A 288,358-nucleotide genomic window follows, 5' to 3' on the forward strand; every position below is an offset into this window, starting at 1 on the left:
GATGCGATTCCTTCGGTATCTGGCAATTGGGCAAGACCTGTTCTTCATCAGTTGGTAGGCCTTGGTCTTTGGTAGTTGGATAGACGTTGGTCTTCAGCAAATGAATAGGCCGGGCCTTCACCAGTTGGATAGACCCCAGTCTTCAGCAGTTCGGTAGGCCCCTGTCTTTGGCAGTTGGACAGACGTTGGTCTTTGGCAGTTGGATAGGCCCCAGATTCAGCAATGGATAAATGTTGGTCTTTGGAAGTAGGATAGGCCCCAGATGCAGCAGTTGGATAGATGATGGTCTTTGGAAGTAGGATAGGCCCCGGTCTTCAGCAGTTGGACAGGCCCCAGTCTTCAGCAGTTGGACATGCCCCAATCTTCATCATTTGGATAGGCCCCAGTCTTCAGCAGTTGGATAGGCCCTTGGTCTTCGGCAGTTGGATAGGCCCTGGTCTTCATCAGTTGGATAGGCCCCAGTCTTCATCGGTTGGATAGGCCCCAGTCTTCAGCAGTTGAATAGGCCCCAGTCTTCGGAAGTTGGATAGTCCCCGGACTTCATCAGTTGGATAGGCCCCAGTCTTCAGCAGTTCGATAGGCCCCAGTCTTCGGCAGTTCGATAGGCCCCAGTCTTCGGAAGTTGGATAGTCCCCGGTCTTCATCAGTTGGACAGGCCCCAGTCTTCGGCAGTTCAATAGGCCACAGTCTTTGGAAGTTGGATAGTCCCCGGTCTTCATCAGTTGGACAGGCCCCGGTCTTCGGCAGTTCGATAGGCCCCAGTCTTCGGAAGTTGGATAGTCCCCGGTCTTCATCAGTTGGACAGGCCCCAGTCTTCGGCAGTTCGATAGGCCCCAGTCTTCGGAAGTTAGATAGTCCCCGGTCTTCATCAGTTTGACAGGCCCCGGTCTTCAGCTAGTTCGTGAAACCGAGAGACCGCAATTGAATAAAAAATGACATTTTTCTTAACTTTGTCTTTTTTTAATATATAAATATGTAATGAAATTGCATTATTTTTGTGATGACTTATATTTTTTCACAAATATAAGTAACAATAAATGTTTAAACTTATAAATTTCAATTTGCTGGGAAAGGGAGGGAAATATCTAATGGAGGCGACAGGAGCCTTAGTTGGATTGGTGACAAAAGCCCAATATGAGCACTTTTTAATGAAACTTGCTGAACTTGTCAGGCATTTAAAGGGCCAGATGTGGAGGAGCCGGTGTGGGACTGGGGTGTGCAAAGTTAAAAATCACACAACACCAGGTTATAGTCCCAAAGCTTTATTTGGAAGCACTAGCTTTCGGAGCACTGCTCCTTCCTCAGGTGGCTGTGGAGCAGGATCCTAAGACACAAAATTTGTAGCAAAAGATCTCAGTATCATGCAATTGAAATGATATATTGAACAGAGCTAGATTGCTGTTAAGTCTTTCACCTTTTGGAATGGGTTGCAGGTTTTGGTTCATTAATATGTAAATCCCAGAATTATTTTGAGTCACATTCTTGAGATAACTTAAGGTTTTATAAAAATGGTGATATCTCAGCTCAGACATTGTTTTAAAGGTGTGAAGTTAGAGTCTGTCTGTATCCCAATCTTGAGTCAGACTGGTTCTATTGCCAAAGTAGGAATTTACAAAATGTTACATGGATTGACTGCCTGCAGATTGTGTGCTTATTGAACAAAATACAATGTGTCTGCAAAGACTTATAGGTGCGTGTGAGGGAGACAGAGATAGAGAGAGAGAGAGTGTGTGAGATTGTGTGAGTGTGTGAGTGTGAGTGCATGTGAGAGTGTGTGTTGGCATCAGTGTGAGAGAGTGTGAGTGCATGTGAGAGTATGTGTTTGGGTTTGTGTGTGTGTGTCTGTGTGTGATACAGTGAGAGTGTGCGTTAGTGTGTATTTGTGAGAGTGTGTGTGTGAGAGAGAGTGAGTGCATATGAGAGTGTGTCTTAGTGTGTGCGTGCTTGGTGTGTGTGTGAGAGTGTTAGCGCATGTGAGAGTGTGTGTGTGAGAGAGATTGTAAGTGATTGTGAGAGTGTGTGTTAGTGTGTGTGTGTGAGCATGTGAGGGTGTGTTAGTGTGTGAGTGAGTGCATGTGAGAATGTGTGTTAGCTTGTACGTGTGAGTGTGTATGCGCGAGTGAGAGTGTGTGCGTGTGAGAGTGCATGCTAGCATGTGTGTGTGTGAGAGAGTATGTGTGTGAGAGAGTGTGTTAGCGTGTGTGCGAGTGTGTGTGTGAGAGTGAGTGCATGTGAGAGTTTGTGTTAGCGTGTGTGTGAGAGTATGAGTGCATGTGTGTTAGTGTGTGTGTGTGAGAGAGTGTGAGTGTGTGCCTTTATGTGACGGAGTCTCAGCCTGTGAGAGAGTGTGCATGGGTGTGAGTATGGGGCTGTATATGTGTGTGTGTTATAGAGACAGTGTGTGTGTGACAAAGGGTCTGTGTGAGTGTGTGAGTCTGTGTGCTTGTGTATGTGTGTGTGGATAGTGCAGTGGGGTCACCTCTAGTGTGACATGAACCCAAGGTCCCGGTTGAGGCCATTCCCATGGGTACCGATATTGGCTATCAGCCTCTGCTCGGCCACTCTGCATTGTTGCCTGACCTGAAGTCCGCCTTGGAGGACGGTCACCTGAAGGTCTGAGGCTGAATGTCCTTGACCACTGAGGTGTTCTCTGACTGGGAGGGAACTCTCCTGCCTGGTAATTGTTGTGTGAGCAGAGGGGACATCTCCTGAGATTAAGGACACCGGGGATAGTTATCCCACGGGAGAGAACAGCCAAGAGGGATCTTCTGAAGAAATGAAAGCCTGCTGAAACCACGTACTGAGGACACACCGAAGTAGAAGTGAGTAATGGGGAAGGGAGATTGTGGGGGTGTGGACTGTGGGGGAGGGAGATGAAGGGTTGGTAAGTTTGATTAAATTTCCAGATGGCATGAGAATTGGTGGTGTGGCAAACAGTGAGGAGGAAATCTTTAAACCGCAGGACAATATCGATGGGCTGGTCAAATGGGTTGAACAAATGGAATTGAATTTTGGAAAGTGTAGAATGTTACATTCTGGGAAGACCAGCAAGGCAAGAGTTTAGATGTTGAATGGTAGGAGCCTAGGAAGTAGAGAGGATCAGAGGGAGCTCAGGATCCATGGATCCTGAAAGGCAGCCGGACAGACAGATAGGTGATTAAGAAGGTATACGAGATACTTGCCTTTATCAGTCAGTGCCTTGATGAAAGAGCTGCCCGTGATGTTAGTGAAGCCCCAGCAGGAGCACTCTGTGCAGTTCTGGTCACTACACTATAGGACGACTGTGATTGGACGAGAGAGGGTGTGAAGGAGATCCAGCAGGATGTTACCTGGCTTGGAACAATCCAGCTATGAAGAGACATGAGATATGATGGCATTGTTTTCCTCAGAGGAGAGGAGGTGCAGGGGGACCTGACTGAGGCTACCAAGTTATGTGGGGCACAGAGAGAGAAGATAGGGACTAACGTTTCCCTGCAGTAAAGGGGTAAATAACCAAAGAAAGCTATTTTAAAGTAAGGAGCAGAAGGTTTTGAAGATGTTTGGCACTGAATCATAGAATCTGTACAGTATGGACGAAGGCCATTTGGCTCACCAAGTCCACATTGACCCTCCCCAAAGAGCATCCCAGCCAGACCCAACCCCCTACCCTATCCCCGAAACCCTGCATTTCCCAAGGCAAATGCATCTAACCTGCACATACCTGGACACTATGAGCAATTTAGCATGACTGATCCATCTAACCTACAAACTTTGAACAGTTGGAGGAAACCCACGCAGACATAGGGAGAATGTGCAAACTCCACACAGATAGTCGCCCGAGGCTGGAATCGAACGCAGGACCCTGACTCTGTGATGCAGCCGTGCTAACCACTGAGCCACAGTGCCATCTGAAGATTCATAGCCACTGAGATCTCAGTGAGAGTTGGGGACATGTACTGGGGAGAATGTTGAGTTTGGAGGAAACACTACGATACTTCTCCAGGCACTGCTTTAGAAGCTGCTATAACACAGATACAGCTTTCTCCTCCATCTGCCAAGTTTCCTAAAGCCAAATGCACATTGGCTGCCTCATCCTCAATGTGACCGACCAACCCGTCTTCTCTGGGTGGCTGGTTCCCGACATCTCACTTTAACTCTGTAAAAATAGACATGGATGGGTTCAGTCCCCGTTCCCGAATTTTTGCATTTTAGCCTCTAGCATGGTTTGAATTTGACTTTGGGAGTTATGATTCAGTCAATAATCCATACAGATAGAAGCCTAATTTTATATTCTCAGCCAAGAAGTCAGAAAACCATCAGTGAGCTGAAACAATTGCACTCCAGGGAAAATGTCGATCTGCCTTTCTGATCCAACCTGCCAATATCATCATGTTTATTTACACAAGATTTCAAGTGCTTGCAGGTTTTGTGATTGATACTTTAAAGGGTCTGGATGATTGACATCAGGCTGTATTGAAAGCGATTTATATGAATGAATATTGAAATGTTTTTTGAGCACAACTTATTGTCACAATGGAGTTCATTGGCTCTGTACAGAATATGAGGTACGATAGAGGGTGGGTAGAGGGGTATGTTTGACATGGTGGATAGCTGGAAGGGCCTGGGCTGATCTGGCTTTGGATAGCCATCTACTGCTGATCCATTGTAAACACTTAATGGCTGTGTTCCATCCTGTCTTCTGCCTGCCTTAAAGACGTCCGCTCCTATGAGTAAACACACAGATCAACCCAAAATGAAAAGATGCCTTCCCTGTGCAACTGATTTCCATGGCAACATGGAATACCTGGGATGTTCCAGATAGAGATCCAAACAAATTAATTTTTCCTTCATAATAGGCCTTTGATTTTGGGACCCACTTTTATGATCATTTAACCCCTTATGGAGACAACATTACATCTTGACCAAATAAAGTACGTGTTTTCTCATGTCATACCTTAGTATGTCTGACCTTTTGAACTGATTTTACTTCAAGCTTTGTTCGGCAGGATCGTAGCCCTGGAGTTTTGATTTCTTGCATTTAAAAGATTCCATCACACAAATTGTGTCTCACTAACTTGATCGAGTTTTTTGAAAAAGCAACAAAAATATTAATGAAGGCAGAGCTGTAGACATTGTCTATATGGACTTCAGCAAGGTGTTTGACAAGGTTCCGAGCGGTAGATTGGTTAGCAAATTTGGGTCACATGGAACCAGAGAAGCTAGTCAATTGGATACAAAATTGGCTTGAAGGCAGGAGGCAGAGGGTGGTGATGGGAGAGGATTATTTTTTGAACTGGAGGCCTGTGACCAGTGGTGTGCTGCAAGGATCGGTGCTGGGTCCACTGCTTTTCATCATTTATATAAATGATTTGGATGTCAATATAGGAGGTATAGTTAGTAAGTTTGCAAATGACACCAAAGTTGATGGTGTAGTGGACAGCGAAGAAAGTTATCTCAGACTACAACGAGATCTTGATCAGCTGGGCCAATGGGCTGAGGAGTAACAACTGGAGTTTAATTTAGACAAATGTGAGGTGTTGCTTTTTGGGAAGGCAAACTAGGGCAGACTTGTATAGTGAATGCAAAAGTGAGGACTGCAGATGCTGGAAATCCGAGTCCAGCTTAGAGTGGTGCTGGGAAGGCACAGCAGGTCAGGCAGCATCCAAGGAGCAGGAAAATCGACATTTCGGGTAAAAGCTCTTCATCAGGAATGAGGGGATCATTCCTGATGAAGGATTTTTGCTCGAAACGTCAATTTTCCTGCTCCTTGGATGCTGCCTGACCTGCTGTGCTTTTCCAGCACCACTCTAAGCTGGACTTATATAGTTAATGGAAGGCCCCGGGGAGTGTTGCCGAACATAGAAACCCAGGGGTACAATTGCATAGTTCCTTGAAAGTGGAGTTGCAGGTAGACAAGGTGGTGAAGAAGGCGTTTGGAATACTTGTCATTGGTCAGAATATAGGAGTTGGGACATCACTTTGTGGCTGTACAGGACATTCAGATTACTTTCAATTCTGGTCTCTGTACTGTGGGAAAATATTGTTAAACTTGAAAGGATTCAGAAAAGGTTTATAAAGACATTGCTGGGATTGGAGAGTTTGAGCTACAGGGAGAGGCTGTATAGGCTGGGGCTATTTTCTCTGGAGGGTCAGAGGGGTTACCTTATAGAGGTTTATAAAATCATGCAGGGCATGGATAAGGTGAATAACCAAGATGGTTTTCCCAGGATAGGGGAGTCCAAATCTAGAGGGCATAGGTTTAATGTGGGAGGGGAAAGGGACCTGAGGGGTAACGTTTTAACACAGAGGGTGGTGGTGTATGGAATGAGCTGCAGAAACTGGTACAATTGCAAGATTTAAAAGGCATCTGGATGGGTATATGAATAGGAAGGGTTTAGAGGGATATGGGTCAAGTGCTGGCAAATAGGACTAGATTAATTTAGGGTATCCGGTCGCCATGGAAGAGTTAGACCAAAGGGCCCACATGATATAACCTTGCTGACCAGTCTAGCATGTTGTTTAAACAGCAGTAAGCATTACTAGCTCCCATTTACCATGTTGTTAACCTGTGTTGTTTATGAGTGCATGGAATAGCTGTCTCATCCAAACCAGACTCTGAGGTTTTGAAGAACGACAAGTTGGAGCCTGTGTGTAAAAGCTGGGTGAGAACTACAGCACACGCCTGAAGACAGAACCAGCAGCTCACCAGGAACTGAGCCTCAGGTCTCAACTGAATTATAGAGTTGAGTTTCTGCCGCCTGTCTCGCTTACACAGAGACACGTTCAGTCTGTTCTTGAACAAACCCATCCTGGCCTTTGCAGGAGCAACACAAGCAAGACTCGAGCTGCCCAGGCAAAGTGTTGGCCAGCATTCATGGGTTCAGCAATATTTTTGTGCCATCAGATGTTTGGCTGCAGGCACTCACTTGCTCCGTGACTGGGCAGTGATTCAGCGTCAGTATTGTTGTACTGATTGGTTTAGTCACTTTCTTATCAACCCCCCCCACCTCGGTGTTGTTATGACCCAACACTGGAGGAGTAGGCACTTGAACCTTGGCATCCTGGCTCTGGGGAGGGGCACCATTCTTGGTGTAATTGTAGGCTGTGCAGATTGCTTTTAGTTTGATATCGATGTCAAAATTGAATTGAATTGAATTGAATTTATTGTCACGTGTACCAAGGCACAGTGAAAAGCTTTGTCTTGCGAGCAATACAGGCAATTCCATTTCTCTGTAGTTCCTCAGTTCTGCACACTTTCTCCAATATCGGATTCCATCACAGAGGCTGTGTATCAACAAAATACCACTAAACAACTTTTTAAATAATGGCAAATGATAGATTTTAATTATCCAGTTCATATTTTTAATAAATCAGAGAACATGTAGTTAGACCTGATCAACCAATAACTTCAATATTGTAAGTTTATCGTCCATCTTGAAATTAATTCGGAGACAACTGGGGACAATGGACCTGGTTTCACATAAATCAATCAATCAATCAACGGTTGATATAGCTGGGCCTACAGGGAGTCCAGACGATGTGCAGTTCTTCCTGCATGCTCCTGTCGTAACATTAGTAAAGGTCCACTTAATCAGGGGCATAAATCTTGGAGAACTGGATTAGGTGGTGACCCAGGCATTTTCTCCAACTTTCCAGGCTGACGTGGGGTGATATCGATGTCCTGTTTGATCCAAACATCACTGTTGGTGTAAGGCAAGCCCGGATTCTCCAAATCCATTGTACTTTCCCGAGAACCATGTATCCTGTACCTAATGTCTGGGCTGACACTGCCATGGAACCAATGAATGTTACAGAAGGAAGCCATTCAGCCCATCCTCACTGCACCCATCCTCCAAGTGAACATCATAGGTCATGCTTTCCCCAGCATGCTCCCAGTTGCCCTGCATATTGTTCTTATTAAAATTCTCTTCTAAATGTCTTGATAGAATCTGCCTCCACCACACTCTCAGAATCCATATCACTTTTGCTTGTAATTACTTTAAATCTATGTTCCCTCTTTCTCGGAATGCTCATGAGTGAGAATGTCATCTTCCTATTTACTCTGTTCAGACCCCTTATGATTTTTCAATCTCTACCAAATCACTGTTTTGCCTTTTCAACAAGGAAATCCATCCTAATCTCTCCAGTTTTCCTTCTTAACTGAAGTTCCTCATTGCTGGAGGCATCTTTGTGATTCCTGTCTTTACCCTCTCGAATGCCATCACACTCTTTCTAAGAGCTCTGCCTAATGTGGGGCTGACCATGTGGCCTTATCACTAGACTATTAATCAAGAGGTGTAGGCCATATTCTGGGACCCAGGGTAGGATCCCAGCACGACAGATGGTGGAATGTGGATAAAACTATTTGGAGCTAACAGTACACCAAGGCCATGAACTATTGGAGAAATTCATCTGAATCGCAAATGTCCTTTAGTGAAGGAAACTGCCAACCTTACCTGGTATGGCCTGTGTGTGACTCCAGGTCTGCAGTAATAAAGGTTGATGGTTAACTGCACTTTGGCCAATAAATGCTGGTCTAACCAGCAATGACTATATCCTGTCAATGAATAAATAAAATAAAATGGGTAATTGTGAATCATCACCCTGTTTTACGTCATTCCCAGGTTTTAATTCCTTGCACTTCTTTTGACAAGGCTTGATGTTTACAAACATCTGGTACATCAGCGCAGCACCTGGTCAGAATGGCACCTATTTTTAGGGAGATATGTTGGCAGATAAATTCTGAAGAAAATTTTGAGAAGTGTCGCAGTATTTCTGAACTAAACGTTAAAAGATTGCCATCACAACATCCAGTTGTTTTTCAAATGATTCCAAGGGTCTCACCATTTCTTGATGACTCTATGACAAGAATTTCTCCTGATAATTGCTGCACTCCCGTTAATAAAACCTGCTGCCACGGATCCTCAAACAGCCTCAGGGTTCCTGATGGACTTTACAGTTATCAGAATCACTGAGATGCCCAGGGGTAACAGCAGCACCTGACGTTGAGTTATAAGGAGAGGCTGGATAGGCTGGGACTTCTCTCACTGGCACTTAGGGGGTTGTCAGGTGACATTGCAGACTTTTGTAAAATAGTGTAAGGTATAGATAGAGTGAATGGCAAGTGTCTTTTCCCTAGGATGTTGGGGAGGTGGGGGGTGGGGGGGAGGTGGTTTCTAGATTAGGGGACATATTTTTAAGAAGAAAGGAGAAAGGTTTTTAAAGAAGGATATGGAGGATAGTGGGCTAGTGTAGGTTAGGTGGGCTTGGATCGGCGCAACATCGAGGGCTGAAGGGCCTGTACTGCGCTGTATTTTTCTATGTTCTATGTTCTAAGGCACAAGGGGCAACTCTATTACAGAATGGTTCATGTGTGGAATGAAGTGGTGGACGCGGGTACAGTTATAATGTTTAAAAGACATTTAGATAAGGGCATGAATAAGAAATGTTTGGAGGGAAATTTGCCAAGTACAGACTAGATTAGTTTGGGATTAGGTTGGGTGCGGACTGGCTGGATCGAGGGATTTGTTTCTGTGCGGTATGACTTCATGACTCTGGCAGTGAAACTGAAAAAGAAACAGCAGATCATGGAGAAACTCAGGAGATCTGACCAGCATCTGTCGACAGAGACACAGAGTTAAATGTTTCGACTCTGGTGTGATCCTCTTCTTTAGAATGAGTCTCACTGGACTTTGAAAACATGAAGGCTGCTTCTCCATCCTCAGATGCTGCCAGAGCAGCTGAGTTTCTCCAGCATTCACTGTGTTCGTTTCACATTTCCAGCATCTGCAGTATTTTGCTTTTATATGGCAGCGAAACTAACCTGAAAGACAGGCATTTGTTTAAAAAACAATGATTTTGATTCTGAATCATTTGGAAGAAAAGCCGGTCTTTCAGCTCTGACGGTCAAGAACTTCATTGATGGCCTGGGCTCCCCATGCCTTCAGAACTGGCAACATACGTTCTCCCACTCTCCACCACTGTGTGGCTCATCCTTTATTCCATTTCCATTGGTGGATCCAGGTGCCACATCGTGTGAGGGAAGGCATTGGAGAGACAGTATAAAGAAAAGGTATAACACTCAATGAGGGACTCACTGTGCAGCACAGGGAGAAAACTGTTCCCACTTGTGAAAGAATCAGGAGCAAGAAGGATAATTACCAAAGGTAGCAATGGTGATATGAGGGCAACTGTTTTCATGCAGTGAGTGACAGGGGATGGAATGCATGGTGAGCAGGTCTGGTGTATTAAAATTGTCAGGGTAAGGGTAAGTGAACTTAGTAACTTGCTTCACATCGCACATTTAAAAAAAAAAATCATTTGCAGGATGAGAGCGTCATTGGCTAGGCCAACATTTATTGCCCATCTCCTATTAAAGTTATAAGTCAACAACAGGTCGGGGGCTGGAGTCAGACGGAGGCCAGTTGTTTTCTTCTCTAACGGACACCAATAAAGCAGATGGGTTTTTCCAACAATTGACAAAGGATTCACAATCATCACTCGACTCTTAATTCCAGATTTTCTAACAACCAATTCAAACTACATTGTGATGGGATTTGAAACCCACTACCTGAGTCCCTGGATCATTACCCACTGGTAATACCACTAGACCATCTCCTCCACAGATGTCACCAGGGTTGGAGGACTTGAGCTACAGGGAGAGACTGTACAGGCTGGTGCTGTTTTCCCTGGAGCGTCGGAGGCTGAGGGGTGACCTTTTGAAATTTATAAAATTATGAGGGGCATGGATAGGGTGAATAGCCAAAGTCTTTTTCCCAGGGTAGGGGAGTCCAAAGCAAGAGGGCATGGGTTTAGGGTGAGAGGGGAATGATTTAAAAAGGGACCTAAGGGGCAACCTTTTCACACAGAGGGTGGTACGTGTATGGAATGAGCTGCCAGAGGATGTGGTGGAGGCTGGTACAGCTACAACATTCAAAAGGCATCTGGATGGGTATGTGAATAGGAAGGGTTTGGAGGGATATGGGCCAAGTGCTGACAAGTGGGACTAGATTAATTTAGGATAAGTTGTTGGCATGGACGGGTTGAACCGAAGTGTCTGTTTCCATGCTGTACATCTCCATGACTCTATGACTCTGTCACAAGTGATGTCTCTTGAACCCAATCTGAGATGAGAAGCAGCACTGAGCAGAGCCTTCATATTTGCTGATCAAGAAAGTCTTGGGCTGGATCTTATGGTTTTGTGTCCACATCAAGTGATGTTGAGTTTTTTGGAGGGTTTTCTATCACAAGGTCTTGCAAAGTCTCTCATTATCTTTCACTCGGCTCACCTCATTATTTAATGTCTGCACCCCTGTGGCATCCCTCACAGTCTGATTCCAGACCTATTGTACCACAATTACAAACATCATCAGCATTCCTCCTGATGAAGGGCTCCTGCCCGAAACATTGATTCTCCTGTTCCCCGGATGCTGCCTGACCTGCTGTGCTTTTCCAGCACCACTCTAATCTCGACTCGGATCTCCAGCACCTGCAGTCCTCACTTTCTCCTATCGTACCACAAGCCTTTCCCGAACAAGCCACCAGCCAGCAGATATCCACCCAAAGGCCCACTCCCCTCGGCACCTGTACCATGTTTTAAGAGATTGCTGTGTTCTGCCAGATGAACATGGCATTCTGAGTGATAGGTTCAGAGCACGGTGGAGAAGGGCTACTCTCCGACAGGGATCCGAGATCCTGATCAAGATACAAATGGGGGCTGTCCTCTTCCGAGAGGTTAAGCAGAATACCCCATTCCTCCAGAACATGGGCAGTTTCAGATTACCCCCCGGGTCAGTGCCATTTCCACAGATTGGAGGAACAACATGAGGTCATTGACCTTCTCTGCTCTGCCAGGGTGAGTGCCATCCTCTTTCTCCAATATCTCACACTCACTCTATCTCTGCCACCACACCCAGCTCCCACCAAGGCTCATGCTCTGTCACTCTCACTATTACCTTCAACACCTTCCCTTGCCCAGTCTCACCCCCAACAATCCCTCTTCGCACTAACCCTCTGCCCTGCCTCCTCACTCCCTCGGAACACCCTATCACCTTCTGAGCACCCACTCCAGCACTAACAGCCATGCAACCCACTACCATCTCAGTCAGCTTCTGGCTTTACGGGAGAAGACAGACCACCACAGGGCAGACTGAGCCTGGGGAGGGGAGGGGAGGGGGTGCGAGACTTTAGGTTCCTCACACGCTGCAAGGAGAGAATTCTGTTGCTGATGTCAGACCAGGGCTGCCCCTGCAGAGATACAGAGATATCCTGTGAGCCCACTCTTCACTCCACTGCTGCTCTCACATTAGCCCCAGGGTCTGTCTCATTCAGTTCATACTGCTTTGAGCCACTGGCCGGGAAGCCTTCCCTCCCTCTCCGTGACTTGCAGGCATTGCTGACGCACACTCTCACTCTCTCTCACACACACACACACACACACACACACTCTCACACACTCATACATTCACACACTCTCACACACTCATACATTCACACACTCACACACACACTCTCACACACACATACACACACACTCTCACACACACATACTCTCACACACTCACACACACACTCTCACACACTCATACATTCACACACTCTCACACACACACACTCTCACACACACACACACTCTCACACACACACACATGCACACACACCAGCAGGAGGCAGGTACCTGGGACACAATGTCCCTCAGTGTCCAGAGGCTGTGGCAGTGCAGTGAGTCACATGACCATCTATCAGGTTGGTGCTGCCATGGAGAGCCAGGCCCAGTCCCTCAAGGTCTCTTAGAGAGGTACACAAACATCTACACCCCATTGCCCTAGTGACAACAGGGTGGCATGGGGAACGTGACCCCAGTGTTGATGCCCTGCCCTCACAGGGAGACAGGGCAGTGCCGCGGGGCTCCCAGCCACAGACACCTCCACCAAGGGCACAGTGCAGGCAGCTGTGCTGTCCAGCTCCAGCTGAAGCCACACTGAAGCAGGGCAATAAGCAGACTCCCGGAATGTCTGACCTGTCCACACATAAGCATCCCTGTGTGGACCCACTGTGGAGTAGTGAGAGCGAGAGCTGGGAGAAGATCATTGAGGTCACGGTGACAGTGAATTGTGAAGATGTTGCACTTTCGTATGAATTTTCTGAACATGTCAGCATCAACTTGACCATCCAAATCCCGTTCCTGACTGCCCTTCCCCTGAACCCCAGAGACATCCCACTGTCCGCAGCCAAATCCAAACCCGTGAGCCTGCATCTGCCCACCCTCACCCCCAGCATCTGGCAAATGGGGTGATTGTACCAGGGCATTCACTGCTGCTGCCCCCACCCCCACCGATTAGGGTGTGCCTGGCCATGGACAAATCTTCTCTCACGTGACCCCCAGGGCCAGCCCTTTGCTGATCGCATTGTCCCCTACCCGCAGCCTCCAGGCCTGAAAATGAATATAACCCAGTCTCACTCCTGCAATGATGGGCAATCCTGCCCCTCATCACAACCCCTTTACCCGCCTAGTTTCTGTAAGCAGACCTAACCCCTGGTCATCGTCCCCTCCCACTTGAGTGAGCTGACTGGACGGCTCTGGGTGAAGAATGGCCAGACCCTAATCTGGTGGCTGGACATACCCGGATTGTGTTAGCTTCATCCCATCCCCAACTGGCTGAGAGAGGACTGACCCCCACAGACTGACCATGACCCACGTCCTGGACCGCCGACCACAAACATTGCCACCAGATGCCTGACTGCAGCTAAATCCCCTCGACTCATGTGGGAGGTTACACTTGGCTGACTGTGCCAGGACCCTCCGAGTGACCCTTTTTAAATTTTTAAAATTAGATTAGATTAGATTAGTGGGCAGCACGGTGGCACAGTGGTTAGCACTGCTGCCTCGCAGCGCCAGAGACCCGGGTTCAATTCCCGACTCAGGCGACTGACTGTGTGGAGTTTGCACATTCTCCCCGTGTCTGCGTGGGTTTCCTCCGGGAGCTCCGGTTTCCTCCCACAGTCACAAAGATGTGCAGGTTAGGTGAATTGGCCATGTTAAATTGTCCGTAATGTTAGGTAAGGGGTAAATGTAGGGGTATGGGTGGTTTGCGCTTCGGCGGGTCGGTGTGGACTTGTTGGGCCGAAGGGCCTGTTTCCACACTGTAAAGTAATCTAATTTAAAATTTACACTGAGAGTGACTGAACAGTAAGGCAAACTGCTCAATTGGTGTAAGTTTTTAAAAAATTCATTGATGGAATGTGGCTGTCACTGGCTGGGCCAGCGTTTATTGCCCGTCCCTAGTTTGCCTCGAGAAGATGGTGGTGAGCTGCCATCTTGAATTACTGCAGTCCATGTGCTGTAGGCAGACCCACGGGGGAGTTCACTAACTCAGGACTATTCAACACATCAAGGCATGGATGCCATGAACATATAGGTGGACATTAAGTAAGCGAGTGTCAGGAAAGTAAGGGAGAGCCCTCAGATGAAGCCTGCTCCAATCCAGGACCTGGGTGCCAAGCCCGGTGCACCACAGGTCCTTTCTGCCATGTTCCGATGACAGTTGTTTATATTCCCTGTAAAGTGAATGCCCAGGCCCATGGCCCAGGAGAGGTGTCATGACAGTTCTGAGGGATTGGCAAATGTGAGATGGCAATGGCCATGGAGAGGGGGTGGAGAACCTGGTGCTTGTGGATCATGGCGAGATGCACTTTGATTGAACATGATTTGGAGATGCCGGTGTTGGACTGGGGTGTACAAAGTTAAAAATCACACAACACCAGGTTATAGTCCAACAGGTTTAATTGGAAGCACTAGCTTTCAGACAACCACCTGATGAAAGAGCAGCGCTCCGAAAGCTAGTCCTTCCTAATAAACCTGCTGGGCTATAACCTGGTGCTGTGCGATTTTGAACTTTGATTGAACACATCATGGTGGCCGTCTGGAGCCAGCAGCGAGCTGAAGTAGCCAGGTCCCTGCTCAGATTTCCATGTTAGATTTCTTGACATCTCACTCATTTAGTAAGACAGGGAGCTGAATATTGCTGAGGTGAGTTGGGTCATCAACAAGGTTTTTAACCAGCACTAATCCCCCTTAACTATCAACTCACCACTTCCCAGTGAGAAACTCCTCATGCGCTTATGCACAGCATGGAAGGTGGAGTGAGATGCCCCCTGACACTGAGGTCACCCTCACTGGATTCTCATGGTAACCCACATCACCCAATAACATTCTCCCCATTGGTCCAATTGTGGCCCTTTAAAGGTCATCTCACTGACCAGCCCTGAGGGCTTCACAGCCTCTCACTGAGAGGGATCACATGTTATTCAACCATCCCATTCAGGAATATCTCAATGTTCGACTCTGTCAGGTTTCTAATAAATCCATTTACATCCTTGTATGAAATAATAATCTGGAATGAGATCACACATCCAGGGAGGAGAAAGTCATCTCAATATTGTGTAGTTTTATCTGGGTTCGCAGATATGAACATTAAGTCCCTCCCACTCCCCACTCCTACCGCAGCATTATGTTACTGTGGGCTGAATCTTACATTCCGTTCATCTCAGTGCAAGTTGTGTCACACTTTCTGGAGGGATTCTTACCATGAGGCCCAGTGAGGTTTCTCAGCAAACCAACCTGATTAACTAGGCGAAAGTGAGGACTACTGATTAGAGTCAAGATTAGAGTGGTGCTGGAAAAGCACAGCAGGTCAGGCAGCATCCAAGGAGCAGGAAAATCAATGTTTCGGGCATCCTGATGAAAGGCTCCTACCCGAAATTTTGATTTTCCTGCTCCTCGGATGCTGCCTGACCAACCTGATTAACTACCCACTCCACCCCCTGCCATCCCTCACGTCCTCTTCCACCCACAATTCATCATTCGATCATTCCGGGTGCCACTTACCTGCAAAGACTAACATCCCTGGCACCTGTGCCATCTTTAAAAGGCTGTTATGTACCCAGATAAAACACTGGCATTCCACAGCTCTCGTGCTGGGTCAAGAATAGAATCTGCTCACATTAGAGAAGGGCAAGATGACATTGTGATTCCCTGAGAGAGTGAAGGGTCCTGCTCAAGGAGGTAGTGAAAAGGAGAAAAGGGAGTGTTCTCTCTCTGGAGGAGAAGCCGAGGAGGTTGTGCCACTAGACCCCCTGGTCTGAGGTCACCATGACTCAGTGCCATCTCCAGGATGAGAACGAACAGTCAGCAGTGCCATAAGGAGGTCAATGACCATCTTAGTCTGCCAGGGTAAGTGCCACACTTCTTTCTGCTACCTCTCACTCACTTTGTCACTGCACCACTGTCTCACTGTTGCCTGCAATATCTTCCCTCATGCACTATCGCACTCACCAATCTCCAACATCACTACCACTGCTGCTGGCATTTGGAGGATGGTTCAAAACCAGGCACCTGCTCAGCACCAGGCAGGGGAACACCCTGTGATTTCAGCACCCACATGCATGGGAAGGAGTTAAAACAGCATCTTCATGAAGTGGAAATTATATCTGACTAGTTTACTGGAGTTTGTTGAGGAACTCTCAACCAGAATGGATAGAAGGGAACAAGTCAAAGTGTTGTATTCTGACATGGACTCACAAAAATGTACAGCACGGAAACAGACCCTTCGGTCCAACCCGTCCATGCCGACCAGATATCCCAACTCAATCTAATCCCACCAGCCAGCACCCGGCCCATATCCCTCCAAACCCTTCCTATTCATATACCCATCCAAATGCCTCTTAAATGTTGCAATTGTACTAGCCTCCACCACATCCTCTGGCAGCTCATTCCATACACGTACCACCCTCTGTGTGAAAAAGCTGCCCCTTAGGTCTCTTTTATATCTTTCCCCTCTCACTCTAAACCTATGCCCGCTAGTTCTGGACTCCCCAACCCCAGGGAAAAAACTTAGTCTATTTATCCTATCCATGCCCCTCATAATTTTGTAAACCTCTATAAGGTCACCCCTCAGCCTCCGACGCTCCAGGGAAAACAGCCCCAGCCTGTTCAGCCTCTCCCTGTAGCTCAAATCCTCCAACCCTGGCAACATCCTTGTAAATCTTTTCTGAACCCTTTCAAGTTTCACAACATCCTTCCTGTAGTAGGGAGACCAGAATTGCAGGCAATATTCCAACAGTGGCCTAACCAATGTCCTGTACAGCTGCAACATGACCTCCCAACCCCTGTACTCAATACTCTGATCAATAAAGGTAAGCACACCACTTCCAGAAGATTTTTAACAAAGGTTACGTCATAAGAAAGAGCCCACGGTGTTGGAGGAGGCAGTAAATTGTCATGGGCAGAGAATTAGGAGAAAATGAGGACTGAGGATCAGAGCCGAGAGTGTGGTGCTGGAAAAGCGCAGCAGGCCAGGCAGCATCCGAGGAGCAGGAGAATCGACATTTTCGGCAAAAGCCCTTCATCGGAAACAGCAAGTTTGGATAGGACATTTTTTTCCAGTTTGGTGACCTGTGACCAATAGGGTTCCACAGAGAGCTGTGCTGGGATGACAGCTGTTTACAATATGCATTAATGACGTGGAGGAAGGAAGTGAATGTACTGTAGCCAAATTCACAGCTGGCACAGGGTGTGAGAGGGATACAGGATTTACAGGGAGATGTCGATTGGTTAAGTGAGTGGGCAAAAGGTTGGCATGTGGAGTAATATGTAGAAAAATACGACATTCATTTTGGAAGAGAGAACAAAAACAATGTTATTCAAATGGAGAAAACCTGCAGAAAGCTGTGACACAAAGGGACTTAAGGGGGCTAGTACACAGAACGCTACACACAGTGCAGCAGGTAATCAGGAAGGCTGAAACGAAACCAAGCTCAGCACATCTGGCAGCATCTGTGAAGAGAGAGCAGGGTTCAGTTTTCAGGTTCAGTGATTCTTTGTCAGATCAGGATGGCCAATGGAATGTTGGTCCTTATTCCAAGGGGGTTGGAGTATAAGAGTAGGGAAGTCTTGCAGCAATTATACAAGGTGTTAATGAGACCCATATCTAGAGGACTGTGAGCAGTTTTGGAAGTCTTATTTAAAAATACACACAATTTCATGGGAGGCAGTTCAGAGAATACTCACCAAGGTGATCCCCAGCATGGAGGGATTATCTTATGAGCAAAGATAAAACCGGTGGGCACTCAACTCATTGGAGTTGAGAGGAATGAGAGGCAATCCCGCTGAAATAAGAAGGATTCTTCAAAGGTTTGACAGGGGACATGTTGAGATGATGTTTCTCCTCACGGGAGAGTGTCAGGCGAGATGACAGGCTCAGAATAAAGGGGTGCACATTTACGGCTGAGAAGGAATGTCTTCTCTCAGCGGCCTGCAGTTTGGAACACCTTTCCACAAGGAGCCATGGGAGGAGAGGCCTTGTGTATATTTAAGGCTGTGACAGGTAGGGAATCAAGGGTTCCAGTGAAAAAGCTAGGAAGTGAACATGAGGAATGGCAGAGCAGGCTCGAGGGGCTGAATGGCCTACTCCAGCTCCTATTTCTTATGGTTTTAAGGCAGGTAGGTATGTGGGAAAGGATAGTCCTTAATACCTGGAAGCTGCAGCAAACAGGGAGGATTGTGACTATTCATCTGGTTCCATGTATATGGTTGGCAGCTGCAATGGAGAACTAGGCCCATCCCCCTCATGGCCTGCTGGATGGATGCACCAGGGCTGTGCATCTTCGTCCCAGACATTGATCCTGGAGATGAAAGGCAGGGCGATGGGGAGCTCTGCGTGCAACTCCAGGGTCCCCTTTCTCACAAAGAGTCAGGGCAGTACCAGGCGACACCCCGCCAGTGCCCTCAGAAATCTCCTCTGCCTGCCACCCACCACTATGACTCTCAGGCGTTGAAGTCAAGGGGGGGTTCACCTGTTTCTGGAAAGCAGGCCCTCAGCATGTCAGAGCTGCCGAGTCACAAATGCCCCTAGGGCCACCCAACCTGAGCTCAGGACCAATGGGCTGTGCGAGTAAGCAAGCTCCCTCCATCCCAGCTGCTGAACCAGGGCCTGCACTGAGACATCGTGGGAGGGAGTGCTGGAAGAAAACCTATTGAGGACACTTTGCAGGGAGGGATGACAATGGACTGTACATGAATTTGGCACAATGATGTATATTACACTGTTTTTACAGTCATCCACATGTTCGAGTCTCTTGTGTAGACCGCAATGTAACTATGAGGAGAAAGTGAGGTCTGCAGATCCTGGAGATCAGAGCTGAAAATGTGTTGCTGGAAAAGCGCAGAAGGTCAGGCAGCATCCAGGGAATAGGAGAATCGACATTTTGGGCATAAGCCCGAACGTTAGATTTTATTTTTTTAGATTAGATTAGATTACATTACAGTGTTGAAACAGGCCCTTCGGCCCAACAAGTCCACACCGACCCGCCGAAGTGCAACCCACCCATACCCCTTTAACCTAACACTACGGGCAATTTAGTATGGCCAATTCACCTAACCTGCACATCTTTGGACTGTGGGAGGAAACCGGAGCACCCGGAGGAAACCCACGCAGACACGGGGAGAACGTGCAAACTCCACACAGTCAGTCGCCTGAGTCGGGAATTGAACCCGGGTCTCTGGTGCTGTGAGGCAGCAGTGCTAACCACTGTGCCACCGTGCCGCCCACGCATTTTCATATTATATTCAAATGATTATTCATGTAGTATTCAAAGAAGACGCAATGTAGACTGGGAATCAGGCAGGTTTCATCTGTTTGGTCTGGGAAAAGGACATAGACACGCGGTGCAAGTTGCACAAGGGATAAAGTAGATTTGATTGGTTTGTTGCATTAATGGGGACAAGGCTGGAGCTGAATAACTTGATCAGAGAAGCAGCACTGTTTTCTGGAACATCTTTAGGCAGCTGAAGGGGAGAGAAGGAGCAAAGGTGCAAACAACTTCGCTAAGAAGAGAGATATTGGTGGGCACTTCCCTAAATGATGAGATGGCAACACGGCCAAACAACTAAAATGTGGCTTGATGCTAAAGGATTTTCCTCAGTGCTCGGATCATTTGTCCAAGAGTACCAAGTCATTACAGATATTCCAGGATACCAAGAAAGGAATCCTGAGTTCAAAGAAGTAGGTGAAAAAGAAGGGCTTATGCCCAAAACGTCGATTCTCCTATTCCCCGCAATGTAACTATGCCAGCATGATGCCTAATTTAGTGTACACACAGGATGTTCCACAGATCAATGTCAATGTTGAGAACCATCTGCAGCATAAGGGCAATGGGTCCTGCTGACACATTGCCTCTAGTCCTATAAGATCCTTCTTGTGTCCAAAGATGCTGTTGCGGCATGGTGGCTCAGTGGTTAGCACTGCTACCTCACAGCACCAGGGTCCCAGGTTGGATTCCAGCCTCGGGTGACTGTCTGTGTGGAGTTTGTACATTCTCCCCATGTCTGCGTGGGTTTCCTCCGGGTGCTCCAGTTTCCTCCCACAGGCCAAAGATGTGCAGGTCAGGGTGAATGGGCCATGCTAAATTGTCCATAGCGATAGGTGAGTTAGTCAGAGGGAAATGGTCTGAGTGGGTTATTCTTCGGAGGGTCGGTTAGATTAGATTACTTACAGTGTGGAAACAGGCCCTTCGGCCTAACAAGTCCACACCGACCCGCCGAAGCGCAACCCACCCATACCCCTACATTTACCCCTTTTAACCTAACACTACGGGCAATTTAGCATGGCCAATTCACCTGACCTGCACATCTTTGTGACTGTGGGAGGAAACCGGAGGAAACCCACACAGACACGGGGAGAATGTGCAAACTCCACACAGAGAGTCGCCTGAGTCAGGAATTGAACCCGGGTCTCTGGCGCTGTGAGGCAGCAGTGCTAACCACTGTGCCACCGTGCCGCCCACCGGTGTGGACCTGTTGGGCTGAAGGGTCTGTTTCCACACTGTAGGGAATCTAATCTAATTGGGGTGGTTAGTGCTGACTGGAACAGGGAGGTTGTAGCACACACAGGGATCCAATGCATTCGGACAACCTGGGATTAAGGGGCCCACAGTGTCCTAGACAGTTGGCTTAGCTCAGTTGACTTGCAAAGCAACGCAATGTCAACAGTGTGGGTTCAATTTCCCATCACCACAATGATGGTCTGCCCCCTCTCCTAAGGTATGGTGGCTCTCAGGTTCAATCACCATCAGTTGTCTTTCTCCTGTGAGAAAGGAGCCCTATGGTGACTTGACACGGGTCTATATGCAATGCTGCTTCCCTCTAAAGGGCCTCAAATATCTCTCACTAAATTAGAAACTACTCGGTGTTTGAAAGACTAAGGTTGGCCGTTGCAGCAACAAATTGACTAAGAGGTAATCAATTAATCCCAAAACAGCCAGCTATTAGCCACAGTCAAGAAATGGCAACAGCCATCAAATTATTCCACATACAATGGTAAGCTCAGATTCCAATGTCAGTTCTGGAAGTACACATAGAGAAAAAGTAACATTCCTACCTACATGAAGTAATAACTTTTTTAAGATATCACAAATATGATGACTAAATACACCAAGAACATTGTCATAAATCTTTCTAATAACTTCTCTTCCTTTTAGACCTATCATGTGTTTTGAGTCCCAGCGATTGGGTTGTGCTCCGCTCCTTGAGCTAACATACTTAAACTCGGCCTTGATATTTGCAAGTATCTGTCAGTGCACTACTTTAGTCACCAATTCTTTGACATCAGGATTCCTTTCTTGGTATCCTGGAATATCTGTAATGACTTGATACTCTTGGACAAATGATCCAAGCACTGAGGAAAATCCTTTAGCATCAAGCCACATTTTAGTTGTTTGGCCGTGTTGCCATCTCATCATTTAGGGAAGTGCCCACCAATATCTCTCTTCTTAGCGAAGCTGTTTGCACCTTTGCTCCTTCTCTCCCCTTCAGCTGCTAAAGATGTTCCAGAAAACAATGCTGCTTTTCTGATCAAGTTATTCAGCTCCAGCCTTGTCCCCATTAATGCAACAAACCAATCAAATCTACTTTATCCCTTGTGCAACTTGCACCGCGTGTCTATGTCCTTTTCCCAGACCAAACAGATGAAACCTGCCTGATTCCCAGTCTACATTGCATCTTCTTTGAATACTACATGAATAATCATTTGAATATAATATGAAAATAAAATCTAAACAGAGGTTGCAAGAGTTGGAATTTACAGCTCTTGTATTCAATGACAGCCAATGCCAAATTCAGAATCGGGTACTTTTTCAGAGACTCCATTCCTGTCACAGATGAAGGTTTTTTTTTAATTCATTCGCAAGTCGCGACTGTCTAGGCTAACCTTTACTGCACCAGGCCTGAATTGGAGCAGTTCATCAACTTCACCCACAACGTCCACCCTACTCTCAAATTCACTTGGTCCACTTCGGACACCTCCTTCCCTTTTCTTGACCTCACCATTTCCATCTCATGCATCAGTCTCCAGACGGACGTTTACGACAAGCCCACAGACTCTCACAATTACCTGGACTACACCTCCTCCCACTCAGTATCCTGCAAGAATTCCATCCCATTTTCCCAATTCCTCTGCTGCATGTGCTCAGAGGAGGAGACCTTCCCCTCCCAACCATCCCAGATGTCCACCTATTTTGAACTACGTGTTGCCCCCCCACTCTGTCATCCAGACAGCCCTCCACTGCACCACCTCCACTCCTTGTTCCACTGGCCTCACCCTTCCCTCCATACCCAATAAAGTCAGAGTCCCCCTTGTCCTCCCTCCATCCCACCAGTCTCTGCATCCAATGTATCATCCTTAAACACTTCACCAACTCCAACTACACCCCACCACCAAGAACATCTTCCCCTCCCCACCGCTCTCTGCCTTCTGTAAGGACTGTTCCCTCTGACAGTCTTTGGTTCACGCCACCTCCGCCATCGAACCCCAGGTACCTTTCCCTGCACCCAGAAAAGACGGAAAACCTGATAGTACACCAACCCCCTTCACCTCCATCCAGGGCCCCAAACAGTCCTTCCAGGTGAGACATTCACCTGCCTCTCCTCCAACCTGCATCAGGTGCTCCCGATGTGGTCTTCTCTACATTAGGGAGACTGAATGTAAACTTAGGGAATGATTCACTGAGCATCGCATGGGGGCCCACAGGGGCCAACCGGACCTCCCAGTCACTGACCATTTCAATTCCCCTTCCCACTTTCTTTCTGACATGACCATCCTTGGCCTACTCCATTGCCACAACGAACTACAGTGCAAATTGGAGAAACAACACCTCATCTTCCGCCTGGGCAGCCGACAGCCCGGAGGACGTAACATTGTGTTCTCAAGTTTCAAATAATGTCCTTCCCCATCTCCTGTCTCCCTTCCCATTCCTTCCACTCCTCCCTGTCACCAACTGGATTCATTCCTCTCATTGACCAACCAGGTTGTACCCTCTGCCTGTCTTCACCTATCCCCACTTCACCACCCTGTCCTCGGCATGGCCTTTATCTGCAGCTCCTCCCACACCCACCCCCAGTCCTGAAGAAGGGTTATACCTGAAATGTTGACTTCTCCACCTCCTGATGCTGCCTGGCTTGCTGTGTTCTTCCAGCCTCCTGCCTGTCTACCTTGGATTCCAGCAGCCGCAATTTTATTGCCTAGAGGCCAGTTAAGAGTCAACCACATTACTTTGCTCTGGAGTCATATTGAGATCAGACCAAGTAAGGACAATAGTGAAACAAATGGGTTTTTCCAACAATTGACAATGGTTTTCATAGTCACCACTCTTATTTCTCGAATTTTATTCCACCATCTGCCATGGCAGGATTTAAACCAGGCCCCCAGAACATTACCTGGTCTCCAGATTAACAATCCACAAGGCCATCACCTTTAAGTGAAATCAAACATCTTCAGAAACACCAAACACATGAATTCATTTGCCTGACATACAGTGATACTGAAGTCAACGGAGCTGAATATCAGATTGGTATACAGCTGGCAACTGGTGTGACACTGTTCCAGCCCCGATCAAATCCCAATCTCACTCCTAGAGTCTCTGTCAGTTTATCTCAACTGTCTGTGATGTAATTAATGTAACAGTGGGCAGTTATACGCCTCACTAAAAGAAAATACAAGCACGACATAACGAGCCAGAACTTACTTTTAATACTTGACTGAACAGAAGTTATGTGGAACGTGCAAATGTTACTGTATACAACACTTCATTTCAATTTACAAAGATACATCACTTTTGTTCACAACTTGAAGGTTACCGTACAATCTGAAATGGCCACTGAGTGATTACATTTGGAAAATCATGATAAAGGCAGCCACTGACAAGGTAAAATGAAGCAGTTATCACCGACATACTGCCCTTTGTTACACAGTGACATAGGATGGGGGATTGATAAGGAATGGAGAATTTGAATGAAGCTAACAAACATCGTAGCCAAATCAGCAAAAGTATATCAGAGACAAAGAAAATGCTTGCACTTTGCCAAATTGAAATGTGAAATATTTTCAGATTGAATATCAGTTTTGTTGTGTTTACATTAAGCTCTCTCTCTTCTCTATTGTGGATGTAAAATAATGTTCTCAAATGTCTCAGTTAAAGACATAAGGAAAGAAAAGAAAAGCTTCCTTAATTTGCCAATAAAAACAATTAAAATGCTATTAATCTCAAGCACAGCGTGGGGTGATTCAGCAGTCTGCAGCCATTCAGACCAAGTCATGTTCAGTTGGGTTCATTTCCCATACAGCATGTGGGTCAGTTAAGAGATATAATGAGCTCAGCTCTAAGAAAAATACACAGTTCATTCAGATTAAAGTAGCCTCTTCAGAGAGACCAGGGTAAAATATATATCCCCCTAAAAATGCTACAGAGTAAGACAAAGAATGGACTGACAAACCATTATTGCAGACAGGCATGAATTTGATAAAGCAATTGTATTTAGATGTATACAGTTTTCATATTTAATCAAAACAGAAGGGAAAATAACTGGCAGTGCAACACCTATATATACAGACTAGCACATTGCTAAGGTATAGGGTCACTATTAAATACAAAATGTGAGGTTCTTTTATAGCACTGTTTGTGCTCAAACGTCACCAGTTAACATCTGATATTGAAAGGGTTATCATCATTGTCAAGATGAAGATTCTCACTGTGGTCTGTGTGTTATTAGCAGTGTCATTGTGCAATTTAGGGCCACTTCTTCAATATTGTGAGAAAGAATGTCCTTTTGTCCAGGGGTATCAGAAAACACAATACAGCCACATACAATGGTTGGTCTAAATCTCAAGTTCAAATTTCTGAACAACCCTACAATCAGTGACTGCTTCATCAAAATAACTGGACACGAATGGTACCGCTCTATGGAATGTAATTACTGAATAATCAGCTATTGTATTTACTGTACAGATTATGCTATGCACTTTTATTATACACATTATACATTATACATATCACAATACAAAAAATAAATTATGGTGCTGCAACTATGTTATCAAGTGGATATGTCAGCCCACTAGTTCGTTCACTGTTATCTCTATCCATTTCTAATCCTCAGCACCAATACCCTCCTCCCTTAAACAGAAAGTAGCAGCCCACCAGAATGATAAATATGCACCTTCTAGAAACTAAAAGATTTAACATTGACACTCACTTTGAAGAGATACATTGAAAAACTACCAAGAGAGATAAGCTAACTTAGCTTGTCTAATTTTTATTGTAATGCATCAAGATCCCATTACGGGCTAACAGCATTCTAACTCAATCCTGCAAAAACACCTTGGACCAGCAATTCTTCCTGAGGAATTCGCAATCATGTTGCTATTAATTAAGATGCTGTTCGGTTCTGGTTCAGCATCAGTAGAATGAGAATGCAAACTTCTATTACAATCATTATTCCCTCATTTGGCCTTCCATTCCTGCTTCCCTCTGTCACAATAAACCTGATGTGGCCAGCATATTTCTCTGGTTATCTGTTCACTGGATGATAGGAGGTGCACTTGTAAAAGGCAGACTGGTTTGAGTGATTTCGCCACCTCCTCCCAGTGCCACAGAGAGCAGTTCTAGCAATCTGGCTGACATCAGGGGGTTAAAGAACAGCAAAGCTTGCGCACCAGTTGGCAATGGAATTTCTGATGACTTTCCGATCCTCCGGCTGGAAGTCTAATGTTCGAGCGAGTACCATCAGCTTGACAAGATGTGGGACAACATCATGCACCAATGAAAAGTTGAGCTGGGTGCTCATGAGGAGTGAACTTGCCTTTCAGAAGGATTCCCTCATCGCCTTTAACTGGATACTACCCGAATCTACACACAATTGGAAAACTCACTTCCATTTCAGTACCCGTTCTGGAGTTTTCCTAACCCGACCAGAGTCTGCTGCTGGGACAGGTTTCTTTTCTGTAGATTTCAGCAAACTATTGTTTCCTGTGCAAGTGATTTCAGTTTTATAGCTCGGTGTTTTACTCGCCTCTTGAGTCTTGCTCAATGGTTTTTGGCTACCTGCCCTTTTTAGATGAGCATTTTCATTGCTCCTTGTGTGGTTTGTCCCAGTGTACTTTGTTGTTGTTTGCCTTTGTGAAGCAGCTCTGGTAAGACTTGTTGTCTTGGGGGTTTGTGGAGATGTGCCGGGGATCCGCGCGGACTCTATCTTTTGGCGTCGAGATGATGATGCCACAGTATTCCTGGCAAAGTTAGGAGTTGGGTTTGGTGTGGCAATGCCACTTCTCTCAGTGTCTCCCCCTGCCCCACCAGTGTCTGTTCTCGACTTAGGGAAACCTCTTGTACTTGAGCGACAGATTTTAGTGCTTTCCTCTGGTTTCGGCCTGGGGATATTGTGGACTGGTTTAGCACTAGGTTTATGGAGGGAATCTCTACGCTTTGGCAGACTATTTGATGAGCTATCCAAAGAGCTAGTCCCCTTTGTTGTCTTCTGATCTGCAGTTGTACAGCTGAACCTCCGGGGGGTCTTTGAGCAGCTGTCCCTCCTATTCGACCCTGTTGCCTTTTGTGACTGTCTTAGTCCATCACTATTTGATGTTTTCGTTTCCAGTCTTTTAACACTATCTGATCTTCTAGTTGACTTTGAGATTGGCATAATCTTTTTTATTTCATCGTTATCTGAGTGGCTTGCTGTTCTTGGAGATTTGGGATGGACTGCACTACTGAAATAATGCCCTGTTGCTTTTACAATGGCCGCTGTTTTCTCTCTAACAGCCTGAGACTGCTTTACATTGGAAACCTGCTTTGCCTTCTTTGGCAAATCCAATTTCAGAGAGACTGCCTCATCAGTTAAAATGTTTTGATTGGCTATAGCTTTAGTGACAGGCAGAGAAAGATGGTCCGATGTCATGCGCTCTAACTCATGAGATGTTGCAATCTGGTCTCTGATCTGATTATCTTGGCTTTCCCAAACCTGACGTGATTCTTCGATGATTTCTTGACAAACAGCTTTTATTTCACATTTCTCTGAAGATCCAGAACGGTCCACATCATCTGTGTATCCCAACACAAAAAACACAGTTCCACACTCCTTATTTGGAATAAGGCTAGTGGGTGACTTTATGATATCTGAGTTCAATATAGAAACATCAGTGCTTTCATTCACTTTGTCCTTTTGTGGAGATGAGTGCGGATTTGAAACACAGTAAGGCTCATCATTGGAGTAGTTAAGGTTGGACAAAAGTACACTTGAGTTGGAGACACCAGGAGGCTGAAAATTCATATCTGTCTCGGGAGTCTGCAAACTCACATCTGTATCAGGAGTTTTCAAACTCACATCTGTGTCATGAGTAATAATACTCATACCTGTATCAGTAGTCTGCAAACTCACATCTGTAACAGAAGTCTGCAAACTCACATCTGTGTCAGGAGTCTGCAGACTCACGTCTGTGTCAGGAGTCTGCAAACTCACATCTACACTAGGAGTTTGCAAACTCAAGTCTTCTGCGTACTCTATGTCTGTTAGTGTAATTTCGTCACAGGTTGTTACTTGGCTAGAGTCAGCTGCTTTTGAATTGGAGTAATTAAAAATTTGTAAACCTTCAAGGACCCCAAGTTGCTCTCTGACTGCAGTAATCTGGTTTATATTTGTGGTCGCTGTGCTCTTTGTGTGATTCCAATTCTGTCTTATATTTTCATTGTTATTGGCAGCTTCATGTCCAGTCTGACTGATTGCATTGTCAGTCTCTGTGTTCCCTATGTTTGTTGTATAAATACTCTCTGTGTTCTCAGTAATGTAAGGCACAGCAGAGGCTCTGCGACGCAGGCTGTCTTTTACAGGCGTGCTAGGAGAAGAGCCCCAGTCTGAGTCAAAGTATGCATTATCTAAACTGCCTTCTCGAGTTTCTGACATCTCCTGCCAGGCTGCCCTCTGTCTGGAGCATCGTGCCATCGATCGAGGGATACTGTTGGATTTGGCCTGTTCATCTGTTTCACCAGCCTGCAGAAAGGACAGTAAATGGCTGTCCATAACCGAGCCTCCAGCCGAGCGGATGCGTCTGCTTCGTGTTCTTTTCACACCCCCCGGGCTTTGGGAACTTCGTTGTGTGAAAGCCAGAAGCTCATGGAGTCCATCTTTGATGAGAAGCTCCACATCATTTTCACTACTGCTCCGTCCGAATACAGCTCGCTCACCAGCCACCCACAGATGTCGTTTCTCTTCCAATTCCTTTAGCTTCTGCTGTTGACGGAGATCCTGGATTTCTCTGTCCCTGTTCTCCTGGGGAACAGACATTTCAATATTTCAGTCGCCAAGTATACATCATTTCAGGTCAATGACAATTTCTCATGTATAACTTAAAATAAATTCAGTGAAAAAAAAACAGATCAATTAGAGTTACCAGTTGACACACATGTGCATCAATATACAAACCTGATGCTGACATTTGCTCGCAGTACCATTCGACAGATCTCAACAGCTCTTCAATTGCTGATCAAAGTAGGGATGAGAGTTTGAAGTTAATTTAAAAACATGGGATAATGGCTATTGAGCCAGATTCTTTCATAATCAGATATCCACATGTAAAGATTCCAGCTCGGGCACTGGTTAGCAAAGAGGAATTTTAATGAGTTTTTCTCCTCTGCAGCTCAGGAAGGAGTGATAAACCCAATAGGTGATTCCTACTGCTGCTCTGGCTGAGAACAATCAACTCAACTGAGACTGCAGGCCAGATTGGAGGATTTCCTTAGCACCATGTGATTCTGTTCCACACTGACCAGTGCAACTTCCAGTTGACATTGCAGAGCTGCTGGCCTGACTGCACAGCTGCTCCACCCAACTGTATTTACCATAACTGCAGCTGGTACCTGGTTTCAAAACTTGAGATCAAACAATTAAGAGAATTTCTTTCTGGCATTCAGTAAACTTGATCATCAACGCTCAGGCTGCTGTCAGACATTTCTGGGATGGATTCGCTTCGCACAGTGAGAAAAAGTACTTGCAAAGCAATTGCAACCATTCTAGATCAGAGTAGGATATGATCTGTCTTACCTTGACAGCTTTTTTAAAACGCTCACAAAAGTCTCGAAATATCTTAAAACATTCTTCTAATTTCATTGTTTCTTTATCTTCACAGAAGAAGTCGATGAGAGTGTTGGTCTCCCTTTGCAAATCCTCTCGCTCTCTCTCTAATTTATCCACTTCTTTTAAAGCTTGCTACAGTGAAACAGACACAGACTGTGTGAATGCTGGATGGAAATCAAATCAAAAAGGCCTACATTTTTAATAAATATCAACCACACACAAAAAAATAAACTAACATTAAAATACCACCATCCGCCCCTTCAACCTGGAACCCATTTTGCTATGACACTATGAGGTTATTTAATCCCTGTCACTGAGGTCAAAATTCTGCAACTCACTTTCCAACAGCAGTGTATGTACCGACAGCTGTGGTTCAAGAAGGCAGCTCATCACCATGTTCTCAAGGGTCGTTAGAGATGGGCAGTAAATGCCAGTCTTACCAGTTACATTCCATAACAAAATAATGAAACCTTATTTTAAAAAGTTATACAATGTGAATTTGTGGATTTCAACACCTTCTCAAAACATGTATAAAATAGCTTTCTTCATTTTTCAAAATATAGTAACACGATTTAAAAAACAGATAGTACTGAAAGATATCCAACATCAGTCATGTGGGATAATTATTACACATAATTATAAAACTATTTACATTACCGTTAATGCATTAATTAAAACTATTAAAACTAATTATTGTAAAATGATTACATTTGAATCATTGAATTACACCTGTCAAATTTTGCTCTGTTCTGTTTTGAGAAAACAGGAAATGTTACTCATTTGTAAGTCATTGTAATGCATGTTTCCTTCATGCATTATAAGTTCATGTGAATGCCCAGTTTGTTCTGCAAGGTGACCATCCTTGGTATCCTCATTTACAAAGTATTCTCGGGTATGGAGACTTGCTCTGTCATTCTACGAGATTGTTCCTTTCCCCCTGCAACTCTAGGAGAAAGTGAGGACTGCAGATGCTGGAGATCAGAGCTGAAAATGTGTTGCTGGAAAAGCGCAGCAGGTCAGGCAGCATCCAAGAAGCAGGAGAATCGACGTTTCGGGCATGAGCCCTTCTTCAGGAATGAGGAATCTTCAGGAATGAGGAAACCTGATTCCTCATTCCTGAAGAAGGGCTCATGCCCGAAACGTCGATTCTCCTGCTCCTTGGATGCTGCCTGACCTGCTGCGCTTTTCCAGCAACACATTTTCACCCCTGCAATTCTATACTTGCCAAATTCCAAATTCTTGTGTTTCATAAATGTTTCTTACTTGGACATGTGTGCTATGATTACAAATCTCCCCACTGCTAGAAGGCTTGGACTAATCTTTTAAATTATATTAAATGTCAAAAAATAACTCTTTCAGCCTTAGACTACATGCTTAGAATTAATTTCCACATCTGATAGAAATATTAAATATTTTTATTCTATCCTTAGACTGCTTGCAGCAGAACAGAGTTTTAATGACACAGTTGTTAACTTCATAAAATGAGATTTCATGATGGTTTTTTTCCTAACTTATAATCATGCCTTTATTTGTAAAATGACAGACATATCTTTTCAGGCATAATGATAACAGATTGGATTAAATACTTTTTGGTGATTTAGTCCATCAAAATTCTGCACATAATTTTATAAATTCTAAATATATTTTTAATAGTGTAATTCTAACAGAAACAGAATACATTTTGAGCATATTCCGGGTGGCACCATGGTTCAGTGGTTAGCATTGCTGGACCCGGGTTCGATTCTAACCTCAGGCAACTGTCTGTGTGGAGTTTGCACATTCTCCCTGTGTCTGCATGGATTTCCTCTGGGTGCTCTGGTTTCCTCCCACAATCCAAAAATTTGTAAGATAGGTGAATTGGCCATGCTAAATTGCCCACAGTGTCCAGGTATGTACAGGTTAGGGTGGATTGGCCATGCTAAATTGCCCATAGAGCCCAGGGATATGTAGGTTAGGGTGGATTGGCCGTGCTAAATTGCCCATAGTGTCCAGGGACGTGCAGATTAGGGTGGATTGGTCATGTTAAATTGCCCATAGTGTCCAGGGATGTGCAGGTTGGCATGGGAAATGCAGGTTTATAGGGATGGCATGGTCTGGGTGGGACATTCTTTGGAGGGTCGATATAAACTCAATGGGCTGAATGACCAGCTTCCACACTGTAGGGATTCTATGATTTGATTCAGTATTGGAGTTTTTATCCACAAGTCAATACGTGCACAGCAACTGTATGTTATCTATGACTTACTTACAGGATAATTTCTGTACTCAGCAACTAAACATGAGTATTCTGTACACAGTCAAACAAATCTCGCCAGGAACTTTCGATATGTGTGATAGGCACAACATGGAGAGCTTAATACTAACAGTAGCCAACAGACAAAGCTATGTATAGTTATCTTTCTGGCTTAGACTAGTTACTGCAACATGTCAGTGTTGTTCATAAATTGAATACAATTATCTTATATATTCACCAGCAAGATGCTAATTAAGTAATCTTCGCACCTTTGAAAAGCTGTCAAGTGAATAGACAAGCACAGTACCTTTTAACACTGACTCACCTGAGTGAAATCCTCCATTTGATGCAGGAGTTCAAAGTCTTGCTTTAAATTTACTTGCAGCCATTTTGTCCTGCTAACAAGTGATTGCAGCTCTCCATCGATGCTGTCTACTGACAATCTTAAATGAAAATATACATTAACACCAAATCAGAATTCCACATAAGAGAAAGCTTTATACTGGTTTTATTCTCTGCATCACCTCGTAGTTAGCCTTAGACAAAGTCTCCTAACATAAAACTGTACCTGAAATGGCAATAAGTCAATTATGAATGGTGGAGTTTTATGTAAAGCAACGCAGTATCTATTTGAGTAGCTATCACACTGTTCACCAGCACTGTTATAGAGCACTTATGTGAGTTACATGAAAAACACCACAAGTGATGAAAATCTGCAGATGAAGCAGCAAATTCATAGAAAGTCAGTAACTATAATATGCACGGGTAGGTTATGATATCTTCAGGTGCAACCTAACTGAATATTGATTAATCTGCTATATATTTCAGATTTTATTTTATTCATCCAAGTTTTTGTTTGCGAGTTACCACCTTGGACTTCAACTCTATTTTTTTATTTCCTAAATATTGAAATAAGGAATTTTAAAAATTCTGATACCAAACTACATCCCTTTTCTTGCCTTGTTTGCTTTTGAACTTGTTTCGTCCTGTTTCCTTCCTATTGGGAACACAGGATGTCAAAGCTTTCAGAAACAGTGAGTACTCGATTTACAGTTTGACATTAACAATATCAAAACTCTGTTTGAACTACTGGGAAAAGTAGGTCATTTGGACTTTCTATCTCTTTAACGGGCACCTGAACCACTAAAATATCAGCAGAGAATTTGTTCTCTCAATGGCGTAATTCACGTGTGCTTCAGAGGATGCCAGAACAGTAGCAAGTTAAGTGACTGTGAGAATATCTATGGAATTGTGGGAAAGGCAAGGAAGTTGAACATCCAGGGTTTCCCAGAAACATTATCTTATTTCTTGCATCATCTTCAAGGCTGAACTGTAGTGCTTCAAACAGACGTCCCCTGCCATATCCTTACATTATCCTATCATTTAGGTTAAACCTATCGTTAAACCTTATGATAGGTAGGGTCAACGATAGGTTAAACGATAGGTTAAATGATAGGTTAAACGATAGGTTAAATGATAGGTTAATGATAGGTTAAACCTATCGTTTAACCTATCATTAACCTATCGTTTAACCTATCGTTTAACTTATCATTAACCTATCATTTAACCTATCGTTTAACCTAAAATTTAACCTATCATTTAACCTATCATTAACCTATCATTTAACCTACCATTAACCCATCGTTTAACCTATGTTTAACCTATCATTAACCTATCGTTTAACCTATCATTTAGCCTATCATTAACCTATCATTTAACCTACCATTAACCTATCATTTAACCTATTGTTTAACCTATCATTAACCTATCGTTTAACCTATCATTTAGCCTATCATTAACCTATTATTTAACCTACCATTAACCTATCATTAACCTATCGTTTAACCTATCGTTTGTAAGAGGTTATGGTACACCATGATGCTCAGACCCAAAGGTGAGGTGCATTTTTGTGAATCTAACCTGTACTGGTAGCTTTTATCTAGCATGAATATCCAGGTAATGACAAAGCTAAGCACTGCTAATGTTTGCATAGTAGACTCCAGGTACGTGATGGAAACAAAAGGAATAATAATAAACACAATCACTTCATTTATCCCACCTGCAAGTTGACATTGGTTATGGAATAGTTGGAAATCGTGCGTGACCTAAAGATTATCAGGTGTGTCTGCCGAAGTTTGTTTTTAAAATATGAATTATCTGAGCTCTATTTATGACTTCTCTTGGGACAAATGTATAATTTGATAGCTATCTGCTTTGTCTGTTTTGACCTGACGTTTGTTTCCTAATCTTTGATCTGAATGTGTGTGTGTGGGTGGGAGGAGGAACAGAAAATTACAACTTAATGTGTTACCTCGCCGCCTCCTGGACATGCTTCAGCTTTTCAGGGAAAACTGAAAGGTTTGCGTCCTTTTTTTGGGCTTCCTATTGGACAAAAAGACCATTGTTACTGGCTTCTTCTTACAAATACAAAGAGGAATAACTGACACAATTGAAATCGCATTTCATCTTCCTTTGTGTTAGTCAACTTGCGTCAGAACTTTTTCTGATGTGCTGAGTGAAAAGTGAATTATGCTTTCTCAGACCTAATGGCGTATCTTATCAGAAGGTTAACCATAGAGTCATAGAGATGTACAGCACGGAAATAGACCCTTCGGTCCAACATGTCCATGCCGACCAGATATCCCAACCCAATCTAGTCCCATTTGCCTGCACTTGCCCCATATCCCTCTAAATCCTTCCTATTGATATTCCCATCCAGATGCCTTTTAAATGTTGTAATTGTACCAGCCTCTACCACATCCTCTGGCAGCTCATTCCACACATGCACCACCTCCTGCGCGAAAACTTTGCCCCTTAGGTCCCTTTTATATCTTTCCCCTCTCACCCTAAACCTATGGCCTCTAGTTCTTGACTCCACACCCCAGGGAAGAGACTTTATCTATTTATCCCATCCCATGCCCTTCATGATTTTATAAACCTCTATAAGGTCACCCCTCAGGCTCCGACGCTCCAGCGAAAACAGCCTATTCAACCTCTCCCTATATCTCAAATCCTCTTCCCTGGCCCCTTTGCAGAGATGGATTTTCAACAATTTATGATGGGAAATTGCTGTCCAGTTCTGAGCTGATTCCCAGGAAAATGGGAATCTCTTCATTCCCCCCCCCACCATGCAAAGTGTAATTAACTTGATCACTGTTGCGGACACCACAAGTAATGCCTGAATACAAACCAGAACAACAAAGTGCAGCAAGTTCATTCCTGGTTTGTTTGCCTTTGTGTCTGCAAGCTTCAGTAATGAAGAGAGCTTGAAGCCCACAGCATTCCCAGCGTGACCTCCCTAATGAGAAATGAGAAAGATGCCATCCATGAGAAAGAACCATTTGTATTGGTTGTGCGGCATTAAAAATAAAACAAGAAAAAACTTGATTATAAATCACTTACAGCATTCATGATATTGCCGGCCTGCAGAACCAAATGCAGAATTGCATGAAGTTCCTCACACGCCATCAATTCTGAAAAATGTTAATAAGGGTACAAAGTTCAGTTAGACACCAAAAGGCACTGTCAATGGATTGTGAAGCAGACAACAGCATTTTTAGAACTTTGCAACTGAAATATTTGCAGTTTCTTAATCAACAAATGCAGGCATGAGGCAGACATCCACTCAGATCGAAAACCCAACTTCTGAGAAAAAATATTCATCCTCTGGCTTTCTCCCTCCACATCTGAAAGGTTGGACAACCTTTTGAGGTCAGGTTCCTTTGGCAATAGACACTTTAGATTGGATTTGATTAGATTCTCTACAGCGTGAAAACAGGCCCTTTGGCCCAACCAGCCCACACCGACCCTCCGAGGAGTAACCTACCCAGACCCATTTCCCTCTGACTAATGCAACTAACATTATGGGACAATTTCGCATGGCCAATTCACCTAACCTGCACATCTTCGGATTGTGGGAGGAAACCTACGCAGACACGGGGAGAATGTGCAAACTCCATAGAGACAGTCACGCAAAGCGGGAATTGAACCCGGGTCTCTGGCGCTGTGAGGCAGCAGTGCTAACCACTGAGCCACCGTGCCGCCCGAACTTCACTTCACTTCACTATTCTATTCATGCGCAAGTCTAACCAGTGCACGTTGACAGTACAAACAATATATGTGATAATCACAGCTGAGCCCAACGTGTCCTCACCAGGTGTTCACACACATTTGATTTGATTTATTACTGTCACGTGTATCGAGGTACAGTGAAAAGTGTGGTCTTATGTACTTTACGGGCAGATCATACTATACAAGTGCATCAGGGGAACAGAACAGAGTGCAGGATACAATATTGTAGCTGCTGAAAAGGTATAGTGAGAGATCAACATTAATGTTAAAGAGGTCCTTTCAAAAGTCTGATAACATACAGCTGCAGCAGGGCCTGATGGATCACAGTCAGAAATAAGACCCACACCAAAACTATAATCAAGTGGAAAGGTTTGCAAGGCTGGATTCACAGCCACGTTTCGACCATGCATTAAAACGAATATATTGCATTGCAGAACATTACAAACTTTAAAAAATATATATTCATCCTTTCCAAGTGAGTAGATGACTGGCACTTGAGGATTGTGCTAATGTAATTCACCAGGTGTACTGAATACCTTTTGTGGCTGTTCGGATTGCTCTCATTTCTTTGTAGAGAGTAAAGCAGGCAGGAGAAAATTCTTCTTTAAGAACCATAGCCTCCACCCTCAGGGCATAGCTGCAAACCAGAAAAATCATGATCTGTGTTTCATTACACATTTGTATATTCCATTTGCACACATTTGTATATTAATATGGAGCACAGACTGGGCGAATATTTGTTTACACATAAAACTGTGGGGTGGGGTGGGGTGGGGGTCCAGTTGCCAGGCACCACGGTGCAATGCATTGTCCCCATTGGTGTCATTGAAGAACAAGACACAGGTCACATAAAACCAATAGACATGGATGTAGAAGCAGGCAACTCGGCCCCTTCAGGCTGCTCTAACATTCAATGAGATTGTGGCTGATCTGGTCTGACTTGTCTCCCTTTCCCAATAATCCTGGATTCCCTAACTGGTGAGAATCTGTCTGTCTCACCCCTGAATGTACTTAATGAACTGGCCTCTAAATCTTCTGCAGTATAGAGTTCTACAGAATCATTATCCCCTCAGAGAAGAAATTCTTCCTCATCTTTATCTTCAGTTTGCAACCCCTCAATCTTACATTGTACCCTCTGATTCTAGACTCTTCCGCAAGGGGAAACAGTCTCTCTACATCTAACCTGTCAATTCCTCTAAGAATCATATATGTTTCAATATGAGATCATCTCTCATGCATCCAATTTCCAATGAATACAGACACAGCTTACTCATAAGGAACCCCCCCCCCCCCCCCCGCCATACCTAGGGTCAATCTTGTGAACCTTCTCTGGACTTCCTCCACTGTAACTATATTGCTCCTTAGATAAGGGAACCAAAACTGTTCACAGTATTCCGATTATGGTCTGACGCATGTCTTTTATCGTTTTAGCAAAACCTTCTGACTTTTATATACCATTCCTTTTGAAATAAAGGCCAACATTTCATTTCTCTTCCCTATTACCTGACAAATGTTTTGAGATTAATGCTTGAGGACTCCCAAATCAAAAAATGAGACAACTTTCTAGTTTTTCCCAAATTAAATAATATTCAGCTCCTCTGTTCTTACTGCTAAAACGCATATCCTAATATTTTTCCACATTATATTCCATCTGCTGTGTTTTTGCCCATTCACTTAAATTGTTTCTAATTCCTACAGTTGACTTTTTGTGTCATCCGCATTAATTGCTTTCCCACCTACTTTTGTGTCATCTGTAAACTTGGCAATAATACTATACATTCATTTCCCTTTTCCAAATCATTAATATATATTCTAAATAATTGTGGCCCCAATATTGATCCAAGTGGAACAAACACAAAATGCTGGAGAAACTCAGCAGATCCGGCAACATCTGTAAAGAGAGAAGCAGCATTAACATTTCAAGCCCAATATCACACTTCTTCAGACACTGACCCAGGTGGCACTCCACAAGTTACAGGGTGCCATTCTGAAAATGCCCCACTTATATTAACTCTCTTTATTCTATTAGTTAGCCAATCCTCTACCCTGCTTAAAGAATATTGCCAATAACATGGACTCATCTTTTTTAAATAGTCTAACATACTGTACCTTATTGAATGTCTTCTGGAAATTCAAGTATCCTTCATCTACTCATTCTACTTCATCTATCTGTTCATTATCTCTTTAACAATCGGAATATATTTGTCAGGCAGGATTAACCCCTTCATGAAGTGATATTGACTCTGTTTGATCATATTATATATTTGATATTACGAGCTTTCTCATAGTTTTGAACATTTCCCAATGACAGGTTAAGCTAATCTGTTTGTCTCCTTCTCTTTATGAATAAGGCTGTTACACTGGGAGTTTCCCAATCCTCTGGGACTCTTCCAGAGACCAAGGATTCTTGGATGACTACAATCTGTGCATCCGGAATCTCTTTAGACACTTCCTTTCATATTCTAGGATGCAGCCTGCCAGGTCTAGGAAAATGATTAACCTTATGCCCCATTAGTTTCCCTCTAATTATACTTACTGTATTTTCTCACCTCCTTTTGCCCCTTGATTATTTAGTATTTTTGGATGCTATTGGTGTCCTTTACCATGAAGATTGATGTAAAGTAATCAGTCAACTCCTCTGGTATTTCCTTGTTTCCCCATTATTATTTTCCCAGTCACATTTGCAAAGGGGCCTATGTTTATTAGATTAGATTAGATTACTTACAGTGTGGAAACAGGCCCTTCGGCCCAACAAGTCCACACCGCCCTAACGAAGCGCAACCCACCCATACCCCTAACCTAACACTACGGGCAATTTAGCATGGCCAATTCACCTGACCTGCACATCTTTGGACTGTGGGAGGAAACCGGAGCACCCGGAGGAAACCCACGCAGACACGGGGAGAACGTGCAAACTCCACACAGTCAGTCGCCTGAGGCGGGAATTGAACCCGGGTCCCTGGCGCTGTGAGGCAGCAGTGCTAACCACTGTGCCATTGTGCCGCTTCTCTCTTCCTTTTCATCTATTTAAAGAAGCACTTACAGTCTATTTTGAAATTACTAGTTTGCCCTCATAGTTTAGTTCCTCCCTCTTTATTATTTGTGATCATCTTTTTTTGGCTTCTAAAACTTTCCCAGATCTCTGGCAGAGCACTAAACTTTGCAAAGTTGTCTTTTTTTTTTAATCAATTCAATACTATGCTCAACTTCCTTGGTGAACCATAGTCAGTTTAACTCGTTCCTAGAATTGTGAGTCAGGAGCTCGCTGCTTAAATATCTTTCATTGTTCCTCAACTGTTTTACTGCTGAACCCTTTTCTCCCCCTCCCCCCCCCACCACTCTAGCCAACTCTGCCCTCTTCTCTATTTCATTACACTTACTTAAGTAAACACAGTTGTTTCCAACCCAAGTTTCACACCCTCAAACAGAGTACTAAATTCTAACATGTTATGGTCATTGTTTCCTGGTGGATATTTTACTCCTGAGATCATTTGTTAAACCTGCCTTATTATGCATTAACAGATCCAAACTAGTCTGATTTCTGGTTGGATCTATAATTCGCAGCTTGTGGTAAACATGTGCTTACAATCAATGTAGTCAGTAAAGTAGAAACAAATCATAGTCCCTTGGTTTTTTTCAGAGCAGTGTCATGTTATCTTACCTTGGCACACGCAGCAGCAGGACCATGAATGAATCTGCAAGTGATAGCTTGTTCACATCATCTTTGAAGGCTTGTAACCTCTTTACCTGCAGGATTGACATGTTACTCAATGGATACTGTCACTTCTTGTAATGGAAAATAACGAGGAATGAAACTTGCCAATTATTGGCACATTTTAAGATATGACTTGTTGTGAAAGCCAAACACAATAATAAAAAAAGTGTGCAAGTGATACCCACTGAATTGCAAAATCATCCAATTCTTACAGCGCAGAAGACCTTGTGGCCCAGCATGTCCACACTGGCTTTCTACAAGAGAAACTCACATTACCCTGCTGTCTCCATATCCCTGCAATTTCTTTTCCAAGTGTTTTTCCATAAATCTTAATCAAAACTGCTTCCAGTGCATTCCTAAGGAATGTACTCCAGATCCTAACCACTCCCTGTGTGAAAACATTTCTCCTCATGTCAACCATACGGTCACAGAGTCATAGAGATGTACAGCACGGAAACAGACCCTTCGGTCCAAGTCATCCATGCCAACCCGATATCCTAACCCAATCTAGTCCCACCTGCCAGCACCCAGCCCATATCCCTCCAAACCCTTCCTATTCATATACCCATCCAATTGCCTTTAAATGTTGCAATTGTACCAGCCTCCACCACTTCCTCTGGTAACTCACTCCATACAGGCACCACCCTCTGTGTGAAAAAGTTGCCGCTTAGGTCTCTTTTAAACCTTTTGCCTCTCCCTTCAAACCTATACCCTCTAGTTTTGGACTTCCCCCACCCCAGGGAAAAAAACTTTATTTATTTACCCTATCCATGCTCATCATGATTTCATAAGCCTCTATAAAGTCACCCCTCAGCCCCTGATGCTCCAGCGAAAACAGCCTTAGTCTATTCAGCCTCTCCTTATAGATCAAACCCTCCAATTCTGACAACATCCTTGTAAATCTTTTCTGAAGCCTTTCAAGTTTTACAACATCCTTCCTATAGCAGGGAGACCAGAATTGAATGCAGTATTCCAACAACAGCCTAACCAATATCCTGTACAGCCACAACATGACCTCCCAACCCCAATACTCAATGCACTGACCAATAAAGGAAAGCAGACCAAATGCCATCTTCACTATCCTACCTGTCTGCAACTCCACTTTCAAGGTGCTATGAACCTGCACTGTAAGGTCTCTTTGTTCAGCAACACTTCCTAAGACCTTACCATTAAGTGTATAAGTCCTGCCCTGATTTGCCTTTCCAAAATGTAGCAGCTCACATTTATCTAAATTAATCTCCATTTTCCACCCCTCAGCCCATTAGCCCAACTGATCAAGATCCCGTTGTAATCTGAGGTAATCTTTTTCGCTGTCCACTACAGCTCCAATTTTGGTGTCATCTGCAAACTTACTGACTATACTTCCTATGTTCACAGCCAAATCATTTATATAAATGACGAAAAGCAATGGACCCAGCACCGATCCTTGTGACACACCAGTGTCAGAGGCCTCCAGTCTGAAACGCAATGATCCATCACCACCCTCTGTCTTCTACCTTGGAGCCAGTTCTGTTTTCAAATGGCTAGTTCGCTCTCTATTCGTGTGACCTGACCATGCCAACCAGTCGCCCATGTGGAACCTTTTCCACTGCCTTACTGAGGCCTGTATAGATCATGAGTGGTGCTTTTCTCATTCACCTTAAATTGGCGACCTCTGGTTTTTCATCCTTCTGCCTAAAGGGAACAGTTTCTCTTTATCTACCTTTCTGGTTTTCTTTTATCACCTCTCCTCTGAACTATCTCTTCTCCTAAAAAGACCGACTCCAAATTCTCCAAACCATCTTTATTTAAGGAAGTCTTTGTCCCTGAAACCGTTCTCTTAAGTCTTCCCTGCACCTATTCAAAAGCCTCCTAATTCTTGGAAATTGCATTGCACAGCGTTAGCCAGTTGGGACTGATTCAGTGGTTTATAAGAATCATTATGATTTCTTAGTTTTGGATTCAATGTGTCTATTTACAAAGCTCAACTTCCCAGATGCCTTTTTAGGGACCTAATAACATGCATGCATATAAACCCAACTCTCTCTCTGTTCCTCCAACTCCTTTAGAATGGTTTCCTATAGTTTATTAATTGCTTGGCAGAATCAAACTTGAACATTGTTGAAAGGGGAGACGTGTTGCAGAAGCTTTTTCTCTTGTACTCATCAGGACAAATGCAGGAGTACCGACTCTTACATGGTCACATCTCTGTCCATTACCAACACTTAGAAGGACATATTGTTGATTCAAGCAGCCAACTGTTTTGACAAGTGGGCCAATGAACGTTTTGATATGAGATGTGCCTACTCTACCTCAAATTACCCATGGAAAGAAATAGGACTTGAAAAATTGAAGCAAGGAATTATTTTTGGTATTATGGGACCACTTCAACAACTGCTTGCATTTTATATATCTACTAAATGTATACAAATTGCTCAAAATTACTTCACAGAACTGTAACAGAAGAAAGAAAGAGATATGAGAAAGGATGATGAAATAAAAGATGGGGAGTGAAAAATGACATGGTGAGGTGGAATGTTTCAGTAAAGGAATCTGATTGTGAGGCCTTGATGATTGAAGCTGCTGAAAATGTGTTGCTGGAAAAGTGCAGCAGGTCAGGCAGCATCCAAGGAGCAGGAGGATCGACGTTTCGGGCATGAGCCCTTCTTCAGGATGATTGAAGGAAAGGTGGCCATTTTCAAACAACCATCAGATTGGTGGTGTGGTGTATCATTACCATACATGTGGAAGCTGAGTGTGTGTCCTTCAGTAAGGGGTAACATGTTGGTGAAGAACCAAGAAGGGAACCTAAATAGCTCCTTAGTGGCTTGATGTTAGCAGGACTTCTACACTTAATTGTAAGGTCCTAGGGAGTGTTGCTGAACAAAGAGACCTTGGAGTGCAGGTTCATAGCTCCTTGAAAACGGAGTCGCAGGTAGATAGGATAGTGAAGGCGGCGTTTGGTATGCTTTCCTTTACTGGTCAGAGTATTGAGTACAGGAGTTGGGAGGTCATGTTGCGGCTGTACAGGACATTGGTTAGGCCACTGTTGAAATATTGCATGCAATTCTGGTCTCCTTCCTATCGGAAGGATGTTGTGAAACCTGAAAGGGTTCAGAAAAGATTTACAAGGATGTTGCCAGGGTTGGAGGATTTGAGCTACAGGGAGAGGCTGAACAGGCTGGGGCTGTTTTCCCTGGAGTGTCAGAGGCTGAGGGGTGACCTTATAGAGATTTACAAAATCATGAGGGGCATGGATAGGATAAATAGACAAGGTATTTTCCCTGGGGTGGGTGAGTCCAGAACTAGAGGTTTAGGGTGAGAGGGGAAAGATATAAAAGACACCTAAGGGGCAACTTTTTCACACAGAGGGTAGTGTGTGTGTGGAATGAGCTGCCAGAGGATGTGGTGGAGGCTGGTACAATTGCAACATTTAAGAGGCATTTGGGTGGGTGTATGAATAGGAAGGATTTGGAGGGATATGGGCTGAATGCTGGCAGGTGGGACTAGATTGGATTGGGATATCTGGTCGGCAACGAGTTGGACCGAAGGGTCTGTTTCTGTGCTGTACATCTCTATGACTCTATAACAGGTTAAGCAAGCTGGATCACACTGTTATCGTGCAGTGGTATTTTTGATAACAGGGTGCTGCCATTAATGCAGAACAACATTCTACCCACCATCCAATTCAGCCACAGTGTCACTGAATTTCAGTACTTGTGCAACGCCAGGTATACAGGCTGCACATCCCAATAATCTGCCATTCATCAACAACATATTGCTGTGGCTGATCATAACCAGCACAGTACAGGCTGTACTCAACCAGCTCACTATTTCAGTACTGACAAGGAAAGACACCTTTTGGTGAAACTTTACATCTTGCACTCATCAGAATAATTTGCAACTCAGCAGGAAAGCCAAACACATATACTGCATGAGGAGTGTGCTGATTCATTTGTAAGTGGACTCTGACTGGTAGAGGTTGCCATGGAGAATGCATCAATTAATGATGGTTAACAGTTAACTGCTAAGTGTTTAAACTGTCAATCGGGTTGACAACTTCGACTGGACAAGGCACTGCCCTGAGAAATGAACCTGTCATCTACTTTGTTGCATTGAAACAGAGACTCTACCAATCCGGATTGCTTGTTTGCCAAATAAACTCACTCACTCTCATGCACTGATTATCTGATACTGATTGTCTCTATCTCCTTGGGAGGCCACTAGCAAAGCCGAGAGGTTTTCCTGGTCGGCCTTCTGAGAATGTGGGAGGGCAAATATATTCATCAATGATTTAGAAGAGGGCACTGTTGGTATGATCAGCAAGTTTGCAGATGACACAAAGATTGGTGGAGTAGCAGAAAGCATAAGGGACTGTCAGAGAATACAGGAGGATATAGACAGACTGGAGAGTTGGGCGGAAAAGTGGTAGATGGATTTCAATCCAGCCAAATGTGAGGTGATGCATTTAGACAAGACTAATTCTAGAGCAAATTATACAATGAACAGAAGAGCCTTGGGAAAAGTTGATGGGCAGAGAGATCTGGGAGTACAGGTCCATTGTACCCTGAAGGTTGCTGCACAGGTGAATAGAGTGATCAAGAAGGCATATAGTATGCTTGCCTTCATTGGACGGAGTATTGACTATAAGAGCTGGCAAGTCATGTTAAAATTATACAAGACATTGGTTCGGCTGCATTTAGAATACTGTGTACAGTTCTGGTCGCCACATTACCAAAAGGATGTGGACGCTTTGGAGAGGGTGCAGGGAAGGTTTACGAGGATGGTGCCTGGTATGGAAGGTGCTACCTATGAAGAGAAGTTGAATAGGTTAGGTTTATTTTCATTAGAAAAAAGGAGATTGAGAGGTGACCTGATTGAGGTTTACAAAATCATGAAGGGAATAGACAGGGTGGATAGAGACAAGCTTTTTCCCAGGGTGAGGGATTCAATAAGGAGAGGTCACGCTTTCAAGGTGAGAGACGGAAGGTTTAAGGGGGATACATGCGGCAAGTACTTCACACAGAGGGTGGTGGGCGTTTGGAACGGGTTGCCAGCCGAGGTGGTAGAGGCAGGCACGGTAGATTCATTTAAGATTCATCTGGACAGATGCATGAGTAGGTGGGGAGCAGAGGGATACAGACACTTAGGAATTGACCGACAGGTTTAGACTGTAGATTTGGATCGGCTCAGGCTTGGAGGGCCGAAGGGCCTGTTTCTGGGCTGTAAATTTTCTTTGTTCTTTCTTTGTTCTAGCCATGTAGCGTCTATTTAATCCACAAGCTAACAACTAGTGTCGACTCCGGGATAATGAGTGTCAGTTAGATCAATAATTCCTGGTGACCAGAAATCCGATATCAGCTTAATTGGGGGCCTGGTAGTTTGGTTTCCTCAGTGCCAGCGAATTTACATGGGACTTTGTCCATCATTCAGCCATTGTTCCCACTGCCATGCGCTGCATAAATTCTATCCTCAAGAAGACACGGGAGAAGCAAGGAGTAACACGATTTGGAGATGGCACTGGACAGGAGTGAGGAGACAGGTGAGGGCCAGAGCTTTCTACAGCAGATGTTAGATTGGATGAGAGAAAATGGTAGAGGAGTGAATGAAGGGAACAACCAGTTCAGCTCTGGGTCAGGAGGGAACAACATAGCTAATCATTGTATTTAGAATCCATACAGTGTGAAAATAGGGCATTCAGCCCATTTCAACTCTCCAAACAGCAACCCACCCAGGTTCAGCCTCCTGCAATCTTGCATTTCCCATGGCTAACCCACCTCACCTGGACACGATGGACAATTTAGCAAGGCCAACCCATCTGAACTGGAGCCCCCAGAGGAAATCCATACAGGCACAGGGAGAATGTGCAAAATCCACAGAGACAGTCATCCAAGGGTGGAATTGAACCTGGGTAACCTATTGCTGTCAGACAGCAGTGCTGGCCAGTGAACCACAATGCCAGCTCAAAGCCTGTTCTGGGTTTTTGACCTCAGGTAGAATCTGTGGGTCTCGGAGTTGACTTCGGCATATATTCACCAGAATTATATTGAGATTAAAGGCTTTAAATTATTAGGGAAGATTGTTTAGACTCAGATTGTAGCTCTTTGAGAAGGGGCAGAATGGTTGCTTAGTGGTTAGTGCTGTTGCCTCACAGCACCAGGGACCTGGGTTCGGTTCCAGTCTTGACCAACTGTCTGTGTGGAGTTTGCACGTTCTCCCTGTGTCTGTGTGGGTTTCCTCTGGGTGCTCCAGTTTTCTCCCACAGTCCAAAGATGTGCAGGTTAGATGAATTGGCCATGCTAAATTGCCCACTGTGTTCAGGGATGTGTAGGCTCGGTGTATCAGCCAGGGGAAATGCAGGGTTACTTGGAGAGGGTAGGGGGATGAGTCTGCATGGGATGGTCTATGGAGGATTGGTGTGGCCATAGGGGATAGTCTTAAAATTCCAGGCTGATGTCAGGAAGTCTTCTCCATATTAACAAAATCTGGAACCTGGCTTCCCATAGAACAACTACTGGTCAGCCAATTCAAAATTTCAAATCAAAGTATTAGATTCTTCCTGAGAATATTGGGCTGGATTTTATCGTCTTCTACAAGCAATTCAGCATCTACCCTTACGTTTTCATAATTATGCAAGTGACTGGGATGATTCAGGGGGCCAAGCCGAATACGAATCAATTAAAGACCTTAAGTCAGCAGTTCCCACACTGTGGCTGGAGTCGAACTGGACAAAGCCAACCACCAGTTTTCCCCAGTCCCCTATTGCCACTTATGGGGCAGAAATTCCCTCCAAACTATCAACGGTCTCTAAACGGGATTACCACACGCCACACCTACCCCAACACTTGAGCCAGCACCTCATAATATAGTCCATAGAACTGAGCTGGGGAAATGGAGTTAAGGTGCCAGTCAGTCACAATCAAAGTAAATGGTGAGAACTGGCTGAGAGACAGCACAGCCAACTCTTATTCCCATACGCAGTCAGAGATATAAGAACTAGACACCTGCCTTTCCAATCTAATAGATTACCATGTCAAAACATTGTGTTTTTTAAACTGAGGGGTGGTGATGGTGGGGGAAAAAAATAACTAAATATGGTATGAAGAGGTACACATGAAACAGATTGGCAAGATATTCAGAGATGCACGTGCAAGTAACAGACAGTGCTGAAGATGCTACATATCAGTAAGAGACAGCGCTGAAGATGTTACTTATCAGTAAGAGACAGTGCTGAAGATGTTACACATCAGTGACAGTGCTGAAGATGTTACATATCAGTAAGTGACAGTGCTGAAGATGTTACACATCAGTAAGAGACAGTGCTGAAGATGTTACACATCAGTAAGAGACAGTGCTGAAGATGCTACATATCAGTAAGTGACAGGGCTGAAGATGCTACATATCAGTAAGAGACAGTGCTGAAGATGTTACATATCAGTAAGAGACAGGGCTGAAGATGCTACATATCAGTAAGAGACAGTGCTGAAGATGCTACATATAAGTTAGAGACAGGGCTGAAGATGTTACATATCAGAAAGAGACAGGGCTGAAGATGCTACATATCAGTAAGAGACAGTGCTGAAGATGCTACATATCAGTAAGAGACAGTGCTGAAGATGCTACATATCAGTAAGAGACAGTGCTGAAGATGCTACATATTAGTAAGAGACAGGGCTAAAGATGCTACATATTAGTAAGAGACAGTGCTGAAGATGGTACCTATCAGCAAGAGACAGCGCTGAAGATGCTACGTGTAAGTTAGAGACAGTGCTGAGGATGCTACATATCGTAAGAGTCAGTTGTAAAGATGCTACATGTAAGTGATAGACAGTGCTGAAGATGTTACTTATAAGTTAGAGACAGTGCTGAGGATGCCACATATCAGTAAGAGACAGGGCTGAAGATGCTACATATCAGTAAGTGACAGAGCTGAAGATGCTACATATCAGTAAGAGACAGGGCTGAAGATGTTACATGTAAGTGAGAGACAGGGCTGAAGATGTTACATGTAAGTGAGAGACAGGGCTGAAGATGCTACGTGTAAGTGTGAGACAGCGCTGAAGATGCTACATATCAGTAAGAGACAGTGCTGAAGATGCTACGTGTAAGTGATAGACAGTGCTGAAGATGTTACATACCAGTAAGAGACAGTGCTGAAGATGTTACATATCAGTAAGAGACAGTGCTGAAGATGCTACATATCAGTAAGTGACAGTGCTGAAGATGCTACATATCAGTAAGAGACAGTGCTGAAGATGTTACATATCAGTAAGAGACAGTGCTGAAGATGCTACATATCAGTAAGAGACAGTGCTGAAGATGTTACATATCAGTAAGAGACAGTGCTGAAGATGCTACATATCAGTAAGAGACAGTGCTGAAGATGCTACATATCAGTAAGAGACAGGGCTGAAGATGCTACATATCAGTAAGTGACAGTGCTGAAGATGCTACATATCAGTAAGAGACAGTGCTGAAGATGTTACATATCAGTAAGAGACAGTGCTGAAGATGCTACATATCAGTAAGAGACAGTGCTGAAGATGCTACATATCAGTAAGAGACAGGGCTGAAGATGCTACATATCAGTAAGTGACAGTGCTGAAGATGCTACATATCAGTAAGAGACAGTGCTGAAGATGTTACATATTAGTAAGAGACAGTGCTGAAGATGGTACATATCAGTAAGAGACAGTGCTGAAGATGCTACATATCAGTAAGAGACAGTGCTGAAGATGTTACATATTAGTAAGAGACAGGGCTGAAGATGCTACATATCAGTAAGAGACAGTGCTGAAGATGCTGCATATCAGTCAGAGACAGTGCTGAGGATGCTACATATCAGTAACAGACAGTGCTGAAGTTGCTACATATTAGTAAGATACAGTGCTGAAGATGCTACATATCAGTAAGAGACAGTGCTGAAGATGCTGCATATCAGTCAGAGACAGTGCTGAGGATGCTACATATCAGTAACAGACAGTGCTGAAGTTGCTACATATTAGTAAGATACAGTGCTGAAGATGCTACACACCAGTAAGAGACAGTGCTGAAGATGCTACATATCAGTAAGAGACAGTGCTGAAGGTGCTACGTATCAGTAAGAGACAGTGCTGAAGGTCCTACATATCAGTAAGAGACAGTGCTGAGGATGCAACATATCAGTAAGAGACAGGGCTGAAGATGTTACATATCAGTAAGAGACAGTGCTGAAGATGCTACATATCAGTAAGAGACAGTGCTGAAGATGCTACATATCAGTAAGAGACAGCGCTGAAGGTGCTACATATCAGTAAGAGACAGTGCTGAAGATGCTACATATCAGTAAGAGACAGTGCTGAAGATGCTACATGTAAGTGAGAGACAGTGCTGAAGATGCTACATATCAGTTAGTGACAGTGCTGAAGATGTCACATATCAGTAAGAGACAGTGCTGAAGATGTCACATATCAGTAAGAGACAGTGCTGAAGATGTCACATATCAGTAAGAGACAGTGCTGAAGATGTCACATATCAGTAAGAGACAGTGCTGAAGATGTTTCATATCAGTAAGAAACAGTGCTGAGGATGGTACATATCAGTAAGAGACAGTGCTGAAGATGTTACATATCAGTAAGAGACAGTGCTGAAGATGCTACATATCAGTAAGAGACAGTGCTGAAGATGCTACATATCAGTAAGAGACAGTGCTGAAGATGCTACATATCAGTAAGAGACAGTGCTGAGGATGCAACATATCAGTAAGAGACAGTGCTGAAGATGTTTCATATCAGTAAGAGACAGTGCTGAAGATGTTACATATCAGTAAGAGACAGTGCTGAAGATGTTTCATATCAGTAAGAAACAGTGCTGAGGATGCTACATATCAGTAAGAGACTGTGCTGAAGATGTTACATATCAGTAAGAGGCAGTGCTGAAGATGTTACATATCAGTAAGAGACAGTGCTGAAGATGCTACATATCAGTAAGAGGCAGTGCTGAAGATGTTACATATCAGTAAGAGACAGTGCTGAAGATGCTACATATCAGTAAGAGGCAGTGCTGAAGATGTTACATATCAGTAAGAGACAGCGCTGAAGATGCTACATATCAGTAAGAGACTGTGCTGAAGATGTTACATATCAGTAAGTGACAGCGCTGAAGATGCTACATATCAGCAAAAGACAGCGCTGAAGATGCTACATGTAAGTGAGAGACAGGGCTGAAGATGCTACATATCAGTAAGAAACAGTGCTGAAGATGCTACAAGTGAGAGACAGTGCTGAAGATGCTACATATCAGTAAGAGATAGTGCTGAAGGTGCTACATACCAGTAAGAGACAGGGCTGAAGATGCTCCGTGTAAGTGAGAGTCAGTGCTGAAGATGTTACATACCAGTAAGAGACAGTGCTGAAGATGTTACATACCAGTAAGAGACAGTGCTGAGGATGCTACATATCAGTAAGAGACAGTGCTGAGGATGCTACATATCAGTAAGAGACAGCGCTGAAGATGTTACATATAAGTAAGAAACAGTGCTGAAGATGCTACATACCAGTGAGAGACAGTGCTGAAGATGCTACACACCAGTAAGAGACAGTGCTGAAGATGCTACATGTCAGTGAGAGACAGTGCTGAAGATGGTACATATCAGTAAGAGACAGGGCTGAAGATGCTACATGTCAGTGAGAGACAGTGCTGAAGATGTTACATATCAGTAAGAGACAGTGCTGAAGATGCTACATATCAGTAAGAGACAGTGCTGAAGATGCTACATACCAGTAAGAGACAGTGCTGAAGATGCTACATACCAGTAAGAGACAGTGCTGAAGATGCTACATATCAGTAAGAGACAGTGCTGAAGATGCTACATACCAGTAAGAGACAGTGCTGAAGATGCTACATATCAGTAAGAGACAGTGCTGAAGATGCTACACACCAGTAAGAGACAGTGCTGAAGATGCTACATACCAGTGAGAGACAGGGCTGAAGATGCTACATACCAGTAAGAGACAGTGCTGAAGGTGCGACATATCAGTAAGAGAAAGTGCTGAAGATGTTACATATCAGTAAGAGACAGTGCTGAAGATGTTACATATCAGTAAGAGACAGTGCTGAAGATGGTACATATTAGTAAGAGACAGTGCTGAAGATGCTACACACCAGTAAGAGACAGGGCTGAAGATGCTACATATCAGTAAGAGACAGTGCTGAAGATGCTACATATCAGAAAGAGACAGTGCTGAAGATGCTACATATCAGTAAGAGACAGAGCTGAAGATGGTACATATTAGTAAGAGACAGTGCTGAAGATGCTACACACCAGTAAGAGACAGGGCTGAAGATGCTACATATCAGTAAGAGACAGTGCTGAAGATGCTACATATCAGAAAGAGACAGTGCTGAAGATGCTACATATCAGTAAGAGACAGTGCTGAAGATGCTACACACCAGTGAGAGACAGGGCTGAAGATGCTACATGTCAGTGAGAGACAGTGCTGAAGATGGTACATATCAGTAAGAGACAGGGCTGAAGATGCTACATGTCAGTGAGAGACAGTGCTGAAGATGTTACATATCAGTAAGAGACAGTGCTGAAGATGCTACATATCAGTAAGAGACAGTGCTGAAGATGCTACATACCAGTAAGAGACAGTGCTGAAGATGCTACATACCAGTAAGAGACAGTGCTGAAGATGCTACACACCAGTAAGAGACAGTGCTGAAGATGCTACATACCAGTGAGAGACAGGGCTGAAGATGCTACATACCAGTAAGAGACAGTGCTGAAGATGCTACATATCAGAAAGAGACAGTGCTGAAGATGCTACATATCAGTAAGAGAAAGTGCTGAAGATGTTACATATCAGTAAGAGACAGTGCTGAAGATGTTACATATCAGTAAGAGACAGTGCTGAAGATGGTACATATTAGTAAGAGACAGTGCTGAAGATGCTACACACCAGTAAGAGACAGGGCTGAAGATGCTACATATCAGTAAGAGACAGTGCTGAAGATGCTACATATCAGAAAGAGACAGTGCTGAAGATGCTACATATCAGTAAGAGACAGTGCTGAAGATGCTACACACCAGTAAGAGACAGGGCTGAAGATGCTACATATCAGTAAGAGACAGTGCTGAAGATGCTACACACCAGTAAGAGACAGCGCTGAAGATGGTACATATCAGTTAGAGACAGTGCTGAAGATGTTACATATAAGTGAGAGACAGTGCTGAAGATGGTACATATCAGTAAGAGACTGTGCTGAAGATGTTACATATAAGTAAGAGACAGTGCTGAAGATGTTACATATAAGTTAGAGACAGGGCTGAAGATGGTACATATCAGTTAGAGACAGTGCTGAAGATGTTACATATAAGTGAGAGACAGTGCTGAAGATGCTACATATCAGTAAGTGACAGTGCTGAAGATGGTACATATCAGTAAGAGACTGTGCTGAAGATGTTACATATAAGTAAGAGACAGTGCTGAAGATGCTACATATCAGTTAGAGACTGTGCTGAAGATGTTACATATCAGTAAGAGACAGTGCTGAAGATGTTACATATCAGTAAGAGACAGTGCTGAAGATGTTACATATAAGTTGGAGACAGTGCTGAAGATGCTACATATCAGTAAGAGACAGTGCTGAAGATGCTACATATCAGTAAGAGACAGTGCTGAAGATGCTACATATCAGTAAGAGACAGTGCTGAAGATGCTACATATCAGTAAGAGACAGTGCTGAAGATGCTACATATCAGTAAGAGACAGTGCTGAAGATGCTACGTGTAAGTGAGAGACAGTGCTGAAGATGCTACATATCAGTAAGAGACAGTGCTGAAGATGCTACGTGTAAGTGAGAGACAGCGCTGAAGATGTTACATATCAGTAAGAGACAGTGCTGAAGATGCTACATATCAGTAAGTGACAGTGCTGAAGATGGTACATATCAGTAAGAGACTGTGCTGAAGATGTTACATATAAGTAAGAGACAGTGCTGAAGATGCTACATATCAGTTAGAGACTGTGCTGAAGATGTTACATATCAGTAAGAGACAGTGCTGAAGATGTTACATATCAGTAAGAGACAGTGCTGAAGATGTTACATATAAGTTGGAGACAGTGCTGAAGATGCTACATATCAGTAAGAGACAGTGCTGAAGATGCTACATATCAGTAAGAGACAGTGCTGAAGATGCTACATATCAGTAAGAGACAGTGCTGAAGATGCTACATATCAGTAAGAGACAGTGCTGAAGATGCTACATATCAGTAAGAGACAGTGCTGAAGATGCTACGTGTAAGTGAGAGACAGTGCTGAAGATGCTACATATCAGTAAGAGACAGTGCTGAAGATGCTACGTGTAAGTGAGAGACAGCGCTGAAGATGCTACATATCAGTAAGAGACAGTGCTGAAGATGCTACATATCAGTAAGAGACAGTGCTGAAGATGCTACATATCAGTAAGAGACAGTGCTGAAGATGCTACGTGTAAGTGAGAGACAGGGCTGAAGATGCTACATATCAGTAAGAGACAGTGCTGAAGATGCTACGTGTAAGTGAGAGACAGTGCTGAAGATGTTACATATCAGTAAGAGACAGGGCTGAAGATGCTACATATCAGTAAGAGACAGTGCTGAAGATGCTACATATCAGTAAGAGACAGTGCTGAAGATGCTACATACAAGTGAGAGACAGTGATGAAGGTGTTACATATCAGTAAGAGACAGTGCTGAAGATGCTACATGTAAGTGAGAGACAGTGCTGAGGATGCTATATATAAGTTAGAGACAGGGCTGAAGATGCTACATATCAGTAAGAGACAGTGCTGAAGATGTTACATATAAGTGAGAGACAGTGCTGAAGATGCTACATATCAGTAAGAGACAGTGCTGAAGATGGTACATATCAGTAAGAGACTGTGCTGAAGATGTTACATATAAGTAAGAGACAGTGCTGAAGATGCTACATATCAGTTAGAGACTGTGCTGAAGATGTTACATATCAGTAAGAGACAGTGCTGAAGATGTTACATATCAGTAAGAGACAGTGCTGAAGATGTTACATATAAGTTGGAGACAGTGCTGAAGATGCTACATATCAGTAAGAGACAGTGCTGAAGATGCTACATATCAGTAAGAGACAGTGCTGAAGATGCTACATATCAGTAAGAGACAGTGCTGAAGATGCTACATATCAGTAAGAGACAGTGCTGAAGATGCTACGTGTAAGTGAGAGACAGTGCTGAAGATGCTACATATCAGTAAGAGACAGTGCTGAAGATGCTACGTGTAAGTGAGAGACAGTGCTGAAGATGCTACATATCAGTAAGAGACAGTGCTGAAGATGCTACGTGTAAGTGAGAGACAGTGCTGAAGATGTTACATATCAGTAAGAGACAGGGCTGAAGATGCTACATATCAGTAAGAGACAGTGCTGAAGATGCTACATATCAGTAAGAGACAGTGCTGAAGATGCTACATACAAGTGAGAGACAGTGATGAAGGTGTTACATATCAGTAAGAGACAGTGCTGAAGATGCTACATGTAAGTGAGAGACAGTGCTGAGGATGCTATATATAAGTTAGAGACAGGGCTGAAGATGCTACATATCAGTAAGAGACAGTGCTGAAGATGCTACGTGTAAGTGAGAGACAGTGCTGAAGATGCTACATATCAGTAAGAGACAGTGCTGAAGATGCTACATATCAGTAAGAGACAGTGCTGAAGATGCTACATATAAGTGAGAGACAGTGCTGAAGATGGTACATATCAGTAAGAGACTGTGCTGAAGATGTTACATATAAGTAAGAGACAGTGCTGAAGATGTTACATATAAGTTAGAGACAGGGCTGAAGATGGTACATATCAGTTAGAGACAGTGCTGAAGATGTTACATATAAGTGAGAGACAGTGCTGAAGATGCTACATATCAGTAAGTGACAGTGCTGAAGATGGTACATATCAGTAAGAGACTGTGCTGAAGATGTTACATATAAGTAAGAGACAGTGCTGAAGATGCTACATATCAGTTAGAGACTGTGCTGAAGATGTTACATATCAGTAAGAGACAGTGCTGAAGATGTTACATATCAGTAAGAGACAGTGCTGAAGATGTTACATATAAGTTGGAGACAGTGCTGAAGATGCTACATATCAGTAAGAGACAGTGCTGAAGATGCTACATATCAGTAAGAGACAGTGCTGAAGATGCTACATATCAGTAAGAGACAGTGCTGAAGATGCTACATATCAGTAAGAGACAGTGCTGAAGATGCTACATATCAGTAAGAGACAGTGCTGAAGATGCTACGTGTAAGTGAGAGACAGTGCTGAAGATGCTACATATCAGTAAGAGACAGTGCTGAAGATGCTACGTGTAAGTGAGAGACAGCGCTGAAGATGTTACATATCAGTAAGAGACAGTGCTGAAGATGCTACATATCAGTAAGAGACTGTGCTGAAGATGTTACATATAAGTAAGAGACAGTGCTGAAGATGCTACATATCAGTTAGAGACTGTGCTGAAGATGTTACATATCAGTAAGAGACAGTGCTGAAGATGTTACATATCAGTAAGAGACAGTGCTGAAGATGTTACATATAAGTTGGAGACAGTGCTGAAGATGCTACATATCAGTAAGAGACAGTGCTGAAGATGCTACATATCAGTAAGAGACAGTGCTGAAGATGCTACATATCAGTAAGAGACAGTGCTGAAGATGCTACATATCAGTAAGAGACAGTGCTGAAGATGCTACGTGTAAGTGAGAGACAGTGCTGAAGATGCTACATATCAGTAAGAGACAGTGCTGAAGATGCTACGTGTAAGTGAGAGACAGCGCTGAAGATGCTACATATCAGTAAGAGACAGTGCTGAAGATGCTACATATCAGTAAGAGACAGTGCTGAAGATGCTACGTGTAAGTGAGAGACAGGGCTGAAGATGCTACATATCAGTAAGAGACAGTGCTGAAGATGCTACGTGTAAGTGAGAGACAGTGCTGAAGATGTTACATATCAGTAAGAGACAGGGCTGAAGATGCTACATATCAGTAAGAGACAGTGCTGAAGATGCTACATATCAGTAAGAGACAGTGCTGAAGATGCTACATGTAAGTGAGAGACAGTGCTGAGGATGCTATATATAAGTTAGAGACAGGGCTGAAGATGCTACATATCAGTAAGAGACAGTGCTGAAGATGTTACATATAAGTGAGAGACAGTGCTGAAGATGCTACATATCAGTAAGAGACAGTGCTGAAGATGGTACATATCAGTAAGAGACTGTGCTGAAGATGTTACATATAAGTAAGAGACAGTGCTGAAGATGCTACATATCAGTTAGAGACTGTGCTGAAGATGTTACATATCAGTAAGAGACAGTGCTGAAGATGTTACATATCAGTAAGAGACAGTGCTGAAGATGTTACATATAAGTTGGAGACAGTGCTGAAGATGCTACATATCAGTAAGAGACAGTGCTGAAGATGCTACATATCAGTAAGAGACAGTGCTGAAGATGCTACATATCAGTAAGAGACAGTGCTGAAGATGCTACATATCAGTAAGAGACAGTGCTGAAGATGCTACATATCAGTAAGAGACAGTGCTGAAGATGCTACGTGTAAGTGAGAGACAGTGCTGAAGATGCTACATATCAGTAAGAGACAGTGCTGAAGATGCTACGTGTAAGTGAGAGACAGTGCTGAAGATGCTACATATCAGTAAGAGACAGTGCTGAAGATGCTACGTGTAAGTGAGAGACAGTGCTGAAGATGTTACATATCAGTAAGAGACAGGGCTGAAGATGCTACATATCAGTAAGAGACAGTGCTGAAGATGCTACATATCAGTAAGAGACAGTGCTGAAGATGCTACATACAAGTGAGAGACAGTGATGAAGGTGTTACATATCAGTAAGAGACAGTGCTGAAGATGCTACATGTAAGTGAGAGACAGTGCTGAGGATGCTATATATAAGTTAGAGACAGGGCTGAAGATGCTACATATCAGTAAGAGACAGTGCTGAAGATGCTACGTGTAAGTGAGAGACAGTGCTGAAGATGCTACATATCAGTAAGAGACAGTGCTGAAGATGCTACATACAAGTGAGAGACAGTGATGAAGGTGTTACATATCAGTAAGAGACAGTGCTGAAGATGCTACATATCAGTAAGAGACAGCGCTGAAGATGTTACATATCAGTAAGTGACAGCGCTGAAGATGCTACATATCAGCAAAAGACAGCGCTGAAGATGCTACATGTAAGTGAGAGACAGGGCTGAAGATGCTACATATCAGTAAGAGACTGTGCTGAAGATGCTACATATCAGTAAGAGACTGTGCTGAAGATGTTACATATCAGTAAGTGACAGCGCTGAAGATGCTACATATCAGCAAAAGACAGCGCTGAAGATGCGACATATCAGTAAGAGACAGTGCTGAAGATGGTACATATCAGTAAGAGACAGCGCTGAAGATGTTACATATAAGTAACAAACAGTGCTGAAGATGCTACATATCAGTAAGAAACAGTGCTGAAGATGCTACAAGTAAGTGAGAGACAGTGCTGAAGATGCTACATATCAGTAAGAGATCGTGCTGAAGGTGCTACATACCAGTAAGAGACAGGGCTGAAGATGCTACAAGTAAGTGAGAGACAGTGCTGAAGATGTTACATACCAGTAAGAGACAGTGCTGAGGATGCTACATATCAGTAAGAGACAGTGCTGAAGATGCGACATATCAGTAAGAGACAGTGCTGAAGATGGTACATATCAGTAAGAGACAGCGCTGAAGATGTTACATATAAGTAACAAACAGTGCTGAGGATGCTACATATCAGTAAGAGACAGTGCTGAGGATGCTACATATCAGTAAGAGACAGCGCTGAAGATGTTACATATAAGCAAGAAACAGTGCTGAGGATGCTACATACCAGTAAGAGACAGTGCTGAAGATGCTACATACCAGTAAGAGACAGTGCTGAAGATGGTACATATCAGTAAGAGACAGGGCTGAAGATGCTACATGTCAGTGAGAGACAGTGCTGAAGATGTTACATATCAGTAAGAGACAGTGCTGAAGATGCTACATACCAGTGAGAGACAGGGCTGAAGATGCTACACACCAGTAAGAGACAGTGCTGAAGGTGCGACATATCAGTAAGAGACAGTGCGGAAGATGTTACATATCAGTAAGAGACAGTGCGGAAGATGTTACATATCAGTAAGAGACAGTGCGGAAGATGTTACATATTAGTAAGAGACAGTGCTGAAGATGCTACACACCAGTAAGAGACAGGGCTGAAGATGCTACATATCAGTAACAGACAGAGCTGAAGATGCTACATACCAGTAAGAGACAGGGCTGAAGATGCTACACATCAGTAAGAGACAGTGCTGAAGATGCTACACACCAGCAAGAGACAGGGCTGAAGATGGTACATATCAGTTAGAGACAGTGCTGAAGATGGTACATATCAGTAAGAGACAGTGCTGAAGATGTTACATATAAGTTAGAGACAGGGCTGAAGATGGTACATATCAGTAAGAGACAGTGCTGAAGATGTTACATATAAGTTAGAGACTGTGCTGAAGATGCTACATATCAGTAAGAGACAGTGCTGAAGATGTTACATATCAGTAAGAGACAGCACTGAAGATGCTACATATCAGTGAGAGACAGTGCTGAAGATGCTTCATGAAAGTGAGAGACAGTGCTGAGGATGCTATATATAAGTTGGAGACAGTGCTGAAGATGCTACATACAAGTGAGAGACAGTGATGAAGGTGTTACATATCAGTAAGAGACAGTGCTGAAGATGCTACATGTAAGTGAGAGACAGTGCTGAGGATGCTATATATAAGTTAGAGACAGGGCTGAAGATGGTACATATCAGTAAGAGACAGTGCTGAAGATGTTACATATAAGTAAGAGACAGTGCTGAAGATGCTACATATCAGTTAGAGACAGTGCTGAAGATGGTACATATAAGTAAGAGACTGTGCTGAAGATGGAACATATCAGTAAGAGACTGTGCTGAAGATGGAACATATCAGTAAGAGACAGTGCTGAAGATGTTACATATAAGTAAGAGACAGTGCTGAAGATGCTACATATCAGTAAGAGACAGTGCTGAAGATGTTACATATAAGTAAGAGACAGTGCTGAAGATGCGACATATCAGTAAGAGACAGTGCTGAAGATGGTACATATCAGTAAGAGACAGTGCTGAAGATGCTACATATAAGTAAGAGACAGTGCTGAAGATGCGACATATCAGTAAGAGACAGTGCTGAAGATGTTACATATCAGTAAGAGACAGTGCTGAAGATGTTACATATCAGTAAGAGACAGTGCTGAAGATGGTACATATCAGTAAGAGACAGTGCTGAGGATGTTACATATCAGTAAGAAACAGTGCTGAGGATGCTACATATCAGTAAGAGACTGTGCTGAAGATGCTACATATCAGTCAGAGACTGTGCTGAAGATGTTACATATCTGTAAGAGACAGTGCTGAAGATGTTACATATCAGTAAGAGACAGTGCTGAAGATGCTACATATCAGTAAGAGACTGTGCTGAAGATGCTACATATCTGTAAGAGACAGTGCTGAAGATGTTACATATAAGTAAGAGACAGTGCTGAAGATGTTACATATCTGTAAGAGACAGTGCTGAAGATGTTACATATCAGTAAGAGACAGTGCTGAAGATGTTACATATCAGAAAGAGACAGTGCTGAAGATGTTACATATAAGTAAGAGACAGTGCTGAAGATGTTACATATCTGTGAGAGACAGTGCTGAAGATGTTACATATCAGTAAGAGACAGTGCTGAAGATGTTACATATCAGTAAGAGACTGTGCTGAAGATGCTACATATCTGTAAGAGACAGTGCTGAAGATGTTACATGTAAGTAAGAGACAGTGCTGAAGATGTTACATATCTGTAAGAGACAGTGCTGAAGATGTTACATATCAGTAAGAGACAGTGCTGAAGATGTTACATATCAGTAAGAGACAGTGCTGAAGATGTTACATATCAGTAAGAGACAGTGCTGAAGATGTTACATATCTGTAAGAGACAGTGCTGAAGATGTTACATATCAGTAAGAGACAGTGCTGAAGATGTTACATATCAGTAAGAGACAGTGCTGAAGTTGCTACATATCAGTAAGAGACAGGGCTGAAGATGCTACATATCAGTAAGAGACAGTGCTGAAGATGTTACATATAAGTAAGAGACAGTGCTGAAGTTGTTACATATAAGTAAGAGACAGTGCTGAAGATGTTACATATCTGTAAGAGACAGTGCTGAAGATGTTACATATCAGTAAGAGACAGTGCTGAAGATGTTACATATCAGTAAGAGATAGTGCTGAAGATGTTACATATCAGTAAGAGACAGTGCTGAAGATGTTACATATCAGTAAAAGACAGTGCTGAAGATGCTACATACAAGTAAGAGACAGTGCTGAAGATGTGACATAGAAGTTAGAGACAGTGCTGAGGATGCTACATATCAGTAAGAGACAGTGCTGAAGATGCTACATGTAAGTGAGAGACAGTACTGAAGATGTTACATATCAGTAAGAGACAGTGCTGAAGATGCTACATATCAGTAAGAGACAGTGCTGAAGATGCTACGTGTAAGTGAGAGACAGTGCTGAAGATGCTACATACAAGTGAGAGACAGTGATGAAGGTGTTACATATCAGTAAGAGACAGTGCTGAAGATGCTACATGTAAGTGAGAGACAGTGCTGAGGATGCTATATATAAGTTAGAGACAGGGCTGAAGATGGTACATATCAGTAAGAGACAGTGCTGAAGATGTTACATATAAGTAAGAGACAGTGCTGAAGATGCTACATATCAGTTAGAGACAGTGCTGAAGATGGTACATATAAGTAAGAGACTGTGCTGAAGATGGAACATATCAGTAAGAGACTGTGCTGAAGATGGAACATATCAGTAAGAGACAGTGCTGAAGATGTTACATATAAGTAAGAGACAGTGCTGAAGATGTTACATATCTGTAAGAGACAGTGCTGAAGACGTTACATATCAGTAAGAGACAGTGCTGAAGTTGCTACATATTAGTAAGAGACAGTGCTGAAGATGTTACATATCTGTAAGAGACAGTGCTGAAGATGTTACATATCAGTAAGAGACAGTGCTGAAGATGTTACATATCAGAAAGAGACAGTGCTGAAGATGTTACATATAAGTAAGAGACAGTGCTGAAGATGTTACATATCTGTAAGAGACAGTGCTGAAGATGTTACATATCTGTAAGAGACAGTGCTGAAGATGTTACATATCAGTAAGAGACTGTGCTGAAGATGCTACATATCTGTAAGAGACAGTGCTGAAGATGTTACATATAAGTAAGAGACAGTGCTGAAGATGTTACATATCTGTCAGAGACAGTGCTGAAGATGTTACATATCTGTAAGAGACAGTGCTGAAGATGTTACATATCAGTAAGAGACAGTGCTGAAGATGTTACATATCAGTAAGAGACAGTGCTGAAGATGTTACATATCAGTAAGAGACAGGGCTGAAGATGTTACATATCTGTAAGAGACAGTGCTGAAGATGTTACATATCTGTAAGAGACAGTGCTGAAGATGTTACATATCAGTAAGAGACAGTGCTGAAGTTGCTACATATCAGTAAGAGACAGGGCTGAAGATGCTACATATCAGTAAGAGACAGTGCTGAAGATGTTACATATAAGTAAGAGACAGTGCTGAAGTTGTTACATATAAGTAAGAGACAGTGCTGAAGATGTTACATATCTGTAAGAGACAGTGCTGAAGATGTTACATATCTGTAAGAGACAGTGCTGAAGATGTTACATATCAGTAAGAGACAGTGCTGAAGATGTTACATATCAGTAAGAGACAGTGCTGAAGATGTTACATATCAGTAAGAGACAGTGCTGAAGATGCTACATACAAGTAAGAGACAGTGCTGAAGATGTGACATAGAAGTTAGAGACAGTACTGAAGATGTTACATATCAGTAAGAGACAGTGCTGAAGATGCTACATATCAGTAAGAGACAGTGCTGAGGATGCTACATACCAGTAAGAGACAGTGCTGAAGATGCTACATACCAGTAAGAGACAGTGCTGAAGATGCTACATATCAGTAAGAGACAGTGCTGAAGATGTTACATATAAGTAAGAAACAGTGCTGAAGATGCTACATACCAGTAAGAGACAGTGCTGAAGATGCTACATACCAGTAAGAGACAGTGCTGAAGATGCTACATATCAGTAAGAGACAGGGCTGAAGATGTTACATATCAGTAAGAGACAGTGCTGAAGATGCTACATATCAGTAAGAGACAGTGCTGAATATGCTACATATCAGTAAGAGACAGGGCTGAAGATGCTACATGTCAGTGAGAGACAGTGCTGAAGATGCTACACACCAGTAAGAGACAGTGCTGAAGGTGCGACATATCAGTTTGAGACAGTGCTGAGGATGCTACGTATCAGTAAGAGACAGTGCTGAAGTTGCTACATATCAGTAAGAGACAGTGCTGAAGATGCTACATATCAGTAAGAGACAGTGCTGAAGATGTTACATATCTGTAAGAGACAGTGCTGAAGATGTTACATATCAGTAAGAGACTGTGCTGAAGATGCTACATATCTGTAAGAGACAGTGCTGAAGATGTTACATATAAGTAAGAGACAGTGCTGAAGATGTTACATATCTGTAAGAGACAGTGCTGAAGATGTTACATATCTGAAAGAGACAGTGCTGAAGATGTTACATATCAGTAAGAGACAGTGCTGAAGATGTTACATATCAGTAAGAGACAGTGCTGAAGATGTTACATATCAGTAAGAGACAGTGCTGAAGATGTTACATATCTGTAAGAGACAGTGCTGAAGATGTTACATATCTGTAAGAGACAGTGCTGAAGATGTTACATATCAGTAAGAGACAGTGCTGAAGTTGCTACATATCAGTAAGAGACAGGGCTGAAGATGCTACATATCAGTAAGAGACAGTGCTGAAGATGTTACATATAAGTAAGAGACAGTGCTGAAGTTGTTACATATAAGTAAGAGACAGTGCTGAAGATGTTACATATAAGTAAGAGACAGTGCTGAAGATGGTACATATCTGTAAGAGACAGTGCTGAAGATGTTACATATCAGTAAGAGACAGTGCTGAAGATGTTACATATCAGTAAGAGACAGTGCTGAAGATGTTACATATCAGTAAGAGACAGTGCTGAAGATGCTACATACAAGTAAGAGACAGTGCTGAAGATGTGACATAGAAGTTAGAGACAGTGCTGAGGATGCTACATATCAGTAAGAGACAGTGCTGAAGATGCTACATGTAAGTGAGAGACAGTACTGAAGATGTTACATATCAGTAAGAGACAGTGCTGAAGATGTTACATATCAGTAAGAGACAGTGCTGAGGATGCTACATACCAGTAAGAGACAGTGCTGAAGATGCTACATACCAGTAAGAGACAGTGCTGAAGATGCTACATATCAGTAAGAGACAGTGCTGAACATGTTACATATAAGTAAGAGACAGGGCTGAAGATGCTACATATCAGTAAGAGACAGTGCTGAAGATGCTACATACCAGTAAGAGACAGTGCTGAAGATGTTACATATCAGCAAGTGACAGGGCTGAAGATGCTACATACCAGTAAGAGACAGTGCTGAAGATGTTACATATCAGTAAGAGACAGTGCTGAAGATGCTACATACCAGTAAGAGACAGTGCTGAAGATGTTACATATCAGTAAGAGACAGGGCTGAAGATGCTACATATCAGTAAGAGACAGTGCTGAAGATGCTACATATCAGTAAGAGACAGTGCTGAAGATGTTACATATCAGTAAGAGACAGTGCTGAAGATGCTACATACCAGTAAGAGACAGTGCTGAAGATGTTACATATCAGTAAGAGACAGGGCTGAAGATGCTACATATCAGTAAGAGACAGTGCTGAAGATGTTACATATCAGTAAGAGACAGGGCTGAAGATGCTACATATCAGTAAGAGACAGTGCTGAAGATGCTACATACCAGTAAGAGACAGTGCTGAAGATGTTACATATCAGTAAGAGACAGTGCTGAAGATGCTACATACCAGTAAGAGACAGTGCTGAAGATGTTACATATCAGTAAGAGACAGGGCTGAAGATGCTACACACCAGTAAGAGACAGTGCTGAAGATGCTGCATATCAGTAAAAGACAGTGCTGAAGATGTTACATATAAGTTAGAGACAGGGCTGAAGATGGTACATATCAGTAAGAGACTGTGCTGAACATGTTACATATAAGTAAGAGACAGGGCTGATGATGCTACATATCAGTAAGAGACAGTGCTGAAGATGCTACATACCAGTAAGAGACAGTGCTGAAGATGTTACATATCAGCAAGTGACAGGGCTGAAGATGCTACATATTAGTAAGAGACAGCGCTGAAGTTGCTACATACCAGTAAGAGACAGTACTGAAGATGTTATATATCAGTAAGAGACAGTGCTGAAGATGCTACGTGTTCGTGAGAGACAGTGCTGAAGATGCTACATATCAGTAAGAGACAGTGCTGAAGATGCTACATACAAGTAAGAGACAGTGCTGAAGATGTTACATATAAGTAAGAGACAGTGCTGACGATGCTACATATCAGTAAGAGACAGTGCTGAAGATGCTACATATCAGTAAAAGACAGCGCTGAAGATGCTACATGTAAGTGAGAGACAGGGCTGAAGATGCTACATGTAAGTGAGAGACAGGGCTGAAGATGCTACATGTAAGTGAGAGACAGTGCTGAAGATGCTACATATCAGTAAAAGACAGCGCTGAAGATGCTACATGTAAGTGAGAGACAGTGCTGAAGATGCTACATATCAGTAAGAGACAGCGCTGAAGATGCTACATGTAAGTAAGAGACAGGGCTGAAGATGCTACATGTAAGTGAGAGACAGTGCTGAAGATGCTACATGTAAGTAAGAGACAGGGCTGAAGATGCTACATATAAGTAAGAGACAGTGCTGAAGATGCTACATGTAAGTGAGAGACAGTGCTGAAGATGCTACATATCAGTAAAAGACAGCGCTGAAGATGCTACATGTAAGTGAGAGACAGGGCTGAAGATGCTACATTTCAGTAAAAGACAGCGCTGAAGATGCTACAAGTAAGTTAGAGACAGAGCTGAAGATGCTACATGTAAGTAAGAGACAGGGCTGAAGATGCTACATGTAAGTGAGAGACAGTGCTGAAGATGCTACATATCAGTAAAAGACAGCGCTGAAGATGCTACATGTAAGTGAGAGACAGGGCTGAAGATGCTACATTTCAGTAAAAGACAGCGCTGAAGATGCTACAAGTAAGTGAGAGACAGTGCTGAAGATGTTACATATCAGTAAGAGACAGTGCTGAAGATGCTACATATCAGTAAGAGACAGTGCTGACGATGCAACGTGTAAGTGAGAGACAGTGCTGAAGATGCTACATATCAGTAAGTGACAGTGCTGAAGATTCTACATATCAGTAAGAGACCGTGCTGAAGATGGTACATATCAGTAAGAGACCGTGCTGAAGATGCTACATATCAGTAAGAGACAGTGCTGAAGATGCTACATATCAGTAAGAGACAGGGCTGAAGATGTTACATGTAAGTAAGAGACAGTGCTGAAGATGCTACATGTCAGTAAGAGACAGTGCTGAAGATGCTACATATCAGTAAGAGACAGTGCTGAAGATGCTACATATCAGTAAGAGACAGGGCTGAAGATGTTACATATAAGTAAGAGACAGTGCTGAAGATGCTACATGTCAGTGAGAGACAGCGCTGAAGATGCTACATGTAAGTGAGAGTCAGTGCTGAGGATGTTACATATAAGTAAGAAACAGTGCTGAGGATGCTACATATCAGTAAGTGACAGGGCTGGAGATGCTGCATATCAATAAGTGAGAGTGCTGAAGATGCTACATATAAGTAAGAAACAGTGCTGAGGATGCTACATATCAGTAAGTGACAGGGCTGAAGATGCTACATATCAGTAAGAGACAGTGCTGAAGATGTTACATGTAAGTGAGAGACAGGGCTGAACACGCTACATATCAGTAAGAGACAGTGCTGAAGATGCTACATGTAAGTGAGAGACAGTGCTGAAGATGCTACACACCAGTAAGAGACAGTGCTGAAGATGCTACATATCAGTAAGAGACTGTGCTGAAAATGTTACATATCAGTAAGAGACAGTGCTGAAGAAGTTACATATCAGTAAGAGACAGTGCTGAAGATGCTACATATCAGTAAGAGACAGCGCTGAAGATGCTACATGTTAGTTAGAGACAGTGCTGAGGATGCTACACATCAGTAAGAGACAGTGCTGAAGATGCTACAAGTAAGTGAGAGACAGTGCTGAAGATGTTACATATAAGTTAGAGACAGTGCTGAGGATGCTACACATCAGTAAGAGACAGTGCTGAAGATGCTACATATAAGTAAGAGACAGTGCTGAGGATGCGACATATAAGTTAGAGACAGTGCTGAAGATGTTACATATAAGTTAGAGACAGTGCTGAGGATGCTACACATCAGTAAGAGACAGTGCTGAAGATGCTACATATAAGTAAGAGACAGTGCTGAAGATGTTACATATAAGTTAGAGACAGTGCTGAGGATGCTACACATCAGTAAGAGACAGTGCTGAAGATGCTACATATAAGTAAGAGACAGTGCTGAGGATGCGACATATAAGTTAGAGACAGTGCTGAAGATGCTACATGTCAGTAAGTGACAGTGCTGAAGATGCTGCATATCAGTAAGAGACAGTGCTGAAGATGCTACAAGTAAGTGAGAGACAGTGCTGAAGATGTTACATATAAGTTAGAGACAGTGCTGAGGATGCTACACATCAGTAAGAGACAGTGCTGAAGATGCTACATATAAGTAAGAGACAGTGCTGAGGATGCGACATATAAGTTAGAGACAGTGCTGAAGATGTTACATATAAGTTAGAGACAGTGCTGAGGATGCTACACATCAGTAAGAGACAGTGCTGAAGATGCTACATATAAGTAAGAGACAGTGCTGAAGATGTTACATATAAGTTAGAGACAGTGCTGAGGATGCTACACATCAGTAAGAGACAGTGCTGAAGATGCTACATATAAGTAAGAGACAGTGCTGAGGATGCGACATATAAGTTAGAGACAGTGCTGAAGATGCTACATGTCAGTAAGTGACAGTGCTGAAGATGCTGCATATCAGTAAGAGACAGTGCTGAAGATGCTACATATCAGTAAGAGACAGTGCTGAAGATGTTACATATCAGTAAGAGACAGTGCTGAAGATGCTACATGTAAATGAGAGACAGGGCTGAAGATGTTACATATCAGTAAGAGACAGTGCTGAAGATGCTACGTGTAAGTGAGAGACAGCGCTGAAGATGCTACATGTAAGTGAGAGACAGTGCTGAAGATGTTACATATCAGTAAAAGACAGCGCTGAAGTTGCTACATGTAAGTGAGAGACAGGGCTGAAGATGCTACATATCAGTAAGAGACAGTGCTGAAGATGCTACATATCAGTAAAAGACAGCGCTGAAGTTGCTACATGTAAGTAAGAGACAGTGCTGAAGATGGTACATATCAGTAAAAGTCAGTGCTGAAGATGCTACGTGTAAGTGAGGGACAGCGCTGAAGATGCTACATGTAAGTAAGAGACAGTGCTGAAGATGCTACATATCAGTAAGAGACAGTGCTGAAGATGCTACATATCAGTAAGAGACAGTGCTGAAGATGCTACATTTCAGTAAGAGACAGTGCTGAAGATGCTACATATCAGTAAGAGACAGCGCTGAAGATGCTACATGTAAGTAAGAGACAGTGCTGAACATGTTACATATCAGTAAGAGACAGCGCTGAAGGTGCTACATACCAGTAAGAGACAGGGCTGAAGATGCTACAAGTAAGTGAGAGACAGTGCTGAAGATGTTACATACCAGTAAGAGACAGTGCTGAGGATGCTACATATCAGTAAGAGACAGTGCTGAAGATGCGACATATCAGTAAGAGACAGTGCTGAAGATGTTACATATCAGTAAGAGACAGTGCTGAAGATGCTACATGTAAGTAAGAGAACATGCAACATATAAGTTAGAGAAAGCGCAGAAGATGCTACATATAAGTAAGAGACAATACTGAAGATGCTACATATAAGTAAGAGACAGTGCTGAAAGTGCTACACATCAGTAAGTGAGGCAGCTGTGCTAACCACTGAGACACCGTGCCACCCTAAGACATTGCATATCTGGAAGACAGAGGGCTGAAGGTGCAGCATTGCTGTCACAGACAGTGCTGAAGGTGCAGCATTGCTGTCAGAGACAGTGCTGAAGGTGCAGCATTGCTGTCAGAGACAGTGCTGAAGGTGCAGCATTGCTGTCAGAGACAGTGCTGAAGGTGCAGCATTGCTGTCAGAGACAGTGCTGAAGGTGCAGCATTGCTGTCACAGACAGTGCTGAAGGTGCAGCATTGCTGTCAGAGACAGTGCTGAAGGTGCAGCATTGCTGTCACAGACAGTGCTGAAGGTGCAGCATTGCTGTCACAGACAGTGCTGAAGGTGCAGCATTGCTGTCACAGACAGTGCTGAAGGTGCAGCATTGCTGTCAGAGACAGTGCTGAAGGTGCAGCATTGCTGTCACAGACAGTGCTGAAGGTGCAGCATTGCTGTCACAGACAGTGCTGAAGGTGCAGCATTGCTGTCAGAGACAGTGCTGAAGGTGCAGCATTGCTGTCACAGACAGTGCTGAAGATGCAGCATTGCTGTCAGAGACAGTGCTGAAGGTGCAGCATTGCTGTCACAGACAGTGCTGAAGGTGCAGCATTGCTGTCACAGACAGTGCTGAAGGTGCAGCATTGCTGTCACAGACAGTGCTGAAGGTGCAGCATTGCTGTCAGAGACAGTGCTGAAGGTGCAGCATTGCTGTCAGAGACAGTGCTGAAGGTGCAGCATTGCTGTCAGAGACAGTGCTGAAGGTGCAGCATTGCTGTCAGAGACAGTGCTGAAGGTGCAGCATTGCTGTCAGAGACAGTGCTGAAGGTGCAGCATTGCTGTCAGAGACAGTGCTGAAGATGCAGCATTGCTGTCAGAGACAGTGCTGAAGATGCAGCATTGCTGTCAGAGACAGTGCTGAAGGTGCAGCATTGCTGTCAAAGACAGTGCTGAAGGTGCAGCATTGCTGTCAGAGACAGTGCTGAAGGTGCAGCATTGCTGTCAGAGACAGTGCTGAAGGTGCAGCATTGCTGTCAGAGACAGTGCTGAAGGTGCAGCATTGCTGTCAGAGACAGTGCTGAAGGTGCAGCATTGCTGTCAGAGACAGTGCTGAAGGTGCAGCATTGCTGTCAGAGACAGTGCTGAAGGTGCAGCATTGCTGTCAGAGACAGTGCTGAAGATGCAGCATTGCTGTCAGAGACAGTGCTGAAGGTGCAGCATTGCTGTCAGAGACAGTGCTGAAGGTGCAGCATTGCTGTCACAGACAGTGCTGAAGGTGCAGCATTGCTGTCACAGACAGTGCTGAAGGTGCAGCATTGCTGTCACAGACAGTGCTGAAGGTGCAGCATTGCTGTCACAGACAGTGCTGAAGGTGCAGCATTGCTGTCAGAGACAGTGCTGAAGGTGCAGCATTGCTGTCACAGACAGTGCTGAAGGTGCAGCATTGCTGTCACAGACAGTGCTGAAGGTGCAGCATTGCTGTCACAGACAGTGCTGAAGGTGCAGCATTGCTGTCACAGACAGTGCTGAAGGTGCAGCATTGCTGTCAGAGACAGTGCTGAAGGTGCAGCATTGCTGTCAGAGACAGTGCTGAAGGTGCAGCATTGCTGTCACAGACAGTGCTGAAGGTGCAGTATTGCTGTCACAGACAGTGCTGAAGGTGCAGCATTGCTGTCAGAGACAGTGCTGAAGATGCAGCATTGCTGTCACAGACAGTGCTGAAGGTGCAGCATTGCTGTCAGAGACAGTGCTGAAGATGCAGCATTGCTGTCAGAGACAGTGCTGAAGGTGCAGCATTGCTGTCAGAGACAGTGCTGAAGATGCAGCATTGCTGTCACAGACAGTGCTGAAGGTGCAGCATTGCTGTCAGAGACAGTGCTGAAGATGCAGCATTGCTGTCACAGACAGTGCTGAAGGTGCAGCATTGCTGTCAGAGACAGTGCTGAAGGTGCAGCATTGCTGTCACAGACAGTGCTGAAGATGCAGCATTGCTGTCAAAGACAGTGCTGAAGGTGCAGCATTGCTGTCACAGACAGTGCTGAAGGTGCAGCATTGCTGTCAGAGACAGTGCTGAAGGTGCAGCATTGCTGTCAGAGACAGTGCTGAAGGTGCAGCATTGCTGTCAGAGACAGTGCTGAAGGTGCAGCATTGCTGTCAGAGACAGTGCTGAAGATGCAGCATTGCTGTCAGAGACAGTGCTGAAGGTGCAGCATTGCTGTCAAAGACAGTGCTGAAGGTGCAGCATTGCTGTCAGAGACAGTGCTGAAGGTGCAGCATTGCTGTCAGAGACAGTGCTGAAGGTGCAGCATTGCTGTCAGAGACAGTGCTGAAGGTGCAGCATTGCTGTCAAAGACAGTGCTGAAGGTGCAGCATTGCTGTCACAGACAGTGCTGAAGGTGCAGCATTGCTGTCAAAGACAGTGCTGAAGGTGCAGCATTGCTGTCACAGACAGTGCTGAAGGTGCAGCATTGCTGTCACAGACAGTGCTGAAGGTGCAGCATTGCTGTCACAGACAGTGCTGAAGGTGCAGCATTGCTGTCACAGACAGTGCTGAAGGTGCAGCATTGCTGTCACAGACAGTGCTGAAGGTGCAGCATTGCTGTCACAGACAGTGCTGAAGGTGCAGCATTGCTGTCACAGACAGTGCTGAAGGTGCAGCATTGCTGTCAAAGACAGTGCTGAAGGTGCAGCATTGCTGTCACAGACAGTGCTGAAGGTGCAGCATTGCTGTCACAGACAGTGCTGAAGGTGCAGCATTGCTGTCACAGACAGTGCTGAAGGTGCAGCATTGCTGTCACAGACAGTGCTGAAGGTGCAGCATTGCTGTCACAGACAGTGCTGAAGGTGCAGCATTGCTGTCACAGACAGTGCTGAAGGTGCAGCATTGCTGTCACAGACAGTGCTGAAGGTGCAGCATTGCTGTCACAGACAGTGCTGAAGGTGCAGCATTGCTGTCAGAGACAGTGCTGAAGGTGCAGCATTGCTGTCAGAGACAGTGCTGAAGGTGCAGCATTGCTGTCACAGACAGTGCTGAAGGTGCAGCACGTAAGTAAGAGACAGCGCAGAATATGCGACATGTAAGTAAGAGACAGTGCTGAAGTTGCGACATGTAAGTTAGAGACAGTGCTGAAGATTGACATATAAGTTAGAGACAGTGCTGAAGGTGAAACCTATAAGAGACAGTGCTGAAGATACTGCATATAATTAAGAGGCAGTGCTGAAAGAGCTACAGAAAAGTAAGAAACAGTGGTGACGATGCTACATATGACTAAAAGACAGTGCTGATGATGCAAAAGTTCGGTAAGAGACAGGGCTTTAGATGCTACATATCAGTAAGAGAGAGTGCTGAAGATGCTACATATAAGTAAGAGACAGTGCTGAAGATGCAACATTTATGTAAGAGACAGTGGTGACGATGCTACATGTAAGTTGGAGACAGGCCTGCATATATTACATATGACTAAAAGACAGTGCTGAAGATTCTACATATAAGAAAGAGAAAGTGCTGAAGATGCAGCATATCCGTAAGAGGCAGTGCTGAAGATGCTGGATGTAAGTAATAGACAGTGCTGAAGATGCTACAGGGAACAAAAAGACAGCACTTAGATGCTACATGTAAGTAAGAGACAGTGCTGAAGATGCTACAGATCAGTAAGAGACAGTGCTGAAGATGGTACATATCAGTAAGAGACAGTGCTGAAGATGCTACAGATCAGTAAGAGATAGCACTGAACATGCTGCATATAATCAAGAGAAAGACCACGGAACGAGGACATACCACAACCAAAAGGACTAGCCACACGACCAAACATCAGGAGCATCTCGGAACTGACAGCCAGACTATTGCGACCCCTAGGACTCATAACGGCACACAAACCAACAGCCACGCTCAGACAACAACTCACCAGAACGAAGGACCCGATACCCAACATGAGTAAGACGAATGTAGTGTACAAAATACCATGCAAGGACTGCACAAAACACTATATAGGACAAACAGGAAGACAGCTAACAATCCGCATACATGAACATCAACTAGCCACGAAACGACACGACCAGCTATCCTTAGTAGCCACACACGCAGACAACAAGCAACATGAATGCGACTGGGACAACACTACTATCATAGGGCAAGCCAGACAGAGAGCAGCCAGGGAATTCCTAGAGGCATGGCATTCATCCACAAACTCCATCAACAAACACATCGACCTGGACCCAATATACCAACCACTACAGCGGACAGCTGAAACTGACAACTGGAAGTGGCAGGGATAGACCACTATAAACACCGGAGGAAACATCAAAGAAGCGCTTCGCAGGAGGCTCCCAAGCACTGATGATGTCGCCTAGACAGGGGACGAAACGTTTGCAACAAAAACTTCCAGCTTGGCGAACAGAACCACAACAACGAGCACCCGAGCTACAAATCTTCGCACAAACTTTGAATAATCAAGAGACAATGCCGAAGATTCTATATGTTAGACAGTGCTGAAGGTGCTACATATAAGTAAGAGACAGTGCAAAAGATGCTGCAAAGCAGTAAGAGATAGCGCTAAAGATGCTACATATAACTAAGAGACAGTGGTGAAGATGGTGCATGTAGCATCATCAGCACTCTCTCTTACATGTAAGTTAGATACAGTGCTGAAGATGCTACATGTAAGTAAGAGACAGTGCTGAAGATGTTACATATCAGTAAGAGACAGGGCTGAAGATGTTACATGTCAGTAAGAGACTGTGCTGAATATGCTACGTGTAAGTTAGAGACAGGCCTGAAGATGCTACAAATGAGTAAAAGACAGCACAGAAGATGAGACATGTAAGTTGGAAACAGGGCTGAAGATGCAATATATGATTCAGAGACAGTGCTGAAGATGCTACCTATAATAAGAGAAGATGCTACATATCAGTAAGAGACAGTGCTGAAGATGCTACCTATAATAAGAGACAGTACTGAAGATGCTACATATCAGTAAGAGACAGTGCTGAAGATGCTACCTATAATAAGAGACAGTACTGAAGATGCTACATATCTGTAAGAGACAGTACTGAAGATGCTACATATCAGTAAGAGACAGTACTGAAGATGCTACATATCAGTAACAGACAGTGCTGAAGATGCTACACTTAAGAAAGAGACAGTGCTGAAGATGCTACATATCAGTAAGAGACAGTGCTGAAGATGTTACATATCAGTAAGAGACAGTGCTGAAGATGCTACATGTCAGTAAGAGACAGTGCTGAAGATGCTACATGTCAGTAAGAGACAGTGCTGAAGATGCTTACATGTCAGTAAGAGACAGTGCTGAAGATGCTACATATCAGTAAGAGACAGTGCTGAAGATGTTACATATCAGTAAGAGACAGCGCTGAAGATGCTACATATCTGTAAGAGACAGTACTGAAGATGCTACATATCAGTAAGAGACAGTACTGAAGATGCTACATATCAGTAACAGACAGTGCTGAAGATGCTACACTTAAGAAAGAGACAGTGCTGAAGATGCTACATATCAGTAAGAGACAGTGCTGAAGATGTTACATATCAGTAAGAGACAGCGCTGAAGATGCTACATGTCAGTAAGAGACAGTGCTGAAGATGCTACATGTCAGTAAGAGACAGTGCTGAAGATGCTACATATCAGTAAGAGACTGTGCTGAAGATGTTACATATCAGTAAGAGACTGTGCTGAAGATGCTACATATCAGTAAGAGACAGTGCTGAAGATGGTACATATCAGTAAGAGACAGTGCTGAAGATGCTACATGTCAGTAAGAGACAGTGCTGAAGATGCTACATATCAGTAAGAGACTGTGCTGAAGATGTTACATATCAGTAAGAGACTGTGCTGAAGATGTTACATATCAGTAAGAGACAGTGCTGAAGATGCCACATATCAGTAAGAGACAGTGCTGAAGATGCTGCATGTAAGTAAGAGAACATGCAACATATAAGTTAGAGAAAGCGCAGAAGATGCTACATATAAGTAAGAGACAATACTGAAGATGCTACATATAAGTAAGAGACAGTGCTGAAAGTGCTGCACATCAGTAAGTGACAGTGCAGAAGATGCAAAATATAAGTAAGAGACAGTGCTGAAGATGCTACATGTAAGTTAGAGACAGTGCTGAAGATGTTACATGTAAGTAAGTGGCAGTGCTGAAGGTGCGACATGTAAGGAAGAGACAGTGCTGAAGATTAGATTAGATTAGATTACTTACAGTGTGGAAACAGGCCCTTCGGCCCAACAAGTCCACACCGACCCGCCGAAGCGCAACCCACCCATACCCCTACATTTACCCCTTTAACCTAACACTACGGGCAATTTAGCATGGCCAATTCACCTGACCTGCACATCTTTGGACTGTGGGAGGAAACCGGAGCACCCGGAGGAAACCCACGCAGACACGGGGAGAACGTGCAAACTCCACACAGTCAGTCGTCTGAGTCGGGAATTGAACCCGGGTCTCTGGCGCTGTGAGGCAGCAGTGCTAACCACTGTGCCACCGTGCCACCCTATGCTACTAATCAGTAAGAGACAGTGCTGAAGATGTTGTATGTAAGTAAGCGACAGTGCTGAATGTGCTACATATAAGTAAGAGACAGTATTGAAGATGCTACATGTAAGTAAGAGGCAGTACTGAAGATGCTGCATGTAAGTAAGAGACAGTGCTGAAGATGCTACATATCAGTAAGAGACAGTGCTGAAGATGCAACATTTAAGTAAGAGACAGTGCTGAAGATGCCACATGTAAGTTGGAGACAGGGCTGAAGATGTTACATATCAGTAAGAGACAGTGCTGAAGATGTTACATATCAGTAAGAGACAGGGCTGAAGATGTTACATATAAGAAAGAGACAGTGCTGAAGATGTTACATATCAGTAAGAGACAGTGCTGAAGATGCTACATACCAGTAAGAGACAGTGCTGAAGGTGCTACGTATCAGTAAGAGACATGCTGAAAATGCTACATGTAAGTAAGAGACAGTGATGAAGATTCTACACGTACATTGGAGACAGGGCTGAAGATGTTACGTCTGACTAAAGGACAGTGCTGAAGTTGCAAATGTTCGGTAAGAGACAGGGCTGAGGATACTACATATACATAAGAGACAGTGCTGAACATGTTCCATATCAATACGAGACAGTGCTGAAGATGCTACATATCAGTAAGAGACAGTGCTGAAGATGGTACATATAAGTAAGAGACAGTGCTGAAGATGGTACATATAAGTAAGAAACAGCGCTGAAGACGCTACATATCAGTAAGAGACAGTGCTGAAGATGTTACATATCAGTAAGAAACAGTGCTGAAGATGCCATATGTAAGTAAGAGACAGTGCTGAAAGTGCTACATATAAGTAAGAGACAGTGCTGAAGATGCTACATGTACGTTAGACACATGTAGCAGAAAACGCTACAAGTAAGCGACAGTGCTGAACATGTTACATATCAATGAGAGACAGTGCTGAACATGTTACATATCAGTAAGAGACGGTGCAGAAGACGCTACATGTAAGTAAGAGACAGCGCTGAACATGTTACATATCAGTAAGAGACAGTGCTGAACATGTTACATATCAGTAAGAGACAGTGCTGAAGATGCCACATAGAAGTAAGTGACAGTGCTGAAGGTGCTACTTATAAGTGAGAGACAGTGCTGAAGATGCTACATGTAAGTTAGACACAGTGCTGAATTTGTTACATACAAGTAAGAGACAGTGCTGAAGATGCTGTATGTAGGTAAGTGACAGGGGTGAAGGTGCTACATGTAAGTTAGACACAGGGCTGAAGATGCTACATATCAGTAAGAGACAGTGCTGAAGACGCTATATATAAGTAAGAGATAGTGCTGACGATGATACATGTACGTTGGAGACAGGGCTGAAGGTGCTACATGTAAGTTAGACACAGTGCTGAAGATGCTACATATCAGTAAGAGACAGTGCTGAAGATGTTACATATAAGTTGGAGACAGTGCTGACGATGATACATGTACGTTGGAGACAGGGCTGAAGATGTTACGTCTGACTAAAAGACAGTGCTGAAGTTGCAAAAGTTCGTTAAGAGACAGGGCTGAGGATACTACATATACATAAGAGACAGTGCTGAACATGTTCCATATCAATACGAGACAGTGCTGAAGATGCTACATATCAGTAAGAGACAGTGCTGAACATGTTACATATCAGTAAGAGACAGTGCTGAAGTTGCGACGTCAGTAAGAGACAGTGCTGAAGATGTTACATATCAATAAGAGACAGTGCTGAATATGTTACATGTAAGTAAGAGACAGTGCTGAAGTTGCGACATATAAGTAAGAGACAGTGCTGAAGTTGTGACATGTAAGTAAGAGACAGTGCTGCAGATGTTACATATCAGTTATAGACAGTGCTGAAGATGCTACATATCAGTAAGAGACAGGGATGAAGATGTTACACATCAGTAAGAGACAGTGCTGAAGATGTTACATATCAGTAAGAGACAGTGCTGAAGATGCTACATGTAAGTGAGAGACAGTGCTGAAGATGCTACATATCAGTAAGAGACAGTGCTGAAGATGTTACATATCAGTAAGAGACAGTGCTGAAGATGCTACATATCAGTAAGAGACAGTGCTGAAGTTGTGACATGTCAATAAGAGACAGTGCTGAAGACGCTACTTCTAAGTTGTTGTGGTCCTGTTCGCCGAGCTGGGAATTTGTGTTGCAGACGTTTTGTCCCCTGTCTAGGTGACATCCTCAGTGCTTGGGAGCCTCCTGTGAAGCGCTTCTGTGATCTTTCCTCCGGCATTTGTAGTGGTTTGAATCTGCCGCTTCCAGTTGTCAGTTCCAGCTGTCCGCTGCAGTGATCGGTATATTGGGTCCAGATCGATGTGCTTATTGATTGAATCTGTGGATGAGTGCCATGCCTCTAGGAATTCCCTGGCTGTTCTCTGTTTGGCTTGCCCTATAATAGTAGTGTTGTCCCAGTCGAACTCATGTTGCTTGTCATCTGCGTGTGTGGCTACTAAGGATAGCTGGTCGTGTCGTTTCGTGGCTAGTTGGTGTTCATGGATGCGGATCGTTAGCTGTCTTCCTGTTTGTCCTATGTAGCGTTTTGTGCAGTCCTTGCATGGGATTTTGTACACTACATTGGTTTTGCTCATGCTGGGTAATGGGTCCTTTGTCCTGGTGAGTTGTTGTCTGAGAGTGGCTGTTGGTTTGTGTGCTGTTATAAGTCCTAGTGGTCGCAGTAGTCTGGCTGTCAGTTCGGAAATGCTCTTGATGTATGGTAGTGTGGCTAGTCCTTTGGGTTGTGGCATGTCCTCGTTCCGTTGTCTTTCCCTTAGGCATCTGTTGATGAAATTGCGGGAGTATCCGTTTTTGGAAAATACATTGTATAGGTGTTCCTCTTCCTCTTTTTGCAGTTCTAGTGTGCTGCAGTGTGTTGTGGCCCTTTTGAATAGTGTCTTGACGCAATTTCTTTTGTGTGTATTGGGGTGGTTGCTTTCGTAGTTCAGGACTTGGTCTGTGTGTGTGGCTTTCCTGTGTACCTTAGTGGTGAATTCTCCGTTCGGTGTTCTCTGTACCATCACGTCTAGGAATGGGAGTTGGTTGTCCTTTTCTTCCTCTCTAGTGAATCGGATTCCTGTGAGTGTGGCGTTGATGATCCGATGTGTGTTCTCTATTTCTATGTATTTAATGATTACAAAGGTGTCATCCACATATCTGACCCAGAGTTTGGGTTGAATTTGCGGGAGGACTGTTTGTTCTAACCTTTGCATTACCGCTTCTGCTATGAGTCCAGAGATGGGTGAGCCCATGGGTGTTCCGTTGATTTGTTCATATATTTGGTTGTTGAATGTGAAGTGTGTTGTGAGGCACAAGTCCAGTAGTTTAAGTACGCCGTCTTTGTTGATGGGTTCAACGTCCTGTTGTTTGTTCTGTATGTCCAGCAGGTTGGCTATTGTTTCTCTGGCTAGGGTTTTGTCGATAGAGGTGAACAGTGCCGTTACATCGAATGAGACCATAGATTCTTCCTTGTCTATGTGAGTATTTCTGATGATGTCCAAGAATTCCTGTGTTGATTGTATAGAGTGACTGGATCCGCTGATCAAGTGTTTCAGTTTCTGCTGTAGTTCTTCAGCCAGTTTGTGTGATGGTGTCCCTGGTAGTGATACTATGGGTCTGAGTGGGATGTCTGGTTTGTGCACTTTAGGTAGTCCATAGAATCTGGGGGTGTTGTTGCTTTTAGGTTTCATTCTTTGTACACTACCATACATCACAGGAGGCTCCCAAACACTGAGGGTGTCACCTAGACAGGGGACGAATCGTCTGCAACACAAATTCCCAGCTCGGCGAACAGAACCACAACAACGAGCACCCGAGCTACAAATCTTCTCACAGACTTTGAAATGCTAAATGTAAGTCAGAGACAGTGCTGAACATGTTACATATCAGTAAGAGACAGTGCTGAAGATGTTACATATCAGTAAGACACAGGTTTGAAGATGTTAAATATAAGTAGGAGACAGTGCTGAAGATGTTACATATCAGTAAGAGGCAGGGCTGAACATTTTACATATTAATATGAGACAGTGCTGAATTGATACATATCAGTAAGAGACAGTGCTGAAGATGCTACATTTAAGTAAGAGACAGTCCTCAAGATGTACATGCAAGTTAGAGACAGTACTGAAGATGCTACATGTAAGTTAGACACAGTGATGAAGGTGCCACATATGAGTAAGAGACAGTGCTGAAGATGCTACATATACGTAAGAGACAGTGCTGAACATGTTACATATCAATAAGAGACAGTGCTGAAGATGTTACATATCAATAAGAGACAGTGCTGAACATGTTACATATCAATAAGAGACAGTGCTGAACATGTTACATATCAATAAGAGACAGTGCTGAACATGTTACATATCAATAAGAGACAGTGCTGAACATGTTACATATCAATAAGAGACAGTGCTGAACATGGTACATGTGCTTCTGCGACAGTGCTGAAGATTTTACATATAAGTAAGAGACAGTGCTGAAGTTGAAACTTGTAAGTAAGAGACAGTGCTGAAGATGCTACATGTACGTCAGAGACATAGAACATTGAAGAATACAGCGCAGTACAGGCCCTTTGGCCCTCGATGTTGCGCCGATCCAAGCCCACCTAACCTACACTAGTCCACTATCCTCCATATGCCTATCCAATGCCCGCTTAAATGCCCATAAAGAGGGAGAGTCCACCACTGCTACTGGCAGGGCATTCAATGAACTCACGACTCGGTGAGTAAAGAATCTACCCCAAACATCTGTCCTATACCTACCACTCCTTAATTTAAAGCTATGCCCCCTCGTAATAGCTGACTACATACGTGGAAAAAGGTTCTCACGGTCAACCATATCAAAACCCCTAATCATCTTGTAAAACAGGGCTGAAGATGTTACATATCAGTAAGAGACAGTGCTGAAGATGCTACATATCAGTAAGAGACAGTGCTGAAGATGTTACATATCAATAAGAGACAGCGCTGAACATGTTACACATCAGTAAGAGACAGTGCTGAAGATGCTACATATCAGTAAGAGACAGTGCTGAAGATGTTACATATCAATAAGAGACAGTGCTGAACATGTTACACATCAGTAAGAGACAGTGCTGAAGATGCTACATATCAGTAAGAGACAGTGCTGAAGATGTTACATATCAATAAGAGACAGCGCTGAACATGTTACACATCAGTAAGAGACAGCGCTGAAGATGCTACATATCAGTAAGAGACAGTGCTGAAGATGTTACATATCAATAAGAGACAGCGCTGAACATGTTACACATCAGTAAGAGACAGTGCTGAAGATGCTACATATCAGGAAGAGACAGTGCTGAAGATGCTACATATCAGGAAGAGACAGTGCTGAAGATGTTACATATCAGTAAGAGACAGTGCTGAAGATGCTACATATCAGGAAGAGACAGTGCTGAAGATGCTACATATCAGGAAGAGACAGTGCTGAACATGTTACATATCAATAAGAGACAGTGCTGAAGATGCTACATATCAGGAAGAGACAGTGCTGAAGATGCTACATATCAGGAAGAGACAGTGCTGAAGATGTTACATATCAGTAAGAGACAGTGCTGAAGATGCTACATATCAGGAAGAGACAGTGCTGAAGATGATACATATAAGTAAGAGACAGTGCTGAAGATGCTACAGGGAACAAAGAGACAGTGCTGAAGTTGAAACTTGTAAGTAAGAGACAGGGCTGAAGATGCTACATATACGTAAGAAACAATGCTAAAGATGCTACATATAACTAAGAGACAGTGCTGAAGACGCTACATGTAAGTTGCACACAGTGCTGAAGGTGCCACATATGAGGAAGAGACAGTGCTGAGGATGCTACATATACGTAAGAGACATAGAACATAGAAGAATACAGCGCAGTACAGGCCCTTTGGCCCTCGATGTTGCGCCGATCCAAGCCCATCTAACCTACACGAGCCCACTATCCTCCATATGCCTATCCAATGCCCGCTTAAATGCCCATAAAGAGGGAGAGTCCACCACTGCTACTGGCAGGGCATTCCATGAACTCACGACTCGCTGAGTAAAGAATCTACCTATAACATCTGTCCTACACCAACCACCCCTTAATTTAAAGCTATGCCCCCTCGTAATAGCTGACTACATACGTGGAAAAAGGTTCTCACGGTCAACCCTATCTAAACCCCTAATCATCTTGTAAAACAGGGCTGAAGATGTTACATATAAGTAAGAGACAGTGCTGAAGATGTTACATATCAATAAGAGACAGCGCTGAAGATGCTACATGTCAGTAAGAGACACTGTTGAAGATGATACATATCAGTAAGAGACAGCGCTGAAGATGCTACGTGTAAGGAAGAGACAGTGCTGAACATGTTACTTATCAATAAGAGACTGTGCTGAAGTTGCGACATATAAGTCAGAGACTGTGCTGAAGATGTTACCTATAAGTTAGAGACAGTGCTGAAGATTGTACATATAAGTAAGAGACAGCGCTGAAGATGTTACATATCAGTAAGAGATAGGGCTGAAGATGTTACATGTCAGTAAGAGACAGTGCTGAAGATGTTACATATCAGTAAGAGACAGCGCTGAAGATGCTTCACACCAGTCAGAGACAGGGCTGAAGATGTTACATGTAAGTAAGAGACAGTGCTGAGGATGTAACCTATAAGTTAGAGACAGTGCTGAGGATGTTACATATTCGTAAGAGACAGTGCTGAAGTTGTGACATGTAAGTAAGAGACAGTGCTGAAGATGCTACACATAAGTTAGAGGCAGTGCTGAAGATGTTAATATCAGTAAGAGACAGTGCTGAAGATGTTACATATTCGTAAGAGACAGTGCTGAAGTTGTGACATGTAAGTAAGAGACAGTGCAGAAGATGTTACATATCAGTAAGAGACAGTGCTGAAGATGTTACTTATAAGTTAGAGACAGTGCTGAAGATGGTACACATAAGTAAGAGACAGTGCTGAAGGTGCTATATATAAGTAAGAGACAGTGCTGAAGATGTTACTTATAAGTTAGAGACAGTGCTGAAGATGGTACATATAAGTAAGAGACAGTGCTGAAGATGCTACATATCAGTAAGAGACAGTGCTGAAGATGCTACATATCAGTAAGAGACAGGGCTGAAGATGCTACATATCAGTAAGAGACAGTGCTGAAGATGCTACATATCAGTAAGAGACAGGGCTGAAGATGCTACATATCAGTAAGAGACAGCGCTGAAGATGCTACATATCAGTAAGAGACAGCGCTGAAGATGGTACATATCAGTAAGAGACAGTGCAGAAGATGTTACATATAAGTTAGAGACAGTGCTGAAGATGGTACACATAAGTAAGAGACAGTGCTGAAGGTGCTATATATAAGTAAGAGACAGTGCTGAAGATGTTACTTATAAGTTAGAGACAGTGCTGAAGATGCTACATATCAGTAAGAGACAGTGCTGAAGATGCTACATATCAGTAAGAGACAGGGCTGAAGATGGTACATATCAGTAAGAGACAGTGCTGAAGATGCTACATATCAGTAAGAGACAGGGCTGAAGATGTTACATATCAGTAAGAGACAGTGCTGAAGATGCTACATATCAGTAAGAGACAGTGCTGAAGATGCTACATATCAGTAAGAGACAGGGCTGAAGATGGTACATATCAGTAAGAGACAGTGCTGAAGATGTTACTTATAAGTTAGAGACAGTGCTGAAGATGGTACACATAAGTAAGAGACAGTGCTGAAGGTGCTATATATAAGTAAGAGACAGTGCTGAAGATGTTACTTATAAGTTAGAGACAGTGCTGAAGATGCTACATATCAGTAAGAGACAGTGCTGAAGATGCTACATATCAGTAAGAGACAGGGCTGAAGATGGTACATATCAGTAAGAGACAGTGCTGAAGATGCTACATATCAGTAAGAGAAAGGGCTGAAGATGTTACATATCAGTAAGAGACAGTGCTGAAGATGCTACATATCAGTAAGAGACAGTGCTGAAGATGCTACATATCAGTAAGAGACAGGGCTGAAGATGGTACATATCAGTAAGAGACAGTGCTGAAGATGCTACATATCAGTAAGAGACAGGGCTGAAGATGCTACATATCAGTAAGAGACAGTGCTGAAGATGCTACATATCAGAAAGAGACAGGGCTGAAGATGGTACATATCAGTAAGAGACAGTGCTGAAGATGTTACATATCAGTAAGAGACAGTGCTGAAGATGCTACATATAAGAAAGAGACAGTGCTGAAGATGGTACATATAAGAAAGAGACAGTGCTGAAGATGGTACATATCAGTAAGAGACAGTGCTGAAGATGCTACATATCAGTAAGAGACAGTGCTGAAGATGGTACATATCAGTAAGAGACAGTGCTGAAGATGCTACATATCAGTAAGAGACAGGGCTGAAGATGCTACATATCAGTAAGAGACCGTGCTGAAGATGCTACATGTAAGTAAGAGACAGGGCTGAAGATGCTACATATCAGTAAGAGACCGTGCTGAAGATGCTACATGTAAGTAAGAGACAGGGCTGAAGATGCTACATATCAGTAAGAGACCGTGCTGAAGATGTTACATATAAGAAAGAGACAGTGCTGAAGATGCTAAATATCAGTAAGAGACAGTGCTGAAGATGTTACATGTAAGTAAGAGACAGTGCTGAAGATGCTACATATCAGTAAGAGACAGTGCTGAAGATGCTACATATCAGTAAGAGACAGTGCTGAAGATGTTACATATCAGTAAGAGACAGGGCTGAAGATGCGACATATAAGAAAGAGACAGTGCTGAAGATGCTACATATAAGTTAGAGACAGTGCTGAAGATGGTACATATCAGTAAGAGACAGTGCTGAAGATGCTACATGTAAGTAAGAGACAGGGCTGAAGATGCTACATATCAGTAAGAGACAGGGCTGAAGATGCTACATATAAGAAAGAGACAGTGCTGAAGATGGTACATATCAGTAAGAGACAGTGCTGAAGATGGTACATATCAGTAAGAGACAGGGCTGAAGATGCTACATATAAGAAAGAGACAGTGCTGAAGATGGTACATATCAGTAAGAGACAGTGCTGAAGATGCTACATATCAGTAAGAGACAGGGCTGAAGATGCTACATATAAGAAAGAGACAGTGCTGAAGATGGTACATATCAGTAAGAGACAGTGCTGAAGATGTTACATATCAGTAAGAGACAGTGCTGAAGATGGTACATATCAGTAAGAGACAGTGCTGAAGATGTTACATATCAGTAAGAGACAGTGCTGAAGATGCTACATATCAGTAAGAGACAGGGCTGAAGATGCTACATATAAGAAAGAGACAGTGCTGAAGATGGTACATACCAGGAAGAGACAGTGCTGAAGATGTTACATATCAGTAAGAGACAGGGCTGAAGATGCTACATATCAGTAAGAGACAGGGCTGAAGATGCTACATATAAGAAAGAGACAGTGCTGAAGATGGTACATATCAGTAAGAGACAGTGCTGAAGATGCTACATATAAGTTAGAGACAGTGCTGAAGATGGTACATATAAGTTAGAGACAGTGCTGAAGATGCTACATATCAGTAAGAGACAGGGCTGAAGATGCTACATATAAGAAAGAGACAGTGCTGAAGATGGTACATATCAGTAAGAGACAGTGCTGAAGATGCTACATATAAGTTAGAGACAGGGCTGAAGATGCTACATATCAGTAAGAGACAGCGCTGAAGATGCTACATATAAGAAAGAGACAGTGCTGAAGATGGTACATATCAGTAAGAGACAGTGCTGAAGATGCTACATGTAAGTAAGAGACAGGGCTGAAGATGCTACATATCAGTAAGAGACAGGGCTGAAGATGCTACATATAAGAAAGAGACAGTGCTGAAGATGGTACATATCAGTAAGAGACAGTGCTGAAGATGGTACATATCAGTAAGAGACAGGGCTGAAGATGCTACATATAAGAAAGAGACAGTGCTGAAGATGGTACATATCAGTAAGAGACAGTGCTGAAGATGCTACATATCAGTAAGAGACAGTGCTGAAGATGCTACATATAAGAAAGAGACAGTGCTGAAGATGGTACATATCAGTAAGAGACAGTGCTGAAGATGTTACATATCAGTAAGAGACAGTGCTGAAGATGGTACATATCAGTAAGAGACAGTGCTGAAGATGTTACATATCAGTAAGAGACAGTGCTGAAGATGCTACATATCAGTAAGAGACAGGGCTGAAGATGCTACATATAAGAAAGAGACAGTGCTGAAGATGGTACATACCAGGAAGAGACAGTGCTGAAGATGTTACATATCAGTAAGAGACAGGGCTGAAGATGCTACATATCAGTAAGAGACAGGGCTGAAGATGCTACATATAAGAAAGAGACAGTGCTGAAGATGGTACATATCAGTAAGAGACAGTGCTGAAGATGCTACATATAAGTTAGAGACAGTGCTGAAGATGGTACATATAAGTTAGAGACAGTGCTGAAGATGCTACATATCAGTAAGAGACAGGGCTGAAGATGCTACATATAAGAAAGAGACAGTGCTGAAGATGGTACATATAAGTTAGAGACAGTGCTGAAGATGCTACATATCAGGAAGAGACAGGGCTGAAGATGCTACATATCAGTAAGAGACAGTGCTGAAGATGGTACATATCAGTAAGAGACAGTGCTGAAGATGGTACATATCAGTAAGAGACAGTGCTGAAGATGCTACATATCAGTAAGAGACAGTGCTGAAGATGATACATGTAAGTAAGAGACAGGGCTGAAGATGCTACATATCAGTAAGAGACAGGGCTGAAGATGCTACATGTAAGAAAGAGACAGTGCTGAAGATGGTACATATCAGTAAGAGACAGTGCTGAAGATGCTACATATCAGTAAGAGACAGTGCTGAAGATGCTACATATAAGTTAGAGACAGTGCTGAAGATGGTACATATCAGTAAGAGACAGTGCTGAAGATGCTACATATAAGTTAGAGACAGTGCTGAAGATGGTACATATAAGTTAGAGACAGTGCTGAAGATGGTACATATAAGTAAGAGACAGGGCTGAAGATGCTACATGTAAGTAAGAGACAGTGCTGAAGATGCTACATATCAGTAAGAGACAGGGCTGAAGATGCTACATGTAAGTAAGAGACAGTGCTGAAGATGCTACATATCAGTAAGAGACAGTGCTGAAGATGTTACATATCAGTAAGAGACAGTGCTGAAGATGCTACATATAAGTAAGAGACAGGGCTGAAGATGCTACATGTAAGTAAGAGACAGTGCTGAAGATGCTACATATCAGTAAGAGACAGTGCTGAAGATGCTACATATAAGTAAGAGAGAGCGCTGAAGATGTTACATATCAGTAAGAGACAGCGCTGAAGATGTTACATATCAGTAAGAGACAGTGCTGAAGATGCTACATATCAGTAAGAGACAGTGCTGAAGATGCTACATATCAGTAAGAGACAGTGCTGAAGATGCTACATATAAGTAAGAGACAGCGCTGAAGATGCTACATATCAGTAAGAGACAGTGCTGAAGATGCTACATATCAGTAAGAGACAGTGCTGAAGATGTTACATATCAGTAAGAGACAGCGCTGAAGATGCTACATACCAGTAAGAGACAGTGCTGAAGATGTTACATATCAGTAAGAGACAGTGCTGAAGATGCTACATATCAGTAAGAGACAGCGCTGAAGATGCTACATATCAGTAAGAGACAGTGCTGAAGATATTACATATCAGTAAGAGACAGTGCTGAAGATGCTACATATAAGTAAGAGACAGTGCTGAAGATATTACATATCAGTAAGAGACAGCGCTGAAGATGCTACATGTAAGTAAGAGACAGTGCTGAAGATGTTACATATCAGTAAGAGACAGCGCTGAAGATGCTACATATCAGTAAGAGACAGCGCTGAAGATGCTACAGATCAGTAAGAGACAGTGCTGAAGATATTACATATCAGTAAGAGACAGTGCTGAAGATGCTACATATAAGTAAGAGACAGTGCTGAAGATGCTAAATATCAGTAAGAGACAGTGCTGAAGATGCTACATATAAGTAAGAGACAGTGCTGAAGATGTTACATGTAAGTAAGAGACAGTGCTGAAGATGTTACATATCAGTAAGAGACAGCGCTGAAGATGTTACATATCAGTAAGAGACAGTGCTGAAGATGTTACATATCAGTAAGAGACAGCGCTGAAGATGTTACATATAAGTTAGAGACAGTGCTGAAGATGTTACATATAAGTAAGAGACAGTGCTGAAGATGTTACATATAAGTAAGAGACAGTGCTGAAGATGTTACATATCAGGAAGAGACAGTGCTGAAGATGCTACATATCAGTAAGAGAAAGGGCTGAAGATGCTACATGTAAGTAAGAGACAGTGCTGAAGATGTTACATATCAGTAAGAGACAGTGCTGAAGATGCTACATATCAGTAAGAGACAGTGCTGAAGATGCTACATATCAGTAAGAGACAGCGCTGAAGATGCTACATATCAGTAAGAGACAGTGCTGAAGATGCTACATATAAGTAAGAGACAGTGCTGAAGATGTTACATATCAGTAAGAGACAGTGCTGAAGATGCTACATATCAGTAAGAGACAGTGCTGAAGATGCTACATATCAGTAAGAGACAGCGCTGAAGATGCTACATATCAGTAAGAGACAGTGCTGAAGATGCTAAATATCAGTAAGAGACAGTGCTGAAGATGCTACATATAAGTAAGAGACAGTGCTGAAGATGTTACATATCAGTAAGAGACAGTGCTGAAGATGCTACATATCAGTAAGAGACAGTGCTGAAGATGTTACATATCAGTAAGAGACAGTGCTGAAGATGTTACATATCAGTAAGAGACAGTGCTGAAGATGCTACATATAAGTAAGAGACAGCGCTGAAGATGCTACATATCAGTAAGAGACAGTGCTGAAGATGCTACATATCAGTAAGAGACAGTGCTGAAGATGTTACATATCAGTAAGAGACAGTGCTGAAGATGCTAAATATCAGTAAGAGACAGCGCTGAAGATGCTACATATCAGTAAGAGACAGCGCTGAAGATGCTACATATCAGTAAGAGACAGTGCTGAAGATGTTACATATCAGTAAGAGACAGTGCTGAAGATGCTACATATCAGGAAGAGACAGTGCTGAAGATGCTACATATCAGGAAGAGACAGTGCTGAAGATGCTACATATCAGGAAGAGACAGTGCTGAAGATGCTACATATCAGTAAGAGACAGTGCTGAAAATGTTACATATCAGTAAGAGACAGCGCTGAAGATGCTACATATAAGTAAGAGACAGTGCTGAAGATGCTACATATAAGTAAGAGACAGTGCTGAAGATGTTACATATCAGTAAGAGACAGTGCTGAAGATGCTACATATCAGTAAGAGACATTGCTGAAGATGTTACATATCAGTAAGAGACAGTGCTGAAGATGCTACATATAAGTAAGAGACAGTGCTGAAGATGTTACATATCAGTAAGAGACAGGGCTGAAGATGCTACATATCAGGAAGAGACAGTGCTGAAGATGCTACATATCAGGAAGAGACAGTGCTGAAGATGTTACATATCAGTAAGAGACAGTGCTGAAGATGCTACATATAAGTAAGAGACAGTGCTGAAGATGCTACATATCAGTAAGAGACAGTGCTGAAGATGTTACATATCAGTAAGAGACATTGCTGAAGATGTTACATATCAGTAAGAGACAGTGCTGAAGATGCTACATATAAGTAAGAGACAGTGCTGAAGATGCTAAATATCAGTAAGAGACAGTGCTGAAGATGCTAAATATCAGTAAGAGACAGTGCTGAAGATGGTACATATAAGTAAGAGACAGGGCTGAAGATGCTACATATCAGGAAGAGACAGTGCTGAAGATGTTACATATCAGTAAGAGACAGTGCTGAAGATGCTACATGTAAGTAAGAGACAGTGCTGAAGATGCTACATATCAGTAAGAGACAGTGCTGAAGATGCTACATATCAGTAAGAGACAGTGCTGAATATGCTACATATCAGTAAGAGACTGTGCTGAAGATGCTACATATCAGTAAGAGACAGGGCTGAAGATGTTACATATCAGTAAGAGACAGTGCTGAAGATGCTACATATCAGTAAGAGACAGTGCTGAAGATGTTACATATCAGTAAGAGACAGTGCTGAAGATGTTACAAGTAAGTGAGAGGCAGTGCTGAAGATGCTACATACCAGTAAGAGACAGCGCTGAAGATGCTACATATCAGTAAGAGACAGGGCTGAAGATGCTACATGTAAGTGAGAGACAGTGCTGAAGATGTTACATATAAGTAAGAGACAGTGCTGAGGATGCTACAAGTAAGTGAGAGGCAGTGCTGAAGATGCTACATACCAGTAAGAGACAGCGCTGAAGATGCTACATATCAGTAAGAGACAGGGCTGAAGATGCTACATGTAAGTGAGAGACAGTGCTGAAGATGTTACATATAAGTAAGAGACAGTGCTGAAGATGTTACATATAAGTAAGAGACAGTGCTGAAGATGCTACATATCAGTAAGAGACTGTGCTGAAGATGTTACATATCAGTAAGAGACAGTGCTGAAGATGCTACATACAAGTAAGAGACAGGGCTGAAGATGCTACATACAAGTAAGAGACAGTGCTGAAGATGCTACATACAAGTAAGAGACAGTGCTGAAGATGCTACATATCAGTAAGAGACAGTGCTGAAGATGCTACATATAAGTAAGAGACAGTGCTGAAGATGTTACATATCAGTAAGAGACAGCGCTGAAGATGCTACATATCAGTAAGAGACAGCGCTGAAGATGCTAAATATCAGTAAGAGACAGCGCTGAAGATGCTACATATAAGTAAGAGACAGTGCTGAAGATGTCACATATCAGTAAGAGACAGGGCTGAAGATGCTACATATCAGTAAGAGACAGTGCTGAAGATGCTAAATATCAGTAAGAGACAGTGCTGAAGATGTTACATATCAGTAAGAGACAGCGCTGAAGATGCTACATATCAGTAAGAGACAGTGCTGAAGATGCTACATGTAAGTAAGAGACAGTGCTGAAGATGCTACATATAAGTAAGAGACAGTGCTGAAGATGTTACATATAAGTAAGAGACAGTGCTGAAGATGTTACATATAAGTAAGAGACAGTGCTGAAGATGTTACATATCAGGAAGAGACAGTGCTGAAGATGCTACATATCAGTAAGAGAAAGGGCTGAAGATGCTACATGTAAGTAAGAGACAGTGCTGAAGATGTTACATATCAGTAAGAGACAGTGCTGAAGATGCTACATATCAGTAAGAGACAGTGCTGAAGATGCTACATATCAGTAAGAGACAGCGCTGAAGATGCTACATATCAGTAAGAGACAGTGCTGAAGATGCTAAATATCAGTAAGAGACAGTGCTGAAGATGCTACATATAAGTAAGAGACAGTGCTGAAGATGTTACATATCAGTAAGAGACAGTGCTGAAGATGCTACATATCAGTAAGAGACAGTGCTGAAGATGTTACATATCAGTAAGAGACAGTGCTGAAGATGCTACATATCAGTAAGAGACAGTGCTGAAGATGCTACATATCAGTAAGAGAAAGGGCTGAAGATGCTACATGTAAGTAAGAGACAGTGCTGAAGATGTTACATATCAGTAAGAGACAGTGCTGAAGATGCTACATATCAGTAAGAGACAGTGCTGAAGATGCTACATATCAGTAAGAGACAGCGCTGAAGATGCTACATATCAGTAAGAGACAGTGCTGAAGATGCTAAATATCAGTAAGAGACAGTGCTGAAGATGCTACATATAAGTAAGAGACAGTGCTGAAGATGTTACATATCAGTAAGAGACAGTGCTGAAGATGCTACATATCAGTAAGAGACAGTGCTGAAGATGTTACATATCAGTAAGAGACAGTGCTGAAGATGCTACATATCAGTAAGAGACAGTGCTGAAGATGCTACATATAAGTAAGAGACAGCGCTGAAGATGCTACATATCAGTAAGAGACAGTGCTGAAGATGCTACATATCAGTAAGAGACAGTGCTGAAGATGTTACATATCAGTAAGAGACAGTGCTGAAGATGCTAAATATCAGTAAGAGACAGTGCTGAAGATGCTACATATCAGTAAGAGACAGTGCTGAAGATGCTACATATCAGTAAGAGACAGCGCTGAAGATGCTACATATCAGTAAGAGACAGTGCTGAAGATGCTAAATATCAGTAAGAGACAGTGCTGAAGATGCTACATATAAGTAAGAGACAGTGCTGAAGATGTTACATATCAGTAAGAGACAGTGCTGAAGATGCTACATATCAGTAAGAGACAGTGCTGAAGATGTTACATATCAGTAAGAGACAGTGCTGAAGATGCTACATATCAGTAAGAGACAGTGCTGAAGATGCTACATATAAGTAAGAGACAGCGCTGAAGATGCTACATATCAGTAAGAGACAGTGCTGAAGATGCTACATATCAGTAAGAGACAGTGCTGAAGATGTTACATATCAGTAAGAGACAGTGCTGAAGATGCTAAATATCAGTAAGAGACAGCGCTGAAGATGCTACATATCAGTAAGAGACAGCGCTGAAGATGCTACATATCAGTAAGAGACAGTGCTGAAGATGTTACATATCAGTAAGAGACAGTGCTGAAGATGCTACATATCAGGAAGAGACAGTGCTGAAGATGCTACATATCAGGAAGAGACAGTGCTGAAGATGCTACATATCAGGAAGAGACAGTGCTGAAGATGCTACATATCAGGAAGAGACAGTGCTGAAGATGCTACATATCAGTAAGAGACAGTGCTGAAGATGCTACATATAAGTAAGAGACAGTGCTGAAGATGCTACATATAAGTAAGAGACAGTGCTGAAGATGTTACATATCAGTAAGAGACAGTGCTGAAGATGCTACATATCAGTAAGAGACATTGCTGAAGATGTTACATATCAGTAAGAGACAGTGCTGAAGATGCTACATATAAGTAAGAGACAGTGCTGAAGATGTTACATATCAGTAAGAGACAGGGCTGAAGATGCTACATATCAGGAAGAGACAGTGCTGAAGATGCTACATATCAGGAAGAGACAGTGCTGAAGATGTTACATATCAGTAAGAGACAGTGCTGAAGATGCTACATATAAGTAAGAGACAGTGCTGAAGATGCTACATATCAGTAAGAGACAGTGCTGAAGATGTTACATATCAGTAAGAGACAGTGCTGAAGATGCTACATATCAGTAAGAGACAGTGCTGAAGATGTTACATATCAGTAAGAGACAGTGCTGAAGATGCTACATATCAGTAAGAGACAGTGCTGAAGATGCTAAATATCAGTAAGAGACAGTGCTGAAGATGCTACATATAAGTAAGAGACAGGGCTGAAGATGCTACATATCAGGAAGAGACAGTGCTGAAGATGCTACATATCAGTAAGAGACATTGCTGAAGATGTTACATATCAGTAAGAGACAGTGCTGAAGATGCTACATATCAGTAAGAGACAGTGCTGAAGATGCTAAATATCAGTAAGAGACAGTGCTGAAGATGCTACATATAAGTAAGAGACAGGGCTGAAGATGCTACATATCAGGAAGAGACAGTGCTGAAGATGTTACATATCAGTAAGAGACAGTGCTGAAGATGCTACATGTAAGTAAGAGACAGTGCTGAAGATGCTACATGTAAGTAAGAGACAGTGCTGAAGATGCTACATATCAGTAAGAGACAGTGCTGAAGATGCTACATATAAGTAAGAGACAGTGCTGAAGATGTTACATATCAGTAAGAGACAGCGCTGAAGATGCTACATATCAGTAAGAGACAGCGCTGAAGATGCTAAATATCAGTAAGAGACAGCGCTGAAGATGCTACATATAAGTAAGAGACAGTGCTGAAGATGTCACATATCAGTAAGAGACAGGGCTGAAGATGCTACATATCAGTAAGAGACAGTGCTGAAGATGCTAAATATCAGTAAGAGACAGTGCTGAAGATGTTACATATCAGTAAGAGACAGCGCTGAAGATGCTACATATCAGTAAGAGACAGTGCTGAAGATGCTACATGTAAGTAAGAGACAGTGCTGAAGATGTTACATATCAGTAAGAGACAGTGCTGAAGATGCTACATATCAGTAAGAGACAGTGCTGAAGATGCTAAATATCAGTAAGAGACAGTGCTGAAGATGCTACATATAAGTAAGAGACAGGGCTGAAGATGCTACATATCAGGAAGAGACAGTGCTGAAGATGTTACATATCAGTAAGAGACAGTGCTGAAGATGCTACATGTAAGTAAGAGACAGTGCTGAAGATGCTACATGTAAGTAAGAGACAGTGCTGAAGATGCTACATATCAGTAAGAGACAGTGCTGAAGATGCTACATATAAGTAAGAGACAGTGCTGAAGATGTTACATATCAGTAAGAGACAGCGCTGAAGATGCTACATATCAGTAAGAGACAGCGCTGAAGATGCTAAATATCAGTAAGAGACAGCGCTGAAGATGCTACATATAAGTAAGAGACAGTGCTGAAGATGTCACATATCAGTAAGAGACAGGGCTGAAGATGCTACATATCAGTAAGAGACAGTGCTGAAGATGCTAAATATCAGTAAGAGACAGTGCTGAAGATGTTACATATCAGTAAGAGACAGCGCTGAAGATGCTACATATCAGTAAGAGACAGTGCTGAAGATGCTACATGTAAGTAAGAGACAGTGCTGAAGATGCTACATATCAGTAAGAGACAGTGCTGAAGATGCTACATATAAGTAAGAGACAGTGCTGAAGATGTTACATATCAGTAAGAGACAGTGCTGAAGATGCTACATATCAGTAAGAGACAGTGCTGAAGATGCTACATATCAGTAAGAGACAGTGCTGAAGATGCTACATATAAGTAAGAGACAGCGCTGAAGATGCTACATATCAGTAAGAGACAGCGCTGAAGATGCTAAATATCAGTAAGAGACAGCGCTGAAGATGCAACATATAAGTAAGAGACAGTGCTGAAGATGTCACATATCAGTAAGAGACAGTGCTGAAGATGTCACATATCAGTAAGAGACAGTGCTGAAGATGTCACATATCAGTAAGAGTCAGGGCTGAAGATGCTACATATCAGTAAGAGACAGTGCTGAAGATGCTAAATATCAGTAAGAGACAGTGCTGAAGATGTTACATATCAGTAAGAGACAGCGCTGAAGATGCTACATATCAGTAAGAGACAGCGCTGAAGATGCTACATATCAGTAAGAGACAGTGCTGAAGATGCTAAATATCAGTAAGAGACAGTGCTGAAGATGCTACATATAAGTAAGAGACAGTGCTGAAGATGTTACATATCAGTAAGAGACAGTGCTGAAGATGCTAAATATCAGTAAGAGACAGTGCTGAAGATGTTACATATCAGTAAGAGACAGTGCTGAAGATGTTACATATCAGTAAGAGACAGTGCTGAAGATGTTACATATCAGTAAGAGACAGTGCTGAAGATGCTAAATATCAGTAAGAGACAGTGCTGAAGATGCTACATATAAGTAAGAGACAGGGCTGAAGATGTCACATATCAGTAAGAGACAGTGCTGAAGATGTCACATATCAGGAAGAGACAGCGCTGAAGATGTCACATATCAGTAAGAGACAGCGCTGAAGATGTTACATATCAGTAAGAGACAGTGCTGAAGATGCTACATATAAGTAAGAGACAGTGCTGAAGATGCTACATATAAGTAAGAGACAGTGCTGAAGATGCTACATATAAGTAAGAGACAGTGCTGAAGATGCTACATATCAGTAAGAGACAGTGCTGAAGATGCTAAATATCAGTAAGAGACAGTGCTGAAGATGCTACATATAAGTAAGAGACAGGGCTGAAGATGTCACATATCAGTAAGAGACAGTGCTGAAGATGTCACATATCAGGAAGAGACAGCGCTGAAGATGTTACATATCAGTAAGAGACAGCGCTGAAGATGTTACATATCAGTAAGAGACAGCGCTGAAGATGCTACATATCAGTAAGAGACAGTGCTGAAGATGTTACATATCAGTAAGAGACAGCGCTGAAGATGCTACATATAAGTAAGAGACAGCGCTGAAAATGTTACATGTAAGTAAGAGACAGTGCTGAAGATGTTACATATCAGTAAGAGACAGGGCTGAAGATGCTACATATCAGTAAGAGACAGCGCTGAAGATGCTGCATATCAGGAAGAGACAGGGCTGAAGATGCTACATGTAAGTAAGAGACAGGGCTGAAGATGTCACATATCAGTAAGAGACAGTGCTGAAGATGTCACATATCAGGAAGAGACAGCGCTGAAGATGTTACATATCTGTAAGAGACAGCGCTGAAGATGTTACATATCAGTAAGAGACAGTGCTGAAGATGGTACATACCAGTAAGAGACAGTGCTGAAGATGCTAAATATCAGTAAGAGACAGTGCTGAAGATGCTAAATATCAGTAAGAGACAGTGCTGAAGATGCTACATATAAGTAAGAGACAGGGCTGAAGATGTCACATATCAGTAAGAGACAGTGCTGAAGATGTCACATATCAGGAAGAGACAGCGCTGAAGATGTTACATATCTGTAAGAGACAGCGCTGAAGATGTTACATATCAGTAAGAGACAGGGCTGAAGATGCTACATATAAGTAAGAGACAGTGCTGAAGATGCTACATATAAGTAAGAGACAGCGCTGAAGATGCTACATATAAGTAAGAGACAGCGCTGAAGATGCTACATATCAGTAAGAGACAGCGCTGAAGATGCTACATATAAGTAAGAGACAGCGCTGAAGATGTTACATATCAGTAAGAGACAGCGCTGAAGATGCTACATATAAGTAAGAGACAGCGCTGAAGATGCTACATATAAGTAAGAGACAGCGCTGAAGATGTTACATATCAGTAAGAGACAGCGCTGAAGATGCTACATATAAGTAAGAGACAGTGCTGAAGATGCTACATACCAGTAAGAGACAGCGCTGAAGATGCCACATATTAAGTAAGAGACAGTGCTGAAGATGCTACATATCAGTAAGAGACAGTGCTGAAGATGCTACATATTAGTAAGTGACAGCGCTGAAGATGCTACATATCAGTAAGAGACAGCGCTGAAGATGCTACATGTCAGTAAGAGACAGTGCTGAAGATGCTACATGTCAGTAAGAGACAGTGCTGAAGATGGTACATATCAGTAAGAGACAGGGCTGAAGATGTTACATATCAGTAAGAGACAGGGCTGAAGATGCTACATATCAATAAGAGACAGTGCTGAAGATGCTACATATCAGTAAGAGACAGTGCTGAAGATGCTACATATCAGTAAGAGACAGGGCTGAAGATGCTACATATCAGTAAGAGACAGGGCTGAAGATGCTACATATCAGTAAGAGACAGTGCTGAAGATGCTACATATCAGTAAGAGACAGCGCTGAAGATGGTACATATCAGTAAGAGACAGTGCTGAAGATGTTACATATCAGTAAGAGACAGCGCTGAAGATGCTACATATCAGTAAGAGACAGCGCTGAAGATGCTACATATCAGTAAGAGACAGCGCTGAAGATGCTACATATCAGTAAGAGACAGGGCTGAAGATGTTACATATCAGTAAGAGACAGGGCTGAAGATGCTACATATCAGTAAGAGACAGTTCTGAAGATGCTACATATCAGTAAGAGACAGTGCTGAAGATGCTACATATCAGTAAGAGACAGGGCTGAAGATGCTACATATCAGTAAGAGACAGTGCTGAAGATGCTACATACCAGTAAGAGACAGCGCTGAAGATGCCACATATTAAGTAAGAGACAGTGCTGAAGATGCTACATATCAGTAAGAGACAGTGCTGAAGATGCTACATATTAGTAAGTGACAGCGCTGAAGATGCTACATATCAGTAAGAGACAGCGCTGAAGATGCTACATATCAGTAAGAGACAGGGCTGAAGATGCTACATATCAGTAAGAGACAGTGCTGAAGATGCTACATACCAGTAAGAGACAGCGCTGAAGATGCCACATATTAAGTAAGAGACAGTGCTGAAGATGCTACATATCAGTAAGAGACAGTGCTGAAGATGCTACATATTAGTAAGTGACAGCGCTGAAGATGCTACATATCAGTAAGAGACAGCGCTGAAGATGCTACATATCAGTAAGAGACAGTGCTGAAGATGCTACATGTCAGTAAGAGACAGTGCTGAAGATGGTACATATCAGTAAGAGACAGGGCTGAAGATGTTACATATCAGTAAGAGACAGGGCTGAAGATGCTACATATCAATAAGAGACAGTGCTGAAGATGCTACATATCAGTAAGAGACAGTGCTGAAGATGCTACATATCAGTAAGAGACAGGGCTGAAGATGCTACATATCACTAAGAGACAGTGCTGAAGATGGTACATATCAGTAAGAGACAGGGCTGAAGATGCTACATATCAGTAAGAGACAGTGCTGAAGATGTTACATATCAGTAAGAGACAGTGCTGAAGATGCTACATATCAGTAAGAGACAGTTCTGAAGATGTTACATATCAGTAAGAGACAGTGCTGAAGATGCTACATATCAGTAAGAGACAGTTCTGAAGATGCTACATGTAAGTAAGAGACAGTGCTGAAGATGCTACATATCAGTAAGAGACAGTGCTGAAGATGTTACATATCAGTAAGAGACAGTGCAGAAGATGTTACATATCAGTAAGAGACAGTTCTGAAGATGTTACATATCAGTAAGAGACAGTGCTGAAGATGCTACATATCAGTAAGAGACAGTTCTGAAGATGTTACATATCAGTAAGAGACAGTGCTGAAGATGCTACATATCAGTAAGAGACAGTTCTGAAGATGCTACATGTAAGTAAGAGACAGTGCTGAAGATGCTACATATCAGTAAGAGACAGTGCTGAAGATGTTACATATCAGTAAGAGACAGTGCTGAAGATGCTACATATCAGTAAGAGACAGTGCTGAAGATGCTACATAGCAGTGAGACAGTGCTGAAGATGTTACATATCAGTAAGTGACAGCGCTGAAGATGTTACATATAAGTAAGAGACAGCGCTGAAAATTCTACATATCAGTAAGTGACAGTGCTGAAGATGGTACATATCAGTAAGAGACAGTGCTGAAGATGTTACATATCAGTAAGTGACAGCGCTGAAGATGTTACATATCAGTAAGAGACAGTGCTGAAGATGCTACATATCAGTAAGAGACAGTGCTGAAAATTCTACATATCAGTAAGAGACAGTGCTGAAGAAGCTACATATCAGTAAGAGACAGTGCTGAAGATGGTACATATCAGTAAGAGACAGTGCTGAAGATGCTACATATCAGTAAGTGACAGCGCTGAAGATGTTACATATCAGTAAGAGACAGTGCTGAAGATGCTACATATCAGGAAGAGACAGTGCTGAAAATTCTACATATCAGTAAGAGACAGTGCTGAAGATGCTACATATCAGTAAGAGACAGTGCTGAAGATGGTACATATCAGTAAGAGACAGCGCTGAAGATGTTACATATCAGTAAGTGACAGCGCTGAAGATGTTACATATCAGTAAGAGACAGTGCTGAAGATGCTACATATCAGTAAGAGACAGTGCTGAAAATTCTACATATCAGTAAGAGACAGTGCTGAAGATGGTACATATCAGTAAGAGACAGTGCTGATGATGGTACATATCAGTAAGAGACAGCGCTGAAGATGGTACATATCAGTAAGAGACAGCGCTGAAGATGCTACATATCAGTAAGAGACAGTGCTGATGATGGTACATATCAGTAAGAGACAGCGCTGAAGATGGTACATATCAGTAAGAGACAGCGCTGAAGATGCTACATATCAGTAAGAGACAGTGCTGAAGATGCTACATATCAGTAAGAGAGCGCTGAAGATGGTACATGTAAGTGAGAGACAGTGCTGAAGATGCTACATGTAAGTGAGAGACAGTGCTGAAGATGCTACATATCAGTAAGAGACAGTGCTGAAGATGCTACATATAAGTGAGAGACAGTGCTGAAGATGCTACATGTAAGTGAGAGAGAGTGCTGAAGATGCTACATATCAGTAAGTGACAGTGCTGAAGATGCTACATATCAGTAAGAGACAGTGCTGAAGATGCTACATATCAGTAAGAGACAGCGCTGAAGATGCTACATATCAGTAAGAGACAGTGCTGAAGATGGTACATATCAGTAAGAGACATTGCTGAAGATGTTACATATCAGTAAGAGACAGGGCTGAAGATGCTACATATCAATAAGAGACAGTGCTGAAGATGCTACATATCAGTAAGAGACAGTGCTGAAGATGCTCCATATCAGTAAGAGACAGGGCTGAAGATGCTACATATCAGTAAGAGACAGTGCTGAAGATGGTACATATCAGTAAGAGACAGGGCTGAAGATGCTACATATCAGTAAGAGACAGGGCTGAAGATGCCACATATTAAGTAAGAGACAGTGCTGAAGATGCTACATATCAGTAAGAGACAGCGCTGAAGATGCCACATATCAGTAAGAGACAGTGCTGAAGATGCTACATATCAGTAAGAGACAGTGCTGAAGATGCTACATATCAGTAAGAGACAGGGCTGAAGATGCTACATATCAGTAAGAGACAGTGCTGAAGATGGTACATATCAGTAAGAGACAGGGCTGAAGATGCTACATATCAGTAAGAGACAGGGCTGAAGATGCCACATATTAAGTAAGAGACAGTGCTGAAGATGCTACATATCAGTAAGAGACAGTGCTGAAGATGTTACATATCAGTAAGAGACAGTGCTGAAGATGCTACATATCAGTAAGAGACAGTGCTGAAGATTTTACATATCAGTAAGAGACAGTGCTGAAGATGCTACATGTAAGTGAGAGAGAGTGCTGAAGATGCTACATATCAGTAAGTGACAGTGCTGAAGATGCCACATATCAGTAAGAGACAGTGCTGAAGATGCTACATATCAGTAAGAGACAGTGCTGAAGATGCTACATATCAGTAAGAGACAGGGCTGAAGATGCTACATATCAGTAAGAGACAGTGCTGAAGATGGTACATATCAGTAAGAGACAGGGCTGAAGATGCTACATATCAGTAAGTGACAGTGCTGAAGATGCTACATATCAGTAAGAGACAGGGCTGAAGATGCTACATATCAATAAGAGACAGTGCTGAAGATGCTACATATCAGTAAGAGACAGTGCTGAAGATGCTCCATATCAGTAAGAGACAGTGCTGAAGATGCTACATATAAGTGAGAGACAGTGCTGAAGATGCTACATGTAAGTGAGAGAGAGTGCTGAAGATGCTACATATCAGTAAGTGACAGTGCTGAAGATGCTACATATCAGTAAGAGACAGTGCTGAAGATGCTACATATCAGTAAGAGACAGCGCTGAAGATGCTACATATCAGTAAGAGACAGTGCTGAAGATGGTACATATCAGTAAGAGACATTGCTGAAGATGTTACATATCAGTAAGAGACAGGGCTGAAGATGCTACATATCAATAAGAGACAGTGCTGAAGATGCTACATATCAGTAAGAGACAGTGCTGAAGATGCTCCATATCAGTAAGAGACAGGGCTGAAGATGCTACATATCAGTAAGAGACAGTGCTGAAGATGGTACATATCAGTAAGAGACAGGGCTGAAGATGCTACATATCAGTAAGAGACAGGGCTGAAGATGCCACATATTAAGTAAGAGACAGTGCTGAAGATGCTACATATCAGTAAGAGACAGCGCTGAAGATGCCACATATCAGTAAGAGACAGTGCTGAAGATGCTACATATCAGTAAGAGACAGTGCTGAAGATGCTACATATCAGTAAGAGACAGGGCTGAAGATGCTACATATCAGTAAGAGACAGTGCTGAAGATGGTACATATCAGTAAGAGACAGGGCTGAAGATGCTACATATCAGTAAGAGACAGGGCTGAAGATGCCACATATTAAGTAAGAGACAGTGCTGAAGATGCTACATATCAGTAAGAGACAGTGCTGAAGATGTTACATATCAGTAAGAGACAGTGCTGAGGATGTTACATATCAGTAAGAGACAGTGCTGAAGATGTTACATATAAGTTAGAGACAGGGCTGAAGATGTTACGTATCAGTAAGAGACAGTGCTGAAGATGTTACATATCAGTAAGAGACAGGGCTGAAGATGCTACATATCAGTAAGAGACAGTGCTGAAGATTTTACATATCAGTAAGAGACAGTGCTGAAGATGCTACATATCAGTAAGAGACAGTGCTGAAGATGGTACATACCAGTAAGAGACAGCGCTGAAGATGCCACATATTAAGTAAGAGACAGTGCTGAAGATGCTACATATCAGTAAGTGACAGTGCTGAAGATGCTACATATCAGTAAGAGACAGTGCTGAAGATGTTACATATCAGAAAGAGACAGCGCTGAAGATGCTTCATATCAGTAAGAGACAGTGCTGAAAATGGTACATATCAGAAAGAGACAGCGCTGAAGATGCTTCATATCAGTAAGAGACAATGCTGAAGATGCTACATATCAGTAAGAGACAGTGCTGAAGATGTTACATATCAGTAAGAGACAGTGCTGAAGATGTTACATATCAGTAAGAGACAGTGCTGAAGATGCTACATATCAGTAAGAGACAGTGCTGAAGATGCTACATATCAGTAAGAGACAGCGCTGAAGATGCTACATATCAGTAAGAGACAGTGCTGAAGATGTTACATATCAGTAAGAGACAGCACCGAAGATGGTACATATCAGTAAGAGACAGCGCTGAAGATGCTACATATCAGTAAGAGACAGTGCTGAAGATGTTACATATCAGTAAGAGACAGGGCTGAAGATGCTACATATCAGTAAGAGACAGTGCTGAAGATGGTACATATCAGTAAGAGACAGGGCTGAAGATGTTACATATAAGTTAGAGACAGTGCTGAAGATGGTACATATCAGTAAGAGACAGGGCTGAAGATGTTACATATCAGTAAGAGACAGCGCTGAAGATGGTACTTATCAGTAAGAGACAGTGCTGAAGATGCTACATATCAGTAAGTGACAGTGCTGAAGATGTTACATATCAGTAAGAGACAGCGCTGAAGATGCTACATTTAAGTAAGAGACAGGGCTGAAGATGTGACATATCAGTAAGAGACAGTGCTGAAGATGGTACATGTCAGTAAGAGACAGTGCTGAAGATGCTACATGTCAGTAAGAGACAGCGCTGAAGATGGTACATATCAGTAAGAGACAGTGCTAAATATGCTACATATCAGTAAGTGACAGTGCTGAAGATGTTACATATAAGTTAGAGACAGGGCTGAAGATGTTACATGTCAGTAAGAGACAGTGCTGAAGATGGTACATGTCAGTAAGAGACAGTGCTGAAGATGCTACATGTCAGTAAGAGACAGCGCTGAAGATGGTACATATCAGTAAGAGACAGCGCTGAAGATGTTACATATCAGTAAGAGACAGGGCTGAAGATGCTACATATCAGTAAGAGACAGTGCTGAAGATGCTACATATCAGTAAGAGACAGGGCTGAAGATGCTACATATCAGTAAGAGACAGTGCTGAAGATGCTACATATCAGTAAGAGACAGGGCTGAATATGGTACATATCAGTACGAGACAGGGCTGAAGATGTTACATATCAGTAAGAGACAGTGCTGAGGATGTTACATATCAGTAAGAGACAGTGCTGAAGATGTTACATATCAGTAAGAGACAGGGCTGAAGATGCTACATATCAGTAAGAGACAGGGCTGAAGATGGCACATATCAGTAAGAGACAGCGCTGAAGATGCTACATATCAGTAAGAGACAGTGCTGAAGATGTTACATATCAGTAAGAGACAGTGCTGAAGATGTTACATATAAGTTAGAGACAGGGCTGAAGATGTTACGTATCAGTAAGAGACAGTGCTGAAGATGTTACATATCAGTAAGAGACAGGGCTGAAGATGCTACATATCAGTAAGAGACAGGGCTGAAGATGGCACATATCAGTAAGAGACAGCGCTGAAGATGCTACATATCAGTAAGAGACAGTGCTGAAGATGCTACATGTCAGTAAGAGACAGTGCTGAAGATGTTACATATCAGTAAGAGACAGTGCTGAAGATGTTACATATCAGTAAGAGACAGTGCTGAAGATGGTACATATCAGTAAGAGTCAGGGCTGAAGATGCTACATATCAGTAAGAGACAGGGCTGAAGATGCTACATATCAGTAAGAGACAGTGCTGAAGATGCTACATATCAGTAAGAGACAGGGCTGAAGATGCTACATATCAGTAAGAGACAGTGCTGAAGATGGTACATATCAGTAAGAGACAGGGCTGAAGATGCTACATATCAGTAAGAGACAGGGCTGAAGATGCTACATATTAAGTAAGAGACAGTGCTGAAGATGCTACATATCAGTAAGAGACAGCGCTGAAGATGCCACATATTAGTAAGTGACAGCGCTGAAGATGCTACATATCAGTAAGAGACAGTGCTGAAGATGCTACATATCAGTAAGAGACAGTGCTGAAAATGGTACATATCAGTAAGAGACAGTGCTGAAGATGCTACATATCAGTAAGAGACAGTGCTGAAGATGTTACATATCAGTAAGAGACAGTGCTGAAGATGTTACATATCAGTAAGAGACAGTGCTGAAGATGCTACATATCAGTAAGAGACAGCGCTGAAGATGCTACATATCAGTAAGAGACAGCGCTGAAGATGCTTCATATCAGTAAGAGACAGTGCTGAAGATGTTACATATCAGTAAGAGACAGCACCGAAGATGGTACATATCAGTAAGAGACAGCGCTGAAGATGCTACATATCAGTAAGAGACAGTGCTGAAGATGTTACATATCAGTAAGAGACAGGGCTGAAGATGCTACATATCAGTAAGAGACAGTGCTGAAGATGTTACATATCAGTAAGGGACAGTGCTGAAGATGGTACATATCAGTAAGAGACAGGGCTGAAGATGTTACATATCAGGAAGAGACAGGGCTGAAGATGTTACATATAAGTTAGAGACAGTGCTGAAGATGGTACATATCAGTAAGAGACAGGGCTGAAGATGTTACATATCAGGAAGAGACAGCGCTGAAGATGGTACTTATCAGTAAGAGACAGTGCTGAAGATGTTACATATAAGTTAGAGACAGGGCGGAAGATGTTACATATCAGTAAGAGACAGTGCTGAAGATGGTACATGTCAGTAAGAGACAGTGCTGAAGATGCTACATATCAGTAAGTGACAGTGCTGAAGATGTTACATATAAGTTAGAGACAGGGCTGAAGATGTTACATATCAGTAAGAGACAGTGCTGAAGATGGTACATGTCAGTAAGAGACAGTGCTGAAGATGCTACATGGCAGTAAGAGACAGCGCTGAAGATGGTACATATCAGTAAGAGACAGTGCTAAATATGCTACATATCAGTAAGAGACAGGGCTGAAGATGCTACATATCAGTAAGAGACAGTGCTGAAGATGCTACATATCAGTAAGAGACAGGGCTGAAGATGGTACATATCAGTAAGAGACAGGGCTGAAGATGTTACATATCAGTAAGAGACAGTGCTGAGGATGTTACATATCAGTAAGAGACAGTGCTGAAGATGTTACATATAAGTTAGAGACAGGGTTGAAGATGTTACATATCAGTAAGAGACAGTGCTGAAGATGTTACATATCAGTAAGAGACAGGGCTGAAGATGCTACATATCAGTAAGAGACAGGGCTGAAGATGGTACATATCAGTAAGAGACAGCGCTGAAGATGCTACATATCAGTAAGAGACAGCGCTGAAGATGTTACATATCAGTAAGAGACAGTGCTGAAGATGTTACATATCAGTAAGAGACAGTGCTGAAGATGTTACATATCAGTAAGAGACAGGGCTGAAGATGTTACATATCAGTAAGAGACAGTGCTGAAGATGGTACATATCAGTAAGAGACAGGGCTGAAGATGTTACATATCAGTAAGAGACAGGGCTGAAGATGTTACATATCAGTAAGAGACAGTGCTGAGGATGTTACATATCAGTAAGAGACAGTGCTGAAGATGTTACATATAAGTTAGAGACAGGGCTGAAGATGTTACATATCAGTAAGAGACAGTGCTGAAGATGTTACATATCAGTAAGAGACAGGGCTGAAGATGCTACATATCAGTAAGAGACAGGGCTGAAGATGGTACATATCAGTAAGAGACAGCGCTGAAGATGCTACATATCAGTAAGAGACAGCGCTGAAGATGTTACATATCAGTAAGAGACAGTGCTGAAGATGTTACATATCAGTAAGAGACAGTGCTGAAGATGTTACATATCAGTAAGAGACAGTGCTGAAGATGGTACATATCAGTAAGAGACAGGGCTGAAGATGTTACATATCAGTAAGAGACAGGGCTGAAGATGCTACATATCAGTAAGAGACAGGGCTGAAGATGGTACATATCAGTAAGAGACAGGGCTGAAGATGTTACATATCAGTAAGAGACAGTGCTGAAGATGCTACATATCAGTAAGAGACAGGGCTGACGATGCTACATGTAAGTAAGAGACAGCGCTGAAGATGCTACATATCAGTAAGAGACAGTGCTGAAGATGTTACATATCAGTAAGAGACAGTGCTGAAGATGTTACATATCAGTAAGAGACAGTGCTGAAGATGGTACATATCAGTAAGAGTCAGGGCTGAAGATGCTACATATCAGTAAGAGACAGGGCTGAAGATGGTACATATCAGTAAGAGACAGGGCTGAAGATGTTACATATCAGTAAGAGACAGCGCTGAAGATGGTACATATCAGTAAGAGTCAGGGCTGAAGATGCTACATATCAGTAAGAGACAGGGCTGAAGATGGTACATATCAGTAAGAGACAGTGCTGAAGATGCTACATATCAGTAAGAGACAGTGCTGAAGATGGTACATGTCAGTAAGAGACAGTGCTGAAGATGTTACATATAAGTTAGAGACAGTGCTGAAGATGGTACATATCAGTAAGAGACAGGGCTGAAGATGTTACATATCAGGAAGAGACAGCGCTGAAGATGGTACTTATCAGTAAGAGACAGTGCTGAAGATGTTACATATCAGTAAGAGACAGGGCTGAAGATGCTACATATCAGTAAGAGACAGGGCTGAAGATGGCACATATCAGTAAGAGACAGCGCTGAAGATGCTACATATCAGTAAGAGACAGCGCTGAAGATGTTACATATCAGTAAGAGACAGTGCTGAAGATGTTACATATAAGTTAGAGACAGGGCTGAAGATGTTACGTATCAGTAAGAGACAGTGCTGAAGATGTTACATATCAGTAAGAGACAGGGCTGAAGATGCTACATATCAGTAAGAGACAGGGCTGAAGATGGCACATATCAGTAAGAGACAGCGCTGAAGATGCTACATATCAGTAAGAGACAGTGCTGAAGATGCTACATGTCAGTAAGAGACAGTGCTGAAGATGTTACATATCAGTAAGAGACAGTGCTGAAGATGTTACATATCAGTAAGAGACAGTGCTGAAGATGGTACATATCAGTAAGAGTCAGGGCTGAAGATGCTACATATCAGTAAGAGACAGGGCTGAAGATGCTACATATCAGTAAGAGACAGTGCTGAAGATGCTACATATCAGTAAGAGACAGGGCTGAAGATGCTACATATCAGTAAGAGACAGTGCTGAAGATGGTACATATCAGTAAGAGACAGGGCTGAAGATGCTACATATCAGTAAGAGACAGGGCTGAAGATGCTACATATTAAGTAAGAGACAGTGCTGAAGATGCTACATATCAGTAAGAGACAGCGCTGAAGATGCCACATATTAGTAAGTGACAGCGCTGAAGATGCTACATATCAGTAAGAGACAGTGCTGAAGATGCTACATGGCAGTAAGAGACAGCGCTGAAGATGGTACATATCAGTAAGAGACAGTGCTAAATATGCTACATATCAGTAAGAGACAGGGCTGAAGATGCTACATATCAGTAAGAGACAGTGCTGAAGATGCTACATATCAGTAAGAGACAGGGCTGAAGATGGTACATATCAGTAAGAGACAGGGCTGAAGATGTTACATATCAGTAAGAGACAGTGCTGAGGATGTTACATATCAGTAAGAGACAGTGCTGAAGATGTTACATATAAGTTAGAGACAGGGCTGAAGATGTTACATATCAGTAAGAGACAGTGCTGAAGATGTTACATATCAGTAAGAGACAGGGCTGAAGATGCTACATATCAGTAAGAGACAGGGCTGAAGATGGTACATATCAGTAAGAGACAGCGCTGAAGATGCTACATATCAGTAAGAGACAGCGCTGAAGATGTTACATATCAGTAAGAGACAGTGCTGAAGATGTTACATATCAGTAAGAGACAGTGCTGAAGATGTTACATATCAGTAAGAGACAGGGCTGAAGATGTTACATATCAGTAAGAGACAGTGCTGAAGATGGTACATATCAGTAAGAGACAGGGCTGAAGATGTTACATATCAGTAAGAGACAGGGCTGAAGATGTTACATATCAGTAAGAGACAGTGCTGAGGATGTTACATATCAGTAAGAGACAGTGCTGAAGATGTTACATATAAGTTAGAGACAGGGCTGAAGATGTTACATATCAGTAAGAGACAGTGCTGAAGATGTTACATATCAGTAAGAGACAGGGCTGAAGATGCTACATATCAGTAAGAGACAGGGCTGAAGATGGTACATATCAGTAAGAGACAGCGCTGAAGATGCTACATATCAGTAAGAGACAGCGCTGAAGATGTTACATATCAGTAAGAGACAGTGCTGAAGATGTTACATATCAGTAAGAGACAGTGCTGAAGATGTTACATATCAGTAAGAGACAGTGCTGAAGATGGTACATATCAGTAAGAGACAGGGCTGAAGATGTTACATATCAGTAAGAGACAGGGCTGAAGATGCTACATATCAGTAAGAGACAGGGCTGAAGATGGTACATATCAGTAAGAGACAGGGCTGAAGATGTTACATATCAGTAAGAGACAGTGCTGAAGATGCTACATATCAGTAAGAGACAGGGCTGACGATGCTACATGTAAGTAAGAGACAGCGCTGAAGATGCTACATATCAGTAAGAGACAGTGCTGAAGATGTTACATATCAGTAAGAGACAGTGCTGAAGATGTTACATATCAGTAAGAGACAGTGCTGAAGATGGTACATATCAGTAAGAGTCAGGGCTGAAGATGCTACATATCAGTAAGAGACAGGGCTGAAGATGGTACATATCAGTAAGAGACAGGGCTGAAGATGTTACATATCAGTAAGAGACAGCGCTGAAGATGGTACATATCAGTAAGAGTCAGGGCTGAAGATGCTACATATCAGTAAGAGACAGGGCTGAAGATGGTACATATCAGTAAGAGACAGTGCTGAAGATGCTACATATCAGTAAGAGACAGTGCTGAAGATGGTACATGTCAGTAAGAGACAGTGCTGAAGATGTTACATATAAGTTAGAGACAGTGCTGAAGATGGTACATATCAGTAAGAGACAGGGCTGAAGATGTTACATATCAGGAAGAGACAGCGCTGAAGATGGTACTTATCAGTAAGAGACAGTGCTGAAGATGTTACATATCAGTAAGAGACAGGGCTGAAGATGCTACATATCAGTAAGAGACAGGGCTGAAGATGGCACATATCAGTAAGAGACAGCGCTGAAGATGCTACATATCAGTAAGAGACAGCGCTGAAGATGTTACATATCAGTAAGAGACAGTGCTGAAGATGTTACATATAAGTTAGAGACAGGGCTGAAGATGTTACGTATCAGTAAGAGACAGTGCTGAAGATGTTACATATCAGTAAGAGACAGGGCTGAAGATGCTACATATCAGTAAGAGACAGGGCTGAAGATGGCACATATCAGTAAGAGACAGCGCTGAAGATGCTACATATCAGTAAGAGACAGTGCTGAAGATGCTACATGTCAGTAAGAGACAGTGCTGAAGATGTTACATATCAGTAAGAGACAGTGCTGAAGATGTTACATATCAGTAAGAGACAGTGCTGAAGATGGTACATATCAGTAAGAGTCAGGGCTGAAGATGCTACATATCAGTAAGAGACAGGGCTGAAGATGCTACATATCAGTAAGAGACAGTGCTGAAGATGCTACATATCAGTAAGAGACAGGGCTGAAGATGCTACATATCAGTAAGAGACAGTGCTGAAGATGGTACATATCAGTAAGAGACAGGGCTGAAGATGCTACATATCAGTAAGAGACAGGGCTGAAGATGCTACATATTAAGTAAGAGACAGTGCTGAAGATGCTACATATCAGTAAGAGACAGCGCTGAAGATGCCACATATTAGTAAGTGACAGCGCTGAAGATGCTACATATCAGTAAGAGACAGTGCTGAAGATGCTACATATCAGTAAGAGACAGTGCTGAAAATGGTACATATCAGTAAGAGACAGCGCTGAAGATGCTTCATATCAGTAAGAGACAGTGCTGAAGATGCTACATATCAGTAAGAGACAGTGCTGAAGATGTTACATATCAGTAAGAGACAGTGCTGAAGATGTTACATATCAGTAAGAGACAGTGCTGAAGATGCTACATATCAGTAAGAGACAGCGCTGAAGATGCTACATATCAGTAAGAGACAGCGCTGAAGATGCTTCATATCAGTAAGAGACAGTGCTGAAGATGTTACATATCAGTAAGAGACAGCACCGAAGATGGTACATATCAGTAAGAGACAGCGCTGAAGATGCTACATATCAGTAAGAGACAGTGCTGAAGATGTTACATATCAGTAAGAGACAGGGCTGAAGATGCTACATATCAGTAAGAGACAGTGCTGAAGATGGTACATATCAGTAAGGGACAGGGCTGAAGATGTTACATATAAGTTAGAGACAGTGCTGAAGATGGTACATATCAGTAAGAGACAGGGCTGAAGATGTTACATATCAGGAAGAGACAGCGCTGAAGATGGTACTTATCAGTAAGAGACAGTGCTGAAGATGTTACATATAAGTTAGAGACAGGGCGGAAGATGTTACATATCAGTAAGAGACAGTGCTGAAGATGGTACATGTCAGTAAGAGACAGTGCTGAAGATGCTACATATCAGTAAGTGACAGTGCTGAAGATGTTACATATAAGTTAGAGACAGGGCTGAAGATGTTACATATCAGTAAGAGACAGTGCTGAAGATGGTACATGTCAGTAAGAGACAGTGCTGAAGATGCTACATGGCAGTAAGAGACAGCGCTGAAGATGGTACATATCAGTAAGAGACAGTGCTAAATATGCTACATATCAGTAAGAGACAGGGCTGAAGATGCTACATATCAGTAAGAGACAGTGCTGAAGATGCTACATATCAGTAAGAGACAGGGCTGAAGATGGTACATATCAGTAAGAGACAGGGCTGAAGATGTTACATATCAGTAAGAGACAGTGCTGAGGATGTTACATATCAGTAAGAGACAGTGCTGAAGATGTTACATATAAGTTAGAGACAGGGCTGAAGATGTTACATATCAGTAAGAGACAGTGCTGAAGATGTTACATATCAGTAAGAGACAGGGCTGAAGATGCTACATATCAGTAAGAGACAGGGCTGAAGATGGTACATATCAGTAAGAGACAGCGCTGAAGATGCTACATATCAGTAAGAGACAGCGCTGAAGATGTTACATATCAGTAAGAGACAGTGCTGAAGATGTTACATATCAGTAAGAGACAGTGCTGAAGATGTTACATATCAGTAAGAGACAGTGCTGAAGATGGTACATATCAGTAAGAGACAGGGCTGAAGATGTTACATATCAGTAAGAGACAGTGCTGAAGATGGTACATATCAGTAAGAGACAGGGCTGAAGATGTTACATATCAGTAAGAGACAGGGCTGAAGATGTTACATATCAGTAAGAGACAGTGCTGAGGATGTTACATATCAGTAAGAGACAGTGCTGAAGATGTTACATATAAGTTAGAGACAGGGCTGAAGATGTTACATATCAGTAAGAGACAGTGCTGAAGATGTTACATATCAGTAAGAGACAGGGCTGAAGATGCTACATATCAGTAAGAGACAGGGCTGAAGATGGTACATATCAGTAAGAGACAGCGCTGAAGATGCTACATATCAGTAAGAGACAGCGCTGAAGATGTTACATATCAGTAAGAGACAGTGCTGAAGATGTTACATATCAGTAAGAGACAGTGCTGAAGATGTTACATATCAGTAAGAGACAGTGCTGAAGATGGTACATATCAGTAAGAGACAGGGCTGAAGATGTTACATATCAGTAAGAGACAGGGCTGAAGATGCTACATATCAGTAAGAGACAGGGCTGAAGATGGTACATATCAGTAAGAGACAGGGCTGAAGATGTTACATATCAGTAAGAGACAGTGCTGAAGATGCTACATATCAGTAAGAGACAGGGCTGACGATGCTACATGTAAGTAAGAGACAGCGCTGAAGATGCTACATATCAGTAAGAGACAGTGCTGAAGATGTTACATATCAGTAAGAGACAGTGCTGAAGATGTTACATATCAGTAAGAGACAGTGCTGAAGATGGTACATATCAGTAAGAGTCAGGGCTGAAGATGCTACATATCAGTAAGAGACAGGGCTGAAGATGGTACATATCAGTAAGAGACAGGGCTGAAGATGTTACATATCAGTAAGAGACAGCGCTGAAGATGGTACATATCAGTAAGAGTCAGGGCTGAAGATGCTACATATCAGTAAGAGACAGGGCTGAAGATGGTACATATCAGTAAGAGACAGGGCTGAAGATGTTACATATCAGTAAGAGACAGTGCTGAAGATGCTACATATCAGTAAGAGACAGGGCTGAAGATGTTACATATCAGTAAGAGACAGGGCTGAAGATGCTACATATCAGTAAGAGACAGGGCTGAAGATGGTACATATCAGTAAAAGACAGGGCTGAAGATGTTACATATCAGTAAGAGTCAGGGCTGAAGATGCTACATATCAGTAAGAGACAGGGCTGAAGATGCTACATATCAGTAAGAGACAGGGCTGAAGATGCTACATATCAGTAAGAGACAGTGCTGAAGATGCTACATATCAGTAAGAGACAGGGCTGAAGATGTTACATATCAGTAAGAGACAGTGCTGAAGATGCTACATATCAGTAAGAGACAGTGCTGAAGATGTTACATATCAGTAAGAGACAGTGCTGAAGATGCTACATATCAGTAAGAGACAGTGCTGAAGATGTTACATATCAGTAAGAGACAGTGCTGAAGATGCTACATATCAGTAAGAGACAGTGCTGAAGATTTTACATATCAGTAAGAGACAGTGCTGAAGATGCTACATATCAGTAAGAGACAGTGCTGAAGATGGTACATACCAGTAAGAGACAGCGCTGAAGATGCCACATATTAAGTAAGAGACAGTGCTGAAGATGCTACATATCAGTAAGAGACAGTGCTGAAGATGCTACATATCAGTAAGAGACAGTGCTGAAAATGGTACATATCAGAAAGAGACAGCGCTGAAGATGCTTCATATCAGTAAGAGACAATGCTGAAGATGCTACATATCAGTAAGAGACAGTGCTGAAGATGTTACATATCAGTAAGAGACAGTGCTGAAGATGTTACATATCAGTAAGAGACAGTGCTGAAGATGCTACATATCAGTAAGAGACAGCGCTGAAGATGCTACATATCAGTAAGAGACAGTGCTGAAGATGTTACATATCAGTAAGAGACAGCACCGAAGATGGTACATATCAGTAAGAGACAGCGCTGAAGATGCTACATATCAGTAAGAGACAGTGCTGAAGATGTTACATATCAGTAAGAGACAGGGCTGAAGATGCTACATATCAGTAAGAGACAGTGCTGAAGATGGTACATATCAGTAAGAGACAGGGCTGAAGATGTTACATATAAGTTAGAGACAGTGCTGAAGATGGTACATATCAGTAAGAGACAGGGCTGAAGATGTTACATATCAGTAAGAGACAGCGCTGAAGATGGTACTTATCAGTAAGAGACAGGGCTGAAGATGCTACATATCAGTAAGTGACAGTGCTGAAGATGTTACATATCAGTAAGAGACAGCGCTGAAGATGCTACATTTAAGTAAGAGACAGGGCTGAAGATGCTACATATCAGTAAGAGACAGCGCTGAAGATGCTACATATCAGTAAGTGACAGTGCTGAAGATGTTACATATCAGTAAGAGACAGCGCTGAAGATGCTACATTTAAGTAAGAGACAGGGCTGAAGATGTGACATATCAGTAAGAGACAGTGCTGAAGATGGTACATGTCAGTAAGAGACAGTGCTGAAGATGCTACATGTCAGTAAGAGACAGCGCTGAAGATGGTACATATCAGTAAGAGACAGTGCTAAATATGCTACATATCAGTAAGTGACAGTGCTGAAGATGTTACATATCAGTAAGAGACAGTGCTGAAGATGGTACATGTCAGTAAGAGACAGTGCTGAAGATGGTACATGTCAGTAAGAGACAGTGCTGAAGATGCTACATGTCAGTAAGAGACAGCGCTGAAGATGGTACATATCAGTAAGAGACAGCGCTGAAGATGTAACATATCAGTAAGAGACAGGGCTGAAGATGCTACATATCAGTAAGAGACAGTGCTGAAGATGGTACATATCAGTAAGAGACAGTGCTGAAGATGCTACATATCAGTAAGAGACAGGGCTGAAGATGCTACATATCAGTAAGAGACAGGGCTGAATATGGTACATATCAGTACGAGACAGGGCTGAAGATGTTACATATCAGTAAGAGACAGTGCTGAAGATGTTACATATAAGTTAGAGACAGGGCTGAAGATGTTACGTATCAGTAAGAGACAGGGCTGAAGATGCTACATATCAGTAAGAGACAGGGCTGAAGATGGCACATATCAGTAAGAGACAGCGCTGAAGATGCTACATATCAGTAAGAGACAGCGCTGAAGATGTTACATATCAGTAAGAGACAGCGCTGAAGATGTTACATATCAGTAAGAGACAGTGCTGAAGATGTTACATATCAGTAAGAGACAGTGCTGAAGATGTTACATATCAGTAAGAGACAGTGCTGAAGATGGTACATATCAGTAAGAGTCAGGGCTGAAGATGCTACATATCAGTAAGAGACAGGGCTGAAGATGCTACATATCAGTAAGAGACAGTGCTGAAGATGCTACATATCAGTAAGAGACAGGGCTGAAGATGCTACATATCAGTAAGAGACAGTGCTGAAGATGGTACATATCAGTAAGAGACAGGGCTGAAGATGCTACATATCAGTAAGAGACAGGGCTGAAGATGCTACATATTAAGTAAGAGACAGTGCTGAAGATGCTACATATCAGTAAGAGACAGCGCTGAAGATGCCACATATTAGTAAGTGACAGCGCTGAAGATGCTACATATCAGTAAGAGACAGTGCTGAAGATGCTACATATCAGTAAGAGACAGTGCTGAAGATGTTACATATCAGTAAGAGACAGTGCTGAAGATGTTACATATCAGTAAGAGACAGTGCTGAAGATGCTACATATCAGTAAGAGACAGCGCTGAAGATGCTACATATCAGTAAGAGACAGCGCTGAAGATGCTTCATATCAGTAAGAGACAGTGCTGAAGATGTTACATATCAGTAAGAGACAGCACCGAAGATGGTACATATCAGTAAGAGACAGCGCTGAAGATGCTACATATCAGTAAGAGACAGCGCTGAAGATGCTTCATATCAGTAAGAGACAGTGCTGAAGATGTTACATATCAGTAAGAGACAGCGCTGAAGATGCTACATATCAGTAAGAGACAGCGCTGAAGATGCTTCATATCAGTAAGAGACAGTGCTGAAGATGTTACATATCAGTAAGAGACAGCACCGAAGATGGTACATATCAGTAAGAGACAGCGCTGAAGATGCTACATATCAGTAAGAGACAGTGCTGAAGATGTTACATATCAGTAAGAGACAGGGCTGAAGATGCTACATATCAGTAAGAGACAGTGCTGAAGATGGTACATATCAGTAAGGGACAGGGCTGAAGATGTTACATATAAGTTAGAGACAGTGCTGAAGATGGTACATATCAGTAAGAGACAGGGCTGAAGATGTTACATATCAGGAAGAGACAGCGCTGAAGATGGTACTTATCAGTAAGAGACAGTGCTGAAGATGTTACATATAAGTTAGAGACAGGGCGGAAGATGTTACATATCAGTAAGAGACAGTGCTGAAGATGGTACATGTCAGTAAGAGACAGTGCTGAAGATGCTACATATCAGTAAGTGACAGTGCTGAAGATGTTACATATAAGTTAGAGACAGGGCTGAAGATGTTACATATCAGTAAGAGACAGTGCTGAAGATGGTACATGTCAGTAAGAGACAGTGCTGAAGATGCTACATGGCAGTAAGAGACAGCGCTGAAGATGGTACATATCAGTAAGAGACAGTGCTAAATATGCTACATATCAGTAAGAGACAGGGCTGAAGATGCTACATATCAGTAAGAGACAGTGCTGAAGATGCTACATATCAGTAAGAGACAGGGCTGAAGATGGTACATATCAGTAAGAGACAGGGCTGAAGATGTTACATATCAGTAAGAGACAGTGCTGAGGATGTTACATATCAGTAAGAGACAGTGCTGAAGATGTTACATATAAGTTAGAGACAGGGCTGAAGATGTTACATATCAGTAAGAGACAGTGCTGAAGATGTTACATATCAGTAAGAGACAGGGCTGAAGATGCTACATATCAGTAAGAGACAGGGCTGAAGATGGTACATATCAGTAAGAGACAGCGATGAAGATGCTACATATCAGTAAGAGACAGCGCTGAAGATGTTACATATCAGTAAGAGACAGTGCTGAAGATGTTACATATCAGTAAGAGACAGTGCTGAAGATGTTACATATCAGTAAGAGACAGTGCTGAAGATGGTACATATCAGTAAGAGTCAGGGCTGAAGATGCTACATATCAGTAAGAGACAGGGCTGAAGATGGTACATATCAGTAAGAGACAGGGCTGAAGATGTTACATATCAGTAAGAGACAGTGCTGAAGATGCTACATATCAGTAAGAGACAGGGCTGACGATGCTACATGTAAGTAAGAGACAGCGCTGAAGATGCTACATATCAGTAAGAGACAGCGCTGAAGATGTTACATATCAGTAAGAGACAGCGCTGAAGATGGTACATATCAGTAAGAGTCAGGGCTGAAGATGCTACATATCAGAAAGAGACAGGGCTGAAGATGGTACATATCAGTAAGAGACAGGGCTGAAGATGTTACATATCAGTAAGAGACAGTGCTGAAGATGCTACATATCAGTAAGAGACAGGGCTGAAGATGTTACATATCAGTAAGAGACAGGGCTGAAGATGCTACATATCAGTAAGAGACAGGGCTGAAGATGGTACATATCAGTAAAAGACAGGGCTGAAGATGTTACATATCAGTAAGAGTCAGGGCTGAAGATGCTACATATCAGTAAGAGACAGGGCTGAAGATGCTACATATCAGTAAGAGACAGGGCTGAAGATGCTACATATCAGTAAGAGACAGTGCTGAAGATGCTACATATCAGTAAGAGACAGTGCTGAAGATGCTACATATCAGTAAGAGACAGTGCTGAAGATGCTACATATCAGTAAGAGACAGCGCTGAAGATGCTACATATCAGTAAGAGACAGTGCTGAAGATGTTACATATCAGTAAGAGACAGGGCTGAAGATGCTACATATCAGTAAGAGACAGGGCTGAAGATGGTACATATCAGTCAGAGTCAGGGCTGAAGATGCTACATATCAGTAAGAGACAGCGCTGAAGATGCTACATACCAGTAAGAGACAGGGCTGAAGATGGTACATATCAGTAAGAGACAGTGCTGAAGATGTTACATATCAGTAAGAGACAGGGCTGAAGATGCTACATATCAGTAAGAGACAGTGCTGAAGATGTTACATATCAGTAAGAGACAGTGCTGAAGATGCTACATATCAGTAAGTGACAGTGCTGAAGATGCTACATATCAGTAAGTGACAGTGCTGAAGATGTTACATATCAGTAAGAGACAGTGCTGAAGATGCTACATATCAGTAAGTGACAGTGCTGAAGATGCTACATATCAGTAAGTGACAGTGCTGAAGATGCTACATATCAGTAAGAGACAGTGCTGAAGATGCTACATATCAGTAAGTGACAGTGCTGAAGATGCTACATATCAGTAAGTGACAGTGCTGAAGATGCTACATATCAGTAAGAGACAGTGCTGAAGATGCTACATATCAGTAAGTGACAGTGCTGAAGATGCTACATATCAGTAAGTGACAGTGCTGAAGATGCTACATATCAGTAAGAGACAGTGCTGAAGATGCTACATATCAGTAAGAGACAGTGCTGAAGATGTTACATATCAGTAAGAGACAGTGCTGAAGATGCTACATATCAGTAAGAGACAGTGCTGAAGATGCTACATATCAGTAAGAGACAGTGCTGAAGATGTTACATATCAGAAAGAGACAGGGCTGAAGATGGTACATATCAGTAAGAGACAGGGCTGAAGATGGTACATATCAGTAAGTGACAGTGCTGAAGATGCTTCATATCAGTAAGTGACAGTGCTGAAGATGCTACATATCAGTAAGAGACAGTGCTGAAGATGTTACATATCAGTAAGAGACAGGGCTGAAGATGCTACATATCAGTAAGAGACAGTGCTGAAGATGCTACATATCAGTAAGAGACAGGGCTGAAGATGGTACATATCAGTAAGTGACAGTGCTGAAGATGCGACATATCAGTAAGTGACAGTGCTGAAGATGTTACATATCAGTTAGAGACAGGGCTGAAGATGCTACATATCAGTAAGAGACAGTGCTGAAGATGTTACATATCAGTAAGTGACAGTGCTGAAGATGGTACATATCAGTAAGAGTCAGGGCTGAAGATGTTACATATCAGCAAGAGACAGGGCTGAAGATGCTACATATCAGTAAGAGACAGGGCTGAAGATGGTACATATCAGTAAGAGACAGGGCTGAAGATGGTACATATCAGTAAGAGACAGCGCTGAAGATGCTACATATCAGTAAGAGACAGGGCTGAAGATGGTACATATCAGTAAGAGACAGGGCTGAAGATGCTACATATCAGTAAGAGACAGTGCTGAGGATGTTACATATCAGTAAGAGACAGTGCTGAAGATGTTACATATCAGTAAGTGACAGGGCTGAAGATGGTACATATCAGTAAGAGACAGCGCTGAAGATGCTACATATCAGTAAGAGACAGGGCTGAAGATGGTACATATCAGTAAGAGACAGGGCTGAAGATGCTACATATCAGTAAGAGACAGTGCTGAGGATGTTACATATCAGTAAGAGACAGCGCTGAAGATGCTACATATCAGTAAGAGACAGGGCTGAAGATGGTACATATCAGTAAGAGACAGGGCTGAAGATGCTACATATCAGTAAGAGACAGTGCTGAGGATGTTACATATCAGTAAGAGACAGCGCTGAAGATGCTACATATCAGTAAGAGACAGGGCTGAAGATGGTACATATCAGTAAGAGACAGGGCTGAAGATGGTACATATCAGTAAGAGACAGCGCTGAAGATGCTACATATCAGTAAGAGACAGGGCTGAAGATGGTACATATCAGTAAGAGACAGGGCTGAAGATGCTACATATCAGTAAGAGACAGTGCTGAGGATGTTACATATCAGTAAGAGACAGGGCTGAAGATGGTACATATCAGTAAGAGACAGCGCTGAAGATGCTACATATCAGTAAGAGACAGGGCTGAAGATGGTACATATCAGTAAGAGACAGGGCTGAAGATGCTACATATCAGTAAGAGACAGTGCTGAGGATGTTACATATCAGTAAGAGACAGTGCTGAAGATGGTACATATCAGTAAGAGACAGTGCTGAAGATGTTACATATCAGTAAGAGACAGGGCTGAAGATGCTACATACCAGTAAGAGACAGCGCTGAAGATGGTACATATCAGTAAGAGACAGTGCTGAAGATGTTACATATCAGTAAGAGACAGGGCTGAAGATGTTACATATCAGTAAGAGACAGTGCTGAGGATGTTACATATCAGTAAGAGACAGTGCTGAGGATGTTACATATCAGTAAGAGACAGTGCTGAAGATGTTACATATCAGTAAGAGACAGTGCTGAAGATGGTATATATCAGTAAGAGACAGTGCAGAAGATGCTACATATCAGTAAGAGACAGTGCTGAAGATGTTACATATCAGTAAGAGACAGGGCTGAAGATGTTACATATCAGTAAGAGACAGTGCTGAGGATGTTACATATCAGTAAGAGACAGCGCTGAAGATGCTGCATATCAGTAAGAGACAGTGCTGAGGATGTTACATATCAGTAAGAGACAGCGCTGAAGATGCTGCATATCAGTAAGAGACAGTGCTGAAGATGCTACATATCAGTAAGAGACAGTGCTGAAGATGTTACATATCAGTAAGAGACAGTGCTGAAGATGCTACATATCAGTAAGAGACAGCGCTGAAGATGCTGCATATCAGTAAGAGACAGCGCTGAAGATGCTACATATCAGTAAGAGACAGTGCTGAAGATGTTACATATCAGTAAGAGACAGTGCTGAAGATGCTACATATCAGTAAGAGACAGTGCTGAAGATGTTACATATCAGTAAGAGACAGTGCTGAAGATGCTACATATCAGTAAGTGACAGTGCTGAAGATGCTACATATCAGTAAGAGACAGTGCTGAAGATGTTACATATCAGTAAGAGACAGTGCTGAAGATGCTACATATCAGTAAGAGACAGTGCTGAAGATGCTACATATCAGTAAGTGACAGTGCTGAAGATGCTACATATCAGTAAGTGACAGTGCTGAAGATGCTACATATCAGTAAGAGACAGTGCTGAAGATGTTACATATCAGTAAGAGACAGTGCTGAAGATGCTACATATCAGTAAGAGACAGTGCTGAAGATGCTACATATCAGTAAGTGACAGTGCTGAAGATGCTACATATCAGTAAGTGACAGTGCTGAAGATGCTACATATCAGTAAGAGACAGTGCTGAAGATGCTACATATCAGTAAGAGACAGTGCTGAAGATGCTACATATCAGTAAGTGACAGTGCTGAAGATGCTACATATCAGTAAGAGACAGTGCTGAAGATGCTACATATCAGTAAGAGACAGTGCTGAAGATGCTACATATCAGTAAGAGACAGTGCTGAAGATGTTACATATCAGTAAGAGACAGTGCTGAAGATGCTACATATCAGTAAGAGACAGTGCTGAAGATGCTACATATCAGTAAGAGACAGTGCTGAAGATGTTACATATCAGTAAGAGACAGGGCTGAAGATGGTACATATCAGTAAGAGACAGGGCTGAAGATGGTACATATCAGTAAGTGACAGTGCTGAAGATGCTTCATATCAGTAAGTGACAGTGCTGAAGATGCTACATATCAGTAAGAGACAGTGCTGAAGATGTTACATGTCAGTAAGAGACAGTGCTGAAGATGCTACATGTCAGTAAGAGACAGCGCTGAAGATGGTACATATCAGTAAGAGACAGTGCTAAATATGCTACATATCAGTAAGTGACAGTGCTGAAGATGGTACATGTCAGTAAGAGACAGTGCTGAAGATGCTACATGTCAGTAAGAGACAGCGCTGAAGATGGTACATGTCAGTAAGAGACAGTGCTGAAGATGCTACATGTCAGTAAGAGACAGCGCTGAAGATGGTACATATCAGTAAGAGACAGCGCTGAAGATGTTACATATCAGTAAGAGACAGGGCTGAAGATGCTACATATCAGTAAGAGACAGTGCTGAAGATGCTACATATCAGTAAGAGACAGGGCTGAATATGGTACATATCAGTACGAGACAGGGCTGAAGATGTTACATATCAGTAAGAGACAGTGCTGAGGATGTTACATATCAGTAAGAGACAGTGCTGAAGATGTTACATATAAGTTAGAGACAGGGCTGAAGATGTTACGTATCAGTAAGAGACAGTGCTGAAGATGTTACATATCAGTAAGAGACAGGGCTGAAGATGCTACATATCAGTAAGAGACAGGGCTGAAGATGGCACATATCAGTAAGAGACAGCGCTGAAGATGCTACATATCAGTAAGAGACAGCGCTGAAGATGTTACATATCAGTAAGAGACAGCGCTGAAGATGTTACATATCAGTAAGAGACAGTGCTGAAGATGTTACATATCAGTAAGAGACAGTGCTGAAGATGTTACATATCAGTAAGAGACAGTGCTGAAGATGGTACATATCAGTAAGAGTCAGGGCTGAAGATGCTACATATCAGTAAGAGACAGGGCTGAAGATGCTACATATCAGTAAGAGACAGTGCTGAAGATGCTACATATCAGTAAGAGACAGGGCTGAAGATGCTACATATCAGTAAGAGACAGTGCTGAAGATGGTACATATCAGTAAGAGACAGGGCTGAAGATGCTACATATCAGTAAGAGACAGGGCTGAAGATGCTACATATTAAGTAAGAGACAGTGCTGAAGATGCTACATATCAGTAAGAGACAGCGCTGAAGATGCCACATATTAGTAAGTGACAGCGCTGAAGATGCTACATATCAGTAAGAGACAGTGCTGAAGATGCTACATATCAGTAAGAGACAGTGCTGAAAATGGTACATATCAGTAAGAGACAGCGCTGAAGATGCTTCATATCAGTAAGAGACAGGGCTGAATATGTTACATATCAGTAAGAGACAGTGCTGAAGATGTTACATATCAGTAAGAGACAGTGCTGAAGATGCTACATATCAGTAAGAGACAGTGCTGAAGATGCTACATATCAGTAAGAGACAGTGCTGAAGATGTTACATATCAGTAAGAGACAGTGCTGAAGATGTTACATATCAGTAAGAGACAGTGCTGAAGATGCTACATATCAGTAAGAGACAGCGCTGAAGATGCTACATATCAGTAAGAGACAGCGCTGAAGATGCTTCATATCAGTAAGAGACAGTGCTGAAGATGTTACATATCAGTAAGAGACAGCACCGAAGATGGTACATATCAGTAAGAGACAGCGCTGAAGATGCTACATATCAGTAAGAGACAGTGCTGAAGATGTTACATATCAGTAAGAGACAGCGCTGAAGATGCTACATATCAGTAAGAGACAGTGCTGAAGATGTTACATATCAGTAAGAGACAGTGCTGAAGATGCTACATATCAGTAAGAGACAGTGCTGAAGATGGTACATATCAGTAAGGGACAGGGCTGAAGATGTTACATATAAGTTAGAGACAGTGCTGAAGATGGTACATATCAGTAAGAGACAGGGCTGAAGATGTTACATATCAGGAAGAGACAGCGCTGAAGATGGTACGTATCAGTAAGAGACAGTGCTGAAGATATTACATATAAGTTAGAGACAGTGCTGAAGATGTTACATATCAGTAAGAGACAGTGCTGAAGATGGTACATGTCAGTAAGAGACAGTGCTGAAGATGCTACATGTCAGTAAGAGACAGCGCTGAAGATGGTACATATCAGTAAGAGACAGTGCTAAATATGCTACATATCAGTAAGAGACAGGGCTGAAGATGCTACATATCAGTAAGAGACAGTGCTGAAGATGCTACATATCAGTAAGAGACAGGGCTGAAGATGGTACATATCAGTAAGAGACAGGGCTGAAGATGTTACATATCAGTAAGAGACAGTGCTGAGGATGTTACATATCAGTAAGAGACAGTGCTGAAGATGTTACATATAAGTTAGAGACAGGGCTGAAGATGTTACATATCAGTAAGAGACAGTGCTGAAGATGTTACATATCAGTAAGAGACAGGGCTGAAGATGCTACATATCAGTAAGAGACAGGGCTGAAGATGGTACATATCAGTAAGAGACAGCGCTGAAGATGCTACATATCAGTAAGAGACAGCGCTGAAGATGTTACATATCAGTAAGAGACAGTGCTGAAGATGTTACATATCAGTAAGAGACAGTGCTGAAGATGGTACATATCAGTAAGAGTCAGGGCTGAAGATGCTACATATCAGTAAGAGACAGGGCTGAAGATGGTACATATCAGTAAGAGACAGGGCTGAAGATGTTACATATCAGTAAGAGACAGGGCTGAAGATGTTACATATCAGTAAGAGACAGGGCTGAAGATGCTACATATCAGTAAGAGACAGGGCTGAAGATGGTACATATCAGTAAAAGACAGGGCTGAAGATGTTACATATCAGTAAGAGTCAGGGCTGAAGATGCTACATATCAGTAAGAGACAGGGCTGAAGATGCTACATATCAGTAAGAGACAGTGCTGAAGATGCTACATATCAGTAAGAGACAGTGCTGAAGATGCTACATATCAGTAAGAGACAGTGCTGAAGATGCCACATATCAGTAAGAGACAGCGCTGAAGATGCTACATATCAGTGAGAGACAGTGCTGAAGATGTTACATATCAGTAAGAGACAGGGCTGAAGATGCTACATATCAGTAAGAGACAGGGCTGAAGATGGTACATATCAGTAAGAGTCAGGGCTGAAGATGCTACATATCAGTAAGAGACAGCGCTGAAGATGCTACATATCAGTAAGAGACAGGGCTGAAGATGGTACATATCAGTAAGAGACAGTGCTGAAGATGTTACATATCAGTAAGAGACAGGGCTGAAGATGCTACATATCAGTAAGAGACAGTGCTGAAGATGTTACATATCAGTAAGAGACAGTGCTGAAGATGTTACATATCAGTAAGAGACAGTGCTGAAGATGCTACATATCAGTAAGTGACAGTGCTGAAGATGCTACATATCAGTAAGTGACAGTGCTGAAGATGTTACATATCAGTAAGAGACAGGGCTGAAGATGTTACATATAAGTAAGAGACTGTGCTGAAGATGTTACATATCAGTAAGAGACAGTGCTGAAGATGTTACATATCAGTAAGAGACAGTGCTGAAGATGCTACATATCAGTAAGAGACAGTGCTGAAGATGTTACATATCAGTAAGAGACAGTGCTGAAGATGTTACATATCAGTAAGAGACAGTGCTGAAGATGCTACATATCAGTAAGAGACAGTGCTGAAGATGTTACATATCAGTAAGAGACAGTGCTGAAGATGTTACATATCAGTAAGAGACAGTGCTGAAGATGTTACATATCAGTAAGAGACAGTGCTGAAGATGCTACATATCAGTAAGTGACAGTGCTGAAGATGCTACATATCAGTAAGTGACAGTGCTGAAGATGTTACATATCAGTAAGAGACAGGGCTGAAGATGTTACATATAAGTAAGAGACTGTGCTGAAGATGTTACATATCAGTAAGAGACAGTGCTGAAGATGTTACATATCAGTAAGAGACAGTGCTGAAGATGCTACATATCAGTAAGTGACAGTGCTGAAGATGCTACATATCAGTAAGTGACAGTGCTGAAGATGCTACATATCAGTAAGAGACAGTGCTGAAGATGCTACATATCAGTAAGTGACAGTGCTGAAGATGCTACATATCAGTAAGTGACAGTGCTGAAGATGCTACATATCAGTAAGAGACAGTGCTGAAGATGCTACATATCAGTAAGAGACAGTGCTGAAGATGTTACATATCAGTAAGAGACAGTGCTGAAGATGCTACATATCAGTAAGAGACAGTGCTGAAGATGCTACATATCAGTAAGAGACAGTGCTGAAGATGTTACATATCAGTAAGAGACAGGGCTGAAGATGGTACATATCAGTAAGAGACAGGGCTGAAGATGGTACATATCAGTAAGTGACAGTGCTGAAGATGCTTCATATCAGTAAGTGACAGTGCTGAAGATGTTACATATCAGTAAGTGACAGTGCTGAAGATGCGACATATCAGTAAGTGACAGTGCTGAAGATGTTACATATCAGTTAGAGACAGGGCTGAAGATGCTACATATCAGTAAGAGACAGTGCTGAAGATGTTACATATCAGTAAGTGACAGTGCTGAAGATGCGACATATCAGTAAGTGACAGTGCTGAAGATGTTACATATCAGTTAGAGACAGGGCTGAAGATGCTACATATCAGTAAGAGACAGTGCTGAAGATGTTACATATCAGTAAGTGACAGTGCTGAAGATGGTACATATCAGTAAGAGTCAGGGCTGAAGATGTTACATATCAGTAAGAGACAGGGCTGAAGATGCTACATATCAGTAAGAGACAGTGCTGAAGATGTTACATATCAGTAAGTGACAGTGCTGAAGATGCGACATATCAGTAAGTGACAGTGCTGAAGATGTTACATATCAGTTAGAGACAGTGCTGAAGATGCTACATATCAGTAAGAGACAGTGCTGAAGATGTTACATATCAGTAAGTGACAGTGCTGAAGATGCGACATATCAGTAAGTGACAGTGCTGAAGATGTTACATATCAGTTAGAGACAGGGCTGAAGATGCTACATATCAGTAAGAGACAGTGCTGAAGATGTTACATATCAGTAAGTGACAGTGCTGAAGATGGTACATATCAGTAAGAGTCAGGGCTGAAGATGTTACATATCAGTAAGAGACAGGGCTGAAGATGCTACATATCAGTAAGAGACAGGGCTGAAGATGGTACATATCAGTAAGAGACAGCGCTGAAGATGCTACATATCAGTAAGAGACAGGGCTGAAGATGGTACATATCAGTAAGAGACAGGGCTGAAGATGCTACATATCAGTAAGAGACAGTGCTGAGGATGTTACATATCAGTAAGAGACAGTGCTGAAGATGTTACATATCAGTAAGTGACAGTGCTGAAGATGCTACATATCAGTAAGAGACAGCGCTGAAGATGTTACATATCAGTAAGTGACAGTGCTGAAGATGTCACATATCAGTAAGAGACAGTGCTGAAGATGTTACATATCAGTAAGAGACAGGGCTGAAGATGCTACATACCAGTAAGAGACAGCGCTGAAGATGGTACATATCAGTAAGAGACAGGGCTGAAGATGTTACATATCAGTAAGAGACAGTGCTGAAGATGTTACATATCAGTAAGAGACAGGGCTGAAGATGTTACATATCAGTAAGAGACAGTGCTGAGGATGTTACATATCAGTAAGAGACAGTGCTGAGGATGTTACATATCAGTAAGAGACAGTGCTGAAGATGTTACATATCAGTAAGAGACAGTGCTGAAGATGGTACATATCAGTAAGAGACAGTGCTGAAGATGCTACATATCAGTAAGAGACAGTGCTGAAGATGTTACATATCAGTAAGAGACAGGGCTGAAGATGTTACATATCAGTAAGAGACAGTGCTGAGGATGTTACATATCAGTAAGAGACAGCGCTGAAGATGCTGCATATCAGTAAGAGACAGTGCTGAAGATGCTACATATCAGTAAGAGACAGTGCTGAAGATGTTACATATCAGTAAGAGACAGTGCTGAAGATGCTACATATCAGTAAGAGACAGCGCTGAAGATGTTACATATCAGTAAGAGACAGCGCTGAAGATGCTGCATATCAGTAAGAGACAGCGCTGAAGATGCTGCATATCAGTAAGAGACAGTGCTGAAGATGTTACATATCAGTAAGAGACAGTGCTGAAGATGCTACATATCAGTAAGAGACAGTGCTGAAGATGTTACATATCAGTAAGAGACAGTGCTGAAGATGTTACATATCAGTAAGAGACAGTGCTGAAGATGCTACATATCAGTAAGAGACAGTGCTGAAGATGCTACATATCAGTAAGTGACAGTGCTGAAGATGCTACATATCAGTAAGAGACAGTGCTGAAGATGCTACATATCAGTAAGAGACAGTGCTGAAGATGCTACATATCAGTAAGAGACAGTGCTGAAGATGCTACATATCAGTAAGAGACAGTGCTGAAGATGCTACATATCAGTAAGTGACAGTGCTGAAGATGCTACATATCAGTAAGAGACAGTGCTGAAGATGCTACATATCAGTAAGAGACAGTGCTGAAGATGTTACATATCAGTAAGAGACAGTGCTGAAGATGCTACATATCAGTAAGAGACAGTGCTGAAGATGTTACATATCAGTAAGAGACAGGGCTGAAGATGGTACATATCAGTAAGAGACAGGGCTGAAGATGGTACATATCAGTAAGTGACAGTGCTGAAGATGCTTCATATCAGTAAGTGACAGTGCTGAAGATGCTACATATCAGTAAGAGACAGTGCTGAAGATGTTACATATCAGTAAGAGACAGGGCTGAAGATGCTACATATCAGTAAGAGACAGTGCTGAAGATGCTACATATCAGTAAGAGACAGGGCTGAAGATGGTACATATCAGTAAGTGACAGTGCTGAAGATGCGACATATCAGTAAGTGACAGTGCTGAAGATGTTACATATCAGTTAGAGACAGGGCTGAAGATGCTACATATCAGTAAGAGACAGTGCTGAAGATGTTACATATCAGTAAGTGACAGTGCTGAAGATGGTACATATCAGTAAGAGTCAGGGCTGAAGATGGTACATATCAGTAAGAGTCAGGGCTGAAGATGTTACATATCAGTAAGAGACAGGGCTGAAGATGTTACATATCAGTAAGAGACAGTGCTGAAGATGCTACATATCAGTAAGAGACAGGGCTGAAGATGGTACATATCAGTAAGAGACAGGGCTGAAGATGCTACATATCAGTAAGAGACAGTGCTGAGGATGTTACATATCAGTAAGTGACAGTGCTGAAGATGGTACATATCAGTAAGAGACAGTGCTGAAGATGTTACATATCAGTAAGAGACAGGGCTGAAGATGCTACATACCAGTAAGAGACAGCGCTGAAGATGTTACATATCAGTAAGAGACAGGGCTGAAGATGCTACATACCAGTAAGAGACAGTGCTGAGGATGTTACATATCAGTAAGTGACAGTGCTGAAGATGGTACATATCAGTAAGAGACAGTGCTGAAGATGTTACATATCAGTAAGAGACAGGGCTGAAGATGTTACATATCAGTAAGAGACAGTGCTGAGGATGTTACATATCAGTAAGAGACAGTGCTGAGGATGTTACATATCAGTAAGAGACAGTGCTGAAGATGTTACATATCAGTAAGAGACAGTGCTGAAGATGGTACATATCAGTAAGAGACAGTGCTGAAGATGCTACATATCAGTAAGAGACAGTGCTGAAGATGTTACATATCAGTAAGAGACAGGGCTGAAGATGTTACATATCAGTAAGTGACAGTGCTGAAGATGGTACATATCAGTAAGAGACAGGGCTGAAGATGTTACATATCAGTAAGAGACAGTGCTGAGGATGTTACATATCAGTAAGAGACAGCGCTGAAGATGTTACATATCAGTAAGAGACAGCGCTGAAGATGCTGCATATCAGTAAGAGACAGCGCTGAAGATGCTACATATCAGTAAGAGACAGTGCTGAAGATTTTACATATCAGTAAGAGACAGTGCTGAAGATGCTACATATCAGTAAGAGACAGTGCTGAAGATGTTACATATCAGTAAGAGACAGTGCTGAAGATGTTACATATCAGTAAGAGACAGTGCTGAAGATGCTACATATCAGTAAGAGACAGCGCTGAAGATGCTACATATCAGTAAGTGACAGTGCTGAAGATGTTACATATCAGTAAGAGACAGTGCTGAAGATGTTACATATCAGTAAGAGACAGGGCTGAAGATGCTGCATATCAGTAAGAGACAGTGCTGAAGATGTTACATATCAGTAAGAGACAGTGCTGAAGATGTTACATATCAGTAAGAGACAGCGCTGAAGATGCTACATATCAGTAAGTGACAGCGCTGAAGATGTTACATATCAGTAAGAGACAGTGCTGAAGATGCTACATATCAGTAAGAGACAGCGCTGAAGATGCTACATATCAGTAAGTGACAGCGCTGAAGATGTTACATATCAGTAACAGACAGTGCTGAAGATGTTACATATCAGTAAGAGACAGGGCTGAAGATGCTGCATATCAGTAAGAGACAGCGCTGAAGATGTTACATATCAGTAACAGACAGTGCTGAAGATGTTACATATCAGTAAGAGACAGGGCTGAAGATGCTACATATCAGTAAGTGACAGCGCTGAAGATGTTACATATCAGTAACAGACAGGGCTGAAGATGTTACATATCAGTAAGAGACAGTGCTGAAGATGTTACATATCAGTAAGAGACAGTGCTGAAGATGTTACATATCAGTTAGTGACAGGGCTGAAGATGTTACATATCAGTAAGAGACAGGGCTGAAGATGCTACATACCAGTAAGAGACAGTGCTGAAGATGTTACATATCAGTAAGAGACAGTGCTGAAGATGGTACATATCAGTAAGAGACAGTGCTGAAGATGTTACATATCAGTAAGAGACAGTGCTGAAGATGCTACATATCAGTAAGAGACAGGGCTGAAGATGCTACATATCAGTAAGAGACAGGGCTGAAGATGCTACATATCAGTAAGAGACAGGGCTGAAGATGCTACATATCAGTAAGAGACAGTGCTGAACATGTTACATATCAGTAACAGACAATGCTGAAGATGGTACATATCAGTAAGAGACAGTGCTGAAGATGTTACATATCAGTAAGAGACAGGGCTGAAGATGCTACATACCAGTAAGAGACAGTGCTGAAGATGTTACATATCAGTAAGAGACAGGGCTGAAGATGCTACATATCAGTAAGAGACAGTGCTGAAGATGTTACATATCAGTAAGAGACAGGGCTGAAGATGTTACATATCAGTAAGAGACAGTGCTGAAGATGTTACATATCAGTAAGAGACAGGGCTGAAGATGTTACATATCAGTAAGAGACAGTGCTGAGGATGTTACATATCAGTAAGAGACAGTGCTGAAGATGTTACATATCAGTAAGAGACAGGGCTGAAGATGTTACATATCAGTAAGAGACAGGGCTGAAGATGTTACATATCAGTAAGAGACAGGGCTGAAGATGTTACATATCAGTAAGAGACAGGGCTGAAGATGTTACATATCAGTAAGAGACAGTGCTGAAGATGTTACATATCAGTAAGAGACAGTGCTGAAGATGTTACATATCAGTAAGAGACAGGGCTGAAGATGTTACATATCAGTAAGAGACAGTGCTGAGGATGTTACATATCAGTAAGAGACAGTGCTGAAGATGTTACATATCAGTAAGAGACAGGGCTGAAGATGTTACATATCAGTAAGAGACAGTGCTGAGGATGTTACATATCAGTAAGAGACAGTGCTGAGGATGTTACATATCAGTAAGAGACAGTGCTGAAGATGTTACATATCAGTAAGAGACAGGGCTGAAGATGTTACATATCAGTAAGAGACAGGGCTGAAGATGTTACATATCAGTAAGAGACAGTGCTGAAGATGTTACATATCAGTAAGAGACAGTGCTGAGGATGTTACATATCAGTAAGAGACAGTGCTGAGGATGTTACATATCAGTAAGAGACAGTGCTGAAGATGTTACATATCAGTAAGAGACAGTGCTGAAGATGGTACATATCAGTAAGAGACAGTGCTGAAGATGTTACATATCAGTAAGAGACAGGGCTGAAGATGTTACATATCAGTAAGAGACAGTGCTGAGGATGTTACATATCAGTAAGAGACAGGGCTGAAGATGTTACATATCAGTAAGAGACAGTGCTGAGGATGTTACATATCAGTAAGAGACAGTGCTGAAGATGTTACATATCAGTAAGAGACAGGGCTGAAGATGTTACATATCAGTAAGAGACAGTGCTGAGGATGTTACATATCAGTAAGAGACAGTGCTGAAGATGTTACATATCAGTAAGAGACAGGGCTGAAGATGTTACATATCAGTAAGAGACAGTGCTGAGGATGTTACATATCAGTAAGAGACAGTGCTGAGGATGTTACATATCAGTAAGAGACAGTGCTGAAGATGTTACATATCAGTAAGAGACAGGGCTGAAGATGTTACATATCAGTAAGAGACAGTGCTGAAGATGTTACATATCAGTAAGAGACAGTGCTGAGGATGTTACATATCAGTAAGAGACAGTGCTGAGGATGTTACATATCAGTAAGAGACAGTGCTGAAGATGTTACATATCAGTAAGAGACAGTGCTGAAGATGGTACATATCAGTAAGAGACAGTGCTGAAGATGTTACATATCAGTAAGAGACAGGGCTGAAGATGTTACATATCAGTAAGAGACAGTGCTGAGGATGTTACATATCAGTAAGAGACAGCGCTGAAGATGCTGCATATCAGTAAGAGACAGTGCTGAAGATGCTACATATCAGTAAGAGACAGTGCTGAAGATGTTACATATCAGTAAGAGACAGTCCTGAAGATGCTACATATCAGTAAGAGACAGCGCTGAAGATGTTACATATCAGTAAGAGACAGCGCTGAAGATGCTGCATATCAGTAAGAGACAGCGCTGAAGATGCTACATATCAGTAAGAGACAGCGCTGAAGATGTTACATATCAGTAAGAGACAGCGCTGAAGATGCTACATATCAGTAAGAGACAGCGCTGAAGATGCTACATATCAGTAAGAGACAGTGCTGAAGATGTTACATATCAGTAAGAAACAGTGCTGAAGATGTTACATATCAGTAAGAGACAGCGCTGAAGATGCTACATATCAGTAAGAGACAGCGCTGAAGATGCTACATATCAGTAAGTGACAGTGCTGAAGATGTTACATATCAGTAAGAGACAGTGCTGAAGATGCTACATATCAGTAAGAGACAGCGCTGAAGATGCTACATATCAGTAAGAGACAGCGCTGAAGATGCTACATATCAGTAAGTGACAGTGCTGAAGATGTTACATATCAGTAAGTGACAGTGCTGAAGATGTTACATATCAGTAAGAGACAGGGCTGAAGATGCTACATACCAGTAAGAGACAGTGCTGAAGATGTTACATATCAGTAAGAGACAGTGCTGAAGATGGTACATATCAGTAAGAGACAGTGCTGAAGATGTTACATATCAGTAAGAGACAGTGCTGAAGATGTTACATATCAGTAAGAGACAGTGCTGAAGATGTTACATATCAGTAAGAGACAGGGCTGAAGATGCTACATACCAGTAAGAGACAGTGCTGAAGATGTTACATATCAGTAAGAGACAGTGCTGAAGATGTTACATATCAGTAAGAGACAGTGCTGAAGATGTTACATATCAGTAAGAGACAGTGCTGAAGATGTTACATATCAGTAAGAGACAGTGCTGAAGATGCTACATACCAGTAAGAGACAGGGCTGAAGATGTTACATATCAGTAAGAGACAGTGCTGAAGATGTTACATATCAGTAAGAGACAGTGCTGAAGATGCTACATACCAGTAAGAGACAGTGCTGAAGATGGTACATATCAGTAAGAGACAGTGCTGAAGATGTTACATACCAGTAAGAGACAGTGCTGAAGATGTTACATATCAGTAAGAGACAGTGCTGAAGATGTTACATACCAGTAAGAGACAGGGCTGAAGATGTTACATATCAGTAAGAGACAGTGCTGAAGATGCTACATTCCAGTAAGAGACAGTGCTGAAGATGTTACATATCAGTAAGAGACAGTGCTGAAGATGCTACATATCAGTAAGAGACAATGCTGAAGATGTTACATATCAGTAAGAGATAGCGCTGAAGATGCTACATATCAGTAAGAGACAATGCTGAAGATGTTACATATCAGTAAGAGACAGGGCTGAAGATGCTACATATCAGTAAGAGACAGGGCTGAAGATGCTACATATCAGTAAGAGACAGGGCTGAAGATGCTACATATCAGTAAGAGACAGTGCTGAAGATGTTACATATAAGTAAGAGACAGTGCTGAAGATGCTACATATCAGTAAGAGACAGTGCTGAAGATGTTACATATAAGTAAGAGACAGTGCTGAAGATGTTACATATCAGTAAGAGACAGTGCTGAAGATGCTACATATCAGTAAGAGACAGTGCTGAAGATGCTACATATCAGTAAGAGACAGTGCTGAAGATGTTACATATAAGTAAGAGACAGCGCTGAAGATGGTACATATCAGTAAGAGACAGTGCTGAAGATGCTACATATCAGTAAGAGACAGTGCTGAAGATGTTACATATAAGTAAGAGACAGTGCTGAAGATGCTACATATCAGTAAGAGACAGTGCTGAAGATGCTACATATCAGTAAGTGACAGTGCTGAAGATGCTACATATCAGTAAGAGACTGTCCTGAAGATGCTACATATCAGTAAGAGACAGTGCTGAAGATGCTACATATCAGTAAGAGACAGTGCTGAAGATGCTACATATCAGTAAGAGACAGCGCTGAAGATGCTACATATCAGTAAGTGACAGTGCTGAAGATGCTACATATCAGTAAGAGACAGTGCTGAAGATGCTACATATCAGTAAGAGACAGTGCTGAAGATGCTACATATCAGTAAGAGACAGTGCTGAAGATGCTACATATCAGTAAGACACAGCGCTGAAGATGTTACATATCAGTAAGAGACAGTGCTGAAGATGGTACATTTAAGTAAGAGACGGTGCTGAAGATGCTACATGTAAGATCGCCATGCTTCAATCATTTCGATTCGAATTTAACTCTATAAAAAGGGGCAAACTCTCAATTCAACTTCTTGATTTGTTCACATGCAATCAGGTTCTGAAAAAGGATGTTCAAAGTAAATGAGTCAGAATTGCAGCAAAATGCAATGAAATGAAACAACCATAGCTGGTGTTTTGGCACTTGCATGCATGATAACTGCTTAGTATGACTTCTCAAACACGTTAATTTGTTCTGAATATCACACATTGTTAGGTGACACACGATTCTGGGGTATGACTGCACTACACCATGCAGAGTTACAGTAATGGGAGTGAAGGGTGTGAAGTGTGTCTAAGCGTTGCTTTGACCACCTCCAACAAACTGGGATCAGTTAGTGAACAGCAGAGGCATGGACCTAGTTCCCACCCACTGCACTTGTCCAATCATGGAGCACACCTTGGGAGTTTTGTTTTCATTTAACAGATGAAGTGTGGTTATATTGCTGAAAACACAAGCATTAAGTGTTAGCAAGACAAGCACTATGCTAATAAGATAAGACTGTTTGAAATTCTGGTTTTACCTCGCAATTTTGGGGCTAATTAATGATTACTATGATTTAATTGTGCCTGCAAGTCTTGCAGTCAAGTGCTGATTATAAGCAATTATCATGGAGTCACTCGTATTGTCTCCATACAACTATTTCACCTGAAGGTGGGTAAAGTGCTGTTTTGAGAACACTGCAGGATGTTCTCAAAATGACTTGGGGACTGGGGAAGAGCGCTCACAGGGTTTCTGATGCAATCCTGGAGGTCCCGTTGGAGAATGCACAAAAACGAGGCCATGGGGAAAGGGGGCAGAGAGGCAGGTAATGCAGCAGATATGGAAGGACTGACTGTGAGGTAACCAAGCAGGAGTTTTGCCCAAGTCATGGCTCCAGTGACAGAAGAACGTTAACAGCTTGATACAAGTCATGGAATTAAGCCTTAACCTGACAAATGCAGCTCTCAATAACAGCACCACAACCAGCATCACGGCTACAACATCTGGCCATCCACTAATATTCACAAAATCCACACACATCTGCAGTCTTCACAAGCACTATTCACAAATTACAAACATTTCACAGATGCTGAACCGTGTCAGACTCACACACCTACCAAGAACACTTTTCACAATCACTGTCGAGAGTGCGGTGCTGGAAGAGTACAGCAGGTCAGGCAGCATCTGAGGAACAGGAGAATCGACGTTTCAGGTATAATTCATCAGGAATTATGATGAATGGCTCTTGCCCAAAATGTCGATTCTCCTGCTCCTCGGATGCTGCCTGACCTGAGCTTTTCCAGCAACACACTCTCGACTCTGATCTCCAGCATCTGCAGTCCTCACTTTCTCCTTTTTAATAATCACTGCCCTTTGTCAGGGCAAAGTAGAACATAACAGGCACTAGCAGCAAATGGCCAGCAAGGGAAGGCATGGCTGGGTGAGATCACTCCCATTGAGAAGGAGCTGATTGGGAGATGAACGGTTGATTCCATGGCTGTAGACAGAACACAGGACAGATTGTCTAGATAAATATCATCCTTCCAGTTTTCTTAACAGCTTCATAATGATTCCATGATTGTTAATTCCCCAAATCTATCCTCACAAACTCAGGAGAATAGGCGAAAGTGGGTACTGCAGATGCTAGAGTCAAGATTAGAGTGGTGCTGGAAAAGGTGTTGGGCTTTTGTCCAAAACATCAATTTTCCTGCTCCATGGATGCTGCCTGACCTGCTGTGCTTTTCCAGCACCACTCTAATCTTCCTCAGGAGAATGTTCTACACCCAATTATCTCCATTAACTTAATCAGTGGCCTTCTTTCCATTGTAAAGACAGAAGTAAGACTATGTGCTATTGATTGCAATATTCAACAATAAATGCAGCCTTGCCAGCGATGCTCATGACCCGTGACAGAATAAAAGCAATTGTGCTTCCTCATACACTGAAGCAGCCTGTGTCCATGCATAGCAAAGCCTGGACAACATGCAGGCTAGGGCAAGTGAGAAGTAAGGGAAATCGACGTTTCAGGCAAGAACCCTTCATCAGGAATGAAGTCCAGCACCTGCAGTCCTTACTTTCTCCATGTGGTAAGTAACAAGTACCAGATAATGATCATCTCCAGCGAGACCATCTCCAACCACTGCCACTTGACATTACCACCGCTATCCAGGGAATGCTGCAGACCAGAAAATAAACTGGACATTCCAGATAAATACTGTGCCTACAAAAGCACATGAGAGACTAGGAATTCTCCACAAGACTCCACCTAGCAACTGCCTCAAAGCTTGTCTACCATCGACAAGGAAGATCACAGGATGTGATGGAATACTCTCCACTGGCATGGATCAGTAGAACTCCAACAACTTGCAGGAGGCTCGACATTGTCCGGTACTAGCAGGCCACTTGATCAGCACCTCATCCGCTGTGTTAAAGTGTTCACTCCCTCCAGCATTGATGTACAAATCACAAGGTCCTAAGGCACAGGAACAGAAGCAGAACATTCTGCGTATCAGGTCTGCTCTGCCATTCAATAAGATCATAATTGATTTGATAACCTAATGACTCCACTTTCCTACCTTATCCCTGTACTCCTTCATTCCTTTAATGATTAGAAATCTGTCTGTCTCAGCTTTGGTAATACTTAAATGTCCAGCCCTCTGTGATAAAGAATTCCATGGATTTGCCAGCTCTGAGATGAAAAGATTTCTCCTCACCTCTGCCTTAAGTGAGCGGCTTTGAGATTGTGCTCTTTGGTCCTAAATTATCTCACAGGGGAAATAATCTCATCAAGCCCTCTAAAAATCTATGTTTCAATAGGCTCGCTTTTCCTTCTTCGAAGTTTCAATGAACATGAACCATACCTACTCAATCTCTCCTCATAAGAAACCCTTTCAGACCCAAGATCAACCGAGCGAACCTTCATTGGATTGTCTCCAATGAGTGCATCTTTCCTCAGTAAGGGGACCAAAACTGTTCTCAGTATTCCAACTGTGATGTGACTAGTGCCTTGTATCATTTTATCAAGACCTCCCTGTTTTAAACTCCATTCTCCTTGAAATAAAGGACAACATTTCCAATTATCTTTCCAATTACCTGCTGAACTTGAGTCCACTGTTATTGTGATTCATGCACTAGGATCTCCAAAGCTCTCTGCTCTGTGGCTTTCTGCAGTCTTTCTCCATTTAAGTAACATTTAGTTTCTCTATTGTTCTCACCAAAGTGCATAACCTCACATTTTCCCCACATTACATTCCAAATGCTAAGTTTTTGCCCACTGACTTACCGTGTCTATGTCCCTCAGTAGTTTCCTTGTGTCATCCTCATTACTAGCCTTCCCATCTGTTTTTGTCTCATCTGCAACTTGACGACAGTGTATTCACTTTCCTCATCCATGTCATCAATATGTATTATTACAAATAATTGTGGTCCCAGCACTGATGACCTTTGTGGCACTTCACTAGTTACAGGTTGGCATCTTAAAAATTGCCCTTTTATCTCAGTTCTCTGTCTTCTATTTGCCAGCCAACTCTCTACCCATGCTAATATACTAACTCAATATGGGCTTTGTGTGGTATCTTACGAAAATCAAAATATATTACATCTACTGGTTCCCCATTATCTACCCTGCTTCCTACCTCCTAATAGAATAGTAATAGATTTGTCAGGCATGATTTTCTATTTATGAATCAGTACCAACCCTCCTTGAATATACTGTGCGTTTCTAAGTGTGCTGCTATTACATCCTTTATGAAAGACTCTTATAGTTTCCCAACAACAGATATTAAGTATGTTACATTATCCGTTTTCCAATCCTCTGGGACTTGTCCAGAATCTAAGGATACTTTTGAGGTTGCTGCCTGTTTATCCACTATCTCTGCAGCAACTTTCCTTAAAATCATAAGATACAACCCATCATGTCAAGGGGAATTATCAACATTAAGCCCCACTAGATTCCTTCGTACCTTTTCTCTCATGATAACTATTGCTATTGCCTCTTGATTGTTTAGTGTTTTTGGAATGCTATTTATGATCTTTACTATGAAGACTGATGTAATTTATTCAACTCTTCTGCTGTTCCCTGATTCCCCATCATTTTCCCAGCCTCATTTTCCAAGTGGCTAATATTCACTGTCGCTTCTCTCCTTTTTTAAGCTCTTTTATGTCACTTGCTAGTTTGCTCGCATGGTCTATTTTCTCTTTGGTATTTATTTTCCTCATCTTTTGTTGTTTCTTTTTAAAATTCCTAATCCTCTGATCTAACACTAATCTTTGCCACATTGTATTTTTTTGGTTTAGACTTGACACTGCTCTTAACTTCACCACCACTTTTTCTAACAAACCCTCTTCCTCATCCACTCCAGTCAACTCAATCTCATTCCTATCCAATTGCCCTAATTTAGTTCTGGCACAGATGTTTCTGACTCACATTTCTCACCTCTCAAACTGATTGCTAAATTCTTCATGTTGTGGTCAGTGTTTCCTAGAGGATCTTTCATTAGATTAGATTACTTACAGTGTGGAAACAGCCCCTTCGGCCCAACAAATCCACACTGACCCGTCGAAGCGCAACCCACCCAGACCCATTCCCCTACATTTACCCCTTCAACCAACACTACGGGCAATTTGCCATGGCCAATTCACCTAACCTGCACATTTTTGGACTGTGGGAGGAAACCGGAGCACCCAGAGGATACCCACGCAGACACAGGGAGAATGTGCAAACTCCACACAGACAGTTGCCCGAGGCAGGAATTGAATCCGGGTCTCTGGCACCGTGAGGCGTCTGTGCTAACCACTGTGCCACCGTGTGAGATCATTTATTAAACCTGCCTTATTATATATTACCAGATCCAAAAGAGCCTGTCCCTGGTGTGATGCACTATATATTTCTCTAGGGAACTATCTCAAATAGACTCTGAATTTTTCCATGTGACTACTTCTGCTAGTTTGATTTGCCCAATCTAATGCATGCAATGCAACCTTGCCAATGCAGATCAGGTATTAACTGTAAAGTAATCTTAAGGAAGTCATGGGCATTATTTGGGGTTTTACTTGAGCACAAACAAGGATACGTTTATTGAAACTGTTGTATGGTTGTGTTTAAATACATATCTTTGTATAGTTTCACTTGATAAATAAATATAAGACGGAATAAATATTCCCTCGTCAGTGGGGTTTGTGGAAGTAATGCATTGGACTAGATGAACAGATGGCCTGAGGTAGTTGCAAAGGAATTATGGACAGCTCTCTGGGTGGCAGCATTCCTGCTCTCAGCCTGCTGCCACTCCACCATTTCTGTCAGCCATACTGTCAAGACTGCTCAAACCAATGCTGGGATTGGTTCTTCATTCTGAAGTAGGGCCATCATGGTCCATAATCTCCAAACTGCTTTATCCAGAGTCTCAGCCACCAATTTATGACTGTATGAATTAGGATCAGAGGAAGGTTATTCAGCCCCACAAGTCTGCTCTGTAACTCAATAATATCATGGTTGGTCTGTTTGTGTTTCATTCCGAAGACCTCCGATAACCTTGGTTTCCCTTGCCTAACAAGAATCTATGTACCTTTGCCTTAAAAATATATTCATTGACCCTACTATCAATGCCTTCCGAGGAAGAGTGCTCCAAAGCCGCACAATCTTGTGAAAGAAAAGATTTCTCCTCATGTCTGCCCTACAAAGGTGATTTCTAATCTGGGATCAGTGCCCACCAACTTTGGACTGACCCACAAGAGGAAACTACCTTCTTTGTTGACTTTGTCAAGACTGGTCTGAACATTACACACTTCAATAAAGAAACCCTCCACCTCTAGTGGAACTAAGCCCACCCTTCAAACTTTTCCAGGTTATTAACCCAATAAACCTACTCGGGTGCATTTACATTCTTAAATATGGAGACCAAAACTGCACATAGTTTTCGAGAAGTGGTCTCACCAATGCCTTGTGTAACTGAAGCAGCCCACCCTTACTTTTATTTTCAATTCCTCTCATAATGAAGGAGGGTATTCCATCATCCTTCTTGGCTACATGCTATATACTATCTGCTTGTGACTCATGAACTAGATCTCGTGGATCCCCCTGCCCTTGGAATTCTGCAGCTCTACCGTTTCAGTAATCTTCTTCTTTTTCATTATTCCTGTCATGCTGAATAACTTCACATTTTACCAGACTATACTCCATCTTCCAGACTTTTACCCACGCAACTCACTATCAATTTTCATCTTCACCCTTCTCATCTTCACAATATACTTCCTAGGGCCATCTACAAATTTGAGTTACCATACCTTCTCCCTCCTGATACAAATGACTGAAATAAACTACAAAAATCTGAGGCCCCATCGCAAATCCACAGGACTCGTTTTGATACATCCTGCCGATCAGAGAAGACCTATTTAAGCATACACTCTGTTTTCTGGCAGCCTACCAACCTGCTGTCCATGCTAATGTAATAGCCCTACACCATGAGCTCCAACTTATGCACATTAAATTTGATGTCACTAACTCCAATAAATTGGTTAAATATGATTTTACTTTCACAAACTATATACTGACTCTTCCCTGAGTTATGACTGCCTTAAAGAATAATTCTAACACCTTCCCCAAAACAGATATCAGGCAAACTGCCTGTAGTTTCTGGTTTTCTGTCTCCCTCCTTTCTTGACTGGACAGGGTATATTTGCTACTTCCCCATCTAATGGAGCTTATCCAGATCTGGCGAAGATTGATAAGTTAACACCAAGGTATCTACCACCTCTTTAGCCAACTATTTAAGATCCAGGAGAAAGTCCATCAGGACCCAGGGACCTGTCAGTTTGTTCAGTATCACTTCTCTAATTACTTTAATTTCACCAAGTTCCTTTCTCCCTTCCTCCTCCTAAGACAGAAGCAAAATATTTGTTCATTTCATTTGCCATTCCCTTGTGATCCATTATTAATTCCCCATTATCACTCTTCAAGGAACTAAAACACATTTTCCCTACTCTATGAACTTTTAGATACCTACAGAAACTCTAGTTATTCATATTTATATTTCTAGCTAGCTTTCCTTTATTCATTATCTGCCATTCTTTATATTTTATACAAATATCCAACCTGTCACTCAACTTTGCGCAATTATGTTCTGTTTCCTGAAGTTTGATGCTTTACTTAAGTTAACTTTGTAAGATGGTGGGTTCTCTCCCAATAATTTGTATTTATAGTGGATATATTTACCCTTAGTTTACTGAAATATCCCCTTAAACCTGTCAATGTTTCTCTATTGATTTATCTCGAGCCCGGTATCCTAGTTCACTTCGGTTAGCTCAGCTTTCACAACCACACAGTTGGCTTGATTTAATTTTAACATATTACCCTTAGACTCAGTCTTCACTCTTTCAAACTGAATGTAAAATTCAATCATCGTGTAATCACTACTACCTGGTGGTGCCTTAGTGCTGAGGTCATTAATTAATCCTGTCACATTGCAGAATAGTTTAGGAGGCCTATAGAACACTTTCACTAGTGACTGCTTTTTCCTAATACTGTTCAACTCCACCCAAATCGATTCTACACCCTAATCTCCTGACCCAAGATCTTCTCTAATTCTTGCACCATGACCATCCTTGATTAACAGTGCTACTGCTCCACCTTTACACCTTACAAGATGCTGCTACTTGTGTTCACTTTGTAGAAGAACTAAAGTAGGCAAAAACACTTACAAGATAATCATATAAAGACGGAGGAGAAAGTGAGGTCTGCAAATGCTGGAGATCAGAGCTGAAAATGTGTTGCTGGAAAAGTGCAGCAGGTCAGGCAGCATCCAAGGAGCAGGAGAATCGATGTTTCGGGCATAAGCCCTTCTTCAGGAATGAGGAAAGTGTGTCCAGCAGGCTAAGATAAAAGGTAGGGAGGAGGGACTTGGGGGAGGGGCATCAGAAATGCGATAACAAACTGAAGAGTTGAAGATTTGAAAGTGCTATTAGTTAAGCTGTGTTTTCAATGTTTATGTAGCCTCGAAAGTGGGAATATGCTAATTATCTAGTGTAAGAATTGGTTGAATTTTATTGTGCATGTGGAAGAAATTGATAGGATTGTATGCAGATGAATCCTTAGCTGTGGCAAGTAAAGCATGTGGAGCAGGTCACCAGAAATGTATTGGTAGAATTCACCTCTGCAAAGCAGCCGTCAGCTTGACAGTGGTGAGTGTCCATCTCAGGTGCAGATTGTTAACCTGGAACTCCTGATACATCTGTGGTCCCCTGGATCCTCAGCTAATGGCTGCTGAGCTTGAGCGTGCTGATCACCAGATTGAAGTGCATGTATTAAATCACCACATACCCGCAGAGTACTATCTTACACATGTGAGGCATTCAAATCTCAGCTCCAGGGCCACAATGATCTGCTCAATGATATTCCAGGCGATTGTATGCGATTTCAGCTGTACCTCTGACGTTCTCAGAGGAATTATGAGCCATTGTGTGAGAAGGTATCCTGTGATACTTGATAATCAGCCACAAACATTATGTTGGGGTTCAAAAGTCCATGGAATGGATGACTTGTCTTATGAACACATCATGGCAGCTTGTTAAATAGAAAGCATTTATCTGCAAACTGCATTGCCTGTCTTTGCAGATAGGATGTACACGGAACGAATGGACCCCCTTCCTATTCCTGAACATCACCAAATGGTCTGTCTAGGATAGTGCCTGCTGGAAAAGTACAGCAGGTCAGGCAACATCCTGATGATTTTCCTGCTCCTCGGATGCTGCCTGACCCAGTGATATATTGCTGTTTCTCAGAGCACACAAAGTTTCAATGCCATTACCAGAGCATCGTCCTATTATGTGGGGGTACAGAAGATTATGTGGAAAGGTTGCACGGTGGGTCAGTGATTAGCAATGCTGCTTCACAGCACCAGGGACCTGGGTTCGATTCCCAACTTAGATGACTACCTGTGTGGAATTTGTACTTTCTCCTTGTTCTGTGTGAGTTTTTTCTGGGTGCACCAGTTTCCTCCCATACTCCAAAGATGTGCGGGTTAAGTGCCATGCTAAATTGTCCTGTACTGTGCAGGCTTGGTTGGTTAACTATGGTAAATGTGGGGTTAGGATGGATGCTGTTCGGAGGGTCAGTTCAAAGGTGATGGGTCAAATGACCTGTATCTATACTGTCTGATTACAGACCATTTGTATTCCTCTGACCTTGATTATCACAGGTAATGCAGTCCAGGCTATGCTGTGACATCTCAATCTTCCTTCCATGAATCACAGGTCTCTGTGAGGACAGTCCCGTAAAGTACAGGCCGCCTCTTACACTACCCTTGGATTAAGTAAATGGAGAATGGTATTCTCCAAAGACCCTCAGGGCACAGCACCCTGTGATGAGGCTGACCTATCCCTCTCTCCTTCAGCAGCTAGTACTGTTTTGCCTTGTCCCATCAGCTCTCTGTATTCTTCTTCCAGAGGAAGTAAAAAACTTAGAAGGATGTTCATGACCAAACATTGTCTTTCTCCTAAAGGTTGAAAATAAGCTCTTTACCCACTCTCCTTAGGTGGGGCCTTTCGAGAATTTTGAGAGAAAAAGTTGGCCAAGTCTTCACAGAGCGGCCCTGAAAATCTCCTGAAGTGTTCTGAAACTCCTCCTCAAAGACAACACAGTCATCTTCAGCCATTCAGGGCTGGGTGAAAGCTAACAATGGCACGATAAACCTTCAGCAATGACTTCTTTACTCTTATTCAGCTGTCAGCTGTAAGGCAATGTTAACTGAAATGCCAGGCATCATGCAAACCCAATTGCTTCAATCAGCCACAGACTGCTTCAGCATCTGCAAAGTGGTGTATAGTATAGAACGCTGTGCAATCAGCACCAAACATCCTGATTTCTGACCATAAATTGGAGGGAGGTTTGCTGATGAAACAACTGACAATGGTTGGTTCAAAGTCACAACCCTGAGGAAGACTTGCAACACTAAAATAATCATTGACGAACCCTTGCTGAGATGATTGGCCTCCAACAGCCAACTTCCTTTGTTCACGATCTGAATCCCAGGAATGAAGATTTCCATTGAGTCCAGGTTTGTCATGGAGCTTGGGTGCCACACTCAGCCAGATGACACCTTGATGTCAATGGTACCTTGACTTCCACTGCACCCCCCTGGAAATCAGCTTCTTTGTCTGAGGCAGCAAAGGTGTTCAAAACTGAGTGGTCCTAGCAGAGTCCAAATTGAGCATCAGTGAGCAGTTTAATGCTACGCAAGTACCATTTAATTGCACCGTCAATGGCACCTTGTTGTTTATCAAAAGTAGATAATGGGGCAGTAATTGGCTGGATTGGATTTCTCCTTTTCTTTTGTGGTGACAGCACACTCAGACTATTTTCCATATTGTCAGGTAGATGCCAGTGTCATAGAATCATAGAGATCTACAGTACAGATAAAGGTCCTTCAGCATAATGCATCCATGTTGGTTGAAAACAGCGACCTATTCTAATCCCATTTTCCAGCACTTAGCCCATAATCTCATATTCCATGGCATTGCGAGTGCAAGTCTAAATATGTTTTAAATAGAGTCATAATCATAGAGATGTACAGCACTGAAATGTCGATTCCCCTGCTCCTCGGATGCTGCCTACCTGCTGTGCTTTTCCAGCACCACACCCTCGACTGAAAAAGACTCTTCAGTCCAACCTATCCATGCCGGCCAGTTATCCCAACCTAATCTAGTCCCATGTGCCAACATTTGGCCCATATCCCTCTAAATCCTTCCTATTCATATACACATCCAGATACCTTTTAAATGTTGCAATTGTACCAGCCTCCACCACTTCCTCTGGCAGCTCATTCCATACACACACCACCCTCTGCATGAAAATGTTGCCCCTTAAGTCCCTTTTATATCTTTCCTCTCTCACCCTAAACCCATGGCCTCTAGTTCTGGACTCCCCCACCTTGTCCCTTGTCCATGCCCCTCATAATTGTATAAACCTCTATAGGGTGACCCGATGCTCCAGGGAAAACAGCCCCAGCTTATTCAGCCTCTCCCTATAGCTCAAACTCTCCAATCCTTTCACAACATCCTTCTGATAGCAGGAAGACCAGAATTGCACACAATATTTCGAAAAGTGGCCTAACCAACGTCCTGTACAGCCGTAACATGACCTCCCAACTCCTATATTCAATGCTTTGACCAATAAAGGAAAGCATAGCAAAAGCCTTCTTCACTATCCTATCTACCTGCAACTCCACTTTCAAGGAACTATGGACTTGCACTCCAAGGTCTCTTTGTTTCGTAAGTTTGCAGATGACCCCAAAACTGGAGGTATAGCGGAAAAGCGAAAGTTACCTCCGATTACAATGGGATCTTGATCAGATGGGCCAATGGGCTGAGGAGTGGCAGATGGAGTTTAATTTAGATAAACGTGAGATGCTACATTTTGGAAAGACACAATCAGGGCAGGACTTAATAGTAAGGTCCTGGGGAGATATGAGTTTCACAAAGTCTGACTAAGGGAGTAGTTGCTTCCAGAGCACAAATACTTCAGAGTTCCACAACCAGAATATGATCGGAACCCATAGCCCTGGCTGTATCCAATGCCTTCAGCTGTTTCTTGTGGAGTGAATTGAATTCTCTGAAGACTGGCATTAATGGGTTGGGTTTTTAATACCAATTTGATCTTTTTGCGGTCACTTTTACTGCTCCCAGTTTGCTCCAGTGTATTTATAGAAGAAATAAACATTCTAATTTTCCAAAACTAGTCTAAACAACTTTGATAAACAATAATTAGTGGGCGAAATACAAGAAGGGGAAAATTAAAGTACTTGTGAGTCAGATATTACGGTGTTGGTTCAGTAGCTCAAATACTCCAGAGTTTTTAATCATCTTGAAGTATTCATCTCAAACTGATTATCTGATCCTGATTTATCATTCTAAACATGTACGGGGCCTACCCACCAGATGTACCCTGACCTTGTCCCACTCTCCACAGCTAGAAGCAATTACATTTAAAGATTTCAAGTGAGGGGGCAAAAGACCTAATTGAGGAGCATGTTGCAGGTTTTATGAGCCCAATGGCACACATTTGAAATAGTCAGTACTGTCATCAATCACCTTTCAAACTTGAAGTGCTATAACCTTTCGGAATACACAGTGACAGGATCGCATGAAGGGCCTGGATTTTGTGGTCAGCGACAGCTGGAGTGCATTTGACTGACCTTGAAGGAAAATGCTGACAGGAACCTAATGGATCTCTGCGGCGTGGCTTTTACCTTCCCTGATACTAACTTAAATCTGGTGCCAAGTCAAGGGGACCTCGAGGTGGCCAGCAACAGTAACATCATCAGGTATAAACTCAGACACTAAAGAAGCATCAGAGGATTGGGTGAGTGGGAAACAGTGGCAAACTGATCTCAATCAGGCAAATGGGAAGTAAGGAGTCGAGAGTGTGGCGCTGGAAAAGCACAGCAGGTCAGGCAGCATCCGAGGAGCAGGAGGATCAACATTAGCCCTTTATCAGGAATGAGGCTTGTGGGCCGGGAGGCTGAGAGATAAATAGGAGGGGGGTGGAGTTGGGGGGAAGGTAGCTGAGAATGTGATAGATGGATGGAGGTAGGGGAGAGGTGACAGGTCAGAAAGGAGGGTAGAGCAGATAGATGGGAAAGGTGGTGAACTTAGAAATGATACAACAGTGTACTTCTCAAATAGTCTAAGGTTAAACCAGTGGTGGTCCAGAGAGATTTGAGGATTTTAACTCATGGATCATTGTTCGTATAGGTACAGAAATTGATTGAAAGGGGTGATGGAATTCATTTCCATCTGGAATATTAGGATATAAGTGGGAGAGGCAATGCTGTTGAAAACCCTGTTTGGATTACACCAGGAGCACTCTGTGTACTTTGGGGCACCACGCCTTCGAAAGGATTAATTAATCTTGGAGTGAATGCAGCAAAGGTTTACCAGAATGACAGCTGGATTCCAAGGGTTTCATTACGAAGTGATATAACATAAACTATGGTTATGTTCCCTGGAATTCAGCAGATTAAGGGCTGGTTTGATCAACATTTTTGAGATATGAAGGAACACGGATAAATCAGATGGAGAGAAGCCATTTTCATAATTCTAAGACGAAGAGACATATCCGAGAAATTACAGCCAGATCTCTCAAGTGTGGAAATCAGAATCCCAGGAATGTGGTTTGGGAGGGAGACTGCCTTGCACAAATGACACAAAATGTTAAATTTAAATAATTGATAGGTTTTTTTTCCCTGAAGTATTAACAGATATGGTACAGAGGTAAGTGTTTGAAATTAGACTCTAGGTCATTCATTCTGCAAGGTTTGTGAAGGTTTGTAGCTCAGGTTGAGGTTTAGGGTGTAGGTTTGCTCGCTGAGCTGTAGGTTTGATATCCATTACCTGGCCAGGTAAGATCATCAGTGGTGACCTCCAAGTGAAGAAAAGATTTGGCAAACTCACAAAAAAAGACAAAACTGATAACACAGGGGCATGGATAAAGAACTTATCAGACCGGACCCTGTCAGACACAGAAAAAGTGGAACTAGTAAAAGGATTAAATTTCAATTACCGAGACGCTGACAAGAAGGATTTCCTAGCGGCATTAGAAACCACATTGAAGGACAACAATCTCACAGAAGAAACACAACAAACGATCAGACAGACAGTTGCACCTACTCTGAGCCGAAAGAGGGAAGGAAACAAACTGAACACACAAGAAAAGAAAGCCCTAGAAAACCTCAAAAAAGACAAAACCATCGTTATATTACCTGCAGACAAAGGTCGGCTCACAGTCATCCTGAACAGAGGGAATACACAGAGAAAGCCAATGCACTACTCGCAGACACCAACACCTACCAACAGGTGGCACTAGACCTGACCCCACAACTAGGAAACAAAATTACACAATTCCGGACGATTAAATAGACAGAATTCCAGAAAATGAAACCCAACGGGACCAACACCCCACGATTCTACGGACTACCAAAAATCCATAAACCAGGAGCCCCCCTCAGACCTATAGTCTCACTACCCGGAACACCAACTTACAGACTGACCAAAGAACTACACGCAAGACTGAAGTACCTAGTAGAAGAGTCACAGCACTCCATCCACTCCACCCAGGAATTTCTAAAAATCATCAAAAACACCAAAATAGAGGAAGACGAAGCAATGATCTCATTCGACGTAACAGCACTGTTCACCTCCATCAACATCGACCTGGCAAAGGAAACATTTACCACACTTTTAGAAGAGACCATCACACACACACCAACCACCATCAATCACATTACCACCGAAAACATCATGAAGCTAGTGGACCTGTGCCTCACCACCCACTTCACTTTCAACAACATAATCTACAAACAAACCAACAGCACACCCATGGGATCTCCGCTATCAGGATTCATAGCAGAAGCGGTAATGCAAAGACTAGAACAAACAGCCCTACCAACCAGCAAACCAAAAATCTGGGTCCACTACGTTGATGACACCTTTGTCATCACAAAACGAAACAAGACAGAAGAGACATTTAACATCATCAACAACACCCTCACAGGCATAAAGTTCACCAAGGAAGAAGAAACCAACAACAAACTTGCATTCCTGGACGTCACAGTCTGAAGAAAGGACAATGGAGAACTACAAACCTGCGTATACAGAAAACCGACAAACACTGACCAAATACTTAACTACACCAGCAGCCATCCCAACACACACAAACAAAGCTGTATCAGAACACTATTCCAACGAGCCACCGCACACTGCAGCACAGACGAACTTCGGAAAACAGAGGAGAACCACCGCTACAATGTATTCAAGAAGAACGGATACTCAAAAAATATAGTGCGCAGATTCCTCAGGAACAAACCATGACAAGCAGACCAAACACAGCCAGAAACCCTAACCATCTTACCACACTTCAAAGAAGTTTCAGAAATGACAGCCAGACTACTAAGACCCCTCGGACTCCTAGTAGTACACAAACCCACCAACACTCTCAAACAAAAACTAACAAACTTAAAAGACCCAGTACAACCCATGGACAAAACCAACATCATCTATAAAATTCCATGCAAGGACTGCCACAAACACTACATAGAACAAACAGGAAGAAAGTTAGCCACCAGGATACACAAACACCAGCGAGCCACAAAAAGACACGACCCTCTCTCCGTCATAGCCCTACACACGGATGAAAAAAAGCCACCATTTCGACTGGGACAACACATCTATCCTGGGACAGGCTAAGCAAAGACATGCCAGAGAATTCCTAAAGGCTTGGCACTCCAACCACAACACCATAAACAAACACATAGATCCAGATGCCATCTATCAATCCCTCAGAAAATGAACAGGAAATGACATCACCACAAACCCCAGGAACCCCATCCAGGAGAAAGATATAAATAGAAAGCAGGAGACAACAGTTTCGCTTCACTTGGAGGTCGCCACTGATGATGTTACCTAGCCAGGTAATGAAACGTCTGGATATCAAACCTACAGCTCAGCGAGCAAACCTACACCCTAAGTCATTCATTCTCTCACTACTTGTGCATTTTCCACAGAACAAAGTGCATATAGACTCGAAGCTGAAATATCATAAACACTTACAATAATCATTATTCTATTAAAAAACATAGATCTTCTAACATTATGGAAAAAACATGTTGCACACGCATAAAATTAATTTTCTGTAACAGGTTCGTTCAGAATATATGGAATAGATGCATTCCAACAATTCAGTAAAAATCCAAGGGATAGGCTCATCATCTGTGGTGAGATAAAACTGAAAGGTAGTATCAAACTTAAAGCAAAGCATAATATTTTACAAAAATACATGGCAGGGAAGAAGCCATGGGAGAATAATAATCAAGCAGCAACGAATCACCAAAAAAAAAATTAACAAGGAGGAAAACTGAGGAGTACAGGAGTAAGCTAGCCATAAATAAAAACAAGTTAAGCCTTTTCAAAACTAGCGAGGTGAGAGTTGGTCATAGAGATAATCAGATTGAAGAAATAATCAAGGAAAATAAGGAAACGGCAGAATGGAGCAGATATTGTGCATCGATCTTCACTATTGAGGACACAAGTAGCATTTGAGAAGTAGCGAAAAGTCATGGACAGAGAGAGGAACTCAGGAAAATCACAACCGCCTATGGATAGATCCTTTATCCAAAGGATTGAAAGGTTATCAAGGACAGACAGGAATGTAGTTTTGAGAGTTCAGTAAGATTCCTGATTGCCTGGTGGAGCAGGCTGGTGGGGCTGAATGGCCTGATTTGTAAGCATGCAGACATGTAGTTTGTTTAGTTCTGTAATGATTACCAATTAGTACGTGATTAGCACCAAGGTACACTTCATTAACAAGGGATTATTTTATCATTTATTTCATAGTTAAAGCTACAGTTTAAAAGGGGAGCTCCTGATAGTTCAGTGACTTCCAAACATTAACACTTGTGGGGACTTTAACACTGTGCCCTATGGGGGTGCTGGTATTTAACTGCATTTGCTCAGATGTCAGACATTGCTATCACTTTCAAGGGTATTGATAATAAACACTGATTGTTTTGTCATCATTTCACCTGTAAAACGCAAGCCATTATTCTATCTTGAGGATTCTCCTCATTTAAATGCATCATACCATAACCACAGCAGCCACCATATAATGTCTTTACAGTAGTAAAACACCACAAGGCACCCGTCTGGAGGGTTATCCAACAGGATGTGATACAAAGCCATTTAGAGGCATATTAATTAGGTCAGATGCCCAAAACCTTGTTCAAAAAGAACTTTAAGAGGGGGAAGGTCAGACAAAAAGCAGCACATGGTCAGTGCAGGATAGAGACAGAGTCAGAAACCCCACACTGCTCCCTGACACAGCAGTGGACCTGCACAGTTACTGCCTTTGCTGTTTGAATTCATGTATCACTGGACATCGGAGTGCGTCTGGGAAAATTAACAAACAGTGAATTTCACAACTGATCTTAGAGGAACCTGTATGGGACAGCTCACAGCCCACGAATAGAAAAGTGCAGAGTTTTTAAGTGTAGTCTTGTTGACAATCTACAAGAGTGAGTAGAGTGGGTTCTTTCTTGATTACATGTTTTATTGAGATCTGTCTCTTGATTAAATTTTAAAAGTGTAAGCCATAAGTATTAAGTTAGCCGAGAGCAGTGTTTTACTTTAGAGCAATAAGACAGTGCTATTTTCTGGGTCTGCAGACAGAACAAAGCAAAACTGGCCTTTAGTAGAGTGATCTGCTCTTCTCATTGGATGTGGGAGTTTAGGGTGAGTTTACATGCTACTCAGGATTATATCTGTAATAAATGCTGTTGGTTGCGAATCCTATCAGATCAAATGGATCAGTTGGAGAGACAGTTAGAGGCAATGAGGAATTTACAAGAGCAAGGGGGTGTGATGGATGGCAGTTATAGGAAGGGGGAAAGTCACAGATACAGTCACACAGATGGGTTAACTCCAGGAAAGGTAGGAGAGGTAGGCAGGTAGTGCAGGAGTCTTTTGTGGCTATCCCCATTTCAAAAAAATATGTTTTGGAAAACATACTGTTTTGGAAAAAGTAGGGGGTGATGGATTCTCAGGGGAACGTAGCACGAACAGACAAGTGTCTGGTGTCGACGCTGACTCTAAAGTAATGAGGGGAATGCCAGGTTCCAAATGATCGATAGTGTTAGGGGACTCTCTAGACCAAGGCACAGACAGGTGTTTCTGTGGCCAGGCAGCGAAAAAGCAGAATGGTGTGTTGTTTCCCTGGTGCCAGGATCAAGGATGTCTCAGAGAGGGTGCAGAATGTTCTCACGGGGGAGAGGGGCCAGCAGGAGGTCATCGTCCACATTGGAACCAACGATAAAGGAAGGGAAAAGGTTGGGATTCTGAAGGGAGATTACAGAGAGTTAGGCAGAAATTTAAAAAGGAGGTCCTCGAGAGTAGTAACATCTGGATTACTCCCGGTGCTACGAGCTAGTGAGGGCAGGAATAGGAGGATGGAGCAGATGAATGCATGGCTGAGGAGCTGGTGTATGGGAGAAGGATTCACACTTTTGGATCATTGGAATCTCTTTTGGGGTAGAAGTGACCTGTACAAGGAGGACGGATTGCACTTAAATTGGAAGGGGACTAATATACTGGCAGGGAAATTTGCTAGAGCTGCTCAGTAGGATTTAAACTAGTGGGAGGTGGGACCCAGGGAGATAGTGAGGAAAGAGATCGATCTGAGACTGGTATAGCTGAGAACAGAAGTGAGTCAAACAGTCAGGGCAGGCAGGGACAAAGCAGAGAACAAGGTAGGACTGACAAATTAAACTGCATTTATTTCAATGCAAGGGGCCTAACTGGGAAGGCAGATGAACTCAGGGCATGGTTAGGAACATGGGACTGGGATATCATAGCAATTACAGAAACATGGCTCAGGGATGGGCAGGACTGACAGTTTAATGTTCCAGGATACAAATGCTACAGGAAGGATAGAAAGGGAGGCAAGAGAGGAAGGGGGGGGGGGGGGGGGTGTTTTTGATAAGGGATAGCATTACAGCTGTGCTGAGGGAGGATATTCCCGGAAATACATCCAGGGAAGTTATTTGGGTGGAACTGAGAAATAAGAAAGGGATGATCACCTTATTGGGATTGTATTATAGACCCCCCAATAGTCAGAGGGAAATTGAGAAACAAATTTGTAAGGAGATTTCAGTATCTGTAAAAATAATAGGGTGGTTATGATAGGGGATTTTAACTTTCCAAACACAGACTGGGACTGCCATAGTGTTAAGGGTTCAGATGGAGAGGAATTTGTTAAGATTAGATTAGATTAGATTAGATTAGATTACTTAGTGTGGAAACAGGCCCTTCGGCCCAACAAGTCCACACCGACCCGCCGAAGCGAAACCCACCCATCCCCCGACATTTACCCCTTACATAACACTACTGGCAATTTAGCATGGCCAATTCACCTAACCTGCACATCTTTGGACTGTGGGAGGAAACCGGAGCACCTGGAGGAAACCCACGCAGACACGGGGAGAATGTGCAAACTCCACACAGTCAGTCGCCTGAGTCGGGAATTGAACCCGGGTCTCATGGCGCTGTGAGGCAGCAGTGCTAACCACTGTGCCACCGTGCCGCCCACACTTTTCTTGTAAGTGTGTACAAGAAAATTTTCTGATTCAGTATGTGGATGTACCTACTAGAGAAGGTGCAAAACCTGACCTACTCTTGGGAAATAAGGCAGGGCAGGTGACTGAGGTGTCAGTGGGGGAGCACTTTGGGGCCAGTGACCATAATTCTATTAGTTCTAAAATAGTGATGGAAAAGGATAGGCCAGATCTAAAAGTTGAAGTTCTAAATTGGAGAAAGGCCAATTTTGACGGTATTAGGCAAGAACTTTCAAAAGCTGATTGGAGGCAGATGTTCGCAGGTAAAGGGGCGGCTGGAAAATGGGAAGCCTTCAGAAATGAGGTAACAAGAATCCAGAGAAAGTATATTCCTGTTAGGGTGAAAGGGAAGGCTGGTAGGTATAGGGAATGCTGGATGACTAAAGAAATTGAGGGTTTGGTTAAGAAAAAGAAGGAAGCATATGTCAGGTATAGATAGGATAGATCGAGTGAATCCTTAGAAGAGTATAAAGGAAGTAGGAGTACACTTAAGAGGGAAATCAGGAGGGCAAAACGGGGACATGAGATAGCTTTGGCAAATAGGGTTAAGGAGAATCCAAAGGGTTTTTACAAATACATTAAGGACAAAAGGGTAACTAGGGAGAGAATAGGGCCCCTCAAAGATCAGCAAGGCGGCCTTTGTGTGGAGCCACAGAAAATGGGGGTGATACTAAATGAATATTTTGCATCAGTATTTACTGTGGAAAAGGATATGGAAGATATAGACTGTAGGGAAATAGATGGTGACATCTTGCAAAATGTCCAGATTAGAGAGGAGGAAGTGCTGGATATCTTGAAACACAAAAGTGGATAAATCCCCAGGACTCAATCTGGTGTACCCGAGAACTCTGTGGGAAGCCAGAGAAGTGATTGCTGGTCCTCTTACTGAGATATTTGTATCATCGATAGTCACAGGTGAGGTTCCGGAAGACTGGAGGTTGGCAAACATAGTGCCACTATTTAAGAAGGGCAGTAAGGACAAGCCAGGGAACTATAGACCGGTGAGCCTGACCTCGGTGGTGGGCAAGTTGTTGGAGGGAATCCTGAGGGACAGGATGTACATGTATTTGGAAAGGCAAGGACTGATTAGAGGTAGTCAGCATGGCTTTGTGCGTGGGAAATCATGTCTCACAAACCTGATTCAGATTTTTGAGGAAATATCAAAGAGGATTGGTGAGGGCAGAGCAGTAGATGTGAACTATATGGACTTCAGTAAGGCGTTCAACAAGGTTCCCCATGGGAGACTGATTAGCAAGGTTAGATCTCATGGAATACAGGGAGAATTAGCCATTTGGACACAGAACTGACTCAAAGGTAGAAGACAGAGGGTGGTGGTGGAGGGTTGCTTTTCAGACTGGAGGCCTGTGACCAGTGGAGCGCCACAAGGATCGGTGCTGGGTCCTCTACTTTTTGTCATTTATATAAATGATTTGGATCCGAGCATAAGAGGTACAGTTAGTAAGTTTGCAGATGACACCAAAATTGGAGGTGTAGTGGACAACAAAGAAGATTACCTCAGATTACAGATCTTGATCAGATGGGCCAATGGGCTGAGGAGTGGTAGATGGAGTTTAATTTAGAAAAATGTGAGGTGCTGCACTTTGTGAAAGCAAATCTTAGCAGGACTCATACACTTAATGGTAAGGTCCTAGGGAGTGTTGCTGAACAAAGAGACCTTGGAGTGCAGGTTCATAGCTCCTTGAAAGTGGAGTCGCAGGTAGATAGGATAGTGAAGAAGGCATTTGACATACTTTCCTTTATTGGTCAGCGTATTGAGTACAGGAGTTGGGAGGTCAAGTTGCAGCTGTACAGGACATTGGTTAGGCCACTGTGGAATATTGTGTGCAATTCTGGTCTCCTTCCTATCGGAAAGATGTAGTAAAACTTGAAAGGGTTCAGAAAAGATTTACAAGGATGTTGTCAGTGTTGGAGGATCTGAGCTACAGGGAGAGGCTGAACAAGCTGGGGCTGTTTTCCCTGGAACGTCGGAGGCTGAGGGGTGACCTTATAGAGGTTTACAAAATTATGAGGGGCATGGATAGGGTAAATAGACAAGGTCTTTTCCCTGGGGCCGGGGAGTCCAGAACTAGAGGGCATAGGTTTAGGGTGAGAGGGGAAAGATATAAAAGAGACCTAAGGGGCAACTTTTTCACTCAGAGAGTGGTGCGTGTATGGAATGAGCTGCCAGAGGATGTGGTGGAGGCTGGTACAATTGCAACATTTAAAAGGCATCTGACATCGATATATGAATAGGAAGGGTTTAGAGGGATATGGGCCAAGTGCTGGCAAATGGGACTAGATTAGGTTAGAATATCTGGTTGGCATGGATGAGTTGGACCGAAGGGTCTGTTTGCGTGCTGTACATCTCTATGACTCTATGTCTCAAAGTAGTAAAGAGACACAGAGAGATGGAGTGAGGAAATTTGAGAAAGTAGAACCTGGGCAGCTCGAGCCACTGCTGCCGAAGGAGGAGTGATTAAAATTAGGGTGTGCAAGGGGAGGGAATTTGAGGAGTGCAGATACGTAAGAATTTGGGGAGGAAGGTCACAGAGAAATTGGAAAACAAAGGTGAGAATTCTCCCACTGAGGTACTGGATAACTGGGAGCAGGCTGAATGGCAGTGGTGGATATGAGGTGTGTCATATAGCTAACCCAAGTTGGGTAGAAACAACAGCCAAGATATCGAAGAGAAGCCAGCAGTGCAAAGGTTAGTGACTTCACTTGGTCTAAAGCCTAGACACCGGGAGAATGGGAGGGTCAGGGGAGGCAAGAAGTCAGTGCAGATGTGGACTCCTAACGCTGTCAAAATGGGGAGAAACATGGAGAGAGACCACAGGAAGCAGAGTAGAGGGTAGCACGACCCGGGGTAGCTGGAATGTTAAAGCAAGAGGTGGTACCTTTGTAAAGACCTAAACTTCTCCTCAGCAATGTCCACATCTCCATTTGGCAGGTGTGTGTGTTTGTGGTCACCTGTGCAAGTGTGTGCATGAGTAGATTAGAATCCCTACAATGTGGAAACAGGCCCTTCAGCCCAACAAGTCCACACCAACCCTCCAGAGAGCAACCCACCCAGACCCGCTTCCCTCTGACAAATGCACCTAACACTGTAGGCAATTTAGCAAGGCCAATTCACCCAGCCTGCACATCTTTGGATTGTGGGAGGAAACTGGAGCACCCGGAGGAAACCCACACAGACACGGGGAGAATGTGCAAACTCCACACAGGCCCGATGTTGGAATCAAACCTGAGACCCTGGTGCTCTGAGGCAGCAGTGCTAACCACTGAGCCACCGTGGCCCAACTTTTGGGACTACCAGGGTGGAGATAGTGAGGACTGCGCATGCTGGAGAGTCACATTCAATAGAATGTTGCTTTGGAAAAAGCACAGCTGGTCAGGCAGCATCTGAGGACCAGGTGAGTCGGCGTTTCGGGCAGAAGCCCTTCATCAGGAAAGTGGGGAGGCAGAGGGTAAGAGGGAAAGGTAGGTGGGATGGCGATAGGTGGATGCAGTAGGAGGTGATTGTGATAGGTCGATGGAAGGTTGGGGCAGGTAGGTGAGAAGGAAGATGGACAGGTAGGTCAGGTCAAGAGGTAGGTGCCGAGTTGGAGTTCTGGGATGGGCTGGAGGTTGAGGACATTTGGAAACTGGTGAATTCAATGCTGAGGCCATGTGGTTGTAGGCTCCTGAGGTGGAAGATGAGGTGTTCCCCCTCCAGTTTGCAGGTGGCCTTGTTCAGGTGGTGGAGGAGGCCCAGAATGGACATGTCATTGGGGGAGTGAGAGGGGTGTTGAAGTGGATGCCTACAGGAAGGTGGGGTTGGTTGGTGCATACAGACCAGAGATGTTGTTCGAACAGTTCTGCGAGGTTTCGCTCAGTCTCTTCGATATAGAGGAGACCACATCGACAGCAAAGGATGAAGCAGATGATGTTCGAGGCTATCCAAGTCAATCTCTGCTGGGTTTGGAATGATCCTTTGGGACGTTGGATGGAGGTGAAGGGGGAGGGGTGGGTGCAGGTGTTTCACCTCTTGTGGCAGGGGAAGGTGCCAGGTGTGGAGAGGAGGTTGGTGGGAGAATGTGGATCTCACAAGGTCATTGCTGGCCCCTACAGAACACAGCTAGGGGTGGGGAGAGAAATATATTTTTGGTGGTGAGGTCTGACTGTAGGTGGCCAAAATGTGAAGGATGATGTGCTCGATTTGCTAGATTAGTGAGGACGGTGGGGGTGGAGGATCTATCCTTGTTGCAGTTGGAGAGGTGGGCTTCGAGGGCGGAGGTGCGGGAGATGGGGGAGTTGTGATTGAGGGAATTGTTGATCACAGGCGAGGAGAAATTGCAGTCCTTGAAGTAGGAGGTCATCTGGGATGTGCTGGAGTAGAATCGCTCATCATGGGAGCAGATACAGTGTAGGTGGAGGAATTGGGAATAAGGGATGGTGTTTTTACAGAAGGGGAGGTAGCAGAAGGTGTAGTCAATCCCTTCCCAGATCCAACCCTCTGACTTGGCACCACCCTCTTGACCTGACCTACTCGTCCATCTTCCTTCCCATCTACCTATCACAATCACCTTCTACCTGCATCCCTCCATCTCCATCCCACCTACCTTTCCCCCAGCTCCACAGTCCTTCCCTAGTCTTGATGAAGAGCACTGCTGAAACATCGACTCTCCTGCTCCTAAGATGCTGCCTGACCTGCTGTGCTTTTCCCAGCGCCACACTCTATCTTCTGTAACCACAACTATGTGTGCCAAGCATGTGGGTGTATATAAGAGTGGATATTCTGCAAGAATGTGTGTGCAAGTGTGCAGTTTTGTTAATAGAGATTTCTAATGTCTGGGTTTTTCCTAAATTTGCTCACCAGCCCTGTGATGGGAAAATGATTGAGAGTGAAAGGTTGGTCAGTCCTGCTTTAACATCTCATCCAATCAAAACATATTTTACCTCCGAATACAGTGCTGGAAAAGCACAGCATGTAAGGCAGCATCCGAGGAGCAGAGGAATTGATGTTTCGGGCACAACCCTGCTGAAGGGCTTATGCCCAAAATGTCAATTCTCCTGCTCCTCGGGTGCTGCCTGACCTGCTGTACTTTTCCAGCATCACACTCTCAACTAGCATCTACAGTCCTCACTTTCTCCATAGTTTACCTCTGGTAAGGCAGCATTTTCTTTGTCCTGTGAATAGGGTATCAAAGGATTTTGGACTCATGTGAGTTTTCAACCCCAATATTTGCATACAGAGGTGCCCTGATATGGCTGACACCAACAGACATGATCAAGAATTATGTGTGCACTGCCAGAGTCCTCGTCCTTGGGTTGGAGCTGGAGACAATAATCAAGCTTGCTAGGTCTTCAGGAAATAGCAAATTGGGAGAAGTTTTTAACCATTAAAACAGAGGCAGACCAAACAAAAAAAACTTGTGGATAAGCTGGACTGATGATAATGGTATTCAATGTGAGCAAAATCAAAAACACTGAAAATAGGAGCATAAATACTGAGCAGTAATACAGACAATTGACTCCATGTCAGGTTAACACATGACAGGGATTTGAATTTTTTAAACTGTTGACTGAAACCAACAGCATATGGAAACCCACCCAGTCACTGGGAAGTATCCATCTGGATACAGTAGAAATCACAGGAGATAATAAATCTCAACAAGGTGTGACTGCAGCTGGTGCACTATGTACCATTCTGTGCCCAGCATATCCAAACATTACAGGCAGTGCAGGAAGTCTGACAAATCTGACAAACAATCTGTATTAACTAAACTGTGAAGCAGTTGAAAAGCTTCAGTACCTTTATAGGAAAGAAGGTGCAAGGATTTCGAAGAGAGAAAAAACAGTTAAACTCTGATAATATATTTTAAACATAGAAATATGAGCGGAAGTCTGCAAGAGAGCACCATTTAACGTTTTACAGGGAACGTTGTCTCAATGTAGAAAGGAATATCTGCTGAGGCGAAGGCAGCGCTGTAGGCCAGGGATGGCAGATGCTGACCCTGGAGAAATGAAATGCTCTGACTGTTCAGGTTCTGGCCATTCCCATGTTCTTAAACCTATTAACCATTCTGCCTTATTCTCATTGTTAGGAAGAAAAAGAGTTTCTGCTGACCTCTTCCGCTTCTGGTAATATTTTGAGAAGTTCACGCAGTTTGTCTGAGCCATAGGCTTCACTTCTTCCTGACCGAATATCTTCAACAATGCACTGATTCGACCTTAAATTACAAGAGAACAACCATTAGTATCTTGTTGATGTTCAGTTTGTACAGAAGGTTCAAAGGAATAAATTCATCCCAAGTTCCTAATTACTGACATCACTAGGAGCACACTGTAGCGATGGCTCTGCAAAAATTTACAAATTCCATCTGCTTAAGTTGTGGAAAACATGTACCAGTGCGATTCTAAACTTGGGTTATGTCTGGTGAGATCATTCTGAGTTTTGTCACACAAGTTACAGGCCTCTCATTGGCTAATGTCCTGGTGATGAAGTAAGTCAGTACATCAGCAGCATATTGACTTTTCCGTCATACACACTTTTCCTAATGTGCTAAATAAGCCCTGCGGTAAAATAGCTCGCTGTGCTGTACATTTACTTTTCAATCTGCAAGTATCCTTATGACAGTTGCGATTAGCAGCTCTGTGACTCATGAGGATTGGAGAGGATAAAAGGAGATGTTTCCACCCCCAATTTCTTCCTTTGCAATGATTTTACTTGTGAAATAAAATTTCAAATCATCCAGCAATTCTGCCAATCTCTATTAATGGTGATAAGAAAAGGAGATAATGTTTCTACAAAGGCAATGTACTTTAAATTGCTGTAAACAAAGAAAGGGCACAAAGAAAGAAAAATTTTGTTTATTTAAGATATATAAATACAATTAAAAGTTCAATTATGTATTTTAGCGAGATGGGAGTCACAGATTGTCCAGATGATTCTTCATCAATGCACTGACAATAACAATAACATCAAAAACAAGTCAAGGCAGGGATTTCAAATGAAGTTTCAAAGCAAAACTGACGTGCAGATTGGGGTGAGGAGAGAATGGGGGTGGGGTGCAAAGTGAAGACACTTTGAAGAATGTAGTGAGGCTGGCGCCATCTGCTCGTCACAATGCCTGAAGTGAAAGGAAATTCATCTTCAAACATCTCTCAGTCAATTATTAGCGGCAGCCTCTGAGGAATTCCTGTGTTACAGTTTCCAATCAGCAAATACTTTCATCTGTATTTAGAAACACCTATAATGAATATCAGTTACCTGGCAAAAGATTATGTAGTTTTTTTCCCAACTGTCTGATTTTCATTTCTTAAAGAAGTAGAGAAAAATCCGCACTCCTCCAGATCTGACCTCAATACCGATAAGACATTTCAAAGGCACCAAGCCTGTAACTAGCGTTCATCTGACCAACCAAATTGTGACCTGACTTCTTACTTACCCCCCCTTCCCCCAACATTCTCAGAGGAAGGACAGTCTGTTCTCAAGGGATTACTCCACCAACTAATACTAATGCATGGTGGGAAAACCGAATGGGAGAAATGATAAATCAGAAAAGGAATATATACCCTCACGCAAATAAAACTCTTACTATAGGCTGAGTGATATATGTTCATTACATTACTTGACTTTTCCAACCGCTCGACTGCTGACTGTTGCTGTGGCAACCCAAGCACCAAAGACAGATATTTACAATGAGGGAGTGACTGAGGCATTGAAACTCATTACAATTAGTGAAGCTCTTCAACCTCACAGGCCCAACTCTAATGGCTGAAATCAATAAGGATGGATTTTAAAAACTGGTGCAGCTCGGCTATTAAATATCACTTTCTAAGATTCAATGACATTCCATCCAGAATGGCATTTTCTTCCCTTATACAAATGAAATTTGACAGAAAAATGGGTTCAAAATGTGCCTTTCTGGTCCGAATGGTTAAAGAATTATTCGTCAGCATTGGCTGAGGGCCAGCGCATTATGACATGTCAGAGAGTCCTAGTACAATCATTTTAACCCATCAAATTTTCTCTAAGTAAATATAGAGCCCTCAATACATTTGCATTTATCATAAAAAAGGGCCACAGAAATATCATCTATGCTTTACTCATACTGATGAACAAGAGGAAAAATCCAGATTGCAGTCAAATTTGAGAAAAAAAACTAGTTGATTGAGTCCATATTCAAAATTACATCTCTAGTTACATGGTGACACAAACGCACATACTGTTACCAAACACAATGTAACGACAAGGGCCAATGTGATGGAAAATATGTCCCATTTTTGTGCAAGAAAGTTTGCCGAACCATCACTGTCGGACTGACAAATACAGTACGAACTACAGCAGAATTATTCAACTTTCTGAGCACTTTATGGGTCTTCTCTTACCAAGCTTGTCAGAGATGTTACAACAGGTCTGCATTAGGTGGAACTGAAGCCAATTAGCCCAGAGGTATGTACACTACCATAGCACTGCAAGACCTCGGACCGAAAATATGATGCAATTCCTCTGACCATCAATGACCAAAACACGGATTATACAGGGTGTTCTGGTCTCTATCAAACACGGATTATACAGGGTGTTCTGGTCCCCATCAAACACGGATTATACAGGGTGTTCTGGTCTGTATCAAACACGGATTATACAGGGTGTTCTGGTCTCTATCAAACACGGATTATACAGGGTGTTCTGGTCCCCATCAAACACGGATTATACAGGGTGTTCTGGTCTCTATCAAACACGGATTATACAGGGTGTTCTGGTCCCCATCAAACACGGATTATACAGGGTGTTCTGGTCTCTATCAAACACGGATTATACAGCGTGTTCTGGTCCCCATCAAACACGGATTATACAGGGTGTTCTGGTCTGTATCAAACACGGATTATACAGGGTGTTCTGGTCTCTATCAAACACGGATTATACAGGGTGTTCTGGTCCCCATCAAACACGGATTATACAGGGTGTTCTGGTCTGTATCAAACACGGATTATACAGGGTGTTCTGGTCTCCATCAAACACGGATTATACAGGGTGTTCTGGTCTCTATCAAACACGGATTATACAGGGTGTTCTGGTCCCCATCAAACACGGATTATACAGGGTGTTCTGGTCCCCATCAAACACGGATTATACAGGGTGTTCTGGTCCCCATCAAACACGGATTATACAGGGTGTTCTGGTCACCATCAAACACGGATTATACAGGGTGTTCTGGTCCCCATCAAACACGGATTATACAGGGTGTTCTGGTCACCATCAAACACGGATTATACAGCGTGTTCTGGTCTCCATCAAACACGGATTATACACGGTGTTCTGGTCTCCATCAAACACGGATTATACAGGGTGTTCGGGTCTGTATCAAACACGGATTATACAGGGTGTTCTGGTCTCCATCAAACACGGATTATACAGCGTGTTCTGGTCTCCATCAAACACGGATTATACACGGTGTTCTGGTCTCCATCAAACACGGATTATACAGGGTGTTCTGGTCCCCATCAAACACGGATTATACAGGGTGTTCTGGTCCCCATCAAACACGGATTATACAGGGTGTTCTGGTCCCCATCAAACACGGATTATACAGGGTGTTCTGGTCACCATCAAACACGGATTATACAGGGTGTTCTGGTCCCCATCAAACACGGATTATACAGGGTGTTCTGGTCACCATCAAACACGGATTATACAGGGTGTTCTGGTCCCCATCAAACACAGATTATACAGGGTGTTCTGGTCTCCATTACACACGGATTATACAGCGTGTTCTGGTCCCCATCAAACACGGATTATACAGGGTGTTCTGGTCACCATCAAACACGGATTATACAGGGTGTTCTGGTCTCCATTACACACGGATTATACAGCGTGTTCTGGTCTCCATTACACACGGATTATACAGCGTGTTCTGGTCCCCATCAAACACGGATTATACAGGGTGTTCTGGTCACCATCAAACACGGATTATACACGGTGTTCTGGTCTCCATTACACACGGATTATACAGCGTGTTCTGGTCCCCATCAAACACGGATTATACAGGGTGTTCTGGTCACCATCAAACACGGATTATACACGGTGTTCTGGTCTCCATTACACACGGATTATACAGCGTGTTCTGGTCCCCATCAAACACGGATTATACAGGGTGTTCTGGTCCCCATCAAACACGGATTATACACGGTGTTCTGGTCTCCATCAAACACGGATTATACAGCGTGTTCTGGTCCCCATCAAACACGGATTATACAGGGTGTTCTGGTCACCATCAAACACGGATTATACAGGGTGTTCTGGTCCCCATCAAACACGGATTATACACGGTGTTCTGGTCACCATCAAACACGGATTATACAGGGTGTTCTGGTCCCCATCAAACACGGATTATACACGGTGTTCTGGTCTCCATCAAACACGGATTATACAGGGTGTTGTGGTGTCCATCAAACACGGATTATACAGGGTGCTCTGGTGCCCATCAAACACGGATTATACAGGGTGTTCTGGTCTCTATCAAACACGGATTATGCAGGTTGTTCTGGTCTCTTTCAAACACGGATTATACAGCGTGTTCTGGTCTCTAACAAACACGGAGTACACAGGGGGTTCTGGACTCCATCAAACACTGATTATACAGGGTGTTCGGGTCTGTATCAAACACGGATTATACTGGGTGTTCTGGTCTCCATCAAACACGGATTATACAGGGTGTTCTGGTCTCCATCAAACACAGATTATACAGGGAGTTCTGGTCTCTATCAAACACGGATTATACAGGGTGTTCTGGTAGCTATCAAACACGGATTATACAGGGTGTTCTGGTCTCTAACAAACACAGATTATACAGGGTGTTCTGGTGTCCATCAAACACGGATTATACAGGGTGTTCTGGTGTCCATCAAACACGGATTATACAGGGTGTTCTGGTGTCCATCAAACACGGATTATACAGGGTGTTCTGGTCTCCATCAAACACGGATTATACAGGGTGTTCTGGTCACCATCAAACACGGATTATACAGGGTGTTCTGGTCACCATCAAACACGGATTATACAGGGTGTCCTGGTCTGTATCACACACGGATTATACAGGGTGTTCTGGTCACCATCAAACACGGATTATACAGGGTGTCCTGGTCTGTATCACACACGGATTATACAGGGTGTTCTGTCTCTATCAAACAAGATTATAGAGGGTGTTTTGGTGTCTATCAAACACGGATTATACAGGGTGTCCTGGTCTGTATCACACACGGATTATACAGGGTGTCCTGGTCTGTATCAAACACGGATTATACAGGGTGTTCTGGTCTGTATCAAACACGGATTATACAGGGTGTTCTGGTCTGTATCAAACACGGATTATACAGGGTGTACTGGTCACCATCAAACACGGATTATACAGGGTGTTCCGGTCTCTATCACACACGGATTATACAGGGTGTTCCGGTCTCTATCACACACGGATTATACAGGGTGTTCTGGTCTCTATCACACACGGATTATACAGGGTGTTCCGGTCTCTATCAAACACTCTTGGATTGTTCTTACTCTCTGCAGTTACTCCTAAGAAACAGTCACTTTACAATATTTCCTTCACAAATGAGATGCGTTTTTATTTTTTCCCAATTTTCTCTGGTCATTCTTCTCCTGAAGATCAAGGTGATTTCAGGGGAGTTCTATGGGCAATTCGTTTGGTACTGGAGGTGGCAAGTTGGCTCAGTTGTGCCTTTGAGTTGAAATGTCGATGAAACCACTATAGAATATTCCTGCAAACAATTTAATGCAATATTGAGAGAGTGCAGCATTATTGACGGTGCTGTATTTTAGTGAGTTGTTCAGGAAGGTTTTGTCTGCCTGTTCTGGTGGCTAAAGTTGATGTAATAGGATTCGCCAGCACTACCTGGAGAAACCATGTGCGATATCAATCAACTCCACCAGAAAAACATTGCAATTCATCTTGGTATTTGTGAACCATTACTGCTGCTGTATTTGCTCTTGCAGCAGTTTATAAGTAATTAGCCTCCTACTCTGTTAGAACATAGAACATAGAAGAATACAGCGCAGTACAGGCCCTTTGGCCCTCGATGTTGCGCCGATCCAAGCCCATCTAACCTACACTAGCCCACTATCCTCCATATGCCTATCCAATGCCCGTTTAAATGCCCATAAAGAGGGAGAGTCCACCACTGCTACTGGCAGGGCATTCCATGAACTCACGACTCGCTGAGTAAAGAATCTACCCCTAACATCTGTCCTATACCTACCACCCCTTAATTTAAAGCTATGCCCCCTCGTAATAGCTGACTCCATACGTGGAAAAAGGTTCTCATGGTCAACCCTGTCTAAACCCCTAATCATCTTGTACACCTCTATCAAGTCACCCCTAAACCTTCTTTTCTCCAATGAAAACAGCCCCAAGTGCCTCAGCCTTTCCTCATACGATCTTCCTGCCATACCAGGCAACACCCTGGTAAACCTCCTCTGCACCCGTTCCAGTGCCTCCACATCCTTCCTATAGTATGGCGACCAAAACTGCACACAATACTCCAGATGCGGCCGCACCAGAGTCTTATACAACTGCAACATGACCTCAGGACTCCGGAACTCAATTCCTCTACCAATAAAAGCCAGTACGCCATATGCCTTCTTCACCGCACTATTTACCTGGGTGGCAACTTTCAGAGCTCTGTGTACATGGACACCAAGATCCCTCTGCTCATCCACACTACCAAGTATCCGAACATTAGCCCAGTACCCCATCTTTTTATTACTCTTACCAAAGTGAATTACCTCACACTTACCTACATTGAACTCCATTTGCCACCTTTCTGCCCAGCTCTGCAGCTTATCTATATCCCGCTGTAACCTGCCACATCCTTCCTCACTGTCAACAACTCCACCGACTTTTGTATCATCCGCAAACTTGCTCACCCAACCTTCTAGCCCCTCCTCCAGGTCATTTATAAAAATGACAAACAGCAATGGTCCCAAAACAGATCCTTGCGGAACACCGCTAGTGACGGCACTCCAAGATGAACCTTTGCCATCAACTACTCCCTCTGTCTTCTTCCAGCCAGCCAACTCCTAATCCAAACCTCCAACTCACCCTCAATGCCATACCTCCGTATTTTTTGCAGTAGTCTACCTTATCAAACGCCTTACTAAAATCCATATACACCACATCTACCGCTTTCCCCTCGTCCACCTCCTTAGTCACCTTCTCAAAGAATTCAATAAGGTTTGTGAGGCACGACCTGCCCTTCACAAAACCATGCTGACTATCCTTGATCACATTATCCCTATCCAGATGTTCATAAATCCTATCCCTTACAATTCCCTCTAAGACTTTGCCCACAACAGAAGTGAGACTCACCGGCCTATAGTTACCAGGGTTATCCCTACTCCCCTTCTTGAACAAGGGAACCACATTTGCTATCCTCCAGTCTTCTGGCACTACTCCTGTAGACAACGAGGACATAAAAATCAAGGCCAATGGCTCTGCAATCTCCTCCCTTGCTTCCCAGAGAATCCTTGGATAAATGCCATCAGGCCCAGGGGACTTATCTATTTTCACCCTTTCCAGAATTTCCAACACCTCTTCCTTACATACCTCAAAGCCATCCATTCTAATTAATTGTGACTCAGTATTCACATCGGCAACAATGTCCTGTTCCTGAGTGAATACTGTTATGTGGTTATTTTTTATTCACAGCTCCTGCAAGTAGATTCTTTGATTATTCATGGTGTGTAGGTGTTCTTTCTAGAGGTGGAAGTCATCCATCTGCTTGAACCCCTGTGGGTTTGGTGAACATAGGGAGAGCGTTTTAGGATACTGTCCAAAGCGATGCTGAAAGAATAGTCAGAGACTGGACACACCTTGACAGATGTAAGTTGGGATGAAGTGAGTCCTACAGTTGCTGGAGATTAGAGTGGTGCTAGAAAAGCACAGCAGATCAGGCAGCTTCTGAGGAGCAGGAGAATCGATTTTTTGGGCAAAAGCAGATGCAAGTTGGGCCCTTTCGGAAGCCCTGATGGCAGCATGAGAATTACCCATAGAGTTAGAAATTCCATGCAGCAATGTTTGGTGTCTGGAGCCCTTTGCCAAGGTTCCCAATTCTGCATTAAAGTCATAGTCTTCGGAGGGTCCTCAACCACCTGAATTATCATGACACTGTAATCTTTTGCTATAAATTCTGTCTTATGGTCCTGCTCCACAGCTACCTGATGAAGGAGCAGCGCTCCGAAAGCTAGTGCTTCCAAATAAACCTGTTGGACTATGAACTGGTGTATGTGAGCTGTCTGACCCCATTATTTTCTGCACTTCAAGTCCAAACAAGAGCACAGAAAATACAACTCAACAATTAATGCAGCATATCTCACTTAAAATCTCTGAAGGGGAAAACATTCATTTGAAACCAGGGGTGGATATGTGATACCATCCTGCAGATTTCTGTAATATAGCTGCTTCAAACTCCTCTACCATACTGTGGCCCCTCTATTCAACCACTGTTGAAATGAACTCAGATGCTATCACATAAAATATGGACCATTTTTAAATTTCATCAGTTGATTTAATGCCCTGGACCTTTGTTTAAAGAAATAGCTTTAAATGAACCAGGTTGTTGTGTTTTAAAACACCTTTATAAACCACCCTGACCTGCAAGTTTTGCTAAAATGGCCGACACAACATTGTTAAAGGAACTGATCTGCATTGAGAGAATTGAAATGACTACAGCACAGACACTTTGTTTACAACAGCCTGCGCAGACAATGGCCTTCTCAAGGTGTGAATAGCTTCTTCCTCTTGGGAAGAGGGCAGATCATTCGGGAGTGATAGATTTCTATTAATATTCAATCACCTTTAGCATTCACGGTGGCTCACAGGACACAAGGGATTAACCAACTGTCTTCTAACAAGAGGCGAAAGAGAATCCCACTGCCTGATGGGACCATGACTGTGCACATTTGCAAGTCAGTCACATGACTGTAGCCACCCTTCTGGTTTGATTCGGAGATGCCGGTGTTGGACTGGGCTGGACAAAGTTATAGTCCAACAGGTTTAATTGGAAGCACAATCACCTGATGAAGGAGCAACGCTCCGAAAGCTAGTTCTTCCAATTAAACCTGTTGGACTATAACCTGGTGTTGTGTGATTTTTAACCTTCTGGTAGTATAGAGAAAGACAGGTAGCCATTGTTGTAAAACAGTAACATGTCAAGTGCAGGCTGCCACAGGACAGCGTAACGTCGGAATAACAGCTACTCTCTCTCTTAACAATTCTCAAGGTTGGACCCTATCACTGTTACAAATTGGAATACATCATAAAAAGACATAATTTTAAAATATAACAAACTTCAAATTCCATAGCACTCACTCTGCAAAAAGGATTTACTATACTGTCACTGGGAGAGCGACCAGCTCCACAATCCCAATTAAACTTCAAAGTCAACATCAGAGCAAATATCTTCAACTTTCTTTGGAGTTTACCTTTTAAATTCCATCTCCTCCCAATTCTGTTACTTGTTCTGTTGGTTTGCATGCTCGTGTGCGTGCGTGTGTGTGTGTGCAAACGCATGTGTGTGTTTGTACTTGTATGTGCACGTGTGTGTGTTTGTACGTGTGTGTGTCTGTGTGTGGGTGTGTGTGCATGTGTGAGCATGCGTGTGTATGACTGTGCGTGTGTGTGCATGTGAATGCGTGAGTGGGCGTGTGTGCACGCGAGCGTGAGTGTGTGTGTGAGTGTGCACGTGTGTTTGAAACAAAGACAGAAGTAGCTGGAGAAATTCAGCAGGACTGGCAGCATCACCAGTGATCCTTCTTCAGAACTAGAACTGTACTTGAAACACTGAGTCTATTCTCTGCACAGATGCTGCCAGGCCTGCTGAGTTTCTCCAGCAATTTCTGCTTTTGTTTCAAATATCCAGCATCCACAGCTCTTTGATTAATTTTTACGTATGTGCATATATGTTGTGGAACTTGGGGTGAATCTTACCTTCTTAATAATATTTATGATCTTTATTAAGCGATTTTACAATGAAACTGATTAGTTTTGATTAACTTGAGGGATCAGACTGGCTTATTTCTTTGTAAGTTCATAATTGTTCAATACAAATTGAATTGACAAAAAACAAATCTTTTTCAGGAAATTGAAATGACCGCCTGGAGGAGTGAAAGGACAGGAATTTGTTCACGTTCCAGATCGACTGTTGAAGAAGACTTTTCTTTGTAACATTACATTGTGCAAAATAAAAAGACATTCATATGAATTGGACATTGCTGGCGGAATCAGCAGTTACTATCCATCTCTAGATTAGATTCCCTACAGTATGGAAACAGGCCATTCGGCCCAACAAGTCCACACCGTCCCTCTGAAGAGTAAACCACCCAGACCCAAAATTTACCCCTGCCTAATGCAACAGGCAATTTATCATGGTCAATTCACCTAAGCTACACATCTTTGGATTGTGGGAGGACACCCAGGCAGAACGTGCAACTTTCACACAGATAGTTGCCCAAGGCTAGAATCGAACCTGGGTTCCTGGTGCTGTGAGGAAGTATTGCTAACCATGAGCCACCGTGCCATACATGCAAAGTTAGTGAGCTGCCTTCTGGAACTTAACAAAGAACAAATGACAAAGAAAACTTACAGCCCAAGAACAGGCCCTTCAGCCCTCCAAGCCTGAGCCGATCCAAATCTACTGTCTAAATCTATCACCCAATTCCTAAGCATCTGTTCCCCACTTACTCATGCATCTGTCCAGACGCATCCTAAATGAATGTACCGCGCCTGCCTCTACCACCTCTGCTGGCAACGCGTTCCAAATACCCACCACCCTCTGTGTAAAGTACATGCCGCGTGTATCCCCCTTACACTTTCCACCTCTCACCTTGAAAACATGACCTCTTGTTACTGAATCCTTCGCCCTGGGAAAAATCCCCCTGTCTATATCCTTCATGATTTTGTAAACCCCAATCAGGTCCCGCCTCAATCTACTTTTTTTTAATGAAAACAATCCTAACCTACTCAACCTCTCTTCATAGCTAGCACCTTCCATACCAGGCAACATCCTCGTAAACCTTCTCTGCACCCTCTCCAAAGCGTCCACATCCTTTTGGTAATGTGGCGACCAGAACTGTACACAGTATTCCAAATGCAGCCGAACATGACCTGCCAGCTCTTATACTCAATACCCCGTCCAATGAAGGCAAGCATACCATATACCTTCTTGACTAATCTACCCACCTGTGCAGCAACCTTCAGGGTACAATGGACCTGTACTCCCAGATCTCTCGGCCCATCAACTTTTCCCAAGGCTCTTCCTTTTACAGTATAATTCACTCTAGAATTAGACTTGCCTAAATGTATCACCTCACATCACCTCACCTGCTGCAGTCTTTGTTGTATATGTACATCCACAGTGGTTTTAGGAAGGGAGTTGCAAGATTTTGACCCCTCAACAGTGAAGAATTGGGAATATAGTTCCAAGTCAGGATGATGAATGGCTTGGAGGGAAACTAGGAAGTGGTAGCGTTCCCATGTATCTGCTGCCCTTGTCCTTCTAGATGGTAGCTATCACAGGTTTGGAAGGTAAAACATGATGAGCTACCACATCTTGTCAATGATGCAGGCTGCTGCCACCTTGCATTGTTGGTGAAGGGATTGAGTGTTGGAAAGTGGGAAATGGGAATCCAACCAGCATGCTGCTTCATTTGAATGGTGTCAAGCTTCTTCAGTGATATTGGAGCCCCACTCCTCTCGGCCCGTATTCTATCACACTCCTGGTTGATCTTTATAGATAGTGGACAGGATTCGAGGAGACAAGAGGAGCGCACCTCAACACGTAATTCCTACATTCTCACCTGGCCGATAGCCAGACTATTTATGTGTCTGGGTCCATTTAGGTTCAGACCATTGTTACCCCCCAGGATGTGGATAGTTGGGGACCTTAGCGATGGTGATGTTGCTGAATGTCAAAGGATGATGGTTAGATCTGTCTTCCTGGAGAGTGTCATTGCCTGCTATTTGTAAGGCGTGAGCATTATTTGTCATTTATCAATCCAAACCTAGGCATTGTCCCTGTCTTGCTGCAGAGTAACACAGACTACTTCAGTAGCTAAGGAATCACACACATGGTGCTGAACATTGTGCTAGCGTCAGCAAACACCCCTCCATTTCTGACACTATGATAGAGGGAAGGTTATAGATGAAGGAGCTGAAGATGGCTGTGCAGTTTTTTTGGAGGAGAAGGGGAGGGGGGAACAGAAAGGATATGATGAAAGAGTGCGTCCACTGCCAGAAACCAGGACGTGTAAAAGCACAGTGTTGGTACTGGCATTGCCCAGAAACCGGACACACACCAGTGGTCAATGTCTGCTCAGTATGACCAGGATAGCTCTCGGGAGGTTATGTGCAAAGCAACAATGACTCCTGACTACTTTAAACAATCAGAAAGAGAAATCAGCATGCTCTGAAATACTGGATGATCACAGACTTTGCAGGTGGGGAAAATGCACAATTTTCAATCTGGAAGAACATGAATCTCATTTTGGGAAAGACGATGGAGGTGCTACTGAGCCAGCAGTAAGTGAACAAAGCAATGGGTCTACTAACAGCAGGCAATACCAGGCAAAGACATTTTATTGGCGAATAAAATAGTAGCAAAATATATCCCTCGAGCCAAAAGGGACAAATCCTTTTGGTTTGAAGGATATAAGATTAAATGCGTACATGTGTACATGTTGCAGGATTCAAGTCTTACAGTAGGCAAATTTCAAATTACCACCAACCACCTAGAAATTAAGTTTGCAAAAGTCCCTGAGTCTGATACATGGATTACAGAGGTGAGCAAGACTTGGGTTAAGATTTAAGAAGAAGGCACAGGCCAATGAAGGCTCCTTTAGGGCCTTGGATGGAGGTGAGGGGGGGAGGTGTGGGCGCAGGTTTTGCAATTCCAGTGGTGGTAGGGGAAGGTGCCAGGATGGGAGGGTGGGTTGTTGGGGGGTGTGAACCTGACCAGGACACAAAGGAGCCTTCCACATCCATCAAAGTTTTACCTGCACATCCACCAATATCATTTATCGTTGCTCCCGATGTGGTCTCCTCTACATTGCAGAGACTGGACACCTTCTCGCAGAGCGCTTTAGGGAACATCTCCAGGACACTCGCACCAATTAACCTCACCGCCCCGTGGCCCAACATTTCAACTCCCCCTCCCACTCTGCTGAGGACATGGAGGTCCTGGGCCTCCACCACCGCCGCTCCCTCACCACCTGACGACTGGAGGAAGAACGCCTCATCTTCTACCTCGGAACACTTCAACCCCAGGGCATCAATGTGGATTTCACCAGTTTCCTCATTTCCCCCCCCCCCTCACCTTACCCCAGTTCCAACCTTCCAGCTCAGCACCATCCTCATGACCTGTCCTACCTGCCAATCTCCCTTCCCACCTATCCACTCCACCCCCCCGACCTATCACCTCCATCCCCACCCCCACTCACCTATTGTACTCTTTGCTACCTTCTCCCCAGCCCCACACCGCTCTCCCCCCCCCCCCCCCCCCCCCCCCCAATTATCTCTCCACCCTGGAGGCTCCCTGTCTTCAGTTCTGATGAAGGGCTTTTGCCCGAAATGTCTATGTTCCTGCTCCTCGGATGCTGCCTGACCTACTGTGCTTTTCCAGCACCACTCCAATCAAGACATCTGACTGCTAGTCCTAAAACGGTTTTGAGGTCAGATTAGGTCAAAAAGAGTGAATGCAGAATGTCTGCGTTTTGTCATCCTTAATTTTGTATTGCTATTTCAGATAAACTTTAACACTCACCGTAACAAAAATGAGAAATTTGCTCGCATTTTGTTTTTGTGGTGGGAAATGTTACCATTGTATTAAAAATGGACTTTCAATATTCATTGTCACTAATTTGGTTTGTAAGAGCTGGGACTTACACGGCTCTGTGTAAGGGAGTTTTCAGAGTGTCATAGAAAACCAGACCATGGCTTCTGTGACAAAGTGCTTAGCCCATTTCCACCTTTTCTCCACTGACATTTCATAGACAGTGCAGTATGACAGGAAAGTGGGATGTGAGACGATGAGGCAGGAGGACGCAGTCAGCTTCAATAGGTCCAGCCCACCTGTGTGATTTCAACGATGGTTGCTCTAATAACAGCCAGTAATACCTCCTCCACAGAGATGAGGGAACCTCCTATTTATGGTCATCTGTCCATTGATAGCATCACAGAGGTGTGTCAGTGAACATCCACTTTCTGTTTGGCTGATGGGGATTCCATAGCTGGCTGTGTGCACAATCTGGGAAATGTGGATTTGCAATATACACCAATGCTAAGTGTAGGATGGTGAGCTGAAATGCATGGATGCTAGGTCTGATGCCCATGTGATAGGAGATTGTTGGTAAGAAAAATGGGAAAGTGGTCCATTGAAAACTGACTGAGGCTAGTGCTGCAGTTGGTAGGCTATGGCACTGGAAAATGTTTTCACTGACCCTAGCCACTGAGGTACAATGTGAAGTCAATGAATCCTTTTGTGGTACTGCATTCAGGTCTTTAGGAATGGACACTTGCTGGTGATGTCCTTAGCTCTCTGCTGTGTTTGCGCATGTCCTGGATGATTTCCCCTGTCCAATGGGACATCACCTCTCCTTTCCATATCCTCCACCAAGACGTCGAGAGTGCAATATCTGAAATGTTCTCTCTTCCCTGTTGTCCATTTCTCTTCAGGGTCAAATTCTATTCAATTGCAACTCAGAGCACCCACTCTGCGATTCATCTTTAGGAAGGCCAGGCTTGTTTTCACCAGTGCAGAATTACCTCTAACAATGACAAGCTAATATTGGTGACGTCCAGCTGATATACAGCATACACAAGTTAGTGTTCAGCCAATCGAAAGCACATGGAGGTCATTCAAAGAAGCAGGTAACACCAACTTGGAATGCTGGTTCATTAAAAACAGAGGCACATGGGTTATTATAATTTCACCTCCATTGCATTTGTAACAAACCAGATACGAACTTGAAGTGAGATGTTTATTGTTTTAATACCGTTGACAAAAAATATTTGTACGTATCCCAGTTTGTAGAGCATTCCCAAGTCAATGTATATGCAGTATGTGTAATCCTTCCATGCTATTTTTTATAGGAATGCTAATATCTTTGTTGTGAACTTTGTCGAATGAATGTAATGGTGAAACATACTGATTCAGACCACCATGTACATAGGAACTAGACAGAAACAGTGCCATTTAGAGTCATAGAGATGTACAACATGTAAACGGACTCTTCGGTCCAATCCGTCCACACCAACCAGATATCCCACCCCAATCTAATCCCACCAGCCAGCACCCGGCCCATATCCCTCCAAACCCTTCCTATTCATATACCCATCCAAATGCTTCTTAAATGTTGCAATTGTACCAGCCTCCACCACTTCCTCTGGCAGCTCATTCCATACACGCACCACTCTCTGAGTGAAAAGGTTGCCCCTTAGGTCTCTTTTATATCTTTCCCCTCTCACCCTAAACCTATGCCCTCTAGTTCTGGACTCTCCAACCCCAGGGAAAAGACTTTGTCTATTTATCCTATCCATGCCCCTCATAATTTTGTAAACCTCTATAAGGTCACCCCTCAGCCTCCGATGCTCCAGGGAAAACAGCCCCAGCCTGTTCAGCCTCTCCCTATAGCTCAAACCCTCCAACCCTGGCAACATCCTTGTAAATCTTTTCTGAACCCTTTCAAGTTTCACAACATCCTTCTGATAGGAAGGAGACCAGAACTGCACGCAACATTCCAACAGTGGCCTAACCAATGTCCTGTACAGCCGCAACATGTGTGTGTGCGTAGGTGGTGCATGTATGGAATGAGCTGCCGGAGGAAGTGGTGGAGACTGGTACAATTGCAACATTTAAAAGGCATCTGGATGGGTATATGAATAGGAAGGGTTTGGAGGGATATGGGCCGGGTGCTGGCAGGTGGGACTAGATTGGGTTGGGATATCTGGTTGGGACCTCCCAACTCCTGTACTTGATATCCTGATCAATAAAGGAAAGCATACCAATCGCCTTCTTCACTATCCTATCTACCTGCGATTCCATTTTCAAGGAGCTATGAACCTGCACTCCAAGGTCTCTTTGTTTAGCCACACTCTCTAGGTCCTTATTAATTATGAAAAATTTGCACTTATCTTTTAAACCCTTCAATGTCCCAAAGGAGCCAATTAAGTCTTTTGAAACAAAAACTGAAATTGTTGGAAAAACCCAGCAGGATAGGCAGCATCTGTGCAGAGGTCCAGTGACCTTTCTTCAGAACTGATGGTAGCTAAGAAACAGTTGGCATTATTGCAGAAGATGGCGTGGGTGGGGAGGGGGAGAAGTAAACAATAGGTGGGAGGTAGAGCTCAAAGAGAGAGGAAAAAAACATTCGGACAAAGGACTTGGACGAATGTCAGTGTGGGACAATGAATAGTTACTCTTGAAGACTATCAGTGGCAGACAATGGGTTGGGTTTGGTAGTAGCCCATGTGATGACGCAGTCTGGTGTGTAGGGATTGGGTAAGGCCATGGGAGAAGGTGCGCAAGCTCAAAAATTGTTGAACTCGATACTGAGTCCAGAAGACTGCCAAGTTACTAAGAGGAAAATGAGGTGTTGTTCTTCCGGTTTTCACTGAGCCTCACTGGGAATGCTACGGCCAGCCTGAAGCAGAGATGTTGGCCGGGGAACACCGTGGTGTGCTGAAGTGGCAGGCAACTGGAAGCTCACGCTCATTTCTGTGGACAGAATGGTCGTCACTCCTTCGAAACACAGTCACTGATTCGATGCAGGAAATTCACCATTATCCTGTGGTGTATCCACAAGAAATCAGTACTGACAAAAACACAATGAAACACCCAAACAAAAGTAAAATGAGGTAAACAGAAGTGTTTAGTAATGTGCAACCTCATCAAATGATGATGTACCAGGACTCACTTCCCTTGGGTGTCAACTTGTGTTTCACAGAACAAATATGAAACAAAATCAGACACCACGTTTTTGGTCATCTGACCAAAGGCTTGGATAAAGAAATGTATTTAATGAATGCCTTAAAGGGGCAGAGACTGTTGGACGGGCAACAAGAAGGAACAGTAAGGTAGGGTTTTGGCAACTCGAGGTGCAATGTTCAAAGACAGTGATGAAGAAAACAGAGGATAACATCTGTCCACATTGGGGGGGGGGGGGGGGGGGGTTGTTCAGTCATAGCGGGTACCTGCAACATTAGGTGTCATGCAGCACATTGAATAGATGTCTGGTGAGGAAGGCTCTGCTAAGATAAATGTTAAGCCAGAATAACAGCCTTAGTTGTTTCTCAAGATTGCTTTCACTGCATTATATCAGGAAAAAAAATCAGTAAGTTAGAAGAGAATTTACAGCAATGGGATGTTTCCAATAGAAGCTCTGAGCCCAGCTTGCGTTCACCTTCATGAAACCATGACTACCTTGTGTCTGCAGACCCCCAATCATGGCCCATCCAACACAGACTGTTATAAGAGTCAGTACCCAGCATTCCCTTCTGACAAACAAAGTGACAACGAAGGGACCAGAGATAGTCACAGTTGGGGATCAGTGAAAGTTATCGGACTCTCGATTTTACCCTGTATGTCAGCTTTGAAGATTATCTTTCCCTTCTATGGGAAAATTTTAATAATTATTTGGCAACTGTCCAAGCTGGCACTTTAAAATTAGGAACTCTACCTGTGGAAAACTATGATACAGTCACTAATTCAAGATAACTGCGGAAGATGGACTGTTCCACGTACCCGACGAAGAGACAGGCATAGCTGGGGCCCATGCAGGTGCCATGGTTACCCCTTTGGTCTGAAGGAAGTGGGAGGATTTAGAGGAGAAATTGTTGAGGGTGAGGACCAGTTCAGCGAATCGAATGAGTGTGTCAGTGGTGGGGTACTGGTGGGGCTGTCGGGATAGGAGGAAACAGAGGGCTTGGAGGCCTTTGTCATGGCGATGGATGTGTTCAGGGATTGAATGTCCATGCTGAAGATAAGACATTGGGGGCCAGGGAAATGGAAGTTGTGGAGGGTGTGGGTAGTGTCCTGAATGTATGTGGGAAGTTCCTGGACCGGGGGGATAGGACGGTGTCAATTATGAGGAGATATGGGTGGAGACGACGTGTTGACCAGGGCAGTCAGGTGTGTGAATTTTGGGTAGGAGGTAGAACCGGGCGGTGTGAGGTTCCAGGACTGTGAGGTTGATATGAACAGATGCAGGCACAATATGAACCATAGCCGTGTGCTCAGAGCTTGAGGCACCTGATTTTCAAAACCTGTGTCTTCTTTCTTGGTCTGAAGAGATAGATCCCAAAATTAAAATTCATATTCTTTGGAAAAAAAATCTGCTGCTGCTTGTTAGCCGTTAGTTAATTAGCCTTTTTTTCAGAAAGATGAGGCAGAAACACAGCCAGCTAGGAATTAACTTACTCATTCAGCCAGAATTAATTCAATCATGATACAGCCCAACCCCTTGGTGAAAACTCTGTTGAGCAGAGCAGGTGGGAGAGGTTGCTGGAGACTGCAGGCTCCACTACAGACAAAGCACCCATCCCACAAATTATCACTAGAGTTTAAATAAACGCTCTACTGAACTACTACAAAGATCCAAGCTATTGCTCAACAATAAATTTAATGTGTCCTCATGAGGAAAACAAAGATCTCAAGGTTTCAAAGTATAAATTAATCATTGCAGGTACAAAGAAGGTCAACAGTAACTATGAAATTAACCAGAACTTTAAATATAAACTGCACAAGCAATGAATACAAACTATTTTTCGAACTTGATTGGTAACCTACTCTTTAACCCAGATTTAAAATCAGGTTCATTACATTACCAAGAACAAATGTTTCGGTGCTAATACCATGAAAGTGACCTTTCAAACCTAGGAGTAAAGCACCATGTAGAATAAAGCAGCACAATCAGGATGCTTGGTTTTATTTTGGAGTTGAAAATGTGTTGCTGGAAAAGCGCAGCAGGTCAGGCAGCATCCAGGGAACAGGAGAATCGACGTTTCGGGCATAAGCCCTTCTTCAGGAATCCCGTTCCTGAAGAAGGGCTTATGCCCGAAACGTCGATTCTCCTGTTGCCTGGATGCTGCCTGACCTGCTGCGCTTTTCCAGCAACACATTTTCAGCTCTGATCTCCAGCATCTGCAGACCTCACTTTCTCCTTTATTTTGGAGTTGTTAAACATGTGAGAGGCTTAAAACTGCCAGACCTGATGGGTTGGAAAGTGCAGATCATGCAATCAAAACTCTATACAACAAACTGTTCCAGAAAATAAGAATCAGTTAATTAGCTTGCACTGTTTTGAAAATAAACAAGAAAATGATGAGGTCAACACCCCAGTTTCTAAATGTAAATAATTACACTCTCAGTTATTACTTGAAATAATATATTTGTATCACTTTGCCAATAGACAGTGGGGAAGTAGTTTCCACAAAAAGCTACTTTTTCATTCAAATTAGTCTTCCAAACCCTTTAATAAATCAATATTTTTAAATGTCCACCTTTCATGAACAATGTCCTTTTCTTGCATCAACATCCTGAAGACTTCAGAATCAGTTTTCCAATTTGTTTTCATCATCAACAGCGTTTTTGTGCTGAGCCTGAACCAATACCATTGCAGTGATGATGATGGTGACTGCACTGATCCACAAGGGAAGGCTGGGTGACTACAAATGATGTTCTCCTTCAGACGTGATGAAATGATTGGGCTCTTGTACCTCCTTCCCCAAAGTCCAAATGAATGTGGGGAGTCTGCATGATTCTGCACTCGTAGCTGCAAGGCTGTGACTTACTGTTTCAAGTGAGTTCACCAATACATCCAACAAAAGAATCCCTTTCATTTTCTAACCTTCTTCACTCTTCTCCCAAGACTCTCACACTCAGCACCATTTGATTCCAATGAATGTAAGAACTGATAGCAGTTGCTGCTCATGTTGCCATTGTTTGTAGGTAAACCGAGATAATGAATATCTACAGGCTCATGTTTAACTCTGTCCTCCCATTAAATCCAGTTCCAATGCCGAGAAATGAATTGTAATCATTCCTTGACACTCTGCCCTACTTTAATAGCCCATCAGTACCGTACTTGGAAACAGCAAATATAATTACATTCATTGTTGAAAAAAAATGTCATAATCTTTGAAAAGTGGTCTAGTACACACGGTTTGGATGATGCATACTGAGAAACAGTGCCTCAGAAAAGTGTACAATTCTGTTTACTTAGTTTAGGTCATAAAATGAGCTCACAGTTGAGTATTATCTTGGCTCACAGATAAAGGATAGCCAGCTGTCAAAGATACTGTGTTCTGAACAGTACTAATTTAACCATCTCCTAGCATTCAGTCAAAAGGATGAATTTTATGTGGAAGGAATCAGGTATCTCACCCGGGGAGAGAAAGTAGGGGACAAGTTTTCACTTGTCCAGCTCCCTCCCCGGCCATTTAATGGCAGAGGGGCCTTTAAACAGCTTTAGGTGAGCTTTCTGCTCTCCCTGCAGATTTATAGTGTCTTTCAATCCTCAGGACAGCCAAAGAGTATTACATTGAATGAATTACTCTTGACAAGTGCTCACTATAATATTACAGTCAATTTATGCACAGTAAAGTCCCACAAACAGCAATAAGGTAAATAACTAGCTCATTTTGTGGCCATGTTCATTGATCACTACAGGCTGAGACACCACCAGAACTCTCCTGTTTCTCTTTAAACATTGCCACAAAATCTTTTATATCTAACTGACAGGAATTTCTTGCACATTGGTTTAATGCTTTATCTGAAAGACAACAGTTGGAACAATGCAGGCTTTCCTTGGGATTACACTGGGAGAGCAGCCTGGATGGTGTTCTCAAGTTTCTGGAATGGGGCTTAAACCCAGCATCTTCTGGTTCAGGGCAAGAAAACTGTTCCTGAGGCAGGATCAAAAGCCAAGGTCATCCCAGGGTTTTTGTTTGTCATCCAGTCAGTCAGTCTGGAAGGATTTTTAACTTGACGTCCAGTGAACAAGGGAGGTGGGGAGACTTGAGGTTACCTTGTGGAGATGAGGCAGCACCTGTGAATCATTATGCACAGAGCCAAGCTCTCCACATTACACTAACAGGTTATAGCCTTTGTAATAAATAACAATCAGAACTCGTGATCTTAGAATAAGCTGGCTATGTGTAAATTGCAAACTTGGCGAGTTCCACTGTTGACACTAATAAACAGTACCTAGATGATCTATTCTGACGTGATCTATTCTGTTCCCTAGATGCTGCCTGACCTGCTGTGCTGTTCCAGCAATAAAGTTTCAACTAATAAACAGTACCCACTGTATTATGATATGCTGGATTATAGTGAAAAAACAAAGACAAAATTCACATCATAAAGAAAAGAATACTTATATCTGTCCATCCTTTTGCAGATTGAGATTTTCTGGTTGACAGATCAATGAGTTTCTTCAAAAATATACAAGCAAAAGGTTGCATTGACGTTTACATGATCATTTGAGATATAAAGAATATATGGGGAACCATTTAAACTCATTTCAATTTCACTTGGAAGAAGGATTTCGGTCAGTATCTCCCAGTATTAGGTCTCTTCTCTCATAATGCAGTTAAATAAATGAGCTTGGAAAAAGCAACCAGTCAAGCTAGCTCTGATACTGCAAAATATCGAATTTCCTGAAACATGTATGCATCTTCATTCAAGTGTTTAATAAAATGAAGATTGGAATCCACGTTGTTTGTGTTTAATTATTTAATTTTGTCTAAAATATTTAATCATTTAGCACCCATCTATCAAATGACAATTATCATTCTAAAATAACAGAAGGCTATTTAAAGATAAGGGACTCATTGGAAAGTGAAGGCAAAGGGTATGTCTATTTTGATCTCTCAGCATAATGTACTTGACTAGAGTATACTTATTGCTGAGCAGCAGGTATAGTACTTGCATATTGCTTTGTGGTTATTCACTGAGGTTAATTAAGTCAGAGGATCAAAATAGGCATGGGAAATAACTCATTAAAAATGTGGTAAGCTGGAAATTAAGCCCTTGAGCTCCACTAATATCTGCTCAATCACATCAACACAGTGTTCTCTGAAAATCCCATGTTTACAAATACATGGGAAGGTTTCAATGAATCAAAAAATATGAGATGGGTTTGACTGGAGGTGGTGTTGGGAATGAGCTGAAAATGTGGTGCTGGAAAAGCACAGCAGGTCAGGCAGCATCCAAGGAGCAGGAGAATCAATGTTTCGGGCATGAGCCCTTCTTCAGGAAGGGCCCATGCCCAAAACGTCGATTCTCCTGCTCCTTGGATGCTGCCTGACCTGCTGCACTTTTCCAGCAACACATTTTCAGCTCTGATCTCCAGCATCTGCAGTCCTCACTTTCTCCGTGGTGTTGGTAATGCCTGACAAATCTGTTAGAATTCTTTGAGGAGGTAACGAGCAAATTAGATAAAGGAGAACCAGTGGACGTGATCTATTTGGATTTCCAGAAGGCCTTTGACAAGGTGCCGCACGGGAGGCTGCTCAATAACAGAACAGCCCATGGGATTAGGATCAAGGTACTGGCATGGATTGGCTGATCAGCAGGAGGCCGAGGCTGAGGATTTTGGGGTCCTTTTCAGGATATCAATGCAGTTCTGCAGGGGTCAGTGTTGAGACCAAAATGATTCACATAATATCTTAACGATCTGGATGAAGGAACTGAGGGCACTGTTGCTAAGTTTGCAGATGACCCAAAGATAGGTGGAGGGACAGGTAATGTAGAGGAAGCAAAGAGGCTGCAGAAAGACTTCGACAAGCTAGGAGTGTGGTCAACAATGTGGTAGATGGAAAGCAATGTTGTGAAGTCCGAGTTATGCACTCTGGTAGGAAGAATAGAGACTTGGACTATTTTCTAAATGGGGAAAAGCTTTGGAAATCTGAAGCACAAAGAGACTTAGGAATCCTAGTTCAGGATTCTCTTCAAGTTAACATTCAGGTTCAGTTGGCAATTAGGAAGATAAATGCAATGTTAGCATTCATCTTTAAGAGAACTAAAATACAAGAGCAGAGAAGTGCTGCTGAGGCTGGATATGATGAGTCAGATTGTGTTTGGAACATTGTCAGCAGTTTCAAGCCCTGTTTCTAAGGAAGAATGTGTTGTCTTTGGGGGGGTCGAGAGGGGGTTTACAGGAATGATCGCGGGATGAAGTGCATGTCATATGAAGAATGGTTAAGGACTCTGGGTCTATACTTGAGGGGTTTAGAAGGACGAGTGGGGATCTCACTGAAACTTACCAAATACTGAGAGCCCTGGGTAGAGTGGACATGGAGATGAGGTTTCCACTTGGAAGAGAGGATAGGACCCGAGGGCACAGTCTCCGAATTAAGGGACAACCCTTAACAACAGAGATGAGGAGGAAGTTCATTAGCTAGAGTCTGGTGAATCCGTGTAACTCATTGCTATGGAAGGCTGTGGAAGCCAAGTCATTAAGTATATTTAAGACTGAGATAGCTAGATTCTTGATTGGTAAGGGGATCAAAGTTTATGGGGAGAAGGTAGGAGAATGGGATTGAAAAACATATCAGCCATGATTGACTGCCAGAGTAGACTCGATGGGTGAATGGCCTAATTCTGCTCTTATACATTAGGGTCATATGGAAATATGGCCGGCTGGATTTGAGACATCCATCTCAGTGTGAACACTTATTATAAATCCCTACAGTGTGGAAAAAGGCCCTTCGGCCTAACAAATCCACACAGACCCTCCAAAGAGTAATCCACCCAGACACATTCCCCTACTCTATCATCACCCCTGAACAATGCACCTAAGCTACAAATCACTGAACCCTAGGGGCAATTTAACATGACCAGTCCACCTAATCTGCACATCTTTGTACTGTGGGAGGAAACCCACGCAGACACAGGGAGAATGTGCAAACTCCACACAGACATTCAGCCAAGGTGGGAATCAAACCTGGGATCCTGGAGCTATGAGGTAGCAGTGCTAACCACTGAGCCACCGTGCCACCCACTATTACCAGAGGCTGTGGAAATCCTGATAAAAAAAGCACATCTGTATAAATATTTAAAATACAAACACCAAAACTACTGCAATGCAACACATCACCATGCCTCCAGCCTACAGGAACTTGGGCTTGGATTATAACTCAGCTGAGTACCTCCACCACCCCTGCACTAATGTGGTGAAAGCTGAGGGAAGTATCCCCATGACTACTTTATATATCAGTCAAATCAGGTTGAAAATCCACCTTAAATGAGCAGTGTGAAATGCACAGGGTGGACAAGGGCCTAAATGCCTGGATTGAAGACTAGTATCAGAAGCTCGTTTAGCAATGGTGGAGGCCAGAGCATTAGTTACAAGGTAAGGGAGCCCGTTAGTAATCTATTATGAGTATTGGCTTAGCTGATAATCGGGATGCCTTGTCTGCACTGAAGGTAGGAAATCATCCAGAGGGATAACCAAAGCCTATAGTCCAGTAACCACAAGATTGAAAAGAAAGGAGTCAAGAAATAATTCTTAGATCACAGCAAGTATCTGTTCTGGAATCCTACAGATTCAGTGAAAATTATTATGGATGATATGTAAATTCAGTGATGTTAGCTTGTGTAATTTGCAAATTTTTATTCAGTTTGACTTGAAGTATTTGGCCGTGATAACTTTCTAGATTTCATGAGGCCATTGGTAGATGCAGCCTCACTTTAAAAACAATACATGTCAAGGTCGCAGGAGGTCACTGGCCCGAAGGCACTATACCATCCATCAGGCCGCCAGTGTCTAGGCAAATGCATCTGTTCCCTCTGTGAGTAATGCCACAAACTACAACTGTAAAATCACTCTCCTCTAAGGCTGCAGCAGGTTACGCCAATGAGGTGCACAGGTCAGGAGGTCACATTTTCGAAGCTTGCTGAATTAGTTGGTCACAGATGAGATTCTGATATCAGTGGACAGCCTGAGTGAAGGATTAGGGATTGATTGCCATTGAGAAATTGTACCCCAGTGAGAAGCCAATGCTTTCAGGCGGGATGGAAAAGGAGGAGGAAAAGCAGAAGAGAGTTCTCCTAAGTCAAGAGTCAAAATCAGAACCAACTGAGCAGCAACAAAGAAAAAGAAAATGAAATTGATGGAAATTCACCAGAAACACATTCGGTTTAGACTGCTTCTTCATCTATTGTGATTCACGACTGAGACAGCCCTTTAATAGACTGTCTACAGATCAATAATGCAATATTTTCATTATGAAATGCCAAGCAGGAAAAATGTGCATCCAAGTGTTCTCTAGGATAGCTGAGGGGAGAAAATGATGTTCATTCAACAGAATAGGCTCCTCTAGCCACGGGGTACCATACAATCAATCCCTGTTGATAATGTACTATAGTCAAAGAATACGGTGCTGGAAAAGCACAGCCGGTCAGGCAGCATCCGAGGAGCAGGAGCATCGTTGTTTTGAGCATAAGCTTTTCATCAGGAATCAGGCTTATGATCGTGTACATCTTGGTGCCCATGTACATAGGTCCCTGAAAGTTGCCACCCAGGTTTATAGGATTGTTAAGAAGGCATACGTTGTGTTAGCTTTTATTGGTAGAGGGATTGAGTTTCAGAGCCATGAGGTCATGTTGCAGCTGTACAAAACTCTGGTGCGGCCACACTTGGAGTATTGTGTACAGTTCTGGTCACCACATTATTGGAAGGATGTGGAAGCTTTGGAAAGGGTTCAGAGGAGATTTACCAGGATGTTGCCTGGTATGGAGCGAAGGTGTTATGAGGAAACCCTGAGGGACTTGAGGCTGTTTTCGTTAGCGAGAAGAAGGTTGAGAGGTGACTTAATAGAGACATATAAGATAATCAGAGGGTTAGATAGGGTGGACAGGGAGAGCCTTTTTCCTCAGATGGTGATGGCTAACATGAGAGGACATAGCTATAAATTGACGGATACAGGACAGATGTGAGAGGTAGTTTCTTTACTCAGAGGGTAGTGGGGCACGGAACACACTGGCTACAATAGTCATAGACTCACCAACTTTAAGGGCATTAAATGGTGATTGGATAGACATATGGACGAGAATAGAATAGTGTAGGAGAGATGAGCTTCAGATTGGTCCCACAGGACAGCACAACATCGAGGGCTGAAGGGCATGTAGTGTGCTGGAATGTTCTATGTTCTAACCAGGATATGAAGAGCTTATGCTCGAAACGTCAACTCTCCTGCTCCTCGGATGCTGCCTGAATGGCTGCGCTTTTCCAGCACCACACTCTTCGGCTATAACCAGGATAATTCAATACAACAGCAATCACTGAGGTGAGATTGGAAGTCTTAGCACCATACATGGTACACCTACACTGTCATTTTGATTTCTCTTATTTTATCAATATACAATGTGTCACAAGTTGATTACAAATTCTCCCATTCTTGTACATGGCAAGTTCCCTTATGTTTACTTCTTCCTTTCCCAGTTTTTTTCAGAAGTATATTGTTATACCTCAGTAGAAAGTTCACCTTCACTATTTAATGTGTAAGAAATCTGACTGGTAGTGAATGTACGAAGCCAAATTTGCAGAGGACACAAAAATAGGTGGAAAGCCAGGTTGCAAGATGACTACAATCAGTTTACAGAGAGATATTGATAAGTTCACTAAGTGAGCAAAAAGTTGGCAAATGGAGTATAGTGTGGACAATAATGATATTTTTGACTTTGGAAGAGAGAACCGACTATGTCAAAGGAGCAAAACTGCAGAAAGCTGCAACACAAAGGGGACATGTCCATGAAACACAGGAAGCTCGCAAACAGTGTGCAGCAGGTAATCAGGAAGGCTAATGGGACATTGCCCCTTATTTCAAGGGGGTTGGAGTATAACGATGGGGAAGTCTTACCGCAACTCTTCAAGGTGCTGATGAGATCACATCCTGAGTAAAGTGAACAATTTTTAATCCTTTATTTAAAAAATAATTGGAGGCAGTATAGAGATGGTTCACGAAGACTATCCCTGGTACAGAGAGACTGTCTTATGAAAACAGGCTAAACACTTGGGACTCCAATCATTGGCATTTGGAAGAATGAGAGATGATCTCATTGAAATATATAAGAATCGTAATGGTAAATGCTTTGAAGGTGTTTCTCCTCATGGGAAAGTCTAGCATCAGAGGGCATAGTTTCAGAGGACAGGGGCGCCAATTTAAGACTGAGCTGAGGAGGAATTTCTTCTATCAGAGGGTTGTGAGGTTTTGGAAATCCTTGATGCAGACAGTTGTAGGGATGGAGTCCCTATGTATATTTAAGGCTGAGATACACAGATTCTTGATTGGTAGGGAATCAAGGGTTCTGGGAGAATGCAGGAACATGGATATGAGGAATGTTGGATGTGCCAGGCTCCTATTGAATGGTGGAGCAGACTGGAGGGGCTGAAAGGCCTATTGTTATGGTCTTATAACTGATAGAGGCTCGAAGATTTGGTGCTTTCCATTTGATTGTTCTACTAATTCTTTAAAATGCCTTCCACATGCAGTATTCACAATTAGGATACTTCCACCTCTGTTGGAAAATAAACCTGGGGCCAAGTGGGCACTTAGCATAGCATCTTAGAGCTTGCCACTTTTAATTAGTTGCTGCTTAAATCAAGCTTCTGTGAAGGTTTTGGAATGCACATGCGATAATATCTTCCAATAAAATGGTAAAGGATTATAATAAGACTCATGGGTTCTGGCTATCCATTATTCAAGATGGGATCAATGGAGGAAGCTGTACCTGAGATTGGGTTATTCTTCTTTATTTGCATGACTGCATACTTCTATTAAATTTGGAAAAGACCACGAATCAATTTTAAATGTGTGTAAATATTGGACAGGCATCTACACTACTGCTCACAAGAAATGGTGGGAGGGCATGAGTTGTGATCAGGACTTAAGGAACTTGTAAGGAGATATGAACAGGTCAAGACAGAGGCCAAAAACTTGGCAGATGGAGTCTAATGCAGCAAAGTGTGAGGTCATGCACTTTAGCGGGAAGAATCAAATGGCAGATGAACAGAAAGAGACTCCAAAGAGTACAATGCAGAGGGAGCTGGTGGTTTTTGTGCATGGAACATTAAAAGCTTGGCATGTATGTGCAGCAATTAATTAGGAAGGCAAATAGCCTTTATTGCTAAGGAGTTGGAGTTTAGTTTTGACATGATTTGAAAGTTCTAGAATCTAGAATCCCTACAGTGTGGAAACAGGCCTTTCGGCCCAACAAGTCCACACTGACCCTCCAAAGAGTAACCCACCAAGACCCATTCCCTCTACATTTACCCCTGACTAATGCACCTAACCTACACATCCCTGAACACCCTGGGTAATTTAGCGTGGCCAAGTCACCTGACCTACACAACTTTGTGTGGGAGGAAACCGGAGCACCCGGAGGAAACCCACGCAGACACGGGGAGAATGTGCAAACTCCACACAGACAGTCACCCGAGGCAGGAAGTGAACTCGGGTCCCTGGTGCTGTGAGGCAGCAGTAACTAGTGACCCAGCGTGCCACCTCCATTTAAAAACAGCTAAGTCTTATTACAACTTTACAATTGCAATGCAACAGAACTTTTTCTCTCATGGAGTAGTGCATGTCTGGAATTCTCTAGCCCAAAGAGCTGTGGAAGCTCAATCACTGGAAGCATTTAAAGCAAAGGTCGTTACATTGATGAAGTATCAGGGAATTGAAGGTCATGAGCAGCTGTCAGGAAAGAAGAGTTGAGGCCAACAGGAGAACAGCCATGGTCTTTTTGAATAGCAGGACAGGCTTGAGGGGCCAAATAGCCTACTCCTGCTCCTATTTCTTATGTTCTTACGACACTGGCCTTCCCATGTCATGGAAGTGTGAGTCCAAAGTGCAGAAATGACAGGGCCTCTACAGACCATTTTCTCTTTAAAACTTATTTGTCGAAGCTGTTCCGACCCTACAGCTCTCCTCCCAAGCTTTCATGAGTGGCGGGGATTCAGGGGCAGGAAGTGGATCACAGAAACAATCAGGGAGTGGGATGTTGCCAAAACTCAGAAGGTCAGAGGGTGGAAATGTGGCCACATCTCCAAAGGTTGGAGAGTAGGATATGGCCACACCTCAGAGCAGCGGGAGAAGTCTGCAGCTATCAGAAGGATCAGGGAGCAGGATGTTTCAGAAGCAAGATCGCCAATGGAAAGGAGGTACTGGAAATAGCAAGTCGCACTTTTCTTTCATATTTTTAAACTTATTTTGAAAATTACTTCATTTACCAATGTAGGAATTTAGCAATATGATTTTTTTCAACTCAGAGGTTTTAATTCTTTCATATTTGTTATCTCTGGCAAGGCAGCTCATATGGAACCTAACTACAGAAGTAGCATCGGTTCCTACGGGAGCCAACGTTTCACTTAAAGTCGTTTTATTTAAAGTTATTATTCTCAAGAATTAGCCACAACACAAATCGAGAATGAACAGTAAAGATGCACACAATGAACTAGGAAATGGGCTAGTATAGTCCCAAAAGGCAGCACAGAACAGAAACTGATAGCTGTGGTAACCTCCTGGATTACAGATGGTACAGCCCTTTTCAGAGAAGGTTAATGTAGATGGTCATTCAGCAAGATATTAATGAGCACACCTCGACGGAGACTGAATTGACAGACATTCCTGAGGTTCTCAGATTGTCTGAATAGGATAATCAAACCTGACTCCTCTGTTATAGGGTGTCAGTGACTAAGGGAAACATTTCACTCATTACAGTTTAAACTTAAATCTTGCGAAAGGTAACAGTTTAACTAGTGATTATTGAACCTAGTTTAATCATCATTAAATGTTTTTGAACCTTATGAGACCCGTACTCTTTTGATTTTGTCAGATCATCCCCAAAAACTGATGTAGTCCTTTATTAAATATGAAATCTATATTGCAATACATGGAAAATGGAAGAGCAGTAATAATTATTGCTAAGAGATGCCTCAACAGTCTTGAGATACTAAATGAAATTTTCAAAAAGATTAATGAGAATCAGCTTCCTCCGGATATTTAAAGAAAACGTTCAAAGAGTTTATGCACGTTTATTATTGCAAGAATAAAACGTTTGAAAAAAAAATCAAGAAGCATTTAGAAAACAGTGTCTTACCTTTTGAATTGCTTCAGAAATATTCCAATATTCATGCTTCTTTTTGCATCCAAAATACTGATCTATAAAAATAATGGAAATATGATGGAGTCATATAATGCAGAAAATAACAGCAAAAACTTATTTAACCCATTTTCAAACCAGAACTTTAAGAACCCGACTATAACTCATATGAAAACGATGGGCTAGATTTTCACATCCTGAGGTGAAGCAAATGGATGGGCAGAAAAAGATGCACCAGGCACTCCATGGAGCAGCTCAACCTCCCTATCCATTGGCCACTGGCAAGGAAAAGGGAGCATGTCATGAATCCTCATGCAGCAAGCTAATCTTGCTGCTTCCTTCTGGGATGAGTATATTTTAGATCATAGTCTAGATTAGAGTGGTGCTGGAAAAGCACAACAGGTCAGGCAGCATCCGATGAGCGGGAAAATCGATGTTTCGGGCAAAAGCCCTTCATCAGCTGCCTGAGCTGCTGTGCTTTTCCAGCACCACTCTAATCTGGACTCTGATTTTCAGCATCTGCAGTCCTCACTTTTGCCGATATTTTAGATCATACGCTACCCCCACCAATAATGTTTTGATGGAGTCCAGTTGATTTATGATGGCAATATGGTACACACCAGCTCAGAGATGCCGTGGAGAACGGAGAAGCCCTCATCTGGGATTGGGAACCTTTTGACATGCAATTTCTGAGGGTTTTGGCAATATCACATGCCACAATGCATTCCCGAATAGCAAGTATGCTTTTTACTGCAGTAATTGATGTTAGAATTTTGTTCTTAAAGACAAATGGCTCTTAAACTTACCCGAACTGTGCAAAAATCTCCAGATGAATTAAGAAGATTTTATGACCGTTCAATAGGATGATGTTGTTTTATTAGCATTTGAAAGAATTTTCAATGTTATTATAGAGATGAAGAGCTCCATAGTTAATAGATCCTGGGTGAACAGGCTGTGAGTGGGTAAGGTGTGAGTTAGAGGGAATTGTGGGGGGAGGGGTTTAGTGAGTGAACCGAGGCAGGCCTTCTAGAGGTTGCCTCAACATCACAATACTTGTTGTGGGTGGCACAGTGGTTAGCACTGCTGCCTCACAGCGCTGGAGACCCAGGTTCAATTCTCGCCTCAGGCGACTGACTGTGTGGAGTTTGCACATTCTCCCCGTGTCTGCGTGGGTTTCCTCCGGGTGCTCCGGTTTCCTCCCACAGTCCAAAGATGTGGTGGTCAGGTGAATTGGCCACGCTAAATTGCCCATAGTGTTAGGTAAGGGGTAAATGTAGGGGAATGGGTGGGTTGTGGGTCGGGGTGGACTTGTTGGGCCGAAGGGCCTGTTTCCACACTATAATGTAATCTGTCTGGGCTCCCCTCTGCTTCAGGAGGTGACAACGTTGACTCCAGCTGCCACCAAATCCGTGAGTGAAAGCGTGGTGGATAGGCACAGCCACTTCAGAGAATCTATCACTTAGGAACAGGAACAGGCCTTTCAACCCCTTGAAGTTGTTCCAAAACTGATAAGGTGGTGGTACCATGACCCTGGGAAATGGCTCAACTCCTATCTCAAAAGTAAAACTTGCCCCCAATTCTGGTTCGTTTTCAGACTTTTCTTCACCATACTAGATAACATCATCAGTGAGCCTCCGGATGAAGCACTGGAGGCATGGCCCACTTTCTATTTATGTGTTTGGGTTCCTTGGGTTGGTGATGTCATTTCCTGTGGTGCATTATTTCCTATGGTGATGTCATTTCCTGTTCTTTTTCTCAGGTGGTGATAAATGGGATTCAAGTCAATGTGTTTGCTGATAGAGTTCCAGTTGGAGTAACAGGAAATTATGTCACCTAAACACATAAACAGAAAGCGGGCCATACCACCAGTGCTTCATCCGGAGGCTCACTGATAATGTTACCTAGTATGATGATGAAATGCCTGAAAACGAACCTTCCAGTTCAGCAAGCAAACCTACATCCAGCTACAAATCTTCTCAAAACAAATTTTAAATAATGGCCTGGGTTTAATGTCAGAACCTAGTGTCTTTGGCTCAAGTATTTGTATCAGAAGTCCTGAGTATAACTTATATGTAAGTGACATGAAATATTACATGCTCTATAACATTAACCCTATTATGTGCCACTTGGTTTTGATGTGATTTAACTGCAAGTCCAGCAGAGTATATAATTGTAAAAAAATCTTACTTTCTCTTTAGAAATTTAGGACGAGACTTTCAGACTCAGTCTGTATTGGAACGGAAGGAGGTGGACCTCAAAAACGCTGGTGGGGATAACTTCCAGAATTTCAGCTCCATTGCTGTCACCATTTTAGTGACACCGAGTGAGTGGATAATATGGCTCAACACTGCACTTGCAACTTTCCAGCTCCACTGCAGGAAGAGGCCGCATTTTTGATTTATTTTCAGTGAGTCGGATGACTTTTAATGATGCTCTAGTTCACAGTAGTTCAGAAAAATCATAAACCATGGGGCAACTCTCATTTGGAGTTGTGAACTTTGTGACAGATGAGATCAAAGGTGCTTTCCACTTCACATGTTATAATATAATGGTGCACGGCAATTTAGGTATGTTCTAAGTACAGTAATGCTTGATAAGGCTTTGTGTAGAGAAGGTAAGTGACGATTAAATTGACAAGTATTGTGAAAGTGGGAAGGCTTTCCAAAGAGTTAAGGTACATTGATCACCAGATAACATGTTCCTCTAAACTGTGCACGGATGGGATTCAGGTTTTATTGCATCAATTGTATCGTGCACTTTAGTCTTTTCATGAACAGGGTCAGCAATCTGTTCCAGCGTTTGAAGCATGTAACAGATGGTAAGCTGTTCCATTACTTCAAATACTGGAATATATTCAGTTCTGGAGGCTTTGTTGGTACAGTTCTGCATTGGAATTTAATTATGGATGCTTGCTTGAGCTCCAAACCCTAGTAATGGTTTCATCTCAGCAAGATTACTTACTGTGGCTGTCAAAGGAACCATGAACCTCATTTCAATTGACAGCTTTATGAGATCACAAAGGAGTAAATTTTTTTGAAGAGGTGTGATAATGACTGATTATGTTGACAGTCCAATGACCACTTAATCACATCATGTCTTCTCTCCTCAGTGGAATTTGAATGACTTTGTTCCATCAATAATTTTATGAGGACCTTGGAGGATTTGTTCAAAATTCAAATTTGAATAAGTTTACTTTTGACAGTTTCATGAACATTCTAAAGGCTTCCCAAAGTTATCCACAGTGGGTATGAGGCAGGTGAGCATGGAGGATATGGTGGGGGAATAGGGAAAAGACAGACAGATTTGGAACTGAAGACGCTATGTGTTGGGTTCAAATGCCAGTAATGGAGATGCCACTTCTAATTGCCCAGTTTGGCATCTGCCCACCTCACCCTGATTTGGGCACTACCCCAGGCTGAAATAAGCATCAGCTCCCAACGTTAAGCAGCAGGTTGACATGAAGATACAAATCCAAGTTCAATTTCTTTTTCTTGCTTTAAGTGTTTCAACACTTGCCAGAACCTGCTACTTCATGTTTATTATCCCAGTTCATTTACAGAATATTTCAAGAAGTACTTTCTTAGCAATGGCAAAATCAAGTTTGGGTAGACCAAAACCTTGATTGACTTTGAAGTTTATAGCTGAGTCATCCTTGCCACAATAGAAGTTAAAGCAATGCTGTTTATATGGTGTGGGCAGTATCTCAGCACAGCAGTATATTGGCACAGAGCTATTCAGTTAAAGCAAAATGTTTTGCCCTAGAAACTTGTTAATTATAAATAGCAATGAAGTACATAATTATACCTCCTTATTGTACATTAGTCAGAAGCATTTGTCTTTGCACTGGCTATGTTTTTGGTTTGTGCCCCATCTGGGTATTTATAAATTGGAAAGATGACAAACAATATAACTCAAGTCAACAAAGCCTGTTTGAAAAGAGTTATTTTCTTTTTCAGAGAGTGGTGTATGTCTACATGTAAGTTCAACTTTTGTTTGCAGTGATGTCATTGCAACAGGAGCTGCTTTCTAGCTCTTTCTTAATGAAAGGTTGACATTTGAGACAGGCTCTGTTTTCGGATTAGCAGGTATCAGATAATGATTCCTTTACAAATATGATTGGTCTAGTGCTTAGTGTGGTCAAATAGTTCTGGAAAACTACAACATGTCAGATCAATGTTATCTTTTGGTAAAAGCAGCTCTTGGGAACATATTTGATTCTTAGCAGCTAAGAAGAATTGGAGAATTTGAGCTACCACATCCGAAATACTACTCAAAATTAAACAGATCCATTACTTCAGCTTTTCCTTGCAACATAAAAGCATAGTTTAATTTTTTTATAAATTCTCAAAGGTTCAATGGAAAGATACACTCTAATCCATGACCTTGAATAGTGCCTCACAAACCTTTTCAATGCTATTTTAATGCTTGAAAATTGTTCGGATCCCAGAATACAATGAACTGTCCAAGTGAGGGGAGAAGGCTTGTGAGAGTGGTATGGTGGGGGCAAGAGGGGGGAGCTGGTTGTAAAGTGTGACCATGGGGTGTGAGTGGGAGGGGGTCAGCCAGAGAGTTCTGACTTTCTGAACAACCATTTTAAATTTCTCTTCGGAAGAGCCATTCAAGTCATCAGCACTCATATCAAAAGATTATGGAGCCAGTTCCAGGGTTGTCCCACTCTAGCTTCCACTGGGAATTCCCAACCCCAACTGCTCATCACACAATCTGCAACCCATACTTTGCGTACACTGCTACAGCCTCAGTTACTGAACCTCACTCAGGGTGACAGGAGGGTGTGATAATGGCTAAAACTCAAATTGCAAACTATTCTGCATTTCAAAATGTGTAGGCTGTGCTAGAAATGCCGCTTATGGATATCAGATGTAAACATAATAGCGTAAAATTTCCATCAGTGTCTCTTAAAAACACCTTTATTTGAAAAATAGTTATTTAGATAGATATTGAATAATATTTTCTTTAGGGAAGAAGGAAAGAAAATATAAAACTCCTGATACTTATGCAATGTTTTAAAATAAATATTTTTAAGGTACTATTGAAATATTTAAGCATAATTTCAAAGGTTATATCAAGACTCATAAAGATTGAACTGTCATGATTCCTTACTGACTCATTTCAAGAAATTGATGTCTCTCCCTCAGTGTTTGAAAGGTTAAACAGCACCTGCACTTAGAATAAAATCAAAGCTCCAAGCAAAAGTATCTATTAATAAACACATGGAATTTGTTACACCGTATTCCCAAGGATTTGTTTATTTATTCATATATAGAACATGAAAGTGTTTTAAATGTAAAATACACTGTAGCACAGCATTTTTACCAGAAATCAGTATCTGTTCTTCGTCAACTCCATTCTTGGGATGGTAGTATATAATTGGAAGCTAATCAGTGTATACATTTACATATTAGCCTAAAAACTACTGCTGATTTTAATAGTGTCTAGGTCAGAGTGGTGCTGGAAAAGCACAGAAGGTCAGACAGCATCCGAGAAGCAGGAAAATCAACGTTTCGGGCAAAAGCCCTTCATCAGGATGATATTAATAGTCAATTTCCATCATAGTCCTTTGTTTCCACTTTTAACACAAGGGTATAGCGATTTATTTTAACAAAATTAACACCTTAGTTAAAGATGAGCGAAATGACACAAAAAACATTAACTGTTTCGGTAACATTGATCTCTAAATGATTCCATCTTTGCTGGATTGAGAAACCTTGCTCTGTTTTGATGCCAAAATAAAACATGCCAACTGGATAGAAGCTATTTTACATACAACAATTCTTGATTGGAATTTATTTCATTGTAGGATTGGTTTCTATAAAACAGTGCAAACTGCATGACAACTTTCAGGAGCCTAGCAAGAAAAAAGATTTTAGAACTGAATATGAGACTTCATTATCCAAAGGAGTAAAAACCATAATTTAACAGCATGCATTAAAACGTCAGCCCTGAAACTGCGTGGGGTCCCACCCCCTCTCATGTTGTAGCTCCTGTGGGAAATTAGACAAATCCCCAAAGGAACAACAAACAGCTGTTGCCCTCTTTTCTTGAGGGATGTGTCACTGTCCTGCTGGAGTTATGGCAGACAGGTAGAATTCCCCTCTGCCCAGGCCCGCCTCCACCTGCCTCTGAATCTCAGAATCAAATCCTCAAGCTGCAAGAAGAGGCAGTTTAAATTATTTTTTCCATACGTGTTTCATTATTTATTGTTATGCCTTCATCCACTCCTTGGACTGCTTAACGTGACATTTGATAACTTAGACAGAGCAATGGTGTGGGTGTACTTTCCCTACACTTGTCCCAGCCTGTAGTCATGCAACAGTAAACATGATGGACATTTCTTCCCTCCCTATTATCTCCATGGAGCTGTTCATCCCAAAGGCACCAATCAGATTAGAGCTCAACTTTGGGGAATTCTAGGTGTAAGCTATTTCCTCGAAACGGACTTCACTGCTTTGATAAATAAAGCAAAACAGCTTTCGTGTTATGCCACAGAGCAGCCACTTGCAGCATGAGCCATTTGAATAAACTACCATTACACATTCCTACCTCTCTCCAGGCTGTTGAATCCATTTTCCTGACAGCGTCTCCCACTAATTAAGATATTCAGAACAGTTATGGTGCACCGGGATGTTATTTGGTCCAATGTGTTTGCACTGGATCTCTGAGCATTTTGACTTGGTGACAATCGCCTGTCTCTTCCTAGTAACCCTGCCCATTGTCTCTGTTTAAATAAACATCCAGTCCCTATTGAATGCTTCAGGTGCACCTGCCTCCCCTACATTTCCAGACAGTGCATTCCAGACCCAAACTACTCTCAGTGTGAAAATATATTTCCAGCTCATGTTTGCTTCTTGGGAAACTGTGACCTCTCGTTCTCACCCCTTTATTAGGGCAAAAACAATGAGAAAATGTGATCCCAAGAATTGCTGATCTATAAACTGAGGGCACACTAGGCTAACAGTTTTAAAACATGCTTAATTTTTTCAAACAAAGAAATTACATGCACTCTTATGAGGAACAAAGAGCAATGAACCATTAAGATGACCACTGTGAACACTCACTCTGCTTCCCTATTTCCTGCCCCACAGCACCCCAACGCTCCAAACCCTACCATTTTTTTGTTCAGTTTCATAGTTACTTGCCCAGCCCTACCTCTGGCTAAATGAATTCCTTTCCTTGCCGTTGTTATTCCTTGTGCAAGCTACAGCTTGGCAGCTTCTCTCTCATCTGTATTCTGAGCCCTTGCTGTCTTTTTCCATCCCAAACTTGTTTACTCCTGTTCTTCTAACCCTGCAGCTACAGCAAGTTACAGAAGGCAAGTAACCGAATACTGGGACACTACTGCAAATTTTAGAATTGTGTTGCGTCTATTTGAAGTGAGCCAAGGCATTACTGAGAAACGCTGCTGACGCAAAAGTGACAGAATAATTTCATGGAAGTAAGATTAAGAAAGCTTAATGCTTTTTGCACATTTCAAAAATAACTTAGTGAATTTGTTTCAGAAGATTGCTGGTCCTTGCTCTGTTATGTAACATTTTATTTTCCAAAACGTCCCTAAACGTGCCTGATCAAATGAGATTATGGGGACACTTCATTCTGGGGCTTGTCAGAATGCCACATGGATTAACGAACTGGATAGACAGATAAAACACACGGTAACTTGCACCTCCTCTGACTTTACATGACTCAAAAGTAAACATGATCCCCAACTCTCCACAACTGACCAAGGCAGGAAACAGCCTCACTGCAAATCTTCTCACATGCTCCTTACTAGGTCATTAAATCAAACGCAGTGCTGCCAAGGCCCGTATTATTGAAGATTGAAGCTGACCAATCATAACGCTAGCATGTTAGTTTTAGCAAATGGTACTGAAATGCCAAAATGGTATTACTTTTCCATTATCTTGAGCACTTTCTCACAATCTTGAAATACCATGGACTGGTTTCCTTCATCAAAACAGCAATTGGTTTCTAGACTATTAAAATTAACTTGAATAAAGAATTAGGATTAGTAGATGTATGGAGATGTCTTCATCCACAGGGCAGAGATTTTTCTTTTCACTCCAATCCACATAAATGCCATACCAGAATTGATATGTTTTTTGCCCCCTCAATTTTTTTAAATTCCATATCATCCTGTAAAATAGGTAGTATAGCAATTTCCAACCACGCTGCTGTATATATGGAAACTAAGGCGAGGAACAATGGGACATCCCCTCGGCATTGGCGTCTGGACCCCTTCCTAATGCAAGATAGTAAATTTGTAAAGTACTTCTCTCAAGAATTTAAAACTTTGTTAGAAATTAATTCAGGTACAGCTAGCAACCCGTCAATGATGTGGGAGACCATCAAAGCTTACACGCGAGGCTTGATCATCTCCTGCTCAGCGACCCAGAAAAAATTAAAGGGAGAACAACAGCGTCTGCTTGAAGCCCGCTTAAAATCAGCTGAAACTGCATACACTGATAGACCTTCTATTATTAAATTATAGCTTTAAATTAAGGGGGGGTAGATATAGGACTGAAGTTAGGGGTAGGTTCTTCACTCAGCGAGTCGTAAGTTCATGGAATGCCCTGCCAGTAGCAGTGGTGGACTCTCCCTCTTTATGGGCATTTAAGCGGGCATTGGATAGGTATATGGAGGATAGTGGGTTAGTGTAGGTTAGGTGGGCTTGGATCGGCGCAACATCGAGGGCCGAAGGGCCTGTACTGCGCTGTATTCTTCTATGTTCTATGTTCTATGTTCTAAATTGCACTACGCTTACCCAAACGGCTAAGAGGGAAATATTATTTGCAAAACAAAGGTTATATGAATTTGGCGACAAACCGGGTAGATACTTAGCATTTCTTGCAAAGTAAAAAAAGGCCCCTCAGACTATTACGTCTATCAAGGAAAGTACAGGTATTTTGACTCATGATCATAAAAAGATTAATGCGATCTTTAGAGAATTTTATTCTGAGTTATATAAATCGCAGGATTGTGAAGATAGGACGAGGAGGATGCAGTCATTTTTTAAAGATTTGACCTTTCCGGGCCTAACTCCGGAACAGGTATCGGTCCTAAATGCTCCCCTAACAGTCCAAGAAATACTTGATGCAATTAGGCAACTTCAGAGTGGTAAGGCACCTGGCCCAGATGGTTTTCAAGCTGAATTCTATAAAGAATTTACAGAAATATTGGCTGGTCCACTTATGGACATGTATAACTACGCATACAGTCAGGGCTGTCTCCCACCTTCGCTGAAAGAGGCAAATATCTCTCTTATCCTTAAAAAAGGAAAGGATCCAGAAGATTGTACGTCATACAGACCAATACCCTTGCTAAATGTAGATTTTAAAACCCTTTCTAAACGTTAGCACTGAGACTAGAAAGGGTACTGCCACATATTATAAAGGAGGATCAGACGGGGTTTATTAAGGGTCGTAGATCATCCAATAATATTAGAAGGGTTTTGAATATGATTCAAGCCTGCCATCAGGGAAAGATACCAGGAGTAGTGGTTTCATTAGACGCGGAAAAGGCATTTGATAGGGTCGAATGGTCATATTTGTTTTACACATTGGAAAGATTTGGCGTTGGACAGGTGTTTACCAAATGGGTCTCAACATTGTATAGTGATCCCAAAGCAGTTGTGGTTACTAATGGATTAGGTTCGGATAGCTTCAGTGTGGGTAGGGGCTGCAGTCAGGGATGTCCCCTCTTGCCATTGTTATTTACGCTAATAATTGAACCACTAGCAGAAGCTATACGAGCTGATCCTAATATAGTGGCCCCAAGGATTGGTACAAGTAAACATAAAATTACCCTTTATGCAGATGATGTTCTTCTATTCCTCAGTAATCCTCTAATGTCCGTACCTCGCCTAATCCAAGTTATTAATACATTTAGTGCATTCTCAGGCTATAAAATTAATTTTTCAAAATCGGAGGCTATGCCAATGGGTGGCCTTGCTATGATACCCCGCTTAGCGGACGGATCCCTTTTTTCCTTTTTCCCTGGAGGGTTTCTTATATTTAGGCATTTTTATTACCCCAGTATTTGGTCAGTTATACAAGGCTGACTTTGTGCATTTACTGGAAAGGATAAGGCAGGACCTCCAGCGATGGGGAGACCTTCCAATTTCCTGGTTGGGTAGAATAGCACTAATTAAAATGAATGTCCTGCCCCGTCTCCTATATCCTATGAGAATGCTTCCGGTGATGCTGCCGAGGACGGCTTTATGTAAATTATCTGGCTGGCTGGGTTCCTTTATCTGGAATCATAGGCGGCCCCTCATTAAGCTGAAGAAGCTACAGCTTCCACAGACAAGGGGAGGATTGGACTTCCCAGATTTTAGGAAATATCAGTTAAGTTCCCTATTAAGTTACATAGCTGATTGGGTCTTGTCTGATCCACAATCAATCTGGTTGGACATTGAGGCCTCTCAAGTAAAATACCCACTTATTAACCTTCTATTTTCAGACAAGAGGAAAATCATTACGGACCACTGTAAAATCCCTATAATACTAAACACAATTAAAGCTTGGAATATAATGCGGCAAAATGAGGGCAACTCACATAAAACATCCCCCTATGCGGCAACAGTGGGAGCATGGGGATTCCAACCGTGGTTAACAGATGCCACTTTTAAACTCTGGAGATCCAGGGGTATCTCATGTTTTGGGGACCTATTTAAAGATGGGGTCTTGATGTCTTTTGAACAGCTGCGTCAGAAATTCGGATTACCTAATGAAGACCTCTTTCGATATTTCCAAATTCGAGACTACATACAGAAGAAGACTACGTTATTAGATAATCTTTATAAATCCGATAGAGAATGTAGTGTCCTACGACCAATGGGGGCATCCTCCATCAGTACTATTTATCATTTACTACATGATGAAGTATCCGGAGATATGGACAATCTGCTTAAAACATGGGATCAGGATCTGGGACTAGAAATCTCCACAGAAACGTGGAATGATATTTGGGAAAATGCTAGAAGAATTACTATTTGTAACAGAACCCAGGCTATCCAGCTGAAGATACTTCATAGGGCCCATATAGCACCGGTTCGACTGGCAAAATTTAAGGCAGGAGCATCTCCAATGTGTCCTAAATGCAAAATAGAGATGGGCACTCTTGTACATTGCTTATGGACCTGTCATAAGATCCGTAGATATTGGACTAAAGTAGCAAGTACCCTGACAGAAATTTTAGGAACGGAAATTAAAGTGGACCCTGTATCTCTCCTCTTGGGCTTTTCGAACTTTCCCTCCCTGGACACGTACGGGAAGAGACTATTTTCTATTCTTTCTTTCTGTGCAAGGAAAAATATTTTGGTGAACTGAGTGGCTGAGGGCCCCCCTGGACTTTCAAATTGGCACAGACTAATTATGGAATGTATTCCCCTTGACTTCCTTACAAATATGGTGCACCGAAAGACCGAATTATTTTATAAAATATGGCAGCCCTTTTTGAATTACATAAATACAGATATTTCGGCTATCCTAACAAGGGCTTTTATTTAATTGAGATTACAAACCTGGCTGGTCCGGGGCCCCTCGGGAGAGGAATCCCGCACGAATACGGGTTTTGTTACATTTGATGTTAACACATTCCGAGCATGTATCTCACTACTCAATTTCTATGTTATTTGTTGTTTTTTTTGGGGTTTTTTTCTCACTCTCTTATTTGAATAATGTAAGAGACTTAAATATACACTCTGGTTAGTTGTAGGTTAGATTAGTAGTTAGCTGAGTTTTGTTTTTTTTTCTTTCTCAGTATTTTTTCTTTTGTTAAATGTTGGCTATTGTATATTTAAGATTTAATTGTATATCAATGTTTGTACTTGAGAGTTTTGTTTATTTTTGGAAACTTGTAAAAATGTTAAATTTCTAATAAAAATATCTATAAAAAAATTAACTATTTTAACCTACTTTAAATATGTTTTATTGATTTCATCTTCACTCACTCTCTAAAAATATTTTAAAATGGAGATTCGGAAAGCACTTTCAGCATTTTGGGGATGTAAAAGTGTACTATAAATGTATCTAAAATTAGTCCTCACTTTGAGCTGCTGCTGTGCTCCTGAAAAGGGTTATTTTAAATTAAACAACTTTAAGTGTACCATGTTTTTCTCTTTAAATCCAATATAAAAGCTGTGGTTAAGTACAATAGGATGTTTCTCAGCATTAAAACATTGCACCCTGTTAAGTTGAAATACTTTACATTGCTAAATTCCAATACTGAAAAATAAAGTAACTTCCAAAGTAAGATAAATCTAAAAATATAAAATAGATGGTAATTTACTACTAGCTTATCTCTCTTTGCTTCTGTTGCATGTCACCTATTCTGTTCGATGAACCTTTCACTCCGTCTCCTTCCTTTTGCTGTGATCATTCTCTTACTAAACTGTCCACTCTCCACCTCCCTTTCCTGATCCTCATCCCCCTTTCCTGATCCCCATGCCCCTTTCCCAAATCATCTCTACGGTCCTGTGTTCTGGAATAGCAGCTTTAATCTGCAGGAGGTAAACAGCGGATGGGACAGTTAGCAGTGAGAGTGAAGGTCAAAGAGGGGGAAGGGTCCACTCTAAAATGACACTAATTGGCTCATGTGGCCCTCTGTCAAACTCAGCTAGAATTACTTTAAAACAATGTTAATGCTCCGTTAACTAATCAAAGTTCTGCCCGAACAATATAAAACAGGAATTACTGTAATCAATTCTACTTACAGCTTTTTAATCATAATTAGTTCTGAACGCATTTCCACTTGTAATTTGTAAAAACCTCTCTTAACCTCTCCCAGCCTCTTTGATTAGATTAGATTACATACAGTGTGGAAACAGGCCCCTCGGCCCAACAAGTTCACAATGACCCTCCGAAGAGTAACCCACCCAGACCCATTTCCCTCTGTCTAATGCATCTAACACTACGGGCAATTTAGCATGGCCAATTCACCTGACCTGCACATTTTTGGACTGTGGGAGGAAACCCACGCAGATACTGGAAGAATGTACAAACTCCACACAGTCAGTTGCCTGAGGTGGGAATTGAACCCAGGTCTCTGGTGCTGTGAGACAGCAGTGCTAACCACTGTGCCTCCCATAATGAATATGTTACATAGATAATGGCAGCCATTTCAACAGAAGCCAACGTCGTTGATAGGTGGCTGCTCCGTCTGATTCTGAACCTCTTTCACCATGCTTTCTTCAAGAAACAGTCATCCACACGTTGGGCTGAATTTTTTAGAAATTGGCTGAGTGGGAATTTTGGTGAGTTTCATGGAACGTTTGCAGGAGCTTCCTCACACGCTTGCCTCATTACCAATGCACCACAACTCTATGGCTCTGAACTCTTTCTGTCTTCTCTCTCCACCAAAGGCAGACGTACTCACCACTGCCAGAACCACCTGGCATTCCTGGCACTGGCGCCATTTAAAGCCCAGCTGTACATCTGGTTGAACTAGTGCTAGCCAAGGGGCTACCCTTCACTGTGCACACAATGTGAGTGCAATCAGACGTGCTGATTCTGCGTGACATGGCTGAAACTTCATTGCACCTGCAATCACAGTCACGTTTTGCTAATGAGAAACCAACCTATACGGGTTACCCACCCTTGGCCTTGTCCCATATGAGAACCCTGTCTTGGGATTGCTCTTCTGTTCACAATACCTAGTACAGCCTGCAGCTGAGTCATGTCTTCCATCACTGGTTAAGCCACTTTTGGAATATTACGTGCAATTCTGGTCTCCCTGCTACAGGAAGGATGTTGTGAAACTTGAAAGGGTTCAGAAATTATTTACAAGGATGTTCCCAGGGTTGAGGGTTTCAGCTATAGGGAAAAGCTGAATAGGGTGAGGCTGAGGGGTGACCTTATAGAGGTTTACAAAATCATGAGGGGCATGGATAGGGTAAATAGACAAAGTCTTTTCTCTGGGGTGGGGGAGTCCAAAACTAGAGGGCATATGTTTAGGGTGAGAGGGGAAAGATATAAAAGAGATCTAAAGGGCAACTTTTCATGCAGAGGGTGGTATGTGTATGGAATGAGCTGCCAGAGGAAGTGGTGGAGGCTGGTACAATTACAACACTTAAAAGGCATCTGGATGGGTATATGAATAGGAAGGGTTTGGAGGGATATGGGCCGGGTGCTGGCAGGTGGGACTAGATTGCGTTATGATATCTGGTTGGCATGGACAGATTGGGCCGAAGGGTCTGTTTCCATGCTGTACATCGCTATGACTTTATCAGACCATCAATGCTGCGCTGGCTGTGATCATCAACGATCACCCTCTTCAGCCCCAACCCATGTCCTCCAATGCACTATCATCTCCCTCCACCTCATTTGTGTGTTACCCCATTCCCAACCCCAACCCCCTCTGTATCCTTGCATTATGCCTGCAATTCTCGAAAATGACCCTGACTGCCTGCTTCAAACAACCAAAGCCCTTGGACTGACAGCAGATACTGCCCTTGACGTACAGTGTTGGGATCCCCTCACTGAAGGTTGTCTCCCTTGACCTGACTGAGAGCTACACCCCACAGATGTTGAGGCATGGACAAAATCAGACAAAAGCTCCCTTCTAGCAGCCACATTGGCTTCTATTGAAATTATGGCATTGTCTATGTAGTGTGTTTGCTATGTATACTGCTGACACATGGTGCAGCTATGAGATTGATGCAACATAGTTTCATACAGCAACAGGTCCACCCCATTGACTGCTGACCACAATGAAAGGTGCCTGGCTTTGCGCCTCCACTAAACAGCAAGGCAAGGCAGAAACTGTAAGCCAATAAGCTCTGGCTGATGCAACATAAAGCAAAGGGCCAGGCAAGGCAGGAACACTGAGAAGGCACAGAGTGAGTGAATGCTAAGCGAACCCGTGAAGAGCCCTGAGATACAGTCTCTTCCAATTCATGAGATGGGAGTCTGTCCCTGTGTACAAAGTGCCCTGGCAACAGCATTTCAATGGGAGAAGCTGGCATGTTCTGAAGTGCAGCATTTGAATGCAGGACTGGACTGTAATCGGAATTGGAGATGGTACCAAGAAAATATAATGAAGCTGGTACATAACATGATCTGTGTGGTGCTGGAAAAACACAGCAGGTCGGCAGCATCCAATGAACCAGAGAATCAACGTTTCGGGCCTAAGCCCTTCATCAGAGCTTATGCCCAAAACGTCGACTCTCCTGCTCCTCGGATGCTGCCTGACCTGCTGTGCTTTTCCAGCAACACACTCTCGACTCTGAGTTCCAGCATCTGCAGTCCTCACTGTCTCCGACAGAACATGATCTCTATGGCCTGATCGATAGCCCAGTACCTGATGCATCACAATGCAAATCCTTCTGGCCTATGCTACAAACACAAGGTTTTTATCAGAAAGGAAACAATAGAATGGCCCAGAACAGGTTAGGAATCTCCATGTGGCATCACCTTCCTGGGACTGCTAGTTAAATATAGATAAAATTAAAGATATAGATGCAGGTATCATCAAATGATAATTGAATCACCTAGTCCAGTCGAGCACTTTTGTATTGAGGCTTTAGGAATTATACTGCCAGAGCTTTATTAAGAAAGTGGTGTGGTTAGGACTAAAAGAGTGTAAAAGTATTTAATCAGAGTTATAAAAATTCTGTTAATAGCACGGCTAGTCTGTCAGCATTTGAGGACAAAGATATAAGCTTCTTTTTTGATAAATGACATTTTTCCAAAATGTTCATCTGAGACACTGGGCGGTTTGATGAATAGAGTCATAGAGATGTACAGCACGGAAACAGACCCTTCGGTCCAACCCGTCCATGCTGTACAGCATGGAAACAGACCCTTCGGTGCAACCCGTCCATGCCGACCAGATATCATAGAGATGTACAGCACGGAAACAGACCCGTCAGCCCAACCTGTCCATGCCGACCAGATATCCTAACCCAATCTAGTCCCACCAGCCAACACCCGGCCCATATCCCTCCAAACCCTTCCTATTCATATACCCATCCAAATGCTTCTTAAATGTTGCAATTGTACCAGCCACCACAATGTCCTCTGGCAGCTCATTCCATACACGTACCACCCTCTGTGTGAAAAAAGTTGCCCCTTAGGTCCCTTTCATATCTTATCCCCTCTCACCCTAAACCTATGTCCTCTAGTTCTGGAATCCCCGATCCCAGGGAAAAGACTTTGCCTATTTATCCTATCCATGCCCCTCATAATTTTATAAACCTCTATAAGGTCATCCCTCAGCCTCTGACACTCCAGGGAAAACAGCCGCAGCCTGTTCAGCCTCTCCCTGTAGCTCAAATCCTCCAACCCTGGCAACATCCTTGTAAATCTTTTCTGAACCCTTTCAAGTTTCACAACGTCTTTCCAATTGGAAGGAGACCAGAATTGCATGCAATATTCCAACAGTGGCCTAACCAATGTCCTGTACAGCCGCAACATGATCTCCCAACTCCTGTACTCAACACTCTGACTGGTAACGGAAACGCCGCCTTCACTATCCTATCTACCTGTGACTCCACTTTCATGGAGCTATGAACCTGCACTCCAAGGTCTCCTTGTTCAGCAACACTCTCCAGGGCCTTACCATTAAGTGCATAAGTCCTGCTAAGATTTGCTTTCCCAAAATGCAGCACCTCGCATTTACCTGAATTAAACTCCATCTGCCACTTCTCAGCCCATTGGCTTATCTGATCAAGATAGTTTCAAGATTTTCAATTTTCATTTCATAATGTTGCAATTATTTTAGACAGAGCTCCACATTTCAATGGGAGAGGGCGATTTTTTGAAATATAAATTGACCATTCAAATAGCAATCACTTTTAAACATCCTTCATTTCATTTTTGGCAAATCCTTTGCTGAAATTTAAATTTTCATTCAAGTACACTCAAGAGTAATCAAGAAAACACAACACCATTTGCAACCTCAGGACTTTCCAAAGTGCTTTCTAGACACTGATGAACACAGGAGTGTAGTCGCTGTTGTTCCCTGGGATAGACAGTATCCAGTTTGTGCAAAACATGGACCAAGTAACAGCATTATAAAGACGACTGATTAAGTGGTTTTAGAAGTAAAGCAAGTACAGCAGATGATCTCATCTGACCTCACCAAAGTTCTGAGGCTGCAGATGGAATGGTGCCAATTTCAATCTCAGATGATGGTTGGGGGGATAAATATTGACCTGTGCTTCTTTGAGGTTGTGCCTTGGAACTTGCTATGCCCACCCAGTTGGAATTTTGCTTAAATATCTCAGTTTCAATCATGCAGATCTGTCCAGGATAGTGCAGAGAAGTGCCAGCATAGATAATACACTGTAATCCTTTTATTCGGATTTTAGTCCATAACCTTCTAAAAGAGGCAAGATCACTACCATTGAGCTGTATGTGGCAATCAATACATTTTGGAAATAACCCACATGCTACAGTAAATTAGAAAACACAAAGTAAATCCAAATTCTGATTTTACCTCTTGGTTGTTGCTTTTAAATGGGGACCTTGAAGTCTTGTTTGTTGTGCCAAATTTAGATTTGACTTCATCCTGCTGTCCAAACAGCTCCTCAATAGTACTGGTGTCAATCCTGTAGGCGTGCCCTCTGGCACTGATAGTCCAGATGTTAGTTTTGCCTCGGATGTGCTCCTCAGGGATGGTTTTCCAGAAGAAACTGCGAATCCGTTTTTTCTGGCCATGGTGGGAACCTGGAGGAGGAGGGGGTGGAGGAGGAGGTGGAAGTCCTGGCGGTGGTGGTGGTGGTGGTGGAGGTGGTGGTGGAGGTGGTGGAGGTGGTGGTCCTGCAGGTGGAGGAGATGGTGATGGTGGTCCAGGTGATAAATCAGTGACTGATGGAGAATTTGCATTCTCTTTGTCATTTACAAATGACAGGCAACTCATCACTTGCATTGTAATTCCAAGAAAGGATAGGTAACTTGGCTTTATTCCCCCCCCCACCTTTGTAAGGTCTTTAAATGGGTTGGGCTAAATTATAACCATTGTTTCAACATCTGCTGATAGACTCCACTCAGTCACAGGATTTTCTTGGTATGACCCACTGAAGAGTGAAATGTCCCAGAAGACTCATATTTCATCATGGCTGGTTTAGTTCAGTGCCAGAGTCTGTTTGTAGATTGAAATTAAAAACAAAAACAGATAATAAATTAAATGAACTAATCAGTCAGACACATGTTTCTCATGTAAAAAGTGAACCCATTAACCCCTCATAATTCCCACTAAAGAGATGCACTTTGCTTCCCAACTGTTTATGGCTTCATGTTTTGTTGAAATTTAAATATACAAGATAATTCATACATTTCTAACAGATCTTTCCTGAATGAGAAAACACCACCCCAAAATGACCAAAATCGAAATTGTGGCCACAAATTATGAGAACTTTATTCCTAATACTTCTGTTGTTATGCTCAGGGAGATGGTGACTAAGGGCTAAAGGCACCCACCTTGATGCCTCATGGCTTTTCTTTTCACAGGGACCTGTAACAGAGAATACAAATCAGTCATTCACTTTCGAGTCACTCTAACTGAATACAATTCTGTGCATGCAACTACTCTACACCCAAAAGCAGACTTGGTTAAATGTACACAGCAGCAGGAACCAGCAAATTCACCCATTCACTGACAAGGGACACAAATACCAACTGCAATACTCTTCCCCTCATCCCAACTCATGCTGAAAGCATCAATCAGGAACCACATTTGGTACTTTCTGTTATGTCCACTTAGTATTTCCCCATCTGGTATTACTGTGCTGTAAGCCATTACAGAGGATTTGTTTTGTTTGATACATTTTCTTTGCAATCCATGAGAGTATTTCTTTGTTTAATACTGGCTCAAACGTAGAACATTGTGAAAATTAAAACTAAAATTTCTGGAAATACTCAGTAGGTTATGGCACCATGTATGGAGAGAGAAAGAGACCTAATATTTCAAATTAATGACCTTTTATCAGAAATGTTTTGAGCAAAACAAATTGGATAATGGGAAACAAAAAGTCCATAATTGGGTCAAAAATGGGAAGAATTAATGACAAGTTTACATGGATACTAGGAATGGGGGTGTGACAAGGAAAGGAACAAAGAAACAAAACTGGAATATGGTCCCTAGCTATCCCTGCCTTTATCTAAGGTATGTGGAAGATTCCTTGTTGAGGTGCTGGGATCTGGATAGAAATGTCAGGGTGAGAGGAAGGAGGAGGATTAAAATGACAAGTCAGAGAAATATTGAGGTCATGTTGGCAAACTAAATGGAGGTATTCAGCAAAACTGTTTGTATTCCTAAGGTGAAGGAGAATACATTGTTGACAGTGAAAATAATATTATAAATTGAAAGAAGTGGAGTGCAGCTTCATTTGGAAGCTGTGCTTTTGGCTTTGAATAGTAGAAAGAGTAGTGTTAAAAGAATAGGTGTTACATCTTCTGCATTTTCAGGGAATGGTGCCATAGGAAGGGGGATGGGATGTTGGAGATGAACTGTGATATCAGAGGCATGATCCCATTGGAATGCCAAAAGGAAAGGTGAAGATGTGAATGGTGATGGCAGCACACTGGGAACAGTGGAAATGAATTGTTGATGAGCTGTACGTGGAGGCTTATGGAGTGGCAGGTGAGGACAAAGAGAAACCGAGAGGGAGGGCTGTCAAATCTCCAGGTTACCAACCACTGCTGTCTTATGGTTGAGGTCATTCATTGCTGCCAATCCTCCTTTCTATACTGAGTCTAGAGGTCTGTATTTATTATTTGTGGCAGAGGATAAACCATCACACCATCTTAACAAAAACAGGTACATGTACTCGTCTTACATACAAGATGTGATATATTGCATAATTGTTATAGGTACATTTAATATGATTAGACATAATTAGAACATCTGTCTCCATCAGTTAGCAAAATTAACTGTTTCTCTAGCCAAAGGCTGTGAGACATTATCAGATTGGGTGGAGCTAATGCTACTTTAACATTTACTCTTTCAGAACCATAGCCTTTTACAACATCATCCCCAAGCTACTTTTCCCTTTTGTTAACAATTAGACATTGATGTATATCAATACTTTTATAGTTACACTGACGACCCCATCTCCTCCCTAAGGTTCTGTGTTCACAATTATAGGTGGTCGAGAGGTTACACTGTTCTTGCAAAACACATTCCCTTCTGACTTGGAAGTAAATCTTTGGCTTGTGTACTATCGATCTCAGAATCAATTCTGATTCTTTGTGAATCATTTCTGTATTGGAGAATCTAATTTCTCTGATTGTCCTTCACGGGTGGATATTGTTGCTGTTGAACCTGGAAGTGGTGACTCTCAGACAGCTTCTGGGCAATTAGTGATGGGCCATAAATACTGGCCTATCCAGTGACGTCCACATCTTCTGAATGCATTAAAAATGAAATTACTTGTTCAGACTTTATATTTAAGAGTGAAGCAATTCTATATCTTATGTACAGTCTTCTCCAACATCTTGTCTTCTGTTTAGCCCCTCGCTGACATTAAATTGTTATGGAAATATTATTTCTCTTTCTAATATTTCTTAATGTTTTTATTGTCATTTACATAAATGATTTGGATGTGAGCATAAGAGGTACAGTTAGTAGGTTTGCAGATGACACCAAAATAGGAGGTGTAGTGGACAACGAAGAGGGTTACATCAGATTACAACAGGATCTGGACCAGATGGGCCAATGGGCTGAGAAGTGGCAGATGGAGTTTAATTCAGATAAGTGAGAGGTGCTGCATTTTGGGAAAGCAAATCTTAACAGGACTTATACACATAATGGTAAGGTCCAAAGGAGTGTTGCTCAACAAAGAGACCTTGGAGTGCAGGTTAATAGCTCCTTGAAAGTGGAGTCAAAGGTAAATAGGATAGTGAAGGAGGTGTTTGGTGTGCTTTCCTTTATTGGTCAGAGTATTGAGTATAGGAGTTGGAAGGTCATGTTGCGCCTGTACAGGACATTGGTTAGGCCACTGTCGGAATATTGTGTGCAATTCTGGTCTTCTTCCTATCGGAAAGCTGTTGTGAAACTTGAAAGGGTTCAGAAAAGATTTACAAGGATGTTGCTAGAGTTGGAGGATTTGAGTTACAGGGAGAGGCTGAACAGGCTGGGGCTGTTTTCCCTGGAGCATCAGAGGCTGAGGGGTGACCTTATAGAGGTTTACAAAATTATGAGGGGCATGGATAGGATAAATAGGCAAAGTCTTTTCCCTGGGGTCAGGGATTCCAGAAATAGAGGGCATAGGTTTAGGGTGAGAGGGGAAAGATATAAAAGAGACCTAAGGGGCAACTTTTTCACGCAGAGGGTGGTACATGTATGGAATGAGCTGCCAGAGGATGTGGTGGAGGCTGGTACAATTGCAACATTTAAGAAGCATTTGGATGGGTATATGAATAGGAAGGGTTTGGAGGGATATGGGCCGGGTGCTGGCAGGTGGGACTAGATTGGGTTGGGATGTCTGGTCGGCATGGACAGGTTGGACCAAAGGGTCTGTTTCCATGCTGTACATCTCTATGACTCTATAGTAACTCTTATTTGATTAAAGCTGTTTGAAATATGTAGCATCTCAAAGCTGCTTGCAATCTGTTGTCTTCAAGGCTCTCTTTACTGAATCTAAGGACCTGTTGATTTATAAGTGTTAAGAGTATAGACTGCTATACAGTATTAATCAAGAGGAGGCACAAGTCTTACATAACAAATGTGTAATTTATTGTGTAAAATTAGTGGGTACAATTAACATTAAATAATTAGTTGTAAGAGCCACATTTGTTTCCACAAGGACCTCCAGCAAGGCTAATTGTTTTTCTACCGAAAGACTGTGTGAAATCATTGGGCTGGGTGGAACTAGTGGAACTTTAGCAGTAATTCTTTGGGAAGATGTGAGAGCAGAACCGTGTGAAATGCGATGGATGTGTCCAAGACCCTTACAATCATGATGAGAGGGTAACCTTGGGTGCGAAACTAAAGAAGACTCCTCAAAAATGCTGGTGTGAATGCCTGCATCATTGGAAAGTATGTGGTGATGAGAATATTTGGAGAATGGAATGGTGCTCCTTGCAGGGTGCAGGATGTACAGAGGTTTACTCTAAGTATTTAATGGAGTCAAGGCTCATAATGGATATAAACTAACAGAAAATTAACAGTTAAAATCAGAAATGGAGAAAAAGAAATCAGAAAGAGAAGTGAAGGGAGGGAAGGAAAGGTTTGGAGAAGAACAATGTGAAAGACCAGAGAAGACCAGAAATCCGAAGCAAAGATGAAGTTATTCAATACAAAGATGAGAGCAGGACATGAGACTGAAGCCGTCCTCAATGTACTACAAAAGAGAACTGAAGAAGAGTTTGTTGTAGGACTACACCAAGGAATGTTCACAACACCCCTTTACAGAGAGGCATTGCTAAGACCACACGATTCCCCACTTTTATTTGGGGAGTCTGTGATTAACTAATCACATAGTGATACATTTTTATAACATCTTATTCAAAGGTGAAAACATTTCCTGATAAGGTAACATTGTTCTTCAACATAACTTAATTTCAAAACTGCCTGTAATCAGATCTCTGGTATTCTGCTGATAAATAAATCTTTTTAAGAGGTCACATGCAAATTGATCAGTTCCTTTCACCATGAAAACAATTCTCTTCATGATAAGCAAGAAAACTACATGTTCCCACATGATTTAATCAACTCACAGTAAGAGAAAATGTGTTTACATACACTGATTGAGTTAACAGAAAAAGCACCCATGTGGTTATTACATTACTGAAACAGTACGTTTTTGTTCAGTGACATCTGCAGTATATTTTTGAAAGCATTTTCAGTCACAAAAAAAGTTTTTTTTATAATCATAACCTATTAAATCACGCCAAGATGGCTTTAATTCAGTTCATTAGAAAATGATGATGGAAAGGCTATTCAGGCCATTTGATTAATCTATTTAGAGAATTTGTAATGAGCATGTCTACATAAATCAGAAGTAGAGGACCCAGCATCGAATCCTTTGCGTATCATCCAAGGACCACTTGCCCCACCCGTACAATTCCCTTAAGACATACTCTTTAGTTAATGGCTGAGAAAGTTCATTCACAGGATTTATCATGAATCCTCATGGTTTTCAGTTTGATATCATAGCCTTATTCATGGAACTCTTCCAAACAGTATCTGAAAGTGGAATTTCACCATGTCACAGGACTTCACACTGTCCACTTGGATTGTCACTTGTTTCAGTGAATCAAGGAGGCTGCCATCAGAATCTTCACTAACTGCGATTTGCTAGAATAAAGCATGGTCCTCAAGCATAGTCCAAATAATTAATTTCATTATTTTACATAGAACAGAACTGGCAAATAATTCTGTAATCTTTTCTCTCTGATTTGTGAGCCTCGAGCAGCAGTTCTCTTGTTCTCAATACTCTAATATCTCATTGGTATGCAACAGCGCTCACACAGTGATCATTATGAGTGCTTCACATATTTCCATAGGTATAGATTTGTAATATATAGATGATTGGTCAGACTGCACTTTAAGTAGTCTGCCCAGCTTTGGTTCCCCCTAAAAACTGGATGATTTAGTTGCTTTGGCAAAGGCCCAGAGAAAAGATTGGAAATGTGGGCTTGTTTTCATTTAAGTGAATGATTTGATTGAAGGTTGTAGGGTCCTGAATAGTCTTGACCAAGTCGACACAGCGATGTTTCATACTCTGGGTGTCTCAAGAGTTTTATAATTAGAGATCATCCTTTTAGGAATGAGAGGAGGGCAGGTTATTTCTCTCAGTGTTGTGTGACTTTAGAACACTGCTTCAGAGGATGGTGGAGGCAGGGTCATCAAATATTTTTAAGACAAAGTTCGATAGATTCTTGTTATGCAAGGGGTGAAAGGTGGTCAGGAGTAGATGGGGATGTGGAATTTGGAACACAAGCAGATCAATTGTCAACGTCCTGGTGGAGCAGGTCTGAGGTACTGAATGGCCTACTTGTGTTCCCAGTTCATACGTCTATATGTGGGAGGCCTAAAATAAGGATTCCTAGCTTTAAAACCTCATTGGCAAAGTTACTTTCGAGCAGTATGGAAATGACGACCATCTGACCGAGGTTTACATGATGATTGAAGGGGCTGGATAGGATGTCTCCTGACCCATGGAATATGCAGTTGGCAACTGTGTGGTGGGTGAGGATTCTCTGAAAATTTCAAAAAGGAAGCTAAAAGAATGCTTCAAAGATCGTTATAGCAACACTTGCCCATGTGATCTCCAAACTGATTTTGATCGACTAGAGAATGCAGGTAGACAGTTAAAAATCACACAACACCAGGTTATAATCCAACAGGTTTATTTGGAAGCACTAGCTTTTGGAGCACTGCTCCTTCATCCGGTGGTTGTGTAGTATAAGATTGTAGATAATGTAACTTTAAAAATGTTCTGTGATTTACATATGAAAGAACTGAAACCAACATGCCCATTCTAAAAGGTGAGAGACTTAACAAACAATCCAGGTCTTTTTCAATGTATAATTCCAGTTACATTACACTGTAAACTTTTGCTATAAATTCTGTGTCTTATGATCTTATTCTCCACAACCACCTGATGAACGAGCAGCACTCAAAAAGCTAGTGCTTCCAAATAAACCTGTTGGACTATAACCTGGTGTTGTGTGATTTTTAACTTTGTCCACCCCAGTCCAACACCGGCTCCTCCAAATCAGGTAGACAGGAACCTTTCAGAGTCGTCTCTTCCACTTTCTCCTCTTCCATATTAACCCAAGAATTAACAGCGTTTCGTCATAATGTTCCAGCCACATCATGACTCAGGGGTAAGGCAGGTTTCACAGACCAGCACCTAATATTTCCGGACAATCAATATGTGCACTCTTCTCTAGTTTCCTTTCCAGAAATCTGGCATAAATTCCAATTATTCTGTAGAATTATGTTTGAACTTGTCTAGGGATTTCGATCTTATGACAAAGTCGTTCATTTTGACAGGGTTATCATTTCCTACAGCCAAGTTACTCATATTCCTTCTTTTATGAATGCACCTAGAATATTCAATACATTTTGTTTATTCTCCATGTTTCAGAGTTTTCAATTCTTTTCTGACTGCTCCATTGCTGTTTCAGTATTGAAATAAATTTTTAATTTTGCTACTTATCTCAACTGTTATGTTTTTCCATCCATCCCCCGGTGTCTCCTTGCCTTCTTCATCATGATCTTACTCTTTTGAACTTGCTGTGCTAACAATGGGGGAACCTGCCACATTTGCTGTCAGAGCACCAGTCACAGATTACTGCATAGATTGGGAAGTTCAAATGGCCCATTGTGGACTGTTTGTGAGGCTTCGCTATTCTGCTCACTGGACGCAAGATTAAAAAATGATTTAAAATAGCACTGGCAAGTTTTGTGGCAAGCTATCCATTGACAACGATATTTTCAAGCTGGAATTAAAAAAAGATGCTGGAAATCATAAACAAAAACAAAAACTGCTGGAGAAACTCAACAAGTTGCTGAACAAAGATACCTTGGAGTGCAGGTTCATGGCTCCTTGAAAGTAGAGACTCAGGTAGATAGGATAGTGAAGAAGGCGTTTGACATACTTTCCTTTATTGGTCAGAGTATTGAGTGCAGGAGTTGGGAGGTCATTGTTGGAATATTACATGCAATTCTGGTCTCCAGGGATGTGGGCCAAGTGCTGGCAAATGGGACTAGATTGAGTTGGAATATCTGGTCAGCACGGACAAGTTGGACTGAAGGATCTGTTTCTGTCCTGTACATCTCAATGACTCTATAAGTCTAAATCTGGCAGCATCGGTGGAAAGAGGGTAGAACTTCTTTTAATTCCCTCACAGGATGTAGGCATCACTGGCTATGCCAGCATTTACTGCCCATCCCTAATTGCCCAGAGGGCATTTAAGAGTCAACCACATTGCTGTGGGTCTGGAGTCACATGTAGGCCAGGCCATGCAAAGATGACAGATTTTCTTCCCCAAAAGACATGAGTGACCTGGATGCATTTCTCCTGACAGTCGAGAATGGTTTTGTGGTCACCATTAGACCCTTGATTCCAGATTCTTCATTGAATTAATTGTACTATTTGCCATGGTGGGATTCAAGCGTGAGTGCTCAGAACATTAGCTGGGTTAGTAGTCTAGAAATAATACACTAAGGCATTACCACCCTTTTATATTTCAAGTCCAGTGGCAAATATTTGTTAAATTTATTAGACTCGGTCTTTTAATATGATGTCTTCATATTAATCTATTTGGATGAATACTTTAGCACCTTGCTCAGAAGTCTTCAGCATCACAGATACCAGTCTTCAGACAAATTTGATACATTCAAATATCAAGAAACGGTTGGAGACACTGGATACTGGAAAGGCTACGGGCCCTGACAATATTCCGGCAATAGTACTAAAGACATGTGCATCAGAACCTGCTGCTCCCCTGGCCAAGGCAGCTATAACAGTGGCATCTACTTGGCAATGTGGAGAATGGCACACAAAAAGGACAAATCCAACCCAGTCAATTACCATCCCATCAGTCTACTCTCAATGGTCATCAGTAACATGATGGAAGGGGTCATTAACAGAGCTATCAAGCAGCGCCTGTTCAGCAATAACCTGTTCAGTGACGCCCAGTTTGGGTTCTGCCAGGGTCACTCAGCTCCTGACCTCGTTGCAGCCTTGGGTCAAACATGGACAAAGCTGAATTCCAGAGGGGAGGGGAGAGGGGCAGCCCTTGATATCAAGGCCACATTTGACAAGAGAGTGGCATCAAGGAGCCCTGGCAAAACTGGAATCAATGAGAATTAGGGAAAACTCTATCTGTAGGGCTCATAACTGGCACATAGGAAGATAGTTGTGGTTGTTGGAGGGCAATCATCTCAGCTTCAACGCATCTCTGCATGAGTTCCTCACAGCCATGTCCCATGCTCAACCATTTTCAGCTACTCTATCAATGGCCTTCCCTCCATCGTAAGGTCAAAAGTGAGGATGGTCGCCAATGATTGCACAATGTTCAACAACTTTCACAACTCCTCAGATGCTGAAGTTGTCCATATCCAAATGCAGCAAGACCTGGACAATATACAGGCCTGGACTGACAAGTGACAAGTAGCATTTGCATCACACAAGTGCCAGACAAGGACTGTCTCCAACAAGAGACAGTCTAACCATCATCCCTTGACATTGGCATTATCATCTTTGAATTCCTCACTATCAATATCCTGGGAGTTACCATTGTCCAGAAATTGAACTGAACTAGGCACATAAACATAGTGGCTATAAGCGCATGTCAGGAGGTTTGGAATACTGCAGTGCGTAACTCACTCTTTGACTCTCCAAAGCCTGTCCACCATCTACAAGGCAGGAGTGTGATGTACCTCCTACTTGCCTGGATGAGTGCTGCTCCAACAACACTCAGGCAGCTTGACACCACTTAGGCCAAAGCAGCATGCTTGATGAGCCCCACATCCACAAATATTGTGTCACTCCACCACTGATGCTCAGTAACAATATTGTATAGCATCAACAAGATGCACTGCAGACAGTCACCAAAGATCCTTAGACAATACCTTCCAAACCCATGAGCAATTTCATTGAGAAGGACCAGTGCAGCATATACAAGGTGACACCACCATGTGCAAGTTCGCCTGCAAGCCACTCACCATCCTGACTTGGACATATATTGCCACATCTTGGCTGTTGCTGGGTCGCAGTCCTGAAGTGCCCTCCCTAACAGTATTGTTGGTCTACCGGTAGCACATGGACTGCAGTGGTTTAAAAAGGCTACTCACCAACACCTTTTCAAGGGCAAATAGGGTCAGACAACACATGCTGGCCTAGTCAACGATGGCCACATTCCTCAAGCAAATAAAAAGTTGAAATTCAACAGATTTAGTGGCCCTGGCTTTTAGTTACTGCATAATATGATCAATCCTTTTCACCCACATTACACAAGCAGGCTATGGTATGCCACTGGCATTTAACTATGTTTCTGTGATATCCAGTGGTTAGACCAGTTAATCCCTTCTACCTTCACCAAATAAAGTTGTTTTCTCTTTATCTCATTGTTAATTTGCATGTTGTTCAATTTAGGGTAGTCTCTTGTGCTTAAGCTTATTGCTTTGAGAAACATTCCTTATCCTGCATGTTCAAACAATATTTCAACTTATTTCATTTTCTTTTGACTATAGTGATGCTCACCAATGTCCCACAGTTGATAAAATGTGGAGCTGGAAGAGAACAGCATCAGAAGAGCAGGAAAGTCAATGTTTGGGTCAGGACCTTTCATCAGGACCAGGGAGGGAGAAGGGAACTCAGAAATAAATAGAGAGAGGAGATGGAGCTGGGGAAAAGTAGGTAGGATGGTGATAGATGGATGCCGGCGGGGATTATCGTGATTGGTCAGTGTAAAGGCTGGAATGGATAGGTGAGACTGACAGGTCAGGTCAGGTCAAGGAGGTGGGGAGGAGAGGGAAGGCTGGACATGGGATGAGGTTGGGGGTGGAGGAAATTTTGAAGCTGATGAACTGTGTGTTGAGGCCACTGGTCTGTAAGATCCTGAGGTGGAATATGAGGTATTGTTCCTCCAGCTTGTGTGTAGCCTCATTTTGACAGTGGAAGAGGCCCAGGAAGGATATTTTGTTAGGGGAGTGGGAGGGGAAGTTGAAATGGCTAGCAACCAGAATATGGCATTGATTGGAGCGTACAGAGCGCAGATGCTCCATGAACTGATCCCCTAGTCTGTGCTTGGTCTTTCCAATGTGGTGAGAGCAATGGGAGATGCACCTTTCCCTGCTACCGTACCTTAGAACCCTCTGTCTAAGGCCCCAAACAATCATTCTAAATCCAGCAGAGATTCACCTGTATTACTTCTAACCTGATCTATTGCAGGCCCAGGAAGATGGGCCTACATTTCCCCCATTCCCGATGAAAGGCTTTTGCCTGAAACGTTGATTCTCCTGCTCCTTGGATGCTGCCTGCACGTCTCCTCTACATCGAAGAAAGAAAGTACGGACTAGGGGACCAGTTCACGGAGCATCTGTGCTCTGTACGCTCCAATCAACGCCACCTTCCTTGTGTGAGGACTGCAGATGCTGGAGATTAGGGTTGAGAGTGTGGTACTGTGGTGCAGGCAGCATCCAAGGAGCAGGAGAATCAACGTTTCAGGCAAAAGCCTTTCATCGGGAATGGGGGAAATGTAGGCCCATCTTCCTGGGCCTCTTCCACTGTCAAAATGAGGCTACACACAAGCTGGGGAAAATACCTCATATGCTACCTCAGGAGCTTTCAGCCCAGTGGCCTCAACATAGAGTTCAGCAGCTTCAAAATCTCTCCATCCCCAACGTTATCCCATACCCAGCCCTCCCTCTCCTCCCTGCCATCTTGACCTGACCTAACCTGTCCATCTTCCTTCTCACCTATCCGTTCCACTGACCAATCATGCAGTCCTCTACTTGCATCCACCTATCACCACCCCACTTGCCTCTCCCGCATCCACCTATCATCATCCCACCCATTTCCACACACTCCCACCCTCCTCTCTCTATTTATCTCTGAGCTCCCTTCCCCCCAACCCAGTCCTCAGGAAGGGTCCTGACCCAAATTGTCGACTTTCCTGCTCCTCCAATGCAGTCTGACCTGTTGTGCTCTTCCAGCATCATATTTATTGACTCTGATTTCCAGCAGTGCAGTCCTTACTATCTCCAATGTCCTATAGTTGTTTGCTCATTTCACAGTCACACAACCAAGGACAGGTTCTTTAGATCTGGTCAGAAGACAGGGACAGGTACAAAAGGGGCTATGAGTGAGGCAGGCAAAAGGGACCCAGAGGACACCAGGGTCAGCTTCTGCAATCCTCCTGCACTCCTGAGGTTTTCCCAGCCTGTCTGGTTCACAGCCAGAGCTGCAGGATCAACGTGCAAACTAACCATGGCACCATGGTACAGGAAGCCATTCAAGTGAGGGGGTGGGCAACAAGGAATGTACTAGGGCATATTGAAGGGGATTTACATCATTCTCTGCAGCAAAAAGCAAGAGGCCAGACAGCTGTGATTTCTGCCTGTGGCCACTTGGGACATCAGTTCAGAGCTGGAAAGGAACATGCAGTGGGAGCGGGAGGATTCAGTGGTTGTGTTCTGTCTAGATACCAAATGACTGATCGAACTAGGCAAGAGGTTCTACATGCAGAGCAGCTACGCATTAAATTAAAATGCAGACCTTCAAAGGTTATAACCTCTAATATTACCTGAGAACATGCAAATTGGTATAAGATATACAAAATTAAAGAAGAATGTGGTGCGGGAGATGTGATTCATGGGTCACTGGCACCAGTATTGGGGAAAGTGGGTACTATACAATCGTGACAATCTACATCTGATCCATGCTGGGGCCAGCGTCCTTGCAAACCACCTACACTCGGGAAGCAGTGAGGAATTTAAATGTAATAGTGTGGGGAATAGATCAAATGTGGAAAGATACCTGAAACAGTTGTAGACTCGCCAACATTACATGCATTTAAATGGTCTCTGGATAGGCATTTGGATGAGAATGGAATAGTAAAGGCTGGATGGGCTTCAGATTGGTTTCACAAAGTGGCACAGCATCGAGGGCCGAAGGGCCTGTACTGTGCTGTAATGTTCTATGTTGTATGTGGTGTATCAATGAGTAGAGATTAGGTAAGAAACACTGTAAAAATATGGGAAATATGGGTTGGAGAATGGCAGTAAGGGGCAGAGAAAAAAACCTAGGAATGCACTGCATGGGAGACTAGGTGTTACCACGGTAACTAAAAGAACAACACCAAAGTCTCTGTATCTGTGCTTTATATTCATAACAAAGTAAACAAACTGGCAGTGTAAACTGAAGTAAATAAATACAATCTGAAAGTCATTATGAGTTGTGGCTGCAGGATGTGAAGGGTTTAGCCCTGATTATTGAGGGGCATGTAACATTTAAGATGAAAAGGAAGGCGGATAAAATTTAGGGGTAGCACTGTTGATCAAATATGATATTTATGTAATCATCAGACATTATCTTGTTTCAAGAGATCAGCATGTGGTATCGGTCAGGGCAGACAGGATGAATAGGGGAAAGCTCACAAGTGAGTGGCTATTGGGCCCCTAACAGTAACCAAAATGATTTGGAGGGGCCGGTGTGGGACTGGGGTGGCCAAAGTTAAAAATAGCACAACATCAGGTTCTAGTCCAACAGGTTTATTTGGAAGCACTCGCTTTCATAGCACTGCTCCTGATGAAGCGAGTGTGCTTCCAAATAAACCTGTTGGACTATAACCTGGCGTTGTGTGATTTTTAACAGTAACCCAAAATGTATGAGGAAGTATATCAGAAGACATGTTGGATATTTGTGAAAATATACATGAGAGACTTTAATCTGCATATGCATGAGAAAAGAAATCAGATTGCAATAGTAGCCTGCATTAGAAGCTCATAGAACATTTTTGAGATTATGTTGCTCTAAGAAACTATTTGAACTGATAACAGAACAGGTCACATTAGCCTTGCCATTGTGTAATGTTGCAGGATTAATTAATGACCATACAGTAATGGCACTGCTAGGGGACAGCAACCATAATATTATCAAACATCCAGTTTGTGAGGAAAAAAACTGAGTCTAACATCAATACTTTAAAATTTATATAAGGATAACGATATGAGATTGAATTAGCTAAAGTGAAATGGCATACTAGATTAAAGGAGGGATCAATAGAGACACATTTAAGGGGATATTTCAGAATACTCAGAATAAATATATTTCCACTCAAAAGAAAAATTCTAAAAAGGAAGCCCCACTATCCATGGCTAATTAACAAAATTAGGGAAAGAATCAAACTTAAAAAAACACATCAATATTTAAAGCTGAGTAGTAGATGCTTGGTTAGAGCATAAAGTGTAGCAGAAAATGAACAAAAGGATAAATCAGGAGGAAGAAATTAGAAGTTGGAGAGAAAGCTAGTGTGAATGAAAAAACTGATAGCAAGAATTTCTACAAGTATTTAAAAACAAAATGAGTGTTAATCCTCTGGAGACTGAGAATGGGGAGTTAATAATAGATAATAAGGAAATGACGGAAGAAATGAGGAAATATTTTGCTACCATCTTCACTAGAATATAAAAACATTCCTGTGATAACTGTAAATCAGGAGACAGAAGAGAGAGAAGTGCTTAATAAAATTATAAGCACAAGGGAAGTGAATCCAAGCAAATTGATGGAGCTACTGACTGACAACTCTCTGGGTTCAGTGGATTTCACCCTAACGTTTCAATACAGGTAGCTGATGGAGCAGTGCGTACATTGGTGATAATTGTCCAAAATGTCCTTGATACAGGAAAGCATGAATCAAACTGGAAAGGAGCATACATCTCCCTTCTACTCAAGAGGGGAAGTAACCAGCAAACAGGAAATTTGAGGTCAGTTTCCTTCACATGTCAAGGAGAAATATTTAGCAGTGAGCATTAAAGAGATTACATCTGTACATTTAGAAATGTTTAATTTAATTTGGGAAATGTTTAATTTAATTTGTAATTCTTCGAAAGAGCAACATGCACTGTGGGTAACGGGGACCCTACAAACATACTGTTTTCCAGAAGATGTCACATCAAAGGTTATTGCAGACAATAAAAGTTTGTGGTGTGGCATTAGCCTTTTATAATTTACATCAATGACTCAGAGGCATGGGGCCTAAATCCACAACAGCACCAAACTAGGTGGAAAAGTCGGCGATGAAAGAAGATATAAGGAAGGTTCAGGCAGACAGACAGATTAGGTGGACAGAATCTGGCAGATGGATATCATGTGGGAAAATGAGAAGTTGTTCACTTTGGCAGGAAGAATTTAAAAAAGGAGAACCTGACTGGAGAATAACTGTAGAATTCTGAGGCATAGAGCAACTTAGGTGAATCACAAAACATTGGTCAGGTAAGGCATGTAATCAAGAACATTAATGGAATGCTACCTTTTATTACAAATGAAATTGAATGTAAAAGTAAGGATAGGTCCATAAGCCATAGGAGCAGAAATCAGGCCATTCAGCCCATCAAGTCTGCTCTGCCATTCAATCATGGCTGATATGTTTCTCAGCCCCATTCTCCCACTTTCTCTCCACTACCATGATACTCAGTAACCAATCTCAGTTTTAAACATACCTAATGACCTGGCCTCTATATCCTTCGTTGAAGACTGCTTTGCCTCCAATTACACACAGCATTAGTGAGAGCAATGAGGACAATGCTTTTCTCTCAGAGAATTGAGAGACTTTGGAACGCTGTGCCTCATAAGGAATGGAGGGAAGATTTTAAAATATTTTTAGAAAGAAAATGCAGATACATTCTTGATAGGCAAGGAAATCAAGATTACCAGGGGTAGATGGGAATGTGAAATTCAACATCCAAACATATCAGCATGATCTATCTGAACTGCAGAGCAGGTTGGAGGGGCTTAATGGTCTCCTTCTGCCCCTATTTAGTACTGTATGTTTGTATTTTGCCATTACATACTGAGATCTGTTAAACTTGACTCTGAAACTACTGTTCCTCGAGCAGTGTTCCAACTTCTATTTCCAATACATATTCTGGGTCTCTAAGAACACCGAATCAAAATCAACATTGTGTCTCACAACTTTCTTGTCATGACAAGTCCTGGAATGCTCTTAAAAATTTGTTTTCCGTTATTTTTGTTTAAGGTTTTGAATTGAAACAACATTTCTGTTCTCAGATATCTTTCCTGTCCCTTCAGTGTAGCAGGTCACCACAGTTGGACAGGACCAAAGGCTGTTCTCTTATTAGAAGAGGCACCTTTAACCGGAGTGAAACTGGGTACTGCAGATATGCTGTGACCTGCTGTGCTTTTCCAGCACTACTCTAACCTTGACCTTCAACCGGAGGGTCACCACCGAAGGTTGAGAAGGCAGGCCTTCAGAACCTCAGACAATCCCGGAATGGAACAAACACGATCGCTCTGGATCTCAAACCAAACATTCAGCCAATTGAGCTAACTAACTTGTCTCTTCAAAAATCAAATTACCATCTTGCTCATATGCTCGCATGATTCTTTGGGGGGTTTTAGCGTTAGTGATACCTAACTCCAACAGCTCATTTTATAGCTGACCATCTTTCACAGAATCAACTTTTTCTATGCCCTAGGAATCCCTGGCATTGAGAGCTACACCATCATATTTTTGTCTGTTATGTCCTGTCTAAGTACTGTGTTCACCTGAACATTCTAATTTTCATACTTTGAATTAGCTTTGTCTCGGATATTCCTACAACTTTATAGTTTAGCCTGCCCTCACCTAAATATCCTCCAATCTAGATGTCTTATTAGGACATTTTCCTGTACATAATATAACATATTCAATTGTAGATTTACCACCTCTTGTGTTCCCCCTAACTTAAAATAATTATCTTGGATGTTAAGACCTTAAACCTCATGCACAAATCTGGTCTACTGCATGAAATGCAAATACAATTCTTTCAGCATTTCCTCTAAAAAGGACATCAAAATTGGAGGTGTAGTGGACAGCGAAGAAGGTTACCTCAGATTACAACGGGCTCTTGATCAAATGGGCCAATGGTCTGAGAAGTGGCAGATGGAGTTTAATTCAGATAAATGCGAGGTGCTGCATTTTGGGAAAGCAAATCTTAGCAGGACTTATACACTTAATGGTAAGGTGCTGGGAAGTGTTGCTCAACAAAGAGACCTTGGAGTGCAGGTTCATAGCTCCTTGAAAGTCACAGGTAGATAGGATAGTGAAGAAGGCTTTTGGTATGCTTTCCTTTATTGGTCAGAGTATTGAGTACAGGAGTTGGGAGGTCATGTTGCGGCTGTACAGGACATTGGTTAGGCTACTGTTGGAATATTGCATGCAATTCTGGTCTCCTTCTTACCAGAAAGATGTTGTGAAACTTGAAAGGGTTCAGAAAAGATTTACAAGGATGTTGCCAGGGTTGGAGAATTTGAGCTATAGGAAGAGGTTGAATAGGCTGGGGCTGTTTTCCCTGGAGCATCGGTAGCTGAGGGGTGATCTTATAGAGGTTTATAAAATCATGAGGGGCATGGATAGGATAAATAGACAAAGTCTTTTCTCTGGGGTGGGGGAGTCCAGAACTAGAGGGCATAGGTTTAGGGTGAGAGGGGAAAAATATAAAAGAGACCTAAGGGGCAACTTTTTCACACAGAGGGTGGTACGTATATGGAATGAGCTGCCAGAGGAAGTGGTGGAGGTTGGTACAATTGCAACATGTAAAAGGCATCTGGATGGGTATATGAATAGGAAGGGTTTGGAGGGATATGGGCCGGGTGCTGGCATGTCGGTCTTGATTGGGTTGGGATATCTGGTCGGCATGGACGGGTTGGACCGAAGGGTCTGTTTCCATGCTGTACATCTCTATGAGTCTGTGACTTCGCTTCATTACTTGGATGTTTCCTATGCTTCAGGCCATCCCTCCTGCAACTTATACAGAGCTAAAACTTTTTTAAAGAACTCAATGAATAATGATACTAATCTGAAATGTATGTTCTTCTGAAATTGTTTTGTCGTTTTTTGGATTATCCCATATTATTCATATTCTTCATATTACAGAAGGATTTACAGAGAATGCCATATTACAGTTCACACCAAGTAACATTGTCAATTATTCGCCCAGAGTTTTCACTTGCCCAAAATTTGAACACACTTTTTTTCCAAAACACTGCCACTGACAATTGACTTTGAAATGATTGTTCTTATCGAAAAAGAAGCATTGTTGCTATTACACGATATTGAATTGCCCAAAGTTAAACATCAGCAAATCAAAACTGAAAAGGTAATACATATACAAATCAAAATGAAGAAACCAAACAGAAAGTACCACTGAAAAATGACTTGGAGAATCGGAAGAAAATCAATCCAGAACAACAGCAAAGAAATTCCTACCAAGAAATGCAAGATGAACCATCAATGCTATTCTTTATTTAAAATGTCATACACCAATTGAATTCTAACTAATTGAAATTTCTTATGTCCATAGAGGTTTTTTATAAAATATCTAAATATGTACATACATCGTAATCGTTGAGTTTAACAGCTGTATTATATGAATTGCTGAAAAACATACATTTTGTCAAATCTTTTCATCTTGCACTCATCAGGACAATTCACAAGAATACCAATTCTTAGTATTTATGTGAGGCTAGATGTTTCACATTGTTACTACGCTGCAGCAACACGAGTAGCACTTGTCATCAACAGGATGGTGCCATCAAACCAAGAAAGCTATTGCACAAATGAGTAAAGTGTTATATGCATTTCAGTACTGGTGTGATGTCAGTTAGATATGCTGTACAAAGACTGACAGATAATATCAAAAAACATATCCCTTCAGCTGTTTGAAACAAACAATCTACTGAGTGTACCCAACCAGTCCGTGCTTGAAAAACTCACAGTGCCCAACATTAAATGTGATTCAGCAATTCGACAACATTTGCTGGGTAATCCTGAAAAATTATGCAAAGAAATATACTGACAACCAAGTTATGATCATCAATCAGACTTGCAGCAAAGTGCACTTGTGTGTACTCGAAGCTCTATGTAATACACAGGCTCCCTTCTTTGCAGACGTCCATTGTACTTGTTGCAACACAACAAAATAAATGCCAGCTAATCACTGGTTCACTTCTCGCATTAATGTCCTGATCAAACAGAGTCAACCTGCCTGATTTAAAATTTAAACAGTTAATCAACATTTGAGTGAATTCTTTAATGCAACGCCTCTATAAATCAGAGTCCAATTATCAACCAATCAGCACCCTCCACTCATACCGTATAAATGCTGTTTTCTCATTAAATTGGTACAGAAAAGCTTTAAAACATCTTATTTCCGCATTACTCAAACTCCATATTAGTAAATGACCATTTATATTTGTATCTCTGAGTAGCTTTATTAATGTTGTTACGTCAACACATCTGACCAAAATATCAAATCCAAAAGTGAAATGTTTGGAGACTGGGAAGCAGATTGTGCAATGTAATTAAACACAATGTACATTTGTAGCGTTCAAGCAGAGAGAGAGAAACAAAAATCTCCACACTCATTTCTTTTCAAAATAAGAATGCAGATTAGCAAGTTGAACCCTATCTTTGCATAATGAAACTGTAGTTCGTGGGTTTTTGATATTAATTTGAACACAAACTAGAAAATCAATTTGAAGAGACTTTCTTTTAGCTTGAAGTTTTCAGGGTAGGTTTTCTTTGGTGGAAATCCCTTCAGACACTGTGCCATTGAACAGCAGCAGTTTTTCTTCCTTGGGCATTTTTTATGGCCTGAAAACATTTCCAAGATGCTGCCAAGCCACTACCTAAAAATCATGTATAAGATATGAGCAAAAGGGCTCAAGGCCCCTAACACTCGAGACATCATCTTGTTCTTGCTGAAAATCAACTGGCAGAAAACCTTTCAGTGTTTGTGATCATTTGGATGGGTGAGTAGTGATGGGGGTTGAAACTTTATTGCTGGAACAGCACAGCAGGTCAGGCAGCATCCAGGGAACAGGAGATTCGACGTTTCGGGCACAGGCCCTTCTTCAGGAAGAAGAAGGGCCTGTGCCCGAAACGTCGAATCTCCTGTTCCCTGGATGCTGCCTGACCTGCTGTGCTGTTCCAGCAATAAAGTTTCAACTTTGATCTCCAGCATCTGCAGACCTCACTTTCTCCTGAGTAGTGATGGGGGCTGGTTGGTGTAAGTGCAAACGACCTAGTCAGCCAGAAAGCAAGTTTGGCACCCAATTATCATCTCCCCAAGGGTGGCACAAAGGTAGGGACATTCTGATAAAAGGCCACATTAATAGGCAAGTGACAGCCACAACTGGACTCCCTGTTGCCTAAGAGATTGAAGCATCAGGGATCAGAGGGCTGACAATATACAGGCAGATGTCCCCAAGTGACCACGTTCTTACACCGTCTCTTTTTACGATTTGGCAGATGTTACACCAGGAAGTCATTTCACTCCATTCCAAAGAAGAAATCGGCTGAGCCAGATGAACAGGATATGGATAGGGGTCAGCCACCAGGAAGTCATTCAGAGGATATGGGTGCTGTACAGAAATCACTTCAATGGTCTGTTGCCATCTAGAAAGGCGAGGGGTAAATGGTATTAGGATGACAGGCCTCTGTGTACCGATCAGCATGTACATGATCAGAGCATACTGAGCACCCAAATGTCTCCTTTAACATTGTCAAATCAGGTGAGCAACCCTCAGGCAGGGAGTGCAATTGAGAAGGAGCATTACTGATGAATCTAGCATTTCAGATGAAAACTAAACAGGGAGTGGCCTAAATGAGAGGGAGCACAGTCCTCTACTGAAACATTCTTCATCCTGTAGAAGAAAGCACATAAACCAAGAGAAATGTATTGTACTGGGGATGATGTGGCACAGCTCCCCACACAGAGCCCATTCAGTAGGCAGCCCTGGAATTGGCAAGGATTACATCAGGTCAAGTCAACTGCAGTGGTAAGACAGAGATTGTCCACGTCACAGGTCATTGCAGGTCAACCTACAAGTGAAAGGCATGGTGGTCACTTCTGTTGAAATGCCCTGTGTCCATGCTATCCCATCTATCTCAAAATGGATGCAGAACCTGCACTCTGGAAGATGGTATCCATTACATTCTTGATGGCAATGACAAACAAGGTTGATAAGACTGCAAAATTGTTCGCAGTTGATCCCTTGGAATGACTTACATGTATAACAATTCAGCACCATGATGAACTCATGTGTGGGATTCAAGAGGTTTCATACCATTGTGAACCAGAGCGTAAATGTCCACAGCCAACAGCCTGGATAGGCACAGTGTCTTATGGCAGTAGTGTTTTTGCCATTTGCAGGTTTGCCAATGATGCCTTGGGTAGCACCTTCTTTCCCCTTTGTGCTAAGCTTCTCTAGCCTCCTCCATTGCACCCTGGCCCTCTCTAAACTATCCAACATGAGACTCATCTGTTTCCACACCGAGTGGCTGCTCGGCTTTCTCTACCTACCACTGATGCCCAAGTGAAGCCTTACGTCCCTGTTAGGGTCCCAACTACTCACTTTATGAATATAAATCTCAGCACAGTCGATTGAACTTTGTGCCAGTAGTCGAGCAGCTGAGTCTAAGTCTCCTATTTTTCCCAATGCTTTCAATGCACTGGCTCATAACTATGCTCCTGTCAGCTGCGCACTAACATTTTTCCCAGACCTTCCAATTTCCCCATGCCACCCAACTCAAACTTTGGGAACATTGGGACCAGATATATGAATCGCAAAATATTACCCAAAGCAGACAAAGCAAACAATTAGGACAGTAAAGGATACATTAGCCTTTATTGGAAAGATACCAGAGGATAAGAGTGAAGGAAACTTACTACACTATGGCAGAGTTTTGGTGAGACGATTCCAAGAATACATGAACAATTTTGGTCTCGTAAACTAAGGAAGGATGTACGTGCATTAAAGGGGAGCAACAAAGCTTCACTAAACAAATACCTAGGAGGAATTATCCTATTAGGAGAGATTAAGTAGACCAGGCCTACAGTCTCTGGAATTTAGAAATGAGAGGTGATTTAATTGAAATGTATATGTAAGATACATCTCACCACTACATCACTTCAAGGCTCACTTCAAGGCTCTTAATGTTTGACATGCTCTTCCAATTTAAGTTAGTTACATCAAAGCCATACATACTGGGAAGGCCACAGATTCAATCCCAGCTAAACTAACCAGTTTCAACATAGCCACTGCTGGTATCAGTGCTCCTTGAAAGCAAAACAAGCCTGTTTTACGTCAATTGTTTCTATTTATTTACTAACGGTTGTTCAAAATTTGCACCATTTTAAGTAAACCATCCCCGCGGTGAAGGAGACTGTCAAAACTCCGCCAAGATTCTCACATACAAAACAACTACTTGAATGAGGCACTGGAACTTGCTCAAGGAACAGGAACAAAGCAAGGATTAATGCTTTCAGAATCGGAGAAACAATTAGCAGGAGGAGAAAGAAATAAAATGTACCAATGCCCTTTATCACTGCTTTCAGTAAAACCTTTATGGTGAGTTGATTAAAAAAAAGATGAGTGTGTTTTATTCCCGATGGATAGATTGCCCAACAAACACACTCATTTCAAACTGGTCAACACTGTTCTCCTTTGTGCCCAATGGAGGAATCTTGTTAAAAATATTCAACAGAAGTGTCAGTATGTGTCTACAACAAGGAACAAAATTGGTTCTGTTGGCAGGCTAGATTATCACAATCTTAACTAAAGTGGAGAACAGATAAGAACCTGGAGAAAATGCTAAACAAATTGTCAGAGCACTGCAGCGAGATTACAAGTTTAGTGTACATGCAAAGTCTTTCACAAAACCTTTACACTTCAATTCGGAAAAAGAGGAACTCAGATTGTTCCTGAAGATATCTAACTAGCATTTGCAATAGTGTACCTAGGGGGAACCATTCTAAATATCACTCCGTGTAAATAATTTCAGGTCCTAAATAATACTTGCACAATTTTAACAGATACCAGCACTTTATTTGTATTTAATTGAATCTGCCACCAAATTTGAATTTGTACTTCTTGAACCCAAAAGGATGTGAAAACAAACCCACATGATGCTTATTACTGGAATCAACTCCTTCAAACAGCAGTGAAATCCAGGCTCTATATTTTAGGTGGGTGGGCTTGTGCGGATTATAATTAAGAGTCCATCCTTTCAATAAATGGCAATTTTAATGGTATTTCTTGTTTTCCCCATTTCCTCTCGTAAAAGAGAATAGCTTCCACAATTATTCTTTAGCAAGTTGGTTGTGTTCCATCCACAGTGCAGTGACAATTTATGAACTTAGCTTTTAACTCATTATGTTACACATTAGAAAGAAAACACAATAGCAGGACATGTTGTGGTCAAAAATGCTTAACTGTATGTTATAGTCAACCAGGTGTCTAATGACTTCTAAGAGCTCTTCCCTGACAGGTAAAATACTGTATTATAAGTCTTGGCAGGACACCAATGAACAATTCAGTGCCTCTGCAACCTATTTTACAATTTGCTGCATTTTCACATAGTGCACTCCCTAATACACAAAATTTATTACCATGTCTAAAACCTGTAGCCATCTAAAATTGAATATTTTACACTTGAATAACTCTGTAAACATGTGATTTCTCTTCCTAAACAACACAGACAAAGATAATACTAATACACCATTTTGCATGGAATAAACCACTCATCCTTATAACCCTACTCCCTTCAAGTATAAAGGCCTGTATTAATTTTAGGACCTAACATTACAATCTCCTAAAAGAAGCAACTGTTCTTTTTTAAACAAAAAGAAACATTAGAACAAAAACAGCATTTCAGACTATATGGTCAGTCCCTGAATGAATAATTTTTTGCCAATACTCCTTGGCTAATTTTTATACTGTTTAACTCCCTTAAATTTACTGTGTTTTCAATGTCCACTGGCTGACTGGCATTTAACCACCTTTTAACCATTTAGTCTTTAACCATCCTCTGCATAGGACAATTTAATCTGTCCAATCAGCCTCTCATATCGGAGTTTCATCTCACGCCTGTTATTGTCATTGTCATTCTCCAGGTCAGAGTAAACAGTTCCCCAGTGACCGAAACTCTTAATGATCTTGGGTATCTCAATACAATCTCCTCTTACTCTTCTCAAGTGTAAGCAAAGAGCTGCCATAACTCTTTCTGACAACTGAGCTGTCAGATGCTGTGTGGGTGGCCTTTCCTCAGCATCGTTTGATGTTCTGAGATGTCCTTCCTCAACATTGTGAGCAAAGCTGTACGCAGTACCCTGGATGGGGAAAAAGTTTAACAGTTCCCAAGCTTTTTTGTTCTCATTCGTGCATTCCAAGACTACTTGCCTTATTGATGACTGCCACACACAGTGCAAATGGTTTCAACAATCAATCCAACAAACAGACTACAAATTTTCTCTGCTACATCTTGCCCATATAACAGTTCCAACGTTATTTCCTTTTAACCGGTCTCACTGCATTCTAGTTGTCAATTCCATTCACCATTTCTTAAAACCAATTTGCTAATCTATATAAGATTATTCTTCTTATAGCAATGATGTGGGAGAACTGGTGTTGGACTGAGGTGGACAAAGTTAAAAATCACACAACACCAGGTTATAGTCCAACACTAGCTATAGCTTCCAAATAAACCTGTTGGTCTCTAACCTGGTGTTGTGTGATTTTTAACTTTCTCCTTATAGCAGAGAAGGTTAGGGGGAAGATTTACAAGACAAGTTCAAAATTAAGAAGATCCTTATGAAGGACTAAGTCAAAACAGAGTGCTTCCATTCTGAAAAAGGATCAGTACCAAGCAGTCAGAGGCTAATGTAATGAAAGGACCAGCGATGAGATTAGAAGGATGTTTTTGCAGACAGCTGAAGACCTGGGATATCTGTCTGTAAAGGTGATTTAAAGACAATTAGATTTATAAGTAAAAATGAAATATTTACAAGGCTGAGGCAAATATAGAAGATTGAAACAAATTGGTTCACTCTTTCAAAGAGTTGCAGAGGTCAAATGAGCTGAATGGCTTCCTTTTCCCGCTGCACTTTCCTCTTGGTCTCCATCATAGTTTTGGAAAGTTTTGACAGTCTGCTCCCTATCCCCATTTCCAACTATTTAACTAATTTAGATCAATTAATTTTAGAAAAATACCAGCAAAGTTTGTTCATCAAACCACTTGCACACACCTCCGTCATCTCCTACACATCCCCTACAGGATACCACCAATGTCAGCAACTCTGTGCTTTTCTACCTAATGAACAAAACACTTCATTCAATAGTTTCGGAATCTTGCTAAAGTGGAGATAAACAATGTTCATACAGCTTACTAATACGTTTGAAAACTCCTCAAAAAAAATGAAGCATTTTTAAGGTTTTTGTGAAGGTTTGTAGCTCGGATTGTGGATGTGGTTGTTGGTTTGCTTGTTGAGCTGGTCGGTTGCCATGGAGAAATTTCAACACCATGCTTGGTAACATCAATAGTGTAACTTCCGTGAAGTGTTGTTCGATTCCGCTTAATGACCATAAGACCTGGTTTGTCAAGGTGGGTGTTGTCATTTCCAGATTTTCTCTGCAGTGGTTTGTACATGGGGTCAACGCCTCCATTCTTGTTGAATGGCATTCCCCAGATGAAAGACCCCATACCCACCACAAGCAGGGCAAACGTAATATACTAAATCCCATGTAACGACTGCCATAAACACTACATCAGACAGACCAACAGAAACCTGGATACACAGACACCAACTAACAGCAAAACAGCACAGACCAACTCTCCCTCAGTTCAATACACGCAGATAAGGACGGCCATCAATTTGTTTGGGACAACATAACCGTCAGGATTAGAGTGATTAGAACAGCACAACAGGTCAGGCAGCATCCGATGAGCAGGAAAATCAACGTTTTGGGCAAAAGCCCTTTCCATAACTATTCTATGTCAAGCTGACTAGAGACATGTACAGGAATTCCGAGAGGCCTGGTTTTCAACCCAGAATGCCATTCACAAGCATGCAGATATAGACCCCACATACAAACCACTGCACAAAAAAACCAGAAACGACAACACACACCTTATCAGACTTGATCATATAAATATCACATGGATTAGAACCACAATGCTTCGCAGAAATCACACTGATGATGTTACCAAGCATGGTGACAAAACAGCTGCATTGCACGCCACCAGCTTGGCGAGCAAACCAACAACTAAATCTAATTATGTATGGCCCAAATCTTCCAGTCTACACATCACTGAGGACAATGACATAAGATGCATGCTGGACCCCCACAGATGCCCAATGTGCTGATCTCTGTCCCATGTGCCTGGGAAATTCTGAGGAGAAATCCTTCTACCTCCCAATCCCCTCGGCAGAATTCCCTGGATCTGAGTTACAGTCAGATCTCAGATAGTTCTGATCTACTTATCTGAATAGATACCCTGAAAACATTTGGAAAATACTGGTCTACACCTGGGCAACTACCCACCTTACCACACCCAATAATGTACAGTGACTCTTGCTACCCTCCCTTGACCTACTGACCATCCCCCTGCAACCACCCCTGACCCAGACTACTCCTTCTGATCAGGCTAACCCCAAGTTCCAACCAATCTCCTCAACAACACATAACTATTCCAGTGCCATAAGAACGAGACACACATAATCTTTGCCCCAACAATCCAGCGCTACTTCTGGATAACAGACAATTTAAAGATTAACCAACTTGTCCTTTCCCAGAGACAATCACACCAGTAATCTGCTACCTGAATGGTCACCTCCAGTACTGCCCAAAGTCTAGAGAGCCATCAAGATGGTATGTAATTTTCACGTGGCCAGCAGGCAATGCCAGTACTTGCCCTCCCTACAAAGTCGAAAATGCAGAATATTTCCCTGCAAATAGACTGTGGAATATTCATCATTTACGTACAGTACTTTATGGTCATTTGTGGGACATTAAAGGTGCAATGAAAATGAAAATTCATTTTTTTTAACCTCCTTTGTTCCCGACACATTTTCACTTATTTTCTGTTATTTCCCGTGTGGTTTAAATTGCCTATGTTACACCTTACAATTTGTATCTAGAATGATGTTCACCGGTTCCCCATGACATTCTGCCCCTCCAACAAACTCTTCCAACCTGGGTCTATTAACATAACACCAACGCCAAACCATTCAAAGTGTTTCAGCAAGGCATAACTTTAAAACATGAAAGCCAACCACCTGATGAAGGAGCAGCACTCTGAAAGCTAGTGCTTCCAATTAAACCTGTTGGACTATAACCTGGTGTTGTGTGATTTTTAACTTTGTACACCCCAGTCCAACACCGGCACCTCCAAATCAAACCTAAAGAGAAGGTACAAGGATGGCAGCCAAGTGTTTAGACTATCAGAGGTTGAATCCTTATTCTCTCAAAGTCCAAAAATTAAGAGTCTTTGTTGCATTCTCCTTATTCATGAGGAAGCAAATGCACAAGATGGCCAAATAAATTCATGGGTAAAAATCCAACTGGGAGGTTTTGTTTCTTATCAAATTAACATATCTTTTTAACTTTGAAATCTTTGTTAAGACCTGCAGGAATGGGGTGGAAATCTATCCTAAACAAAAACAAATATATTTTGAAATGGCTATCCTGTTAAAAAGTAGACATTTAAATTATTGCTCAATGCAAATTTGTCAAATATTTTGGAACAAACAAAAGCCAACTGAACAGAACATGTGCTCTGCCGCTTTGAATTCCGTTTTAGTGCAAGGATTGTACCTGATCTATCTAGGGCAGGTTCTGCTAAATTTAGGGATTTTCAAAACCGCAGTACAAATCCTCTTAAACTAAATTAAAACACGAACCTGCACCGCACCCTGCTGTGGTGTGAGCCATTAAAATGCGTGTCTTTGCATTGTTCTAATATTCTCGACAAATATACTAACGAATTAAAACAAAACATGGGAAGCAAACATAACCTGGCTGTATGCTGAACGCATTAAAGACACATTTGATGCAACGTTTTCTGGTTTATACTAAAAAAAAGATCAAGGGTCAACCCGCATGCAGCACGCACAATGGCTGAGGATGGTAGCAGCATTCAGTAACCCATTGCAACTTGCAGGTTGTGGGGTTTCTGTGGGGGGGGGGGGGGGGGGGACAGTAGCATCTTGCCTCTGGCTTACTTGAGTAATCAATACGTTTTCAATACGAAATCTGATCTTCGACCACAAAGCAAGGGACGTCGGAGTCCCGAATAGCTGTTTGTATGCTCCCGTTCTCTCCCCCTGAACCCTTCCCTACAAGGTAGGGACGCCGCTGCTCTGCCTGTTTGACAGGCTAATACCCAGGGCGATTTCAGTTCGAAACAACAGCCTTTTGTCCAGTTTCATTTTTTAAAAAAAGTGGCACAAACATGCATTGTGCCGGCTTCCCATTCTTCGCATGGTGCTAACGGCCTACCTGTAAGCTGCCTTTAATCCTGATCGCCAATGTCAATACAGATGCGACCAACTGATGGTTTTTAAAAAGGCAACACAATATCCCGGTCAGTCACACATTGATCAATAACCGCAGGACTCGAATATATAAAATCCTACAATCAATAGGAAAGGCCCCAGTCCTTCCCCAACTCCCCTTTCCACCTTACTGATGTCTAGGTGGTCTTTTGGAAATGAATAGTTTTACTGAAGAAAACTTACAGCGGATCCGGTTCTGCCACTTTGTGGCCGCTCTGTGGTGCTGTCTGTCTACAACCCTGCTCAGGTTCGCCTGAGTGACTCGGAATGATTGAGGGAAGCGGGTGGCGGGGTTCTGGGAGACAGAGCCCAGGCCACACAACCTCCCAGCGCGGAAACACACTATCCCCACCCCCCACACCCAACATCCACTGGTTTCAAATGAAAACCCCTGAGATTTAACTACATGGGGGGGAGACCCTGCCAGGTCCGGGGACAACACACACCAGAGAGAGGGAGGGAGGGAGAGAGAGGGAAGGCAGTGAGGGGGCTTCAGGAGGGTCCAGCAGCCTCCCAGAGACTGCAGCCAACAAGTGCAGCAGATAGAGTTCACCACATCCCACACTCACAGCCCGGTACCCTGAGGCTGCTCCCCCCCTTATCCCGGGAATGGCCCGGGTCCGTGCTGTCCCCCGCTATCCCGGGAATGACCCGGGATCGGTGCTGTCCCCCTCTATCCCGGGAATGACCCGGGATCGGTGCTGTCCCCCTCTATCCCGGGAACGTCCCGGGATCGGTGCTGTCCCCCTCTATCCCGGGAATGACCCCGGATCGGTGCTATCCCCCTCTATCCCGGGAATGACCCTGGATCGGTGCTGTCCCCCTCTAGCCCGGGAATGACCCGGGATCGGTGCTGTCCCCCTGTATCCCGGGAATGACCCGGGATCGGTGCTGTCCCCCTCTATCCCAGGAATGACCCTGGATCGGTGCTGTCCCCCTCTAGCCCGGGAATGACCCCGGATCGGTGCTATCCCCCTGTAACCCGGGAATGATCCGGGATCGGTGCTGTCCCCCTCTATCCCGGGAATGACCCGGGATCGGTGCTATCCCCCTGTAACCCGGGAATGATCCGGGATCGGTGCTGTCCCCCTCTATCCCGGGAATGACCCGGGATCGGTGCTGTCCCCCTCTATCCCGGGAATGACCCGGGATCGGTGCTATCCCCCTGTATCCCGGGAATGACCCGGGATCGGTGCTGTCCCCCTGTATCCCGGGAATGACCCGGGATCGGTGCTATCCCCCTGTATCCCGGGAATGACCCGGGATCGGTGCTGTCCCCCTCTATCCCGGGAATGACCCGGGATCGGTGCTATCCCCCTGTATCCCGGGAATGACCCGTTCCCAGTTTCCGGCTGCTGACCCTGAGCCGGGAGTTGTCCGGTTCCCAAATGAGACAAAGCCCTGGGGTGGCCCTCCCCAAGGCCGTGCCGGGGGCAGGCTGGGTGTTTACACCCGGAGATGTTGGGGCGAGGTTGGGGCTTCAGATAGCACCCACCGCCTGAAACCACCCGCTCCCCCCGAGGCCAGCCCCGGGGTCTTGCTCTCAGTCTGCAGCTGGGGGACAATGTTAGCTCCTTGGTGTACACACACACAGCTACACAAACTGAGAGGGGTAAGCCCGCGGTACCACCAACACCGCGGGCATTCCGAGTTATATTTTGGGATTAACCTGGTAACGATCATTTACTTCAGAAATGATGTGGCTGCAATTCCAGGGATCCACTCGGGTACACAGTATCTCCCGAGACGGCTGGCTCACAGTCATCGCCTCTCAAACTGTCTCAAACGTCGCCAGAGCCAAACATTTAAGGTCGAGCCGAAAACCCACCTCTTTGAGCCAGAGATTTCCACCGATGTAAAGCCCCTGGGAGGGGGGGAGGTCAGGTCTGGGTGCTCCGCCGGCTGTGGGGATAGCGCGGGTGTTTGCACTGTTCAGTGAACCTCAACACTGCCACCGTGCTGAGACTCAAGCTCACCTTTATCAGCAAACAGACACTGTCTGCAGCAGCAGCAGCAGCAGCAGCAGCATACCTCCCTGTGCCTTCCTTGACTCACTGCTCTGTGAGACCATCTACCTCACCGTGCCTTACTCCGTCCACACAGATCGGGGGGACGCTTTTCTTACCCACAACAATGGCCTATAAGTGAACAAAGTTCCGCTTAGTGATGTATTATAAATGGAAATGTAAAACCGAAAGTGCTCTAACAGTTCGATAATCATTAAACCAAACCCTGCAAATGCCGAGCCGAACCAACACCCAACCAACCCAGTGTGAATTATCACTGACTCATGCCTGCATCATTTGCATTTTATTCTCCTTGTTGTGCCTTTTGCCACCCAGTAAACATCAGCGAGTACAAAGAAATGTAACAGGACCTCTGAATACTAAGGCCACACGTGGGAAATAAACGGCCTCATATGCACACCATCATTTCTGCAGCTGCCAATTTGCTCAATCACACCCTCACATTTGCATATGATGCCCTAATCCCCAGTAACACCATTACCCTAACTTGCACCATCCTACATCCTGCAGCCTTCATTTATGCCCTTTCAGTCCAAGGGACACAGAGTTGTCAGAATATAGCAGACAATGGGTTCATCTATTATTTACCAGCTCTGATTGGACCGCATAAAACACTATCAGTTCTACCCTTGTCTGATAAACTGCTTACTATTCCAGGATTACCCTGAAATGCAGAAGTAACCTTTGGCTTTGAAATTCATCGCCTTAAACCCCTCTTTCATGAGCTTCCAAACGATAGTGAGATTGAGATCATCTATTCAACAGGCTTCACCACAACCCTCTTTTCCTTTAGTTCACTATGCCAAAGCCTTCTAAAATGTCTCCTAGCTTTAGCCCTGAATTTGGATCTCTAGACTCTTTCCCTGTTCCCATCATGGCCCCTCCAAACACATCTTGTCCACTTCCTAACTCCTTGATCCTAATTCCATGACCAACTATCATCCTCATATTGTCTAATATTGTTAAAGTTTCCAGCCTTTCAGATGTTGTCCTTGTTTATATGTGCTCTACAAAAAAACTCATCATACTGTCTTAGTAAATTACTACTGTGTCTCTAATCCGCATCTCCTTTCCAAGGTCCTTGAACATATCACCTCCTAAATTTTTACTTAGCATTCCTATGTAAACACCATAACTTTTTATTTGTCTGTAAACTTGATTGCAGACTGAAACAGGAATAGGACTATTTAAGTATTGAGGATTTGTGAAGGATTACTGCACTTTTTAAAATTGACTTATCCAACCTCATTATAAGTGTTGTTTACACTGCTTTCTTCAAGCAGTAGGGGAACCTTAATTGCAGACATCTAGAACCAGGAAGTGTAGACAAAATGAGATTTCACTGCCAAGCAGTAACTTGGAATGGTGACCAGTTACTGATGACAAAGGCCTTCTGCCTGCCATCAGTTGGGTGGTTGTGACTGAATCGATTCCTTATTGTTTATCTCCAGAAGGAGTTGATTTATTTGTCCGTGTTTTCTGTCCAGCTGGGTTTAAAAAGACAGGTAAATTGGCAAAGTGTGCATATTCTTATAAAATCTCTAACTTCTGTGACACTCCAGGAATATCTGGACTTGATTTCCAGCATGTTAACTCACAGAGGTGTGACACGCACAACTCCATGTTTGAAATCTTCCAGTCAGTTTTCAGATCCTGCCAAAGAATCGTGGGTGGCACAGTGGTTAGCACTGCTGCCTCGCAGCGCCAGAGACCCGGGTTCAATTCCCGCCTCAGGCGACTGACTGTGTGGAGTTTGCACGTTCTCCCCGTGTCTGCGTGGGTTTCCTCCGGGTGCTCCGGTTTCCTCCCACAGTCCAAAGATGTGCAAGTCAGGTGAATTGGCCATGCTAAATTGCCCGTAGTGTTAGGTAAGGGGTAAATGTAGGGGTATGGGTGGGTTGCGCTTCGGCGGGTCGGTGTGGACTTGTTGGGCCGAAGGGCCTGTTTCCACACTGTAATGTAATCTAATGTAATCTAATCTAATCAAAATGGCTCTTATCAAAGTTGCAAGTCAGATTCTATACTGAGGTGACAAAGTTGATCAATCCCTGCTTATCTTTCCTAACTTGTCTTTCACCTTCTGGTTGACCACGTTATCCTCCTCCAATGCCTCTCCACTATTGTCCAGGTTGGTTGGACAGAATTTGCCTGGTTTCATTCCCAGCTAACTAAATGTAGCCAAAGTATCACTTGCAATAGCTTCTCTTCCTGCTCCTGCACTATTATCGGTGGTGTCCCCAAGAATCTATCCTTAGCCCCATTAGATTTCTCATGTACATGCTGTCCCTTGGCAGCCTCATCCAAAAACAGCATCACTTTTCACATGTATGCTGATAATATCCAGTTCTACCTCACACAATCTCACTTGGCTCCTCCACTGTTGTTAAATTGTCAGGCTACTTATCTGACATTTATTACTGGATGAGTAGAAATTTTCTTCAGTTAAACATGGGAAGGCCGAAGTCATTGGTCTCTCTAGAACAGAGATTGAAGGATTGTGCTATCTTTCTTTCATTAGTCCACTCCACTGGTCATAACATAAATTAAATGCTTTGTCCAGTTACTGAAGTGGCCGTTTGTACACTTTATCTTCATAGTTCAGAATAAAAAGAATCTTAAAGCAGGTTTCTATGTTTAACATTTATTTATTTCAGAAAAACAAAACTTATTCAACAAAGGTGAAAAAATGGATTAACATATAGTTTGAAACATTAAAGTATAAATAGTTATACTTTTAATTAACCACAGCACACACACACACACCCCTATACACACACACACACACACCCCTACACACACACACCCCTACACACACACACACACACACCCCTATACACACACACACACACACACACTCCTACACACACACAAACACACCCCTACACAGACACACCCCTACACACACACACACACACACACACCCCTACACACACACACACACCCCTACACACACACACACACACACTCCTACACACACACACACACTCCTACACACACACTCCTACACACACACATTAAGGAAAGAAAGAAGACTTATTCTGCTATGTCAAAATGAGAATAAACACATTTGCCAAATATAGTAGTTACTTATTGTGAATAAACAGTGAATATATGAAATGTTCCACATTGCCTTCAGACTAATATTCTTGAACACATTTACGGGTCACTAGACACAGATATTTGTCACTGGGATCTTCAGACACAGTTTGTTGAGGAGATATTAAGAGGACATCCTTGAGAAACCTTGCAAGGAGAATAGTTGTTTCAGCTCTTCAGTTTTCACAAGGATTCTGAAGAAGGTTTCTGAGAAAGCTGGCAAAGCCTGACCACGAAGTGAGGGGAGTTCTCTGGCTGTACTCCACCTGAACTTCAAAACTATATCACAATAGCCACAAAACCTTCGGTCATGTACTCAGACACATGACTTCTAATAAGTCATAAATATGTGGCAAAATAAGTTCGCTACATATTTATGACTACCAGCAAGCATCTTTGAAAAAAACAAATTCCACTGTCCCTTCAATAACATTAAGGAGAATGAACCAATTTTCTAAATCCTTCAGACATGCATCCTCAAAAAAAATACTAATAATGGAATGCCATCATAAAATCAGCTTCTGACTCTATGTTTTTCCCTGGCAATGTCTGAGACTAGACCAAACTGTTCACATGTATGGTCTCAGAACTGACCCAAAATCAGCTTCTGCCTGTAAACTCGAGCTATCCCGAGGACCAATTATGTCCATCTCTGTAATGTCTTGTGGTGTCCAACAGTAGGTGCCAATGCTGTAGGAAGGAACCAAGTAGGACAGATTGAACAATTGAGCAGATCTTTTGGAGGCAAGGGTGCCTTTCAGTCAGACAAAGGGTTTCTTTAAACAGATCTGAACTACAGGTTTATTTCCATGTAAATAGGAGAAAGTGAGGCCTGCAGATGCTGGAGATCACAGTCGAAAAGTGTGGTGCTGGAAAAGCACATTCCTGATGAAGGACTTATGCCCGAAACATCAACTCTCCTGCTCATCGGATGCTGCCTGACCTGTTGTGCTTTTCCAGCACCACATTTTTCAACTTCCATATAAATAGTCTGGTGGTATCTTCCCAAGCCTGAACAACATTGGTTATAGTGAGAAATTAGGGGGGATCACAAGAGGTCAAGTGAGACCTTTCTCAATGTCAGAAGCAACAAGTAGTATTTCCAACTAAGTTGAAGACAAGATTCTTATTAGTGAGCAGTGATAAATCTATTAATAGGAATTATCACTTACCATTATCCTTATTTGTACCTAGTATCGCCTCATTAACATCCAAGTTCCCATTTTGTCACTTGCTCGACAAGAAACTAGACACCGAGACTTGAAAATCAGAGCAGGTAAATTACAGCTCCTGCTCACAACTTGCTCCTCTGCACTGCCATCTTGGACTGCCACCTCAGGGCCTGCTCTATAGGCAGCAGCTACCCCCATCTCATGATCAAGGACACTGGCATCCGAGAGTCAATCCTGTGATCCCAAGCAAGGAAGTTGCAGGAGCACAGTCAGGGATACAGTGATACAAAGGGGAGTGACAGAGCTGTCAGTGTTGATGCAGGTGGGGAGAGGGACCTTGAGTGAATGAGCAAGCTGGGAGATTGCCCCAGGGTGTGGGGGTTGGGGCAAGGGCAAAGGTGGGTCAGGGCTAGATTTTATGTGCCTTTGTGAGAGTGGGAGAGCATATGCTTTGGTGGGAGGTGGGTGCAGTAGTAGAGATAGAGTGAATGTCAGGTGGCAGAGTGAAGATGGTGGCACTTACCTGGCAGAGCAGAGAAGGTCATTGACCTCCTTCCCACACTTCTGAACAATTTCAACGTCCTCTGAAAACTTGAGTTTGCTCAAAATCTTGTTTGCAAATATCAGAACCTGTGCCAAGTGCCGTTTGCATTTCATCCTCGTACTCGCTACTTACATTGGCTCCTGGTCAAACAATGTCTTAATTGCAAAATTCTCAACCTTGTTTTAAAAGCCGTCCTTTCTTTCTTGCCTCTGTAATTTCACCCAGTTCCAGAACAGGAGAGAGATCTCTGGTGGACACCAATTCTGACTTCTTGGGTATTTCCAATTTTAATCACTGCACCATTGGTAGCCTTGCCTTTTGTTACCTAGGCTTTAAGCTCTGGCTTTTTTTTTATTTTCAAAAATATACTTTATTCATAAAAATATCTTTATATACATACTTAATCACTTACAATACCCAATCCAGTTCTACACAGTAACGTAAGAAAGAACAAGCGAACATTGGAGTTGGACTGACTACAGCAAACAAACCACCAAGGCATTTCTCACTTGTACATAGTTAATTTACATATATTTGAGGCACTGGGAGGATCTGATAACTGAATGGACCCCCATTTAACTTCAGCAGAAAGACCTTAGACAGTGGTCTTTCCTCACTGTGTCTTGGCAGCAGTTGTCTCAAGCTTCAGTGGGCCTCTCAGTACATTTCCTGGACCTTGGAATGTGCCAATCTGCAACATTCTGGTGAGGTCAACTCCTTGCTGTGGAAAGCCAACAAATTTCAAGCAGATCAAAGAGTGTCTTTCACTATGTCGATGGTCCTCCAGGAGCAATCAATGTTTGTGTTGGTACGCATCCTGGGGAACAGGTTATAGAGCACAGAGTCCTGCGTCACAGAGCTGCTCGGGAGAAACCTCAATGAAAACTACTGCATCAAGCTCTGAAAGACATCTCATAAACCTCTTGAACTGTCTCCCTTGATTTCTTCCTTTAAGATATTCCTTAAAATCTACATCTTTAAGCATGGTCACCTGGCCTAAAATCATTTAACATGGCTTCGTGTCAGTATTGGTTTTATAGTGTTCCTGTGAAATACTTTTAAAGATTTTAGTACTACCAGGTTTTAGTATTAATGGTGCCATATGATTATGTTGTTAATGATAAACACACAGGTGTACGCCATCAGACAGCCCACATATCAGAGATTTTGCAGAAGGCAACTCTTCTTTAAGAAAATTATTAAATTATTATTTTAATGACTCTGAACCAGTTTCCAACGAGTGTAAGATTGGCAATAATAACTAGAAGAAGCTTAAATCTGTTTTCATATGTTAAAATCAACATTGAAGGAGGCCTGCACAAGTTAAAGGTCTTTGAGCTCAAATATTTGACCAAACGTTTCATTCTCTGCAATAATCAGAATCCCCACGGTGTGGAAACAAGGCATTTGGCCCAACAAGCCCACACCAACCCTCTCCCTGTAACCCTTCATTTCCCGTGGCTACTTCATCTTACCTACACATCCCTGAACACTATGGGTGGCTTAGCATGGCCAATCCACCTAATCTACACAGCTTTGGAGTGTGGGAGGAAACCCACGCAGATGCTGGAGAATGTGCAAACTCCACACAGACAGTCGCCTGAGGTTGGAATCGAACCCGGGTCCCTGGTGCTGTGAGGCAGCAGTGCTAACCACTGAGCCACCTTGTAAAGAGAATTGGAATAAATCACTTGTGTCATCCCCCTGTAATGCTATGGTGACAAAAATAACACAAGATTCATCAAAATCTGTTTGAATTGGAATGTATTCTCTGACAGGGCAGTGGATATCGACTCTATAATGGCTTTAAAAGGGAATTCGTTTATTACCTGAGGGAGAGAAATGCCATCATTTAGAATCATTCCCTGAAAGAAGGTCCTAGGCTCAGTGAGTCAAATAGCCACCTTTTGTAGTATTTTGTTATTCTATGTACATGGTTAGACTGAACAGATGGCAAGTGTAATCTAACACATTGCTTTGTTTCCCAGGTAATGCTTAGCTCAGTGACAGGCTGTCGCTCAAAATGATTGAGGAGTAAAGAATACGCTGTATGTAGAAGATTACTGAAAATGACATCCTCCATGCTTCACAGCGTTTTCTGGCAATGGCATGGTATATGAATGCATTATATTGCATAAATAAAACGTTGATTCTCCTGCTGCTCAGATGCTGCCTGACCTGCTGGGCTTTTCCAGCAGCACACTCTCGACCCTGATCTTCAGCATCTGCAGTCCTCACTTTCTCCTAAACAACACACAGGAAGGTCCCAGAGTTAATTGGTTATCTGGGTCAAGATACCTTATCTTGGATAGGGTGTTGGTCTACTGTTATCAAGGCCTTGTCCCCAACCAACCGTTATACAAAAATGTTCAAGTGCGATCACGAGATAATGATCTGAAACAAGAGTCATGACGAACTACTAAAATCAACTATCTAATAGGCCATACCCTTTCCAGATGAGACAAACCAACTCATTACAAACCAGGGATCAAAATTGGAACAAACCTGCTTAATACAGCTCTGTACCAAAGTAAAGAGTACATTAACTCACTGAGCATCAAATTACAATTTTAAATAGGAACTACATCCATGACCTTAAAATTTGAATAGTCTCTGACTATTTTTAGTGCTTCATTTAATGTCCTGATTGTTTGATATCTAATTTATGTAAGTAATATGTTCAAAAATTCAGGCAGTCCATATGATCTTAGAAAAGCTTGAATAGCTTTGTCCCTCTGTTGAGATGTACCTTCATTATATGATATACAAATCTCACATAATTTTAACATCTCTGGTGTGTGAGAGGAGGTACAGAATAGATATTTGTTCATGGTGTGTGATGGTCCTATCTAGAATAAGTATTTATTCCTTCCTTTGTAATGGACCCATCCATTCCAGTCCAGGAAAGGTATTTGTTCCCTGGTGTGTGGTGGCCCAGTCCATTCTTTGGTAAGTTCTGTGTCATTTGATCAATCAATTTCAGTTTTGTGATAATTAAAGCAATCTTTGGTTATTACACTTCCTTTGATGTTTTAGAACTGGGACTATAGGCAGATTAGAACTAAAAATCTACTTCTGCCTTTTCATAAGTATAACTTTGAAAATCTATATAATTTCAGAGATGGATACTTTTAAAACACCACATTCAATAAAACATATTTGTAGTTTATATTTAGCTCTGTGTTATCCTCTGTAACAGCAAACTGAAAATCCCAACTTAATGTGCAGTAAAGTGATGTCATTGTTGCTTAAGTGGCAACAAACACAGAGCACCAAAAGGATTTTCAAGATGGCACACACGCTGCAAAATTACATTGTACCATGCAGTGTTCATAGATGTGCATAATTCCTCATAGGGTGAATCCCTTTTTTACACAGACGACCAGGAAGATGGCAAATGATCTTACAATGGCAACTAATATTTTATCGAGTGTTGTTAAATTTAAGTTAGTATGAATATAATGACACCACAAGACCCATCGGAATGGAGATGATTGGATAATTCACCCAAACAATCAGACTTGAAGACCACATTGCTGTAAGTAACTGACACTGATTTTACACACATAGATTTTTATTGAAAACTTATTATTCATCAATCAGTTTTACTGGAAAAGTAATCTTATTTTTAACGAGAGAATCCTGCTGTTGTTTCAGTCATGAGTTCTGATTGGTGTAGTTCATTATAGATTATTTAAATAGATACTATTTGTTGAGTACATCAGCTGTTTTGGGCTCAATCCTGCCCTGACTTAATCTCACTTGCTGGCAAAATTATGTCAATAGTCACATTGTCAAAGGCATCAAGATATTTCATAAATGTTGGGGAGATATTACTCCAGCTGGACTGAAGAAGCACATTTTCACATTTCGTCTAACAGTTGGCTTACATAATAAAATCCTAAGGAAAATAATTACCTGGCCCCAAAGGAATTCTAGTAAGCAGGGTCTCAGCCTCGATGCCTAGAGTGCACTGATTTACAACTGCATTTGCAAGACAGTTTGTGGGCACCACAGAAATCTTCATGCCCTCACTTAGAGAGTGGAGAAATCAGCAAAGGAGTCCTAATCCTGATCGCTATCAGATAATTCTTGCTTGACGTATATATATCTGAACGTTAAGTGAAGACAGAATGGAACTGAGGTATGAAGCCCCAATAACTGCTGTGCCAATCTTCTGAACTTACTCATGAAGAATGGCCAGTTTGAATGTGTACCTTTGAATGAAATTGGCAATAATGTAAGATCTGACCTTAGATGATCTGACATACTATGGATTTCACAATGCCCTCTGAGAACAGTGTTGTATTTTTGGCCCTGCCGTCAATAAGAAGCCAAAACAACACACCTTTATCGTGAAATAAATGATTATCAAGTTCTGGAGTTTTTTTTCCCATCTTGCATTTGTGGTTGTAGAAATGTGATTGTTTAAAATTCATTCCCCATTCTGTGACTTAAGCTTTACAACCAAGTAATATTTAGATATCAATAAAATGTATGAAATTCCAAAAAAAACTGTGGAGAGTAAATGGGGAATAATGTATAACTAATTGCATGGAATATATGCTACTGTTGTTCACAACAGCCTCACTTAATAAACTATAAGCACACTGTAACAGAATACATGCATAAACAGGGTTATATTATGAAAAAAAGTTAGATTGCAATAAATTAGTAATTTCCTTATTGCCCCAATGTTTCCTCTTTAAAAATAAAATCTAATTTTTATATTTTCCCCATTTAAATTCCTACCCAATGTACCACAAAAGATGATCAGATGCATGTACCACCTTAAGCACTCAGAGAGAAAACAGTGTGGAATCATATCAGGTTCTATTCCACGCTGGCAGTGATGGGATGAGCAGGAGAACCAGGTGAGTTGTTTGGCAAGGCCCATTTTGACATGAAGTTAATCTTGCTGCAACTTATTCACTTCTCTCCAGCAATGTGATAACTTCTCACTCGGCTGTGGTGAGTTCCCAATTCATGATCGTTGTTGCTGGTTAAATGGTAGCCCAATGTGACTTGGGTTATGATCTTACCAAGCTTGCCATACAAGCTAGCTGTCAGGAAAACTCAACATGGGAACCCCAGAGTGGGTTTGGCAGCTTCAACTCATAGAAATACAAAAATAGGAGCAGGAGTAGGCCACTTGGCCCTTTGACTCTGGTCTGCTATTCAATAAGATCATTGTCTGGACGTAAGTTTGCTCACTGAGCTGGAAGGTTCATTTTCAGATGTTTCGTCACCATACTAGGTAACATCATCAGTGAGCCTCCGATGAAGCACTGGTGTTAGTGACCCACTTTCTATTTATATTTTTGGGTTTCCTTGGGTTGGTGAAGTCATTTCCTGTGGTGATGTCAGTTCCTGTTCTTTTCCTTAGAGGGTAGTTAATGGGGTCCAAGTCAATATGCTTGTTGATAGAGTTTCAGTTGGAATGCCATGCTTCTAGGAATTCTCGTGCGTGTCTCTGTTTGGCTTGTCCTAGGATGGATGTGTTGTCCCAGTCGAAGTGGTGTCCTTCCTCATCTGTATGTAAGGATATTAGTGAGAACAAGGCCATGCCTTGTTGTGGCTAGTAGATGTTCATGGTTGATCATCCAACTCAGTACCCTGACCCTGCTTTCTCCCCATACCCTTTAAGACATTGAGCCATATGAACTCTATCTAATTCCTTCATGAAAACATTTAATGTTTTTGACTTCAACCACTTTCTGTGGCAGAGAATTCACCACTCTCTGGGTGAAGAAATTTCTCCTCATCTCAATCCTAACCAGCCTACGCTGTATCCTTAGACTGTGACCCGGGTTCTAGATTCCCCAGACATTGGGAACATCCTTTCTACAATTACTCTACAATTGTTCTGTTAGAATTTTATTGGGTCCAATGAGCTTCCCACGCATTCTCCTAAACCTCCAAGAATACAATCCTAATCAATTCAACCACTCTTCATAGGTTTGCCAACCTAGGAATTGTCATGCTCGTGAAAGGTTCTGTGTTCAAATCCTATCATGCTCAGCAACGCGCAGCCCTCCACTCCCTCCGCTCCAACCCCCACCTCACCATCAAACCCGCAGACAAGGGGGGCACTGTGGTAGTTTGGCACACCCACCTCTACATCGCTGAAGCCAGGCGCCAACTCACAGACACCTTCTCCTACGGGGCCCTTGATCACACCCTCACCCCCCACCACCAAACCATCATCTCCCAGACCATCCACAACATCATCACCTCAGGGGATTTCCCATACACATCCTCCAACCTCATCATCTGGGAACCCCGCACTGCCCAATTCTGCCTCCTTCCTAAGATTCACAAACCTGACTGCCCCAGTCGACACATTGTTTCAGCCTGCTCCTGTCCCACTGAACTCATCATTGCATACCTTGACACCGTCCTGGTTCATGAACCCCGTACCTACGTTCGGGACACCACCCACGCCCTCCACCTAGTCCATGACTTTCGTTTCTTCGGCCCCCAATGCCTCATCTTCACCATGGACATCCAGTCCCTGTACAAATCCATCCGCCATGATAAAGGCCTCCAAGCCCTCTGTTTCTTCCTCTCCCACCAACCCAACCAGTACTCTTCCACTGACACGCTCATCCACCTGGCTGAACTGGCCCTCACCCTCAACAATTTCTCCTCCGAATCCTCCGACTTCCTCGAAACTGAAGGGGTAGCCATGAGCTATGCCTGCCTCTGCGTTGGGTATGTGGAACAGTCCATCTTCCGTTGCTACACCGACACCATTCCCCACTTTTTCCTCTGAAACATTGATGATTGTAATGGTGCCACCTCGTGCACCCACAAGGCGGTTGAACAATTCATCAACTTCGCAAACAGCTTCCACCTTGACCTCAAGTTCACCTGGACCATCTCCGACACCTCCCTTCCCTTCTGGAACTCTCCATCTCCATTTCTAGCAACTTACTCAACACGGACATCCGCTACAAGCCCACTGACTCCCATAGCTACCTAGACTACATCTCCTCCCACTCTGCCTCCTGTAAAAATGCTATCCCTTATTTCCAATTCCTCCCCCTCTGCCTCATCTGCTCCCAGGAGGACCAATTCCAACACAGGACATCCCAGATGGCCTCCTTCTTCAAAGACTGCAATTTCCCCTCCCACGTGGTCAACAATGCCCTCCAGTGCATTTCCTCCACTTCCCGCACCTCTGCCCTTGAATCCCACCCCTCCAATAGCAACAAGGACAGAACCACCCCCCCCCCCCCGTGCTCACCTTCCACCTCACCAACCTCCGCATACATTATATCATCTGCTCCCACTTCAGCCACCCACGAAGAGATCCCACCACTAGGGATATCTTTCCATCCCCACCCCACACCATTTCAGAGAGACCGTTCCTTCAGTGACTTCCTTGTCAGGTCCACGCCCCCACCCCACTCCCCACCAACCCACCCTCCCCTCATAGTACCTTCCCTTGCAACTGCAAGAAGTGCAAAACCTGTGCCCACACCTCTCTCCTTAGCCCTGTCCAAGGCCCCAAAGGACCCTTCCACATCTGACAAATATATACCTGTACTTCCACATGTCATCTACTGTATCCGTTGCACCTGATGTGATCTCCTCTACATCGGGGAGACAAGACACTAACTTGAGGATCATTTCAGAGAACATCTCTGGGACACCTGCACCCACCAACCCCACCACCCCGTGGCTGAACACTTCGACTCCACCGACCTCCCCACCCCACTCTGCCAAGGACATGCAGCTCCTGGACCTCTTCCATTGCCAAACCCTAACCACCCAACGCCTGGAGAAAGCACACCTCATATTCCACCTTGGGACCCTCCAACCACACAAGATCAATGTGGATTTCACCTGTTTCCCCATTTGCCCTCCCCCAACCTTATCCCGGATCCAACCTTCCAACTAAGCACTGCCCTCTTGAACGGTCCTACCTGTCCATCTTCCTTTCCACCTACCTCTCCACCCTCTTCTCCGACCTATCACCTTCTCCCCCACCTTCATCTACCTTCCCAGCTACCTTCCTGTCAGCCCTACCCCCCTCCCATTTATCTCTCAGTCCCCTTGGCCCACAAGCCTTATTCCTGATGAAGGGCTTATGCCCAAAATGTCCTTGGAAGCTGCCTGACCTGCTGGGCTTTTCTTTGACTATGATCTCCAGCACCTGCAGTCCTTGCTTCAATCTAGGAATTAGACTGCTAAACCTCCACTGCACTCTGTTCATAGCCAGAGCAACTTTCCTCAGGTAAGGGGTTCAAAACCACACATGATAGTCCAGATGGGGTCTTACCAAAGACCTATGCAATTGCAACAAGACACCCCTGCTCCTGCATTCAAATCATCTTGCTATGAAGGCCAACATACCATTTGCTTGCCACGGCCTGCTGTATCTGTATGATCATTTCCAGTGACTGGTGTACAAGAACCCCAGGTGGCACTGCACCTCTCCTTTTCCCAATCTATCACAATTCAAATAATAAGCTGCCTTCCTGGTGTTTTTGCTACCAAAGTGGATAACCTCATATTTACCCACGTTATACTGCATCTGCCATGCCATTGCCTTCTCCACCTCCTGATGCTTGCTCTGTTCTTCCAGCTTCCTGCCTTTCTACCACTCATTTAATTTGTCAAAATTACACTGAAGTATCTCTGCATCCTCCTTACAGTTCATTCTTCCACCCAGCTTTGTGTCATCTGCAAATTTGAAGATGTTAACTTTAGCTTCCTAGTCTAAGTTACTGATAATTTATTGTGAATAGATGGGATCCAAGCACTGATCTGAAAGATTTACTAATATGTTGCCAGGGTTAGAAGGTTTGAGCTATAGGGAGACATTGAACAGGCTGGGGCTGTTTTCCCTGGAGCGTCGGATGTTGCGGGGTGACCTGATAGAGATTTATAAAATCATGAGGGGCATGGATAGGATAAATAAACAAAGTCTTTTCCCTGGGGTCGGGGAGTTCAGAACTAGAGGGCATAGGTTTAAGGTGAGAGGGGAAAGATATAAAAGAGACCTAAGGGGCAACCTTTTCACACAGAGAGTGGTATGTGTATGGAATGAGCTGCCAGAGGAAGTGGTGGAGGCTGGTACAATCACAGCATTTAAAAGGCATCTAGATGAGTATATGAATAGGAAGGGTTTGGAGGGATATGGGTTAAGTGCTGGCAAATGGGTCTAGACTAGATTAGGATATCTGGTCTGCATGACTGAGTTGGTCTGAAGGGTCTGTTTCCATGCTGTACATCTCTGTGAGTCTATGACCCTTTTATCCCTGCAGTACCCCATTCATCACTGCCTGTCACTCAGAAACAGGCCTGTTTATTTGTACTCTGTTTCCTGTCTGTCAACCAGTTCTCTATCCATGTCAGTACCCAATCACATGTGCTTTAACTTTACATGCAAATCTCTTATGTTGGACCTTATCAGAAGTGTTTTATAATTCCAAGTAAACCACATCCACTGGCTCTAATTATCATCTCTGCAAGTCACATCCTCGAAAAACTCCATTAGATTTGTGAAGTTAAAAATCACACAACACCAGGTTATAGTCCAACAGGTTTAATTGAAAGCACTAGCTTTCGGAGTGACGCTCCTTCATCAGGTGATAGTGGAAGGCTCGATCGTAACACAGAATTTATGATTCACTTATGAAAGAAGTGAAACTATCACTGTATTCTAACAGATGAAAGGCTTAACAGACAATCAATTTTCCATGTATAATTTCAGTTACATCACACTGTAAATGTTTGCTATAAATTCTGTGTTACGATCGAACCCTCCACCATCACCTGATGAAGGAGCGTCGCTCTGAAAGCTAGTGTGCTTCCAATTAAACCTGTTGGACTATAACCTGGTGTTGTGTGATTTTTAACTTTGTACACCCCAGTCCAACACCGGCATCTCCAAATCATGACTACTATAGATTTGTGAAGTATGATTTCCTGTTCCTGTTTTCCAAGTCCTCTTCTTTAAATCTTTTATAGTGGACTCTAGCATTTTCCCTCCTACCAATGTGAGGCTAACTCATCTATAATTCCTTGTTTCTTTCTTCCTCCTTTTTTAAATAGTGGAGTTACTGTCGCTACCCTCCAATTTATAGGACTGATTGAGTCTTTACAATCTTCAGAAATGATCATCAACCGCATTTGCTATTTGCTAGGCCACGTCCTTAACAACTCTGGAGTATAGATTCTCAGGCCAATTACCCCAATACCATTTCACTACAAATACTTATTTCCTTCAATTTATTCCTCTCACCAGACGCTGTGTTCCCCAACATTTTTAGGACTTTATTTGTGCTTTTGTTTGTGAAGACAGAACCAAAGTATGTATTTAATCAGCCTGCCATCTCCTCGCTCACCGTTATACTTCTTGTTTCTGACGATAAGGGACTCACATTTGTCTCCTCTTGCCTTTTTCTCCTCACATACTTACAGAAGCTTTTACAATCAGTTTGTATGTTTCTCTTAAGCTTACTCTCATACTGTATTCCCCCCACCTCTTAGTCCACCCCTCAGCCCTCATTTGCTGCAATCTGATCGGTTCCCAATCCTCAGGCCTGCTTTATTTTTGCCAATTTGTATGTTCCCTCTTTGGGCTTGATGCCATCACTAATTTAGCCATGGTCAGACCAGCTTTCCATTTTACTTTTGTGCTAGACAGGCATGAACAACTATTGCTGAAATAATTCAACAGTATCCCATCACCAGGCCACCCCTTCTTTAAAAGTGGAGAATCCTTGACACTGATCCAGCTCCCCCAGAGCCATTTCTCAGAGAGAACAGAACCTCTGACACTCCAGTCCTTATCCATCAGCCAGAGCTCCCTGATTGGACCAGGTTAACAGCCCCAGTCAGGAAACTCATATTCTATGAGATCCACCTGGCTGACCTCATTACAGTTACTTCACTCTCCACCTCTGAGTCTGAGAACAAAGGTGGGTTCTTTCTCTATTGTAGCTCTTCCTTAACACCAGGTCAGCTTCCCTCCACCCCTGCCTCTGATACGGACAGCATATAATGCACTGGAGCTCACCCCCTGCACCTGGAGTGACTCGGAAGAAATTCATTCTCCTCTTCAGGAGGCAAAGGTTTTGAGGCAGGGACACCTGACATGTCCATCTCAGGTTCTGAGACAGCTTCACCGCTTGGCGGAGAAAGAGAGCCCAAAGGTTCTGGAACAGTTGGAAGGGCTGTTGGGGACTCGGATGCATTTTGCTCCTGAAGAAGGGCTAATGCCCGAAACGTCGATTCTCCTGTTCCCTGGATGCTGCCTGACCTGCTGCGTTTTTCCAGCAACACATTTCCATCTCTGCATTTTGCTCCCACACTGTTTGGAGTTTGCAGCTTTCATGTGGTGCAGGAGCTTGTTCTGGACCATCGCACCGACCTGAATGTTATACATCACTGAACCTGACCCTGCATCAACCAGGCCTCTTACCCATGCAGGCCCATTCCCATGGTTCCCATGCAAACACTGTCTCCTGAAGTAAACTGTCCCTCATGCTTAGTAGAGGCTTGTGTCTGGCATTGGCATTCCTGATATCATTTCACCCTCTCCCCCCTCGGGCCTGGGAAGATCAGATTTATCCTGGTGTGAAAACCTCTCCCCATTTGCAACTTTGTTGGAGCTATCCCAAGCTGTAGGCTATTTCTTTAAGTCTGCCTTCAAAGTTTGGACTGCTTTTTCTGCCAGGGCATTGAGTGATGTCTGGTACGGAGTTGTCCATGTATGTCAAATACCATTTAGGAAATACTCAAATTCCCTGCTGATTAACGTTGGCCTATTACGTGTGACCAATACTTCTGGGGATCCGTGTATTGCAAAAGATGCAAGCAGTTTTATTATCATCACCCCTGTGTTTGACAAATTCACTCTATCCACCTCCAGCCATTCTGAGTGGGCATTCACAATGACTGAGAACATCGAGCCCATGAAAGGACCTGCATAGCCAATATGTAATCAAGTCCAGGGTTTACCCAGCCATTCCCATGAATGGGGTAATGTTTTATCTTTGCTGGCACTCTGGGCACTGCCCCACCAATGCGGCTATCTCTGCATCCAATCCTGGCCACCGGACATAACTACTCCCAGAAGCCCCTGGTGGGGTTCAGCCAGAACCTGGCAGTGATCTTTACTCAGGCCAATCACTCTTGTTGCCCATAATAAGGTGCAATCCTCTGCTGCGATCTGTTCTCTAGTGCCCAAAAAGGTTTCAGTTCTGGTTGTGATGGCCCTTTCAGTTTCCCCCATCACCACCAGCTGTTTCTGTTTTGCCAGGACCGGATCTTTCTGCGTCCAAAGTCTGATGTTGTCAGTTGTTACTGGAAGTGTGTCCAGAAACCTTCAAACCATGACGGCCTCTCCCAGTGGTGGTACCCCCAGGGGTATATATGCCAGCTGGAGGTGGCTCACTGCATCTGTATTTGCTACTTGGCCTCCCGTATCATTGTCAGTGACAGGCAGTGAATCGATGGCATCACCTCAGCTTCGAGGTAATGAGGGCCATCGAGTCCTGGCTGCTCCCTGTGCATCTTCACAAAGACTCTCATTGCTGCTAGTTGCTCAGTAGGTGCCTGGTCTCTGCCAGTCCTTCAACTGCCAGTGGCCTCCTCACCCATGTACGGACCTGAAGGGTTTTGAACAGAGTAAGCGACCTCATGGAGATATTGTCATCCATGCTTTCAGTCTAGGAGGCAGTGGAGCTGATGGTCCCCCAATGCTTCCCCTGAATGATCTGGAGGAACCTCCTGTGCAGGCGACACGACATAAAGGGGACAGAAGGCATTGAGGCCCTGGTTAGTATGGTCGAGAGTGTGAGGGCGCTGCAAAAGCACAACTGCTCCAGGGAGCAGGAGAATCGACGTTTCAGGCAAAAGCCCTTCATCAGGAATCAGTTTGGTGTTCAGTGCTTGGTTAATGTCTGAGTTGCAGTGTGATAACAAGTGTTACTTACTTGGGTGTCGAGACACATCCCGATAGGAGCGGTCCCAGTCTTCTGCCAGGGAAAGAATCTTTTTCTGAGAGTGGCTGAGGACACAGCTATTTGGTATCTCCACCTGTCTGAGATCACGCCACCTCTTTATGAGATCTCTGCTCCTGTAATGACATAAAGCAGGCGGATGGGTAAGGCCCAAGTAGGTGGCACAGCTGTCAGGGTGGGTGCATGTATGGGGAAAGGGTAGAGGTGTTCTGAGCAAGCGAGAAGGCAGCTAACAGACATGTGATGTGGGAATGTCGGGGTAACAGGAGTGTGTGAGGCACGAATCAGGCAGGGTGCTGGGTGAGAAATGTTGGTGAGAGGTGGGAGTCGTGGCACACAAGTAGAGAAGAGCAGAGTATTCCACTTATCCAGGGATCAGAGAAGCTCATTGGCCTTCCTGCACTGTCACCTGGTCCTTCTAATCCTGGAGAAGGTATTGATCCTGGGGGGGGGGCACCTCTGACCAGGCTAGTGACCTCTGCCAATCCTCTGGAATGAGGACCCCCATCCACAAGACTCGAGCTCCCTCTCCAAGGAATGTGCTGGCAGCTTTCCCTTCACTACCATCTCTCCAGCCAGGTCACACAGGAGAGCAGCACAGCTTCCAGGTGGAAGCATGTCCTGCAGGTACCCAGCAGGAGCCTCAGGGATGTTGGTCTGATGGAGGGTCCCCCGCTGAGCAGCAAGCTTCTCTGTGAAAGGTGCGTGGTGACACAGGGTGGAAATCGGATGCGATTCTCACCACAAAGGCTCCAGTGGCATTTAATTTGGTGAAGTTGGTAAGATACAGCGAGAAAACAGGCTTGGCCTCGCTGTGAGAGTCACTTCACCTCAAACATGCCATTTGCACTCAGCCAAGAAAATGGAAGATTTAAAGCCAATTTCCAAAATACCAGATTGACAGATCTAATAATAGATGCCAAATTATATTTACATAAAGAAAAATACAAACATATTTTACTGAGGGAAGCACAAAATTCTTGGAGACAAAATGATACCTAACACACCAAACTTACTCTACACGCTAACAAAAACAGAAATTGCTGGAGACACTTAGCAGGTCTGGCAACATCTGTGGAGAGAGAAAGCAGAGTTAACATTTTGTGTCCGGTGAGCGTTGTTCAGAATTGATTTTGCCCAGGAAAAGGTGCCTGATAGTGGGGGTGCACTGAGCAGTAGGTGGAGATGGAGCCCAGAGAGAGAGAGAAAAATGGTTGGGCAGATAATGGCATGGGTAAAGATCAGCTTGGGATCATGAACAGCTGCTGATGGGGATAACAGTATTAGTAACTGGCAATGGGACGAATTTCAGTAGCAGCCCGTGAGTTGACAAGGTCTCGCATGGGGGGAGGTTATATACAGCGCAGAACAGGCCCTTCAGCCCTTGAAGTTTGAGATAAGGACATGGGGGAAGGTGTCCAGGCTCAAAAATTGTTGAACTTGGTAACAAGCCCAGAAGCTGCAGGGTCCCCAAGTAGAAAATAAGATGCCATTGGCCCAGCTCACAGGCAGAGGCGTTGGCCAGGGAACAGGGTGGTCTATTCAGGTGGGAGGCAACTGGAAGCTCAGAGTGATTGTTGCCAACAGAAGGTAGTGTTCTACAAAGTGGTCACCCAGTCTGTATCTCATTTCCCCAGAGGAGACTAGATCGAGTGAAGTACTGGGAAATCAGTCCTTCAGCTGGAAGGTGTGTCTGGGACCTTGGATAGTGGGGGGGGGAGTGGGGGTGGGAAAGTAAAGGAGACGGTGTTGTACCTTCTATGATTGCATGGAAAGGTGCCATGAGATGTGGGGGTATGTTGGGAGTGGAGGACGAATGGATCAAGGTATCCCAGAGGGAACGGTCCCTGCAGAAAGCTGACAAGGAATGGGAAGAGAATATGTGTGTGATGGTGACAGCCCTCTGGAGGCAGTACAAATTGTGGCTCATGAGCCTTTGGGTGTGGATGCTGATGGGGTGAGAAGTCAGAACCAGGGGACTCCACCATTGTTGAGGGAGGGAAGAGAAGGGATGAGGGTGATCCCGTGGGAGATGGGTCTTACAGGATGATAGTGAATCCTTGGTTGAGAAAGAAAGTGGACATTCCAGAGGGCTCCTTGTTGAAGTTGGCATCAGCAGAACCGATGCAACTGTTTAACTCACGTTTAGCAATGCCAAAAAAGATCAAAGTCATGTCCTTACACTTTCCTTGCATGAGTACATCAATGTAATGACAATAACTGTTGCCTTACTCCAGAGGTGGCAATAGAGTCATAGAGATGTATAGCATGGAAACAGACCCTTCAGCACAACTTGTCCATGCCAACCAGACATTCTGAATTAATCTAGTCCCATTTGCCAGCACTTGGCCCATATCCCTCCAAACCCTTCCTATTTATGTACACAGATGCCTTTTAAATGTTGCAATTGTACCAGCCTCCACCACTTCCTCTGGCAGCTCATTCCATATACGTATCACCCTGTGCGTGAAAAAGTTTCCCCTTAGTTCCCTTTTAAACCTTTCCCCTCTCACCCTAAACCTATGCCCTCTAGTTCTGGACTCCCCAACCCCAGGGAAAAGACTTTGTCTATTTATCCTATCCATGCCCATCATGATTTTATAAACCTCTATAAGGTCACCCCTCAGCCTCCGACGCTCCAGGGAAAACAGCCCCAGCCTGTTCAGCCTCTCCCTGTAGCTCAAATCCTCCAACCCTAGCAACATCCTTGTAAATCTTTTCTGAATCCTTTCAAGTTTCACAACCTCTTTCCGATAGGAAGGAGACCAGAATTATACTCAATATTCCAACAGTGGCCTAACCAATGTCCTGTACAGCCACAACTTGCAACTCCTATACTCGATGCTCTGACCAATAAAGGAAAGTTTACTAAACACCTGCTTCACTATCCTGTCTACCTGAGACTCAACTTTCAAGGAGCTATGAACCTGCACTCCAAGGTCTCTTTGTTCAGCAACACTCCCTAGGACCTTACCATTAAGGTGTATAAGTCCTGCTAAGATTTGCTTTCCCAAAATGCAGCACCTCACATTTATCTAAATTAAACTCCGTCTGCCACTTCTCAGCCCATTGGCCCATCTGGTCCAGATCCTGTTGTAATCTGAGGTAACCCTCTTCACTGTCCACTACACCTCCAATTTTGGTGTCATCTGCAAACTTCCTAACTGTACCTCTTATGCTCGCATCCAAATCATTTATGTAAATAACAAAAAGTAGAGGACCCAGCACCCATCCTTGTGGCATTCCACTGGTCACAGGCCTCCAGTCTGAAAAACAACCCTCCACCACCACCCTCTGTCTTGTACCTTTGAGCCAGTTCTGTATCCAAATGGCTAGTTCTCCCGGTATTCCATGAGATCTAACCTTGCTAACCAGTCTCCCATGGGGAACCTTGTCGAATGCCTTACTGAAGTCCATATAGATCACATCTACTGCTCTGCCCTCATCATTCCTCCTGGTTACTTCCTCAAAAAACTCAATCAAGTTTGTGAGACATGTTTTCCCACGCACAAAGCCACGTTGACTATCCCTAATCAGTCCTTGCCTTTCCAAATACATGTACATCCTGTCCCTCAGGATTCCCTCCAACAACTTGCCCACCACCGACGTCAGGCTCACTGGTCTATAGTTCCCTGCCTTGTCTTTACCGCCCTTCTTAAACAGTGGCACCACGTTAGCCACCTCCAGTCTTCCGGCACCTAACCTGTGACTATCTCAGCAGGAGGCCCAGCAATCACTTCTCTAGAGTTCTAGGGCACACCTGATCAGGTGCTGGGGATTTATCCACTTTTATGCATTTCAAGACCTCCTCCTCTGTAATATGGACATTTTGCAAGATGTCACCATCTATTTCTCTCCATCCTATATTTTCCATGTCCTTCTCCACAGTAAATACTGATGCAAAACACCCATTTAGTATCGCCCCCATTTTCTGTGGCTCCACACAAAGGCCGCCTTGCTGATCTTTGAGGGGCCATATTCTCTCCCTAGTTACCCTTTTGTCCTTAATGTATTTGTAAAAACCCTTTGGATTCTCCTTAACCCTATTTACCAAAGCTATCTCATGTCCCCTTTTTGCCCTCCTGATTTCCCTCTTCAGTATACTCCTACGGATTCACTCGATCTCTGCTGTCTAAAACTGACATACGCTTCCTTCTTTTTCTTAACCAAACCCTCCATTTCTTTAGTCTTCCAGCATTCCCTACACCTTCCAGCCTTCCCTTTTACCCTGACAGGAAACCATGCATAATTAAATCTGTCATTTCTCATGGCCCTTAACCCAGCAACGGATCTCTTCTGTTGTCTTGCATGAACCAAGCACTATTTCTTTGCTCCAAGGGTGAAATGTTAAATGAACAATATGACCTGCTAGAAATAGTCTAATGGAGAGCTAAGGTGATTAAAGAATTGGTTGGTTCTATAGGGGAAAAAAAGCATTCCTCTGATCTAGGTTTCAGAACAAAAGGGTGTAGCCTAAGACTTAAGAGTTATTCTGTTCCAGAATGTGAAAGACCTTGAGAGGTTGAGTGACCTTCTCCTATTGCCAAAGGAGGTCTCAAAATGAGATAAATATTGAGCTATTCTGAAAAGTGATGCTGTTCATATTGATTGCGGAATTACCAAGATGGCTTTACAACTTTTCAGTCACCACTCTTCAAACAATTCTTTGGATCTTGTGCGATACTCCTCTCGAAGTAATTATGGTTTTATAAGGCAGGAAAAGCACAGTGTTTGCTTATTTACCTTCCATCCAGATGTGGAAATTCTCGATCAGAAGCAGAAATCAATTGTGACATCCCTCGATTGGATTGGTTGAGATGAATTACAGACCAGGGCTATCACTGAAACACTTGAGGATAAAGTGAGGACTGCAGATGCTGGAGATCAGAGCTGAAAATGTGTTGCTGGAAAAGCGCAGCAGGTCAGGCAGCATCCAGGGAACAGGAGAATCGACGTTTCGGGCATAAGAAGTTTTCCAGCAACACATTTTCAGCTATAACTGAAACACTCCTTGCCTGCAGTTTGGAACCATGTTCATTCAGTAGACCTCCTGAACTTCTTCACCTCAGAAGTGAACACAAACAACATTCATTGTGCAACTGCCAACCTCCATTTCTCAGGGAAGCTGCTCAACCTCTAACCTAATGCTTTCTATCTCAATTTTATGTTGTTTCTCTCCTGTTTATCTCTGTATTTCTGCTGGTCCATCCCACTGTGGCACTTTGTCTTTCTATTCCCAATAACTATTATTTTTCATTTCCTTGGGTGTACTGTTTGAACAGGAAGTTCTCTAAGATACAGTATATGAGAATGCCTGTTGTTCCTGCTTGCCCCTGTCTGATGTTTACACCAAACACTGCCTGGAAATCTCTTTCAGGGTGTTATCAAACAGGACATCAGCAGAACCTCTGAAGAAGCACTATAAACGTCTAAAGCTGATTTCTAATGTTGTCTATCTTAGGTGTATGCTGATTTCCAACTGAAGATATGGCAAGAGATTTGGAAATTCTATAAGATTTAAAGGCTACTGTTTCATCCACCTTCGGAGATGCCAGTGTTGGACTGGGCTGGACAAAGTTAAAAATCGCACAGCACCAGGTTATAGTCCAACAGGTTTATTAGGAAGCACTAGCTTTCGGAGCGATGCTCCTTCATCAGGTGGTTGTCCGAAAGCTAGTGCTTCCAATTAAACCTGTTGGACTATAACCTGGTGGTGTGTGATTTTTAGTTTCATCCACCTAACAGCACACAAAGCAACAAGATTTCACTGTGGAAACTTATAGCACAACTGGAAACTCCTGTATGTTCTTAATCAGAGGCAAATTTATTTCAATTTAAGGAAATGTATTCTGCCACACCTGTCCCACTTTTCCTGATTGGCTCTCAGACCTAGTTCCTCTTGAAGAGTTGTGGGAGGCCTTGGAGAACATAGGAGCAGACCGTTCAACCCCATGAATTGGTTCTGCTCAGTACCTTGACTTCACTTATTCACCTGTGGCTTTATTCCATAAGCCTTAACATCCTTCCTAATCGAGTCATGGAGTCATAGAGACGTACAGCACGGAAACAGACCCTTCAGTCCAACCTGTCCATGCCGACCAGATATCCCAACCCAATCTAGTCCCACCTGCCAGCACCCAGTCCATATCCCTCCAAACCCTTCCTATTCATATACCCATTCAGATGCTTCCTAAATATTGCAATTGTACCGGTCTCCACCACATCCTCTGGCAGCTCATTCTATACGCGTACCACCCTCTGCGTGAAAAAGTTGCCCCTTAGATCTCTTTTATATCTTTCCCCTCTCATCCTAAACCTATGCCCTCTAGTTCTGGACTCCCCGGCCCCAGGGAAAAGACTTTGTCTATTTAGGGAGAAAGTGAGGTCTGCAGATGCTGGAGATCAGAGCTGGAAATGTGTTGCTGGAAAAACGCAGCAGGTCAGGCAGCATCCAGGGAACAGGAGAATCGACGTTTCGGGCATAAGCCCTTTGTCTATTTACCCTATCCATGTCCCTCATGATTTTATAAACCTCTATAAGGTCACCCCTCAGCCTCCGATGCTCCAGGGAAAATAGCCCCAGCCTGTTCAACCTCTCCCTATAGCTCAAATCTTCTGACCCTAGCAACATCCTTGTAAATCTTTTCTGAACCCTTTCAAGTTTCACATCTTTCCGATAGGAAGGAGACCAGAATTGCACACAATATTCCAACAGTGCCCTGACCAATGTCCTGTACAGCTGCAACATGACCTCCCAACTCCTGTACTCAATACTCTGACCAAGAAAGGAAAGCATACCAAATGCCTTCTTCACTATCCTATTTACCCGCGACTCCACTTTCAAGGAGCTATGAACCTGCACTCCAAGGTCTCTTTGTTGAGCAACACTCCCTAGGACCTTAACATTAAGTGTATAAGTCCTGCCCTGATTTGCTTTCCCAATGAGAGATTTTAATCTCAGTCTTGAAATTCTGAGCTGGCTTAACCTCAACTAGGCTTTGGGAGGGTGCATTCCGTTTTTCACAAACCGTTGTGGGAAGAAATGCTTTCCAACATGAACCCTGAAAGGCCTGACCTTAACTTTGGTTGTCATTCTCCTTTGATCCGAGTCCAGGAAGGAAACCATTTTCTTTATCCCCCAGATGATATCTTTATATCATCTTTAACATCTCAATTGCTACGTCACTCAATCTTCTATGCTCAAAGAAATACAAACCTGGTTAATATAACATCTTTACCGTAGTTTCAGCATCTCTACCCTGGAGTTATTCAGGTGGAACTGATTTCCATCTTCTCCAGGGCCAATATAGCCCTCTCAAAGCACAATGCTTAGACTGAAACCGTACTGAGATGTGGGCGAACCATTGCCAAATACAACTGTACCATAACTCCTACACCTTGAGATGAATCATTAATCCTGGTTTAACTTCTTTTTGTACCTATCCACTAGATTTTAGTGCAGAAGTGAAGTAACATAATTGATGGAAATCCGAAATAAAAGTGGAAAATGCTGCAAATATTCCTCAGGTCCGTAGAGACAGCGCTAATGTATGGAATTTGCTTCTTTTTGAACACTGAGTGTGGATGTAAAATTGGGAGAGACTTCTGTTCAGCAGTGGGTTGGGTTATGTCCTTCTCAACTCATTACATATGTTTGCATAGATAAAATGCCAATTTTTCTACACAGTAAGTTCTGAAGCCCACCAGGACCTTCCAGCGTCTAATATTTAGATGCCATTTTAGAAGGCTCTTGGACAGTCTCCTCCACTTCCCGCACCACTGCCCTCGGACCCCACCATTCCAACCGCAACAAGGAGAGAATCCCCTGGTCCTCACCTTCCACCCCACCAACCTCCGGAAACAACGCATCATCCTCCACCATTTCTGCCGCATACAGTCAGACCCCACCACCAGAGATATATTTCCCTTCCCAACCCTATCAGCATTCCGCAGAGACCATTCCCTCCACAATTCCCTTGTTAGGTCCATGCCCCGCCCCACAAACCCACCCTCCACTCCCGGCACCTTCCCCTGCTGCCACAAGGGGTGTAAAACCTGCACCCACCCCTCCCCCCTCACTTCCATCTAAGACCCCAAAGGATTGTTCCAAATCTGGCAGAGATTTTCCTGAACATCCAACCACCTTAGCTACTGTGTCTGTTGCTCTCGATGTGGTCTCCTATACACTGGGGAGACAGGATGCCAATTTGCAGAACGTTTCAGAAAACGTCTCTGGGATACACACACCAACCAACCCCATCACCCCGTGGCTGAACACTTCAACTCCCCCTCCCACTCCACCAAGGACATGCAGGTCCTGGGCCTCCTCCATCACCGAACCGTTACCACCCGCCTCATCTTCTGCCTTCAGACCCTCCAACCACAGGGCATCAATGTCGATTTCACCAGTTTCCTCATCTCCCCTCCTCCATCTGATCCCAGATCCAACCCTCCAACTCAGCACCGCCCTCTGTAACTGTCCCACCGTCCATCTTCCTTCCCACCTATCCACTCCACCCTCCTCTCCAACCTATCACCAGCACCCCCCACCTGCGTCGACCTGGCTTTTAGTTCCTTCAGTCCAAGAACAAAATGACCCACAATATCTACATGTTTTTCCAGCCTGTTCATCAAATAAAGCCAAGCTCTTACTGAACCACACAATTCATTTGAAGAATTCAAAAGAATCCCACATTTTAGCCAGGTGGGCGGCACGGTGGCACAGTGGTTAGCACTGCTGCCTTACACCGCTAGAGACCCGGGTTCAATTCCCGCCTCAGGTGACTGTCTGTGTGGAGTTTGCACATTCTCCCAGTGTCTGCGTGGGTTTCCTCCGGGTGCTCCGGTTTCCACCCACAGTCCAAAGATGTGCAGGTCAGGTGAATTGGCTATGCTAAATTGCCCGTAGTGTTAGGGGTATGGGTGGGTTGTGCTTTGGCGGGTCAGTGTGGACTTGTTGGGCCAAAGGGCCTGTTTCCACACTGTAAGTAATCTAATCTTAAAAAAAAGAGACACATAGGTTAATTATATTTTACAAAAGGCTGAATTCCCTAACCTGTTCTGTCCGCATAACCTCGCAAAGGTGCAGGGGAAATCCTAGTTATGCATGTGAACAGGTTAAACTGGTGCCTGCCAAATTTATGACAGGATTATAGACACAGGAGTAGGCCATTCAGCCCTTTGGGCTTGCTCTAGATCAACTACCTCAACGTCATATTCCCCAAATCCCTTAATGCCATCAGTAACAAGACATCTATCATTCTGTCCCTTGAAAGTACTCAATGCCTGAGCTTCCCCCACCTCCTGGCCTACAGAATTTGATAGATTCACCATTGTCAGAGTGAAGAAGGTACTCCTTACCTAGAACTAAATTACCCGCCTTTTCTTTAGGGATTCTGCAGCCTGGATCTTGACCCAGAGTCAGGGGAAACAGCTTTTGTGCATCTACCCTGCCTACCCCTTTAAGAATGAACCTGCCTCTCATTCTTGCAAATTCCAGATAATGCAAGCCCAGTCTCCTCGATCTCTCCTGTTAGAAAGTCTCACTGTCGCAGGCTGGTAAACCCCTGCTGCACTCTGTCAATGACAAGTCTGTTATCCCTTAGACAAAGAGGCCAGAACCGCACACAATGCCTAAGCTGCAGGCTCACCAATATACTGTATAGTTGAAGCAAGAGAAACTCAAATTTATAATCATACTAAACAGTACTTCCTCAAAATTATGCTGAACCGCACTGGAGGAAGTTTATAGATGCTGTCACAAAGATTTTGTTAGATACAAATGCACAGCATTGGCCTAGGTTTTGTGCTGCTTTGAGTGGGGTGTATGTATCAACCAGGAGAAAGTGAGAACTGCAGATGCTGGAGATTAGACTGTAGATTAGTGCGGTGCTGGAAAAGCACAGCAGGACAGACAGCATTCGAGGAGCAGGAGAGTCGATGTTTCGGGCAAAAGCCCTTCATCAGGAATGATGGGGTGTATGTATGCTCGATTGGCTGGATGGCTGGTTTGTGTGCATTGAGTGAGTGTGGGTTCAATTCTCTTACCACTTGAGGGCACCGTGAAGGTCTCATCTTCTCAACCTCATCCCTCACCTGACGCATGGTAACCCTCAGATAAAACTCACGTCCAGCCTTCTCTCTTTAATGAAAGGGCAGCCAAGGAGCCTCTGGAACTAAAATGACTTTCATTTTGATGGGTGTGAGACATGCAGCCACTATCAAGATTGGTCCTCGTTTTTCTTTTGGGATTTGATTAAGAGCCATCCTGGAGGCAGGCTCACTGGTTTACTGTTAATTTCTGTTAAATAATCTTGCTAAGCAAGAGCTGCATTCGAATGCGACAGTCTCCATACTGTCTGCAAAGTAGGCTTTTCTTGTGAAGAAAATGTCTTCAGGGGCCTGCCTGCGCTGTTCCGTCATTGTGTCCAGCAATCCTGGCTTCCTTCAGATTTCTAGCCCTCCGACTGCCTGCTGCTGACCTTGGGATAATTGTAGTCTGCAGCCAGTCCTTGTGTTTAAACCATGCAGATGGCAGGAAAAATGGTGGAAGCTGCTTTTCCCATCTTTCACATGAACCGCCACGTTTCATTCTATGTCTTGTGATCAACGGTAACTACCAAACAAATAATGCTGGGGAGCTGGGCACTGTACCTGAGTACCATCCTGGCTTTGCCCATGCCCAGTATTCCAAAAGAAATTGTCAAGGACAAGGTGGAAACTTTAAGAGAACATTTTCATGCAAATCAATTAGTGTTCAGATTGTTATCATAAGAAGTAGTGAATACCTTAAATGATCTTAAAAGGAAACAAGACAAGTGTGGGAGAAAAATGAATGAAAAATATGGTAGAAAGGCTGCAATGAGGTAGGCAGAACATAATCCAGCTGAATGGCCTGCTACTGCATTAGATAATTTATATATAACCTGTGTAATGTCATCTTATGTACTTGACTTCCCCCCCCAAATCCCCCCCAGATGATAGAGAGATCCAAGTCTGAAAGAGTTAATCTCACAAGAAGAAATTTGAAGTGAATAGTTATATGGGGACAGTGCACAGTGAGACAGAGAGAAAACTTCAGGCAAACAAAGTGCTTGCTGGTGATAAGCCAAGGCAGATAAATGCTGGGTGGGTTAACAAGAAGTGTAAGTGGTTGGAAATAGTACGGCTATACAAGGAGGAACCTGTACAAACAGCAGCAAGGGTGTGGGGGTAGGTAACAAAGATGGAGGAGGGTATTTATGTTCTAGATTTGTTAAAGTTAATGTTGAGTCCTGAAGCAGATGTTTGATTGGAACCACATCCACAGACATCCAGTTTTCCACCACGGGCGCTCAGTAGCAGCACTGTGTACAGCCGACAAGGTGTACTGCAGAAATTCACCAAAGATCCTTCAACAGCCCCTTCCAAACCCACGTCCGCTTCCATCTAGAAGGCCAAGGGCAGCAGATACATGGGAACACCACCCCCTACAGGTTCCCCTCCAAGCCATTCAGCATCCTGACATGGAAATAAGTTGCCAGTCCTTCACTGTCACTGGGTCAAAATCCTGGAATTCCCTTCCACATGGCATTGTGGGTCTACCCACAGCATGGAGATGGCAGCAGTTCAAGATGGCTGTCCCTGCCGCCTTCTCAAGGGCAACTAGGGATGGGCAATAAAATGCTGGGCCCAGCAGGCTATGGCCATGCCCCACAAGTGAATAATAAAGTGCTGCAAGGTACCTAAGTGGAAGACGAGGTGTTTTATCTCTAACTTGGATGGAGGCTGGCTGGAACACTACAGCAGGAGCTGAGGCAGAAACATTTGATAGGATTCAAGTCAATGTCATTTTTCAGGATGTATAACGATTCATCAATTGGGATGGGGAAGTAAGTGGGAGTTGACTTTGCTCTCATTTACCTGTCGAGTTTTCCTTTGGTACCCTGTGTATGGCCTCTCTTTATCACCTGCTTTTTGAAGACTAAGGAAGCCTCCTGCTGAGAGTTACCGACTTCCCCCATTCCAACTGGTGAATCATTATACCTCCCGAAAAGTGACATTGGCTCAAATCTCCTGAGCCGCAGCAATGACGACAAAGTTGTTAATATGCCTGAAGTTTTCCTTGACAGGAGAAAGGGATTGGATTTGGAGTTATGCGGCTAGTGAGGGTACAGGTTGGGCCTGGCATAGGATGGGTGGGTGGTCTGTGGGCAGTTGAGTCAGGTTGAAGTTAGTCAGATGGTCAGAGTGTAATCTCAGTGGGTAGGAAGTCTCATCTGATACTGGGGTGTAGTTGGGTAATAATTGGCGACAGGTTAGTTGGGATGTCAGGATAGCGGTGTTGGATTGGGCAGTTTTGGGGGAAGGAAGGTGATTGGAGACAAAAAAACTGTAGATGCTGAAACCCAAAGACAACAAACTGGAGGCCAGAAGAACACAGCACATCAGGCAATGTCAGGAGGTGCAGAAATCACCGTTTTGAGTACTAACCCTTCTTCAGAAATAGAAGGACCCTGAAGAAGGATTAATATCCAAAACGTTGACTTCTCCACCTCCTGATGCTGCCTGGCTTCCAGCCCCCGTGTTTGTCTACTCAAGAGGAGGAGGTGTTGGGTCAGGTGGATACTGGAAGGGTTACATTGTATAGTTACCTAGATGAGATTTTAATCTGTCGAACACCTCCTGGATAACTATCAGTGTATTGTAAATATTACAGAACCGTCCCAAGGATCTGCTTAAGTTCAGGGTCTGGGATCTTTGCAGAGGGTCCGAGACAGTAGAGAAGTTGCCCATTGGAAATATAACTATCCCAGGTAATTTTCCAGTAGGCCTGCACATCTTTGGTCATATGTCTGGAATCTGAAGATCTACAAACCAGAGGATTTGGCCCTTGCAGAAAGCTCCATTGGAGCCAAGGAAAAGAATGTTTTCTGCTTGGGGACATAAATAGCTGTGTTGGACTGGGTGATGGATCAACACAAGGAAATAATAGATGTAATCTCATTACCTATCAATTGCAGAAAGTCATTAATTAGCTGTTCATTGATTGCAGCTGTTAAAGAAGAATTAGATCACTCTCTGAGGTGGAAAAGTTTGTAATACTCTTGAGGGAATGCTAAGGGAGTGAATCATAGAATCCCTACAGTGTGGAAACAGGCCCTTCAGCCCAACAAGTCCACACTGACCCCCCAAAGTGTATCCCACCCAAACCCCTTGCCTATTACTCTACATTTACCACAATACCGGCAGTTTAGCATGGCCAGTCCACCTGACCGACACACCTTTGGATTGTGAGAGTAAACCCACGCAGACACGGGGAGAATGTGCAAACTTCACACAGACAGTCGTCTAAGGCTGGAATCAAACCCAGGTCCCTGGTGCTTGAGGCAGCAGTGCTAATCACTGAGCCACCAACCTGAGTGAGTCTAGATAAATTCTAGATGAATTCTAGGTGAATTTTTGTTAGCAGGGACAAGGTGGGACAAATCCTGTAATCCTCATGGGCGGCACGGTGGCACAGTGGTTAGCACTGCTGCCTCACAGCGCCAGAGACCCGGGTTCAATTCCCGCCTCAGGCGACTGACTGTGTGGAGTTTGCACGTTCTCCCCGTGTCTGCGTGGGTTTCCTCCGGGTGCTCCGGTTTCCTCCCACATCACAAAGATGTGCAGGGTCAGGTGAATTGGCCACACTAAATTGCCCGTAGTGCTAGGTAAGGGGTAAATGTAGGGGTATGGGTGGTTTTCGCTTCGGCGGGTCGGTGTGGACTTGTTGGGCCGAAGGGCCTGTTTCCACACTGTAATCTAATCTAATCTTTCTGTGATTCTATGCTCTAGATTGTTCTGCTTGAACTATTCAGCACCAGGCCTCATCCCAACACAGACGCAAGAGCTGAATCTCTAAGGAAGGATGAGAAAAGCTGTCTTCCACATCAAGGCATTATTCAACTGAACATAGCAACCAGGATCACTAGGGGAACTGAGGTACATGGAGACATTGTTAAGGCCAACAGCAACAACGCCGTGAGAATGTAATTACCTTCAACTTCCCCTCCATTCATACACAATCCTGACTTTGACTTTATGTTACTTTTACATCATTAATACTGGCTTAATATGGAGTTTACTATCCAGCTATTACCATAAGAATTAATGCAAGGATGCTGAAAATTGACAGTAATTTTTTTTCTCCAACCAGTGTATCCTGTAACAGAATGAAAGAGAGGCCAAAGTTAAAAATCCCACAACACAAGGTTATAGTCCAACAGGTTTAATTGGAAGCACTAGCTTTCGGAGCGACGCTCCTTCATCAGGTGGTTGCGAGTATAATATCATAAGACCTAGTGTACATACAATAATAGTAATACCATTATTTAGATTTTTTTCAGGATGGTGGCGAAGTAGGGGCTTGTCTGCTCCCTCGACTTTCTTTCTCTTTTTGCTTTTGATCTTTTTATGTTTTTTCTTCCTATTTTTATTTCAAGGCACCAGTGGCAGCACCAGCAGCAGGAGGAGCTGGGCATGGCTCCAACCTAGCCTGGGTCACCCTGCAATCGAGGAACAGGCCCCAGGCTGACTCCCTCGGCCTGGACACGCAGCCTAGGCCAAGGCTCTAGGGGCGAAGGCTAGGCCCGAGCAACTAAAGGAGGAGAAAGGCAGTGTCGGCTCAGCGTGGTGATCGCATCCTGGCTGTGTCTTCAGGATATTCCATTGTTCCTAAATTGGCTTTCCCCAAGCCTTCTGAAGTGAAATGAACTTTGTCTCTATTTTTACATTTTAAGAATTATTATCTCTGACCTCTGTCATCAATGTGGGTGTCGTGGTGGGCCAACTTATAAAACTTACACTTTTTTAAATGTAAAAGTACATGTGACAATAAATTCTAGTCTCTTCTGTATTGAAGAAAGGTATATGTACTGAATACACATTGAGTAGGGTGTGGAGTTTTCTTCAAAACATCAAAGAACAAGTTGTTGGACCCAGTCAGTTTTGTTTATATAAAAACTGCTGGCAGCTTGCTGAGATTCTCCTGTAAGTTCTCAGATAAATGCACAGGAATCACAAGTATAAGGACTCAGGGGGAGGTCGTCTGAATTCTTTCTTCTCTCTTATTCAGACATTCAGCAGGAAGCAAGTATGCATCTGTGTTTGGGGAAGTGACCTGGAATTGAGGTAAGGAGGTAAATCTTTTATCTTACTGGGTTTCTAAATACAGCTCACCTTTCCTGGTAATCCTTTCAGTAAGGAAAGAAGATATTCACTATTGGTTTAACCTGCAATTTATCTTATCCAGTTCGATGATTGAGAGATATCATTGTGTTCTTTTCCGAATACTCTGGTTAATGAGTTTACGGATATTGCTTTTTGTGAGTGAGGAAACTGTGTTTTCTTTAGACAATTTAGTTCTTTTTATTAATTAGCTTCTGGGCTGGTTCAAAATATGAAGACCTCTGATTAGATTCCCCACAGTGTGGAAACAGGCCATTCGGCCCAACACGTCCACACTGACATCCCCCCCCCATCCAAGCCTGTTCCCCAACCTTTACTCCTGACTAATGGACCTAACAGTATGGGGAATTGAGCCTGGCCAATTCACCTAACCTGTACAGCTTTGGGATGAAACTCATGCAGACACAGGGGGGTGGGAGTGGGGGGGAATGTGCAAACTCCACACAGACAGTGACCAGGGACAGGAATCAAACCCAGGTCCCTGGCACTGTGAGACAGCACTGCTAACCACTGAGCCACTGTGCCACCCTCTCTAAGAAGGGATTTATTCCTCACCACTAAGAAAACGTGCCTACTTTAACCTGTATAAAAAAAAACCTGCAAGAAATGTAAGATTTATTATTCTATCTTGTTCTAAAAACACAAAGAACTTTTTTGCTTCATTTCTTTTTTGTGCTGGTCAGGGGTTGGGAATGAACCTAATTTCAGTCCAAGCCCCCAGTTTAGTGTAAACACTCCTGGATCAGAAAGAGTGTGGGAGAATCTAGAGTAAAGGTCTTTAATACTCTGTCTGACTTCCACCTGAACAAAATCCCATGTGTGAACTGCTCCTTGTTTCTGGTAAGCTACTCAGTTTGAACTGAGACATCTCCTTCAGTGCCTTCAACTTAGTTTGCTGCCACCAACACATTCACTGCTATAACCCACTGACAGCCTCCCAGCCCAAGTACACCAAGTGAGGGTGTGAGCAGCTAACGTTTACAACGGGAATGGAAGAAGCAGGAAAAGTAGATTTGATGATTCCCTACACTGTAGAAACAGGCTCTTCAGCCCAACCAGTCCACACTGACCCTCCGAAGAGTAACCCACCCAGTCCCGTTCCCCTCTGACTAATGCACCTAACTCGATGGGCAATTTAGCATGGCCAATTCATCTGACCTGCACATCTTTGCACTGTGGGAGGAAACCCATGCAGACACGGGGAGAACATGCAAACTCCACACAGACAGTTGCCTGAGGCCAGAATCGAACCTGGGACCCTGGCGCTGTGAGGCAGCAGTGCTAACCACTGAGCCACCCTGCCACCAAACGGGAGAGCAAAGGAGGGGAGAGACAATGACTGAAGGTGTGGAAGTCACCTGAATGGCCTGATGCTGAATGAAGGTTCTGGGTTGCTGAGATGTAGGTGGTGCCCTGAGCCACACTTTATAAAGAACATGTCCCTGTAGAGGAGCTTTCCCTCTGAAAATGTCCCATGTTACATTGTGACCATGTAATTCTAATAATCCCCACAGCCAATTTTCACTCAGCTAAATCCCACAAAAACATTCAACTAATTAACTAAATAAATCTGTTTTTGGTAACATCAGCCCTCATAGGATCCCTACAGTGTGGAAGCAGGCCATTCGGCCCATTGAGTCCTTCCTGACCCTCTGAAGAGCATCCCATCCAGATCCGCACACCTACTGTAACCCTACATATCCCATGGCTAATCCGCCCAACAGCACAAACGTGGACACTATGGGGCAGTTCAGAACGGCCGATCCATCGAATCTGCTCACCCTTGGACTGAGGGAGGAAACTGGAGCACCTGGAGAAAGCCCATGCAGACACGGGGGGACTGTATAACCTCCACACAGACGTTTGTCCCGGGTTGGAATCGAACCAGGTCCCTGGTACCATGAGGCAGCAGGTCATGTATAAATGTTAACAAGGACATTAGGAGACTTGTCTTACACTCACACGAACAGAATCCCTGAATTGTTTATATCCACTTAGGCCTCCTGGTTTAACATCCCATCTGAAAGACGTTATGGCAGATAGGGAAAGAATCAACATGAAAAGCTGCCGCAGCATTCCCTCAGCAGCGCAGCATTCCCTCCACATTGCAGCATTCCCTCAGCATTGCAGCATTCCCTCAGCAGTGCTGCATTCCCTCAGCATTGCAGCATTCCCTCAGCAGTGCAGCATTCCCACAGCATTGTAGCAGTCCCTCAGCATTGAGCATTCCCTCAGCATTGCAGCATTCCCTCAGCATTGCAGCATTCCCTCAGCAGTGCTGCATTCCCTCAGCATTGAGCATTCCCTCAGCATTGCAGCATTCCCTCCACATTGCAGCATTCCCTCAACATTGCAGCACTCGCTCAGCAGTACAGCATTCCCTCAGCATTGCAGCATTCCCACAGCCATGCAGCATTCCCTCCTCTTTGCCACATTCCCACGTCAGTGCAGCATTCCCTCAGCATTGCGGCATTCCCAAGTCAGTGCGGCATTCCCTCTGCATTGCAGCATTCCCTTAGCATTGCAGCATTCCCTCCACATTGCAGCATTCCCTCAGCAGTGCAGCATTTCTTCAGCATTACAGAATTCCCTCCACATTGCTGCATTCCCTCAGCATTGCAGCATTCCCACAGCATTGCAGCATTCCTTCAGCATTGCAGCATTCCCTCAGCAGTGCAGCATTCCCTCAGCATTGCAGCATTCCCTCAACATTGCAGCACTCGCTCAGCAGTACAGCATTCCCTCAGCATTGCAGCATTCCCACAGCCATGCAGCATTCCCTCCTCTTTGCCACATTCCCACGTCAGTGCAGCATTCCCTCAGCATTGCGGCATTCCCAAGTCAGTGCGGCATTCCCTCTGCATTGCAGCATTCCCTTAGCATTGCAGCATTCCCTCCACATTGCAGCATTCCCTCAGCAGTGCAGCATTCCTTCAGCATTACAGAATTCCCTCCACATTGCTGCATTCCCTCAGCATTGCAGCATTCCCACAGCATTGCAGCATTCCTTCAGCATTGCAGCATTCCCACAGCAGAGCAGCATTCCCACATGAGTGCAGCATTCCCTCAGCAGTGCAGTATTCCCTCAGCATTGCAGCATTCCCTCAGCAGTGCAGTATTCCCTCAGCAGTGCAGCATTCCCTCAGCATTGCAGCATTCCCTCAGCATTGCAGCATTCGCTTGGCATTGCAGCGTTCACTCCACATTGCAGCATTCCCTCCACAATGCAGCATTCCCTCAGCATTCCCTCAGCAGTGCAGCATTCCCTCCACATTGCAGCATTCCCTAAACATTACAGCATTCTCTCAGCATTGCAGCATTCCCTCAGCAGTGCAGCATTCCTTCAGCAGTGCAGCATTCCCTCGGAATTGCAGCATTCCCTACACATTGCAGCATTCCCTCAGAAGTGCAGTATTCCCTCAGCAGTGCACCATTCCATCAGCATTCCAATATTCCCTTCACATTGCAGCATTCCCTCCACTTTGCAGCATTCATTCATCAGTGCAGTATTCCCTCAGTATTGCAATACTCCCTCAGCATTGCAGCATTCCCTTAGCATTGCAGCATTCCCTCCACATTGCAGCATTCCCACAGCATTGCAGCATTCCCTCCACATTGCAGCATTCCCTCAACATTGCAGCACTCGCTCAGCAGTGCAGCATTCCCTCCACATTGCAGCATTCCCTCAGCATTTTAGCATTCCCTCAGCAGTGTAGCATTCCCACAGCATTGCAGCATTCCCTCCACATTGCAGCATTCCCTCAGCAGTGCAGTATTCCCTCAGCATTGCAATACTCCCTCAGCATTGCAGCATTCCCTTAGCAGTGATGCATTCCCTCCACATTGCAGCATTCCCTCCAGTTTGCAGCATTCCCTCAGCAGTGCAGCATTCCCTCAGCATTGCAGCATTCCCTCAGCACTGCAGCATTCCCTCGGCATTACAGCATTCCCTCAGCAGTGCAGCATTCCCTCCACATTGCAGCATTCCCTCAGCACTGCAGCATTCCCTCGGCATTACAGCATTCCCTCCACATTGCAGCATTCCGTCCACATTGCAGTCTTCCCTCAGCATTGCAGTATTCCCTCAGCATTGCAGCATTCACTCAACAGTGCAGCATTCCCTCAGCAGTGCCGTATTCGCTCAACATTGCAGCATTCCCTTAGCAATGCAGCATTCCCTCAGCAGTGCTGCATTCCCTCCAATTGCAGTGTTCCCAAAACATTGCAGCATTCCCTCAGCATTGCAGCATTCCCTCAGCAGTGCAGCATTCCCTCAGCAATGCAGCATTCCTTCAGCATTGCAACATTCCCTCAGCATTGCAGCATTCCCTCAGCAATGCAGCAGTCCCTCAGCATTGCAGCATTCCCTCCACATTGCAGCATTCCCTCAGCACTGCAGCATTCCCTCGGCATTGCAGCATTCCCTCAGCAGTGCAGCATTCCCTTGGCATTGCAGCATTCCCTCAGCAGTGCAGCATTCCCTCCGCATTGCAGCAGTCCCTCCACATTGCAGCATTCCTTCAGCAGTGCAGCATTCCCTCAGCAGTGTGGCATTCAATCCACAGTGAAGCATTCCCTCAGCATTGCAGCATTCACTCAACAGTGCAGCATTCCCTCAGCAGTGCCGTATTCGCTCAACATTGCAGCATTCCCTCAGCATTGCAGCATTCCCTCAGCAGTGCAGCATTGCTTCAGCATTGCAACATTCCCTCAGCATTGCAGCATTCCATCAGCAATGCAGCATTCCCTCAGCAGTGCAGCATTCCCTCCACATTGCAGCACACCCTCAGCATTGCAGCATTCCCTCAGCAGTGCAGTATTCCCTCCACATTGCAGCACTCCCTCAGCATTGCAGCATTCCCTCAGCAGTACAGCATTCCCTCAGCATTGCAGCATTCCCTCAGCCATGCAGCATTCCCTCCACATTGCCACTTTCCCACGTCAGTGCGGCATTCCCTCAGCATAGCGGCATTCCCAAGTCAGTACGGCATTCCCTCTGCATTGCAGCATTCCATCAACATTGCAGCATTCCCCAGGCATTGCAGCATTCCCTCCACATTGCAGCATTCCCTTGGCATTGCAGCATTCCTTCTGCAGTGCAGCATTCCTTCAGCATTGCAGCATTCCCACAGCAGTGCAGCATTCCCACATCAGTGCAGCATTCCCTCAGCAGTGCAGCATTCTCTTAGAATTGCAGCATTCCCTCCACATTGCAGTATTCCCTCAGCAGTGCAGCATTCCTTCGGCATTGCAGCATTCCCTCCACATTGCAGCATTCCCTCGGCATTGCAGCATTCCCTCAGCACTGCAGCGTTCACTCCACAGTGCAGTATTCCCTCAGCATTGCAATACTCACTCCGCATTGCAGCATTCCCTCAGCTGTGCAGCATTCCCTCAGCTGTGCAGCATTCCCTTCACATTGCAGCATTCCCTCAGCATTGCAGCATTCCCTCCATATTACAGCATTCCCTCAGCATGCAGCATTCCCACAGCAGTGCAGCATTCCCTCAGCAGTGCAGCATTCCCTCAGCATTGCAGCATTCCCTCCACATTACAGCATTCCCTCAGCATTGCAGCATTCCCTCAGCAGTGCAGCATTCCTTCAGCATTGCAACATTCCCTCAGCATTGCAGCATTCCATCAGCAATGCAGCATTCCCTCAGCAGTGCTGCATTCCCTCAGCAGTGCAGCATTCCCTCCACATTGCAGCACACCCTCAGCATTGCAGCATTCCCTCAGCAGTGCAGTATTCCCTCCACATTGCAGCACTCCCTCAGCATTGCAGCATTCCCTCAGCAGTACAGCATTCCCTCAGCATTGCAGCATTCCCTCAGCCATGCAGCATTCCCTCCACATTGCCACTTTCCCACGTCAGTGCGGCATTCCCTCAGCATAGCGGCATTCCCAAGTCAGTACGGCATTCCCTCTGCATTGCAGCATTCCATCAACATTGCAGCATTCCCCAGGCATTGCAGCATTCCCTCCACATTGCAGCATTCCCTCGGCATTGCAGCATTCCCTCAGCACTGCAGCGTTCACTCCACAGTGCAGTATTCCCTCAGCATTGCAATACTCACTCAGCATTGCAGCATTCCCTCAGCTGTGCAGCATTCCCTCAGCTGTGCAGCATTCCCTTCACATTGCAGCATTCCCTCAGCATTGCAGCATTCCCTCCATATTACAGCATTCCCTCAGCATGCAGCATTCCCACAGCAGTGCAGCATTCCATCAGCAGTGCAGCATTCCCTCAGCATTGCAGCATTCCCTCCACATTGCAGCATTCATTCCACAGTGCAGCATTTCCACATCAGAGCCTCATTCCCTCAGCGTTGCAGCATTCCCTCAATAGTGCAGCATTCCCTCAGCATTACAGCATTCCTTCGGCATTGCTGCATTCCGTCAGAATTGCAGCATTCCTTCAGGAATGCAGCATTCCCTCACCATTGCAGCATTCCCTCAGCCGTGCAGCATTCCCTCCACATTGCAGCATTCTCTCAGCTTTGCAGCATTCCCTCCACTTTGCAGCATTCCCTCCACGTTGCAGTATTCCCTCAGCATTGCAGCATTCCCTCGGCATTGCAGCATTCCCTCAGCATTGCAGGATTCCCTCAGCAGTGCAGCGTTCCCTGCACATTGCAGCATTACCTCAGCAGTGCGGCATTCCCTCGGCATTGCAGCATTCCCTCAGCATTGCAGCATTCCCTCAGCAGTGCAGCATTCCCTCAGCATTGCAGCAATCCATTCACATTGCAGCATTCCCTAAGCATTGCAGCATTCCCCGGTCAGTGCATCATTCCCTCAACAGTGCAGCATTCCCTCAGTATTGCACCATTCACTCTACAGTGCAGTATTCCCTCAACATTGCAATACTCCCTCAGCTTTAAATCATTCCCTCAGCATTGCAGCAGTCCTTCAGCAGTGCAGCATTCCCTTAGCATTGCAGCATTCCCACCACATTGCAGCATTCCCTCGGCATTGCAGCATTTCCACCACATTGTAGCATTCCCTCCACGTTGCAGCATTTCCTCGTCATTGCAGCATTCCCACCACATTGCAGCATTCCCTCAGCAGGGCAGTATTCCCTCAGCAGTGCAGCATTCCCTCGGCAGTGCAGCATTCCCTCCAGATTACAGCACTCCCTCGGCATTGCAGCATTCCCTCAGCAGTGCAGCATTCCCTCAGCATTGCAGTATTCCCTCAGCATTGCAACATTCCCTCCACATTGCAGCATTCCCTCAGCAGTGCAGTATTCCCTCAGCAGTGTGGCATTCCCTCCACAGTGAAGCATTCCCTCAGCAGTGTGGCACTCCTCAGCATTGTTGCATTCCCTTGGCATTGCGGTATTCCCTCAGCAGTGCAGCATTCCCTCAGCAGTGCAGTATTCCCTCAACATTGCAGCATTCCCCCAGCAATGCAGCATTCCCTCAGCAGTGCAGCATTCCCTCCACATTGCAGTATTCCCTCAACATTGCAACATTCCCTCAGCATTGCAGCATTCCCTCAGCAGTGCAGCATTCCCTCCACATTGCAGCATTCCCTCAACAGTGCAGCATTCCCTCCACATTGCAGCATTCCCTCAACATTGCAACATTCCCTCAGCATTGCAGCATTCCCTCAGCAGTGCAGCATTCCCTCCACATTGCAGCATTCCCTCAGCATTGCAGCACTCCCTCAGCATTGCAGCATTCCCTCAGCAGTACAGCATTCCCTCAGCATTGCAGCATTCCCACAGCCATGCAGCATTCCCTCCTCTTTGCCACATTCCCACGTCAGTGCAGCATTCCCTCAGCATTGCGGCATTCCCAAGTCAGTGCGGCATTCCCTCTGCATTGCAGCATTCCCTTAGCATTGCAGCATTCCCTCCACATTGCAGCATTCCCTCAGCAGTGCAGCATTTCTTCAGCATTACAGAATTCCCTCCACATTGCTGCATTCCCTCAGCATTGCAGCATTCCCACAGCATTGCAGCATTCCTTCAGCATTGCAGCATTCCCTCAGCAGTGCAGCATTCCCTCAGCATTGCAGCATTCCCTCAACATTGCAGCACTCGCTCAGCAGTACAGCATTCCCTCAGCATTGCAGCATTCCCACAGCCATGCAGCATTCCCTCCTCTTTGCCACATTCCCACGTCAGTGCAGCATTCCCTCAGCATTGCGGCATTCCCAAGTCAGTGCGGCATTCCCTCTGCATTGCAGCATTCCCTTAGCATTGCAGCATTCCCTCCACATTGCAGCATTCCCTCAGCAGTGCAGCATTCCTTCAGCATTACAGAATTCCCTCCACATTGCTGCATTCCCTCAGCATTGCAGCATTCCCACAGCATTGCAGCATTCCTTCAGCATTGCAGCATTCCCACAGCAGAGCAGCATTCCCACATGAGTGCAGCATTCCCTCAGCAGTGCAGTATTCCCTCAGCATTGCAGCATTCCCTCAGCAGTGCAGTATTCCCTCAGCAGTGCAGCATTCCCTCAGCATTGCAGCATTCCCTCAGCATTGCAGCATTCGCTTGGCATTGCAGCGTTCACTCCACATTGCAGCATTCCCTCCACAATGCAGCATTCCCTCAGCATTCCCTCAGCAGTGCAGCATTCCCTCCACATTGCAGCATTCCCTAAACATTACAGCATTCTCTCAGCATTGCAGCATTCCCTCAGCAGTGCAGCATTCCTTCAGCAGTGCAGCATTCCCTCGGAATTGCAGCATTCCCTACACATTGCAGCATTCCCTCAGAAGTGCAGTATTCCCTCAGCAGTGCACCATTCCATCAGCATTCCAATATTCCCTTCACATTGCAGCATTCCCTCCACTTTGCAGCATTCATTCATCAGTGCAGTATTCCCTCAGTATTGCAATACTCCCTCAGCATTGCAGCATTCCCTTAGCATTGCAGCATTCCCTCCACATTGCAGCATTCCCACAGCATTGCAGCATTCCCTCCACATTGCAGCATTCCCTCAACATTGCAGCACTCGCTCAGCAGTGCAGCATTCCCTCCACATTGCAGCATTCCCTCAGCATTTTAGCATTCCCTCAGCAGTGTAGCATTCCCACAGCATTGCAGCATTCCCTCCACATTGCAGCATTCCCTCAGCAGTGCAGTATTCCCTCAGCATTGCAATACTCCCTCAGCATTGCAGCATTCCCTTAGCAGTGATGCATTCCCTCCACATTGCAGCATTCCCTCCAGTTTGCAGCATTCCCTCAGCAGTGCAGCATTCCCTCAGCATTGCAGCATTCCCTCAGCACTGCAGCATTCCCTCGGCATTACAGCATTCCCTCAGCAGTGCAGCATTCCCTCCACATTGCAGCATTCCCTCAGCACTGCAGCATTCCCTCGGCATTACAGCATTCCCTCCACATTGCAGCATTCCGTCCACATTGCAGTCTTCCCTCAGCATTGCAGTATTCCCTCAGCATTGCAGCATTCACTCAACAGTGCAGCATTCCCTCAGCAGTGCCGTATTCGCTCAACATTGCAGCATTCCCTTAGCAATGCAGCATTCCCTCAGCAGTGCTGCATTCCCTCCAATTGCAGTGTTCCCAAAACATTGCAGCATTCCCTCAGCATTGCAGCATTCCCTCAGCAGTGCAGCATTCCCTCAGCAATGCAGCATTCCTTCAGCATTGCAACATTCCCTCAGCATTGCAGCATTCCCTCAGCAATGCAGCAGTCCCTCAGCATTGCAGCATTCCCTCCACATTGCAGCATTCCCTCAGCACTGCAGCATTCCCTCGGCATTGCAGCATTCCCTCAGCAGTGCAGCATTCCCTTGGCATTGCAGCATTCCCTCAGCAGTGCAGCATTCCCTCCGCATTGCAGCAGTCCCTCCACATTGCAGCATTCCTTCAGCAGTGCAGCATTCCCTCAGCAGTGTGGCATTCAATCCACAGTGAAGCATTCCCTCAGCATTGCAGCATTCACTCAACAGTGCAGCATTCCCTCAGCAGTGCCGTATTCGCTCAACATTGCAGCATTCCCTCAGCATTGCAGCATTCCCTCAGCAGTGCAGCATTGCTTCAGCATTGCAACATTCCCTCAGCATTGCAGCATTCCATCAGCAATGCAGCATTCCCTCAGCAGTGCAGCATTCCCTCCACATTGCAGCACACCCTCAGCATTGCAGCATTCCCTCAGCAGTGCAGTATTCCCTCCACATTGCAGCACTCCCTCAGCATTGCAGCATTCCCTCAGCAGTACAGCATTCCCTCAGCATTGCAGCATTCCCTCAGCCATGCAGCATTCCCTCCACATTGCCACTTTCCCACGTCAGTGCGGCATTCCCTCAGCATAGCGGCATTCCCAAGTCAGTACGGCATTCCCTCTGCATTGCAGCATTCCATCAACATTGCAGCATTCCCCAGGCATTGCAGCATTCCCTCCACATTGCAGCATTCCCTTGGCATTGCAGCATTCCTTCTGCAGTGCAGCATTCCTTCAGCATTGCAGCATTCCCACAGCAGTGCAGCATTCCCACATCAGTGCAGCATTCCCTCAGCAGTGCAGCATTCTCTTAGAATTGCAGCATTCCCTCCACATTGCAGTATTCCCTCAGCAGTGCAGCATTCCTTCGGCATTGCAGCATTCCCTCCACATTGCAGCATTCCCTCGGCATTGCAGCATTCCCTCAGCACTGCAGCGTTCACTCCACAGTGCAGTATTCCCTCAGCATTGCAATACTCACTCCGCATTGCAGCATTCCCTCAGCTGTGCAGCATTCCCTCAGCTGTGCAGCATTCCCTTCACATTGCAGCATTCCCTCAGCATTGCAGCATTCCCTCCATATTACAGCATTCCCTCAGCATGCAGCATTCCCACAGCAGTGCAGCATTCCCTCAGCAGTGCAGCATTCCCTCAGCATTGCAGCATTCCCTCCACATTACAGCATTCCCTCAGCATTGCAGCATTCCCTCAGCAGTGCAGCATTCCTTCAGCATTGCAACATTCCCTCAGCATTGCAGCATTCCATCAGCAATGCAGCATTCCCTCAGCAGTGCTGCATTCCCTCAGCAGTGCAGCATTCCCTCCACATTGCAGCACACCCTCAGCATTGCAGCATTCCCTCAGCAGTGCAGTATTCCCTCCACATTGCAGCACTCCCTCAGCATTGCAGCATTCCCTCAGCAGTACAGCATTCCCTCAGCATTGCAGCATTCCCTCAGCCATGCAGCATTCCCTCCACATTGCCACTTTCCCACGTCAGTGCGGCATTCCCTCAGCATAGCGGCATTCCCAAGTCAGTACGGCATTCCCTCTGCATTGCAGCATTCCATCAACATTGCAGCATTCCCCAGGCATTGCAGCATTCCCTCCACATTGCAGCATTCCCTCGGCATTGCAGCATTCCCTCAGCACTGCAGCGTTCACTCCACAGTGCAGTATTCCCTCAGCATTGCAATACTCACTCAGCATTGCAGCATTCCCTCAGCTGTGCAGCATTCCCTCAGCTGTGCAGCATTCCCTTCACATTGCAGCATTCCCTCAGCATTGCAGCATTCCCTCCATATTACAGCATTCCCTCAGCATGCAGCATTCCCACAGCAGTGCAGCATTCCATCAGCAGTGCAGCATTCCCTCAGCATTGCAGCATTCCCTCCACATTGCAGCATTCATTCCACAGTGCAGCATTTCCACATCAGAGCCTCATTCCCTCAGCGTTGCAGCATTCCCTCAATAGTGCAGCATTCCCTCAGCATTACAGCATTCCTTCGGCATTGCTGCATTCCGTCAGAATTGCAGCATTCCTTCAGGAATGCAGCATTCCCTCACCATTGCAGCATTCCCTCAGCCGTGCAGCATTCCCTCCACATTGCAGCATTCTCTCAGCTTTGCAGCATTCCCTCCACTTTGCAGCATTCCCTCCACGTTGCAGTATTCCCTCAGCATTGCAGCATTCCCTCGGCATTGCAGCATTCCCTCAGCATTGCAGGATTCCCTCAGCAGTGCAGCGTTCCCTGCACATTGCAGCATTACCTCAGCAGTGCGGCATTCCCTCGGCATTGCAGCATTCCCTCAGCATTGCAGCATTCCCTCAGCAGTGCAGCATTCCCTCAGCATTGCAGCAATCCATTCACATTGCAGCATTCCCTAAGCATTGCAGCATTCCCCGGTCAGTGCATCATTCCCTCAACAGTGCAGCATTCCCTCAGTATTGCACCATTCACTCTACAGTGCAGTATTCCCTCAACATTGCAATACTCCCTCAGCTTTAAATCATTCCCTCAGCATTGCAGCAGTCCTTCAGCAGTGCAGCATTCCCTTAGCATTGCAGCATTCCCACCACATTGCAGCATTCCCTCGGCATTGCAGCATTTCCACCACATTGTAGCATTCCCTCCACGTTGCAGCATTTCCTCGTCATTGCAGCATTCCCACCACATTGCAGCATTCCCTCAGCAGGGCAGTATTCCCTCAGCAGTGCAGCATTCCCTCGGCAGTGCAGCATTCCCTCCAGATTACAGCACTCCCTCGGCATTGCAGCATTCCCTCAGCAGTGCAGCATTCCCTCAGCATTGCAGTATTCCCTCAGCATTGCAACATTCCCTCCACATTGCAGCATTCCCTCAGCAGTGCAGTATTCCCTCAGCAGTGTGGCATTCCCTCCACAGTGAAGCATTCCCTCAGCAGTGTGGCACTCCTCAGCATTGTTGCATTCCCTTGGCATTGCGGTATTCCCTCAGCAGTGCAGCATTCCCTCAGCAGTGCAGTATTCCCTCAACATTGCAGCATTCCCCCAGCAATGCAGCATTCCCTCAGCAGTGCAGCATTCCCTCCACATTGCAGTATTCCCTCAACATTGCAACATTCCCTCAGCATTGCAGCATTCCCTCAGCAGTGCAGCATTCCCTCCACATTGCAGCATTCCCTCAACAGTGCAGCATTCCCTCCACATTGCAGCATTCCCTCAACATTGCAACATTCCCTCAGCATTGCAGCATTCCCTCAGCAGTGCAGCATTCCCTCCACATTGCAGCATTCCCTCAGCATTGCAGCACTCCCTCAGCATTGCAGCATTCCCTCAGCAGTACTGCATTCCCTCAGCATTGCAGCATTCCCTCAGCGATGCAGCATTCCCTCCACATTGCCACATTCTCATGTCAGTGCGACATTCCCTCAGCATTGCAGCATTCACAAGTCAGTGCAGCATTCCCTCTGCATTGCAGAATTCCCCAGATATTGCAGCATTCCCTCCACATTGTAGCATTCCCTCAGCAGTGCTGCATTCCCACAGCATTGCATCATTCCTTCAGCAGTGCAGCATTCATTCAGCTGTGCAGCATTCCCTCAGCAGTGCAGCATTCCCTCGGCATTGCAGCATTCCCTCCACATTGCAGCATTCCCTCAGCAGTGCAGTATTCCTTCAGCAGTGCAGCATTCCCTCAGCATTGCAGCATTCCCTCCACATTGCAGCATTCCCTTGGCATTGCAGCATTCTATCAGCTTTGCAGCATTCACTCCATGGTGCAGTATTCCCTCAGCATTGCAGCATTCACTCAGCATTGCGGCATTCCCAAGTCAGTGCGGTATTCCCTCCACATTGCAGCAGTCCCTCAGCAGTGCAGCATTCCCGAAGCATTGCAGCATTCCCTCCACATTGCAGCATTCCCTCAGCAGTGCAGTATTCCTTCAGCAGTGCACCATTCCATCCGCATTGCAACATTCCCTCCACATTGCAGCATTCATTCCACAGTGCAGCATTCTCACAGCAGTGCAGCATTCCCACATCAGTGCAGCAGTCCCTCAGCGTTGCTGCATTCCCTCAGTAGTACAGCATTCCCTCAGCTTTACAGCATTCCTCCACATTGCAGCATTCCTTCAGCATTTCAGCATTCCCTCGGCATTGCAGCATTCCCTCAGCATTGCAGCATTCCCACATCATTGCTGCATTCCCTCAGCATTACAGCATTCCCTCCACATTGCAGCATTCCCTCAGCAGTGCAGCATTCCCTCCGCAGTGCAGCATTTCTTCGGCATTGCAGCATTCCTCAGAATTGCAGCATTCCTTCAGCAGTGCAGCATTCCCTCACCATTGCGGCATTCCCTCAGCATTGCAGCATTACCTCAACAGTGCAGCATTCCCACAGCATTGCAACATTCCTTCGGCATTGCAGCATTCCCTCAGCAGTGCAGCATTCCCTCCACATTGCAGCATTCCCTCCACGTTGCATCATTCCCTCAGCATTGCAGGATTCCCTCAGCAGTGCAGCATTCCCTCCACATTGCAGCATTACCTCAGCAGTGCAGCATTCCCTCGGCATTGCAGCATTCCCTCAGCATTACAGTATTCCCATGTAAGTGCAGAATTCCCTCCACATTGCAGCATTCCCTCCACATTTCAGCAATCCGTCCACATTGCAGCAATCCCTCCACATTGCAGCATTCCCTCAGCATTGCAGCATTACCACGGCATTGCAGCATTCCCTCCATATTGCAGCACTCCCTTAGCATTGCAGCATTCCCTCAGCATTGCAGCATTCCTTCAGCACTGCAGCATTCCCTCCACATTGCAGCATTCCCTCAGCATTGCCGCATTCCCTCCACATTGCAATATTCCCACGGCATCACAGCATTCCCTCCACACTGCAACATTCCCTCAGCAGTACTGCATTCTCTCCACATTGTAGCATTCCCTCAGCATTTCAGCATTCCCTCCACTGTGCAGCATTCCCACAGCAGTGCAGCATTCCCAAATCCGTGCAGCATTCCTACATTGGTGCAGCATTCTCTCCACATTTCAGCATTCCTTCCACATTGCAGCATTTCCTCAGCAGTGCAGCATTCTCTCAGAATTGCAGCATTCCTTCATCAGTGCAGCATTCCCTCAGCATTGCAGCATTCCTTCAGCTGTGCAGCATTCCCTCAGCATCGCAGCATTCCTTCAGCATTGCAGTATTCACTCAGCAGTGCAGCATTCCTTCAGCATTGCAACATTCCCTCAGCAGTGAGATATTCCCAGCACAGTGAAGCATTCCCTCAGCAGTGCAGCATTCCCTCGGCATTGCAGCATTCCCTCCACATTGCAGCATTCCCTCAGCATTGCAGGATTCCCTCAGCTTTGCAGCATTCCCACAGCAGTGCAACATTCCCTCCACATTGCAGCTTTCCCTCAGCATTGCAACATTCCCTCCACATTGCAGCATTCCCTCAGCAGTGCAGTATTCCCTCAGCAGTGTGGCATTCCCTCAGCAATGCAGCATTCCCTCAGCAGTGCTGCGTTCCCCAAATTGCAGAATTCCGTCAACATTGCAGCATTCCCTCAGCATTGCAGCATTCCGTCAACATTGCAGCATTCCCTCAGTAATGCAGCATTCCCTCCATATTGCAGCATTCCCTCAGCATTGCAGCTTTCCCTCAGCATTGCAGCATTCCCTCCACTTTGCAGCATTCCCTCCACGTTGCAGCATTCCCTCCACATTGCAGCATTCCCTCCACATTGCAGCATACCCTCAGCCATGCAGCATTCCCTCCACATTGCAGCATTCCCTCCACGTTGCAGTATTCCCTCCACATTGCAGCATACCCTCAGCCATGCAGCATTCCCTCCACATTGCAGCATTCCCTCCACATTGCAGCATTCCCACGTCAGTGCGGCATTCCCAAGTCAGTGAAGCATTCCATCTGCATTGCAGCATTTCCTCCATATTGCAGCAATCCCTCAGCAGTGCAGCATTCCTTCAGCATTACAGCATTCCCTCCACATTGCAGCATCCCCTCCACATTGCAGCATTCCCTCAGCATTGCAGCTTTCCCTCCACATTGCAGCATTCCCTCCACATTGCAGTATTCCCTCCACATTGCAGCATTCCCACGTCAGTGTGGCATTCCCTCAGCATTGCGGCATTCCCAAGTCAGTAAAGCATTCCATCTGCATTGCAGCATTCTGTCAACATTGCAGCATTCCCCAGGCATTGCAGCATTTCCTCCATATTGCAGCAATCCCTCAGCAGTGCAGCATTCCTTCAGCATTACAGCATTCCCTCCACATTGCTGCATTCCCTCAGCATTGCAGCATTCACACATCAGTGCAGCATTCCCTCAGCAGTGCAGCATTTCTTCAGCATTGCAGCATTCCCTCAGCATTGCAGCATTCCCTCAGCAATGCAGCATTCTCTCAGCAGTGCTGCACTCTCTCCACATTGCAGCATCCCCTCCACATTGCAGTATTCCCTCAACATTGCAGCATTCCCTCCACATTGCAGCATTCCCTCAGCATTGCAGCTTTCCCTCAGCATTGCAGCATTCCCTCAGCATGGCAGCATTCCCTCAGCAGTGCAGCATTCCCTCAGGATTGCAGCATTCCCTTGGCATTGCAGTATTCCCTCAACATTGCAGCATTCACTCAGCAGTGCAGCATTCCCTCCACATTGCAGCATTCCATCCACTTTGCAGCATTCCCTCCACGTTGCAGCATTCCCTCAGCATTGCAACATTCCCTTGGCACTGCAGCATTCCTTCCACATTGCAGTGATCCCTCCACATTGCAGCATTCCCTCAGCATTGCAGCATTCCCTCAGCAGTGCAGCATTCCCTCCACATTGCAGTATTCCCTCAACATTGCAACATTCCCTCAGCATTGCAGCATTCCCTCAGCAGTGCAGCATTCCCTCCATATTGCAGCATTCCCTCAGCATTGCAGCACTCCCTCAGCATTGCAGCATTCCCTCAGCAGTACAGCATTCCCTCAGCATTGCAGCATTCCCTCAGCGATGCAGCATTCCCTCCACATTGCCACATTCCCATGTCAGCGCGACATGCCCTCAGCATTGCAGCATTCACAAGTCAGTGCAGCATTCCCTCTGCATTGCAGAATTCCCCAGATATTGCAGCATTCCCTCCACATTGTAGCATTCCCTCAGCAGTGCTGCATTCCCACAGCATTGCATCATTCCTTCAGCAGTGCAGCATTCCTTCAGCTGTGCAGCATTCCCTCAGCAGTGCAGCATTCCCTCGGCATTGCAGCATTCCCTCCACATTGCAGCATTCCTTCAGCAGTGCAGTATTCCTTCAGCAGTGCAGCATTCCATCAGCTTTGCAGCATTCACTCCATGGTGCAGTATTCCCTCAGCATTGCAGCATTCACTCAGCATTGCGGCATTCCCAAGTCAGTTCTGCATTCCCTCCACATTGCAGCAGTCCCTCAGCAGTGCAGCATTCCCTCAGCATTGCAGCATTCCCCTGTCAGTGCAGCATTCACTCAGCAGTGCACCATTCCATCAGCATTGCAACATTCCCTCCACATTGCAGCATTCATATCACAGTGCAGCATTCCCACAGCAGTGCAGCATTCCCACATCAGTGCAGCATTCCCTCAGCGTTGCTGCATTCCCTCAGTAGTACAGCATTCCCTCAGCTTTACAGCATTCCCTCCACATTGCAGCATTCCTTCAGCATTTCAGCATTCCCTCGGCATTGCAGCATTCCCTCAGCATTGCAGCATTCCCACATCATTGCTGCATTCCCTCAGCATTACAGCATTCCCTCCACATTGCAGCATTCCCTCAGCAGTGCAGCATTCCCTCCGCAGTGCAGCATTTCTTCGGCATTGCAGCATTCCTCAGAATTGCAGCATTCCTTCAGCAGTGCAGCATTCCCTCACCATTGCAGCATTCCCTCAGCATTTCAGCATTACCTCAACAGTGCAGCATTCCCACAGCATTGCAACATTCCTTCGGCATTGCAGCATTCCCTCAGCAGTGCAGCATTCCCTCCACATTGCAGCATTCCCTCTATGTTGCATCATTCCCTCGGCATTGCAGCATTCCCTCAGCAGTGCAGCATTCCCTCAGCATTGCAGTATTCCCTCAGCATTGCAACATTCCCTCCACATTGCAGCATTCCCTCAGCAGTGCAGTATTCCCTCAGCAGTGTGGCATTCCCTCCACAGTGAAGCATTCCCTCAGCAGTGCGGCACTCCTCAGCATTGTTGCATTCCCTTGGCATTGCGGTATTCCCTCAGCAGTGCAGCATTCCCTCAGCAGTGCAGCATTCCCTCAGCAGTGCAGCATTCCCACAGCATTGCAACATTCCTTCGGCATTGCAGCATTCCCTCAGCAGTGCAGCATTCCCTCCACATTGCAGCATTCCCTCTATGTTGCATCATTCCCTCGGCATTGCAGCATTCCCTCAGCAGTGCAGCATTCCCTCAGCATTGCAGTATTCCCTCAGCATTGCAACATTCCCTCCACATTGCAGCATTCCCTCAGCAGTGCAGTATTCCCTCAGCAGTGTGGCATTCCTCAGCATTGTTGCATTCCCTTGGCATTGCGGTATTCCCTCAGCAGTGCAGCATTCCCTCAGCAGTGCAGCATTCCCTCAGCAGTGCGGCACTCCTCAGCATTGTTGCATTCCCTTGGCATTGCGGTATTCCCTCAGCAGTGCAGCATTCCCTCAGCAGTGCAGCATTCCCTCAGCAGTGCAGCATTCCCTCCACATTGCAGCATTCCCTCAGCATTGCAGCACTCCCTCAGCATTGCAGCATTCCCTCAGCAGTACTGCATTCCCTCAGCATTGCAGCATTCCCTCAGCGATGCAGCATTCCCTCCACATTGCCACATTCTCATGTCAGTGCGACATTCCCTCAGCATTGCAGCATTCACAAGTCAGTGTAGCATTCCCTCTGCATTGCAGAATTCCCCAGATATTGCAGCATTCCCTCCACCTTGTAGCATTCCCTCAGCAGTGCTGCATTCCCACAGCATTGCATCATTCCTTCAGCAGTGCAGCATTCCTTCAGCTGTGCAGCATTCCCTCAGCAGTGCAGCATTCCCTCGGCATTGCAGCATTCCCTCCACATTGCAGCATTCCCTCAGCAGTGCAGTATTCCTTCAGCAGTGCAGCATTCCCTCAGCATTGCAGCATTCCCTCCACATTGCAGCATTCCCTTGGCATTGCAGCATTCCATCAGCTTTGCAGCATTCACTCCATGGTGCAGTATTCCCTCAGCATTGCAGCATTCACTCAGCATTGCGGCATTCCCAAGTCAGTGCGGCATTCCCTCCACATTGCAGCAGTCCCTCAGCA

The 288,358-nt window shown here is 43.5% G+C and overlaps 1 protein-coding gene across 5 annotated transcripts; it reads right to left on the reverse strand.

The window, feature by feature from the left end:
* Positions 1 to 24,895: 24,895 nt before the first annotated feature.
* fhdc1 (FH2 domain containing 1) lies at positions 24,896 to 236,545 on the reverse strand. 5 transcript variants are annotated; one of them, XM_087999865.1, is made up of 13 exons: positions 236,290 to 236,545; positions 206,716 to 206,749; positions 205,733 to 206,377; positions 188,276 to 188,337; positions 158,235 to 158,337; positions 39,394 to 39,479; positions 36,269 to 36,369; positions 35,064 to 35,134; positions 34,852 to 34,959; positions 33,973 to 34,043; positions 31,987 to 32,104; positions 29,396 to 29,560; positions 24,896 to 28,624 (listed from the first exon to the last, which is right to left on the reverse strand). In XM_087999865.1, the coding sequence occupies exons 3-13, from the start codon at positions 206,162 to 206,164 to the stop codon at positions 26,231 to 26,233; spliced, it is 3,711 nt and encodes a 1,236-aa protein (XP_087855991.1). In that variant the 5' UTR covers positions 206,165 to 206,377; positions 206,716 to 206,749; positions 236,290 to 236,545; the 3' UTR covers positions 24,896 to 26,230. The 5 variants fall into 5 exon arrangements, with proteins under 5 accessions (XP_087855991.1, XP_043555951.2, XP_043555964.2 ...); XM_043700016.2 differs by having other exon boundaries at positions 236,142 to 236,545; XM_043700029.2 differs by lacking the exon at positions 236,290 to 236,545 and adding an exon at positions 235,983 to 236,091.
* Between the last annotated feature and the right edge of the window lie 51,813 nt (positions 236,546 to 288,358).

This window comes from Chiloscyllium plagiosum, unplaced genomic scaffold (genome assembly GCF_037043375.1).
Source record: "Chiloscyllium plagiosum isolate Xiang-an unplaced genomic scaffold, Cpla_swu_hap1 HiC_scaffold_1, whole genome shotgun sequence".
NCBI classification, from domain to species: Eukaryota; Metazoa; Chordata; class Chondrichthyes; order Orectolobiformes; family Hemiscylliidae; genus Chiloscyllium; species Chiloscyllium plagiosum.

Coding starts and splice junctions, on each gene's coding strand:
- fhdc1 (XM_087999865.1), bottom strand. CDS start 206,164: ATGCAAGTGATGAGTTGCCTGTCATTTGTAAATGACAAAGAGAATGCA. Junction 29,561..31,986: donor AAATGGAGGATTTCACTCAG/GTGAGTCAGTGT, acceptor GTTTCACTGTAG/CAAGCTTTAAAAGAAGTGGA. Junction 28,625..29,395: donor GTTTTAAAAAAGCTGTCAAG/GTAAGACAGATC, acceptor TCTGTTCCCCAG/GAGAACAGGGACAGAGAAAT.